Source organism: Astatotilapia calliptera, chromosome 20, assembly GCF_964374335.1.
Source record: "Astatotilapia calliptera chromosome 20, fAstCal68.1, whole genome shotgun sequence".
NCBI classification, from domain to species: Eukaryota; Metazoa; Chordata; class Actinopteri; order Cichliformes; family Cichlidae; genus Astatotilapia; species Astatotilapia calliptera.
Window position 1 is genome coordinate 26,732,906 of NC_137441.1, and position 288,358 is coordinate 27,021,263.

Sequence of the window (288,358 nt, forward strand, 5' to 3'; positions counted from 1 at the left end):
ACTTAACAGCAACTGGGGAGACAGACCATAGGAACCTGAAACATGGTACAGAAAGGCACAGTAGACACAACATGGAACATAGGGAAGCCGCATTACAAAACCTAAGAAATAAACCTATGATAACCATAACTGAAACCTAGGGAAATAGCAAACACAGTACAACAAAGGACTCAAAACATAAACCATAATATAAAAACACAAGAACTCAAAAAGCTGGGTCAGAAAGTCCCAGAACCGTGACATATTTGTGCCTGGACAGGTAAATAGAATGGCACATGAATGTGATGGAGGCAAATCGGGAAGCCCTTGTTCTGTGACAAAAATGCATTTAAAATGTTAAAATCCTCCATCACAGTCATTAACTTGCATGAATGCCACGTCAAAAGTGACTTAGAAAGAAAATACATCCAAGAGTTTTGGTTGATTTCTGTTTATTTTATGTTGTTGGCTGTGCAAATTAAGACTTTAGGTTTGGTTAGGGGTTACATTCAGTTTCACTTCAATTTAATTTTACTTACTAAATCAGTAGAACATTTATCAAGCTGGGATAACCACATTTACTCAGGGCTTTCTTGACGTGATGTTCTTCTGTTTCCCTGGCTGCTCTGTCTGTGGGGATGGTGTTTGCTCTGTGTTGTAGCGTCCTGATGACACCCAGTGGATACTCCAGTGGATGATGAGAGTCAAAACTTAATACTGATCCTATGCGTGGGTTAACAGTACAGCTGTAAGCTGTTTTATTAAAGATAAAAGCTGTAGCTTTTAAATATCTTAATGTGTTGCTCCACCAAGTTAATATGATCCTTGAATTGTGGTAAGTCCTGAGATCTGATTTTCACCCAGGTGTCATCCACATACCTGAACCAATGACTTGGTGGTGTAGGATAGCACTGACCTTTGTATGTGAAATATGTGGAATGAAGACACAGTTCTAAGAGTAAAACACGCTTGGTAGGTGCTGAGAGAGGTCCTGTTATCCCTCGTGAGCTACCTCCACTTCAGTGACTCAAACGCAGGTGAAGAGAAATGTTACATCATACGAGACCATTGTTTCACCTGCCTCCATAATGATGTTCTGGATGTGGTGTTTAGAGCTGCCTACCAATGGACTGAGGATCAAAAGCCAGAAACTTTGAGATGTTATAGGTGACCGAGTTGATCATACAAACAATTGGTCTTAAAGGTACACATTGTTTATATATCTTCGGTGAACCATACTTGATGTAGCTTCCCCTGGGTATATCCTGTGTTATGAGGGCTGGTCAATAACATTGTCTTGTTCTAACTGCTACAGACAATCTATCACCCTCTTCCTGTAACCACAGTGACAGAATTTTCTCATGATAGTCTTTCTGGTTTAGCAAAACCGTGCACCTGCCCTAGCTTCCCGGAAAGATGATAACGCTGTTGTTTTTACTAAGCAATGTGAGTGCCTTCCTCTCCTCCATGCAGATGTTGGATGCTCAGCTGTTCATTGAAAGCTGGTTCTGTGCCTTCTGGAGGACTTTTTTTTAAACAGTATGTTTATTGAGTTTTATATTACAGAACAAGCAAAGAATAATAGTACAGTTAACATAAGATTTATATTAAACATCATAGTCCCCAAAATAAACAAATATAGATTTAAAATAATAATAATAATAAAATAAAATAAAACAAAACCAATGCACAGCATGGGTAAAACAAACAAAGCAAGAAGAGAAACAACAAAAAACAAACAAACAAAAAAACTCAGCACCAAGTATCATTTTCTAAATTAATTCACTTCATAATGTCTCAGAAACTCAGCTAAAGGTAACCCTATTTCTTCAAAATCTACGCCCTTTCCTCTGACAATATAAGTAAGTCGTTCCAATACAATATATGAAGCCATCTCCTTTACCCACATTTTTACCCCTCCTTTACCCCTTTACCCTGCACCTATTTCACATTTTACTAGCAAAACCAAAGCATGCCTCGCCTACTCCATGCCTTTACTTCCTTAGAAAATACTAATGCATCACGCAAACCTCTCAAATAGAGGTTTTAGTTATAGTTAATCGGAGCATAGTGAAACAAAATAAGTACATTCACAAATAGTATCTACCCCACCTCCCCACCCCCGCCCGAAAAACAACAACAACAAAAACAAAAACATTGTGTTATTAACTGAATGAACTGAGGGCTGCGTCAGGTCCGATAGACTGTACCAAACAGTAGAGGGCGTCAACCTACGGATCTTGCTTCCCGTTAGCCCGTAAAGCTGCAATAACCAAGCCTTGACATTGCAAAGATGGAGGCTGTTATAGTTTAGACCAGGATATACAGAAAGCACAAACTGCGAGTTTCAGAGCTCTGTTATGACATCATTTCCAGCTGGTCAAGGTAAATGGAAAAAAGTACCTGAGCTATCCGCTTAGTAAACATTAGCGTCCTTGCAAAGTTGGATAGTTAGCTAGCACAAATGACAGCCAGCTAATCTAGCTAATGTCAACGAATAGGCTAGCGTAGTGAGCATTAGCTGAGCTAGCTAGCAAGCAACATCGGATCTACTGCAGTGTAGTTTGGGATAATCGATAAGTTATCGCAAGCGGTTTTTATTAACGTTAGTCTCTTGACTTGTTCATAGAGACAACCCAGTCGTTAATTTCATATAATGTCATCTACAATATGAGGAAGATGTTTTGGTGTCAATGCTAGCCATCGTTAGCAATCTGCTCGTTTTCAGAACCGTTTCCTGGTTATTCCTCGGCTTGTTATTACCCAGCCGAAGTGTAGGGCACAAATGTTTCGTTCCTGTTGTTAGTTTAAGGCTTCAGTGCAAAACAAAACCCGCATCCAACCCTTGCAATGCTGACCGCAATACTTTTTGTTTTCTCTTAACGGAGAGAACGTAACATTAGCCAAAACATGATATATCTAGGCTGTTTGGATCTTTTTTCCTGTCACGGCACATATCAAGAAGTACTCCTTTTTTTTTTTTTTTTTAAAGAACTAACCCGCAGTTAGTCCACACTCATTTTACTTTCGCTAATACGTGTTTTGTTGTAGCTAACAAAACATTTAATTACAAATTCCAAAATGTGTGAACTACGCATTTTCATTGGTTGGTCAACTTGTTTGACAAACCAGTCAAACAAGTTAAAGCTGAAAAACTGCTGTGGTGGTCGAGACCTAAACAGTGAAAGAGGTGTGACCATTTCTCTGTTTGCAATGTAACAGCAGTTCACAAGTAGCACGACTGTATCCACTCTGGTATTATAGTTTGGACAAGTAACCGATTGGTAGTGTGCCTAACTTTCCGTATTAAGCTGCCCTCTGGATTTGTGTGTCTGCAGGTGGAGGCAGGAGGTGTGAGTAGAGTGCAGTAGACATCAGCAGCATGTACTCCGAGTGGCGCTCGTTGCAGTTGGTGGTGCAGAGTGACCAGGGCCACCTAAGTGTTTTGCACACCTATCCCCCAAGTGTGGGCACAGAGGTGGCAAATGCTGTGGTCAAACCTCTGGGCACAGCTGTAAGCCCAGTTGCCACAGAGAACATCCTCAAAACAGACAAAGAGGTAAGAAAAGGGTCAACTACGAGCATGTCATTTTAATGCTTTGGTAGTCTGCCATCCTACATCTCTATCACCGTGACATTTTAACTCCAGTTACCAGAGCTAAGTAAACACATGAGTACTTTTAGTGGTATCAGTGTGCTGTTTTGTTTTGTTTTTTTGCTGATGATTATTTACGTAGAAAAATAGAAATTAGAACATACTGTGGTCCATATATTTTTGTATATGTGGCTCTTTAGGAGAGTGTGGGGGAAAACTGGTCTAAGATTATCCACTTAAATATGTAGCACCAACTACATTCATAGGTGATGAAAAGTGTAGTACATGATAATAAAGTAATAATGGGGTTTGGGTCACCATATTTAAAATAAAGGTTCTAAATACATTTTTATATCATTATCAGAATCTGGACTCCCTCTTTTTGTTTTCTTCATCTTCCACTATCATTCTGTTGCTGGTGTTGCTGCACAGTGCTCAGTAAGGGTGTCAGGACTATCTGTTTTGTAGCTACTCTTGCATATGCAGGCCTGACTGATAGTGTTACTTAGATGGTTTCTTCTATCTATTGCTTCTATTAAATGGTTGATGTTTTTGAACACATTAAGTGCACATTATGCAAGAAATGAGAAGAAAGTACTCTGCAAATAGTTTTTATATGACAAACCACCAAAGCACACACAATTAATCCTGTAATGTACAGTATTCGTGACACCTTAAGCTTTTGTGTAGGCTCTAGACACAACTTGACACGGGCCAATTTAAACAGTTAGCTATAAATGTAAACCAGACACAGCTCTGATCTCTTTCTTTGCATGATCCCCATAAACACTGGAACGTCTGCTGACACACACCGCTGTGAGCAAGTTAATGGCAGAGCTCACAGTAAAGCAGCTGCTTCAATTAATGATGTGACAGCGTGTGTCAGGAAGTGATGCGAGTGGAGCTGCGTTGGGTTAAAAATACATCGGCATTACTCAGGTGCACCATGCATCTGAAGTGCTGCTGTGGCTTTGAATGCTGCTTCTTGCTGAGGGTAGAGCATGGATAGGAATACTTAGCCATACTGACCTCTGCAGGATTCTTACACAAAACCATTGTGGGAAATTATGCAAAATATCACTGGAAACTGAGAGCACCTAAGCTGTCTTGTAATCTAGGCTCTTTTTAGTTGCCAAGTATGCAGGTTTATGTTGGGCGGGGGCGGGGGCATATTTTGATTGTATTTGTAGGATACAAGGAGCTTTTCTAAACTTAAACACTGTTGCCATTCTTCCTCTTTCATTAGGATTGGGTGATGTAGCTTCTCTGCAAATATAAGATAATTACTTATAATAAAATATCTAACAATGGTTTGGTTCCCAGGTGAAATGGACTATGGAGGTGCTCTGTTATGGTCTGACCCTCCCCTTAGAGGGGGACACTGTCAAGCTGTGTGTGGACGTGTACACAGACTGGATGATGGCCCTGGTGTCGCCTAGGGACTCGATGCCTCAGCCTGTGGTGAAGGAGCCCAACATGTATGTCCAGACTATTCTAAAGCATCTCTACAACGTCTTTGTACCAAGGTATGTCTAAAAACTTTATTTCCCATTAGCTTGAATTTAAGGATGAATGCCTTTTCACTGAAATCTTGGACTGCTTATATTGCTTTCATGTTCCCTCATTTCAAACAAGCTGTTTCTCCCTCCAGGCCTGAGCAGCATAGTCTGAACCACATCAGGCTTTGCCAGCAGGTTCTGACTGCAGTCCAGAAGCTGGCACGAGAGTCCGTTTCCATGGTGAGAGAGACCTGGGAGGTGCTGCTGCTCTTCCTTCTTCGCATCAATGACACCTTGCTCGCACCACCCACAGTTGGAGGTAAACAAACCTTTCTCTCCTAAACTGTTCCTTTGTTATCTACTTGGTTATTATTTGTGATGATTAGTTATAATACCCCCCTGTTTTTCCCTTTTTCAGTGGGGGTAGCTGAGAAGCTGGCAGAGAAACTGATGGCAGTGTTGTTTGAGGTGTGGCTGCTGGCGTGTGCCCGCTGCTTTCCCACGCCGCCATATTGGAAGACAGCAAGGGAGATGCTTGCCAATTGGAGGCATCATCCTCCTGTTGTAGAGCAGTGGAGCAGAGTAGCCTGTGCTTTGACCTCCAGGTTAGATTGGATTCAGTTCAACCTTTTGTGTTTTCAGTGGTAAAAGATTTTGTTAGAATTATGATATCTATATGTAGTTAGGTCCACAGGTTGTTGGACAGTGACAGTTTTTGGAGAGATTGCCTTCTTCAATGTAAAAGGCAGTCTCTCCATCTCAGACTAATAGAGCATGCTTTGCAGCTACTGAAGGCAAAGAAATTCACAAACAAGCAGCAACTGAAAGTGGCTGCATTAAAAGCCCAGTAGAACATCTCAAGGGATGAAATGTGGTTTGGTTTTTCGAGGTCTCTGTTAATGCAGTCTGTGTATTCCTGTCTCATTTCTTCGTTTCAGACTCCTGCGGTTTACTCATGGACCGTCCTTCCCACCTTTTAAAGTTCCCGATGAGGATGCCAATTTGATTCCTTTAGAGATGGACAATGATTGCGTGGCCCAGGCGTGGTACCGCTTTCTACACATGCTCAGGTGCTTATTGCCTCAACTGTATAAAAATGCCTTTGCTTGAAAAAGACATGTTCTTTCCTCTTTCTAAACGACATACATGGTGTTTGTTTGTTTTATTTAAGGGGAAGTTGAAGTTGCCTATCTGCTCTAGTTCAAGTCTATTCAACTGCATCCAAACTTTCATGTCTGGCTTTTTTAAATGTTATTTCATTTGTCATTCCCTCCTTTATTTCCTTTTACTTCCTTCGTCTACCCAACCTTATGTCACATTTATTCAAGAAAGATTTAGCAACACTTTTAAAAATTTGGCTTAATCCATTATTACGTTTGCTTTCCTTTTTGTTTCCAGCAACCCAGTGGACCTGAGCAACCCCGCAGTAGTAAGCACAACTCCAAAGTTTCAGGAACAGTTTCTCAATTCGAGTGGCATACCCCATGAAGTGGTATTGCATCCATGTTTGAAACAACTACCCCAGATCTTCTTCAGGGCCATGAGGGGTGTCAGCTGCTTGGTGGATGCCTTCTTGGGTAAGAGGAATCCTAAGTTAAGACGAAAAGCTCAGTTGAGTGATATTTAAGACATTCAAAATGAGGATATACTTAAGGGATGAATGATAAAGCAACTTCAGCTTGGAGACCATTTTTGCAATCCATTATTTAATGGATTATGTTTAAGAAATATGTTGTTCCTGCTTTTGTGGCAGCTACCTGCTTTAGGAATTTATCCCCATATATTATTGTTGCCAGAAATGATTTCAGAAACTGCTGCAAAAGAAAGCGTTACTTTGACAGACGTGTAAGCAGCTGGTTTTTATTGTGATCTGTTTGGCAAAAAGTTTTAAGTCGCTCTAAATTCAGTTTCATCCTGTAATCGTAATCTGTAGAATCTTGTCTTTAACAAACAGTAAAGCCAAACACTTCTGATGGGTTTTATAGCGTAGATGAAAATTTGTGTTATTTGTGATTTATAGAGAGAAAAAGATTTAAAATGTATTTTTTTGCCAGTGTTGTTCTCTTACTACCTCTGAGTAATCTCAAGATGGAGAATGTCAGTTTAAAGATTTCAATAGAAACATACCCGTGTGTATTTTTCTCTTTACACTGTAGGTGTCTCTGTTGAAAAGAAAGCTGTACGGGAGAGGGTGTTCACTTTTTGTCCAGTGCCGCTCTCTCATGGTACAGACATCAGCTGATACATGATATAATGTTTTGCTCTGGGCATGTTAGTGGATTGGTCCATTCACTGTTGGTGATGATACTCAGACTCACAAGTGATATATGTCAGATATTCAGGCTAAACTGCAAGATCATCAGGGGGACTCCTGCAGGCATGAAAATGGAAAATCAAAATGGAAATCAGTGATTGGTGATTTGTATCTAACCATTGTCTTGCATGTCTGTGAATCAATGCTGTCTATGATCAACTCACATACTGTCTTAAATAATACTGTAAATGGAAAACTGCTTCAAAATGATTATATTTACCCAAAACATGGTCTGTTCCCTGGGGGGGAAAACAATGGTTGCTGATTTATTTTTTTATTTTTTTCGCTGCCAGGCTAATCAGATGACACCGCCCCACCCCCAGATATCTGAGGAAAATTGGACTATTATACCCCGACTCATTTTACTTTTCTGTCACCAGGCATATCACGTCCCAGGGCTGACAGTGCCCCGCCCACTCCAGTCAACAGAATTAGCATGTCGCCGCCGCCCTCAATCACCAACACCACGCCTCCTCATAGCCGCAAGCAGCGCCACACAGTGGTCACCAAAACTACAAGCAAGAGTTCAGCTGTAAGTTCTGTAACTGCTACAGAGATGCAGAACAATAAGTGTAACTGTTAGATGTTTAGAGCTTAGCTTTCTGTTGGTCTGCAGACAGAAAAGAGTTAAATACTTGAACTTGGCATATTATTCTTTCCATGCTGAAGCTGCACTATCTAGAATTTGTAGGCAGTATTTCAGTACACTTGTCCAAATCTTGTGATCTTTTAGTTGAACTAGTCAAGCTGTTTTCAGCCTATTGAGATATCTTCTATTCCCACCGCACCCTGTAGGGCAGTGGTGGTCAGCCAAACAAAACATCGCAGCAGCAACAGCAGCAGCAGCAGCAGCAGACTTCGTCCTCCCCGACTCTTCTTTCCAGCCCCAACCAGAGCAGTTGGGAGTCTCGGCCCCTGCCAGCCCCAGCTCGACCGAAGGTCAACAGCATCCTCAACCTCTTTGGCCAGTGGCTTTTCGACGCTGCTCTCATCCACTGTAAGCTCCACAGCGGCCTCAGCCGAGACCCCAGCATGACGGGTAAGAAGCGACGCAACGTCTCACGCTGTTTAAAATTATGCATGGGCAAGTCGGTGTTCATAAGTATGTGTTCATATGGAGTTATGTGTTTTTTGGTCTTTATTTAATTTATTTATTTAATTTAATTTTTTGAAAAATTTGTACTCTGTTGTTGGGATATCTTTTTGTTTTTTCACCATTTTCTCTGAAACTCTGTTGGGCCTTTCTGTGTGTGGAGGGCTTGGTTACAAGTGGCCTCGTATGAGATTTCCATCTGACTCTAATCCATTTGCATCGACCAACAATTTAGACCTGGCTCAAACTACATATAGGCTTTAACCCTATCCTAAGGAATTCATACGGTCATTTAATTGGTACAATCATTACTGGCAGCGGAGCTAAGAGTTAATGACAGCACATACACTTTTTAGCGTTTGCAATTGGCCCTCTTTGGCTCTTCTCACATTTCTCTTTTTGGTGTAGTGTCCTGCACGTGTCTATCATGTCTGATTAATGTAAGATATTTGTAATGGTCAGAAGTCATGAGCAAAAAAGAAAAACCACACAATTCATGCCTGATATGAATTGATCCCAAAATATTGGATCTGCTTTGATTTTTTTTCTCTCTCCACTATTTCTGTTATCTTGCAGCCTCTTTTATCCAAATTCTCCTTTCTTATAAATCTTGTAAGTAGGAATGGCAGCTTTTTTTCCCCCTCACTTGATTTGCGTTTCTTGACAAAATCTTCTTGCTTTTGAGTTGAGTTCCTCATGGTCATTGTCATCATCACCATCGTTTTCTGTTCCAACTCCTCGCCATATATAAAAGTTCACCAGCATTCTTTCAGCGTTTCTCCAGAGGTTGATGGAATGGGTTTCACCAAACTGACCACTTGTCTCGACATTAACGTTGCCAGTTTGTGACAGTACCACCCCATTTAAGTTGCCATTTTCTTTTTCCTTTGAGTCACGCTAATCCGTACTATTGTGTTTCAGACTCCCCTCGAGTTTAGCATTGTTTCTTGTATTTTCTTTTTGATGTTGTCAGTTCACTTCAGTTTTGAATTATATATTTTTTTTATTGGTTTAGTGCCTCAATGCATGAAGTGAATGTGACAGTCATATGATTGCAGCATTGAGGGATGCTGACACAGGGATTTTGCTTTATGTTCCTGCAGCAGTGAACGCCTGACACGTTTTTAGTACGAGCACACTACAACTTATTCACGCTTTGTGCCGGTGCTAGGCGGAACTTCTATGGCAAACTCTTTGTGTCAGAGTTCCCTTTATTGAATGCTTTTATTAAAGGATGTGAGTGTGTGTTTGCAGTTAATAAAGCCCTTCCTTTCTCTTGTTGTGATAGTGAGTTAATATCTGCTTTTTGTTGCTTTTATGTTTTTGAATTTTTACTGTTAACTTTTCGTTCTAGTGTGCATATAGTATATTTTTGTCTGCTTTTGCCTGTTTTGTCATACATGCATGAAAACTGAGGACTGCAATGGAATTCAGGGTTCTTTCATTCTTTTTTTTCACACTTTGTACAGCGATAGCCACTCAAGTGTCCTTGGAGCTGAGGAGGAAGGGTTCCCAAATGTCCACTGACTCCATGGTGAATAACCCAATGTTTGATGCCAATGAGTTCCCAGAGAGCTATGAAGCAGGACGGGCTGAGGCCTGTGGGACTCTGTGTCGCATCTTCTGTAGCAAAAAAACTGGAGAGGAGATTCTACCAGTTTACCTGTCGAGGTATATACTTTTTTTTTTTGCCAAATTAAACTGGTTTTGTTGCCATCTTCTTAACAGTAGGAAAGAAAATGATATGGTTTTCTTATTTCCTTTTCTGCAGGTTCTACATGGTCCTGATTCAGGGTCTGCAGATTTCTGATTTCATCTGTAGACCAGTTTTGGCTTCTATCATTCTCAACTCTTCCTCTCTCTTCTGTACTGACCTAAAGGGCATCAATGTGGTGGTGCCCTACTTCATAGCTGCGCTGGAGACCATTGTGCCAGACAGGTTAGACTGGTAGTTTACTTTCATTTGAGACCATTATTTGTTTTTACTCAGTCATGTAAATGTGTTATGTTAGAAATCAATTATATTACTTAAAGCATGTCTCCATTATTTTTGTTAGGGAACTGTCCAAATTTAAGATGTATGTAAATCCTACTGATCTGAGGAGAGCCTCCATCAACATCCTGCTTGCTATGCTCCCACTGCCACATCACTTTGGCAACATCAAATCAGAGGTAATGACTTTGGCGATGTTTATCTTTAAGCTGATAGTAACAGTCTTGCTTAATGCTGTGTATTGTACACACATTGGTGGCTCTTTCTTCAAATATTAAACTCTTTAAAACCTGTTGATGATTACGTAATCATAAAACAAGCCCTGAAACCTTTTCTTGTTGCAGAGTTTAAAGTTAGTCAAGGTTGCTAACCACACTGACTCTGTGTTCTTTAGGTTCTGTTGGAGGGAAAATTCAACGAGGAAGATGGCTGGCCTCATGACCAGCCTGTGTCTTTCCTTTCACTGAGGCTGCGTCTTGTCAATGTCCTCATAGGAGCTCTGCAGACAGAGACTGACCCCACCAACACACAGCTCATACTGGGTATTTGCTGATAGCTTCATATATTTGATTTCAGTTATTTTAACTCTGTATATTGTTTGTACTTTATGATTGTGTAAAATTGTTGTTTTTTTTTTGTTTAATTATTATTTTTATCCCTTTTTTCAGGTGCAATGCTAAATATTGTTCAAGACTCAGCTTTATTAGAGTCCATAGGCACCCAGACTGAAACAGTAAGCTTGTTTTCTGCTAATTAGTTAATATTTACGGTGCTACAAGCTGGACTGGGCATTAAGATTTCTGTGTTTTTCGGTGGCAGGGGAGCATAGATGGCAGCCACTCAACCCTGAGGAGTCAGGGTCACAGCCGTACCAACAGTGGCATCAGCTTCAACAGTGGAGGCAGCACGGAGGCCACCAGCCCAGACTCTGAACGCCCTGCACAGGCGCTTCTCCGTGACTATGGTAGGACATGCCGCTCCTGAACATACACTAATATTTTTGTGCTTAATGAATTAACACAATAATACTTTATTTGGTCAGATAGCAGGTTTGCTGAAAGATTATTTCTAATGATCCCTGGCTGATTTCTCATTAGCTTCCAACTCCTCTTGACTCGTTTGTGGGTTTTTTTTATAGCTAACGTGGTTAAAGTGGTATGCAGAGTTAAGAAGCGTTGGGTAAAATATCTTTGTAGGTGATGTAAAGTGTTTGCTGTGATGTTGTTTAAGAAGAATTTGGGATTGGGGTGGGTGGAGTTTCTGCTTTGATTTGCATTTTTTTTTCTCTTAATGATTGGTTGCAACAATGTTGCCTAATCAAATGGATTTCAAATTTAGTATTTACTGTGCAGGGCTGAGTGATGTTTTGTTTTCATTTGATCATTTTCTTTTTTGCACAAATTTATGTCTGTTTTCAGTGAACAGTGCTTCACATAGGCAGTCGTTTTCCAGCAGGAAACTGGGGGAAGGGATTGCTTGGTTCCTGTGAGACACATCTGTAGGACTATAGCATTGTGTTGTGAGGCTTAGTACAGGAAAAGCAATGCTTTAGAGTGGGTCATCTGTTGTTATAAATGCTGCAGCCATTTCAGTGTTATTTGGGTTTTCTAGTCAGTTTCTGTTCTGGTCCGTTCATTTAATTTCTTAACATTATCTCTTAAAAAAAACACTTGACAGTGCAGAGTTCTTTGTAACAGAGGTTGTAGTAAAAAACGGAAATAAAGAAGATTGTTGTTGTGTCACATACCTCACACAAGGTTGCGTTGCTTCCACTTGTACAATTTCTTTTCTGGGACAAAGGTGTCCAGATAGTGGACTTTACATTGTTGTTGAAAATCAGTCTTAGGACTCTTTGTTTTCAAAGTTTTTAGCCCCTGTAAAAAGTAGCTCAAACTAGGAAAGTCTTTTGTCAGATGAACTGGAATTTTCCTTCCACTTACATATATTTAATGTAATTGGGTGATAAATGTTAAGTAATCCTTAAAAATTTCAGTGTTCCTCTGTTTTTAAAAAAAATCTCGAAATTATTTGTTAAAATAAAATTTGAAAATGCTATTTTGATGTAAAAATGCTAACATCACTCAGTTCTGTTCCTCAGCAGCTTGTTTACTGCTGTCTCTTTTTTACTCTGCCTGTATTTTGCTCAGGATTGTGTGCTTTGCTGTATTCTTTCACCTCTAATGCATGTTGTATGTTAATATAAAGCAATATCTGCTAACACCTGAGCATTCAGAAATGTCTTTCTGTGTGACTTTCTAGCTTTGGTGCTTTAATCCTGCATTGCTCTATTCTTTGCAGTGTTTGGTATTTTGGGGTGTTATATGATCTAGCTCTTCCAGATACTGCGGCAGGCCTGCTGGTGCGCAGCATCCACCTGGTCACTCAGAGGCTCAACTCCCAGTGGAGACATGACATGAGCATTTCACTCGCTGCCCTGGAACTGCTGGCTGGACTGGCCAAGGTAACTTGAACACCATAGAAGCTCAGTGTAAGAATGTGCAGTCATTACTAGCTGGACTAGCTAAGATAACTGTCGTGTTCCAGTACACCAATGTTACTCAGGCCTCAGCAGCTTTAGTTACTGTAGTCTTAAAAAAAAAAAAAAAAAAAAAACCTTTAAAAAATCAATTTAAAAAAAAGAGTTTTTGAAAGAGCTCTATTCCAGGAACACCCTTAATAAAATGTCTGGGCCGATTATGGGGTCAAGCGAAACCAGCTGCGTGTAGGGCGTGCTAACTTATACCGATAGTTATTACGCCCCATTCCCAAATGACACAGTGCAGCTTCACAGAAGACTTGTGATACATTTGGGTGTTTTTTGCCACCTTCAGTCAGATAATTTCCTAGCTCAGAATAAGGGAGTTGCCCTCACATTGTACCACAGATTGCTGTAAAGAGAGTTTCTCTAACTTGTAATGACTGTGAAGTTTGTGTTTGCAATCACACTGCCAAAATGCATGAGCAATTAATATGTCAATATTCTACTTAATACAGAATTCCGAGTATAGAAAAGACGATATTCTTGTCTTTTGGCACAACCCACTTTCATTGTTGCACTTTTTTTGTTGCACTGTTGTGTCTGCACTGCCTTGTGCTTGTATCATTCTGTTCTGTCTGGTGTTGCACTGTTTTTGCTTTGTTTTGTCTTTTTGTTTTTTGCAACTTTTGCCATTTTTGCACACTTGCACTTTATTTAGTCATGTGTTGATCACCTGTTATATGTAGCACCAGGGTCTTGGAGGAACGTTGTCTCACTTCACTGTGTAATGTACCACTGCACATGGTTGAAATTACAATAAAGCGACTTGACTTTACTGTTCCTTTACATACTTTTCTACTCATAATCAAATATGTTGTCATTTTGGAAAAAAAGGGCAACATTTTTAAACCAAATTTTTTCACAGTTGCATAAAACAAACCACTTTTAAAATGTATCTAATATAGAAGATTTTTTTCCTGTGTCTTTGTGTATGTCTTAATCAGGTGAAGGTGGGGGTCGACTCTGCAGACCGTAAACGTGCTGTCAGCTCGATATGTGGTTACATTGTGTTCCAGTGTAGCCGTCCAGCTCCTCTTCAATCCAGAGACCTCCACTCCATGATTGTAGCTGCCTTCCAGTTTCTGTGTGTGTGGCTCACAGAACACCCTGACATGTTGGATGAGAAAGTAAGTCTAAAGACCTTTTTCCCTCTCTCTTTCATGTATGTCGGTAGGTAAGAGAAAATCTATATATTGTTTTGTATTTTCTTTTGCTCCAGGACTGTTTGGTTGAGGTTTTGGAAATTGTGGAGTTGGGAATCTCAGGCAGTAAGTCCCGTCAGGAGCAAGAAGTTCGACATAAAGGGGAGAAGGAGCACAACCCGGCTTCCATGAGAGTGAAGGATGCTGCTGAGGCAACTTTGTCCTGGTGAGACTAAAGCCCCCTTTTTTCATTAGTACCTACTCCGGTCAGCTTACTATGCTTTTCAGGGTTTTCCATTTGGTCATAGTACCTGGTGCCAGGTACTTTATTTAGCACCTACTCCGCCGGGCTTCCAAGCAATCGTATCCAAAAATGTGACATCAACAGACTGCATGCCACCAGTCAGTGGCATCACTTGAGTGGCATCATGATGAGTCATGAGAGCGTCTCATTCAGGAAAATCCAAACCAAGCAACGAGGGGAACGGCTACAAAAACACAACGCTGTGGTCCCCAAGTCTGACAAAAAAAAGCCACAGACCGAGCACCAGGTATATCGTTGCCTCAACGCCCAGCTTTGTTGTAGCATTCATGTCACGCACTAATTACGCCACGGGACGCTCGGCTGCATTGCTATAACCACAACCAGGCACATTAGGTGGTAGTGGATTGTAATAGAATGGGAGTCCGGTCAAGATCAGACTAGGTACTAATGGAAAAAGGCAAACATTTTTCATTGTAAAATGGTTACGTTACCATTTCATCACCTGTATAAGTCTTGTGATGTGACCAGCAGTCTGCAGCAAACACCAGATTTCCTACTGTGGGATCTCCTTATCTTTAAACTTAAACACTTGTATTGCACCTTGGCTTTTTGATAAGCTAGTAAAAGTATGTCTACTGTAAATTGTCTTTTGTTTGCTAGATAGGCTAGACAGATTGATATCACCTCCAGTGGCAGTCAATCACACAATAAATTTGTATATAACTTAAATTTAGCTACCTGTGACAAAGCACAGCCAAAAAGTCAGCCACAGCCACAGACCGAGAATCTCAGCTGCACACAAAAACAGCTGCGCAATGACTAAACTCTTCCTGTTTATAAAGGTCTATCAGAACTGGGTCCAAAAATGGAGTTTACTGAATAGTTTATAACAAAGTGTAAATAAAATCGCACTATTTTGCCCCAGATATTCATCCAGCAAACCTCTCGGCTGTGAGGGGAAACTCCCCACTCAGCATAGCCGTGGGTTGCGACTTGGCCAGTCAGCCAGAGAAATTCACCCCCATAGTGATGCTGATGACTTTTCCATCATTAGACTTGGTGATAACACTGAAGTGGATTGTGACTGATTCTTATAAACCAAGTAGGGTTTTTCTTCAAAATCTTTTATGACTGTGCTAAAGTGTTGTTGCTTCTGTTGTTTATTTTTCTGCTTCCTCAGCATCGTAGCTGGCCCACTTTTTTTGCTGAACCTTCATACACATGACTTTTGGATAGTGAAATATGTTGCATTCATTGACCCAGTTTGCTTGTATTTATGTTCTTTCTTATATTTGTGTTTCCCTGGTGCTCCCTAGTATCATGCAGGTGTTGGGGGCCTTCCCGTCTCCCAGTGGGCCTGCGTCTACTTGCAGCTTGCTGAATGAAGATACTTTGATTCGCTATGCCAGACTCAGTGCCACAGGAGCCAGTAACTTCCGTTACTTTGTCCTGGAAAACTCTGTCATCCTTGCAATGCTGGAGCAACCTCTTGGCAATGAGCAAAGTCAGTAGCTTATTGTCTCGCTTTTGATATTTTTAGTTAATAAATTTGAATGCTGGGAGAAAACAAAGTGTCTGGTATGCTTTTAATATGGGTCTGTTTTTGTCCTCACAGACCCCAGTCCTTCTGTGACAGTTTTGATCCGGGGAACGGCTGGTCGACATGCCTGGACCATGCAGCTCTTCCATCAACCGAGAGGGGCCAGGGCTAATCAGAGGGTGAGATCGCACTCTAGATTAATACTAATTAAAGTTAACACATTTTAAGCTAACTTTGCTAAAACATATTTTAAAGTTGCACCATTTTGTCAAACTTGTAGCACCACATCTGATAACACATCTCTGTTATATATCTGTTTTCTTCTCCCCTCCCGCAGCAGGTGTTTGTTCCTGAAGGCCGTCCAACACCCAACAATGATGTGGGGATTAAGTACAATGTGAAACAGAGGCCCTTCCCTGAGGAGGTGGATAAGATCCCGCTTGTCAAAGCTGATGTCAGTATCCCTGACCTGGATGACATTGTTAGTAAGGAGGTGAGAGATCAGCTTCCCGTCGAACCCTATAATTAAGCTTCTATCCACATTATGTCTGATAACACAAAAATTAAGTTATTCTCTTACAGGTATCGGGTAAACCATGATTTGTTATATCTTAAAGAGTATTGTTTGTTATTGCACAAACTTAGGTGTCTTGTATGGGCTGGGAGGAAGATTCGAGAGCTTCAGATTCACTGAACAGAATTTGCCCTCGTGTGAGTTGTTGGAAACAGGAGGGCTCATTGGGTGTTGTGTTAAATAGGTCAAATCATCTGGTTTAGTGGTGATCATTTTGTGTGGTTTCTCAATCCTTTGCAGTTTCTCTGTGAAACTACTGGTGCTTCTCTAACACTGTCTCAACAAACTTTTATAAGGGCTGGAGAATGCAAACCAGTACAACAGCCCTTTTAATAAACTAAAGGGCTGTGTACTGGATTGCATTTGATGGTATGGGTGATCCATTATTAAATGTTTCCCATGGTTATAAAGTACAGATGACACTGTCATAACGTTTCCTCTTACCTTTGGGGGTCAGTATCTGTTTGGACTGTGAGGGTTCTGCTTCAATTCACGTTGAGCTCATGCAGTCGACGACTGTTCACGAGGCCCTGTTTTAAAGATGTCCCGCCCCCATCTTTTCAGCTGGAAGTTCAGCACGACAAGCTTCGTAATCTGATGACCAAGCAGATAGAGTATGAGAACGCCTTGGAGCGACACAGTGAGGAAATCTGGAAGTCCACTCCTTTTCCTGACCCACAGACAGACTGCAAACCCCCTCCACCCTCACAGGAGTTCCAGACAGCACGTCTCTTCCTCTCCCACTTTGGCTTCTTGTCTCTGGAGGCACTTAAGGTCAGTTACTTTTTAATGTCAGATTACAAACTCTTTGATTGATCGGTATTAAATATACATGCTAATTGGTAGGTTTCCATTGTCTTTCTATTTAAAGCCTTTTTCAGATAAACGATGGGTTGGTTCTTTTTGTTCTTTCTACTATTCCGTAAAAGTTGTGATGGAGATCTTAATATTTCTCATCTTGTAACATTTATGTATCACTTTAAATACGGCACAAGTTTGAGTGTATGTTATCGCATTAATGGATAGTATAGATCTTGAGTTGCTGAGCTAATATGAAGACATGTTTGCAAGAATGTGCTAAACTGCTGTACATGAAAGAAAGATGAACTTCTAAAAGCTCTTTAATTTGAAAAAAGGTCATATTAAAAATGTTGCCTATCTGATCCTGACAAAAAATACTTAAATCTGTGAAATAAAATGTATTTGTTAGAATAATGTTTACATAACCCTTCATAGGAACCCAACAACAGTCGTCTACCTCCTCACCTGATTGCCCTGGAGTCATCCTTGCCAGGATTTTTTGATGACATCAGCTACCTGGACCTGCTTCCCTGCCGACCTTTTGACACGGTCTTTATTTTCTATGTGAAACCTGGACAGAAAAGCAGTCATGAGGTAAGGGAATACAGATTGATTGATTATTGTTTACCTTTACAATGTACTGATGTTAACTTAGTTACTTCTTCCAGTTACTTATTTATTTACACACATAAAGAGGAACAGGAAGAAGAAACTCTTTCATTATCTTGTTCTTGTTGTTGGTGATCAGATCCTAAGGAATGTAGAGTCTTCGGCCAGCGTCCAGCCCCACTTCTTGGAGTTCCTGTTATCCTTGGGTTGGCCTGTGGACGTGGGACGCCACCCAGGCTGGACAGGACACTTGGACACCAGCTGGTCTGTGAATTACTGCTCTGATAGCAATGATGTACAAGCAGGTAAGACACTAAGATGGTCATCGAAATTGTTATTTATCTGTTTATATGTTATTAGTAACTCAATGAATCTTTGTTTGTTTTTCCAGAGGAAGCGGGTACACCGGAGGACACTGGTGGTTCGGTGTTCAACGGAGAGAAGAAAGTTTTGTACTATGCTGATGCTCTGACAGAAATCGCCTTTGTGGTTCCTTCTCTAACAGAACACTCAGGTCAGTATTCACGATCTTCAATATGAATTCAAAGATACTGAAAGCCTCTGTGCTGAATTGGAGTTGCAATTTGCTCTCATTTGGCAGAGGAGTCTTCAGTGCACAGTGACTCCACGGTGGAGGCAGACACCAACTCAGAACTCATGCCCGGTGTGCTCAAACAACCCAATCTCACACTGGAACTGTTCCCCAACCATTCTGAAAGCATGGAGTCCGCTAAAAAGGTAGATTTCAGCTTCTGTGAGTATATGTGGCCTCTAATGTTTGATGTAATGCTTGATCAAAATGAATTTACCTGTTTTATCTAGCTGAGTCCTTTAGTGAAGGCAAAGAGGTCATCGACTGGAAAATCCTTCCCCCAACTGGGGCCTGAAACAAAGGCGTTTGTGGTCTGGGTGGAGCGCTTTGATGATATTGGTAGGTATAAAGTCTCTATTCGGCCCACCACCCCTCCTCTCATACTGTAATTTAAGACTAGCCCCCTTCATAGATTATAGTCAGCCAGCAGGTTTATCCTCACAAAATATTTTAGTATAAAATACTTAATCTCTGCACTGTTAGATGTTGTCTGTAAGAAGGTGTTTGCCAAATTATCAATGTGCATGAAAGTCTTCATTTCTCTGTTTTTTGTTTGTTTTTTTAGAGAACTTCCCTTTGACCGACCTTTTAGCGGAAACCAGCACGGGCTTGGAAGCTAGCATGAGCAACAGCACTTCCTGCAGGTATTCACAAGTTTATGCTTAATGCACTTGCCTGCCAGTATAAAAAAAACATGTGGTTTCTGAATTGGTTTTGGTCAGGTGCAAAAAGGAAGAACGAAAAAAAAAAAAACAATGCTGCAAAACCCAATGTGCAAAACAGGAAGTGCTATGCAGCGGGCTGAAAAGAGGAACTGTGGCAGAGCAGTGACAGCAGTTGTCAAGTGACTTGAAAGAAAAATGAATTAAAAGCATTTTTGTAAACATTGCTCCTTTGTTCACCATCAGCAGAATTACACAGTTATTTAAATAGACAGAGTACATGCATTTGAAATGTAGCTATCTTCTTATCCTATCTTTGCCTCCCTTTTCACTTTATTCGTAATGTTGCAGGTCGGGGTTACTAGAAAAAGACGTTCCTTTGATCTTCATCCACCCTCTGAAGACGGGACTCTTCAGGATCCGCTTGCATGGTGCTGTGGGTAAATTTGGCATGGTGATTCCTCTGGTGGATGGCATGGTGGTCAGCCGCAGAGCTCTTGGTAATTGCTCATTTATCTTCCACTTACTTAACTTGTCCATCCTTACCTTACCACACTTCAGCTTTTTTCATGCATCACAAGGAATCATTTTCTCACCATTTTCTCACTATTAATGCGCACGCATGAGTATTGCACAATGGATGTTTTTACTTGGAAATGCACAGGAAATAAACTCCCATTTAGAAAGTGTGTGGTGTTTCCCTCTGAAGTTCTGGTTTCTAATGTAAAAGTATTGCTCATCTGTGTCGTCAAGTTGCATCACCAGGCTTTGAAAGAACCCATTTAAGGCATTTATTTAACTTTCCTGTGTTGATGAACAAGTTTAACTTTGGGGGGAAATAAAAAAAAAAGTCTTACTCTGTTGAATGTGCTGCAACTCTTGGCCAGCAGATGGCACAGTTAAGTGTTTTGGTTTTATCTGTGGCTCTACACTTTCACACATAATACTCTAAATCCACGTAACTCACATTGGCTGTGTCGCGCGTGAGTACTGATGAGCTTCTGTTTGTGTGTCTGCCTCTCAGGGTTCCTCGTGCGCCAAACGGTCATCAACGTATGCCGACGGAAGCGTCTGGAGAGCGACTTGTACAACCCTCCTCACGTGAGGCGGAAGCAGAAAATAACCGAAATTGTGCAGCGTTACCGCAACAAACAACTGGAGCCCGAGTTTTACACCTCGCTCTTCCATGAGGTGGGGGAGGGAAAGCCTCACCTCTAACCCTCCCCCCCTCTCCCCCATCTCCTGTCCTAACACTGGCACACAAGCGCACACAACAATACACACATGCACGCACACACCCCCGTTATTCTGTACTCATAAACCACCTACAACTGTGCTTGTACACACACAGACACACACATGCACACACAGAATCTTTATATTTATACTGTATAATTTTGTTATTTATATGAATACATATATCAGCACTGTTTGCCTTTGACTCTTAGATCAAAGTGTCAAAAACCATGCCAAGGTGGGGAAAAAACAAACAACATTTCTGTGTTGCGGCTACTCACTGAAGATCTGAACGGCTGAAGTTCAACAGTGAACTTTGCTCCTCGTTTTTAGGTTCACGCTTTGTGGCAAAACAATTTCTGCTTGTCTTTAACCGCAATACAGTAGTTACACTGTTGGCCTTTCTGAACTTGTAAAAAGTTTGTCCGTCGAACCTTGTAATATGAATGAACTTCAAGAGGTTTGGTAATACAGAGTTGTGTCCAAAATCCAGATCTGCTCATCTGTTTTTGTTTCTAACAGATTTATGGTTGGATTATTATTATTATCATTTTTTTTGCCAAGGAGATAAACATCTTGTATCCACCTTAAAATGTCGTAAACACATATATATGTATATATAGCTTCAATGCAGGTAACTTAAAAGTTGACCCGTCATTGGATCTGACGACAGACTTCCTCGACGTTCACACATACACACACATGCAGACACACACCCTGCTTTAGTCTTCCTAGTGTGAATGCACACTTGGCCTCCGCAGCAGCTGACTAAGCACATGAGACGTTTATAGTTTTGTATCGTTTTCTTCTGGCTTTTACTGTATGTAGACGTCATTTTTGACACTTGTGCTCTGTGCCAGGCCATCCCATTGCGCAGCTGCCACTACATTTTGTGTGTGCATGTATGAGTAAGAGTGTGTGTGTGTGTGTACACAGCAACATTTGCTTGTCCAGCCAGTCACTTGACACTACAAGGAGTCCGAGACCCCTAAAAGCCCAACACGTTGCATTTAAGGTTGAATCCTGTCACTTTAAGATATACAATTTTGAAAATGCCACGACATACGTCGATCGCGACATTAGATTTTAGTTTACTCTTAATGCTTGGAAACACAAGAGTTTACTAATAGTGAGAGGGGCTACAGAGCTCCTGGAGTTTGCGCTTGATGTTTTCAGGCCTAATTTGAAATCACCACATTTTTAAGGTTGCAAGTATCTCATTACGAAGCAGAACCAGAGCACAGTTTTTAAGTGTCTCGCTCCTCCAAACAAAATCTATGTGATAGATTCAGAGGCCAAAATACTTGTAGCTAACAGGATTATGTGACTTTATTTTGGCTGATCAAAGCTGTATTTTCTTTCTTTTTCTCCTTTTCTTTTCTTTGGAAATGTAAACCCAGGAAGAGATAATATTTAACATGTCAGTTATCTTCAGTTTGGATTGCAGAAATGTGCACTTTTGCCTTCACAAATGTTATGATAATTCTTTTTTTTTTTTTTTTAAATACAATTTCACTCTTATTTTTCTCACTGTACTTTTGGTTTTAATTCAAGCCCTCTCACTGTCTGCCTGTAACAATGTGAATTTATTTATCACAGAGATGGAGCAGGGCAAACACCTTTAGTTTCTTTTGTTATATTGGAAAGTCTTAATGCACTGAGCACATTTTTATGTTCATTTTATGTTTATTTTCTATTCTCTTTGGTTACCTTACATGTCCTCTTTTGTACTTTTGTGCATTTTTGGAAGAAAAATCCTGCTGAAGGAAGAGTTTTATCATGTGAAATATGAATGAAGAGGACGCGTTGTGGAGTTTTTAAACCTGTCGTGTCTAATTGTGACTCTCTTTTTATGACAGTGCTGTATGCACATGCCTTTTTCGGAAGGAAAGTACATACAATGAAAGACAAACTACATACAATGAGTCACACGTTGTATCCTGTAAGTCCTCTGAGGTTTGAGCATATTTAAGGATTTGCCATGTACAGAAGCAGAGGATAATATGTAAATATGTGATAGATCAAGGCATTTACAAGTTGTTGCATTCCTCATCTGAGATGGCAGAAAAAGATATGTATGTATGCGTTTTTTTGTGTGTGGGAGGAACGCAATGGGTATTGAATGTAACATGCATCAATTAAAACTATTATTGACATTTTAATATCCTTCCATTCATAATATTTGACTTTTTCTTCACAGATTGAAATCTTTTTCCTCTTAATATTTTTTTATATTCTGTTCAGTGAGTTTCTTTCTGAAAGCAGATGTGTTTAGAACCTGTCAGATGAATTAGAATATTAACTGTGAATATTTGCACCACCTGCAGAGTGAACCTGCCCTCTGGTGTGGACTGGGTCTGACTGCAAAGATACTTGAGGGACATTATCTGTAACCCAAGGCTGAGATAGTGACAGCCAATAAGCCTGTATGCCCTGAAGCTATTTTAAAATATTTATGTTCTGCAACTGAAATAAATAAATAAATAAATGATTTGGTTAACAATATTGATAAATCCAGATTATGAAAAACAGCTTAGCCTAGGCTTCTGGGCACAGGTTTGAACCTTTAATTGCCAGCAAGGTGAATGGAGGATTACCATTTGAATTTGTATTGCATCAAAATACACAGCTTTTGTGACCACGTGTTTTTTTTTTTTAAAGGCAAACGTTAGGAATTGCTGGGGAAATCAATCATGATATTAAAAAGTTTATTTTCTTGTATCAGAGCTTGTAGACCGTTCCTGAAGTCCTCCTGCCCATCCCGGACTTGAAAGTTGTATTTTGGCCTGCAACCACTTGAGGGCGCGTTTCTCTTATTAACGCTCACCGAGACCCCGCGTGGGGATAGCTCCTGTGACAGGCAGGGGGCCTGAATGAGCATTGTTATGGTAAATATTTGACATCAATGAAAGTCAAGACCTTTAATTAAGGTTTTAGGATTACTCTCATATTTCGCATGGTTTCTCACAAGTTGTATGTGTTTAGCTCACTAGTATCGTATTTGACTAAGAAGGAGAAACGCCAGCAAAATTAGGAATACCTGTATGACTTGTACCTGTTAACCGTCTTCTACAAAGGCAGCTTAAAGTTCAGTATTTGTTGTTTTAGGCGAGCTGCGTTTAGGTTATTTATATTTTGTTGCCTTTGGGGCCCCTTTAGTACCATGGGAAATGGGATACTCGGGGAGTTTACTTAATAGTATCAGACTGTAGCGTGTACACATTTAAAGCTACTGAGTCTGTAGCTCTCGGTGTCCAGAGCAGTACTGGGCTCTCTCTATGTGTCTGGCAGGCAGCGGGTCCCTCCCCCTCCTCCCCTCTCTCCGCTTTGCTGCCTCGCTCGCTCTCAGCTGCTGCTGCTGCTGTGACTGCGCTCACTCCGTCTGGCTCTCTGCTTGTTGTTTGGTACTTTTGGTGAACTTTTCTTCCAGTGTTTCGCAACAGTGCTCTGCGAGGTTTTCGGAAAAACTTCCTAATGCAAAAATGGACTGAAGCAACGACCCGACAAAGTGCGGATACATAGGGGGAGAAAAAAAGGAGAGTATTTCTGTAGAGAGCGACCTTTCTGAGGGTTGAGTTACCGTCATGGAAGAGGACGACGGGCATCAGGAGAACTGTATCCCCGCAGCCAAGGACTCGGACCGACAGCAGCGGCTGAGGCTGTGTGTTTTAAATGAAATACTGAACACCGAGAGGGATTATGTTCGGACGTTGCTTTTCCTCCAGTCGGTAAGTTTGACATCCTCTCGCAAGTGTGTCTCCCGTACACTGGCAGAACATGATGCCAAACTCCAGTTACAAATCTGTATATTAGCGGAGGTTTTTTTATTTGTTTCCGAATGCACGCTCATCTCGTGTGTTCTAGATGTTTTTCCAATCCCCGGACTACTCTTTTTAAATCGGCATACACAGAAAAAGATTAAGAAGCAGCCTTTGCAAGGAAAAAACAAAAGCAAAAAAGCAATTCACCCCAAAGATCTAATCTGATCTAACCTGTCAGATTAAACCACAATAAATTTGCATTCAGTTTGGCGTGATTCTGTGTCCACACGGGCTGCTTGAACCTTTACTTCAGCGCTGTCTGTGAACGCTTCTTCTGTAGGAACGGGCTTGGGACGCGCAGTTGCCGTTTGCTGCTGTTTGCGGGGCTTTTAATTGCGACGCAGACTGACAGCTTTGTAAAAGATCTGCGTGCATCTGAGGCTACTGTTATCAATGAAAACTTTTGAGATGTTAAACCGTGTTTCTTGGGACGTCTGCGGGGACTCATACATATTTAGTGTTTTGAGGAGGGTGGTGGTGTTATTCTCACCTTTCCATTGTGTGTTAAAGCTCAAGCTTGAAACAAACAAAGGAAAGGAGAGCCCAGTTCGCACATGCATTTTTTTTTAAATACAAATAAATAGGTATTCAGGAATATCACACCCTGTCGCGCCTCCTTTTTACAGACAGCGATAAGAAACCGTTTGCTTATTCGCTCTTTGTATATCAGCTACCTCATGAATGAACGTCCTGGTAATTTTGCATGCTCCATTCAGCCGCCGAGCACAGCGCGAGTATAGATGGCACCCACCTGCAGGGGGACTATTCAATTTGTTACTTCCCCTTGTCATTTTCCGTTGGCCTTTCCTCCCCTCATCCCCGCCTTGTCATCTCTGGTAATTGTACAGTGCAGGTGGCTCCTGCCTCCAGCTGAGACTCATAACCACAGCGTGGTTAACTCCACCTCGCTGCATTTAATGTGATGACTATAATGTGACCTTACTTATTTTTCTTTTATATACAATGGCTTATTTGTCTGCTTCAGGGAAATTCCCACTGTCGTTGCCCCTTGCACATAAAGGTCAGGACAACTACGTCTATCTTTCTTTTGCACCCTGCCGACTCGATGGCAGACTTTGATTCTCATCATTTTCACTTTGCCTTTAAAAACAGTTTATGGTGATATTGCGTTTCCTGGTGGGGTTTTTTTTTCTCAACATTTCAACATATGACGCATTTTTGCTAAACAATGTCACGGTTCCCTCTTTCCTCTCTGCTGTCACGTGTTGAACTTCCTCAAAGTTCCTGAGGTGACCGGTGCAGAAGGCTCACCGCACCGCCGTGTCATGCCATTCGTGGTGCATGGCATTTTCAGAGTTATACCTACGTAATATAACTTCACTGTTCCGTATCCAGCTCAACAGTGGACTCAATTGAGGCTTATCTTCTGTTGCAAGGTGGCAAAGGGACATTCTTTGACCTCCCTCCACTCTCACCACGCACAATGGTAATGATGAAGTCTCAAAGGTTTATCAGGGACGTCTGAACATCAAAACTGTCAGTGCTTCGTGCTCTTCGCCATACCCCGACCTATCATCACGTGAACTGGGAGTCTTTTGATTTAAGCCACATGGTGTTTAGCCTGAGGCAAGTGATATGGTCTGGCTTGTGTGATGTAATGTTATTGCCAGGGTCTTTTCATAGAATAGTCTCTATGCCCATTTCATGAGCCAATGAGATTTTGTTTTAAAAGTAAATACTACCATTTGGCAACTACTCAATACAATCCAGCATCTTTAAAAAAAATTTTTTTTTAAATGCCAATCATATCCAGCGATGTTCTGTGCTGCAGAAACTGACAGGTTGGTTATTTGTATCATCTTGTTAACAAGTGTTTCTTTGGATTGGAATGCATGTCTGTGAATGCCTTTGTTAACAGTCATCTTCACGTGTGCACTAAAGAGGCCTGATGGCAAAACACACTGCTCCCCATTAACCTACATGTGACACTGTCCACTGAATTTTCACCTGGGGGGGTGGATGGGTGATGAGGTGCTTACACTGCTAAAGGCAAACATGAGGATCCAGAACAAAACGAGAAAAGAAGCCTTGCTCTCCACCACCTCCTCCATGGCCAATCCTTTGCGAATCCCCCCCTCCACCACCCAGTGTTTTCTGTCCAGGGTCCAGCTCGGCAGAAAACCCTCAGTGAGAACCCTTGCTGGGAGCCAAGGCTATGTCACCATGCAGCTCACTGTGGTGTTGATAAGGAAAAGTCTGGCTGTGGGAGCTCAGAACATATGTTTCAGTAAAGGTGTGGGCAGATAGTTTGGGGATGCGTACGCCCCATAGTGTAAAAAAAAAAAAAAAAAAGGCTGAGATGGGCAGCCTATTTAAATAAAATGGTAATAAGTAGGGTTTTTGTTCAGCTTCTCAGCTTTTTCTCACCCTTCCTCATTGCTTAGATAACTCCCACATTTCCCAGAATGCAGCTCATTTCACAGTGCATTGAATACTAATGCATTTTGCTGTGTAATGAAAAGTGAATTTTGCCTGTGACTAGAACACAGCACAGTTTACGCTTGAACAGCTTTCAAGTCCAGGCATGCTATTGTCACACCACGTGTATTGAATGCAATTGCCACTTTATTTAGTTTTGATTGTGTGAAACTCGCACTAAGATGCGAATAATCTTAACCCCGTGAAGTCTATCTACCCCCCACCCCTTAACCATATTCCCCTAGAAATAGATTAGTTCCCCTCTGAATGTAGCGTTTGGATTACTTCTCATCATCAGTTATGACTTACTTAATTTTTCAGTGTACTGATTCTTTTTATGCATGTCAGCTTCTCTCTTATCTGTAACCGCTCGCGCTATGATATTGTTTTCTGGTCTTGTTGAGGGTTTGATAGTACAGTAGCTGTTGACCATCTTCATCATCTGCATTGCCTTATCATTGATTTATTTTCCACCTCCCTTTATGCACTTTAAAAACCCAGTGGAAAAAAAGCCCTTAGCAGAGCAGCTTCTCAGCTGCAATGATTGCAATGACACACACACACAAAAAGAGATGGTTATCCGGCTTTGGCACCTCAGCCATTCTGCATGTCACTCATCCCTTGGCAATTACCAGCGCCAACAAGCTCATCCAATGTGCTGTAGGGAAGCGTGTGGGGATAGTGGTGAGGACAAGAGGTGAGAAGGGGGTTGGGGGTGTGTGAAAAGAGGGATTAGAGGATTCATTTTTCCTCCCTCACTGTTATCGCAGCAAATCTCTAAATCTATTAACTCTTTGAGCAGATCGGAAGCTGTCACATTTAACAAGCTGCTTCCTTTTTACGAAGATTGCTGTGCTCTTCAAGCTTTTGTCGCGATGCGTTCCCTTGTTTGTTTGTGTGAAACAATCACATCCTAGCTCGATAGATTTATGGGAATTTTCTTCAGGGTATGGTTTAATCTGCGCAGCTGGATTTTCCCAGCCGTGATGCACCAAAATACTAGGCTATCTGTGATAGGAATGTGGTCGGTGGCGTCATACCTGCTAGATGTGAGGGATTTTCCTTGAATGCCATGAATATGATTGGTTGTCATTTAGGACTGTTTTTCTTTTTTGACCAGGCTGACCCATGTCTCGGTGAATCCTGGAAATGAGTGGCCGATAGTTTTTTTTTTTCTTGGCTTGTGACCTTCCTTCGTAATTCTGAAAAGTGAGTGATGGAAAAGAGTCGAGTGACCGCAGAGGTCCTGTCAGTGCTGCGGGATAATAGGAAACATCTGGAAGGACTGTGACCTTTACTTTGGGCCACACACAAGTGAGAGTACTCATCCGATGCTAACCTGCGCTGCCATGAAGAAGTGAAATTGTGTTTTGATGCTAGACACCTCTTTGGCTGTAGCTGAGCAAACAGGATGACACGGGTATACACATCTTAGTGCTCACAAAGGTAAACATGCAGATAGACAGCTCCAAGCTTCCCCCCTGCAAGCACAAGCCTGTGTCTACCTTTTTCCTACTTTCCTATATAATGTCCATTCATATTCCTATTCCCCACCTTTTTTTGTCCGGTCCATCTTTCTCTCTCTCGTTCGCTGTTCCTCCTTAGTTGTAAAGACCAGCATCGGATTTCTCTGGGCTTGGGCGTATAAATAGCTTAAGATTCTAGCTCTCGTCGTAGCCACAACGCTGGTGGTTTCAGTTCACTGCAGCCTTTAGCTGAAGTCACACACACTCCACATATATGAGTGAGGGCATTGGGGGGCAGCCTGTGGAGACTGAACAGCAGGTAGAACAGTTACTGTGGCAGACTGCTGGGACTTTTTGAGGGTTTTTAGTATTGTTGGGCTTTAAAAGTTAAAAGCCCTGCTGGACAAACTTGGGAGTGTAGACAGTCTTCTTAGAGTCTTCTCATACAGCATGTAACTTGTAGGTTAATCAAACCTGTAAATAGTCCTTGCCTCTGAATGCAGCTGAATAATCGGTACATGCTTTGCCTTTTGTGCTAACTGTACTTCAGTTCATTACATAAGCTGCAAATTTTCATATAAATAAGGTTTCAAGCTACTGCTGCTGTGCACCCATCAATCACAGTCTGGACAATTGGTACCTTGCAGCGCGGGTACTGTGCCAGACGAAATTATTGCAATGTCGGGGTGGTAAATGTCAGTTTCCAACTTAATCTCTGTGCTTTTTTTAGTCATGTGTTTTGATAAGCTATTTCTTTGAAGCATAAGACTGCAGCAGGAATTTAAAGTATTCAAGTTAACAAGTCTAAACCACTGTAACACCCAGAGGCATGATGCAAAAGCAAAGAAAAGCTTCCTTCTCTTTCCGAGAGATGCTTGCAGATTATCAGAAGAAATCCCTTTTTACTGTGTCCAAGAATTTTCTCTCTTAGTAGTAGCATTTTAAGAAGTGGAGCTATTCAGGAGTGTGTCCTTTCAAATCTGATTTCATCAGTTTGCATATCAATGTGTCCGATATCAGATCATGTAATGTCTGGTGAGAACTTGGACATTCACTGCTTTGTACCGGCTGGAAATGGTAAAACCGCGTATCTGGGGCACTGTGCTTTTTAACAGGCTGATATAAGATACAGCAGATGACATGGGCTGAATAGTAAAAGCAAGGCAATGTGACACCTCCAATGTTCTTCGAGATCACATCGTAGTCTGGACGAAGTTGGCGCATGTACTCTCTTAGGGGAGACACCGGGTGCAGCGACTGTGCAGCGTGGTGAAAAGGTAGCAGGATGGACGGATGTCTGCAGAATGACTTCGCGCAAGCTCTCCCTTGAGGGTTTGGTTTACAGAGCGAGGCAGCAGGATTACAATGTTTGTTTGCTTTTTTAAATACTACCAGATGTGGGTCTTCTTTCAGGAGGGGGTTAAAGGTCATTTGCCTAATAGAAAAATGCTGGACTAGTACATCTTCACACAAAACTTATTAAGGGTACTGACTGTGGCAAAGATATTTGGTAAATCATGGACAAGCTTACCAAGCCAGTTAGTTTTAATTATACAGACTAATATAACAAACTGCCATTTTGCCTCACAGGGCTTTAGAGTCACAGTACACAAATCTCTGCCTTTTTCATTTTTTATTACTTTCTGATCAACTAGAAATGTTGTGATCTGGCAAACTGAATATTGCTCTGTCCACCTGGTGAATCCCCATCTAAGGGTTATTCCTGTTTAACTTTGAATTGTTTTTAACTCTCCATTAACAATAAGGTTCTTTTTGATTGGCCAAATAGAGTTTACACAGTTATTTCAACCTCACGCCATTTCACCTACCTGGGGAAAGTTTCCATAAGCTACTGAAAACAGCAGCATTATCTTCTTGGTTGTGCAGTCACTACTTAATTTTAAGTCTGTTTCATACTTGTTAGAGACAGATATGCATACAAGAGAGGCTTATAGGCAGCTTGTAATGCATATGGTGTCATTGTTATGTAGCTGCTATGTTGTACAACCAGGACTTATTTCATAATGATCATTTTAAACCAGAAGCTTAGACACTGCACTCCTGCTTTCATATAAAGCGGCAGACAGTACAGATTGAGCATGTCAGCTGTATGTGATGGTCTGGTGTTGGAGTGAACACCCAGAACATCACAAGATTTTCTTTTCCAGCTAAATGCCACAGCTAAAAACAAAGAACATTTTCGCTGTTATCTTAAAATTGTTTTTGACACGACTCACTTAATTAATGAGCTTCGAGATAAACAATTTACCAACCAGCCAACTGGTGAGGCTCTTTGGCGTTTTCTGTTTTCAACCCCCCCGCTAGTCAAAGAAGCTCTGACAATGTTGTGGTAACTGTTCATGACAGCTGCTGACAAAATCTTGGGCATTGTAGCTGAAGGGCTTTTATTTTGGCATTTGCGAGTTGTGGTGACATTTTTGCCAACTCACGTGGCTTTATAAAAGGCTTGAGTCATACATGCGGGTACCGTAAAGTTTTTGTTCTCATGTGCTGACAGGAAACCTTTTAAGAAAAATGTTTTGATATGGCACATTAACACGTTAAGTTTTCAATTTTCTATCCATCCTGCAGGGACTCTTCAGCTTCCAAGAGCTTTTGCAGGATAGATAGTGGTTTTTATTTATTTTCTTCTTTTTTTTTTAATTCACCAGACCTATTGTCTCTTTATCACAAAATTAAATGTGGCTCACTATTTAACTTGCTCTGCGGCTGAATATGGTGAATCAAAATCGACCTGCAAATATCACTTCTAGAAGTGGAAACTTACCTCGGCGTTTGCTGCATTTGTGGCTGCCAAAACGAGAAGTGAGATAGGATGTAGGTTTGTGCTTTCAGAGACTGAGAAGTACTTTTTTTTTCAGACAGGCAGGGCTTTGACTAGCTGCTGTCTGCCCGTTTAATGGCGTCCTCTATCAGGCTGGTAAATGCTGTTTAAGTCAGAACCAGCGAACAGTCTCTGTGATCTTCCCCCTTGCTTTGCCAAAGACCCATTATGGTGTAATGTAAGCCACTAATTTGTGTCTTTGCCACCATTCAATTTCCTCCCTCTCTGTCCCTATAACCTTGTTTATGTCTGCTCAGCTGCATGTTAGGTGTGGCAATCGTACTTTGGTTTAGCTTGGATGTGTACATGAAGGCAAGCTGCAATGTTCTCTTGGATACACACGTATGAATATCATGGAGTTTAGCTTGAGTGATCACCTGTGCTACATCAGTTGGTTAGCCGGCAGCGTCACAGGTCACTGATGGCTCACTCAGCTTCATACTTGCCACACTCTGGTCCAGTCTGTGATACCCGTGTCTGTCGACCCCCCACCCCCCAAAAAAACCAAAAAACCAACCAAGTGTACAAATGTCCAGATGGCCTCTCCAATCTGGTCCATGATGTTATCTACTGATCAACACATGTCACCCCTCTACAGGAAAGCAACTTAGAAAAAAATTGTTGTGGATGTTCCCTTTAAAGACAGAATGTAATTTGAGCCATGTAGGCTACAGGTAGAGACATTTGTAATAGGTTTTGAGACGGCTGTAACATTCAGTGAAACAAATACACAGATGTTTCCATTTCCAGCATGTCGTCCAAGTATATAAGAATATACTGTAGTGAGAGTGGTAGAATTGATATTAAGCCTGAAAAATGTGTCCGATGCTGCCTAACGCATAAAGAACTGCACACATTGCAGTTTTTTTAGTCCACATTGCAGCAGATACATAAAACGAATACAAAAGGAGTCAAACATTTGCTGGTTTCATTTATGAATGATTATTAGGACCACAGGTCTCCTCTTGGAAGTTTTTTCTTTTGTAGTTGGGAGCAGCTTGTAAAACAAAACGTGCAAAGCAACTTTGTGCAATACTGGACAGAAATGTCAGCAAGCTCAGAAATGTAAATTGTAAAATTCTAGCAACTGTGGAACCTTTTTGAAAGTATAGTTTTGAAAGCCTAACATGCTTACTGAGACAGTCTCAACAATTTGTCATCTGAGGTGTCCAAAATACGTAGTCCGCATATTCATCGTGTGTCATCCATTCATTTGTACAGCAGGGTTGTGATGAATACCCAGTCTTAGACAGGAAGTATTCGGCCCAGCGCTTTCTGCCTGTCCTCTGTCGCGGAGGCACTGTGTCATCCCCCTGTCGTGTTTAGTTTCCGCCCATGTGAACAGCTCAAAGAGCCCTGAAGTTTAAAGTCCTTCAAAGCGGAAGTGAGCGAGATGGGGAGGGGGGGAAAAAAACTGGACGAGGCTCAAAGAAGACTTTGTATTTTGGTGATTGGCGCTGCCAAAAAGGCTTTCTCTTGGAAGACAGCAAGGCACTGGTTGGTGGGTGAAGGGGAGCTGAGGGAGTTTTTGGAGGGTTGGGGAAAGATGTGAATTACGGCCTGAGAGAAAAAGAATTCTCCTAAGGTTTGCTGGGGTCCCTCATTATGGCAACGCCACGGGCCATTCTCTGGCTCTGCTGCACCCAGGCCACAAAGAGGGGATTTCTTCATTTATTTATTCAATTTCATGCCATGTCGACCCCTAAATGGCCCCATTCCCTCTCCAAAATGCCCCGTCTCCCTTTGTGACTAGCCACTCCAATCCTCTTTCCAAAAAAGAGAGATCCTTAATGGGTGCATTGTTTTAAGCTTGTTGTTGTTTTCTCTTGGATGAGAAGGGGTAGAAAGCTTGAGGCTGGTGACCTGAGAACTCGCTTAGAAAATGCCTGAATCTGTGGATCTGTGGTTCTGTTTGAGGTTTGCTTCAGTAGGTGTGGGAACCACAGCGAATTGAAAAGAGGCTCCGAGGGCCTGCTAGAAAAACCTTGACAAGTGTTCAAGCTTGTTCTTGATATACGGGGTCTCTTGTGAGATATCTGAATTGAGTGAGATGGCCTAGCATTGTTGCTGAATGCTGATGTAGCCGTGGGTAGGCAGAAAAAATGCCCTAGTTCTGTTCCCATTAACACTATTGGCCCTTTCATCATGGAGAGAAATAATGATTATCTTCTCAAAGAAGATAATCAAGTTTGATATTTACAGTAAAGCAACAATGTGCTTAGGACAGCACAGTCTGATTGGATTTCTAATAGCAAGTCTAACACACTCCAAACTCTGCTTGTTGAAAGGATTTAATCCAGACAAATGGCTAAGGAAACATTTGACATGTACATTATGTAACCATTATACCACATTGTTATTGATTTCCTATACATTCATATTTGCACTTGCTGTTATGAGAAATGGGATGCATACATGGTGATGGCAGCAAAACAAATGCTAATATCCCTCGTCACTTCTCACACATATTGCTGTTTAGTATGAAACCTGTTAAAGCATTGATGTCATTGTCTAACAGGTCCAAGCTAAGTATGTGTGCTCACTAGGTTTTGTTTAACTACAGAAAACGACCTAAAGTATTTATCCAGCCTTGACGAGAATTCGTTTGACTGACAGCGCTTTACTTTTCTTTTCTTTTCTGTATAAACTTTCACCTCAGCTTCTAATATGGCAGCTGAGATCTACGCGCACAAGTTTGCCATTCTACGGTCCTTGGTTATTACAGATAACAATTGGCCGCTGCTAAGTGTCGAGCTTGAAAACAACCTCAGCCGCACACTGTGAGTGACCCTTAACATCCTGTGCTCGTGGCTGCTAACTTCGACTCCGTATGCGTGGTCGCCTCACATGTTGCAACATGACCTAGTTTGACACTTGTTACATTACTTCTTGATATTTTCATTTTGGCTTCATACATTCATTGGTGAAAGGAAATGTGAAATGTCAAAGGGTAAATAAAATATTGTAGCTTTTTTTTTATATCAGTGGCGTGTTTTATTAGTTCTTTTTAATATGTAGGATTCTTTGCCAACAAGAAGGCTTTCACCTAAAAACAGATAAATAGGAGATGAGTCATGTTTCATAGTTTGCTTTAGCAGCAGGTAGAAAGCTGCGTTGAGAAGCAGACAAAGCAGACGTGAAGGCAGCAGGCATCTTACTAACTGTCCACTGGAGCGAAAACATAGCCTCCACCAACATATGGTCCATCTGCATCTTCACACCTTACTGTCTGGCCCTTCTTCGCTCTGATAAACCTCAGCATCTAGCAACACCCACCACCCAATCAAACCCACAATGACACTTTGGCTGTCAGTCACAAATGAATGCTGCCTTATGCCTTGCATGACAAGAGACATAAGCGTTTGGTATGATTGCACTATTTTGGGTTTAAGGCGATGACAAGCTGTAAACCTGAAGCTTCTGCAGTGTGTGTCCGTTAAAAATGAAAATGACCTAAAGCTTATAGTTTTCCATTTCAGTCCATTCATTTTTATCCACACCAATAAATAACATTAACTTCCATTCGCCTTTGCAGCATAGCTAAAAAAAATCTGCAATTCCTTAGTCTTGAGAGCACGGTGTGATTTATTTCTTTGTTACAGCTTGGTTGCACGCTAGCACAAAGTTGTCAGACTTTACTTAGAACAGCTGAGTTAGTGGCCTTCAAACATGTCGTATACTTCCTTTTCACAAAAGCCACACTTCCTGTCCAGAAATGGCATCTGCTGCTTTTGTGTCGAGAGGAGCTGCTTCATTCTGCCGACGTGTTTGTTTTCCTTTCTCGCCTGACTTGAGCCGCCTATGTTCTCGAGAAGAAAACGAAATTCTTGTCGTCGAATTTGAGCGTCAAAAAAAGACAAAGAAAAGCACTGGCCTTTGTTCTGTGCCATTGCTCTGTTTTCACTTCCTGTTTGCATGTCACACAGTCGCGCAGAGGCATGCGTGTGCACTTCTTCTGTTGCAGTTTGGGATTTTTTAACTTGTCTTCAGTTTTTCTTGCACACACTTTTTTTTCCCAATAAACAGAAAAACAGAAAGAAACGAGTGACTCAGTTTGGTGGGATCCCCCAAACTTACTTCAACCTGCTCACACGCTGCTTGAAAAAGTGGCACATTTGACAGCATTCATGCAATTTGTGGGAGAAAGTGATGCATGTATATCCATGAACTGTACATAAACTGTCTGGCACCATCATATTTTTTTGAGTGATATTGGAGTGATATAGACAGACACTATGAAGTTGCACTTTCCAGTGCCATCACAGCCATCCACACTAAAGTACCCACTACTGCTGTGTCTAGAAGTGTATTTAAATTTGCACTGACTTGCACACTAATTTTCATATTTTCAGTGGACATGAGGGCAATTTTCTGAGTGACAAGAGGTTTCACGCACAGCATTTGACTGAAAATCTTGCTTATATCATGTACACCAGATAAGTGAATTCAGAGGTGTGGGTGTGGGGTTGGGAAAATGCTAACAAAAAGCTGGTTTGCAATGTTTTAAGCTAGCAGACATATTTCTAGGGGAAAAAAGACTCTTGTCATTGTTATATTTAAAGCTTGCTTTTAAGGTCTTTTTCTACATGTGAAAAATAAAGGTTTAACAGGCCTCTGTGCAGTGCTTTAAAAAACTAAATGTAACCCATGATTTGATAGCTTGTAGATGTGCCTTTAGCAGCAATAACTTGCAATAACAAGCAATCTGCCCTACTTTTCTATACAAGATTGCTTCACTTGATTGAGGTTTGATGGCATTAATTTATACACAGCTCTCATAGGGTCCTGCCACACAATTTCAGTTGTATATAGTCAACTGCAATGTCCTTATGTCCTGTGGCTGCAAAATCCTCACCCCTCCACCACCGTGCTTGACGCTTGATATGCTTTGTTTGGATTTCATTGCTGTGCATTATGACTTAACATCTCCACTTTGCCCTCATTTGTCCGAAAGACATTGTTCCAGAAGTTTTGTGGTTTGTTTGTTTATTTGTAAACCTAAGCCATGCTGCTATGTTCTTTTTACAGAAAAGTGACTTTCTCCAAGCATGCCATACTTGTTTATCTGTTTTCTAATTGTACTGTCATTAACTTTCACATTGATTGTGCTAACTGAGGCCTTTAGAGTCTCTTGTTTTATTTTTTTTCTGGTTTCTCTGAGCAGTGCACAGTCTGACCTTGAGGTGAATTTGTTGGGATGTCCATTCCTACCACATTGTGGTATTGTGTTAGCACATACCTGAAAGAAGTGCATTTGTTTAGCAGCACCTGGCAGCTACATACTCTCTTACTTCCTATGAAAGAAGCAAGGATGTACTTGGGTTTTTCACAAAGTTGCGAACAGCGATGTGAAAACTTTATCACACGACTGTATTTGGTTTCTCTCATTGTGCAGCTAATTAAAAAAGCTTTCGTTTGACTCTCACTATTTAAATTCCAAAGCAATAAACATAACTGTCATGCTTGAACTACAGCGGCTCTTTTCGACCCCTGTAAAGAGTCACAGCTAAGAAATTTTAATAATAGCTGACATTTTCCTGTGTATTGCTCTCATCATTGTGAGTTTCAACCCCAGTGAGTTTCTCTAAGTACTTTCAGAAGCAGTGTGGGCTTTTGAGGCCCAATAGGGAGAAAAAACCCCAAAAAGAGTTTTTAATAATGATTGAGCAATAGTAAAGAAAACTTGAGCAATATAATAAGAGACTCTGCAAAGTTTGCATAACAGCAGTGTGGATTTTTAAATGTCTAACTGCCAAGAATTTCATATATATGTAAAAAAAAATAATCAAAAAAACAAAGATGTGTTCACAGTGTGATGATACACTTTGAGAATGACTTTCAACTACTTCCTGTATGGAGGATGTTGGAGTTTCCAGTATATATCATAATGAAATGTCAGTGGGTACAATGCTGCATCAGTGTGCTTGGCAGCTACTTTGTGGTTTGCCAAGGAGCTTCTGGTTGTGTTACTTGTCTCCTGTGGGATTGCATCACGAGCAGCTTTCCCTTACTGCCGTTCACCCCTGTGGCATCATGTGCAATATCCTCGCTGTGCTCTGTGCTGCAGCTGAGCCCTCCTCCAAGCCAGTCTGACTCAGTGTTATGAGTCCAGAAGTATCACAAAACTGAGTCTGTGTCCCATATGACCAACTATTATTAACACACTGATTGATATCGTTGCTATTTTTAGGTATTGAAGCGTAAGAAGGTGCGCCATCTAATCTACACAGGAAAACCAGTGCGGGGGAGGCTACACTGCACTCCCTCTTTTCATCCCCCTACTGTTTTTAATTTGTTGGCGAGCTTTTGAAACACCGTCATGTCCTTTTCCATCTCTATCAAATTCATAGTGAACTGACTCAGATTTCTGACATCTAAACACAGACTTGTCAGCCCGAGCCAGTGCAGGCAGGGTTATTGTTGTTGTTCATCAGTCAAGAAAATATTATTCATCAATGTCTGATCCTCCACTAAACAGGATTACACAGACACACACATGCCTCGCCTTGCTGATGATGATGTGCTGATGTCAGAGGAGAGACAGATAAGGTCACCTGAGATGGAGATGGCGATATGAAAGTAAACAAGGACCATCAGACGCATCTTGCCGTCTCTGAGTTTGGTAATTAAGCAATAATGAGCACAACAACTGCACACAGTGGTGTAGAGTAGAATTACAGTGTTCGTAAACAACTGGCTTAACTGCGTTCTGTGGAAAGAGCGGGTCTCGTCAATATACGTATCGTATTTCCAGTTTGTGTGCATGTGCGTAATGCTCTGAGATATTGTCCTCTCTATGCAAATCGTGCATGATTTGTAATATGCTGAGAGCCTTCTAAAAGTGCAGTCACATCTGCTTATTTTACGGTAGCGCAATAGAAGGAGAAATATTGGATCTTTCACAGTGACAAAGCCAATAACATTCATAACTTGTCATACATCAAGTTATTTCGATTGCAGAGGAAGTTGAAACAAATGATGTCAGAGTATCTCTAACTTCTGCTTGAGCGTGACTGGCAGGAAGTTACAGTCTCTGGTGGTCATTAGTGGAAAGGCCCAATAAATAGTCAAATATGAAAATAAGCCCAGACTGTGGTTTGTCCAATTATGATACTTGGCTGTTTGTGCACAATGAACTGCTGTCCATCAGATGTCAACACATTTCCAATTACACCCATAGTACCTTTCTCTGGGGCAATTTCCTGTTTCTGATTTCAATCACGCGCTGAAAAAAATTACTGTACAAACTGCGTAAAAGTCTCAGTTTGAGTAAACTTGGACATGCTTGGGGTGCATGCTCAGTTTATGCTCTGCACTGTCCTGTATTCTGGCTTCCTTGTAGCCTGCCTTAGTCATGATGGTGGACGGAGAGAGACAATTTTCTCTCCAAATAAACCTGTCTTCTTTTGTGATGGAACAATGAAGACAGCCAATACAACTCTGGGGGAGACTGTCCTTGTTGGGGTTAGACTTTGACTGAAAGGAATTCTTTGTTCCTTCTTCCTACCATCCTCCCTGCTGATTCCTGTCTCACCACATCTGTGTGGCACATTTGTTAAAGGAGTGATTCCTGCCTGGATGGTAGCTGTCACAGAGGAATACATGAATAACAGATACTTTACACCTCACCGTCTCCTCCACCATTGTCCCCTTGCTCGTTGTTGTTTGTTCTGTTTTCACCCTTTGCCTCCTTGGCTCTTTTCTTCACCCGCCACACCCTCACTCAGCGCTAACCCTGTCTGAAAGCGACTGAGGAAAAGCTCTGTTTCCTGCCTGTCTCGTATCCTCTGCTGGGGAGCAATCACTCACTTGAGTGACTCCTACAGTGTGGACACGGTACAAGCTGCCATATGGGAGATTTAATTAGTGTATGCCTCAAGCACAATCAGCTCCCTCCCAAAAAAACAAAACAAAAAAACAGTCGAGAACATGACAACTACCGCTTCCCTTTAATACTGGTCTTAATTAGCGAGGTCACAGCTCACTGCTGAGGAGCCGTGCTTTCTATTTTTGGTACGACTTACGTAAAAGCTAGTAAAGAGAGGCAGAAACAGAAAAAAAAGGCAGAGGAAATTATAAAATTGCTGCCTGACTGCTTGGTTGGCTGGGTTCTGTCTTTAGAGCAAACGTCTGATTAGGAGTGTCAGTCTTTAATTATGGGAAGTGACTTTCTGTAACTGGTGCTATGTGGAACTGCAGGGAGCGTGAAAAGGTTTTCTATAAATGACACACTTCACCTAAATTACAAAAACTGATCCTGTTACTTAACATATGTAGTTATTTAGGCAGTTTGTGTTACAAAGGTGTCATTAGGTTTCATAGGGACTATTTTCTTTAGTGGAGCATGTTCAACCTGACAACTCTAGCGTCGGATTGCACCTAATGCTGAATGTTTAATGCATTTTGAGTACTGAGCATCAAAAGCAGCCCATATTCAGTGCTGGTGGTCAGGTTATTAGAGATTTTATAGGGAAAGTCTTTTGTGTCTTTAGTCGATATTTTGCTGTAGCTAAAATCTTTTTTTCCCTTGATTATGCATTTAGATCGTAGACATATTTTGCTAAGGGGGTGATATTAAAGCAAAGTGTTATACAATTCTATACCAGATAAGCTAAAATGCATTTAGCAACCAATCCTCAGTTTAATCCCTGCAAAAGCCAGAGATGCTGTGTTTTCCTCCTCTCTATCTGTGTTTGCTGTCTATCTTTAACCATAACTTTGGATGGAAGAAAGTATTGCTTTGCAACCTGCAATGAAACATTTATTGCATTGGCATTTGGCACTGTTAGTGATAATGTCCTATAACCTTTTTTACTAGAATCATGCATTATTTATTGATCCATTGTGCTCGTCTTGGGGCGACACTGGATCTCACAACTTGAACCATAAAGCAAACACGTAGAAGCGGCACCTTTTAACATGACATTGTTGGCATGCATAAGGATCATGGTGTCATACTTTTGTACCAAAAGTATCGGGCGAAGGCTTTTCTTTTTTAGAGCAGTAGTCTCACTTAACCCAGGACTTCTTTGTAACGCCCTTGATTCACATGGAAAGCTATCAATTTCTAAATCTGAGGCAATGAAATGCAGGCAGACACAACAGCAGGAGCCGGGTTGATGAAGTAGGCTTCGGGATAGTTTTATTCGTCGGTGCGGGGATGCATATCTCCTTTCTGATATCCCAGTATTGGCGTCTGAAGGGCAGTCAGACTGAGGCAGGTTAAGCCTGTCGGACACAGGGCAATAGACAGAGAAATGGGGAAGAGAGAATAAAAGAAACTGTTTGCAGATTCACTTCCCTTCTATTCACCATTTTTTTTTCTTTTTTCCCCCAAGTCAGGATCTGATTGGCAGGCACTAACACACACAAAAACTGAGCTGTACACGCAAGCAAAGCTCAACTTGACACGAGCCTTATTATGAGCCATGTTGGTGTAGTGCTGTGCGTAGACACTGCAACAGTGAAACAGTTCATTTTGGAGGATGTCTTACAGTTGAATGCTCAGGCGCTTTAGGATCCATACAGCGAGGCTTTAAGTGTAAAAGGAAAACACATCTTGTCTTATTAGACCCAAGGGACAATGAAACAGCCCCAAAATGTCTGTTTGGTACCTGAAAAGACATTTTCACGAAGCATGTAAGAGTAAATGTGGTTTTCTGTTCAAAGGCTCGTGTGGTTATGTTAATGCAATGAATCTTTCTGCACTGTATCTGTTTCCTCAAAGCTAAGATCACCTATATCCTAAATTTAAAACAGTCCCAAGAGGGAAGCTGGACTTCCACTTCCAGACCACTTTTTGCATGCACAAGTGATGGTGCATGATTACCAAAACCTAAAGAGACTAACGATTTCCAGATATTCTCTTCCATTTTTATACATATTCATAGATGTACATTCGGGGTATCAAACATAAGGCCAGGAGGGCAGACTCTGTCTGACGAAGACTGTAAGCTGTTGAACTGGACAGCTTTGGAAAATGTAAAGGAGTGTTTAATTTAAGTTTTGCAACTTTTCCTGTTGATAAAGAACTTTTCTTAGTTTTTCTTAGTAAAGAACGTTTTTTAATAGCTACCCTGGTCTGACCCATTTAAGATCAACGATGTAAAATTATTTTGACATGTCTGATGAACATGCTTTAGCCGTCTGCCTTATTGACAGTAAAGTGTGGCGCATTGTTTTTAAACCCGTTTTGTGTTCGTTTCCTCTTCAGGCATTTCTGCACAGAATCAGACAAACTCCAGACGACCAACAGTGTCTCTCACCTGAACATGTCAAGGTATGGCCAGCTTTTTATTGCAAATATCAAAATGTCAGAAATCGTCCATGTGAAAATGCTAATTGGTCACTAATGTCTTTACTTTTCCCTCATCTCTGTGCTCCTCTGTGGTCTCCTCTTTGCTCTTTTCCTTCCCTTCTTCTCTATGTCCCCTCCCTTTACATCATCCTCTCATTTTATAGATTCTGTTTTCAAATATCGAGGACATCCTTAAGCTGCACCAGGGGGTGTTGTCTGCAGTGGAATACAGCCTGTTGCCTGAACCTCAGCCTCACCATGCACTGGGACATGTGTTCCTCCAGTTTGTAAGTGCAGGACACACAAAAAGATTCTCGTAAAACTGCACACTGTTACAGGCACAAGCTCGTAGGCATGCATATAGGAGAAGTTGGATGCCTGAATGCCTCTTCCATGCAGATACACACACATAAGCTCTTTTCATGGACTGTCCGTAACCACAGATGCAGGGAAAGCGTGCAAAGCCTTGTGTGGAAATACCCTTTAATGCTCTCTTTCTCACATGAAACACCCCTCCCATCTCCTGGACTCCCTATTCACCAATACACATTCTCTACCCCCACCCAACCCGTTGCGTTTTCCACCTTCACAGAACTGACCTGCATCCTGTCAGGCAAAAACAGTCTGTCTTCCTTCAGTTTCTCTACATCAGTCTTTGCTAACATCTCCTACTTTTTACCAATCCATCCCTCCATATTCTTCTCAACTCTGCAACCCCAGTACACAATCCTGCACCCCACCCACCCCGCTCCACTCAGTTTGAACTCATTTGGCCTGAGGAAACAAACAAAGAAGAGTCTGTGTCCGGGGAGGAAGAGATGGTGTGTCACTCAGAGAGGGGACAATGCTTCTGCTGGTAGCACTCAATCTCAGGCTTCTTCTCTGGGTCTCTGTTTGTGTCTCTCTGATAAACTATCTTGACTTTACTTTCACTGAGGCACTAAATACATCACCTAGGTATTCTATCAGGGCTCTCTGCTCCACCAGCTTACACGACAGTATCGCCAGAAGCAGAGTGACATTTTTTCCATCCAGCTGCAAAAATCCAGCTGCAGCCAGTATTTGGTGACTTTCCAAGGAGTAAACCCAACAATTAATAAATCCTGCCTTCACAGCAGATTTTGTGGCTGATAACTGTATTTAGACTCCAGTCTCTGTCCATACAACACACCAACTGTTTTTGGTGAAATCATCTCACAATCAGATCAGTTCAAAGTTCAACACAAAGTGCTCTATTGGGGTGATTGGGGGTACTCTGAGGTCTTTGAGATCGGATTATTTGATATTCTATAAGAGGGAGGAGAACAATTTTAAATTTGATTCTGGATTTAACAGGGAGCCAATGAAGAGACGCCAATATGGGAGAAATATGCTCTCTGTCAGTACTCTCACTCCAGCATTTTGGATCAACTGAAGGCTTTTCACTGAGTTTAACCACAACCTGATAATAATTAATTATAATCAGTTGCAATTGATCTGCCACCTGCGTGCAGTGTGGATGACATTTAATAACTTCTGCAGGAAGCTGCTGAAGTGGCTTATCAGAATATGTTCTCACACATGTGTGAGCTGTGACAGTCATTTGGTTTGTCAGACGGAGCGTGAGTGTGGGAAATTGATTAAAGGAGCTTATTGTTCTTTTTTAATTTCTCCATGGGCAGACTGATGTATATGCAGAGACTTTTTTAGCTCCCTCGGACTGAAGCACAGGAAAGGACAACTTTGCCGGGACATCATGATGTTTTGTGGTAACACTTTTCTGGACATTTTCAACACAGGGAGGACTGTAACCATATTTCATATTTGATAGCAAAGGGAATTTTTGCCCATCTGGAAGTTGTGCTAATTGTCTGTAAAGATTTGGACAGATGGGAGCTGCAGCTATACTAGTTGGTGAAGGGGAGTGGATAATTCGTGTTCAATGAAGAGATTAGACAGTTAATCTATAAATACTGGGGGGGAAAACTCACATTTTGAAACGGCTACCTGTTCTGCTCATTTATAGTGTAAGATTATAACATTATACATTATACAAATACAATGAAACAGGTATGAATAGCTAGAAAATGCACTTATTGAAAACCAGAGTGTTCGCTTCAAAGACGTATAACTCCATGCATTTTCTTGATTGCTAATGAAATCCACAAAGACTAAAGCCAAATGATTACAAAACAAAGATTTGCCCCAAAGCAAAATATGTTTTGAGCATTTCTAAGGTATTAGCAAGTGCCTCATTCATCATTTATACAGCATTACTCCTCCTAAGTATGCTGCTTATAAATACAGATGTTATTATGATTATTACTGTCAGTGAACTAGTAGCTGTACATAGTTATACCATATATAGCAGTGATATCTGTACATGGTGCAACAATAGCAGATATCTGGATTTATAAATGACATACTGAGGAGTACTGAATTACTAATGCTTTGCGTTTTCTTGCTGTTGTTCCCGTTCATCTTTATTTAAACTCTCTGCATGTATTCGTGCGTGATAGTATTTGCCACTCTCTTTGTGTGTGCGTTTCTCTTGAAGCATTGAGCCACCCACACTCCACCTTTTCCTGCTGCATATCCATTACACCTCCCTCACCAAGCCACGACCTTTGTCTCCTTCAGCACTCACACCTCTCAGCCAATCGGCTGGCCCCGTCTGACACCCTCCAGCCGTGGCCCTTGACCTCGATCAGAGGTCAACACCATGACTGGGATTTTATTAACCCCCCCGCATTGTTCCACAAGGAGGTCTGCCACTCACAGCTAGGGATGAAAAACTGGAAGATTCATTGCTTTTCAAAGTCAGATGTTGCCAAGATGGTTTGGAAGGCTTTAAAAGAAAGAAAAAGAATACTCTTTGATGTCGAATTAAATAAAAAATAAATCTCTTTAACCGAAACACTGATGTCATAAAATTGTGAATGAAATAAAACATTGTGCAGTTCTGACCAACTGTTATTTATGTTACTAACTAGAGGCTAACATGAATGTCTCCTTCCTCTTTTGACCAGACACACACACACACACACACACACACACACACACACACACACACACACACACACTTGTTAATCCCTTGTTTAAAGATCACGGTATTCTGAGAATTATTTAAACTGTGCAGAGGTGAAAAAGTGACTCATGTCAGAGGAGAAATCAGAGACGTCAATATTTGCTCTATTTCAGGGAATGTATATGCGAGTGCTGTGCAAGAAGCAACAGTCGTGTCATTATGCATGCTCTGACCTCGCTGAACTACACCCATTCTGCTTTGACTCAATGTGATTCCTCAGTGTGTGTGATGCTACTCTCTCATTTAGTCTCCAGAATAACATTCCAGGGATGAAGGATTCGAATAAAGACTTATGTTTATCAAAGGAACACCCAAAATCTTTGCGCTATTGTGGGCACAAGTGATGTTTTTCAGTCTTTTGGAGTAGAAATTAAAGCGTCACATTTTGGCGCCGGTTTAGGCTTATAAGCTACTTTACAGGTACCTGAATCGACTATGTTGTTGTCATCTGAGGAAAGGAAATACCTGAGAGTTTGCCTCAGTTAGAAGCATAGTTGGAGTTGCACAGAGGCATGCAGAAGGGTTGAGCAGAAGGGTTTCATTGCACATAGCAATGAGAGCAAAAATAGTTATATATTGCAAACTTATATAGTGGCTTCCCTAACACCACCTTCAGATTGCTAATTATTCTGTTCTATATTCTTTACCTGGCAGCAGACCAGCAGAATTCATATTGTGCTCATGTTACAGGTATTGAAGGAAAGCCTTTGGATGTTTTAAGTTGGTGGTTAGGGTCATGCTGCTACTTTTCCTATGCTTAAACTCTTAAATTTTATGCTGTTCACGTTTCAATCGGACAATTTATGAAGCCTAACACGACGTATGTATATTTTTGGAGAACAAAACATTGTTGAACATTTTGAACAATGCTGAGTTAGTTTTAGGATGTACTCACACAGCGTGTTTAATCCCCCAAATCCAGTTTGTTTGACCGTTGTGGGCTTGAAAAAGCGAGCTAAGGAACAGTTCAGTTGATCTTGTTGGACTTAATGCCCAAGCACAGAACATGAAAGGCCGCTTCAGCACAGCCCAACTGAAAATCAGTGTATCAGATAACTGATAAATCTACAAGGCAAGCAAGATTTGCCAAATAGTACGCCGCAAAGCAAACAGAATCACGAACTCCCATTGTGCTGCGCAAAGCGATTCGATTTTGATTCAACAAAAATCATCACATTGTGAAGAAATTCATGTGAGAGTGAGGATGGGAGGGACGATGCTCATATGCTCAGATTTGACAGAGTGTAGTTGTTGTGGGGGGGCAGGCTCTGCAAGCAAATGGGCACAGTCTTATAGTTTTATGATGATGTGAGTTCAGACTTTGATACTGTTTTAATGCCACAGCTGCTTCCTGTTTAAAAGGCAGGGGGTTGTCTGATTGGGGTTTTCTCTCTATTATTGATTACTTCTCTGTATTAAAGCACCTTGAGGAGACTTTTATAATGATCTTGCTCTGTATAAATAACATTGAATTGAATTTGCATAGAGGTTGGAGTTAGGATGTACATCCCAAGCAGCTCAGAAGCTATAACCGTACGTTATCCACAAGATGTGACTCTACGATGCTCTGATCACTGCTTTATAGCAATCTAGAACACATCGCCTTATCTGAGTAACTAAAGGAAAAAAAAAAACATTGAGAAGGCCAAAACAGGAGTAAATTCAGTCACTGCTCTTTGGTGTGTGAGTGTTTATCATTACTGTTGTGCTGTTTCAGTGTTAATTCAGTTAATTAACTCGAGGCATTGCTTTCCCCGTGGGCTTTTTGTACAACCCAGTTGATTTTAATTCTATCCTGTCATGATTAGAACTCTTGGCATGTGTAGTAGAGTTAGTAGCAATAGTAATAGCCCTTGTTACTGTGCCACTGTTGAATACAGTATGTGTGAACAAGCACACCAAAAGGATTTCTTGAGCTGCGTGCTGTATTAAGTCAGTTTGACAGAATCTGGGGTTTCACACCATATGCCAACCCAGCTGCTGCTCCCAGTAGTACAGTTCTCCCCTGCAAAAAGTGGCTTTGGGTGTGTTTGTGGTCCTCCCTGTGTGGTTAAAAGATCCCCACCGTTTACACTGTGCAGCCTACTTGTGGTAAACATCTACAAAAGAGTTTCAGCTCCCTGGTCAAAGGGAATAAGATGGAGTAGAGAGGGGTTCTATAAAAAGAGCTGTTAGCTTTGTTTGGCTGGTGCTGTCTGTCACCGCCAGTGGTTTTGTTAGTTTTTTTGTTTTTTTTGGTGGGGTGGGGGGTGTAAAAACAGGCACATGCACACTGAGTGGCGAGCTGTGTATGTGTGTGGGAGCAAAACCACGTGCATGGGTGTATTGCACATCCGCATCTACAGGAAGTTGGTTTTGCAGGCCTTTGTTATCTGAAAGGTGCCATCAGTGACTGAGTATTGTTTATTCTTTTGCTGCATTGTAGCCTGGCCAGATGTGAATGCGAACACCTTCAGGCAACTGCACGTCAGTTAAGGCTGAAAGTGGCGTCCACACACCTGCAGTTTTGGATTTCACTTACAAGACTGTTTCAAGTGACGGTTTCACTCACTAGACCTCAACATCAGGCCCCACCGTGCACAAAGTTTCACATCCCAATTACTACAACACTCCCAAGAATACATGAGATGTTTATAAGCTACAGGGTGTAAGTTTGACTTCAGCTGTGATGCAGTGTGTATGCTGCTGTCTACAGTGTGTTGCATAAATAATGCAGTTCACAGGACACTGTGTATCCACCAGCCCAAGTGTTGAATTACGTATTGTAAAGAAAAGAACATGGCAACCCGACAGAAGCTTCTGCATTATGGTGTGTGTTTGCATTGCTACACAGTGATGCTATAATCTTAAAAAAAAAAAAAGAGGAACTGTTATATCTTGTATGTAGTTTATTTATTAATTTCCCCTATGACGCATGCTACTTTTGAAAAGAGAAGTGTGACAAAGGATGTCGATGAATGCTTTTGCTTCACGAGTGAAATAGTTCTGAAAGTATTTCTGCAGTAGTCGTTTGGTCCCTTTGCAATCCATGTCATCTACGCTTAATTACAAACCACCTACATTTAATTGAAGTCATCTCAGAAGACAATATTTCCAGTTTGCGTTTGTTGATGTGTCTCTTTTTACCAGTCTGTCTACTCTCAAATAATATGTGTGTAATTCATGATAAGAGATTTTGTACTTGTTTAAATACAGGACACTATGGTCCATAAAGAGAATTTTATTTACATTCTTTTCTTGTGGTTTACTACGTTACATTATGTTATAATGACTTACAAATTCTGTTGAATCGGCGGGGCTTGTACCGTGTATGTTGCACCCAACTGGAAAGACTTATTCCACTCCCCTTTAAACTTGAAATCGAATATATTTGTAAATAAAAAATAGGTTGATTTTTAAATGCAGAGTCATTCTCCTGTAATAATAATAATTAAACATTTTTCATATGCATTGTTTACTCTTCACGTTTCATCAGGGTAACGACACAAAGCATAACGAACAGAATAATGACGGCCCTTATGGCTGCAGAGACACACGCCATTAGCTCCAATATTTACATTACAACAGAAAAAAGCGGTTCTAAAGCGTGTTGTTCTCCGTATGTGTGCACGCGCTATTAAACTAATTGGTTTTATCACAACAAAACCTCATGCTGCTTTCTGAGAGTTCTCAGCATGACTCGATGATGTACTGACAGCTGAGCTGCGTGCCCTCGGCATTGTTGTCTGCCTAAATACTAGCCCTGTTTGAAAGCCTGGAGGAAAGAGCAGTGAGGGGCAAATGCTCTACTAAATTTCCTTGTTGTGTAGCTTCAGTTATTGATGTGTGTTGACACATTACTACTAAAGCATCAACTGAAGGCCCAGTTTCTGCTGTCAAGTGTCTTTGTCTTGGTAGATTGATCATGTGTGCAGTAGTTAGTCAGATTGGCTACAAAGTCCCTGGCATACAACCCTGAACCTGTTATTTTATTTTATTTTTTTGCAGAGGGACAGTTTCTCAGTATACGGCGAGTACTGCAGTAACCATGAAAAGGCGTTGAGGCTTCTCATGGAGCTGAACAAGATCCCCGACATAAGGACCTTCCTACTGGTAAGACACCAGTGCTCCTCTCCTCTGACTTGTCCTGTCCTTGCACGCTCCTCGAGTCATCAAATCTGCCTTGCTTCTAAAATTTAATTGCCTTCCTTCCCTTTCTCGTTATGACTCTAACTTCTTTCCTCATAATTATTAATAATGAAAAAATAAAATCTTCCAAAAAAAAGTTTCCAGTATTGTATGCCTCATGAGTTTCATGCATCCTTTTTTGGTCCCATAATACATCCTATTTTCTTGCTGGTATATTTCCCTGCCTTCTTCCGTTGCCCTACATTTCTTTCCTCCCAAGAGCCTCATCTTGCTTATTTCTTCATCATCCGCCCCTTTTTTTTCTCCTTCATTCATATCACCTGCACTTCCATGTTAACACTTGAATAAAGGGCAGAAACCGAAATGAGGTCAAATGTTTCCTCCTGTGCGGACAGGATGCGACCAGCATCAAGGTCACTTTAATGCATTGTTGGTCTCGTAGTGTTTCCACTGCCAGCTGTTTCCGTGTTTTGACACTCAAACCTTTGGGCCCTGGACAATCAACTTTAGAATGGGGAAAAGGGGGGAAGGCCTTTGAGCTGGGGTCCAGCCACTGAAATCATGTGCAGATCCTGGGCCAGCCAGCTGTGGAGAGTTGGCAGCCTTTCTGGGATTGGCCAAGAGATCTGAAGCCCCACGTTTGTCACTGCCTGATGGTTTGCTTCCATGGTTTTATTCTGAGCCACAGGAGTGGGAAAAAGTAGGATCACTGTTGCTGTGCTGCACTGCACCCCCCACCCCCACGCCACTGCCCCCCACATCCTCCTCCTGGCCGTGTCATGCTACAATTGATTAGTTGGGTCTAGCGCCACAATAACGAATCCAAAATAAAATCACTGCACAACATCTGCTTTTGTATTAAAGTGGTTGTCAGACCTGCTTTGTCATCTCAAATTGTCGGATGAGCTCACATGTTTGGTGTAGCAACAAGCAGCAAAACAGAAACGACACGGAGTCACTGAGATTTGAACGTGCGTGAGGTACCGGCGTAGAAAATATGGGAAGCTTTTAAAATTATATTTAGAAGAGACTCAAGTTTTGCATCTACATTTGTCAGTTTGTTATTTTGTTAACTGCTACAAATCATTTTCATGGTAATTTAAAGGCAGTATAATATGTATTGCCATTAGCTTTTTCCCCCAGCTATGTTTAATCCCATTGGATTTTTTTTTCTGGATTACACAGTTTCCATCCAAATTTAATCACACAACTGAGAGAGCTTCTGAAATTGTACCCAGAAACTGCAAGTGCTAATTGCATTGGAAGACTACAGAGAAAAGTGAAGTGAAAGCAAGAAGGAGGTCAGAATGAAGAGAAGAGGGAATTCTGGCTTTTAAGCTGGCAGATTACAAATAAGCAAAAGATAAGAGGGAATGAAAGCATGAGAAAGTCTGTATAGGAGCGGCGGTGTGGGCGAGAAGTGGCGAGGGGCAAGTGTTTAACACATTAGGAATTTGTGGAATTCCAAAGTTGCACATTTTCCCATCAAAAATGCTACTGGAAAAAGCCTAACCCTCCGCACCGACTCCTCCTGCTAGAAGGGTATTACGAGGAGATTATTTAGCTCTAAACTGATCTCTTACATTTCTACCCACTGATAAACACTAGTGGTTTATCGGCATGGCTGCTTTTGATCACTCTTCCCATCCTGACAGGATGCACTCTAGCAAAAAAATATCAAGCATAGAGAAACCATGACTGTAACTGTAACTGCTTTTTTTTCCCTTTTACTCTTAAAGAAAACACCTATATTCAGCTGCTTAGGGGGTCTTTTTTTCAAAGCCCAAATATTCTGTGGAATGAGGTGACGTTACGGAGGTTTCAAAGTGATCCTTGGTGAAAAGAGGGGATGTTTTTGAGGGTGTTTCCACTAGTGAAGCAGAAGAAATGTAGCAACATTTCAACCTTGCTTTCCTCTGAGTGAAGCAAAACCAGACGGATGTTTAACTTTGCACAAAACCACCTCCCAAAAAAACAAAACATAAGTTTAAAATAGAAAAAATGAAGAGAAGCATGTTTTGTTTTTGCTTTACACCAAGATTTTTCAACCTGATGTTTAGACACATAATCATTTATACAACAATGTGCATTAACATGTATTGTTTTTTTGGTGGGGGAGGTTATTAATAATCTTTATTTTCCTTTCTTCTTAAGCACTGTATGTTGCTTGGAGGGAAGAAAAGCACAGATATTCCCCTGGAGGGCTACCTCCTCACTCCCATTCAGAGGATTTGCAAGTACCCCCTGCTGCTGAAGGTACTGTGCACCTGCTACAATAAGAAACTTGACCCTGACATCAAATAATAATAATCAGAAACAGGTCTGTGATGAGACCAGCGTCTCTTATTTTTAAAACCTCCATCTTCCTCGTCTTAGGAGCTGCTAAAGAGGACTCCCAAGAAGCATGCAGATTATCCGGCGGTGGAGGAGGCTCTGCAGGCCATGAAGGCCGTCTGCTCCAACATCAATGAGACTAAAAGGCAGATGGAGAAACTGGAGGCCCTGGAACAGCTGCAGTCCCACATCGAAGGATGGGAGGTAAGGAGAAAGACATGTTCATCGACATGTTTGAGAAAGACCTCAACCTCTGCTATCCTCATCTATCTTAACAGTTAAACTCCGCTGTAGCCAAATCACTGCTTTAAGCACAGGGGCCACAGACAGGGCTTGAGAGCCGTGTGAAGGGTCCAGTGAATTTTTCACGCCTCCCTCACCCACCACAACAGAGGCCTTGTCTTAGCGGGCACCACTGGGACAATCCACCCACACAGGGTGCCGAGGGGGATGCCAGAGGGCTTGCTGCCCAATCAGAAGAGACCTAAGCAGCAGGGCTTCAGTCTCACATGTACTGGGATGGTGATGTGGTAGGACCTTTTGGAGGAGAGAAAAGACAAAACTGAGGGATGGAACCAGAGAAGGGGCCCCACTGGGACATCCCACTATCTGCTTGCCAAAACCTGCCATTCCCTCTGAAAGAAGTTGCAGTTTGACTCTGATATGATAGCTGTGCCTCTGGAAAAATAGAAAGAAAAACAACAAATGGTTTTTCAGCTTATCAGTTATGTTTTTCACTGTTAAGCTTTAACCACTCTAATGTCCCACGTCCTTTATAGACCTCAGGAAGTGGTGCTGATGTAGTTAGCCAATCAGGATGGCAGAAGATGCTGAGAAATTATTCAGTGAGTTTCGTGAACTCTCAAATGTACAGAAGTAGTTTGCATTAAGGTTTAAAATATTTTAAACGATACAACTTTCAGTTTTGTGCCGTTGGTTAAATGAGTCAGTCTGCTATTGAAACATGCAAGAAACATTTTCACTATTTTTTTACATCATCGATGTAGGATAATGGATAATTTAAATGATTTCTAGTTTAATTCCTAAATATAATAATTGTCCCCTGTGTTAGATTGTTCTGATTTAAATTTTTTCTTTTCCTCTAAACACAAAAAGGAGTCATGGAAAGGCACTTTACTCTGACCTTGCCCCCTGTAGAGCCTTCAACCTAACAGCATTAGTCTCGCTCTTCTTTCCTCTCTCCAGCCACTCTCAAAGGCTAATCACCTCCAGCCTGGTTGTAGCAACGCATTACTGCTTGGATTCACTACGCACGTGCACGCATGTGTACCCTTTGCATACTGAGTCATGCATCATGTGGCCGTAAACACAGGTCCAGCCTTTCTCTGCACCTATTCCCAGCAAACCCCAGACTGGTGCAGTTTAACTTGAGCGTGAAACATGATCTCCTCCCCCAAGCCCAGTCACAAGAAAAGCTCAAAAAAATCATTTTTCTCTCTATGAACTTTGGAGATATACACATCTATTACAGATATGTAATCATGAGAATCGATTATGAATGCTTAAGAGTTGGTGTGGCCCACTGTGGGGGTTTCCACAAGTCTCTGGTAGACTGGAGTTAGAAACTTCAAAGATGACACTAAAGCCCAGATCTGTTGGCTGACGTGACAGAGGGTGATGGGTATCCTGCAGGCTAAAGGGAGTAAGGTGTCCACACATGGGTGTGTTTAGTTCCAGATGATTTGGAGTGGAACGATCTGTTGAACAATGAGTAATGAGTTGTCTTTTAGAGTTATTATTATATTACTTGGTAGCCTTGTTTTGACAGCTTTAGCGAGCTGTGTGTGACCTCAGGCCTTCTCTATAGAACGTTATCCAGGCTAAGTTCGATCAATTAACGTTTCACATTTGGTCATTCGTGTCTTGTGCAGGAAGTGTAATCTAAAATCTTGTGTTTAACACACAGATTGTCGGTTCAGTGCATAACGTTTGTGTCACTGTTTTAAGAGAAACAGTCGTTTCAGTCTTAATGCGCTGTGGTCCATTTGATAGCTGACGAGAAACGGCTTTTTATGTAAGAGCTGATCACACCCTGTGAAAGTGGTTGGCGGTAGAGTAACACATTACATCTTATTGTTTAAGTGCATTGTAATGGGCTGGGCTTCTAAAAACAGTTTTTAAACCTCGCTCGGCATGATTGCCGTACACAGATTTGTGCCAGATTCCCTGCACAAATTCCCTTCTATCCATATATTATCTACCTATATCTATATAGGTGTGTTTTTATATGTAGGGATGTATTTTTAGCTGTTTGTGTGCAAACATTTGCATCCTGAAAGGAGAATAAATGATTAAAATATGTTTTGTTTCCCCCCCCCATCACAAGTTCAGTGACTAACCAGCGTGAGGCTAATTGTCCCAGCTTGGATCAGCACACAGTTCATATTTTTATATTTTTGAACTGGAGAAATGTAAAAATGAAGATGAGCGGAGGGGGGTGGAGCAGCTGTGTTCAGTCTTCCCTATCATTGAGGAAGGAATGAAAACAAACTGGTCAGAGTGTGAAAGTTGAATTTTATATTGTTTCAATGAGGTTGTGAACTCTTTAAGTTTTGATGCAGGCAGAGGTGTTTTCTTTGCAGCTGTCAGTTCTGCTGTACTGGGAGTACTAAAAGTTTCCATGCTCTCCTCTAATAAAATAAACAGCCACTGAAGCACATGACCAATCTTCCCTTTTAATCTTGTGTTTCTTCTTCTTCTTCTTCTTCTTCTTCTTCTTCTTCTTCTTCTTCTTCTTCTTCTTCTTCTTCTTCAGGGAACCAACTTGACAGATATCTGCACAGAGCTCCTGCTTCATGGAAATCTTCTGAAAATTTCAGCAGGCAACATCCAAGAACGTGTCTTCTTCCTGTTCGATAACCTTTTGGTTTACTGCAAAAGGAAGTCCAGGTAAGGGAGGCCTTCAAAACCGTGGGCCAAGAGCAGTGAGAACAAGAAATCATTCAGACCTTTTTTATTTTTATTAGCAGACCAGCGTAAGGAAGCCAGACGTGGAAAATTAGAGCAAATGCCCACATTCTTGCTAATGTAGACGCATCTTTAGCATGCAAGCAAAACAAAAACACCTACGTGTGTCTGCTGGCTCCAATACCTGCAACTTTATGAATATGAATGTCCTCCAGACACACGGCACTGGCATCAGCAGATGTTTTCCCTGATGACTGTAACCACGGTGTTTGTCCCTTTTCCCAGGGTTTCTGGAAAGAAGTCCACCAAGAGGACCAAGTCTATCAACGGGCCTCTCTATGTGTTCAGGGGCCGAATTAACACAGAGGTGATGGAGGTGGAAAATGTGGAGGATGGAACAGGTTTGTGTTTGCCCAGCAGCGTCACCTTGCGAGACCGTCTATATGCTGTCAATCATTTAAGTCTTCCAGAGTATTTATTGAACCATTTCTCACGAGGTTCTTGTTATTTATGAGGCAACTCAGTCTCTCTATCTGTTCCCTTTTTCTTTTCTTTTGTTGTAAATAATCAAGCCAGTGTAGAAAATTTCAACGGTAGAGGTGCTATTTGCATACACTGCTCGCTTTTGATTTCAGGTCTTTGTTCATAAAGCCGTGCCTTTTAAAAACTTCAGGTCTTTGTTCATAAAGCCGTGCCTTTTAAAAACTGTCGATTGGAAATGAATCAGGTACTTTGTTGACAGTTAGGGTGGAGTATCATATGTGTGTGCCTAGTTTCAAACAGGATGTAGCTCACAAACTCGTATACCACCTTTTTGATGTCAACAACGCAGGAATAGGTTTAGGTGTCGATAAAAATCTCAAGTGCAAAAACACAATCCTGAGCTAGGTGATAAAATTATTGTGCTCTCATTCAGGGTGAGATATCATACCATCGCGCGACTCATCTGCAGTCTTGGAGTGATACGGTCACCCCTGTGCTTTGCTCTTGTGGTTTAGTTGCGAGGCACCATGCTGGGTTGGTACTCGCTGTCCCCTGATGAAGAAACGCTCGGTCCTTCCGCTCACGTTTCCTCTTTTTTTTTTCCGTCTCTCTCTTCTATGCTGGCAATTTATTTTGCAAGCTCACATGACCTTTTTCTGCATGTTAGCTGTCACATTTAGATAGCTGAGAGGGAAACCACAAAGAAAAACAGGCCTTATTCGTAGAACTTAGGGCTACCTCATTGGAAATGCATACATGTGTGAAGTCTCAGAACACAGATTATCTGATTATCTAATGCTGACAGCTTTGATGGAGTGGAATTAACCAGCATCAAGTGACCTGAAACCTTTCGCCACACAGTTATATAAAGGTGACTTAAATTTGATTCATTTAGGTAATTTGTTGTAAAATTAGGGCAAAGGTCTTCACATTTGCAAAAATTAACAGATAAAAGAACCGCTTCACTTGCAATCTGTAGCTGTCCCAATAGGTCTACTGCATATACCGGTACTTAAATCATTTTTCCTAGAATCCCTCTTTTCCGTCTGAGTGGCTGAAAAGGGTCTTGGCACAGTATGGGAGTGTGTTTCAACACCCGAACTCCCATGGAACAGCAGGCTCTGCTCCCTGTGATCTGTAGTATCTGATCTATTTTTATGACCTTTGAGCACGAAGCTAATGCACTCCATTACCAGCGGCCATTCATTATTCAGTAGCTGTTCACCTGCAGCTAAATGGATGATAAAATTAGAAAGGGGTACGAGGAGCGATTTTTGTCGAGTCGGTGAAAAAACGGTCCTTTCACTACTCTTAGTGTGCATTCTGTGTCATCTTAATTGGCTTGTAAATCATCCCATGAGGTTGTAAATCCTCTGTAAAGATAGCTTTAATGCTAACTTTACACATGTGACTTGATTGCAGTAACTACTTTCTTTACTTACCTTTGAGGTTCCTGTTACAGGTAAACATTTGAATTGTTTTTGAGCCTTAAAGAAAACTGCGAGGTCACCTTAGCCTAACAGTCTTCCATCTTTTTGCTTCCCAGCGGACTATCACAGCAACAACTACACAGTGACCAATGGCTGGAAGATCCACAACACAGCAAAAAACAAGTGGTTTGTCTGCATGGCCAAAAACGCCGAGGACAAGCAGAAGTGGCTGGATGCCATCTTGAGGGAACGGGAGCAAAGAGAGAGTAAGTGGCATTTTTCTAAAAGGACATTTCTACTGTGTAGTTTGTGGGGCAGATGGCGACAAACCAGAATCCTTTTATTTTGTAATCGTGCTTTTGCAAGAAAGTCTGCGTATGAGAGCGACTCTGTTTTCCCTTTGTTGGCGTGTTTCACTGTGTTTGTATGTATTGCCTTCTGCTCTCAGTCACAAGCTGAAAGTCTTGCTTTTCTTGATCTGCAAGATTCCGTTTTTCTTTTACTCGTTATCTTTCATGCCGCATTCTTTACTTTCATTCCAAGAATAGATGTAAATCGGAAATACACAGGTGGAGTTAATGTTACTTAATACATTCCAGTATGCAGGATCAAAGATTCAGCTTGTCCAGTACCATGACTGTTTTTAGTGGAATGCAGTTATCACTTTTGTTAGACACGTGTTTTTTCTGAATGCTCTAGGAATCGTTTGTCAGTTCAATAGCATGCCCGATACTTTGAAGTCTCTGTGTGGGAGCTTGTTTTGGCTTTTGCTTTTCCTGATTTTTAGCTGTAACCATCCTGTTTGGCAGCTTCTGCTGCTGGCTGGTAAGCTGCCCTACATGTCGGCGTCACTCTATATACCCAAACTATCAAAGCACCTCAGCTGGCACCCACTAATGACTGTGGATGTGCTTCTGACCTGGATACGATGTTCACATCCCGCAGCCATGTCCCACCTTGAATGAGCTGCCTGCCTTTGTTTGTAAAACAGAGGCTTAGGTGACATGACATTTGGGAGGTTACCTGGTTGACCCTTGTGGTAGAAGCTGCGAGAGGAAGAAAGAGAAATTAGTGACAGTGGCACATTTGGCAAATCAGAGCATTTACTGTCAACAAAAACATCTTCATTGACAAAGAGGATAAAAAAGGCATCCTGGTCAAATGCTTAAAATAGAAAAGCTTTCACTTTTCAAAGAAAGTGAAACAGTTCTGTGAAACAAGTGTGTTTTAATGAATCTGCATCTATTTTTACTGTGGTAAAACTTTTGATATGCATTTTTGGCAACCCTTGAAGTGTCACGAGGAAGTGATCGTGGCACATATTTGCATTAATGTGCAGAGAGTCAAATGCACTTAGTGTTCATTCATTAATAGAAAATAGAAACCCCAGCACCACTTCCACTCATTTTGTAATTAGCAATGAAAAGCGATCATCTTGTTTCCTTTCAACTTCTGACTCTTTTGCCTCCAAATGTGTCCCCACCTGTTCAGCTCCAGCCATCTGTCTCTGTTATGTTCGCCGAATTAGACGGTGTAAAAGGCTTTGACTGGTTTTGCTGGGACACAAAACGGGCCACCTGATAATGTTGATGGCTAAACCCCAAAAGCAGTCGGACAATGATTTGGCTGAATCCAAATGAATGAAGATTTAGCTGTGTCTGCTGTTTAACGGAGGACAATTACTCAATTTAACCTTAGTCGTTTTTTAAACTTACATCTGCGATTTCGGACCCCATTGAAGGATTTGGAGCAGAGTTTGACGTTATCGGCATCCGATTCTGTGATGAAAGGGTTTCAGAAAAGGAACGAGTATGAAGGAGTGTGCTGCAGCCTGTGGTGTTGAGTTTCAACCCGGCGGAAATCGACCTGAGGCGAACAGATGCCAGATCAGTCACAGTTCCCAATTTTCCCTACTCTCTCCCCTTCTGTTACCCTCACTGCTGTACACTCTGCTTTCACTGTGCTTACCTTTCTTCCAAGCTCTTTACCCGTCTAGACAGCAGCATGTTTTACTGTAATAAATCCTGGCAGCGATCCTTTTCACATCTCTCCCTGCATGCATTATTAGTTTTCTTGACATGGCTTACTTGTTGTAGCTTTTTTTTCTCCTTTTTTGCTCCAGTCCTTTACCGTGTTAGACATATGACTCCCTTTAAAGCCCCCCAACCCCCCAAAAGGACTTTCATTGTTCAACAACTGCCAGCTGGAAGCGGTGTTCTCGTATCAGTGTTTTTGTGGAAGTTTAAGAGAAAACGGACGTCGGATACCGTGATAGGGTTTTATCTCGTGCCAGTGAGCATGGGAAGATGAGGAGTAGTACAAGACAAGCTCTGACAGCTGGAGCAGAATCTGGGGGGGGGGGCATCTCCGCTGGACAGGTCCCGTCTGTTGTTCAATGACACTCATTGTTTAAGTCTACTCCAGCTGCTGCCAAATGTAATATAACCCCACCTCCATCACAGCCAGTGGAGATCTCCGAAGAATCAAAGGAGAAAATTGGATTCTAGAATAAGCTGTGCAACTTTTTGCATTGTTCGCCCCACCTCCCCTCTTTTCAGTGGGTCACAATCCTACACCATCACTCAAGTTCCTGCCTTTTTAAATGGTTTGACTTGAATAATGCATTTTAAAGGGTATAAGTTTTCAGCATCATTGCATAGTTTATCCCGAACACCACAGATATCTATAAAGTATTAATAATGCTGAAAATATATAATATAAAGTATACTTGGGCACAAGGCATAAAAAAATGGAAAAACAAAAGTGAGGTCAGAGGTCGAATGTGACACGATATTTTGAATCCCCACATACCAGTATCATTTCCTAAATGTTGCCAGTATAAACAAAGTTAGTGATATTTTAAGCACAGTTTTAAAGAAAGGACATTTTATGAAAGTGTGACCTCATTAGACCTTGAAAACAAGTACAAAGTAACACGAAAAAAAGAATCACTCCCTATATGACTATACGTTGTCAATGCAAATCATTGCAGTCAGAAAATGCATAGTTTTATATCTACATAGCATTACTAGCACATTAGCAGATCAAACTATTGACCTTGAAGAAGAAGTGAGGTCTCAAATGTGACACATATTTTAAACATCTATATGGTACTTTCCATATGTTGATAATACACACGACACATGTGAGAATCATAGTTTTTAAGTTATAAGACTTTTAAAAGGCAATTTTCGACCAATAAATCATTAAGTTGACCTTGAAGACCTTGATGGGTGTAAGCTAAATTTGAACGGATTGTAAACATGACCCCGCTCTACACCCTTACAAAGTTTGATCTGAATTCATTTTGATGAATGACACACAACGCAAACATAACCCTCTTGGCTGAGGTAATAAAATTAATTATTTGAGAGAATTAGCAGAAAAAATTAATTGCTAATACACTTGGTAATATTTTAGTACAAAAGCTGCTGTAAAACGTTTTAAAATAGCAAAAGATATAGTAAAAAGGTAAAATGTTGATCATTACATTTTACCCAGTGAACTGTAGTGGTGCCCCATGTGTGTCGCTTTTGAAATATAGCACTTTGCAGTTTGGGAGCCTGATGTGCCTCTCCGTAGAGTCCAGCAGATTAGGGAGTCACAGTTGGAGCAGAGTCGAGTTGCTTGAGTCCAAAAGTCTCACTTTGCTGTCCAGAAGTTCATCAAGGCCCTGAACAACTTTAAGCAGCACAAACGGTATACTCACTGAAGACTGGAGTGGCAGGCCTAACAATGCTTTATTCCGCTTTATAATAAAGGAATAATGTTTAACAAACGGACACAGGAACGAGATCAAGATCACGCTGACCTCTTGAACTTGACTTACTCTAAAACAGCTCGTCTAGGGGAGATTAGCATCTGGGTTTGTGGCAGACCCAAGCCGGCATGGCTTCATTCCATCTGTACAACAACAGACTGCAAACACGCAGTCCAGGCTAGCAGCACCGTGACGTGTTTTTGCCTCTTTGCTTTTATGTAGATAGCTGTGCAGTGCAAGTCTGTCCTGTAGTGGTTCGGCTATATTTTTCTTGGCTGAAATCTTGTTTGTTCATTGATTTCTGCTCCCAAATTTTTTCATAGTCTTACTCTGTCGAAGGTCCTTGTATTAAATACAGTGAATCCTCGCAGCTCTAACTTGCTTCATGTTTGTTTTTTGTTGTTTTTAGGTCTCAAACTGGGAATGGAGCGGGATGCCTATGTGATGATTGCAGAAAAGGGCGAGAAGCTCTACCACATGATGATGACCAAGAGTCGACACCTGATTAAGGACAGGAGAAAGAAGCTCAGCATTGTGCCCAAGTGCTTCATGGGAAAGTGAGTTTCTTGGCTTCCTGAGTATGGGGGTCTCTGTAGGTTTCAAGAATGTGACTGCAGTGCCACGCTGTTCACATGAGGGTCTTTACAAATTGTTCTTACGTAAGATCAGCAGGCTTTCAAAGGCGCTGGTATCCAGTCTCCCCAAGTCCTGGCAAAATGCCTAAACTGCTTTATCCATGCATCCCCTTGACTGTAATGAGCCCCCCTCACAGTCTGCTCTCATGGGTTATAGAAAGGGCCACGTTGCTGCCTACCCCCCCCACCCACCACCCCACCTCACGCCATATCATTGAGCACACACTGACACAGAGACTTTCATTAGCAAAGGGCCTTTAGCTGCTTCAACAGGCCATTCCACTTTATGTCCCCTTGATGTCTCCGTGCAGTGAGAAGAAAATAAGAGACTTGCTTCTACTTCCCTCGTTTCCTCTGCATGCACATCAGTTTTTGTGAGATCCTGAGCAGCAATTAAAATTCTTTCTGGCACCATCTCGGGGAAACAAAACATAAAAACTAGGCAACGCTTACAATGGAGACTGATGGCCGCTCTTGTAAAGAGAAATCAGGGAGCAAGCATTAATGTCTGCAACACTGCCAAAGCGGCCTCTCAGTATATCAGAGATTATAAAATGCGTACCTCACGCAAAAGTGTTTTTAAAAATGTATTTTTTATGCATGAGTAAATGTAGTGGGCGATAACAGAGGAATCACACCAGTGATGGTGCCCAGAAGTGAATTCATAAGACTTTAAAAATATGCAGTGGTGTTTATTAGAGTCAAGTTAACTCTTCCATGTTTTCAAATCAGTTTCTGTTTCTGCTAGGAATTATAGTTTGCCATACTATGTGTCCGTATCTGTGCAAGTTTGTGTGTGTGTGTGTAAGCTTTCATAGTCAGAGCATATTCCCTTTTTATCATCTTCTCTGGAAGGCAATGATTCATCACCAAATACTTTCAGTTCAGGTCACTATCAGAACAGTAGCTTTCGATCGTTTTCCAATTTGAGTGTTTCTGCTTTTGCCCGCCCCCATAAATGCATTTTTAAATTTCTTACTCTCTCATCTCTTTACACTCACTGTCATATCATTCTACCATCTCCCCCTTTCCTCACTTTATCACTCGTTCATTTCCTGCCAGTAAGTGCAACCACGCGATCTGATATCGTCGTGTTGGTGTTGTTCCCAGATCATCATACTAAATGTTGTTCCAGGATCAGCATTGCAAGTGACCAATCAGAATGTTGTGATGTCATACTTTTGCGACTTCGGGAAAAACTGCCGTAAAACAAAAAACTGTACTTAAGCTGTGAGAAACCGCTTCTGTCCGCCGATCAGCGGACCCTGACCCTAACCGTAACCCTTTAATAAACGATAAGCAGAACTGATATTGTCCTTGCAACATTGGAATTTCATAAATGCACAATGGCTTGGCGCGCAAAAGAATAACATCAGAACAATGTGATTGGTCACTTGCAATGTTGATCCTGGGACAACATTTTCATGATGATCTGGGAACCACACCAACACGACGATATCAGATCATCTTTGCATTTATTTTTCTGATGAAATTAGCAACGGTCATAGATTTAGTGCTTATTGCATTAAACGGAGATGCTGACTCCGGTTTGATAGGACTCTGTTGTGTTGATAGCCTAATTCCATCAAGTCACTGTTGTGGAAAATTGCCGGTGTTAACACTTTTTTTTTTTTCCCTTACTAGCTTAATTTTGGTTGTGCCCATCTTTCCATTATAAGACCTCTGGCTAGGAAGAGCACCTCAAGTGTTCAGCTCCATTCCAATCTGCTTCTGCTCCACTATATTTGTGCAAGGGCATGGTTAAAGGGGGGTTGGGATGGCACCACTGGCTATATGTAAAGTTTTAGCCATTGTGCTGTTTTGAAACCAGCAAAACAATTTACTAAATTATGCGGAAGACATGTCTTATATACTGCCTTATTGACTCTGATGAAACCGTAATTTTCAGTCCTAATGGGCGACACATGGACACATTGCCTCACAGCAAGAAGGTCCTGGGTTTGAATCCACCATCTGGCTAGAGCTGTTTATATGGGTTCTGTCCGGGTACTGTGGATTCTTCACAGTCCAAAGACATGCAGTTAGTGGGGTTAGGTTAATTGGCAATTCTAATTGCCCATAGGTGTGAATGGTCGTCTGTCTCTTTTTGTTAGCCCTGCGACACACTGCTGAACTGTCCAGGTGTACCCTACTTCTCCCCCTATCGTAGCTGGTATTGGCCCCGCTCCTCTGTCACTCTGAAAATGATGATGAAATGATGAAAATGAAGTGCAAGGTAATGAATGGATGGGCATAATGATCAGATCTGAAATTAGCAGTTGAGATCATGGCTTAACAAGGTTGTCCAATGTATATTTGTAACAATAACTATATGATTTTGAAACAATATTTATTGATAGAAGATTTGCTAATAGTAGCTCCATAACAATACATTTTTAAGGTGTAAAACACTACATCTGTAATGGACATTTATGTGGTAAAATATATTTTCAGGCTCTGGTGCAGTATACTTTATATTATACACTCTGTACTAATGCAATGCACAAAAACACAGAAAATCCAGCTGTCTTTTTATGTCTTTCTATTTATGTCTTGTAGAATTTACAGGCTTTTATGGTTCTTTGCCTCTGCTTCTGTTGGGTGTAAAACTAACCTGCGTGTCATTTTCACAATGCATGTTAACTCTAGGCAAGATTTAATTAAGCATGTGGCGTCATAAAAGCCACAAAATTTTAAACTCAAGTAAAAGGTCAAAGGTTCTGACCCACAGTGTCATGCAAATGGAATAGATTATGAATGATGTTTTCAGGAAAAAAGTCTCAAACAAAACAAAACACAAAAGTTTGGAAAATTACATTTTTTAAAATCTTGATGAGGTGTTGTTAGTGTGCATTTAGAAGTAAAATCTGTTGGTTTCTTAAATTTTACTGTATTACTCTGTATATCTTTGTGTTCATTCCCATAACAGCTCTGTGTCCCAAAATTAACCTGACTCTTACATAACACCCACATACCCATACCATTCACTTGAGTCCCCTGTCATTGTCACTTAACAGCCAAAGAACATAAATGGAGACAATGAACACACACTCACAAATATTACAATCATGAAATCATGTTTTATTCTCAGTTTGAGGGAGAAAAGGAAACTCGGGACTTGCTCATGCACATATACAGCTCTACATGTTAGAGCACTCACTTGGCATGCTCTTTTCTCTTCAAAGATTTCTATATAATCATGCATACAATGTGAGCATATGGTTATGTGTTGACTTCATACATACACATGCACACATTATGCGCTTGACATTTACACATTCTTCTCATACACTAGGCTAATAAATCCATTGCATGACTGCCTGGAAGCAAATCCACACATAAGGACAGATTTCACACATACAGCTTTCAGAATTATTACCATGCTGGCGTGCTCAATCCCAGAATTAATGAACATGCACGGACACAAACATGCACCAGCTCTCTCCAGTTCACGGTTCGTCATTATCTGGGCAAGCGATTTCACTCAGCAGCATGAAAGGCAAAGAAGGGGAGAATGTAATTTTCTCCTTCAAACATTTGTTCTGCGCACACTGGGTGTGAAGACAAGTGAGCAGAGCTTAGAAGTGCTTACATTTGAATGGTTAATGCTTGCATTCAAGCAGCTGTGAGGGATATCTGGAGGAAAAGATAAACTATTCATTTTTGTGGAATTTGTTTTCCTAAAACAAACTGCAATACATTTTATCCTTAAAAAGCCTTACCATAGTATGAACATACTAGATTGCATAAGAGTGCCATATGACAGTGAAGCTGTTCTGTAGCTAGGATATATTTCGCTAGCTGTATGGTGTGAGCATACTAGAAAAAAAGATGGCTCTGGTATAAGACACATGGCCTAACAACAATACTTATATCAGTGGAATAGAGTGCAGAAAAACAAACATTATAAACTGCTTTTCTTGCAGTTAAATAGGGTTTAAAAAATTATTTAAAGGTAGAACGCTGTATTAGCTCTGCTAACTAGCAATGATTAGCATGTACATTAGCCACATTTAGCTGTTAGAGCCACAATCTGCAATATAAGGCAGTGCTTGCTTACATACAGACACAATATTAGTTTGAAAAATCACTTCCTCAGACACGACCTAACCTCTTTGTAGGATTTAACATGACTAATGATGTCAGTAACTAAACTTCAGGTTGTTGCATTAACTCAGTATTGATCTGTGTAGTCATTCGCGCTCCGTACATTCACATTCAAAATAAATTTTATCAAACCAAAAATGCCACTTTTCACTCCAGACCGAACTGTAATGAAATCTGCCTTTTAAGTTAAATATATAAAAGTTTTGGCACCATTATGACCAAATCAGCCAATGCTTTTCAGAGTTTCTTAACTGACATGGTTGTTTAAGTACTTTAGCTATGAACAGCAGTCATAGATATCTCTCCATTTTTGTCTTGTGTCCTCAGTGAATTCGTGTCATGGCTCATAGAGAGCGGAGAGATCAGTAAACCTGAAGAAGGAGTCAACCTGGGACAAGCCTTACTTGAAAATGGCATCATCCATCATGGTGAGACAAATTAATGTAGTTATTTCTCCAACTCTTTACTCCTCTGTCATCTTCTAATCCTCTATAACGTTTGCATTTTAGAGCTCTGTAGCTCTCCTCGTCATTTTTCCCCCTGTTTGGTCCTTCTCTGTCTTCAGGCCTGTTTCTAATGGCTCCTTTTCTCTGATTCTCACTCTCTTTCTGTAATTGGTTGACTCATTCATATAACTCACAAATCCTCTGTGTTTTATGGTTGTCCCACAACGATCTGAAATTATTGTCTGGTATTGTCTCTTGCCCGAGGGACACTCATAGGTTTACTTACATGAATTATACATTTAGAAATGAAACAAAATACTCACACTCACTTGGACAGACACTATTATAGAGAGTGTGTATGAACACAACTGCTGCTGTTGCTGACAGGGCTCTTGTATGTAAGTGCAGGCCACTGTAAGTATTTCTACATGCCACACTCTCAGGAGAAATCTGCTGAGACCTAGTGTTCATATTCTTTAATACCTGTGAAAAATCCCAAGAAATCCTCCCTCACATTTACCATATAACCATAGAGAGACACAATGATGACATGCTGGGCTCTATGGAACAGCTGTGAGGCTTTGTGGGTAAATTGAAGAGGTTTGAGCCCTGCAGGCAAAATGTAGGTGTCACAGTTATCCAGTGAAAAGAAATCAGAGAGAGGCAATGTAACAGATTGGGAGACCACAGGAGTAAAAGTAAATCCATGTATTTTACAGTTCTTATCCAATTAGATGTACATGGTTGGTTTGAGGCACTTCCATCCTCCAGTTTACACCTGAATTTGAGCAATTTTGAGATCTTCTTTTTCCCTCCACAATAATTCAGCCATCATTTTATGTACTTTGAATCCCACAACACTTTACAATGACTGATTTGGTGGTGCATTCCTTTGGTTTTATGAGGGTATTTTAAGTCTAGACTGAGAAAACCAGCAGCTTGTTTGATTCAATGCCAGCTTGTTGTGGTGGAACCAAACTGCCTCTCATTGGCAGATTTCACGGTTAGCTTTGTGACTATCGTCTGTTTCTGTGTGTCAGTCATTTTTCCATTTTCCGTATTGGATTAATTCTAAATAAGTCATTCTGGAACTTTTTTTATTAGTGCAAGCTGGAACGTTTTTTTGGGACTGGTATTTGTCTGCTGTTAACGTCATTTATATCACTCCACCCAATGCCCCCAGGAAATATAGTTCTTGCCTCTTACCTTTTTTCTGTAATTATAGCAATACTATCAACAGATGCATCAAAAAGTGGCACATCAATATTAAAATCTTAAAGGTCTCTATTCCAATGTCAAAAAGCAGTGTTGCAGTAAATTTGTTGCCGCAGTGCATCACTAGCTCATCATAACTGGTAAACCTCTTCAGCCTATTATGTGTGAATACAGCAATATTAACACTGGCATTGTATTAGATATGTCATCCAGTTACAGTTGAAAATCAGTAGCATATATGTCCATAACCTTAAGTCCATTTTTGAAGAGTAGATATTCGCAAAGGGAATATGTAAAGCAGAGAGTTTTCTTTGGCTTTGATGTTCCACATTTCACAAAAAACACCTATGTTACAAACTCGAAATCATCTGATATTCAGCCTGGAGCAGAGCTGAGGTGACGGTTCCTTCTTTTGCTCTTGTTTTAGTGTCAGACAAACACCAGTTCAAGAATGAGCAGGTGATGTACCGTTTTCGTTATGACGATGGAACCTACAAGGCCCGCAGTGAGATGGAGGACATCATGTCGAAGGTAACGAGAGTTCTGCTTCTGGATCTTTTCATTGGTGCGACAGAACAAAGAGCATCAGGATAACGACAGTTGTAACGAATGAGCTGTAAATGTTTGCAATGGCTTTATATTAACTTTGAGGTAAAATAAGAATTCATTGACTTGTTTAAAGGGTCTGCCTCTGCAGATTTCTTCACTTTCATACCCAACAGCACAGCAAAAGTCAGCTAACATTTCTTTCCTCACATGCTTTTGCATGTTTTCATGGGTTCTCCTTCTCTATTTCAGCTTCCTCCCACAGTCCAAAAACATGCAAGGGTTAGGTTAATTGGTCGTCCTGAATTGGCAGTAGGTCTGAATGTGAGCAAGAATGGTTGTATGTCTCTTCAGGGCGTTCCATGCTTCTTGTGACCCTGAGCTGGATAAGCAAAAGAAGACGGATGGACGGATTGATAAAAACTCTAAATGATTCTTGCACTGTCATGCTAAAGCTTAAAAAATACAATTCAGACCCACTATCTTCTTCCAGAAATTGAGAAAAAAATCAGCTTTTATTTTCTTCCTGCCGCTTTCATCTACTATCATTACAGCTCGATCCTCTCATCACATGTGGATCCTGCCGTATGGTGCAGTTGGCTGTTGTTCCATTAAAAAATATATTGTTCCTCCAAAACTGTCCACCTTTGACAAACTTTATACAATATAATTTGGACATTTTACAGTTTTAGATACGCTCCAGATACAATCTCACATCTCTCATAGACGAGTGAGGCAGAAGCTCAACTTGACAAAAACGATGAACCTTTTTTTGGTCTCCATTTGTTCTCAGACCTGACTGTTGTCAGGGTTTGATATAAAAAAACAAACATTTTTTTGTCCTTAATTCATAGCCTTAGGGTAGCTCTTTTCAGTTGTTCTGAAGCCATGTTCATACCTGTTTACCCAAGGCATGTATGATCTATGAGTCAGCAGCTCCATTTTTCTATCGCTACAGGGCGTCAGGCTTTACTGCCGGCTTCACAGCCTCCACACACCTATCATCAAGTAAGTACCTGCCCTTCTCCCTCTTTTCTTTCTCCTTCTTCATTCTTTATTCTCCGCTCTTAACATCCCTGCTCTCCAGGTGCAAACATGCATATTCATGAAGGGTTCACATTCGCCCCGAGTCACCCTTTCTGTGATGACTGAACAAATGGTATCCCTGCCAGGAATGACAACCCTCAAACCCTTTTCCCTTCCAAACTGGAGTCCAAGCCAGCCGTGAGCTGCTGTAGGTTTATGCTTTCAGGATTCAGTTTTTCATGGCTGGAGGCTTATATAAGCATGCTCTTAGAGGATTAAGGAGAGCCACTTACTGTGAGCATTTGTCTCTTTATCTTTACAGTATTGAGCGTTGAACTCTCTATTTCATACACAAATGCTCACACAGTCACTTTACCGCTGAGTGCACCTACTTAGAAAACTAATTACTACAGTGTGTAGTATATACATACACATAAACACACACTTTGTTAGCCTCACTATATGTTAATGTACATATGTAGCTAAACTAGGGTCGTTTAAATTATGGTTTACCTACTAATTACATACTAATCCTAAAATAATCCCATAAGGTGGCATAGAGTTATCTCACTTTACAAAAATCTAAATTTAAACAGAAACAGGAACCATGGGAAACTCACAATGTTCCTGTGTGATAAGCCCTCAAGGACACACACTGTACACACATTCTCTCTCTGCTCCTGTCCCTCCTTTCATACTATTCCCTGCTCATCTCTCTATCTTTCCCTCCATCACTCACCCGCTGATTGAAGTGGCCGGAGTTGCCATTGGTGCAAACAAAGAGCCTTTGGTCTGGGGACAAATCCTATTAACATACAAAGGCAATCCTTCTGCCTGCCAGGCACTTATTATGTAAGATGGCCTTGCTTTTTATTTATTTATTTATTTATTTATTTATTTATTTATTTATTTATTTATTTATTTATTTGTTTTTAATTGTAAGCAGACACCATTAATTAAAATGTCTGAGTGATGGATGTGTTGCATTTATGAATAATAAATAATCATAAAACCGTGCCACTGTTTTATTAAACTTTGTCTGGTGACAGAGCCTCCAATGATTTCCTAATGATAGAATGCCTTGGAAAAAAGTAACTACATGATAAAATGCACATTAAACTAATAGAATTAACATCGATGATGTCATGGGTATATTATGTTGTTAAAACAGAAAGTCGCTGATCATAAAACGATACTGGGAAGTTATCCACTTTCACGGTTGTTTCACTGCGTTGTCAGCAGTGTCATTTGTGCCCACATCATCATTTAATATATACGGCGCTTGTTTATTCTGAATATAGTATACTGAGTATGGCTGTTAGTGGCATATGTATCACAGTCTATTTCTGTGATACAACTCGCACAACCGAGAAATTGCACGTCGAAAAACACATCCTCTGTAGCATTTCCTGTTTTACGTTTTACTTGTCGAGCAGGCTGGTGGATTGTGGCTGAGCGAGCTGTGGTTGTTCTCAAATCGTAAGCTTACAGAGTGAGAAGTTAAAGGGACAGCAAGTGCACGGTGCTTATCTCACGGTCTGTACTGTGAAACCAGGGACTGATCAGCTTGACGTCAAAAAAAGGAAGAACAAAAGATGAATTCCCAAGTTAATGACCGAATCTCATGCAGATGACTTCAGCATAACTGACCACTAGCTGAGTTCAGCATAAGCTAAGCGATGCATCTGAATAGTAACACCAAACACCAATGAGATAGCATGCACAGCTAGGTGTTAAAGCAGCTAACCACAAAGAGGTTTTGCTACACTTGTAACTCTGTTTCTTTTTGTTTTTTTATTAAAGTTTGCACTGAACAATAAAGCTGATCTAATTCAATCTTTTGTTGCTCCTTATAGGGACAGAGACCACCATCTGAAAACCTTTAAATCAGTAGTGCCTGCTAGCAAACTGGTGGACTGGCTACTCTCACAGGTAAAATAAGAAAATATTACACCGATGCACACTCACGTGAATCCACAGAAGCCACCAAGGGTGCATTCAGTAATGATGTCTCTCATTACTGTAAATGAATGAATTGCTGCAGTGCATTGTGGTTGTTGTGTAAAACAACCACAATGCATTGAAATTGAACAGTGAAATGAAACTAGTGGCTCAAAAATGTATTAATTTTAGGGTTGCATTTGGGTAAAAGGTGGATTTTCACTTTTTAGACTTTTGTGACTGTCACATAAACATGTACTGTCAATGCTACCATCCTGAGTTTCCTCCAAAATGTAAATGTGCACCCTTGTCTCAGTCCAGACCTTCAGGATGATGTAGCATGTGTTTTCTAGCTAAAAGCACTTTTTAATGAAACATTAGAATTCAGAAATTTAGAGTTATCATTATAATTTTGAAAAAGTTGCCTTTTATTATAGGTACGGTTTGAATGCAGTTTTAACATTTTCTACTGTCTTTACTGAAACTGAGGGACAAGTAACCCAGTAGTGTCCTAATCTCTCCCTCTCACTTGTTCTTAGACACATAGATATTAACCTGTGCTGATTAAATTGTACAGTTTTTAATGTCACAAATTGAAGCAGCATGCTGCATATGAGCAGGTGTAAACAGGCATTGTGAATGACCCTGTGTGCGTCATTGACTTGGTTTCCCAGGGAGACTGCTCGAACCGAGAGGATGCCGTGACGCTGGGAGTGGGGCTCTGTAACAGCGGCTTCATGCACCATGGTCAGTTAAACTCACTCTCAAGCACTTTTGACAGATTCTAATCATTCATATTGTTTCGATTCCCCACAGCTTTGGCTTAAATTTGAATAGTGTTGTGTTTGTGGCACTTTCTCTTCAGTTCTTATTCTCTCCCCGGTCTTTCTGTGCTTTTCGATTACATCATCTTTCCCCTTCTCTCAACCCCACAAAAATGTTGTATTGGCCACTCTCTCTTGCATGCCATCATAGGCTTAAAAAAGGGGGCATCCTAAACTTGTATACCCAGTCTAAATTTTTAAAACCTCACTCACCACATTGTAGTTGGAGCTGCTTTGGTCCCAGCCCAGCATGTTGAACATAAACAGTTTTAGGAGTGTAGCCTAACCAGAGTTGTTTGGCTTTGCTACATGGCTGTCTGGGTCACTCCACTGAACCGTGAACGCTGTTTAATGCATAAAATTGAATCTGTCGTCAGCGGACACATGTATTTTGGGTAAAGTGGGAAGCACTTAAAAGAAGTAGTGTGGAAAGGCTGAAGAAGTGACAAGTTAACAGCACTTCCTGGTTTCCTGAAGGATATAGAGAAGTATGCAAGATTATAATACTTGGACGCACTCTAATCGGGGAGACCTGCAGATTAATTTAAATGTTAAAGTTTTGAATCCTTATCAAAGTCTCTTTAAGACAATTTAACAACATCTCTGGAGTCTCATGTGCAGTATATCTACATTATAATGTGCATAAATATATACAGGATTATTTTTTTCAGTCCTGCATCTGCCATCTGTAAAAAGTGACTATAGAGTGACTTTTGTTTTTTTGCTTGCTTAGCTTGCACCAGCTTTCACTACCATCTGTTTGAAGTTGTCACCTGTTCTCCTTTTACTCTGCCCTTCTTCGGGGTGAGGAACTCTCTCTTCTCAGCCTGTCTGCCCACCGCGCTTCACAAGTCACTCTCTTTAGTTCTTAGTCAGCACATCTGCTGCTCTTGATCCCGGTTCCTTTTGAACTCCTCTTCTTTTTGTCTCTCTCCATTTTTTAAACTATCCTCACCTTCTTCATTCGTGTCTCTGTTTGACGGTTACAAGGTTGTAAAACACTTCATCCGTGGGATGATAATGGGTAGCAAAGTTAATATAATTAAGCTCACCGTCATGGACACCTGCAAGTATTGTAACTTACAGAGGCCGATAATAATTTACATGACCACACGTTTCCCTCCCACCACAACTCAATCTGCAGCAAGTACAGATCCATAAATCAATACTGAAGCCATAAAAATTATTGTTTGATCATTTATCTTTATCGCCTCTAGAGCAAATTGTCTTGTGGAAATCCATTTTGCACTTTATATCAACACTTTGCATTTAAAGGTGCGGCTGTACCCAGATAAAGCAAAAGAATACTGTGCTGAAAGTGCTTTATCATGTATCATGGCATGTTTTCTCAAATTCCTGCATCAGTGCATTGTAGATTCACAAAAATCAGTTTTTAAAAACTCTGTTCCAAAGATCCTTAAAAAATTGATGTTGATTGTTAGATAATGTTGTCAGTTCAGGGTGTTTAAATGATGATTTAGCAGTGTGTGAGTAACTGTGCATGCATTATGTGTGACAGTTTCCGTAGCGGCACTCCCCCACCAGCTGAATAGGAGTAAAAGTCTTATATGGCCACAGCCTATGTGAGTCAGAGGAAATAACTCACATTTGTGCTTCATTTTAGTTGGTGCAAGGCCAGTGTGAGTAGGTGTGACCTCTGTGTGTGTGTGTGTGTGTAATGAGTTTGTGAACACTTTTGTTGCTCATCAAATCTCTGAGCAGCTGGGTACCTTTGGCCCTCGGTGTTGCCCGTACAAGCCTCATTTTACAGTGGCCTCAGAGAGTCATGCATCTGCACAGACACGGCAGATTAGGTAACATCCTCGGATGCATTTTTTGTGTCAGGGAAATGTTTGTGCCTCATGTCACAAATTCCAAATCCTCCTAAGACGCAAACCAGATGGACTTTTTCTTTGGTCTGTTTCTCTGGAAACAGACGTGACAGAACGCATCGTGACTTTTTAGTGCAAACTTCAAAAAGCTGCGGCAAGGCAATGCAGTTAAAAGACATACTGTACGGTACAATAGTGTGTGTCCTGTAATTGTAGCCGTGCTTACTGATGTGCACTTGGGCTTCAGCTTAATGACTTAACTGCTGTTAGTACTGCATAATTATTGAGACAGAATAAGTTAGCCTCTCCCTTTAATTCTGTTGCCTCAGGCCTGTAACAAAATAAAAATAAAGGGAGATCTTTCAAAACACTGAAAAAGAAAAGTTTGGGTATTTTCTTCACAATTACTATGATTGGACAAAGCGACCATAATATGGTTCTCACCTGTTTGCAGTGCCCCATGTGTTGAAGTGAACCTCAGTACATCGGTGGGATTTACAGACACACACACACACACACGCACGCACGCACGCACACACACACACACACACACACACACACACACACAATTTCTTGTGTCCTCCTGAGAGTCTTCCCAACCTTGGTTTGGAAGACTTGTGTTGGCTGCAGTCCAGATGTGGTCTTGCTCCAGATGCTCTCACTAAAATCATCAGCTAATGAGCTAATTAACTGTTAGCTTGTTTGTGTAGAAGACTCCCAAAGATGAAAGCTTCTATAAACACATCTATCTTTCTAGATTTTTTTTTTTTGGAAGTTGGGTCAAAGCTTTATTTAAAAAAAGCCTTTTTTTAATCTTTCTGCTCTTTTACTTTTCACTGATCTTGCAAGACCGATACTGTGACATTCTGCTATTTCTCTTTGTTATCTCCTGTGGCTGCATTCTGCACACATTTACCACATTCTTGTGTTTTTAAAAAAACATTTACTTCAGTTTTGGAGAAGAGCGAGTTTAAAGACGAGTCCCAGTTCTTCCGTTTCTACGCGGACGAGGAAACCGAGGGGACCGGCACCAAGAGCAAGCAGCTCCAGCGAAATGACTTCAAACTCATTGAAAACATCTTAGTCAAATCCCTTGTGGTGAGCAACACTCATATACACACTTTCACATTCTCCCACATCTATACATGGATACGCAGATATTGCCAGAATCTGGGAAAAAAACCACTTCTAGCATCATCATTTTCCCACGAGAAAAATGTGCTAATAATTAAAAGGTTTGCGAACATCATTCCGATGCTATAAACATGGCACAAAGATGTTTTGATTACCTTGCACAGCATTAACCACCCCAAAGACAAAACAAAAGCATGATGGGAAACAATGAGCCACTGTACTGTAGACTGATGCAAAAATAACAAAAACAAGGTTTTTCAAGTTATCCTGTTACGCTGTCGGGCATAAACATGCATTTTGACTGTAGAACCCTGCATACATATATACCTGTGTGCCTTCTTCTGATCTCCACATCTAACTTTTATTAACACCACTATACACAGCCCGAGTAGCTTTGATGACAGCAAGCACATTTGAAATCGCTCTGATCACTATGCATCTGAGTGTTATATAATTGTAATGTAATCAGCTGTATCGGCCGGGATGAATCTCTGTTGCGCTGCTGCTGATACAAAAGATAACTGTGAGAACGGCAGCCGATGAATATTCTTGAAATACATTTGAAAATGTGAGCTGATGATTGATGACTGTAGTGCAGTTAAAAGCAGGACAAGACCTTTTCCTTCTTTAGTGCTTGATCTGCTTTAAAGACCTTTTAAGATGCGTCAGTCAACATTGTGTAGCCATTTCTTTTTTTAGCAGCAGAAAAAGGTAAGATTCAAATAAACAGTAACTTAGTTTTAACTCTTATAAGGTGTAATTTGCAGCAAACATGTCCATAATCACTCCAGAACTGAGCGTCCAGTTTGACACTATTAAATATTCTTTGTAGAAAGAGGAGGGGCTGCTTAGGGGAATATGGTATGTGCACTAACTGCCCAGATATTGGGTCACTTAGGTTTTCACTTCCAATCACATCTGTGGCGTGACTCCTGTTAATATCATTATCCTACAATAAAAGCATATAATATTTTTTACACATACAGTAAAAGTCAGTCTGCACAACACTGGGTCAAGTGTTCGGGGGTTTCCACAAACTCACACAGAAAGTCAACTGTTTATTTGAGTCCATTATCTTCAGGGAAACCTAGAAGCATCATCAGCATCCCTTTTCATATCATAGTGAGAAGTAGGCACGCCATCTGGCTTTCCACAAGAAGTGGAAAAGGCCCTTTTCCTTGATTAGCGGAACTAATCCCCCCCAATGCCTATTATTGAAGTGAAGTGCAGGAACTCTTTATTTTCCACGGTCATCTCCTCTGATATAACAGCAGAGATCCCCATCTTATCAGGACTGTGCAGCAGGAAGATGGCCCCAGCAGCTTAACTAATGGATGCCGCTAATGTGTTTGGCGACGACAGCGTTTAACTTTAAGCCTCAACCCCAAGTGGGAATACAATATGGAGAACAGAGAGCAACATCAGGCAAAGGCACCTGAGACGGAATGAAAGTCACAAATGGCTAATGAAACTGTGATTATGTGTGAATAGTTTGCATGTGAGACCACCCAGAAAAAGTGCCGTAAATCACCTTTTTTTTTCTTTAAAGCTTCAGTGATTTCTCAGACAAACCAGGTCACTGCCATGAAGACAAGTTGCCGTTTTATAGCCAGAGCCTACAGTTGCACAGAATTACAGCAGCAGAACCAAGGGAGACAGAAAGATGATGAATATGTGTGCATCTAAAATTATTTTCCTGTTTGCTTACTTGTGATACTAAATCAGTTCAAGACATTTTAAGCCTGACAGTCAGCGGTGAAAATGTGGAAGTAATTAGTCGATTTTCTCTGTGCTAGATTCACCCCGAGGAGGAAGGCTACGGCTTTGAGATTGAGGAGAAGAACAAGGCCATCGTTGTGAAATCTGTCACCAGGGGCTCACATGCTGAGGTAAACACACACACACACACACACACACACACTTCTTCCAGCCTCGGGGTGTCAGTTCCACTAGGTAATGGCTGTCTACTCTCTGGACGGCTGCTGTCACTCTGTCTCTCTCCCTTTTTTGAGAACTCTGCTCTGATTGGCTGCAGAGCCATTTGCAGATATATTTTTATGTTTAGGAGGGAGCAGCTTCCATATTGGTATTTGTCCCGTCCGTGCCATTGTGTCAGCCTTCACTGATGATGGGGAGGGGAATTACAGTGACAGCTCAATGGCTATAATACAAGATGGACGAGCCAATGTTTTCCTGTCTTATTGATCATTCATCCTCTTTTTATGTCCTCTTACTCGCCTTAGACAGGTGACATACTTTACTTCTGGCCTGTCCGTCTCACAGCCCAGCCTGTATACTGTTAATCGTTGCAATGTTGTCATGAACACACATGATGGTGCCCTGGTTGTTTTTCCTCCACAGCCTGACTATAACTGTCATGCTCCCCACTATTTCCACATTTGTATCCTCATTTCTCCCGTGCCCCTGTGCTGCTCTGCAGCTCTCGATAATCTTCATTTTTATGCACTGCCCAACTACCACACTAAACCTTTGCTTCTCTGTTCCTTATTACTCCTTTTTTCCTTAATTTCGAACCCCCTCTCACTCTATTATTCATTCCCCCGTGCCCTCCACCCCCCACAGTGGGGCGAGGATTGCTAGTTGTGACACAGCCCGTGTGCCAGCGCAGTGAATGAAGCTCAGCTGATTCCCATGGGGCTCTGAAAAGGGCTGAGAGGCACACACTCACACACTGAGCTCTTTCACTATATGATACTATTATAGAAAGTCACGTGCAGACTGGCACCCATGCTGTGTAATCACACACACATATACATGCACCCCTCTGCATTCAAATAGCTCTGGCTCCTCCCAGTCGTTCCTACATCCACGCTGGGCCTTCAAACAGAGTCGAGGCCTGGCTTAACCAAGGCCATCCCACCGGATCTTTGCCCAGGACACTGGACTCACACAGTGAGTGCACAGAGGCTGTATTCTTCTCACAACGTGACTGAAGATGACTGCATTTAAATGCATGCTGCAGGCTGATTTGCTGTGTGTCTGTCATTTGTAAAGAGATATCAGAAGCTGAAATCCGACTGAAAAGCTTGAAAATGTTTGTTTCTTTGGGAGCAGGTATACTGGTTTGTGCAGCTGCAACGCGCCTTGACTGAAGAGATTGTATATTAGCTAAAGGAATCTGGCAAGATCCGACAAAGCATCAGAGGTCGCAGGCAGAGCAACTGGCAACATTAGGAAAAAAATTATAAAGTGACGCCCTTCAGTCTGGAAGTGCGTGCAAATCTAACACAAAGCAGGCATGACACTCAGGTCTAGCAATCATGCATTTTTATCATATCCAGTGGCCAATCTTTATACGCACTCACTGCATACAACTTCAGTCAAATGCTGGAAAATACACGACAAGACAGAACAGGCTGTGGGAATTTGGAGCAGCAAACAATGCTTTTCGTCTTATCGCTTATTTGTTTGTTTTCTTCTTTGCTCCTTGGAGGCACATTATCATATACCAGCACTTGATTGTGAGTAATTCACGTTAGACAGGGGAATTGTACACAGTCTCTGTCTCACTCCGGTACTTGCTCGTAATTTTAAATTGAATTGCAGTCCCCCGACCTGAAACTCTTACTGTGCGGATGTTGCCTTTGGGAGGGGGTTCAGGCTGAAGCAAGCTGCCACCTATAAATAACCACATTCTGTCTCCTGTCTGTCCGTCTGTCCGTGCAGATGGCTGGCCTGCAGGTGGGCAGGAAGATCTACACCATCAACGAGGACCTGCTTTTCCTCAGGCCTTTCTCGGAGGTTGAAACCATGATTAGCCAGTCCTTCTGCATACGACGCTCCCTGCGGCTGCTGGTTGGCACCAAGGCCAAGGAGTGAGGGCTCATGCATATGTGCTGAAATACACAATGTCCACTCATATAGACCGCACTGGTCTGATTGGTATTTTCTTTTTCTTTTTTTCCAGGATCGTAAAAATCCCTGACAACCCAGACAGTCTCTCCTTCAGACTGAGTGGCTCTGTTCCTCCTCATGTCCACGCTGTAAGGAAAGGTAACTGACTTCTGTAGCCACAACAATCAGCAGAAATATGCATTTTTTTCAGAGATAGCAGAAGAATTTCATTATTACTCCTTCTCTCATGAACACTCAGAGAATAACACGTAGGACGAAAGCACGGTACCAGAGTTTAATAAGTAGGCTACAAAATGTAATTTATAACAGCGTTGCTGTATCGTTAATATCTGGTTTCTGTCACATGGCGAAATGGCAGAAATAGTGTGCAGTTTTGTATTTAAAGGTAAAATAAGACCATGGCTTTGTACGTGTAATGGAAAAATAATCAGTTGAGCACTTTACAGCTCCCGGGGAAGTGTAGTTAAATTATTATTTCTTGAATGTAGTTATAAGTGACCCATATTTTGCTTATGAGCCAACAGTGGAGATCCGTGAACAGATTTGTAAGATGTTGACCTTGTTATTTCTGCACCAGTGCCAGTAAATGCATTAAAAGTGTTTACGGTGTCAGAAAGACAAATAATTCCGAGGGAATTCAAAGGAAAGATGAGGTAACCCTAGCCTCTAACCACCTGTTACATTCTGCTCTTAGTGAGCCTCTATTAGGTTTTTATGGCCACCTGTCAGCCAGACAGCCCACGGTCAGGGTTCAAACCCTTAATAGAGCAAACTACTTTTCAAACACACACAATGTTCTGTGATCACAGCTAAAACTGTAATGGGTAACTGAAAAGACAGCTACTTCTGTTTCCCCTTTTCGTTTCTCCTACTTTTCTTTAAGACCTCCTTACTATATAGCCTGTTTGTCGGTCTCTAAATAGAAAAATCAGCAGTGTGTTTAGAAGTTAAATGAGGGATGAATCCCAATTTGTAACCTAGCAGCAGTAAGGCGAGGATACACACATGCACCCTAATAAAAAAAGACCAGCCAAGAAATTTGGTCCCTTGGTTTTATTGTCTTTCCTCCACTTTCTCTCCCTCTTAAACCCACCTCCTTCTTCCCTACATGTTCCTTTTCTCACTTTCCTAACATCCTCAATTACTTAGGACTCAGTATGACGTATGTTTCATTTGAATTCAGTGGCTAGTATTTTTTACCCCATTGTTTTTAAATGACTTTCTCTGGGAGATTTTCATTCATGGGTCAAGTAGTCTCCTTAATGTGGTTACTGCTGGCACCCTGGGTGGAAATGATGCCATCACTGGTATTTTTAGATTGGGCAGGAAGGTTAATCGAGGTGTTGATTGGACTTCCAGGCTGTAAAGCCATTAGTAGCTTGAGACAGCATGTTATAGCACTCCACAGAGTGATTTCTCATTTTCCTGTATTGTAGAAACAATAGAGGAAATGTTTTGTTGAGAACTATGGGAATTGAATCCAAAAGTTAATTTTTTTTAATGAGTTCACTATGTTATGCTTAATTCAGTCATCCTGAAGAAGATGTTTCCCAGTTTATGTGTGGTGTTGTAAATGGTTTTTGCCTTTGTGCGAACTCATGATCCTGTGTGGAAATATTACAGGCTGGGAGGCAGCAGCGTCTGGTCTTCAGCCGGGCCAGGTCGTCCTGAAAGTCAATGGCAACAGTGTCAATCACAGCGACTACCAAGAGGTCCTGGAGCATTTCACAGCCCAGCGCACTCACCAGGAACCTCTCCAAGCGGTGAGCTAACATAGGCCAACAAAAAACAAACTATTCTGTAACATTAGAGCAGGTTTTCTAGCGTTAAGTCTCTTCTATTTAGCCCATATTATAATTGAAAGTTAAATCCCAACAAACCACATCATCCTGCTCAGTACGGTGCATGGTGTTCTGTGAGGTTTTACAGTCCTTGTGTGTTGTTATGGCTCTAACTGTAAGGGAAATCCCTGAGCGCTTTATTTAGCAGACAGTAAACCAAGTAATGCCACAAGACAGCATGAATAGTGTCAGTGGTAGTTTTGGAAGTTAATATGTCAGATCATTTACTAATGGGGGAAAGCTCAATAAAAACCACATTTGACAAGCTAACAGCCCAAAGAATAGAGGTCAGCCAGACATTCCTGAGATGGTTCAGAAAAACAGCATTTGCATTAGTTGACTGTTTGCTCATTTCATCTGCATTTTTGGCTGGAATGGTAGGTTTCTTAGTGAGATCCAAAGTGAATTACAAGCTGTCACTATGTCGCTACAGGTTATATAACTCAAAATACACTCCTGCCTGGAGTGAAACAGTATCCACAGTGTTCATTCAGCCCCACTGCCAAAACTGCATGAGTTAAATTCTTTATTAAAGTAACATTAGTGAATTGTTTTGGGGTTGTTGTTTTTTTTTTCAAACTGAGCCATGACTAAATAACAAGTGTTTATACTGAATACTAGATGGCCAATGTCAAAACGACAAACTCCTCTTTGGTTGTTTTGACATTCCTGCAGAAGCTACTCATGTCTCCAGGCAGTATTTCAAAAGGCTGCAGACAGAGCAGAGCAAGGTGTCCTCCATACGATGTTTTGTCTTATTTTATTTAGCTGATCATTTAACCAGTTTGTTGTCGGTGGTTGAGTGCATTGCATTGTTCATTTAGGTGGAATCAGTCTTTATTGCATTGTCAGGGTAAAAGCTTCTCTATCCATACTTTAGCTTCTTCCCTCTAAAATACGTGTCTAAAGCCCTCTCATATTTACACAGCTTGATGTTGATGTTTCTGTTTTTCATCATGTTCTCATCCACATTAAAATTCCAACAAATAGTCTACCAAACACTGCAGCCATGCTGACGGCTGGTAAAACTAATATCGGATGGGTCTGTCTAGATGAACTGGTGAGAGAGAGGGGGCCCAGACAGCAGGCGCCCCGGCGACTGATTTTTTTTGAGCTTTAATCTTCTTCCCACAGTGTCACTGGGTGTATCGAGCATTCGAGGATGTGGAAGAGCTACAAAGAGAGAGGGGTGCAGATGAGGAGGAGGACAGCCCTTTCAAGCCTTACCCAGTGGAGAATGGCTCTGACCACGAAGAGGACAAAAGCACCAATGGAACAGGTGAAACGTGTTGCTGTGAAATTGTTTGCAGTCTTTTGTTTTGCTTGGATTTAAAGTTTTATCAGTGTCGCAGTATGTCTTTGATTTCTGTATGAAGCTTTCAATCCCCAATTCCTTTGCGGTTTTTCCGCTCATGTCAGCTAGTTTCATTTCAGTCAGCAAAATGTATCTGAGCGAAATTAGTGCTGCTTTGGCAGCTTTTTGCCTTGTGTGTGAATCCAGATTGATTGCAGGCTTCATGCTAAAAACATGTGACCCTGCCAAAAACATTACATCAAAACATTATGTTCCGTCTACAATGCTTTTTTGTTTTTTGTTTTTTTCATTTGACTTCTGACTTGGGTCATATTCACCGTGCCGCTAAAAGTGGCTTCAGCAGTAGGTAATTTGCTCTGGATATAGAAAATTCGCAGTTTGAAAATGACACTTCCGCACGCTACAGTCATAGGACGCCATTAAGTAATATTCAGTGTACACTTAGTGGCCAATTTTCCCCACAGTGCTGGCAGGGTAAGCACACTTGACAGATGTGCAGCACACTGTGTACCTTTACATGTGTCATTACTAAAATGACTTAAAATGATATTGTGTTTTTTCCTCAGAGATTTTTATACGCACTACATTTTTGTTTTTTCATGATTTTGAAGTGATTTGAGTTTTTTTTAAACATGCACATATCATTTGATTTTTTCGGTTTTTGTATTTTAGTTGGTTATTTACTTTGAATGTATGTCAAGTATTTAATTGAAATCTGTGATCCACAGACTGCAAGCTGGGCAGACTCTCCCTGTGTGATCTGCCTCTGGTCAGTCTGACAGTTGATAACGTCCACTTGGAGCATGGCGTGGTGTATGAATATGTGAGCACTGCTGGCATCAAGAGCCACGTCCTGGAGAAGACAGTGGAACCCAAAGGCTGCTTCAGCCTCACTGCGAAAGTGAGTTTTGTCAAGATGAGAAGTTTGTTCAGCTAAAGCCTACATATGAATTTATCGTTAGACTGGTGGATAGTCATGCTAAATATTGCTTAAGTTTCAAACAGTAAAGTCAGCTTAATATTTTGTTTTTGCTTCTGGTTTCACTTACTGGAACTGGAAAGCAGACAGTTTAGCTGGGGTAAAACTCAGCTGCCTTATTTCGCTGCTACGGTTAGAAATGCTAATTTGCCAGTGATTGAAATGGACTAAATCGGGTTCCTAAACTGTTATTGTCAAGGTGATCCATCGTCAGCAATTGTTCTTGTCTCTACAGATCCTGGAGGCGTTTTCTGGCGATGACAGCCGCTTCGTTCATAACTGCAGCCAGCTCATCTACCAGAACGACCGAGTCGTTACCATGCCTCAGTACGAGTTCAGACAAATCTGCGACACCAAGCTGGAGAATATCAGGAGGCGTATCAGCAGCTATCAGCAGGTATTGAGACATTCTTGTGTTTTCCCTTGAGCATAGATGTGAACACAGGAATGTTCCGGTATTCAGTCATATCAGTTTACTAAACACATTTTATTTTGTGACATGTGACTAAACGGTTCAGTGGAACATCCTTTTCTATAGCAATAAATTCACATTTTTGCTCCCCCCAAAAAAGACATGGCAATTTTTTTTTTTTACACTACTCCTATTGCATTAAATGCGTTTTGAGCAGCTTGGTGAAAGTGTGTTAAGAGTCTCACAAAATGCTTTTTCAAGACAGTTGTGTTTGTCGTGTAGACCACATGCCACTACCTGGTAAACACATTTTGATATTTGTCTTATTTTTTCCTGACATATTACACAGACTGTAAAAGAAATCATATAAAATCCAAACCCATTGAATTATTAAAAATAGCATCGCATCTAAGAAACATCGAGGAGCTTCATTCTGATAAGAAAGCTAATATCTACAATAATTAAATGCAAACTTTAATTAACTCAGTCGCTCACATACCAGAACCCTTATCAGAAGCTTTACGATATCATGAAGATGCAACAGTTGTAGTCATATCATTTTTTAATTCACTAAACTCATTACCTTCTTCTTCATGGCTTCTCCCATTTTGTTTCTCTTTTTCACACAGTTTGCTCTGGAACTGAGGAACAAGGTGTGGCCCTCTGTCAGGCAGGCTGGGGTTCGCCCTCACCCACTGGGCTGCATGGACTTTGTTCCCACCAACTGCCACATCAACTTGATGCAGGTCTCCTACCCCAAAAGCACTACCTCTGCCGGCAGGACTTTCAGCATCCGTTTTGGTCGTAAAAACTCCATCTTTGGCCTGGACCCCGACCAAGGTAGGAGCTGCGCACAGTCCTCTAACCAAGAAGATTAGAACAATCTCAACAGTGTCACATTTTCACTGCGTAAAGTAAGAGTTGCAGGGATTTATCCCTCTCATGGTAATATAGCTTACCACTAGCTCAGTGATCATTTTGATGCTTTGATGCATTTGATGCTGTGACTGGACCAACCCCAGCCTCCCAGTGTAACCAAAAAGGCCCAACAAGGATTCTCATGGTAAAATTAGATGAGTAGGTTGCTATTAAGACTCCATTAGCCCTCGGCCATTATATTCAAGTTACTGACATGAGAAGTGAGTGAATGATATAGGAAAAGATCTCAGTGCAGAGCAGGAATGTGTTCACTCTGTGGTGCGTTAGAGGTCACAGAGCAGAGGAAAAAAGTGAGAGATTTAGTTGAAATGGAAAGTAGAAGATGTTCAAGGAGAGAATAAAGTTTGGAAATACTTTTAAAATTTGGTTTTCAATAGGAATTTTAGAGGTTAACATGTGAACTTCTACTCTCAGCAAAGATGAAAAGGCAGTACAGCTGTCTAGACAGCAGACAGTCAGCATTATTCCAAGATGCTCGGCCCCATCTTTCCTCTGAACACCAGCTGCCGGTCAGACATCTGCCAAGCACTTGTACTGATGAGATGTTGCTGTGGCTCTTTTTTGAAAGCTGTCGTTAGAGTTTGAACTGTCTTAGATCACCACGAGTATTAAATCTGTTTTCAGTTTTTGGATATGTCAGGTTATTACAGCTTAGCTTGGCATTCAACCCGGATAAACAGACTTCCTTTTACTGTGTATATTAGCTGAACGATGGTCTTTTTAAGACTTTGTTTTTCGTCAACACCAAATTAAGAACAGATAAGAGTATTGCTTCATAGCTTTTGAACATCTGGCACAGATGTAATTGTCAGAGCGTGAAGTCCTTTTCATTCAATCACCCGTAACATCTCTCCTCTCCTTTAGCACAACTGAACCCCATGTCCCACACTCAACATTGCATGACCAGCATGGGAGCTCCGTCCTGGAGCTGCTCTGGTTTGGATGGGGATGAAGCGGATGGCAGCGGGGAAGTGAATGTCGATGGAGGGGAGGGCTTGAATGATAGTCGCCACGGAGAAGGCGGTTTGAGTTTCCTGCTCAAACAGGAAGACACCGAGACACAGGACGCCTACATTTACTTGTACAGTCGTTTGGACGTTGCTGTGAGGGAAATGAAGCAGTATGTTGCTCAAATAGATGTGTAAGTATTACAGCTCGTATTCATCACGTTTAATTTAACAGCACTGAACCTTATTTTCACATAAATGTTTTCTTATCTTTTGAAGGTTATGCCTATTCTGCAGATGTTTTCTTCAATCACGTGTGCCACATATTAGAAAAAAGAAAACTTTTACTCACATCCATTCAGAAATTAGTCCCAGCATTACCGACCTTCTGCTGTTATCAGATATTTCCATTCCACTACTGTTTTTGAGTCGGCTATTTTCGTAACCTTCTCGCTGACATTCAGAGATCTCTGTGTGAAACGCTGTTATCCCCACAGCAGCCTGTCTTTGTCTGTCCTCCCTCTGCCTTGTTTAAAGCTGAGGATTTACAAAAGGAACATTCTTCAGGCCCAAAATATTTATGGGCCAGGCCCAGTACAGGAACAGGGAGTGAGGCCAGGATAACATCAAGAGAAAGAGACACATATTGTGTGTCTGTGCTGAGGAAGGGGTGTGACAATTTGAATGAATACATGTGTATGTTTTAGTTATGGGGGAGCCCATGCATTGTGTATTGTATTAGAAATGTAAGCATAACAGTGTCTTGACATGAAGACTTTAATTTGAATATAAATGATCAAGTTCTATAAAAGCTTTGAATATGCTAAAAACATAACACAAAATTATGGCATATATGTTATATAAATTATGATATATGCTCTGTATCATATGCTAAAGATATGTAGATAATGTCTCCAAGGTAAAGGGCAATATCTATATTTTGTTGTTTTCAGATATATTTGTTTATATTTTTTTCTCTAGGCTGTTGTCATCCATCACCGAGCCTACACAGCTCCAAGGAGAGGGCGGAGAGCCTCCAATCGATGAGGAAAATCAGCCGCCCGCCCTGGTCCCCTGTGAGGATGGATGTGACCAGGACAAAGTGGAGCAGGGCGGCACTAAACGAGTCTGCTTCAAAGTGAACGAGGAGGACCAGGAGGACTCCGGCCACGACACAATGAGCTACAGGGACTCCTACAGGTAAGTGCTTACTGAATATGCAGCTACAGGTTACAGTGTAACCTGGCATGGAAGCCTTAAACACACATTATTCAAAAAGCACCTGAAAAGGTAATAACAAGGCGCTGATAAGACACATTAGCTAAAGCTTCAAATAAACAGGCTTAGGTTGAAGACCCCCGGAAAACCATGAAGAAGAAGGCCTTGCTGGCTTGTTAGCCTATGGAAACAGGATATGCTGGATATGCTTAGGGAGCAAACTGCACTGTCTATCAAAGATGCTGGGGAAAATGGGATTTACTTCCATATTGGAAAACACAACTGGACTATATTCTAAAAACTTTTATCTTGCTCTTGATTTCAAACTGGCATATTAGAGCATACTTTCACCTTTTCTGTATATTTCTATTGCAAGTCGGCATGATATCATTTAAAGTGGTATTTACCTCATGGTTTTCCGGGGGCCTTCAAGGTATTTACCTCTCAAATTATATTTTCTACAATTTGAGACCTAAGTAGCTTATATATAACTCCAATATATAACTTGAAACACTTTGACCTTAATTATTTAAAGTAATATTTTCATTTCATTGTTTATTCATTCATCTGTTATAGCAGCATCACAGGTTAAAAACAACTCCTTAAAAACAAAAACAGCGCTCTGAGACTCCCACTTTACTCCACAAACCTATAATGCTTCTCATTTCCCCCCTTTGGAGGCTATAATTCATTCCAGATGTTGCCATTTTAACTGAGATGCAGGGCTAAAAATGACTTCAAAATACTCTGGTTGAATCTGGTTATGTCATTTGCTTGTTGCAAGTTCATTCAGATGATTTTTTTTTTTTGAGGAGTGTGTGTGTTCACTGAACAGAGAGCCACTGAGCCCCACCCTCCACCACCCACTAAGATATAGTTATTGGTTGTCAGTGCGGTGGGCTGGTGTATAATAAAGCGAAATGTTTGGGGCGCGGCCTCCTCACCCGCTCTGTCATTAAAGCCTGGCCACGTCGTGTGAAATGCAGCTACCTCATCGTAATAAAATGTATAGCAAAATGTCGGCTCTTCTGTGTGTGGTATAAACGCACGCTCATGCACTCACACTTGCACACAGAACTGTTTACTCAGGGTTTTTTGAGGCCAAGTAGGAAAAAAGTACTCTGGTCAAGGTAGCTGTACAAAGCTGCCTAGTGAATGTGGATGAATCATCCCACTTGTAAAATTTTGCATGTGATGAAAAGTGCTTATGTGTTTCACGTGTGGGTGGTGCTTTTTTTTAACGTTTTTGTCCAGCTGAGAGAATCAGGCAGTAAAGCCTGAGGTGGTGACAGACCACAGTAGAACTCAACAGCTGGAGGTCAGTGGCCAAGCGCAGCCTGTGACAGATGCAATGTTAGAGGAAGGACAGGGGAGAATGACTTTTACGCACACACGCACACACACACACGGTCAACAAAAAAAATGCAAAGGGGACTGGGGTGAAAAAATACACAAAGAAAATAGTGTTTGTTCCAAACTCTGCTATATTGTGTCTCCCATAAATCACTGCTTCTCTAGTGTGTGTGTGTGCATGTGTGTGGTGTTGTTCGTGCTGCTACATGTTGCTTACATGTGATGATGGTGGTGTAGAGAGCTGTAGGTGAGCATTTAGACTGAGATGTGGTAATCCACAGTGAGCGCTGTGTGGATGAGAGCGTCATCCATCAGTAGTGGATGTCTGATCGCAGGATAAAGTGTAATGATCTGCACTAGACCTTCTCATTAATGGGGAGAAGTGAACCCAGACACACACTAGCAAAATACTCATCTAAACCACTGAATCCCTTCCCTGTCTGAGTCCAGATTTTATTTTTTCTATCTAAAATGTCTCCAATCTACTTTTTCCAGGAAGCTCAGAGATTGTATCACCATTTTTTTCTTGTCCTTGCTTGCCTAATATGTAAATAAGCCTAAAAATCACCTATAATATGTATCTTTTCTAGGAAAATGTGCTAAAAATATATTAAGTGTCTATTTGATTATGGAAGAATATAATCATTCAAGCTGTTTTAGTGAATATGCTGACATTATTAGCATATTTTAAACCTTTTTTTTAAAAAATTGCATTGAATAGCACATAAATAGCGTATAACAAATGGCTACAGTTTAAGTAGGAATGTCAGAAGTTGCTAATGAGTTGTTCACTATCACCCCGCCTGTATTAACAATTAAAAAGATATCATCTTGTATATAATTTAATGTAAGTGAGACCATGAGAGCTGTGTGCAGAGGTGTGTTTGCTCTCCATTACTGCGGACAGGTTAATTATCACAGTCGTACTCACACTGTTGGCAGGAGATGTGTGAAGCTAAATTGGATGTCATCTTCTCTATCCATGTGTGTGTGTTTGCGTGTATGTGTGTTTGTGTGTGTGAGACAAAGGCAGAAGCCAAGTTTGTGTGCATGCCTCTGAATTCAGTGAGGAAATGCAGCTCCCTATAACGAATCAGATAGAAAAAGGGAATAATACAGTATAAAGAGAGGAACATATATCATTTTACTGTAAGTATGTGATATTGTTTTTGCACACATTTATGAGAAGCCAGTGGAGCATTCAAGCCAAGTTATCATTGTAGCACCTCTACGGTAGCCACCCCCACCATCCCAACAGCACAAATTTACATACATTGGACACCACAGAATAACCCAGCAGGTGATATCCAGGCTCCACTCCCCCCACTTTGTCACCCTGCCAGCCCAGATAATAGTAAAGCAACACAAAGCCTGTGATGGTGTTTTGTAGGTTGTAGTCGCTCGTAGGCCATTTGTCATGGTAATTCAGCTTGTGAATCATTCTGAGCTTCTCTGAGGGGGATTGCAAGCGTGCTCACTTAAAGCCATGTATAATTTGAGCCACATAAATCTTCCACTTGCTCCCGGTAATCATGGTGAATCACATCGATGTATGACTATAAATACCAGCCCCGCTAAGGCTGAAATTGTCTCCGCACACCAGCAAAGGAAGAAAGGAATACAGTCCCAACTAAACGTGAAAACTAGGAAAAGAAGTTGTTCATAAAAGCGTCTTTGTAAAGTGGAGAGCTCCATTTTATGCACACGCGATTTATATCCGATTTATTTGGGAATCTGATATAGCTACAGTTTTACTGAATGCAGCTCTGTGTAAGGCAGCAGCAGTTGTTGTTGTTGTGAGAAGCGTTTAATTGCCTTTGGTTTCATATACTGTAAATCAGAAAAGGCATTTACAATCACAAGGATTATTTGGCAGCATAATTACTAGATGCAGCTTTCCAAATTCTCTCTGTGGTTTAAGAACGGAATGAGCCCTTTTTTCCCTAATGCTTTTTAACTGGGTGCTACTTGTGTGTGTGTGTGTGTGTGTGTGTGTGTGTGTGTGTGTGTGTGTGTGTGTGTGTGTGTGTGTGTGTGTGTGTGTGTGTGTGTGTGTGTGTGTGTGTGTGTGTGTGTGTGTGCTCATTGTTACAGTGAATGCAACAGCAACAGAGACTCCGTCCTTTCCTACACCAGTGTGCGAAGTAACAGCTCTTACCTGGGGAGTGATGAGATGGGATCAGGTAATAAACGGCTTTAAGTTGATCTGTGCATGTGTAAATAAGCAAGGTGTATTTAATGTTTTGACTCTCCTCCACATTGGATTTTACACCACACACTGATCAGATCAGATCCGATGTTGGAATGAAAAGCCAGCTCAAAGGAAAAAAGAAGGATCTCTGTTCCAAAGTTAATTGGATGTAAATAATATAAGCTAGGCTTATGCAAACATACACTTCTGGATGCTTAAAAACAAGAAATAAAGGATATTTCTGTAAGAATAAATCTGTGTGAGCCGTCTCATGATTTACTCTGTGCTACCTTGTTTTTTCCCAAGACACAGAAATCCTCTAGATATAGCTTGGAGGTGACTGTGGCTGGATATTATAGAAGCTGCATTTCATTTAAAGCCACAATAATGTGCAGCGAGCCAAGTATGTGTCCACTGCTATTTATTGCTTTGTTTTTTATCAGCGTTAAGTCATGAACAGCTCACGCTGAGATGTTGCGTTGTAATAATTTATTAGCCTTCATTCGGTCTAATATGATGCTCAGGTCAGATTTTGCAGTGACAGATGGAGAGAAGTGTGTTTTAATAAGCCCAGATGGTCGAATAAAAATTAATACTTGTTGTAGAAAGTGTGATTATTGCCTCTCATCAGCTATTTGCTTTTACTCTCAACTAGGGGACGAGCTGCCGTGCGACATGAGGATTCCCTCTGACAAACAGGATAAGCTGCACGGCTGCCTCGAGCACCTTTTCAACCAGGTTAGTTCGACCGTTGAGTTCGGAGTAAGTAAGTAATTCCTGATTAACTTGGAATTTTTTGCTGTATTTCCCCAAAGTGCTTTGCCTAAGCCCAGGCCTAACTCTAACCCTAGTTTTTAAACAGACTTTAAACTCAGCCACTAGATGTAGAAGTTAAAGATGAAGAAACAGGGAACACACATGTCAGCATTAACCATTTGGAACAGATCACTGTGATGGTAATCAGTCGGCATCTGGGCTGAGTTACCTCATGCGGCTTGCTGTCCTCTGTTCGGGATTCTGGCTTTCTCTCTCATCTCATGACTTCCTTTCTTTCTCTGTTCTCCACTCTGTCTCCTTGAACACGCACAAGCTTTCACTGATGCACGGACTAAGTTGAAGACATGCGTCCGTCGTTTCATCTCTTCTTGATGTCCTTTGATTCCCTGCTGGTGGAGTTGGGGGGTGATAGGGGCACAGCTACTTTGGCTGCAGTAGTTCTTTGCACATGTAAACAGCAGCTCAGGGGGCCTGCTAACACAAGCCTTGTTGTTGTTAATTCTGGAAAACCTTTGCCAGAAGTTACTGCAAAGTTCTGTGTGTGAGCTTGTGTGTTTGCGCTTGAGCGGCGCAGAAATAAAAGCGGTAGTTAGAAAAGAATGAAAGGTGCGTGGAGTCTGAGGCAGTGAACTAGAAGAAAAACTGGCTTCATTAACTGAGTGTGTGCATGCTTTTATTCCTGCACGCAGGTTGACTCAATCAACAGTCTGCTCAAAGGACCCGTCATGACCAAGGCCTGCGAGGAGACCAAGCACTTTTATTCTGACCACAGCCAGCCAGGTACAGATTTGTTTGTGTGTGTAAGCACTGTCGAAAGGTGTCACTACGGTTCTGTCAGAGAGCTGGCGCACAGGCTTACAAGTTCTCTGGTTTAACATGAACAGAGTTTCGCCAAACCGAAGACTGGACTGTTCGCTGTCGTTACGTTATCCATAAGAACATCCAGGAAGACCCTTGGAACCTGCCCACCTCTATCAAAACCCTGGTGGAGAGCCTACAGAGATTTGTGGATGGTTAGTAGAAAACGCATACGTGCATGCATGCCACGTGTTCATATACAGTTACAATCTCTCACTCCATCTTGTTTTTTCTTCTTTCTTTATAGATGGAAAGAATCAGATCCTCCTGGCTCTGCTCAAGTGCACAGGTAGAGCAGCGTGTCACTGGTAGAAGAGAAAATCAGTTTATATTCAGATCAGCTCAGCAGCAGATAATCAGACTAGGTTCAATCCAGTTCTAATTTTCCATAAAATTAACAGAAGAGGTGGACCGTGCAGTCGCCCAGCAGAACTCAGGTCTTAAGCAGCCAGAAAGGTCTCAAAACAGGAGCATTTAAAATTATTCTAACAGCTCTTTGCATATGAGGTCATCCATCATATGAACTTACAGCCAATTTCACATCAGGAATTCTGCAAATCTTTAAAACCTCATTTTAAGGATCCCATACATACACATGTATATTTATGTAGGTTTATTTAGAAAGTAATGAACACATTTCCAGTGCAATCAAATCATACAAATCATTAAATCAAAGTTTTAGCATCATTTTTGTCAAAAAGGTCATAATCAGATGTGTGACTATGTGCTGGAATGAAGATTGGTTTCAGAGCACAACATACTCCAGTCTGAACTTTCTCCAGTGACATATGGCATTAGTTAATGGCAGATATCCTCTCATGGTATTCAAGCCAATAGAATCAACTGTAAGCATTAGAGCAAGTTCAGGATATGTAATAAGAGAGGTTACAGTAAGACTGGATACCTTACCCTCTCCTCCACAGTGAACTTCCTTTTTCTGCTGCAGATGTTGTTTTATGTTGTTCTCTTTGGTTTCATTGCTTTTTTTCACCCACTTCAACTCCTCATAAGTCCCTAGTCGCGTGCCCCCTGAACTCTCTATGTCACTGGCGTTATCATTCCTTTCTTTCTCCCCTACCAATACCAGACACATCTCTGCAGCTGCGAAGGGACGTGATCTTCTGCCAGGCGGCGACGGCTGCTCTGTGCACGCTAGCCGAACAGGTGCTGACTGCACTGCGTTCTCGCTTCAACAATGCCGGCGAGTACCAAGAAGACGGCAAGGAAACCAGCCGCAAGTGGCTAGAGCAGATATCCGCCATTGGTATTTTGCTGCACTTCCAGTCCACGCTGGCTCCACACCTGGTGAGGACAAGTTTTGTATTTTTGTTTGGTTCTTAGAAAGTTGGCTACATAGCGTTGTAGTTTGCAAATTTGCCTACTAAACCCAAAGATGCTCAATTCGAGCCTGGGAAGAGGCACGAATCCCTTGGGGGACTGCCTCAGTGAGGGCATCTGATGTAAAAACCTGCCAAATCAAATATGCAGCGCTTCCTGCTGTGGTGAGTGCTCATGAATGAGGAAGCAGCCGAAAGTAGCTTTATTTACATATTAGGGGAAAAAACAACAAGGTTCATAGTTTGGCGTAAATTTTAAATAATAACTTTCCTGTTGCAGCTTTTTCTTATTGTGTGTGTGTCTTTCTGAATCAAATACTCTGAAGTCTGTATGACTTTGTAGCCGCACAGCTGTCACCACAACTACCCAAACTCTTACTCTGGTGCAACTTCTGAGCTTTCTTTCTCTCCTCGGGCAGAAAGAGGAGCGGACCATGCTGGAGGACACCAAGGCGGCCCTGTCGGATTTGGACAAAGTCACTGTGTTCTTCAGGCAACTGGAGGATGAGTGTCTAGTAGCAAGTAAGAGACTCCCATCAACAAAGACTGACTTGCCTCATTCAAAGTGCACTGGCGTTAATGAGCAGCTGTATGGTTTCACCAATTCTGAATGAACTTCTATTGTGTGGATGCGTGGTCGCTGCTTAGGGTGAAATTGCCATTATGCCACTGCAGATTTCATTTTCTTTTCCATGAAGAGCCGCTGAAAAGGAACTCAGACAGATCTGTGGTGACTCCATAAATCACCTTAAACAAGGGCAGAGCATTTCAGATATCAAGGTCGCCTCTTTTAATCTTTATTGCTGCTGAGAGACACTTGACATATGTCACATAAGCACCCCTATAATATAAAAACAATATTGAAGTACTTAAGAACACAAATTGCAGTATGCGGTATATTGGAGTAATATTTCTTTGAACCATTATAATAGTAAGCTTTCTCCTGCCAATTCACCAAAGGGTCCAAGCATTTATTATAGTGCAGTGCTGTAGTTTCAGCTGAGGATGCAACCAGGTTGTTCAGAGTGGGCTTTGTGGACATCTTTACATAACTGGGTGCATTTGTGGCTTTAATAAGCTTGGTATCTACATTCACTAAAGGTGCTCTGGGTTACCGGAAACCCTTAAAGTCAAAGATACAAAGGATGACTGCATCGTGAATCGCCCCTCTTTTCAACAGCCTCAATGTGGCCAGCAGAGATTGCTGCTCAAAGGAAAAGCGCAACGTGCACTTCCCATTTTAAAAGGCAAATCTGTGGATGAAGCAGGAATTTGCTATTCTGTGTTCATGCTTGGCTGGAGAAAATATTTTGTGCACATTTGCATGTATTTTACACAAAAACATCACTCAGTGCATGCACTAACGTATTGCTATCGGTCATTAGTATTGTATTCCTTATGTATGGCAGGTATGTGGGGATAGATATACTTTACAGGTCCAGTCTGGTACAGTTTGCTATTAAAAAATGTTAATGTTAACCAAGCTTCTTTGCTGACATCAGCTCAGACTGCTGCAGTGCAGGTAGATGGTTTTTGGCGTCACAGTCCATTGGACACTATTGATTTGCTAACAGCATTTTCAGAGGGATGAGAGGTATATGTAAGGTACAGACGTTTAAGCACCACAGAGTCTGAAGGACCTTGAAAGGATCACAGCCAATTCCACAAGGTTATTGCTTGGTAGGTTCTCTAGAAAAAAGGATTGACCCCAGAGGTCACGCAGCAAAGGTCATTTTTTTCCCATTTTCTGACAAGTGCTCATGTATCACTGCTAGAAAAGGTTAGGAGAATTGAGCACAAGTCAGCTTCAGATTTATAAATGATTACTTATCTCATATTTTTTTTATAGATTCATCACAATTTCTTTCAAACTTACAATTTCTAAAAATGTGCCAGATATTGATGCAATTTAAAGGGTTATTACAGAAATCAGGTGCCTCTGTTTATTTGTCCTGCACATGGATCTGGCAGTCTGTCTGTGTTTATAAATTAGAATGCAGTTATTTGCAAACCTCCACTCATCTGTGTGAAAGTGATTGCAGCCAGTGTGAGTCAGACTGCAACTGGTCGGAGACCCGTTGCCTCCCACCTCGCTGTGCAGCTGCCTTGTGATCAAAAGTTTTCGCCCAGAGGTTGACAGTGTTAGCAGCTAGCTGCCATGAGAACTTGGAATCAGTCACCAAATGAAAAAACCCTGAAAATAAATCAAATAATTGAATAAATTCAATCTTCAGTGAGGTTACTGTCCTAAGTTTTTCTTTTAGCTTTTGATTTAACACCCAGCTATTAATGAACTCTGAATATGTGTTTGCTAGACATATGCAGCATTACATTTTAGTACACAATATCTAAATGTATTAAAATGTAATGCAACACGCTTTGCATGTTTTCATTTTCAAGAAGGGCACGTCTACACCTTCTTTGTTTCTTGTTTTTTTTTTAACTTCTCCCTCATCTCTGTATGTGTGTTGCAGACACACCAGTGTGTTACCAGGTGGAGGGCACCAGGCATGCCCTGAGGGTCACCCTTTACCTGGACAGCTGTCACTTCAATGAGCTCCCCAGTCGGCTGCAGAATGGAGGCAGCCTCAAACTCCACACTGTCCTGTTCACCAGAGGTAAGAAAGGCAAAGAACATAATTCCACGGTGTAGTTCAGCTAGTAAAACATGACGTAGCGCTGGCAAGTAGAGCCGAGTATCTACTCAAAACCTTTTACTGTGGAACAAGCAACAAATCATACAATGCATCAGGCACAAATTCACTTATATACATTACACATATAGCCTTGGATCATTAAAACACTCAATGCACCATGCAGCCTTTCAGCCTCTTACACATGTGCGTTTCCTTAGAACTTTATTTGATTTTATTAAGTTAGACTGAAGCCTTGTATTGACCATTTAAAACACTCACTTTAGCGCTCCCTGAGTCTTTGTCAGCCTAGTATGAAAGTAAAGCATTATACCAGTCTGCCAGTTAGCTGCTAATTTTCCATGCACGAGTCCTCATCGGATCATTAATCTCATGAGAGACCCCATATTGTTTACCGTGTATTTCCGAATACAACAGTGCTCCAAAACATTTAGTAGTGCAGATTTGCAGATGAACATCGCCACCTACTGGAAAAGAGTCTTGACTGCAGCCTATGGGGAAGCACAGTGATATATATATATAATGAGGATATATTTTTGTCACATATATGCACACTCACACACGCAAACGTTACATTAAGTTAAAGTCATAGGCCAGGGGTCAGCAACCTTTAACACCCAAAGAGCCATTTGGACCCGGTTTCCACGCAAAAGAAAACACTCAGAGCCGCAAATACTTTTTGACATCTAAAATGAAGACGACACTGTATATATTGTTTTTTACCTTTATGCTTTGTGTGAACAACTGAGGTGTGTTGCTTATGAAATCCATGAAGTGCTACAGAGAAAATTACATTTTATTTATGTAATTAACACATTTTGAACTCTTAAAGAAATATAACAAAAGGAAAGACAAAAAAACAAAAACTGTTGTGAGCCGCCATCCTCATATCGCCTTTGGGCTTTTGGAGCCTTGACCTGATTTTTTTTTAAAAAATGGAAAAAAAGCACTATGCTGCTAAAAAATGAAAAAATGGATATTTGCAAAATTCTGCCTAAATATGTATTTTACCTGGTTAATGTGTGTGGCGGGGTGTGGTCTGCAGCGCTGCTGCAGGGGAGACGGACGCATGTGAGCGGCACCTGCAATCACGCCTCGCCGCCTTAACGTCTGTGCTATCTATGCTGTTGTGTTGGTGTGTGTCAAGTTGTGAACTGAAAAGCTACAGCCGGCTGTATGCGTACAGCAACCGTGTGTGAAAAGTGGTCGATAAAGAGAAGCTGTAAAGCATGTTCATGGAAACATCGTCGGGTCTGCAGACGATGCTCTAACACCAAAAAATAAATAAATAAAAACCATTTATCCAGTTATTAAATACAGTCCTTATCTTTAAAATTGTTAGTTAACCCAATTACATTTGAGCCTGAAAATGAGAGACTGAATAAAAGGGCTGCAATTCCTAAACCAAATCCCTTGAATTATAGTTGGAAGTCTACACTTGAGTCATGTGTGGACTGTTTGGTTTGAGTTCTACTGTGGTGGTGCACAGAGGCAGTGTTATAAAACGTGTGTCATTCTCTAAATATTCATAGATCTAACTATGTGGCTTCTATTTTTCCAGCTTTGGAGCGTCCAGAGGGAGCGTCCCAGCAGGACTGCGTTGCCATGGAGGACTTCCAGCAGCGCACTAATGCTGTTTCACTGGAGAAAGTCAAGGCCTACTACCGCAGGCTCAGGTACCTGTTTTACTCTTCACTACCGCTCTTCACTGGCTTTCCTGGCACTGAAGATGTGTTTCACCTCAAGGGGAGAGTTCACCCTTTGGTGTTGCATAACAAGCAGAAACTGCACTTTGTATATTACATATGTGAAAGTCAAGCTTTCAAGGTCAGAACTTAATCATGTATCCAGAGGAGTCCTTGAGCAGTTCCCACATGAACGAACAGGATTTAGCTACATATACAGCAAAATGACTGTGGTACTGTTTCTCAAGTAGTAACGTGTTGAACAATATAAATGTTAACTCTTGAAGTTTTAATGGTTTATGATTGAAGATGTGCTATATCTATTATATACCAGTGTTTTTACATCGTGTGTGGTCACTGATATGTGCACCCTAATTCCCAGAAAGTGATTCAACAATGCGGCATTAATAAATTATGAAATACTCAGTTTAGCAGTTACAAAATCTGTAGATACTAGATGAGTCAGCTCTCCAACGAAAGTGAGTCACAGGATGCAAATCAGTAATTTTTCCAACCCGATGAAGAGTTTAAAAAACTGAGAACGTAATCCTTCTCTCCTCACAGAGCTTTCTATTTGGAGAAGTCAAATCTCCCTACAGACTCCAACACCACAGCAATGAAGATAGACCAGGTAAATATATACTGTTTTTAACCTTGATGAGTTTATAGTAGTCTGTATGGTCTTTTCATATGTAGCATCTGTCTAGTTATTGTAACATAAGTCAATTTTTTATATATATATATTGTTGTGACTGAATATAAATGCAAGCACAGATACTGGGCCTTGAAGTTAGAGACCTTCAACCAAGCATTTCCAAAGTAAGATGAACTGGTGTGTCATTCCCTCCACCGGAAACTCCTCCATAGCTTGTCAAGACCCTCCCCGTTAACTCCAACTAACCCCAGCAATTATAGATGGTGTCTATTTGAACTTCTAGTGTCCCACACTGACTGTAGTTGAAATAGATTGCAGTAATTAAAACTGAATAGATCATAGTTTTAATATAGAAAGAGAAAGACTGCAGATTTAGACTTTCTTGTGTTGTATTTGATGGTTGTTTTCTCCCCATTTCTGTTCTCCATCTTACAAGTCAGTTACTCTACTAGTCCCATGTTTTAAAATATTTCACATGAATATAATTATATTATTTTGGAGTGTTCTGTTCACTTCAATACATTTTTTTGTCTTGGTAATGAGAGACTTTTTAATTTGCTTGGTTTGAAAGCGATTTAAAAAGTCAACAGTAGTCTAAGCGGCTTGTTAAGGTGACGTCTTTTGTGATGTGTTATTGAATCATCTTGTTAGCAGTGCATTTAACGGCTAACCTTCCCTGACCTTTACTTCCTCCCGCCTCCCCGTAGCTGCTGAGACCCCTCAACACGTTGGACGACCTTTGTCGGCTAATGCAGTCGTACATCAACATGCGCCCGAATGCCCAAGGCCACCAGTCAGGTGTCAGCGTGCTGTGTGTGTCCTCTGAGCTGTGTAACCGCCTGGGAGCCTGCCACATCACCATGTGTGGCACAGGGATGCAGAGGTCAGTGTGGCACCACACCACAGAATTATTATGCTGCTTTTGTTGTGTCACTGGACTGTCAGACTGCATAAAAATAACACAGTGCAGAGTCAATGACATGCCCCATTGGAACCTCACAAACTCATCCTAACCTCGCCATTCAAATTCATTTTACTTCATTTTTGGGTTTATTGCAGAGGAACACACACTATTAATCACTGGCCTTCATGTTCTTTGCAGATGTACTCTGACTGTGACACTGGAGCAGGCAATGATCCTAGCCAGGAACCATGGCCTCATACCGCGCTGCATCATGCAGACCATGGACATAATGCGTAAACAGGTAAACCTTTAAGAAGATCTCAGTCCTGTTAAAATCAAGACTATAAAATATGAGTCAACTATTTTATTATATAAAACAAGAAACACTTGGAGAGCACAATCCTTCGACAGGGCAGCGCACTCTCTGGGCACTATTTACTTTTAAGGAAACAGTGTTGCATTTTTTGTATCTTGTTTTTATTGTTCTCTTTATACTTTAAGAAGTTTGTTGGACAGTAGCGTGACAGGTGTTTGTTTGGATTACAAAAGCACAATGTAGGAGTACGTAAGGCATAATAGGTACTGATTTGTAAATATCTGGACATGAATAACCTGAGCTTCTTAGATAATATTTTACTACAGTATATTTTTAACCAACTAGGCAGCTAATTTTTTCTCTTGACAACACTTTCTCTAAAGATATAACATACTTTGGGGCCAACCTGAAAGAAAGGCAGAGTAGTGAAATGTAAAGGTGAGCTCAGAGGTCAAATGTGGCATGATATTTGGATGTCATACTTACAATGTGATGCTGAGAATCAAAGTTTGACCTTGTTTGAGCTTGAGGAAGAGGTCAGAGGTCCAAACTAACGTGATATTTGGAATCCCCATATACACTATATTGCCAAAAGTATTAACTCACCCATCCAAATCATTGAATTTGGGTGTTCCAATCGCTTCCATGGCCACAGGTGTATAAAATCATGCAGGTAGACATGCAGACTACTTCTACAAAAGTAGAGCTATGAAGTTGTAGGCCTTGTAACATCACAGAGCGGGGTCAGCGGATGCTGAGGAAAATATTGTGAACACGTCACCAACTTTCTGCAAATTTTCTGCAGACCTCCAAACTTTCAATTCAATTCAATTCAATTTTATTTATATAGCGCCAAATCACAACAAAAGTCGCCTCAAGGCGCTTCATGTGGCCTTAAGATTAGCACAAGAATAGTGCATAGAGAGCTTCATGTTATGGGTTTCCATGGCCAAGCAGCTGCATCCAAGCCTTACATCACATAGCGTAATGCAAAGCATCAGATCCAGTCAGATCCATGTAAAGTACGCTGCTACTAGACTTTAAAGCAGTGGAGATGTGATGAATCACGCTTCTCTATCTGGCGATCTGATGGACAAGCCTAAGTTTGGCGGTTGCCAGGAGGATCGTACATGACTGCATTGTGCCAAGTGTAGTTTGGTGGAGGAGGGATAATGGTGTGAGGTTGTTTTTCAGGAGTTGGGCTAAGCGCCAGTTCCAGTTAGTTAGTTTAAGGTGAAAAAAGTTCTGACATGGTAACAAAAGACTGGCAAAGACATTTAATGCTAAAAAGCACAACTACAACAGCGTAACATAAACGAGTACAACTGAGTATCTAAGAAAAGCAGAGTGGTTGAGAATTAACGATAGGGAGAGGTTCTTTGCATCAATTTTGCTAAAGAGAACAGGGACCACTCAGCGGTGTTAGTGCACAAATGGCCTGCCGCCATGATGATAAGTGGACGTGTCATGTGTAAAGGCGCTATTAAAGCTGAAACAAACATGCACATCATAGAAAAATCTCTGCTGACATTCAGGCAAGGTCTTATATTGAACAACATTCTGCACACATTGCAGATGCATGGCACCGCATTAATTGCATTTACTGGCATTTAAAAATTGTTTTCAATATTTTTCCAGTGAAAGGAACTTTTAATGGTCATCAATCTAATTATACAAACAACCAAACAAGAAATATGTATAGATTATTTTGTTAGTTTGAAATGCAATCTTTTAGGACTTATTTAAATAGACAGCAAAGTTCAATTTAATTGAGTTGATGCGTGAACACACTGGATCAGAAATCCTATGTAGCTCCCTTTGCTGGACATTTAAGAGCATGTTGTAGTATATTATAGAACAGTAATGAGCAGTTCTAAACCCAACTTTTCATTATTTGTCAGCAATTAGCACTTCTGTTTTTCATATTTTACTGTTATTAATTTTTCATATTGCATTTCGTTTGTTTCTTTCCATGCCTCTGTCATAAAATACGAGCACACGGAGAGCTTTCTGTGTTTAATCTTTTAATGGCAGTCAAGCTGTCTGTTATGTTGAGCTTTTAGCTTATATATTTTCTCTCTTATAAGGGGGCAAGAGTTGAGCTGTCTGCTAAAAATCTCAAGGTAATGGACCAGATGCCTCCATCAGCTCCAAGGTACTGAATGAAACCATTTCTAGGCACCTTAAGCCATGCCTTTCAGATAATTGCACTGTTTATATGTAATCTGGGTGGATTCCCCTCATTTGAAGTTTTGCTTCTTTTTTTTTAAAACAGGCTCTTCAAGCTATGTTTGCCACCCTCAGATGGAGACCTCTAAGGATACTGTCACTTCAGCAAAGTCATCACAGAGAGGGTGAATGAGGAACTGATGATGACAGGAGCATAGAGACACTGGCAGTGGAAAACCTTTGCCTCTCCCCATTGCCCCGCTTACACAGGGATCATTCCGGCGTGGATACCACTAGAGTCTTCAGAGCACCTACAGTGAGACTGATGCAACCTGAGTCTCAGGACTAGTTATGTATTATTTTACTGGAGCTAACCATATAGAAGCATTATTCTGTTGGCTCTCTTTCCAAACCATGTCGACTTAACAACCGGTTCAAAATATTCACAACAATACGAAAAATGACGAGGCCCCATAAAGACAATGTCCACAGTGGTTATTCTCACAGTTGAGCTTGTATTATTAACTGGATTAACCAAACTACCTGTAGCTGACTGTCATCCTAAATGCAGACATTTCATTTTGCCTTGGACTGCAAAATCCAGAGAGTTGCGTGTTTCTCTGTTCAGGCTGGCGTTCCCCAGGGCTCAATGTGTGGACCCCGAGTGAAGTAGAATACTTGAATGCCCTGTAATTCATATAAGATGCAGAAAGTTAAAGATTAGACAGAGAAATGGAAGTAGGGATTGAGGGGCAGATGAAGATGGCATGGGGGTGGGGTGGGATTGCTGCATGTGGTTACTGTGCAATTACTGTAGGTTTAGTGTGAGTACTGTATTACTGCACTATATGAAGAATAGTTATTTATTGTGTCCAAGAAGGAGCGTTTTATCGCCTACTTATACTATATCGGGTATTAAAAGAATCTAAAAGCATTCCAGCCTACGTATTGAACAGTATTTAAAGGACCAATGGCATGCCGTCTTTTGGATGTAACTGCTCTGGTGTATTTCATTTTATTTATGTGTTACATTAATCTTCAGGGAGTGCAAGGGATGGATGTACTGAAGCTAGCTAATCAGAATCAGGACAAAGGAAGAAACTATACAAGGTTGTTTCTCAACAAGCAGCCAAGTTATCAGGATACTGTTAAATTATTAATATATTAATTCAAGTCTTCTAGTTGAAGGATAACCTTCACTTAACTAAGACACCTTTTGATTTTTTGTTTTTTTCAATTGGCTTTTATGTTGTCTCGAAACGATTGTGTTAACTTTAGGTATTAAAAGAAGCACAAAAATTGGTCCATTCAGTGTTAGAAAAAAAGTACTGTATGCAGTTTGCTGGTGATGTGAACAAAGGGACTGTTTGATGACTGAAAAAACCCAGTAACATTAGTTTACTGACCATTTTATTATTATTATTTTGTACATACAAGCTGTAGCAGTGTCAGAGGGAGGGGGAGTGAGGTCGTGTAAATTAAACTGGATGATATTTTATGGAAATAATATAGTATATAAAACCTTTTTGTATGTTTAACTGTGCATTTAAAGAGAACCTGATTCTCTTTTTTAACTGTAACCTCACTGACAACTTGTTTCTGACTGTTAAAAAAGGTTTGACATGGATTTCAAGGACCTCACTTGACATTACAGCAGGTCATGTGATCTTTTTATTTTTTTATTTGGTTCATGTTGGAATAGTCCCTACACATCCCTTGGCAGTAGCATTACCAACACAAATTGACATCCATCAGTTGGCATATAAAACCCATGGCTATTTGCATTGTTTTAGTTTTCTTTCTCAAACGTTGCTCTTAACCTGAGCACTGTAAATATGATAAAACTCCCAGTGCAGCGTTAGTTATCATAACCTGGTCTTAACTGTGCTACCGGTTCAAATTAGCTAATGATTGCAGCATATCGGTGTAGCAGGACATACATGTCACTGATTACACATGTACTTACATTATTCTAATGTTTCAAATTGTATATACTTTACCTGCAATTTTTTGTTGCTTGCAAATAACTGTAAAAAGGATTTTTGTTGTTGTTGTTGAAACTTTCTAAAAATTATCATTGTAAATGGAATCTTAACAAGCTAGTGAATAAAATGTTCTCAGTACGACAAACTTTTCAGCGCAGCAGTATTGTTGGCTGATCCAGTGGCGGCTGGGATGTCCTTCGGGATATTTTATTTTCATTTTGATGTTTGTTTGTTTCTTTAACCCTTTCTTCTTTACAGTGGACCCTATGTATGTGCTCCGTGTAAGTTTGCATGAGTCAAAAAGATGATTACATCTTTATGCTTTCACACCATGACAGCAGGCTGTGACTAAGTAATACCGGGAGTGACCATTGTGATGGTTTCTTTTTTCATCTTACTCATTCTCATATTTGTGCTTGATGTCATAGTGCATATAATCTGGTGTCATTTGAATTAAAACAAAAGATCCAGTAATCTGCTAATCATTTAACTCTTATAGTTAACTGAAAACAACAGCGACAAAATAAGAAATGCTTGAGCTGGAAAAAGTTCTGACATGGTAACAAAAGACTGGCAAGGCCGTTTAATGCTAAAAAGCACAACTACAACAGCCCAGTAACATAAACGAGTACAACTGAGTATCTCAGAAAAGCAGAGTGGTTGAGAATTAACTATAGGGAGAGGTTCTTTGCATCAGTTCCGTTAAAGAGCACAGGGACCACTCAGCGGTGTTAGCGCACAGTTTGAAAGCCTGCAGGTCATAGAAAAAACTGCTGACATTCAGGCAAGGTCTTATATTGAGCAACATTCTGCACACATTGCAGCTGCATGACACCGCATTAATTACATTTACTGACATTTAAAAATTGTTGTTTTCAATATTGTGCACCTTTTTAAATTGTATATAGGCTTTGCATTATTTTGAAACTGTTGCCGTTCTGCTACTCTCATCACTGTGTGCGCGTCATTCACGTTCAGGTGGATGCAAACTGGTCTATATTGTTTCACGCTGGAGTGTGCGCAAAGCAGGCTGGGATGCTCCATTTCTTTGTCTGCTGTCTTGGCTGTTGTTGATACCGTCTCAGGCTGCATGTGTATTCCTGTCGAGGGAACACAAACCTCGAGGCATAGCTTGACATAGTTGTCGGTGTCCATTATCCCGAGTGAAAAGGCTTCACGCATGAATATTACATGAGAGTGCATAATCCAGTTAAACCCTTTCCTGCAGTTCCTCCCGTGTTGGAGTTAAGTGGTGAAGATGGCAGGTTATCTTACGCCGGATTCTTAAAACTAACACGATTCTTTCGGACATATAGTAATGGACTTCCCCACCCTCCCAAGTTAGTTTAAACCCTAGGATTGTTTAAAGAGAGCACTGGAAGAAAGCTGGCGCTTGAACTTGGCCTTAATTCATTATTGTAATTCGATTAAGAGCATTTCTGGCAATAAGATGATTGAAGAACGCTTTTAAATCCCTGGTCACCAACGAAATAAATTTCGCATTTCGCTCCTTGCTGTGTGTCAGATGGCCGGAAGGGGCTAAGGTAAAAGCATACACGGTGCAGTCTCGCATGCTTATTGCAATTGGTTTTTCTAGAGGGACCGACATCAACTGCATTCACCACCAGCACACACCCCTCAGCACCGGTGATGCATCCCCGCGGCAAGGGCACTGACAACTCCTCCTCAGAGTCTCGACTTTAGAATGGTGCAGAAATCTCTCAACGGCGGGGTTTACCCAACTCAAGCCGGAGAGAAGAAGCACAAAGTCGGGTTTGTGGGTTTGGACCCGGGAGCTCCGGAATCCAGCAGGGATGGGGCACTGCTCATTGCGGGCTCGGAAAGCACCAAGCGGAGCAGCATCCTCTGCAGACCGAGGTCCAGCATCTCCGCAGGAAGACCCAGACCGTCGAAGAAAAACGCCAGCTATCGGAAACTACAGAATTTTCTCTACAATGCGCTGGAAAGACCGCGGGGATGGGCGTTCATCTACCACGCTTATGTGTAAGTGCAGTTTTGGGCTTCTGCCACAGTTGCCGTGCCTTGGATTAGGAAAGATGCTGTGGAGTTTTGCAGATCGGGTGTCTCGTTCTGCATTACTGATAATGATCGTGCGACGCAATAAAGGGTTAAATGCGGTCCTGCTGCCGAACTGCTAGAGCCTTAATCACACGACAGGAGTCACTTCACCTCCATAACTCCTTCTCCAACTCTTTATTGTTGGCTTTTGCAACTCATGCTTACGTCAGAGTGTCATTTTGGAAGACTTTAACATGTCCACGATGCTTGCAGTTAGTGTTTAACATGTGCCCACGTCCACAAACGGTTGGTCTTCATTGACTGGAGTTACCATACGTTGCGGCAGCTTTCAGCACCGTGCTCCGTGGACAGCTCCTAGTAGACGCTGCAGTCTGACTCCGCACAGTGATGTGGACTCTGCTAACACGCATGTGTGTGCGAGCGTTGAGGGAGAACTCAGACAGTCTGTTGAGTTCTTGCAGCTGGAACATGGTGCTTTGCTGTTGTTTCCCTTGTCTGTTAGGTTAAGTGAGGTTTGGGTCGAACATAAAGAGTTAATGTCAGACCCCCAGAGATGCCATCATCGATATGAGGCCTCACGATCTGTAATCTCTAGTGAGCATGAAATCACAAAGGATAACATGATTTTTTCATGCGGAAGTGGTGCTGCAGCAGTTTCTGTCTGCCAACCTGGAAGATGAAAGATTGAAAAAACAGTCAGAATCTATTCAGTAGACTCGCAGGATACCCAGTCTCTGATCTTACATTTCTCATTTATTCATCGCCTCCCTGCCTCATAATCGCATGAAGTCCATGTCGTGATGCAGACTTCCTGTTTAATACAGCAGACATTAGTCAAATGCTTTTCTGCGTGGACCCACTCCAGTGTGTTATGTATAACATACTAATGAGATGAAATGGTTACAGTATGTTCCCTTCACAAACACATTCTTCAAATGAAAAGGTGTGTCACCTGTGTTTGGAAGACCCCTCTTCCAGCTTCGTCTGACTCCTTCCAGTTCAGTGATGCTGCATGCTTAGTAGTTAGGAGATGAAGTAGCCACAGCATTGAGGAATTCACTGTGCACAGCATATCGAATCCCCAGACACAGCTGGATGCCCAGAAGTAAGGCTGTGCTCTAATGTGAAACCACACGCACTCACACAGAGCCCTCTGGGTACTTCTGAAATATTAACCGAATACTACAGCAGCCGAGTCTCCATTTGTTATGCCTTTTTTTTTTAAAAGATGCTCTTCATTGCTGCTCTTAGGAAGCAGTGCGAGCTCTGTGGCTGAATCTAGTGCACGCAGACATGATGTGTTTTAGTAGCCAAGCTACGCCAGACAGCCTCGTTAGAAAAGGGTCAGTAAACATGTGTGTTGTCTAAAATCAGAATCCTCCAGAAAGTTGTAGAGTAGGACACGTGACCGCGATCAACAGACACAAATAAGCACCAGCCAAAGAAGCCACACAGAGTCACCACATGTCTGCCTTCTATTCCATTTGTCTGTTCTATGCATTATTCATAGTCATCACACTTCATTTAATCTCCCTGCTCTATCTTTCCACCTTGCTGATTTATAAAACAATCATGTGATGACAGTAAGCTCTTTCCACCGCCGGTTCGGTCTGTTCCTTATCCCTTCTGCAGTGGAAAATGCATTTGGCATGAAGTAACAGTTGCCTTGAATGAAGCAGTACTACAAGGTATGCTAGCAGCTTTCTTTCTTTTCGATGGGGTTTCTCTGGAAATGTTAGTCAGGTGTTGTGTTCAGTGGCCTCAGTTGTAATGCGCGTGAATAATCAATATGTGGAACATGAGTACTATATAGCCAGAATACTCTTGGGCTTGCTGCTTTAGGTCCTCTCTCTCTCTCTTTCTCGCTTTATGTTTCTGGCTGTCTGAGACCAAGGCCAGCCTTTCTCCATCACTTTTGGTCAAACATTAGATAAGGGAAAGAGACACAGTGATCTACAGTCATGGATCCCTGTGGGATTAAATCTCTGCTGTTGTACAAAATTCATCTTGTCTCAGTTCTTTCTTGGCACAAATTCTGCTACAAAAGGTGTTTTCGTTAGGCTTAATGCTATTGAGACAGTAACGTAAAGCCAGTTCTCTGCAGCCTGTAACAATTTCCACAAAGCCAAGGCATATTCCCAATCAGATGCAGTGCTGAGCTTTCTGTTATCTTCAGCCATTTGGCTTCTGCAGGAGCCTGATTATAGTGTGTCCTCTTGCAGATAGAACCAGCTGTGTGAGATACTTGAATACCCTCTGCAGCTATAAGATGACTAAATGTCTCAGTTGTGCACCAGAGTAGAATGTGACAAAAAAAAAAAGACTACAAAAACTGACTGAATAAAGGCAACAAAATGACTAAAAGACAATCAGTACAAAAAACAAAAAAATAATTCTGTTTTGGTTATTGTGAGAGACAACCTAAGGACACGGCGTGGTATTCCATTATTTTGCTGATCTGGCAATAAGGCAAGGACAGCAGTAGACAGATGCTGGCTGCCAGGCTGCTGAGATGTGATTGAGTGGTCTCTTTTAACAGATGTGGGGTCTGTGATAAAGTAAAAGACCGAGTCCTAGTTGGTTTGAGTGTGCCCTATATACTATTCTAAACAACACTTAAAATACAGGCTTACTCAATTAAACACATTTAGAAGATTTTTCAGTGCAGCCTCACTTGATCATGACTGCTTTGCAAGGGTGCAGGTTTTTTATTGGAAAGCGATGGCAAATATTGTTGGTATATCCACACATGCAGGTTAAATGATCTTAGATGTAACTGGGACTCCCAAAAGCTCTCAGTCCTGGTGCTACTGGATCTAAGCGCAGCCTTTGATACAGTAGACCACGCTATTCTTTTAAACAGACTGAAACACACGGTGGGCCTTTCTGGTGCTGTACACAACTGGTTCACTTCCTATCTCTCAGACAGAACTTTTATGGTGAGTATGGATACATGCTCCTCTAAGATCCATAAAATGACTTGTGGTGTGCCTCAAGGGTCAGTTTTAGGCCCTGTACTTTTTAATTTGTGTATGCTCCCTCTTGGCGGTGTCATCAGGAGGCGTGGAGTGAACTTCCACAGTTACGCTGATGACACTCAGCTGTATATCTCCGTGTCTCCTGATGACACCAGACCAATGGATGCTCTTTTTAACTGTATTCTAGATATAAGATCCTGGATGGCAGAGAACTTGGTCCTGAGGCTCAGAGAGAGAAACTCTTGTCTAAATTAGAGGCATTTTCACCATGCCCTTCACTACAAGTGAAAAAACTGGGTGTTATTTTTGACTCTGAGCTTGGTTTTATCCCACATATTAAACATGTAACCAAAATTGGATTTTATCATCTAAAAAATATAGCCAGAGTCCGCCCTATTCTCTCTCGGGCCAACACGGAGATGTTGATGCATGCTTTTATTACCAGTCGCATTAATTACTGTAATGCCCTGCTCTCTGGTCTCCCCAAAAATAATATTTCACCTTTACAACTTTTACAAAACTCTGCAGCTTGTGTGCTGATGAAGACCAGAGGGCGGGCCCACATTACACCGGTTTTAGAATCGCTGCATTGGCTCCCCGTGTGTTTCAGGATCGATTTTAAAGTTCTTTTATTGGTTTTTAAATGTCTTAATGGTCTTGGGCCTTCTTATCTCTCACATTTGGTTTCACCATATGAACCCTCGCGGACCCTGAGGTCCTCTGGTACTGGCCTATTGATTGTCCCTAAAGTCAGGACACATACTCACGGAGAGGCAGCTTTTCAGTGGTATGGTCCTCATCTGTGGAACAGCCTGCCGGAGGAGCTCAGGGCCGCAGAGAACGTACATGTTTTTAAGAACAGGCTCAAGACCCACCTTTTTAATTTAGCTTTCACCTAACGTTTATTTATTTTATGCTTATTTATTCTATCCTGTTATTCTCCATCCATTCGCGTCCGCTTATCCTTTTCAGGGTCGCGGGGGGCGCTGGAGCCTATCCCAGCTGTCATAGGGCGAGAGGCGGGGTACACCCTGGACAGGTCGCCAGTCTGTCGCAGGGCCAACACACAGAGACAGACAACTATTTGCACTCACATTCACTTGCACATTCACACCTATGGGCAATTTGGATTAACCAATTAACCTATCCCCACTAAGTGCATGTCTTTGGACAGTGGGAGGAAGCCGGAGTACCCGGAGAGAACCCACTGTATATAATAACCCCCTGTTATTCTATTTATATTATTAATTTAGGTTTTACCTAATATTTATTGATTTTATTCTTATTCATTTTTTTATCTTCTTACTCTATTTACATTTATACTGTATCCCATTCTTATTTATTTTATCTTTTTATCCTGTATATATCCTTGTTGGGTCATATCTCCAGTGTTTCCTCGGAGGGGGCTCTCTGCACCGGGGCTGTGATCGACCGTGGCTGCTGGGGCTCTGTGGGTCTTCTCAGCCTGGCTGGGGGGCTTCTTTGCCTCCCTCCTGCTGTGTGCCCAGCCTGGAGGCTGCGGTCTGTGACCGGCTTTCTTTAAAAAACGTTACTGAAAAAACGTTAGTGTGTCCTCCAGTTTAAAAGGAGGCAGAACATCTTGTTTGTTATCAGCATGCAAAAGCTGTCATCTGTGTTGAACAGAGCTGTAGACTTGCACTGATGGCCCTGTTTGGACAGCAGCATTTAGGTAAGAATTTCCATTTCCCATAAAATCTGTTGCTTATTTAAGCAAGACAATGATAACCTATATTCTTTGCCCATTATCACTGGAGGCAGCCTTTCTTCCCCAATCAGGGGAGAGCATTCCACCATTTTCTCACAGGGAACCACATCCTCAGACTTCCTCAGCCTGGCCCATTCACAAAAGGTTTACAGGTTGTTGCAAAAAGAGCTCATGCAAAACAGCAGTATGTATGCCCCGGCCCTATCAGTTTTATATCTGTTGTTGGCACTATTATTTAAAACATAGTCCAGTTAAATATCGCAAAGCAGGCTGAGATGTTCCATTTCTTTGTCCTATTTCTTGCTGAATTACCAGATAACATATGGTTTCTAACACTGAGAGAATTCAGATAAATACTCCTCCGACACTGAGCGTAGTTTTGAGTCAGCATGGGAGCTGCTCTCTTGTTACGTTTCAGCATATGTCATCATTCTGCTGGTGTCGCCTTTGGCCACGGTGGCTGCCGTTCAACAAAAACTACAAGAACTTGATCTGTTACGATGACACATTACACCATAAAGCAACTTTTCTTAAAAGACACATCAACTGAGTATTGTAGCAAAGTGTTTTTCTATAAACTAAAATCCTGTTAAGTGCCTATAGCTAATATCTCTGTAGTATAATGGATGACAACGGTACTTATATATGAAAAGAGTTACTTATAGTGAAGAACTGAGATGGAACTTCATTCAGCTCAGTTCAGTTTCCCTCCTTTTTCTCATCTTGGTTATATTATCAGACTTTGGAAAATCTAACACATGAATGAACAGATCAGATGAGAAGCTTAAGTCAGAAAAATGTTTTCTATATATAGTCTATAAGAAGGGGTATGCACTGGTGTGATGTGCTAAGCAGAGGGTTTTGTGTTTGATGAGGTGGGTTCAGACTCACCATGAAGGGAAAACTCAGCACTGAGCTATTTCAAGCAGGTAGAGGCCCATGTTTGCCTCTTGAGAGAACAGAAGGGGAGAACTGAAGGAGTCTTTACTTAGAAAAAAAAAATCTGCTATCCTCTGTCCCCGTCTTTTTTCTTTTAGGTTTTGCCTACTGCAACTTTAACATGAATGCCCCAGGAAAATTGCACAATTTGATCGACTTGAAAAATTCAGGTTGCTTAGATCTTTGTTATGTAATTATCTTTAACTTGCTAGTTGCATTGCATATCGATCAATCAATCGATCAGCTGATATAGTTGACAAGCCACTCTAAAGCTTTTTGGAAACATTAGAATGAGGGCTTGGCATTCTGATTATTTGTCAAAATACTTTTTGCACATACAATAGATTTCTCTCTCTTTTTTTTTTCTCCAAATTTTCAACGAGTTATGGATACTGTGAATGCTAAATGCACAGAAAGGCTACCTCTGCGGCTCATAATTAAGACAATGACAGCAGACAGCTACACTTGCAGGGTCATTTGTGTTTGTTTTTGCACGTTGAGTGCCCCAGAAAGCCATCGTCACCCTCAAACATCCCCTGACGGTGTTCACAGAGCGCTCACTGCAGTGCTGGCACTTGTTCTTCAGATGCACTACTTGCTTAGTGAAAAATCCTTACCTCCTTATTTGCTCGCCACGAGTTCGTCGCAGTCTAAATTTAGCGTGATGAGTATGTCTGGGTAGGCAATGTTGTGCTGAGCGAGACAAATCAATGTTTCTTTATCTTCAGCTCAGGAGGAAATGCAGGCTTCTCTGCTTCCAACAGCAGCCCCCTCAACTCGATTGATCAACAGTCACGTTCCCACTGATGTCGTCTGGATCTCGCTGGCAACAAGTGGATGTGTGTGTTTTGTGGCTGTTTGTCAAATGCAAGAGGGAATGTGATTTTCACTGTTTGTGGCTTTTTAGTGGAGGCTGAGGTGCCAGAGATAAAATGATGTAAAAAGAAGAACTGCATGTCTATGAGCTGTGATGCATTCAGTATCAGAGAGTCATCTGTAGTTGAAACATTGACCTTTGACCTTTGTTTATGGCGTAGACTATATATCATCTATATCTACTGGCAGTTTTTATAAAATATAAATTTAGTAAGTTTAATTATAAATCCATAAATGTTTAGCTATGGTAAAATAGGCATCGTGTCTCTGGTTCTTTGTGTCTTTACGTGAATTTTAATTACGACTTCACAGAGTATAAAGTGTAAAAACTTACAACAGAAAATAGTAAAAAATGATCATTGTTGAACTCATAATGAATATAGCAGTGTTTATGTGCCATAGTTACCTAATTTGCATTACCAAATAATGCCTTAAATTTTTTTCCAATGAGGATCTGATGGGACATTCATTTAAAGCATATCAAGACACATAAATAAAAAACAAAAACTCAAAAGTGATGCTCAGGATGTCATAAACACAAGTGGTTTGAAAAGGTGTGGGGTTGTTTTTCAGGATTTGGGTTTGGCCACTTAATTCCAGTGAAAGGAACTCTTAATGTTTCAGCATACCTACATATTTTGGAAAATGTGATACTCAAATCAAATCAAATCAAATCACTTTTATTGTCACATCACATGTGCAGGGACACTGGCACAGCACATGCGAGTGAAATTCTTGTGTGCGAGCCCCACAAGCAACAGAGATGTGCAAACACAACAACACAAACGAGCAAAATACAAGAATGGCCAACCTGAAACTAATAAATATATGTACAATATATAATAGTGTATGCATTTCTGGATGTGTATACTAAATATTTTCCTACGTGTGTGTGTGTGTGTGTGTGTGTGTGTGTGTGTGTATACACATTTTTACAAATTAAATAGTAAAAAAAAATAAATAAATAATAATAATAATAATAATTATAAAATATATAAAATATACAGAGTTGAATATGTGCAAAACAAGTGGCATTTATATACAGTGTGGAGTGCATAATGTTGAAGTTCCAGTAGTGAAGCTGAGGTGTCTATGACGTGTTCAGCAGTCTGATGGCCTGATGGAAAAAGCTGTCTCTCAGTCTGCTGGTACGGGACCGGATGCTGCAGAACCTCCTTCCTGATGGAAGCAGTCTGAACAGTTTATGGCTGGGGTGACTGGAGTCCTTGATGATCCTCCCCACTTTCCTCAGGCAGCGCTTCCTGTAGATGTCTTGGAGGGAGGGAAGCTCACCTCCAATTATCCGTTCAGAGCACCGCACTACTCGCTGGAGAGCTTTGCAGTTGTAGGCGGTGCTGTTGCCATACCAGGTGGTGATGCATCCAGTGAGGATGCTCTCAATGGCACAGTGATAGAAGGTCCTGAGGATGCGGGGGCTCATGCCGAATCTTTTCAGTCTCCTGAGAAAGAAGAGGCGCTGCTGCGCCTTCTTCACTGTTTTGTTTGTGTGTACTGACCACGTAAGATCCTCAGCCAGGTGTACGCCAAGGAACCTTCTCATCCAGCTTCAGTGTCTGACCTCACAAATGTACTTCTGGAAGAATGTTCCAGAACATTTGAAGCTATAGCTGCAAAGGATGGGCTGACATCATATTTACACCCTATAGATTAGGAATGGGATGCCACTTAAGTTCATATGTGTGTAAAGGCAGACGAGCAAATACTTTTGGCAATATAGTGTTTGTGCTTTCTTACAGAGTTGGGAAGCTAAGACTTTGCATAGCATAGCATAGCTTAGCATAAAGACTGTCTTGATGCTATGCTAAGTCATGAAAACCTTTTATATGGTCATTGGTAAAGACAAGAAAACAGCTAATCCAGTCTTGGCCCAACTCGACGAAGCATGTTTAGATAACAAATCTCAGTTTGTTAACCCTTCCAGAGGGAAACGTTGGGTTTTCTGTTCCAGAGTTAACTTCGACTCTGAGTCTGATGAGCTGACTGACAGCCTGATTCATTTACTCATTCACAAAGTTGCTGTCTGTAGGGGAGCAAATTAATTTGCAGATGTTTTTACAAGCACTGTTAAATGTTTGCTATCTGCTGCAATTATATCCCAGATTTATAATCAGTGCAGAATAAAATCTATATAGTCTATTTCTAACTCTGTGGACAGTCATACAGCTGTCAGACTGTTGTTTTCTTTGCACTGCAAACATTTACTGCAAATTAGCAAGCAAGTGATTTATTTATACAGCACTTTCAGAACAACTCCCAGCTGAACACAACGTGCTGTACACTTGACATGCCAGAAATGGCATGTGACACAATTATTATAAGAATCACTGTTTAAATAAAAAATATCTGTTTAGTATTATACAGTCATATTTGAAATCTCCTCACAAGACCTTACTTAGTCTGTATATCTGAATTTGCCTCCCATTTGGACCATGATCTGTGTGTATGTCCTATATAATGAAGAGATAGAAATGACTGTCTAGAAGCTGTGCTTATGGTAAAATTATAGATAATCGAGTATCTGTAGGGACTAATTGTTTGATTGCTTTAGGAAGCAAGTCCTGTTACCTTCTTTTATCAGCAAGAGTCCTCATCAGAAAGTACTAATGAGCTGGGCAAGGTCAAGTCAGCAAATCTGCATAACCTGATCCCCAATTACAAATGCAGCTAGCTATCTATGTAGCCTTTTCCTCCGTAACATTTAGTTTCAGTGACTATACTTAGAGGAACTAATGTGATCCAAATGTAAACTGTAAGTTTTGAGCAGCATATCAATCATTGTTAAAACATGGAGCTCGTTAATGTGTTATTTCTTACTGCTGTCATAAGTGTAATATCATAGCTTTTTTGTTGTAAGCTTGCAAGCTGACTTTGGTAATAACATTTTTAAAGGAATATATCATTATCATGGCTAGGTTAGTTTATATAAAGACAAGAATCAGACTGAAAAAATGCATAATAAATGATGTTCCATCTAAAATGCAGTTTAACTGGACTCAGTGTGCTGAAATCATTTCTTGGCAGTATGCGTTGATGTTCTGCTTGGCAATATCATAGATGTAAGTACATAAGACTCCAGGAAGAGTTAATTTATGGGATCAAGTGGATTAATGAGTTTTGAATAATGAGTAAGTGTTGCCTTTGTGTGCTATAATCCATAAGCAGTGTTGGTTTTCACCTGGTGAAATTATAAATCAAAATGACAAGTTATGGAAATGCCATCACCTCCCCAGTGATCACAAATGGCTATGAAAAGCAAGAAGGATTGAGTTATTCTTTTCTGCATTTCTCACACATGTAGATGTCATACAACACGCAATAGTACAACAACACTCTTTTTTTGAGAAAGACTTATAAAAAGGTGTTTTGTTAGCCCTGGGCGTTTTTTGAATAACTCTGAAGCTTTTTTTTAAAGGGCAGGCATATTCAAAAAGTAGTTACCGGGTGATCAGGAGAGGCATCTCTTACTACTGTCACATCTGAAACACTGCCGACTTATAGGCAAGGCAAGGCAAGGCAAGTTTATTTATAGCACAATTCAACAACAAGGTGATTCAAAGTGCTTTACAGAGACATTAAAAAACAAAAACAATAAAAAGCATGATTTCAAATTGATTAAAAAAACAGTAGATAAAATCAGTAGTTAAAATATAACTTTTGAAATTTAAAAGTGTGGATTTGGTGCTTTATTCAAATGCAGATGAGAACAGGTGAGTCTTCAACCTGGATTTAAATAAACTGAGTGTTTCAGCTGATCTGAGGCTTTCTGGGAGTTTGTTCCAGATATAAGGAGCATAAAAGCTGAATGCAGCTTCTCCGTGTCTGGTTCTGACTCTGGGAACTGATAAAAAACCGGATCCAGATGACCCGAGGGATCTTGAAGGTTCATACTGGGTCAGGAGGACACTGATGTATTTTGGTCCTAAACCATTCAGAGCTTTATAGGCCAGCATCAGAACTTTAAAGTCTGTCCTCTGACGGACAGGCAGCCAGTGTAAAGACCTCAGAGCTGGACTGATGTGGTCCACTTTTTTGGTCTTAGTGAGGACTCGAGCAGCAGAGTTCTGAATGAGCTGTAGTTGTCTGACTGATTTTTTAGGTAGACCTGTAAAGATGCTGTTACAGTAATCAAGCCTACTAAAGATGAATGCATGGACTAGTTTTTCCAGGTCCTGTTGAGACATCAGATCTTTTATCCTTGATATATTCTTGAGGTGATAGTAAGCTGATTTTGTTATTGTCTTAATGTGTTTTTCTAAGTTTAGGTCTGCATCCATCACTACACCCAAATTTCTCGCCTGGTTTGTGGTTTTTAGGTGTATAGATTGAAGTTTGCTGGTGACCTGTAATCGTTTTTCTTTGGCACCAAAGACTATTACCTCAGTTTTGTTTTTGTTTAGCTGGAGAAAATTGTGGCACAACCAGTCATTAATTTCCTCGATGCATTTACCAAGAGCCTGTACAGGGCCTCGGTCTCCTGGTGACATTGTGATATATATTTGTGTGTCATCTGCATAGCTGTGATAGTTTATTTTGTTGTTGTTTATAATCTGTGCCAGTGGGAGCATGTAAATGTTAAACAGAAGGGGTCCCAAGATGGAACCTTGGGGAACTCCACATGTGATACTTGTCTGCTTAGATGTGAAGTTACCTATTGATACAAAGTATTTCCTGTTTTCTAAGTATGTTTTGAACCAGTTTAGTACAGTTCCTGAAAGACCTGCCCAGTTCTCTAGTCATTTGAGTAATATGTTGTGGTCAACTGTATCAAATGCTGCACTGAGATCCAGCAAAACTAAGACTGACATTTTTCCACTGTCTGTATTCAGACATATGTCATTAAACACTTTGGTCAGAGCGGTTTCAGTGCTGTGGTTCTGTCTAAAACCTGACTGGAAGGCATCGTAGCAATTATTCTGTTTTAAGAAGTAATTGAGCTGTTGAGAAACTGCTTTTTCAATGATCTTACTTAAAAATGGGAGATTTGAGACCGGCCTGTAGTTGTTCATTTGTGTCTTGTCAAGATTGTCCTTTTTCAGTATAGGTTTTATTACAGCAGTTTTTAGTGGTTCTGGAAACACACCTGACATGAAAGAAAAGTTGACGATCTGTAACAGGTCTGACTCTAAAGTCTTTGAGACCTTTTTGAAAAAACTTGTTGGCAGGACATCTAAACAGCAAGAGGAGGAGTTCAGTTGGCCTAAGATGTCCTCCAGGTCTTTGCTGTTAATAGGGTGAAACTGTTTGATGGTGTTTAAACAGTTTTTCAGTGGACACAGTACATATCCTGAATATGCTGTTGATGCTTGTCTAATCTTTTGGATTTTGTCTGTGAAGAATTTGGCGAAGTCATTGCAGGCCATGGTCGAATGAAGTTCAGCTGCCACTGACACAGGAGGGTTTGTTAGCCTGTCAACTGTAGAAAATAAGACCCGAGCATTATGACTGAATATCAGAGAAGTAGGACCTCCTTGCACTCCTCAGTTGTAAATTATAATTGTGAAGTTTCTCTTTATAGATGTCATAATGAACCTGGAGGTTTGTTTTTCTCCATCTGCGCTCAGCTTTCCTACACTCTCTTTTTTCTTTTTTCTCCAGGGAGACTTTTTCCTTCCAGAGATAACCTTCACCTTAATGGGAGCAATAGTGTCCATTACATTTAACATTTTAGCATTGAAGCTATTGACGAGCTCATTGACTGAACCTCTGGACAGGCCAGGTGTTAATGGGAAGACCTGGTTAAAGATCTCACTACTGTATTCAGTTATACACCGTTTTGTGATCACTGCTGTTGATATATTTGTGTGGGCTGAAATTTTACTTTCAAAGAAAATACAGTAATGATCAGACAGGCCCACATCAGACACAGTAACCTTCAAAATGCTCAGGCTCTTGGAGATCAGTAGGTCAAGAGTGTGTCCTCTATTATGTGTGGCCTCTGTGACATGCTGAGTCAGCCCAAAGTTGAGTGAGTGTTACTCAGGTCTTTAGTCCCTTTGTCCTGAGGGTTGTCCACATGGATGTTAAAATCCCCAACAATAATTACACAGTCGAAATCAACACAGATCACAGACAGCAGTTCACTGAGATCATTAAAAAAGTCTGTGCAGTATTTGGGAGGCCTGTAAACATTAAGAAACACAACTTTGGATGGGGCCTTCAGCTGTAAAGCCACATATTCAAAAGACTGAAAACTTCCAGGAGATAGTTGCTTACATTGAAATGATTCATTAAATAAGACAGCAACCCCTCCTCCTCTCCTGCTCACCCTGGCCTCACTGATAAAACTGTAGTTAGGAGGGGTCGTCTCGATGAGAACAGCTCCAACCAAGTTTCAGTTAAAAACATAAAATCAAGGCTGTGCTCAGTGATTAAATCATTAATTAAAAATGTTTTCCCAGCTAAAGATCTAACGTTTAATAAAGCCAACTTAAGTGTTTTAGAAGTATTTTTTGCCCCCTTGTGTTTGGGAGCAGTCTGTGGCACACAAGGTATGTTTACTATATTTAAAGATCTTTTAGAGTGCCGCTCTCTGTGTTTTGACCAGGCCACATGTCTCAGTGGAAAAGTCACCACTGCCTTAATCCTCGCAGCCCGGACCCTCCACACATCACACATCAGACTGTGGAGACAGAGCATGAAGGTGGTAAGGAGGAACTAAGGGGGGCAAGGCTGGGCAATGTAACTTCGATTGCTCTGTTGAAGGTGACACTGTATAGACACAGTAAAAGACAGATGTAGCTCCTGTGGTGTCAGCTATTGGTTTCTGAAGTGCTGTCCTGAAATCCAATTGGTTGCCGGAAAATGGATAAGACAAGGAGGGGTAGGTCTGACTGTGAAACCACACACTCATTGGCTAACAATTTGCGATGGACATTTGCAGAGAACAACTGCATGATGTAAAAAGATTTGCCTTTGCGCTGTCAAGTGGACTGATTTGATCCAATCGACGCTTCAGTTTACTACGAGGTTTACATACAGGTTTCACTTGGCATTTGGAACCATTTGGAATATTAGTGTTTTGATGATGAATTATTCATAGTAATATTAAATGGCAACCTTCCTCTCACAGTCACATCTTCTGTCAGACATAAACAGGGTTCTAACATCTACACCTACACAATGACCATCTGTCTCAGTGTGCATAAGTGAAGATAGGTAACAGTTTGATTAGCAGTGCAAACTTACAAAAATATGGGAATAAACTGCAGTTATACCTGATTCCAAAAATACCTACTGTGACCCTATTGAACTACTTTCAAATTTGAGTTGAGTAAACAGTGCATGGATGACTTCATCACTACCACAGATGAGACTGTTTTTATTATATAATGGCTCATTTGAATAATACATAAATATTTTCACTTTTATCCCAGCCTCCTTCTCCAGCCAACACTTTTCCAGTTTCTGCTGTGCACCGCTTCAAAAATGAGTTAAATACAAATACAATCTTGCATCATGATTTTTATTAGCTGATGTTCAGTAAAATGTATATAATCATACATTCATGCCAAATAATTATAGAACAAAAACATAAAAAAAAACCACACGAGTTGAATTTTTCATTGGGCCACTGAACTGAGCAGCAATTTATTTATCTTTGTGTTAACCAAAGCACAAAAATCTTAAAGTGCTGCATTCAATAACATAATAAGAACCACACAGCCCTTCAAAGAACTCCCTAGCTCAGTAACACTTGCCTTGTACTTCTTGTGCCCAAGCAAGTAATCAGAAGCCAGGCATGTGTGCTCTGCCCCAAAATAGACCTCCTTTGCTTTGAGATTTGCTTTATCTTTCTTGTATAATAAAAAAATTGTTCTTTCAGTGAACTCATTCTTGCCTGGAAGCTGTAGGTAATCAGTGTACAGTATATTTAGTATATTTAGGTGCACTGTACAGTTTTTCAGTGATGTAGTCCTTGTGGATGGAGTTCTCAAAGGGGGGGAGGGGGGGGGGGGCAGTTGCTGCTAAGAGATGCTTCTTTGTATTCAAGCAGAATAAATGAACCTTAATGATCCAATGAGCTGTACTTGATCTTTACTTTACAGGTCTTCTTGAAGAGGCCAACTTTACATGATCACAGAGACAGAACACACACACACACACACACACACACACACACACACACACACACACACACACACACACACACACACACACACACACACACACACACACACACACACACACATATATTACTGATTTAATGTTAGGGACACGTGTCTATTCACTAGTGATATTTGAGAAGAAACTGATACATTTTTAAAAGATATGTATATTTTTTGTATTAGCCCTGTGACAGGCTGGCGACCTATCAAGACTCCATCTTTCGCACCACCCTGAATTTGATAAGGGGGAGAAAATGGATGGATGGATGGTAATCTGTGTATTCCACATATGCCATAAAGACGATGATAGTTAGATTGAAATATCCTGTTGGCCTGTAGCTGAAATCCAATAGTCAGATTTGATGACTATTTAGTTCTTATGACAATAATACATTAATAATTTGCTTTTCTGAAATCTGATACTGGTTGTTGTGTTCAAATAATTAATTGAACCAATAATTTGATAAATTGTGTGTTAAATACCTAATCATCACATCAGATTTAGATATTTGGTCGGCAATGCTGATACAAATTTTCAGCCAAGACCTGAGCGAGAGCAGGAGATTAAGAGTGCAGCAGATTGATGAGCAGTTAGGTACAGAGGGTGCACACAATCATCAGGGACAACACAACAAACAGCAAAGGCAGACTGACAATATATACCCTCACAGGATAACAAGGGGAGATATAACAGGAGGGATGCACAACTGGAACTGGAATACTGAGACAGGGGAAACTGAATCAACAGAAGAATATCTGTTACTAAAATAAAACAGGAAACACAACTGAATGATGAAACAAGGACTAACACAGGGGAACACAGGAAAATTGCACCCAGGGCACTGGAAAGGTAATATGATAAATAAGAAAGAAGTAGACAAACCATTTACCACAGAAATAAGGAACAAAACCAAAGGGAAAAATGAACTAACACAAACATATTCAAACTTATATGTTATTAGTTCTCAGAACATTTGATATTAATTCTACCGTGAAACAGCTTTAAAAGGGTGGAATTATCAAGAGAAAAATCCAACAATTTCTAGGCTTGTTTTCAGATACTAGCAACACCACTGCTTAAAACACAAGAAAACTAATGTGAGTAATGTGATCTAACAGGATGAACTTTACTGGCAGACTACAGATATAATGTAGTGTGTAGCAAAAGCTTTCACAGCCCGTTCACTATTACTAAGTAAGACTTGACTGCTGAAGTCATCATTGATATATGATATGACAACAATGACCTCAGTCTGACTTACCAAAGTAAAAATGTACAGAATTGTGGGTTTAGAGGTGAAAGTGCTTGTTGTTAAATATTTTAGGCCTTTGAGGAAGAGTAACAAAGATATCATAAAGAACCAATCAGAAAAAAGCTTATTTATGGGCTTCACTGTAGCCACACGATTGATCTTTGCTGCTTCATTCTGATTGGCTGACGGCCAAATATCACTGCCAGGAATGGACGTGAACTGCAGCAGGAAATTCAGATAAATTGCATTTAGGAAAAAAAATCAAGGGTGAGCCTTGATGAGGAGTGGTGAGAACTGAATGAAGCACAGAAGGAAAGACTTTATGCTCACACGGATTCAACATGTTTTATTAGTGATGTCAGCGTTAAGCTTTCTTGCTTCTGAATGGAGGACGGTATCCACCTTACCTGCATTGTTACTCACGCTGACCTATTTTAAATTTTAGAATTATTTGAGAAGATTTTTACGGATATGTGCAAACCTCAGTTTACTCATGTGGATACAAGCGTACCAAATTGATTCCGGGCCTTGTTAGTGTTAAGTGCTACGCAGAGATACACACAGTCCGTTCTGTGTTTCTGAGCTGGACTTTTGCCCTTCTTCATTTTTAAAGCTGCACAAACACATTTGTTTGTATTAATAATGGATGAAGTGACGGGACGAAGTGTGTAACGGAAAGGTGACACTTGCAGAGATAAACCTGACAAGAATTGTCACTTTACAGTTCAAATCCACTCTATTCCACTTTTGGCCTTTTAGAGCATGCTCTTCCTGTGGTCTTCTTTTCCAGCTGTGGGGGGCAGTTGAATGATTTCTGACCAATACCAAACAGCACACGGAGAAAGAAACTAGAAGCAGCTGGTGAATGCAGTGGAGCTTTTAGCAGAGAGTGAGACAACTGAAGTAAATAGATTAGAAACACATTATCCAGCAGCCACCCTCTGATGTCTTTACTTTTTCAAGCCAACTGATACAATAATAAATATATTACTTAGTAATATACAGTTTCAAACTCTGGCCCCGTCTCTGTGTATTCTGTGTAAATGCAACATTTTCTGAACCTTTTTATCCCAATCAGCTCACATGATAACAATTATAATAATAACATCTCATACTATCCATTGGTAAATGAAATTATTTTTGCATCTATATATTGGAATGATAATGGGCTCAGCAAATACCTACTGCCATTCTACAGTATCTCTAAGTATGATTGATGTTGCCTATGGCTCTAACTTTTATAATCCTGCACTGTCCTGGGTATCAGGTTTCATGAGGCACTTTCCATTTGCTCTGCTCTGGATTTCTTCCAGCAGATCATTTCTTTTTTTTCTTCTTTTTAATTCTTCTGTTTGTTTGTTTTTTTTAATTACTAGTGAAACTGACATAAACTTGACATCGTAGTCATTTATCCTGATTAAACAGATTTAGGTGGTCTATTATAGTTCCCAATCACCTTATTCTCCAACATAAGTGAGGTCAGGACCTGCCGAGGCTCTCATCTGAGTATCTCTTGTGCAGCAAAATTCATATGCAAGACCATCATTTAACTATTTTATCCAAATGAATCCCCTTTAATAATATCTAATCAGGATTTTATCTGTTGTGCAATGACTAGCCTTAAGTATTTTCCCCAAGTTTAGGATAAAAGCATCAACAGTTTTTCTGCAATTTATATCAACATAAATTCTCATAAAAAAAAAAAAAAAGCAATCCCGCTAATGACTCTGACAGAAAGCAGATAGAGTGGCTCAGCTGAGATTAGATGTAGAGATTAGACTCTGTCTAATAAGGGCGGGGTACTAAGGCTGGTTGGATGGCTTGTCAGCTGATATAATTCACTGTTCAGAGGTTTGTACACTTTCCTACAAACGTGTTCAAAATGTACAAAATTAGCTTTAACTGACTACCATGGTGATACCGATTACTCTGAACTGGACCTGTCACGGTCTGCGGAGGCAGACCGTGCGGAAATGTGTGTGGTGGACCCAGGAGCGAACACAAGCGAGGATGCAGGAGTGGAGTTAAACAAAAGCGAGCCTTTTATTCTGGCTGATGAAAGGAACAAAACAGAGTGAGGGCAGCATAAGAGTAATAGTTCAAACAGAAACCTAAACTGGACATAAACTAAGGAAAAGCTATGGCTGGAGATACGGAACACAGGGGGTGGTAACACAGACGACGCGACACAGACTACATGAAACACAGAGACTAAATACACAAGAGGGATGATCAGGGGAAGTGGCCACACATGGGAACACAGCTGACACAGATAAACATAACAAGACATGGCAGGAGTAAACAACACTGACGGGAGACTGTCAAAGTAAAACAGGAAGTACACAGGTGCAAACAGGAGGAGAGAGAGAGCACGGGCATAGTGGGCTGGGGAAACATGGAATGAAACAAGGAGGGGAGATGAGGGCTCACAGATACATAGAGGGGCACACAGGGGATAAAAGTCACAAGGGGAAGTCAAATAAGGAACACCACAACAGGACAACTTAGGAAACACGGCCTAAATAAGGAACGAAATACAAAAATACAAGAAACTAAGAATACTGGGCCCACATGGCCCAGGACCATGACAGGACCAAAAAAAAATATCTACACATGGATCTATCAGGTGTAACAGTGACTTACCCTAAATAAGAGAGTAGAAGCAATAACTTTACTTTGTCTCATCCGTTCCAGCTTCCTCTTGGTGTTTTCGTGTCTTATACTCTCAGTCTTTGCCACCATTAAAGAGTTCACACAAAGCTCAGAGAGTGCCTTGTACATCTTGGTAAGTATCACTTTATTTAATATTTTAACAGTATTCTGCATATAAATTAATGTCACAAGGTTAACTCCCCCATTCTGTTTTTTTCCACAGGAAATTGTGACCATTGTGGTGTTTGGAGTGGAGTACATTGTAAGGATATGGGCTGCTGGCTGCTGCTGTCGATACAGAGGATGGAGAGGGAGGCTAAAATTTGCCAGAAAGCCTTTCTGTGTCATAGGTGTGAAAACACGTTTGTCTTGTGTTTTACTGGCTGTCATTTCTGTCACCTTGAAGAACATAACATGGACACATTACTTGTTACTTGTTTTGCTATTACTTCTGTTCTTAAATGCTGAAACTTTTGATACAATGATACAAAAATATTTTTCCAACTGCAAATTGTTTGTTTGAACAGTGTACAGATTAAATGAACAATGATCTTCAGTGTCCATAGTAAAGTGTTGTTAATTTAGTCTGATTTGACCAAGGTCATGGTTTTCTATTCATATGTTGTACTTCTCTTCCCAGACATCATGGTGCTGATTGCCTCAGTATCTGTCCTGGCAGCTGGATCTCAGGGCAATGTGTTTGCCACCTCGGCTATCAGGAGTCTGAGATTCCTGCAGATCCTACGGATGCTGCGCATGGACCGCCGTGGAGGAACCTGGAAGCTGCTCGGATCTGTAGTTTATGCACACAGCAAGGTGATCTTGATGTACTCCAGTTTTGTCTGTAGTTTCCTCAATGTTTTGATTGTTAAGATTGTGTGGCCGCCATTATCACTTGTCTTTTAACCACAAAGCATGCAGACCAGGTGAAAGTAATATTTTTAGTATAGAGTAACTGTAACCCACATAAATGAGCTGAGAAAGAACAAAGAGAAAAAGTCCAGCGCATATAATAAATGGGAATTTGAAAAGTTATCATGGCTTACAAATATGTTATTTTAGAAACATTTTGTTGTCTTATCCATATGTCTTTGCACATATGCAAGAAAAATGCAGCCATTTTACCCTATTTCAATATTCCCTGCTCAAAAATATATTAAAGGAACAGGGAGCAGGGCCTCACTGACCTCTTGGACAGTCTGGTGGTGCCAAATGGACTGAAACATAATGTCCCAGAGGTGTTCTGTTGGATTTAGGTCAGGCGAGCGTGAGGGCCAGTCAGTGGTATCAATTCCTTCTTTCTCCAGGAAGTGCCTGCATACTCTCGCCACATGAGGCTGGGCATTGTCTGAACCCAAGTATTTAATCCTGATACCTAATGGCAGTCAGGGTGCTGTTGCCTAGCCTCTGCGCACGTCCATGGATATGGTCTCCAAAGACCATAAGTAACCCACCACCAAACAGGGCACGCTGAGGAGGAACCCAGAAATGACAATTGGTCCAGTGATTTCATCTTGATGCCTGTTTTACATAGCATGTTACAGGCAGCATAAAATTCTCCACGGCTTCTCCACACCCTTTCACGTCATGTCTCCTTGAATCTCCTCGATGATCTTGAGACTTTGCTGGCTAATCTTCTGGCAATGGCGTGCATTGATGTGCAATCCTGGAGGAGATGGACTCTATGTTACTTCAGTGACACTCTATTATCAAAGGTGTCTCCTCCGAGAAAGTCTATCATGACAAGGAAGCATATTTCTCTCTGTTTAATTTAAATGAGCTTGGAAAATCTAATTATTTGCTTTTACTAATAAGCTGCAGAAACATCATTACAGGGTTTGTGGGTGTTTGTGTATGATTACATGAGAAGGAGAGATGGCAGGCTGCAGCTTTTGTGGAGACGAGGGAAATAAAGAGGTTTATGAAATGCTTGGTTCGCCGCACAGGGCAAGAGATTCACATATGATGTCCAATATTGTTACAGAATAGCCATTTGTACCCATTGACAGAGGTTACATTGCCACTTTTGCAAAGCATTCAAGATGACACTTAATTACTTTAATTTCCCAGTGGTCACTGTATTGGTTTTCTCTGTAGGAGCTCATCACAGCGTGGTACATAGGCTTCCTGTGCCTCATCCTGGCCTCATTCCTGGTCTACTCCGTGGAAAAGGAGTCAAATAATGAGTTTGACACGTATGCTGATGCTCTTTGGTGGGGGCTGGTAAGACTAACAAGGACAACATGGATCTGCAGTATTTGCTTTCTGTTTTACAACATGCATTTTTGACAAATATTCCGCTTAGAAATGTTCATTTTACTTTATTTCCAGTTTTACAAAAAAAAGGTATTAAAAAAGCTATTTAATGTTTGTTTGTTTTTTATTTTTTTTTGTACCAGATAACTCTTACCACCATTGGTTATGGTGATAAGGTTCCCAAAACCTGGAATGGACGCTTACTAGCAGCCACGTTCAGCTTGATCGGCGTTGCCTTCTTTGCCCTTCCTGCTGTAAGTATGTAGGCTTGTCTTTAGGGCGTTGAAGCCGCTGACAAGAGTTCACACAAAGTGCACATCATAAATGATCCTCATTTATATGCCTTTACTCTCTCTCCATTATGATGTTCTCTGTAAGTGCATATCTGCCTGATCTCACTGCTCTGCCCTAAGAGAATATACTCTGTGTTCTCTGGCAGGCTCTTCCATAGGTTATGGTTTCATTTAGTTTGATATCATAACTACAGTAGTGCATTCATGCTATGGATTCAACATTATGGATTCGAAATGTATCTAATCAAGTGAGTAACCTGAAATGACAACAGGATAGCACATTTAGCACCCAACACCTAGCATTTTAGTGTCTATCAGCTAAATGTTTTCGTTTTAAAGCCCAGAAAACATCCTGTTTTATCCCACAATGACTCTCATTAACCTTTTTATTCAAATCATGTAGCTCATCTCATCACTCAAGCAGGTCCATTGCCCAATAACTGACATAAAAAAGCAGCAACCAGGTGGTGAATGTAGTTGAGCTAGAGAGCCAGTTTTTTTACAGGTACAGCGACAGTGAAAATAAGATTTGTATTCATCAGATCACTAAAACACCATAGAAGCAGTGTGAGGAAATAACTGCGAATGTTTGTCTTTTTGGGACAAGCATCCAGTCTTTTATAGTCCAAAGAAAGCTTAGTGCAACCGATGCTTCTAAAAGGAGCTGAAAAAACTTGGCTCATTATTCACGTTTTCTTTAGAAAGCCTGAGTTTGATGATGTAGTTTCAGTGGCTAAAGTACGTGTCAGTGTTTGTTGTTCCACCTGAGATTTAAAGATATCACACTCAGCAGTAAGCTCTGAGTAAGCAGCTCCCATTCGTTCTGTCAATCATACAGGAAACTGTACTTGATCAGCAATCACTTTTCCTGTCACTACTTTTGGCACAGCATTTAACATCAGCATTTCCTCTCAGGTTTCTATAACCCCAGATGTTTTGTTGGATTGCTTCGGAGAACCGTTAAGGGACAAGGAGGAGACAACTTGCTGTTGTTGCAATTCCTCCTCCTGGCCCACTGAGGTCAGTAAAGGTCACTGATTATTTTATGAGTTTCTGCTTTTGTACAGGGCATCTTGGGTTCTGGCTTTGCCCTCAAAGTCCAAGAGCAGCACAGACAGAAGCATTTTGAGAAGAGACGTAACCCCGCTGCAGGCCTCCTACAGGTATATTGTGTGATAAGATCACTAGATTCAATTTTAAACACTGTTTAATTCTCAAAACAAAAAAACTGAGAAGCCTTTTTAAAAATTTCCTCACCCAGGCTGCTTGGAGGTTTTATGCCACCAACCTTTCCCGTACAGATCTGGTGTCCACGTGGGATTTTTACGAGCAGACTGTAGCTATTCCGATGTACAGGTAACCGATCAAATAAAGTGGTTGAATCATGCTACACATTATTCAGCATTTTCAGGAAATACAACTGTTTACCCATATCACATTCTGCCTTCTTTCTGAACCTTGAAAGCCAAGTTGAAAACTGAGCTCACAGAATAACCTCATCTTATTGTATTCTAAACATCTTTCTTGGATCAGAAGAATCACACACCGGTGTGGCTTTACACTTTCTGCTTTAATAAGGCTTTTCTTTTTAATGGAGAAGCAGATGAGAGTCTTAGCAGTGGCACTCTGAAATGCTATTCAAAAGACAAATACTGCCCTTGGCCAATTTGAAAAATTAAGCAGACATTTTGGTGTCCAGCTGTATGAATTAGCAAATAAGCTGCCTTGCTCGACTCTCACAACACAGATTTCTTTTGCTTTTAATCTAGAAGTAGAAAATCATTAGTTGTCTATTTTGAAATGAGTTCACTTACATTCCAGTTGTAATTTAAGCAGAAAAGGTTATGACCAACTGAACATAACTTAAGGCAATTAGCTTAAAAAGCCCAAAGGCGAGCTTTCACCTTTTGCAACTGAGCTGATGAGGCTGTCTTGATAGAACGACTTCTTTGAAGTTCTTCTTTGTCTTTTCCCAGACTTATCCCACCTCTGAATCAGCTGGACCTGCTGAGGAATCTGAAGGGCAAATCATTCAGGTATAACAATGACATTAGGAGTGACAAAGTTGTTGGTGTGATAGCATGATCTCATTATGATGACACCAACGGTGACTCAGTGATCTTGAAATAGAAGGGACCAGGGCATCAGAGGCTGAAATAACTATGTGCACTGCCCAAAATATACACTGAATGCCTTGATTGTCACAAAGGAATAAGATCTCTGAACCCTGTGAGTCTGGTCTGCTTGCCGCACACTTTGCGCTACACTTCCTGTGTTGCTGGGCCTTCCTTTTGTGTTACCAGCTTTTGTGTGCACTTAGCTCATTGTTGCACTCAGTTCATTTACTGTAGATTAACAAAAAAGAGGCTAACCAAACATTTATTTTAAAACACCTTGTTGATGCAAACATCAACCTGTGACCATAATGAATGAATTTTATGGAACATTTTTTAAAACTATTGTTTTCTTCTATTAGTTTATTTGTAATGGGCAAGCACGGAAGAACACTGACAGTTTCACTGCCTCTTAAGCCAGAGCAAATTTTCAACCCCACTTGATTGGAAAACCTGTGCGACACTTAGAAAATTCATTAATATACATTTACCAGACAATTTAGTAGTTATAATCTTGGCTGCTCAATTAATCGAATTTTAATCACGATTACGATCTGGGCTTTCAACGATCATTAAAAATGACTGAGCCGATTATTAGCACCTCCCTCGTGCTTTACTCTCGCGCTGCTCCGTGTGGCAAATCGAGCGCACCTCTCTGCATTTCGAACGCGTCACAACAATTAAGAGGACCCGAGGGAAGCTAAGCAGAAGTTATTTGGAGAGGAGAGTGACTGCCGTTGGTTGAAAAGAGAGGTAAAAAAAACTTCAGTGGTGTGGAAACATTATGGGTTCGCGGAGTCAGACGTGGATCAAGTAGACACAGTGTGTAAACTTTGCTACGGTGTCATAGCTGCACCACAGAGCAACACTGCAAAGTTCACTAAACATAGATGTTTACATTTTTCATTTATTTCTTATATTGCAAACATTTGCACTGTTATCAGTATTTGCACACTATTTAATATTATTTTTTAAAGTCATTATTCAATACATTGTTATTGTTAACCCTTTAAATCCCTGTAGAACCAGAACCGCTTAAGCTAGCGCAATAATTTGTTTTGCATATGAAACCGGAGGAGTTGTACTTACATCTGATGCCATCAGCTTGTCCTCGGTCACGGTTTCCTTCCACATATAACTTTGCAAATATTGCATAAAAAGCGCTTGCAGGAACAAAAACATAATATTCCAGAAACACGCTTTGCCGATCCGATCAGCTGTTCGTAACACTTCCCACATTGAACAAGACCTCAATGCGAACTATCGCATGTCTGCAATTTCCTGTCCGAAACCGGAAGTGACGTCATTTTGCAGAAAATGTAGTTTTTTACTTGCAGGCCTTAAAAGCCTATACTGGTGTTTTTATAAGTCAAGTTTGACTCTATACTTTTCTGAATAGTTGCTGGGATGCTTGGAACTCGAATTGCACTGCTTAAAATAGTTTATTTTGATGCACATGCTGTTTTCTTTGCAAATTTGCATCATAGGATTGTTTTTTTTGTTTTTCCTGCAGTATATAAAAATTGCTGTATCTCCAAAATAAAACTATGAAGACACTCAAAATAAATTTCCTGGGGTGGGAAACAGTTTTTTGCAACTTTTTTGTATTTAAAGTTTTGAGGGATAAGCCTCTTAAATTTCCCCAAGTAGAAATATATGTAAAAAAAACAAAAACGATTTTTAATGTTTTTGTAGTTTATTGCACTTTTTTGCAATTAATGTAGTTACTATGGACTTAATGCATACATATTATTAAAATATGGGCTATAACAGTTGTATTGATGTATAGCAACTTGAAATGCTCCCAAAAATGGCACTACAACATGTAAAAAAATAAGCTCTGGCGGACTTGGTTCTATGGTAGGTCTTAAAGGGTTAAATAAATATCGTCAAATAATCGAGATGTCAATTTCAGTGAAAATAATCGTGATTATCATTTTTGCCATAATCGAGCAGCCCTACTTGGTAGAAGTTAGTTAAACCCCATTTTGCTTTCAGAACTGCCTGAATTCTTTATAACAAATGTTATAACAATGGTAAATGGCCTGTATAGCGCTTTTCTAGTCCCTAAGGACCCCAAAGCGCTTCACACTACATTCAGTCATTCACCCATTCACACACAGGCGATGGCAAGCTACATTGTAGCCACAGCTGCCCTGGGGCGCACTGACAGAGGCGAGGCTGCCAGCCACCGGCCCTCTGGCCACCACCAGTAGGCAAACATGGGGTTAGTATCTTGCCCAAGGATATTTAGCATGCAGCCAGGATGCAGCCTGGGATCGAACCACCGACCTTCTGATTAGTGGCTGACCTGCTCTGCCACCTGAGCTACAGCCACCCCATGCTGCAAATCTCCTGATCCAGGACAAGCCAAATGTTCTCCACTGGATTGAGATCTGGTAACTGTTGAGGCCATTTGACTACAGTGAACATGTTATTATGTTTAAAGAACCAGTTTGAGATGATTTGAGCTTTGTGATGTTGCTCATTATCCTGCTGGAAGCAGAAGATGTAAGCCTGTGCAAATTGTAACCTCAGTTTCCTGTTGACAGGTGTGGTCTTCTGCTGCTGTAGCCCATCTACCTCAAAGCTCAACGTGCTGTGCGTTCAAAGATGCTCTTCTGCATACCTTGGCTGTAACGAGTGGTTGTTTAGGTTACTATAATTATAATATATTCAGACCGTTCTCTGTAAACCCTCGAGACGGTTGTGTGGGGAGAATCCCAGCAGATCCTGTTCCTATAATGCTCTAACTAACCTGTCTGACACAACAGCCATGCCATGTTCAAAGTCACCTAAATCACCTTTCTTCTTCATTCTGATGCTCAGTTTGAATGTCAGCAGGACGTTTTGGCCACAATGCAGTGAATTGCTGCAGTGTGATTAGATATTTGCGATAACAAGCAGTTGAACAGGTATGCCTAACAAATGTACGGTGGCCGCGAGAGGCCAAACCGACTGCAACCTAAGAAAACACCAGCAATAAGAAAAATGCTGCAAAAGCACACAAAACAGAAATAAGAAAAACAACAACAAAAATAGCAAAAAACAGATTTCAAAAAGCACAATGGAATTGTTTCTGGGGAGAAAATAACCCGACGGACCAGTTGCAGGAACCCAAAACATGGTAGGTGTGTTTTATCATGATTCATATAATACTGATGACGAACTTTTAGGCTAATAGTTAGGCTAACACACTTACCTCTCATCTTTTCTTTCCTCACAAAACCGATAGATCCTCCACTTCTTTTAACTGTCTCCCAGCGCAATTCTTAGCATATTTTGTTCCTGCAACTGGTCTGTCGGGTTATTGTCTCCCCAGAAACACTTCCCTTGTGCTTTCGGAAATCTGCTTTTTCCTATTACCGTTTTGTTTTTTTCTATTTCCGTTGTGTTTTGTGCACTTTTGCAGCGTTTTTCTTATTGCTGGGGTTTTCCTAAGTTGCAGTCTATTTGGCCTCTCAGGGCCACCGTACCAATTGCCTATGAATGCAAAATCTTAGCAATAAAGGTCCAGGTTTGATCCTGGAGGAATACCTGTTCGAGTCGTGTTATGAGGCTCACTGTAGTTTTACATATTAAGAGAAAATATGTCAACTTTTTGGTTGGTTTGAAAATGAAGATTCTTTGAACCCCAAGGTGCTGAAGTGTGAATAGGAGATAGGAAGCACTTAAGAATAGAAAAAAGTGCTTGTATGTGAACGAAGCGATTTGAGTGCTCAGGCAGGGTAGAAAAGTGCTATGTAAGAACCAGTCCATTTACCTTTTGTATTTACTTAATAGCCTAAGGTTTCTTTTGTCAGTGGAGACAAAAACCATTGCAGAAGAGTGAGTAAATGCTGGACACTCATCACAAAATTTAATCTTCATAAAAATATGAAAGATCATTCAGTGTAAGCAGGCAACTGTTGCTGTTGTTTAGAACTTGTTTCCACTGCCCCCGTGTGGTAACATATATATTGGGGTTTTTTTTTTCAGGTTTTTACAGATAATTTTTCATCCATGTCCATAACTTGTATCTTACATTGTGTAACATTTATGCCTTTTCTGCTCACAGGAAGGAGTCACAAACAGAAACCTCTCCCAGGTCTGTGATCTGGTTTTATCTCTCGCCTCTTTCCTTTGCCTTCTCTTCAATTCTGCTCTTAGCTGCTGCTGAGACACTCTTCTTGGGGGAGTGTGCTTACTGTACATCAGTGTGCGAGAGTGGGGGTTTGTGTGTCTGACATGGGTGTGGCTGCGTGTTAAGTGCCTCCTTCAAGAACGGTCACGCTGCATTTGCTCACATGGTGCTCAAAGATCAGCTCACTTTGGCCTCATTCCCAACTGGCAGCTTTATTAAATATTAACCGATATGCTGTTCTTTGATAGTCTACCTTTCAGCATCACCTTGGGAAAAAGTGATTTTGAACACTTTTGCTTGATTTTTCTATCACTCTGTTTTTTAACACAGAAAACAAGTGTAACTATTGACAAGGTGGTAACACTTTATCGTGGCTGAATGACAAACCTCCTTATAATCCAATTGCATATTTTAGACTCACGTGTCAAATCAGACAATCATTTAAATGGCAAAATGAATAAAACCAAAAATTTTTATTCTTTAAATGAGGAATAAATTACAGTCACAGTAAAGCGTTACTGGCATCTTGGCACACGCTGCTGTTTTTGTGATTCTACCCACTTCTATTTTATCTTTTTTGTGTCTCCTCCTACTGCCCACCACTCCAGTAATGAAAATGCACACAAAGACAGACTTTGCGGGTGCTGTCCGAGAGCTATTAGGTATAGTTGCTGCACAGATACTAACAACTGCACTGCAAGTCTGTGTGTCTCCTTCTATTCCTACCAATGTTCTTTTCTTCTGCAAGTGCAAGTAAAGGTAGAGGAGTCACAGAATAAGGACATGTAGCACTACGGAAAGTACACAATCCGACTTGTTACTATTTGTAGCGTAGTGAAGCTCTGTTTCTGATGTCTACATGAGGAGATTCACACGTAAAAGCAACAAAGAGCTATTTCTAACTTTTACCCTTTCCCCAGGAAAGGTGCAGATTTACATCCTTCTTTTATGGTTTCTGTTTAGTAACGTCTTGCAGTTGATTTGCTGGCTGTCTTTTTTGCCCACTCAGCCCCGTTCAGCAGGCAAGGTGCATATTGCTGATTACCTAATGGTTACCATGTGCCATACGACGATGATTTTATTTTTTTGTTGCATGATTTGTGTTCACTTTTTTTGCATAGAGCCAGACCACAGCTCTTCCTTTTGAGACGCAGTGTCACTTTGCTTCCCATGCATGCCTGCTTGTAGCTTCCTGCTGCTTGCCTGAACCACCGAATGCTCTACTATGTTCGTTTGTGGACATGGCTCCTTCTGCTGTAGGACATTGCCCATTTTGCATTTCTGCTGAGGTAAGATTTATTATCACATTGCAGATGAATTCTACAAATTCACAAGCTAGGGCTTAAACACAGTAGAATACAGACATTTAGCTACAGGTAGTCTTTCATTAAAATGATGCTGATAAATGCAGAGTTAAACAGGCTTAATTTACTGTATTGTTACTTCCTTTTTTAGTCGGAAGCCGAGTCTGAAGGACAAAGTGTTTCCCAGTCCTTCTAAGGCTCCTGTGTCCAAGGGGAAAGCCCAGTCTCCAGGTGGAGCAGATGATGGTGCTGAAGCAAGCCCCAGCAAGGTCACCAAGAGCTGGAGCTTCACCGACAAGAACCGAGGGGCGAAAAATGCCTTCAAAGCTCGGGGCAGCACCTCGCGCCAAAACTCAGAGGGTGAGGAAACTGATCATCATCTGACCAGAATGAGTGTAGTAGTGTTGTGTAGTATAACTGAATACACAGCCATACAGTGTAGAGACTTGGAGAATTCTATTATTGTAGGTGGGAAACCTCAGAAACTGTATTCAAACCATCATGAAAACTGTAGAAAATGGCAGACACTTATTAAAAGAGATGTGGGTGTTGTGAATATGAAACTACATTCAGGACATGGAGGCCCTAGCTTTTGTATGGAGCCTGAAAGCAGAGGTGAGCGGGTTGCTGCTTCCTCCGGTGTCTCATCTCTGTGCTCCGGCTTCACATTTAGCTTGCATACACAAACGTGATATCTAACGTTCCAGAAGAATTCAAGTTGAGTGCACTTCCCAAAATTTCCAGGAATTCATTTGAGCCAGTATGACCTTGGCTATTTGTTCAGAGACCAAACTTTAGGAGTCAAAATTATTTATATTAAAGAAAACTGAAAACAAAACCAACTAAATCTTATGTAACTATAACACTACTAGTAACACTAGCTCAATATACAATCATTGCCAGAAGTATACATACATTCATCATGGGCATAAATGGTAAGTGTGTGTTTTTAATGTTTTTTCTCAACTGTTCTGTTTCTGAGGTCCAGAATTGTACAGGATACATCAATAATAACTTTTTCTTAAAAGAATTGGCTGCATAAGATCCACACGGGGTCAAAAGTATACATACACCTCAACTAATATTTGGCTAAATGTTTTGGGAAGTTGCACCTTGACCAGATGCTTTTGGTTGCCATCAACAAGCTTCTGGCAGAATTGGTAGAGTTTATTTAAACATGTTGGTTTCCAAGCAGGGACCTAGCTTTTGAGCATAGCACACAAATTTTCAGTAGAGTTGATCGTTGGGGATTTGTCCATTCCTGAAGTTTAACAGTCCATTTCTAAACACTTGCAGATTCCAGGACAATCGGTTTAAACATACAAGTTATTCAGATGTGTCGCCAGTTTTCTAAGGTCCAGAGGAAGACCCAGACTGTCACCCTCAGATAAGACAAGAGAAAATTAGTTAGCATGTTCCTGAACAGCCCAGGAACCACAAAGGCTCAAACCAGACATTAACTGGAAACTGCTGTAAGGTACACAGTGAAGCAAGTTTACATCACTGTGGACTGAGGGGGTACCAGCCAAGAAGAAGCTCCTGTTTCAAAATCAAGCCCATCAAGCTCAACTGAAATATGCAGCTGCCCACATGGACAAGCTAAATGCCTTCTGGAGGAAGGTTTTATTGTCAGACAAGACAAAGGTTGAGCTATTTGGCCCCAGTGACAAGAGATGTTTGGAGGAGTTAAAGGTGAGGTGTTCAAACCTAACAACCCTGTATGAGCTGTCAAGCATGGTGGCGGTAGCATCATGCTCTGTAGCTGTTTTGATGCCAGCAGTACTGGTACTTTAAAGGATGAATAAAATGAATAAATGAGGACTGCCTATATATTTTTCAGCTGTATTAACATTACATTAAGATATTAAGCTTTTTGAATATACTTCCAAAAGCCCCAAACTCAGACTTATTGAAAATTTGGGAATTCTACTTAAAAGCCATAAGGTCCATACCAGGAAACAAACAAGTTTAAATATCCAGACACAATTATGTCATAAGCTAGGTGATAGCTACCAGGTATACCGTTATATGCAGTGTTGCCAACTTAGCGACTTTGTCGCTATATTTAGCGAGTTTTCAGACCCCTTAGTGACCTTTTTTCTAAAAAAGGTCGCTTAAAAAAGACGTGAAAGCGTGTATCGCTTTTACTCTCAACAAGCAGCGGGTGCTGTAACGCAGTCAGTTCTTCTTTTACTCTTTTACTCTTATGCTGTTTTGTGGATCACAAGGTTTAAAACTACTTATAAACACACACACACACAAAGTAACTCCACCAGAGTGCCTATTTCGGGTCACTTTTGCCGGTCCAAGCCCGGGTAAAGGAGCAGGGTTGGAATTGTGACATTAAAAAAACCAATAATTGCTAAAAGAAATTTAATTTGTAGTTCTAAATAAACTCTAAATGCATTTAAGGCATTTTTTACTCACTTTATGTCTCTTCCACGATGTTATTTCTCTCTCCAACAACATAGGTTACAATTAGATTAGCATGACCAATTATGCAAATTAGGCAATGACGTCATTTAGCGACTTCTAGCGACTTTTAGGACAGCCAATAGCGATTTTCCTTACTGAGGAGTTGGCAACACTGGTTATATGCTGTACAATCACTTGACCTTAGAAAAAGAACAGTTTATCGAAATCAATAAAAGCAAAAACTTACCATAACATTCATGCCCAGGACGAGTAAACTTTTAGCCACAGAATACTTTGGCAAAACTTGTTTATGATCAACAGTTTATCTGACAAACATTCAGTTGCTGCCAGTGAACATGTAGCAGAGCAGTGCCAGGTCAGCAGCTCACCAGCTGTGTGAGTTTAGAAGTTACTGTCAAAACCTCTTTGAGTTGCAATCAATGTGGAGACTGTAGCTGAGTTATCATGCAGACATGTATGTTCCCTTCATGTATACAAAAATTTGTCACTTCTATGACAAATCAAATTTTTAAGAACACATTCAGGAGACCGTCACTTTGGATGTCGTGGTGTGGTGTCATCATTTAGTGCTAGACAGTCCCACTGCATCCATGTGTCATCTGTGTCACTATCATTAGAATATTTCTCTTCTCTCTCCATTTCTTTGCTTTCTGTTAAGCAATGTGAACCAATTCTCATTAGCTGTCTTTCTTCTTTCACTTCATGGCATGTTTAAGTGCTGATTGAAATGCAGGACGAAGACTTTGGACTGAAGAGTTCTCCAGGTTAGACAAGTCATCATGACATGTCTTCAGTAAAGACTGTAACATAGTCTATAATGTCTAGCTGTATAGTTTACCATACATGTTATATAAAGCTTTGAAGCATATGTAGTTGGTAAGCTTAAATCTAAGAGAAGAGAGACCAGCCCATTCAAACATGATCCAGAAACCATTCAATAGACTCCACAGTTTTCCATGTTTGGAATTGATTTGTCTGCCATTTTCATCCTGCTAGAATCCATAACAAATCTTTTCCCATGTCTCTCCTCTCTCTCTTTTTGCAGCAATTGAAGGTTTAATAAGTAAGGCATTGGGATATTTTGTTGGTTGACTTCTATAGGGAAAATTATCCAAAGACAAGTCAGCTTCACCCAGTCTGAGAAACCTGCATGCTGATATCTGCTGAGATATGTTCACTTGACATGAACCCTTTGTTATGCTGTTTTTCTCACTGTGATGACTGAGGGCATGAGTCTAGCAGAGTCTCCCATGGAACTAATTATTCCATATTTACTTGTTATGATTGTTAGAGCACCTCATGTAATACATTTGTATTTATGGTAGCAGTAGGCTAAGCTAAACGGGTTCAAGTCAAGTGGTGCCAAGATTATCCAAAACTGACCCAGAGACATGCTCCCAAACCCTGCTTTAGCTTGCATGAGGAGACCTCACTTTCCCTACCAGATTCTCAGAAAATTTCTGATTTCCACTAATTAGGCCTTGACAACTCCATGCAATATGCTTTAAATTCTGTAGACCAGCCTTCCAGTGCTAATCTGTAATTGGTGGTGGGAAGAGAGTACCTGTCTTTGAAGGTTACAGTAAAGCTTTATCACCTCAGCACTATCCTTCAATTCTGCACCGAATCTTTTTACCTGTCGTCCCACGAAGCTTGCTCACACACTCCCAAACTGGCTAACTGGCTTGAGACCAACTGTAACACGGACACTTGCACCTTTGGCGCTGAAAGCGACGGCTCTGCTCTGCTTCTGCTGGTGACGTTTGTCATGCGGAAGCAGATGTAATTTTTTTTAAAAGAGTGTCCTTGCATTTGCTTTCTAGAGGCGAGCCTTCCGGGAGAGGAAGTTGGTGACGATAAGAGCTGCCACTGTGAATTCTTCACTCAAGAGTTACCACCAGGCTTGAAAGTTGCAATCAGAGCAATCTGGTAAGGACTCTCTGAATAAGAGGTTTTTATGGTTCTGTGATTGGTTATTTCATGTAGTGTAAAAATAACATCTGTGGTCATCTGTGTAGCTATTTCAGTGTTTAAAGAAGTAATAATAATAATAAATAATGTACAATGATGGACTATTAGCTAGAATGTAGTTAAGTTAAAAGATTCCGACAAGTTTTAAAAAGAGACTTTTTCATTTGATTTGATTTTATATGATGGATTATGCAGAAAAAATAGAATTGGGCTGAAAGGTCTATTGCTTTATTATGTATTCAGGTTGTGTATTTAAAAAGAAAAGTAACTAAGTAATAAAGTAACGAATTACTTTTGAAAATAAGTCATCAGTAAAGTAATGGGATTACTTTCTTGGAGAGGTAATCAGTAATTAGTAACTAATTACGATTTTCAAGGAACTTGACCAACACTGGTTGCCATGCCAGGGTGTCGGCTGCTGCTGACGTCCAGAGATGTGCATGATGTTTGACGCTGGTGCCTCGATGCATCAGCCTCAGTGATATTAGATGCTCAGAAATAACTGGTCTCATTAGTAGGATGTGGAGGTAGTGGTGATTCAGAAGACAGCAAAAACTATTGGTTTAGGATTAGTCATCATAAACTGCTTGGTTATGTTTAAAAGAAGTGGTTTAAAATAGAGCTCTTCACAACTTTATGCTACATATTGCAAAAATGACATTTTGTGAAAAACCAAAAGGCCCCTTTTCACAAGTTGGGAATGAAAGACCTGTCTCACCTCATGCATTACAGCTGCCATAGGACACATTTGTGGACATTTGAGAGACAACATATATATTTAATGTAAAATGGATGATAACCATCAGCTACCAAAAATGTATGCCCAAAATGTTGGTTTTAAGTTGGTTACATGTAAATTTTCCATATAATTCTGTTACATACGTACAGTGTAAAATGTTATCTGATCAATGTGATCAAATGACTTTATTTGGTGTGCATTCAGTTTGTACCAATCATATTTTCCTAAAGCATTAATCATTTAAATAAATAAACCGTTGATTTGTTATATTTCATTTGCATTTTACTCCGCATTGCACTTTTTGTTTGTTTTGAGCAGGAGAATTCTTGGGAGTTATTCTGAAATGTCTGCTGTGATCTGGTCATTTGTTTTCCTGTCACGTGACACATTTAACAACGATGTCTCGCCCCCTCTCCCCCCCCAGCATCATGAGCTTCCTGGTGTCAAAGAGGAGGTTCAAAGAGAGCTTGCGACCCTACGATGTCATGGACGTGATTGAGCAATACTCCGCTGGTCACCTGGACATGCTGTCGCGCATTAAGAACCTGCAGACCAGGCAAGAAGTCCTTTACTCTTGAATTAGTCATTTCTTTAAGAAATATGTGTCAGTAGTTAGTTTAGTTAGCTTAATATAACAGTGGAGCTTTCATCTACTAACAAAGTGCTTTTAGTGGTCACTGGATACACACATGTTGTGACACACAAGCCATTGATTTGCCTGTTTCATTTATCCAGATACATGTGTTGTATTCAGATCTGTTACATATATCGGTAGCTTGATGTCCTATTAGCGGTCACTCCTTCAGCTCTGAACGTGCCACAGATTGATTTTGGATGTAACACTGATGTCTAATTCACATTGTTTTCTATGTCAGTTTTCCCTCCTACAAGCGAGCTCCTCACACCTTGATCCCCTGAAGGTCTAACATGTACAAGAAATATATTCCATCAGTGAATCACACACACTTTCCATCCATGAAACAAGCCAGACTCACCGTATGTCTCGTGTGTGGAATATATTGCAGACGTGTTCTCCATACCTGATGTGATTCCCACGTTGCTTCATTCTGCATTGCACTCATATCGTCTCTGTGTGCCTTGCCAGGATAGATATGATTGTGGGGCCGCCTCCCCCAACAACACCTCGCCATAAGAAGTCCACTGAAGTTCCTAGGTTAGGTTAATAGACTGCACCTTTAGAATGACCATTTTATCAGCATTATCCTCCTTATGCCATAGTAGCAGTTACATGCTACCTTACTGGTTCGATTGATGGAACCCCTTTTGAGTTCAAGCCATTGACATGTCTCATTGAGCTAGCGGGATTGTGATACATGAAAGCAGGGGTGCAGGTGCAATAGTTAATAAGTGAAATGGCTTAACAGACTGCTTTATGTAGAACATTTTAAGGATGTTGTTCTGTTAGCGCTGGTGACAAATGATATCAGCTGCTGTCAAGGAAAGGCTAAAAAAAGACATTTTGCCGTTTGCTCACTGAATCTTAACGAGCCGTTTCACATGGCCTCGCTCAAGAGGGGTTTGAAGTGCTAAATGCTTGCTCTCTTAGCAGAAAGACAGAGGGAGAGCTCCCCCAGTAGGATGCAATGGAAATGAAGCATGAAGCACCACTGAAGCATGCCAAGTGATGCATTTTGGCCGCAGACAAAATGTCCCTTCAGTTTAGACTCTGTTTTGTTAAACGAAAAAAAAGAAAAGGAAAAAAAGATCGTCTTACTCACATTATGCATGCGTCCACACAATCCACCTGAACTCAGTAGTGTCTCAGGAAACGTTCACCTTCTGTAAGGCCATCATTTATTCATTCAAACATATTTATTTGCAGCTTGACAACAATCATCACTAAAATAATTTCATTACTTTTCAATGCAAGACTAATCTACATTTTGGCATCCCAAACTTCTTGAGTTAAAAATATTGGGGTCAGACCCTGTGGCAAAACAGAGCATATCTACTATACATATAACTATACACTTGTATAATCATATTATAATCTAATATATGACACTATTTTCTCTAAATGTTAGAGTTGACCAGATAGTTGGTAAAGGTCCCAAAGGTGGAGGAGATGCTGTGGAGGACCAGAGTATGATGGGACGTCTGGTCAAAGTGGAAAAGCAGGTAGGAATGTTTCACCCAGGTCTGTGAAGGTCAGTCTGGAAAGTTTTTCTTTTCCCGCCAACATCAACTTATGTTGATTCCTCTGATGGAACACCGTTTTCTGTCTTTCTGCAGGTGGTCTGCATGGACAGGAAACTCGACTTCCTGGTTAATGTGTATGTGCAGCGTATGGGTATCCCCCGTTCCGAAACAGAGGCCTTTTTCAACTCCAGGGAGCCGTATCCAGCCCCGCCTTACCACAGCCCCGAGGAGAGCAAAGAAGAGAAGGAGGAAAAGGAGGAGGTACAGGAGGTGAAGACATGCTCAGCAGCTGATGTCCCATGCTCTGACGGGTCCTTGGAAAAGAAAGACCCTTTACTTGGTCGATCCGTGGCGAGATCAGTTGGTACTCCCTCTGGGAGCAACAGCCGCCCCTCTACCTCCTGGCAGCACCAGCTGCAAAACCCCATCAGCCAGCCTGCCTGGAACAGCAGCGTGGCCAACACCCCTTCGCCAGTAGGTGGCAGCGGCGACCATTCGCCCACCCTGTTCCGCCTCCCACCTCCACCTGCTCCAGCTCATGACAGATCCTCTTCGGGTCAGGGTGGCAGCGGCAGAGAGAGCGGCTCCCACAGCAAGAGGCGCAACAGGAGGCACAGGTGCCATCGAGAGGTCACCGCAGTAGATAGTGACACATCCCTCTCCATCCCGTCGGTTGACCACGAGGAGCTGGAGCGCTCGTTCAGCGGCTTCAGCATCTCCCAAGCCAAGGAGGACTTCTTTGGGCCCTCGTTCTTTACAGGCTTAGGAGGGGGAGCCGGAGCAGGGCCCGAAGCCGGAGGTGGACCTTCACTCTGTGCCAGGGTCAGACCATTGCTAGCAGAGGGGGAGTCGGACACAGACTCTGACCTCTGTGCTCCCTCGCCTCTGTCTTTCACCGGAGAGGTCTCAGGTGGAGAGAGGGGGTGGGCTGGGCTGAAGTAGAAAGGACTGCTCTGCTGGCAGACCTGCTGATTGTGACAGAGGCTGATGCCCCGATTGCCAACATGACCGTATCATTAGACCTCGTGGCCACAGGCTCACTGTAGATGATGGCTGATACAGACTATATTGGGCGGTTATGTGCAGTTGTCTTTTTGCGATAACAGTAAAAACGAGTTCTCACAAAAACAACGGGATCATCCTTTATCAACATTTAAGTTTGTAATGTAACACTTCACTGGCAATGCTTGATTACGGTTACTTTTGTATCCACTCAGAATTTGATTAAATAGCTGTTTAGAAACCTTTCTTTAACTTAGACAAGAAGCCTTTTCGTTATGGTACTTAGTGAGACGACACTTACACAGTGTGGATTTGTATGAAACAATAAAGAGAATTGCCATTTTGGTTCCTCTTATGAGACGTATGAGTAGCATTTCAGCACGTCTTCTGTTAAACACTGACCACTTTAACATTCAAAAGCTTGCTGGAGTTTGTAACGCGAGACTGTTGAAATCTTATCACGTGGTTAACGTAGTGTCTTGATAACTTCCATACCTTAGGATGTCTTGAGGTGTTATGTTGCCAAAACCTTAGCTATGATGATCAGTTAGATTCTTGCTGATTTAAAAAAAAAGAAAAAATGCTTCATTATTAATTCAGCCTGGCATTTATGTAATACTATGGAAGAACTCCCCTTAAAGTAATACTGAATACTTCTGTAAGGATACACTAAGGAACCACCTGCATGGCATGATAAATGTTTGATTTAAGGACTGTGTTAAGTAGGCTGCAAAAACCAAACGGTGACAAACAGTCAAACTGTGTTTTTCTTCTATACAGTAAGAGAGAGTGGTGAATTTAATTTAAAAAAAGTGCATGCATGACTGGTTTCAAGCTATGTTTTAATTTTTCTAAGGAGCTTTGCTTGAATTCCAATCATGTAAATGCAGCCTGAGCTTGCTAATTTCAACAGCTCTTCTTTTCTGGGTAAATATGTTCATCAAATTCTATACACATTAAATACAAGAGCAGATGTTTAATGCTGCACAGGTATGGGAACAGGAAGGGCATTTGCTTGTACATTTTGTATTGTTATCACAAGGCATGCAGTGTTGAAGCTGGATTGAGTGCACGTGAAACTTTCTCACTTGTTACTGACATGATGGTATTTAGCCTGCAGTGCATTGAACGTTCATTTAGATTCTCTGATGCTACGTCAGTTTCAGACTAAATGAGGAAATGCAATAAAAAGCAAGCAACGCGATCAAGAACTCATCCTTTAAAATTGTTGCCTTATTTCCACACCAAAATTTTAGAGGTCCACAAATCAACAATTTCATTTTTAACATTTTATAACAGTAGTGTATGTAAATTGTTATGGGAGGTTCTTTGGCCTGAGAGCAGATGTTTCAGGTTGCACATTTAGCCATTAATAATGCTAACCTTTGAAGCATGAACAGTTCTTGTTAAAATTAACCAATGCCAACATTTTAACATTTACATTATAACCAAGGAAGTGTAATTCAATAGAGACTGTTAATACGCGGTCCATATTTTTCAGCAAAATCAGGAAGCAACTTGCTGGCATGATTTTTACAACCCATTGAAAAGACATGTAGGGTTTTACATGATACCGTAGATCAGCACCATTGTGTAACTGCACCTTTGTCTTGTTCAAAAATAAAACTTTGTGCATCACTAAAAATCGGTCTTTTGATGCCTTTTTTAAAATGAAGAGAAATGGTGTCTTTAGCTATGGAAATGGTGTAATGGAATACATCTGTCACTAGATGGCAACCAAGAACTGAAGACAGAAAGACAAGTCCCCTTAACTGGAACTAAGGATGCCAACCACTGTCTCCTTAACTAAAGCCAGTCTTAAAACACATCTTTTTAAGATAGTCTGTTCTATTAGTTTGTTGGTTCAATTTGTTATTTAAAGACTTTCAAGGTGTTTTCCTATTTCCAGACTTTGATTTTGACACTTAATTGCATGTAAAGTGTCTTGAAGGTCTTCGAAGGTGCCTATAAACAAAATGGTTTATTGTAATCATTTGTTGTAGTGACAGATCAAACACGTGCTGCAAAAGCCAGGAAAAATGGACACGTCCAAATACTTTTGAATATATAGCATGGCTAACACATACTTACACACTTATTGTCCTACTTATCTGTCTACATCAGCAAAAAGTACATTTATTACCTGATCAGATTATTGAGCAACCTAACTAGTATTGGTTAACAGCCATCATTTATTGTTAGTGAAATAGCAAAGGCAGGTCACAGGATCAGCCAATTTGTTAAGTGTTGTGAGGCCAGGATTTTAGTTGAAAGGGTGATACAAATAGAAATGGAGTAGCCCATTAATAAAAGTCAAGTGATGGTGACACAGCACCTAAGGCTTGTTTACTCTTGGTAGCACCTGGAGAATTGCAATCAGTTTAAGCACCTACAATGTAGACCAAAGGACAACCAACCAGCAGACACAAGGACTTACAACTGATTCTATAAGGCAAATAACTTAAAAAACAATGAAAGTCTGTGTTTTGCTGTGGAAAACACTAATTAAAAACACGACACCACAGCTAATCTTAATCTGAATCCTCAGGACTGCTTGGCTTAATCTGCACAGGACATTCATTCAAAGATGAGAGGATTGGAATTTAAACAGTCTGTACAGACGTAGGAGACTCACCCTTTGATGATGGATGGTGGAAAAGCTGCCAATCAATAAACCCAATAGTGACTCGAATATTACAAAAGTGCTCTCAAAAGAGAAACCGAGAACAGATGGACTGCATGCGTGCTGACATGTTTCACCACTGTGTTGCACAGACAGAAAAGGATTCAAAATGTAGCTCTTCCAGTAGCCTCATCAACACCTAAACCACTCTGTCGCATTTACAGTGTCAGATTTTCTGAAAATAACGCTTGTGCTCACTGAACAGATTGCACTTTGCATGTGTAAGTAAATTAATTTGTGTTTTTTGTTATTTCATGAGCTCTTTTTTTTTTAACCATATTTTGTCAGAAGTGACTCTGTGTCCTTGACTCTACCCGTGTTTGTGTCCAGGTCTGGCCTGGTAATGTCCATGTAAACATTTATTTATGTATTCCCTATAGTGTTAAATAGCATCAGCAAGAAGTCATCAATGTCCAACAAGGGCAGAGACAGGTGACCTTCCTTTCTTTCTCTCTCTCTGTGTACATACAGACACACAGGTCAGTGGAGGTAGGAAATACTGGCTGTGTAAATATAAGATTGGGCAACATATATCACAATTTGCATTGATTACATGCAGGCTGCATTTCAACAAGACAAGGCAAGAGGCAATCTTTACTGCTTCATGATTGCAGTGGATTTTCATTATACTCAGCAGGCATAAGAGTGTGGCTCTAATATTAAGCTGTAAATAGGTGAAACCAATAAATGCATACACCACAACATACATAATCATAGGACAGACGTGTATGAATGGACAGATGCTTTTCATCAATCATCAGAAAATTACAGAATTGATTTTAATTCCCTGAAAGCCAGTCGTCCATTTATCAGACCGGAGGTGGGATATGACACATTCATTGATATATAGCCTGACTTTACTAATTAGCTGGCTATAAATTGGCATAACTATTTTTAACTTTACTTGCATGTGAACACCTTGCTTACATGTATTCCACAGGCTATTTGTGAGTTGTGACCAAACATATTTTTCCCGTAAGACAATAGAATAAAAACTGCAGCTCCAAAGCCAAAGCCAGCTATTTTATTTATTTATTTTTTACTGTGGTTAAGCTTAAGACAAAGGTATGGTGGATTTCATTGGAGGTGATCTCTCTTGGAGGCTCCACTTGGCCACACTCTAAAGAGTATTTGAATCTGACTCACTGACCTTACCGTCTTTTCTTTAGCATCCTCTGCTCTGCTTCTGTGAAGGTTTCATGAAGCAGATATAATCAATAAAATCAAACTACTGAGAAATGCTATTTCAGTCAGGCCCACTTTAGATAGTCTTGTTTAAAACTGGAAAAGCCTAATTATATGTGACAGTATGCTTCTGTTTTTCCTTCCACGTGCAAGCGTGGAAAGCCTAAGGCGTTGAAAGCTCTTCTTTCCATGTACATAAATGGAAAACCCAAGGCGGGAAGAGCATGTGGAATACTCTCCACTACGGTAAGAAACAGAGCAGGATTTAAGGATAACAAATATCACACTGATAAGTCAGACACAAAATTAAATTGAGGAGCTGGGGTGGAGGTGGATAGCAAAGCGTCTTTTAGACAAAGCAGCAACAAAATTCAGGCAAGAGCAGCTTAAGCAGTTTAATCTGAGCCAGCATATTCTGTGATTGACAGAGCTTGACTTTTCGTCTTGCATGAATTATTGTTGTGCTCATTTTCCTATTTCATTTTGTTCTGTGCTACCTACAAAAGCCAAAAATCACCTTCCTCATTATGATACAGTGCGACTTGATTGTGTCATATCAGGATATGTTTCACACCAAATGATAAAAATTTCCATGAAGAAACTAAATAATATGCGTATGTGTCATGAAAGAGCAGTAATTAATGGTCCCCGTCCACAGACGCTGTAAAAACACTATACACAGTGAATATGAAAGGCGTTTCTATCAGTGGCATCGATTAATGCACAGTCAGGGAAACAATGTCTTGATGGTCATGATGAGAAACGTAATGACACATGGTTGACTCTTTTAAGGGAAAAATAAAGAGTTTATTGACTCTATCTTGTTTACCTTTTATGTCAATAATATTTAAGTTAAATTTTTTTTAATGTTAATGGGGTATGATTTTTTTTAACTTCTGAAGTCAAACATGGTAGAAAATGTCTGACAACTGCTGAGTTAGTAAAATAAACAAAATCATTTATTTCGAGCACTGAGGATATTCATGTTAACACTGCTTCAGCTAGATCAATCTTCCATTACATTCCATTATACAAAGAAATGTATAATATCAGGTAAAAACTGCCGTAGCTTGTGGGCGTTATTGAATACATAGTCCTTGAATTGCTTACAGTGTACAATGTAGTAATTGCCTAGGCTGCTTCATTTTTCAATAGAGAAGAGATTTGAGTTTACATGGGGGAAGGTCAGAAATTTTCCATCTTTCTGTGGTGAAATATGATCGATTATGAAGTTTAACAACTGTAACCCAGTAACAGAAGCAACTCAGAGCTCGTTTCTTTCAGTGCAGATTCAAAGTAGACTGAATGCCTTATTGAAACGATGCAGATTCAAAAACAAATGAGAAGCTTTACATTCATTTCAAATGTAAACGAATTTAATACAAACCATTTCTAGAGTTCATATAGACTGTATACAAAAGAAGGACATGAGACAATAGTGCTTTACTAAATCAGATTCTATTGAGTTCATTATTAATTCAATAAACAATTCCTTTCAAGAATAATCATTGAGAGGATCCCCAGCCTTTTTTGCCCCACAGACCGGTTTAATATCAGACAATATTTTCACGGACTGGCCTTTAAGGTGTCACAGATAAATACAACAAAATAAAATGATATGACCAAGACAAAAACTGTGGTACTTTGTAAATATAATAATAAACACGAATTCACTGTGTAATTGTATAGCTTTATTAGCAGCGCCCTCCTGAAATGCGCCAACAACATTGAGAGTAACGTCCTCCTCTCTGCCACTTAATGATCTCTGGTCACTGTGGTAACGCGTAAATATTTTTTTCAAAATAAGGCACACAACTACAACACGGGAAAAGACCCAGGGAAACCAAGTTAACGATAAAAACCCTGAAAACCATAAATTTCACACCCGAGCCTCAACTCTCATGGACCGGTAGTGGTCTTTGGCCCGGGTGTTGGGGGCCGCTGCTGTAAGAGATGAATGTAGCTTCTGGGTCCAAAAAATAAAACCATAATGGGAGTATCTCAAACCTGCATTCTTTTTTATTGCCAGCAGGAGTTGGGACAAAGTCTTTGAAAAATGTCTTTCAGACAGCCCCTGTAAAACCTTCCAGCTGAGTTTACAGTCTTTTAATTTCATATTAATACATATATTTGTGTTCTTTATTGTGTTTTTAAGTAATTCTTCATGTGTATTACATGTTCCATTGACTTCCTGTGCATGACCTGTTTTGGAACAGTCTCCTGTGTTTGTCATCTCCCCTGTAAAACTTAGAAACAGGACCACAGAAACAAATGGATGACCATCTTTAATATGCAATATAAATAACATTTTATATTATTAAATATGCATCATGAATGCACAACACAAATGTTTGCTTACATTTAATTTCATTATGAGTATGTTTTTTCAAAAGTTATGACCCTTAAAAAATTAAATTTAGGTTTTAAATGACTTGGAGATAATTTCATTCGGGTCTATTTACTTTTTAAAAATTTGTTTGTGCTCTTAAGGTAAAACTGAATAGATCTGTCATCATGGGTAATGTGAAGACTGAAACTGTAAAACGAAGCTGACAGATTTTCATATCATACTTTAAGTCGAATAATATCAGATGCCAATCATTATTACTCAACTATTTATATAACTTCACACAAATTAATGAATCTTCAGGGACATTAGGGAGAGCGATGCAGTGCATCATCTGCATCACATCCTTCTCTGCCCTTCCTGCTCTGTTTGACTATATTTAGGATTTCAAGAGGTTCTGCAAATGCACATATGCGCATTTGCAAATGTATTTAAGTTTACACCCCGACTTATACAAATACTACCATATAAGGATTGTACTCATTTGTCTTAACAAAGCTACGGCATTAAACAAGATAAATAAGACAACCCAAAATCATTAAAAATAAAAAGAAAAGAGTTGCTGAGTCCATCATCAATGTCGCCCAATAAATCCTTATTTATGAACAGCACATAATTTCACTCAAAGCTAACAAAAATAATTAAACTCCAAGTAAACAACGAAGCAATGATAATAAAGAACAATAAAATTTTTCTATTTATAAGAGGAGCTTAAATAAACAATATTCATGTAAAACAAACACGGAAAAGAGTTTTCAGTGAGCACACACTGAGCTAAAATGACTACCACGAGCTGTGTAGACATGGACTTGGGTGAAAGCTGACCTTGCAGGCAATGATTTCAATGTGGCAACCACATCACAAGACCAGAAACTGGACAATTTCTAAAAGAAATACTTAATACAATGATTTCCTTAGTTGGAAACCATAGAGACCAAGCAGACTGTATATCTGCTTGACACAACGCATTAAATATTTACGTATTTACAGAAGCTAGACACAATGCATAATCATGTATGCTATTTCTATGAACCACAGTAGTTTGCACTCTTGCATTTGGAAGTTAAAGCATGAATTAGGCCAGAGTGACATGGATAATCCATACAGATTCAGAATAATTGTGTGGATCGAATTCAACTTTTTATTCTAACTGCACCAGTGCTTTCACAGTGGCTACATGAAATGCACTTTGAGTACCCGGATGGTCACAAAGCCTAGCCTTTGATGGCCACCATTTTGGCTAAGCAGCAAAAAGGGAGGAACCGTCAGCCAATTCTTTAGTCGGCAGGAGGAGGATCTGTCATCAGGATATGTTGAGCCAGTGGTAGCAATCTAATAGATGCAGATTTTATTGCTATTGGGCTATTGGACTTTATCTTTCAAGCAGACCATCAGATGCTTCAGTCTGGCAATGACTTCAGGGTTATTAATCATGTGAAGGGATTGTCAAATTCTCAGAAGCTGGTTGCAATGCACTCATCCTAATGGCTTTGCACACCTTCAGTAGCATTAAAATTTTATTCACCTGGAATAAAAGAGAAGAAGAGAAGGGTAAGAGCGGTACAAATAACAGAGAAAGAGGGAAAACAAACAAATGAAAAATTAAGCAGCGTAAAAATGGCAGTGTGATTGTGAGGTGGAGGATAATGCAGGGTTTTGTCTCGGATAGGAAATGATTTGATAATTTATTGATGCCTTGATTATTTCCTTGGCGATACGCCAGCTCTAATTAACAGCTTGGCAGAAGTTAAAGTGTGTGCGTGGTGACCTGGCCTGATTTAGTGATTAATGCTGGGGGGAGGCTTGATTGGCGTATGTTGAGTTAATGTAATTTCACAGAGGTTCAAATGAGCTTCAAAGCTCTCTAAGCATGGGCCATTTAGTAGCATTTGTGGATAGAGACAGTGTTTGAATAAAGCCAGTGAAGTCTGAAGGCTCTAAAGGCTTTTGGGTGGGAGGGAGTGGAGGTCCTTCTTTTTATTCCCTTGATATTCACATGTGAGGAGAAGGACAAGCTGAAGGTCAGAGAACCAGTCAGCTGTTTTAAATAAGAAATGAGATAAACGTGAATGAAGAAGGCCGAGAATGGGAGGAGCATATGAACTGAAGCTCACATAAAAGATGTGAAAACATTAAAATAGGCAAATTGAAGGGCTTGGAGCAATTCCAGTGTGAAGTGTGAAGTGCACAGCTGTCAAAGACTGCACAGGGAGGTGAAACAAGTATGTACAGATTTCTGATGCAACCATGAATAGCATACAAAGTCATGCAAAGACATAATAACTCAAGTCAATGATTTTACTGAAATGAAATCATCTGGATACAAATGGGTACTGTCTATTGTAACAGCTGCTTGAATCTGTTGCAGAGATGAAAACATAACATGAATTACTACCAGGAACGAAAGTTTTCAGAAAGTTTTGGAGGCTGAGTTGAAATATAACAACATGATGTTGGCAAGATCTGACTTTACAAATAGTTAAACTGGTTTGAATTCAAAATTATGAGCAAAGCACAGAAAAATAAATTGTTAGCAATTAAAAACGAATTAAAAACGAATATTGCCTGCTGTTCAATATGAACTGGCACTGAGAGCACTGGAGCAAAACCTGCACTCAAAGCTTAAACAGTAGGTATATAAATGTGCATGCGGAACAAGGCTAAAAAAGTAATACACACAGCACTGATTTGAACTGAGTCGACAGAAGGTAACTGTACAGTCTCATTGCACGAGGCTTGAGCCGTAATCATCTGAAGGTTAAAGAGTTATTAGTGAACCTTAGCTACATTATGAGAGGTGGCCATGTAGAGCACGGAGATCATAGTGTATATTCTTTTTATTGTGTGTGTTTTTATTAATCTCTCTCCTTTCTTCCTCACCCCAACTGGTCGCAGCAGATGGCCGCCCTCCCTAAGCCTGGGTCTGCTGGGGCTTTCTTCCTGTTAAAAGGGAGTTTTTCCTTCCCACTGTTGCTAAAGCGCTTGTTCATAGGGGGTCATATGATTGTTGGGGTTTTCTCTGTTCTCTTTGTATCATTGTAGGGTCTTCACGTTACTATATAAAACGCCTTGAGGCAAGTGTTATTTTGATTTTGCGCTATATAAATAAAAGTGAACTGAATTAAGTGGAATTGAATATTAATATTGCATAGAGACATAAATATTATATGTACTGAAAATAAAGTAATTTTTTTCAGTTAATTAGTTAATTGGCAGGTTTTTAAAGGGTATGTGAGATTGGGAGAAACAAAATACAATCTAAAATAAAAGAAACAAAGCCTAAGATGATGGCAGTGATATGCACCATTCAGCTTTTATTTAAATATATGGAGCACCTAGCATTAATATGTCCATAAATTATCCTCAATGCTTCTGGTAATGCTACGGCTTTAGTTACATTATTAAAAAAAGCATTTCTTTCCTTAGTTTCGTTCATTAGCCCCATGCTGAATGGTTACGTCACAAGGTACAGGTGTTTCACAGTTTACTCTGACAACATCCATATTCGACTTTGGAGATGTTTCTCCAGAGCCATAAGCATGACATTTAAAGGTAATACATTGCTATCTAACTTTGTTCACAGCATGCAACTTCTGCAGGAGGCATTATTAGGGCAATATTTTAAAGAAGTTGGTTTTAATAATTAACTTCATCTCACACGTAAGTCTTTATCACTAGAAGCTTCTCAGGTGTAATCTCTTTTTTCAGTAAATTATTGTTAAAGGTATCATCCTGTTTCCCATTCCATATTTGATGATGGTGAATTCATTTGTAGTCTATCGTTGCCTTTGGAAACATGTACCTTTAAGCCGTATTGTATCTCAAAACGTGTAAGCTGCTTCTTTGGCCATAAAAGGTCACACAGGAATACACACATATACACAATGCTTGCCTGAAGGATCTGAAAAAGGATGGTCAGCATAGAGTCCTTCAACTTTTAAAGATCTGGTCTGATAAACGTGCGGTTTTTCCCAGCTTTCGGCTCGCCATCCCAAAAGAAGACGAGACGGAGGGTTTGCACTGAATTGCAATCCCCATAATCCTGTATCTTTTTTTAAGATGTTGTGAATGACATGAAATGAGAAATGCTGGATATGGGAATACCAAACTCAGCACATTTCATAGCCTCTTTGCTTTTTCTTGACACTTTCAGATTCAAAATGACTTAAGGCACTCTTACAGAGAAAACAAGCAAGATGTGGTCTGACCACTGATGCATTAGAGTTACTTGGAAGAGCTCTGCTGTATGCTGTATAATATAAAAATCTTGAGGTTTAACATAGTGCGAGATTCATAATTATCTGTCTTCCTGGAAAGGCACTAATGCATTCAAGGTACTCTTCAGAAATTGCTGCACTGCTGAGATATATTCCCACCTTTTACTAGCCTACTGGATATTCCAATATGCACTGCTCAGCCAATTCAAACATCGTATATAAAGCAGTAATTTAGCAGGAATTTAACTGACCCTGGTTATTAGAAATGAGGTACTGACCGCCTATGAGCCAAATGGTGCATGCACCACCTGTCCTTGGTTTAACTACACAGCTTAAGAAAAAAAATCAAACAATTAATGCTAAACTTTATAAACCTAACTACATTTTTACAGGAAAATGTTGGCAGTGCTGCCATGTACATCTCGCATCACAGTGGGTGGTGGGGGACAACACGATAGGCAACCCCAGGATGTCTCGTCAAGCTCAGCAGCACAATTATCGCTCATCCATCTTTAATATCTCGACGTCTTCTCCATTTCCGCCAACAGAGACAAACTCACCTTGTAATTATTATCACAGCTGGCATCCAAATTGGATGAATCATATTTTTGCTCTTTCAAAAAGAAAAGACAGATGTGGACAAAAAAAAAAAAACACGGACAGAGACAGCTGAGGCGTTCGCAGGTGTGAAAATAAACACATTTTGTGAAGTTGTCACCATTTAATTCTCTAATCTTATTTTCAATGGCAGCTTCATCTGTCTGTGATAGCTGAATGTGGAAGTTACTACGAGCATGCTATGTTCCTTGACCGCATTCAGCCCTCGCTCATCTCATCTGGTTTCAAAACTCAAAGATGCTCAGCTCCAGGTTTCAGCAAGGGACCGTCGCTACATCCAACTTTTACAGTATATACAGTCTGTGCATGTTTTTTTTTCATTAGGTTGTCATGGAGACTGCAGGGTACTTTCTGTCACGGATACTCCTGGAGATGTATCAGGGCTGAAGACACTATAGCGATATCATGTATAGACCCCATAGACTGACTCTTCAGCACAGCCTGATTATAATTTTTCCCTTTCCTTCTCTGATGCAAATTGTTGCAATACTGTTGATAGTAAAGACAACATGGAACAAATGTGAAGAGAGACTGGATTTATCCTTTCCTTTTCAGCAGTGGTATGGTAGTCACCTAATATTTTAGGGTTATAACAAATGTATTTTCACTCTAGACTTTGTCCTTGATGCGACTGGGTTTTTCCCCCATCACAGCTTGATTGTTTAATGCACATAATGAATGCATGGCACAGTCTGTGTGACACACACTTTAGTTCTTGCGTCATAGTGGGGCTAAGTAACAATCAACAAGTGAGCCACTACGCTAAGCTATAAATTTAATTGTGAAATGGAAGCTTCTTGGTTGGGAACACCTTGATGAAGACTCATAAATCTGACTCGAGGTACATTTATGAGGAAGCACTTATCGCTAGGAGCAACAAAGACACCCAGAGTCTCGCATTCATTTTTGGTTTTGGTTTAGATCTTCTTGTACATAAATATTATTACTCACAATATCCCCAAAATAACGATTTGAAATATCATTTGAAATTCTGCTTCCATCTCCTTTTGGTAGAAAGACAGGATAAAACAGCTGGCCCCTCTATTTGGACATCATTAAAAAAAAAACTTCCATTAAATTAAAAGTCCCACTGGATAAGAGCCTGAAGGCATGATTGCCCAGGACTCATCAAATGAATTAGGAGGCATATGTCAAGACCAAGGGCTTTGGCTACACAGCACTCTGATCAAATGAAAAGTAACTTTACATGATTAAAAACAGACTGATTGGCCAAAACCTAATTGTCAATTGCGTTAAAAATAAGTCGAAAATTGTTGCAAGCATGTGTCATGTGGTCATTCGTTACTACTTGATGTTTCTGTGTCTAAGGGGAGCAAAACCTAGCACTTATCTACTGAGAACATGCTGAGGTATTGATGAGAGCCCACTCCCACCGGACCTCAGATGGTAACCTTAACATCAGGGGAACAGCATTAGTCACTCAGGCTGCACTTAAGCATTCCCCATTTAATTAAAGCTATCAGCATGGGGTGCTCTTTAAACTGGGCAATCTGTAGGCATTACTGAAAGACACAACAATGGGCACATGAATATTGAAATTAACAAGGCGGCGCAGCATAGAAGTTAAAATAGGTGGTGCTATTTTAACTTGTAGGGGCTACTATTTTTTTGTAGTTGTAGTTTTTTGCTGTTTGCAAAGATATTGTGTGATATATGTTGCCTTTCAGATGTTTAACAATGTTTCATTCAAAGTGAAGATAATCCCTGATTATACACTTTGCACAGAGCTTCAAGAGTATCTTTGAAGTATAGCAAATAGCCAGTGTCTTTGTAATAACTTTATTTTGATTTCATTTTTGGAGCTAAGTAAGATGAACTGTGTGACTGATGTTTTTATTTTATCCATCCATTTGCTTCCACTTATACTTTTCAGGGTCGCTGGAGCTTATCCCTGCTGTCATGGGGCAAGAGGCAGGGTACCCCATGGACAGGTAGGAAGCCAGAATACCTGGGGAGAACCCACGCAAACACAGGGAGAACATGCACAGAAAGACCCCGGCCTGATGGTGGAATTGAACCTAGGACCTTCTTGCTGTGCGGCAACAGTGCTAACCACCATGCCAGCATGGCTTTAATTTCAATTTTAATTTGTTCTCAATGGTTGATTTTTATAGGCAAAAAGATTATAACACAATATTAAAGGGGAAAAAATGTACTGAGAACCATCCAGCAGCATCCTCTGAACTTACCCCTGCTTGGTACCACACGAGGGATTTACCACACCGAGGTCCAATGTGAGGTATGACTTTATTTTCTTTTTTGCTTTGTTCATCTTCCTTGGTCAGTGGTTTCTCAGAACGGGCCGGCTCAGTGTCATTCCAGAGGGATTCATTCTTATAAATAAAAGATCAGTATGAAAAAAAATACTTACACAACTGGACAGTGTCTGCTACATATAAGGTAAAAGAATGTGGAAGGTAACAGCAGAGTCCCAACATTGGAAAGCTTAGTCTCATCATCCACGGGCTGTTTATCCTTGCATGGTTGGGGGGGGAAAGCATCACTTGCAGAGGACAAGAACTCTGTAACTGATAGTATATCTGTAATATTCACTCACAAAACAGACGTCAAATGTGAGACGTTGTGTGTAAGTAATACATAGATGCAGATTATATTCTGTTTATTTTATGATCAAGCCAAAAAGAGCACACTTTTCAAAAAACATTGAGGAACATTTTTGATAAAACATCAGATGTCAATGGAAAAAAAAAAATGCTGAAATGGTCTAAGTAATGTAGTAGAAATTAATAAAACCACGTAGTTTAATAGAAATTATATTTATCAACCTACAGAGGGTTTAATTAAAGGACACCTGAAAATCAAAGTAAAATATAATTTTGAAGAAATTTCCTAATGAGATGGTAGATGGTGTCCTGGGGGGTCTCCTTCCAGACCTGGACCAGGGCCTCAGTGAGCTCCTGGACAGTCTGAGGGGTGAAAAACTAGTGAAAAAAAGTCATAAAAGATCAGGAAGAAAAAAAAATGTTAGTGCCCTCCACCTATAAAAGCATTCCTGTTTGGGATTTGCTGGTGGACAGTCCCTGAAAGCTCCTGTATGAATGACTAGGCAGTGCACTTCTGAAGACCAGTCTGATACCTTCTTTTTTTTTTTTTCTTTTTTTTTTTTTGCCTGTCCCGTTTGGCTCTTTTGCCATCAGAATTGTTGTCTAAAGGCAAAGAAAGATGCCCAACGGATTTACTTTACCAAATTGACCATCCCAGCCTTGCCGTAATGGTCCATTTGATTCACCTTTTATTGTTTATTTTATTTTCACTTACTGAATACGGGACAGACTTGACTGGGGGAAAGAAGGGGAGAAAGAAAGAGTCTGATACCTTCTAATATCTGGAATTTTTTTGCAACTTTCCAGATTCAACAAACATGCTAATTTGTGGGGAAATGGGAAACAAGGCTGTTTATTTTCTTCTTTTTTGAAAACAAAATTGACCATATGTTGAAACTGTCCTTTCCCCTTGCAACAGTTAATTATGACACTTTTAGTGTCTTTGAAGAGAGACCTGGAAATTTGTGCTTACATTCCCCATAATTCCTACTATCACCGCCACAGATAGAAAAACAGCTCAGGACTATTGTATTCTGGTCAGCACAGGCTGCTAGTGGAGCATTTTATTGACTGTCTGTTCCTTTTCTTTCAAATATTGAACACTGCTGTTATAGTTTGGGATAAATATAGTTTCAAGTACAGTTGGGGAATACTGTGGGGCAGGACATCAAGGTTTCATTTCTGTGCAGTGCTGCAATGAAAACATTTTCAAAATGGTGGCGATGACTTAGCTTTGCCCTTCCAGCAGGCGCAGGTGTATATAAATAGTGTGCTCCTCCAGTTTACATTGTTTATGTGTAGAAACAATAACAGACATTTGCTAAAACTTCTTTTTTTTTTTCTTCTTGTTTTGGACACGTCTAACTTTGACCTCGGCTTACTTTCCAGTGCACACTAATGGCACAGAATACACAGTTGCTAATGTGTCCAGCAGTTGTGGGCGTCTATACGTTGTTAAAAATCAGGTCACATATACACACACATACGCACACACACACACTAACATGTGCACACACTCCCCTGATCCTCCTTATAGTGAGGAGATGACAGCAGGTGGATTTGGGGAGACATATTGAGATGGATAGTGACCCAAACAGGGACAACAAGTGAAAGAAACAGCAAGAGAGGGAAGAAAGAAAAGATAAGATAAGATAGAACTTTATTAATCCCTCGGGTGGGTTCCTCTGGGAAATTCGACTTCCAAAAAGCACAGCAACGACCGAAGTTACAGTTACAGAATTGTTATATATATATATATATATATATATATATATATATATATATATATATATATATATATACACACACACACACACACACACACACATATATAAATACAGAAACAAATATAAATAAAATATACAAAGGGGATAAATAGAATAAATAGGAATAAAAAATAAAAATACAAGTGAATTGCACATTTCAAGTATTGAGTCTATTGCACTGTTGACTATTTACAAAAAGTATTGCACAAGGTATTGTACAGTGAGGTGAAGAGGCACTACAGCTTAGTTGTTCCCCCCTCCTTTGTCCTCCTGTTTCCCCTCCCTCTCCCCTCCAGAGAGGAGTTAAACAGTCTGATGGCGTGTGGGACAAAGGAGTTTTTAAGTCTGTTAGTTCTTGTCTTGGGGAGAAGCAACCTGTCACTGAACAGACTCTTCTGATTGTTTATGGCCGTGTGCAGAGGATGCCCAGCATTGTTCATAATGTCCATCAGTTTCTTTAATGTCCTTAAAAGGACAAAAAAAAAAAAAGTTAGTACAACAGTGGGAGGCATAAGGTAGAGAGAGAATGGGAAAGGCAACATGGCTTCACAGTCCTGCTAAGCCAAGCAAACACAATATGTGCAGAGTGTTAGTGTGGCTTTGGCTTTTGGTGTGGAAGCTGTCTCTATGAAAGAGAGACGGAAATATTAGACTCAGAGAGTAGCAGTCAGTCATCTATGCTGAGAACGTTAATGGTCAGCTCAGGTCTTTAGGCCCTTAATACAAACAAAATAAAGAACGTAAAAATGTTCAGTAAGTTTAGCTTTTTAAGAGCAGAAAAATGCTTCAGATAATGAGGAGACTGTAAATACATGGCTGGCTGAACTTGTAGTGGTGTATTCAACTATTGAATAAATTGGATTTGCAGAAAACAAGCCCTGAAGCTGTTGACACCCCCAAAAAGCTGAGCAGCACAAATGACATCCCTGTCAATCTCTGAGGAGTTCTGTGCCTGCAGACTCGTTCTCTCCATTATTAAGACAAGATGAGAGTTACTTTATTGTTTCTGCACCTGCTGTAAACTACATGTATTAGATGCCTGGTATTAAAGACATTTTTTCAATGTTTCAGAAGATCAGGAGATGAGATTTTAGTGGGCCTGCCAAATATGAGCAGTTAATAAACGAAGTGTTAAAGACAAAGGCACGCAAACCTGATGAGCCAAGTTTTCACACTGTATACAAAGCCTCATTCTGTGTGACTTCCTATATCGAAGAGATAAAGAATCCTTCCAGAATTTATTCTACTTGTAGGTTTATATGCAATTATTATTAAAAGAGTGGACCTCTTGATTCTAAATGCAAACGCAGGATTATGAGCAGATGTGCAGACTTACTATCTGAAACTTTGGCTGTTTGATGTGAGAATCCGCCATTGTGACAATATGACAGAAAATAATATTTTTGGACATTCGTGCAGAAAATGTACGCAAACTCAAATGTTCAAACTTTATAAAAATCTAAATATTAAATGAAATTCTTTATACTTGGATAAATACGTCTTTGCTTTTTATTTGTTTTAAGGTTTGTCTGGTGTGTTTTCAGTTACTTCATCTTATTCTTTTTCACCCTTTTCAGTGACAATTTATTGCCAGTGAACTAGACCACTGGCTCCACCACCAGCTGCCTATGATGAGGTGGCTCTCAGTACTCACACAGTTGTAGTGGATGGCAATGAATTGATGGGCTTTATTGGTTTTCTGGAAACCTACAAAGAAAAGGCATCATCAGTTTTATTATTTACCCTTGCTTCTCTTCTGCACTTATACTTACCACAGGCAGAAAGGCTTTTTGGCCGAGGTGAAAACAGAGCTCATTGATACATAATAACAGTAAATGATTTCTTGATACTTGCTAAACAGCACGCAGCCATTGCTTATGGAATAAACTGCATCGTGTCAAAAGGGAAGAATTGTGTTGCCTGTTCAGTCATGTTCAAAGATGTATAGAAAAATATAAATACCTATTCTCCCACCCACCCATCCGCCTACCTACCAACCTACAGTAGGAAGGAAAGAAGGAAAGAAGGAAGGAAGGAAGGAAGGAAGGAAGGAAGGAAGGAAGGAAGGAAGGACATCACTGAAGTGCGACTGCATGAATGTGCCTGCTCTTATAGTTACAAATCTATTGTTTAGTATCTCAGTGTGTTTTACAAGCACACACAGCAAACTCAGTACTGATGTAAATGTTTATAGTTTATGTAGTAATGAAACTGGAATACAATCAGGGGTTCAAGTGCAACGCTGTTACTGCATCTTAAATGAATGAGCACTGCTAAGTGAGCTAAATTTTTGGTCTTGAAGCATTTACTTCTAGTGACAGCATGGAGACACTTGGTCAGTAATAGGAAAATAATGAAAATAATGACATCTCCATTGCTCACCCACATAATTTTTACTTCTCACACAGAAGCAGAATCATAAGCACAAAAAACTGTTCAAAAATCCTGAAAACCACAGGCTAAAAAGAGGAAGATACTCCACTACATAAAGGAGTAATGAACCAATGAAATATTGGAACAAAGCTAACACAAAACAAAAGAAAAAAACAGGCAGGAAGTAAAGATGTAACTAAAGATAAACAAATCAGAAAAGTGGTTTTCAAAATAAAAGAGTAATCAAATAACCAAGAATGTCACTTCTGCATAGGCAGATGGCAAGGAGAGAGGACCCAAAAGCAGACACGAGCTGAGGTGGATGTTAAGAAAAAGCGAGCCTTTTATTTGGCTGGATAAAGGTACAAACAAAAAGCAAAGAACAACAAGAATGGAACTAAGAAACCTGTACGGGAAAACCTAAACACAAAACACTGCATGAAACCTTGAAACACGGAGGGAGAAACTCAGACGAACCAGCAACAGACGAAGGAAGACAGAGGACTAAATACACATGAGGGTAACAAGGGAATGAGGAACAGGAGGGAACACAGCTGTCAGGTTTATATTATTGGATTGTCATTTATGCTTAGAAATATTTACTCATATATGCTTAGAGTTTTATAATCAATTGCATATTGATAGAGGTTTGCCTTCCAGAGTGTTCTGGCATACACACTCACATCCTGGGGTCACGAGAAGAGGTCGCACCTTCTTTTACTGTTTTATGGTATAGCAAACACAAGTATATCTGTTTTAGTCTAAGTGCCTTTTGTTTAGATGAACGGCTGGACTTCCAGACCACCAGGATTAGGGAAGTCATTTATGGGGTCACATCTTGACCACATACACACACACACACACACACACACACACACACACACACACACACACACACACACACACACACACACGGACGGTACTCTTTGTCTACATGTAAACATGTATACCTATGTAAGACTCACATGTTAATGAACCTATGCATATTCATGTAACCTCAATAAAAGAGCAGTGATGAACAGCTGTACAGCTGTTGCCATGCCTAACAGCATTCCCTTAGATACAAGGTCCAGTCACTTTTATTTATAAGGAACATTTAACAACAGCAAGTTGACCTCAAGTGCTTTGACATAAAAGGCAAATGGCAGTGCAATAAGCACCCCAGCATAAAATGCTCCCTCTCTTGTAATGTCATTGATGTCATTGATTGATGTGACCATTTGCAAAAAAAAAAAAAATCATGCATGTGTTACCGAGAAACAGAGGGGCATAAGAAAGGAGTAGATAGAGGCCAACAGTCATCCAGGCACAGTGTGTCACATTCAGTCGTGATGGATGAGGCTGCTTGTTGCTATATGTTAGAGACAACCGGGGACGCTCTGGATCCTGGTGTCACTGCGTGGGATTCTCACTGCGGCCAAGACAAATGAGTCTTAATATGCATTGGAGATTTCCCCTAATTCACTTGACATTTTGGAGATGTCTCACTAATTCCACCCTGTCCACATTTATATGCAACAATCCTGCACTACCAATTCACGCTCAGCCAAAAGATTTGGCATAAATAGGAATACTGTGATTTTCAAGAGAAAAAAGCAAGGACACATGATATGAGGATAATTTTCTAAAGGCAAGCAATCTTGGCAGGCATCAATGGACCAAAGATTCTCAGTAACTACAACTTTTTTGACTAAAGCAAGTTTTTATTCAATATAATGCTTGACAGTTTCAGTTGTTGTGGCGTTCAGACCCTGTTGTACTCTGAATTTAGGTCGAGTATTAAGGCTATATAGCCTCAAATTGATGAGAAAACTCTTTTATATGCCTCCAATTCCAAAACAGCATAAACAAAAACACTATGTAATATTTGGAAATCCCATAAATCCTTATTTTATTAACAATGGTACATAGAAAACTATTGAACACTGAAATAAAAATAATAATTTTAGGGAAAAAATAGGTTATTTTGAATTTGAGGCCAGCAACTTTGTCATTGTTTGTCTGAAAAACCATGACAAAGGGGTCTGTGTATCCACTATATAACATCCCCTTTTCTTTTAAGAACAGTAAATATCTGAGAACTGAGGACACCAATTTCTGGACTTCTGGGAGAGGAATGTTTTCCCATTTTTATCTGATACAGGATTCTAGCTGCTCTGTAGTCCTGGTTCTTTGTCACATTTTTCGCTTCATGACACGCCAAATGTTACCAAGTGGTGAAAAGTCTGGACTACAGGCAGGAAGTTCACCACCCATGATATTGCATGGCTATTACAAAGCCACACAATATCAATACAGTTCAGAGAAGAAAGATTAAACAGGTTTCAGAGAAAAGTGAATTTGTGCCACTGAACTGTTTCCCCGCGGAGCATCCTCAGCTGTTTCTTAACTGACGTTGCTGACACACCAGGGACTTCACACCATACGCCCTCACATACAACACTAACTTCTAAACACATCCTCTAGAAATATCCCATTCTACAGCCATACTATTGATATAATGCACGAAGCAGATACTTATCATAACTTACTTGCTGCACAGACATCATTGCAAGTTGATTTACAGCCACATTAGTAGGTAATGTTAGTTTTTATTACATTATGAGGCAATAAAGAAACATCAGAGAACATACCAAAAATAAACATGAATGCTTCACCCATGCAGTCTTCTCTCCTCTGCTGTTGCTTTTGTAATCATTTCAGTTTTAGTCTTCTTTGAATTAAAGTGGAGCTGGAGGCGAGAGTGTCTATTAGCGCTTGTCATTGTGAGGTTTTTGAATAAGACTTGCTCCAATGAATGACAGCCGTTCTTCCAACTAATGCTTTTTTGCCTTTATAGAAGAAACATACAATCTCTAAACAAAGGCTGCACCTACATGCATCAGTTATTTTCACCAGCAGAGTGTTTGAAAAGAATAGGCCTACATAAATTGCGCTGCACCATTGTTGCTGTTATAGATGGGCTTTATGTGAGCACTCAGAACCTCTCTGATACTGGTGGACCTCATGTAGGTGTCAGTGAAGATCTGCACACACACACACACACACACACACACACACACACACACACACACACACACACACACACACACAGCGACATCACTATCTATACATCCAGATCTATGCAATTCAGGAAAACAGGACTACTGACATAATAGTATTTTTCTCAGAATCTGAAAAAAAGGAGAGTTTAGCTTTAAGTCATATTTACTAGGTGTTCCTTTACCAAGCCGGACGAATGGGCACCTTTGGGAACAATAACAGTGGCACTTTTGCAGCTGCCTCCTATTTCCCATTTGTAATTATTCTGTGCCTCAAGTGATCGCATACTGTGATGCAAACATGTGTCATAAAAAGTAATATTGCATTTGTGACAGATTACCCAGCCTCCAGGGCCATGCTAATACCTGAAATGAAGAGAGAGTGGGAAGAAGGAGGAGCATGAGGAGATGAGTGTCGTAATTAAACTCCATATGAAAAGTTTTGCAGCGCATGTTGCTGAATTAGTTTGTCTTCAAACATAGGCTAGGTTTGTGTTTTAGCTCCGTCCCTTCGTGTGCACATCAGCAGAAATCAATAGCCCAAACTGAACATGGTCGTGAACATAAAATCCTGAGTCAGCAGTGGCAGCAGAGTATTGTAGGGGTTAAATCTTTTGTGTAGAGTAATTAAACTGTAATTGAATTTTGCCTCACCCAGTGTGCATTAGCTGGTTTTACTGTATTAGACTAAACCTCTAGTGGCTATTGAGTTAATCAAGTCGAATATGGATATTATGTAATCTCAACAAAACCACTTAAAGTGTTGCCCCAAGAACAACAAAACAGCAACACGTCTATAATTATGGTTAAATGAAATGACCTGGAAGCATGGCAGGTGCTTCAGTGCCTCTTTTTTTAATCTCCTCTAGCATATGACACAGAGCTAAACATAATGAAACAAGAGGCTGTGGTTACATGACATAAATATTTAATCCATTCATTTTCCTTAATAGCAATCTTATTGGTTTGGCAGGTATTTGTTTAGCTCTGGGAATCTGGATATCCTCTGTCTGTTGAGGGCTGCAATCGCAGTTATTGTGGTGCAATTAAATGTACAGTTACTACATTTTTGTGATTATTTAATAGAAAAAAGGAAGCTGCACTAACAAATATACATAGATTAGTGCATAAATACATCTTCTAACAAACCAATGCATTCTCATAAACCTAGAATTAATCTGGTTTGTGAAAACCACCATCTTTAATACAGTGATGGACATTGCTGTTCCACCTAGTCATGTAGTCATGCTTTATGTATGTTGCTATAGATAAGCAACAAATATATTATGTTTCGTATTTTTAATTTAAAGATCTCACTGACAATGAGGTGGCTAAACAACAACAGCAGCTGGTTAACATTATGCCAGTTAATGTTAGGCCTGAGTTTCCGAAAAGGCACTTTCCCTTTGATAATCAGCAGCTAACAGTGACAGAAAAGTATGTATATGTAGTGTCATTATAATAGAGTGATCTGCAGTACAGTCAGTCTCTTATAATAAAGTAACCTGAAACCTGGTGTAGCCTACAATTTTTGGTTGCAGCAAGAATTAAAGCAACACCATCTGGCCAGTCAACAAAATCTCCACTACATAATCACACTACATAATTAAATATCCTGCCATCAAAAATATTTTTTTGCCATGGTTATATCATCTTAAGTCCTTATGATTCATAATTGATGATTTTTTGAAGCAAAAGGGTTCAATTAAAAGACACGGGTCAGGATTCTTGTGAACTATTAAACATTTGTTCGATAGTCCATTGTTGTGTTTCATTTGCTGTGAAGGAAAACATGCGGCATTCCTGCTCTTTAGATTTCCACCTGGCCTTGTTCAGCACAATAACTGCTGTTTTGTCTCTTCACGATGTTTACATTGCTTATCTTTATGCCCCAGCTTTCATTGCTACTGACTGTAAGTCAGCCTTACTGCACGTGTATTTTGGTCTGTGACTGTTGGTAAAAGCTTTGGAAATCAAATTTATAGCAGTGGCTTAAAACTAATTGCATTTGCACATCGGTATGATGATGCAAAGCTATGCTTATTCTGGTAGTTCAGTTATGCCCATTATTACATTACTGTTGTTTTTGTTTGTTGGTTGTTTTTTTCTGTTTTTACAGAACAAATTCATTGAGTCATTACTTATTTAACTTTTATACCAGAACACAGATGATCCATTGTGTAACTTTCAGTGCCAGTTAGTGATCTCCAGGAGGCCAGCCCTGGAACCAAATTAAAGAAAAACTGCTGGAGAAGTACAGTGTCAGGGCAAAAGAAAATCTTGGAAATAAAAATGTACTTTAAACATGTCGTTCTGGTACAACAGCCCCACTGTTATACACCCGGCTAACGTACCTCAGACTATCAGACAGGCCTGTAAGATAATAGCCTCAGTTCAAACACCGCTGTGTGAGCTGTACATCAGGTCAGTTACCAGGAAGACCAATGTGTCCTGGTTGTTGTACATTTTCTTTAGAGCCAGGTCTGCTGCTTTGTTACAGACAATAAAGTTGTTCAGTTCTATTGTAAAAAAAACAAACAAAAAAAACAAAAAAGAAACAACCCCAAAACAAACAAAAATCATCAAGTGGCAAAAACTGCATCTTCTTGCACTTAAGGCTGCCTCTAAAAGCAAGTCAGCTTCCATTAACTCTCATGAGATTGACATAAATGGTAAAAGATATTTACATCATGGAAAAAAATCGAAACAGATGGGGAATCGTGACATAACAACAAAATCCTGCCAAATGTACTAGGCAAACATAATTAAGTTTAACAATTTCAAAACCCATGCAGTGTGATGCTTTTCTATATTTTAAATGCCAGACAAATGTCTTTGTGAAAGTCTGAATAAGACAAAGGGCACAAATGTAAAGTGTGTTGTAAATGTTAAAAGGCAGCATTAAAAAAGAAATACACTATCTCAAGGTTATTAGTTTCTAGATTTTATTCCGTCTTTCCACGACTGTTGGCAAATGATGGAGATCCTTAGCTTTTATGACTGTGCTGTATCATCAGATAAGAACTACATTTCCTTTTATGGCCCTACAATATGAATCTCTTCTCCTTCGAGCAGTAGTATTTTGAAAAATGTGTAGTCCCAAAATTGACAATGAAAAAGACCATTACATGGAAAGGTGTACTTAGTGTATCATTACTCTTATTGGCAACCATGAATGTCATTATAATGTTCTAATAAGTCAACAGTAAAATGATGATAACTGATCTATTCACAATCAGAGGAATGAAACCAATGACAACTATTGTTTCTGGACATAGCATCATTTGATTTAATGGTGGTTGTGCCTATTGATTTACACTGTAATCAAAATAATATTGATCTCAGACAGCATGGGCAACAAAGAGCGTGATGCCACTGAATCTTCATAAGATAACATCATAGTTAAAAAGCAGCCCCTGCTCTCATTTGAGAGGAAGCATCCATGAGGCCTTTATCACGTAGCTGCACGCTCTGTGCCTGACTCCGTGATATTTTGTGAGGACTGCATGTATCTAGCTAACAGATGTCGTTCACCCCACGGCATTGCAGGTGCCCCATCTTTTTTGGTACGTGTTCATTGGGTATCTCAGTTCACCCCTGGGCTAGTGCAGTTAGGTTCACAGTTGGCATCCAACTGTATCAATATTTGCCTTTGCCAGCAGCATTCAGGATGGCTTGTACATCCATCTACTGCTTCCAATTTGAATCTATGGTAAAAGAAAACTGAACACAAGACAATGCAGCGGGAAAAGCAGCAATACTTTGAGATTTTTAAAGATTTAAAGCTTTCTGTTTATATCCCATAGAGGCACATGTGAAACTCTTTCATTTTAAACAGATATTACAGGGGAAAAGTGCTGTAGGGGGTTTTGTGCAGCCTTTGAAGAGGCAGCAGCCATGACTGACAGGTGATCTTGGCAACCCTAGTAGGCTAGGTGTTTATGCATGCATGGCTTGAATCCCTATGTCTGTGTGGGTTTGTGTGTCTGAAGCTGGATGCATGTCTGTATAACAAAGAACGCTGTGTGAATCACTGAGGCAAAACATGCGCTGTTGGGTGAAAGCTGACCTGGCGATCTCAGATCCAGGGATTGTTTCAGGGAGCTCTCCTCATAGAGACTGACTTCAGCGGGAACACACTTTGTGATCTGATCAAAACTGCAGATACTTCACTCGGTTTGGAAGTCCATTCAAAGTACTTCTAATCTTTAAAGTTTAATGCTCTAATGAACTGTCTGATTAGCATAAACTCTCTATCGTGCCTCACACTGATCTTTTATAAATACATCCTATCTAACATATAGCTGTGGTCAGAGTGACTCTTCAGTCTGATAACTGTTCGTGTACTCATGGCGTCGGAGTTGTAAGTGTTACGTTATTCTGTGCTCAAGTAAAAGGTGCTTTCCTTTTTCTTCTCTCAAGGTCAGAATTGAGTGGTTGCATTTGATGAAGGACTTAGCTTTTAGATTTAATCCTTTTGTTCAGTTTAAACAAAGTCTGCTGTATTTGCCAGGTTAGTTCAGTTCACTTTGGTGGAACTGAAAGCAATCAGTCAAATTGTGGTGAGGTCCAGTCAACTGCATCAAGACTAAGATGAAGCAGTGAAGTAATGCCAGCATTACTACATATGTACAGTACTATGAAAAGGTACCTACCCCTTCCTGATTTCTTATCTTTTTGCATATATGTCACTTAAACATTTCAAATCATCAAACAAATTTAAATATTAGACAAAGATAACCTAAAAAGCTATCCAAACCTACCTGGCTCTATGTGTGAAAAAGAACCCAGAACAACATCTGAAGAACTGCAGGCGTCACTTGCCACAGTTAAAACAAGAGTTTAAGATTCAACAATAAGACAGAGACTGCACAGACGTGGCATCCAGAGAGAAAACTAGTCAAAGTCTGGACTTAAATCTGATTGGGATGCTTGGGTATGACTTTAAACAGGCGACCCATGCTGGGAAAACCTGCAATATAGCAGAATTACAACAATTCTGCAAAGAAGAGTGAGCCAAAATCTTCCACAGTGATGTGAAAAACTCATTGCTAATTAACACAGACGCTTGATTGCAGTTGCCAATGGTGGCACAAACAGTTATTAGTTTGGGGGGAAGTTACTTTCTCACATAGGGTCAGGTAGGTTTGGATCTTTTTTTAATAAGTAGGAACCTTTTTTCCCTTAGTAAATAAAATCATCAGTTCAAAACTTATTATAAATATTTGGAAACATAAAAGTGTTTTTGCATTCAAACAGATTGAGCCATATAAATATAAAGTATTGTACTCATTTAATAAAAGAATGCTCTTCATGTGGAGTTTTTGTACAACAACCATGATCTGTGAGTTGGTGTGCACATTTAATGGCAACAGGCTCACTGAACATGGGAAAAGTGAGACATATTGTTGACACCGTGTTTTATATTCTTAAGAAAATTTCAGGATGTTCATCATCTATTTTGTAAATGCATGGCTCATTAAATATGGAAATGCAAATTTTTTTTTAAATGTAGTTCTTTACAATTCAAGAAATGAGCAGTTTAGAGGGGTCTGTGTTTCATGTGGTTTATTATGGCTTTGTTTTAATGGTTCAGCCAACTTGAAATCAAATTAAGCCGTATGTGGCCCATGAACTAAAATGAGTCTGATACTCCTGGGGTAGAAGGAGATTTCCCAGACTGATGATTGATCAAAAGCTAAAAACAATTTGAAAACTGCAGGGTGCTACAATTGCAGTACTATTTGGTGAACTAAGATAAATCACTTAACAACTTTTGTGCCATCATGCAGAAATGTGCCCAGCACCCATTAAAATGTTTTGGCTCACTTGCATCTGGAGATTAGCATTGAGATCTTTTCTTTAACTGCATATTTTCCCCATCAGGTCAAATTTTTGAAAATCAAATAATACCTCATGTGTGCTGGTGATCCCTCAGCACCAACATAGGGATACCACTTATAAAAACGATGTTTCCTCAGTGAAGATTTTGGTAAAAGCAATGCAATTTGTTTATTGAACGAAATAATAATGTGTGCACAATTAGAATCAGCCACTATTGTCAACAGTGAATAAACTGCATGTTTGATGGCAGACGGTGCTTATTTACCACATATCAGTCAAGTTAGCAAACTTCAATTTAACACCATGAGTGATGCACTGTTTAGCTTGAATCAGCATCAGTAAAGCAACAGATCACATTTCAAGTCATGACATTTAAGCACCAAACTGTGATTTGAGCTTTAAATTATGCAAATTTCATTATGTTCTCTTCACCAAAGTGGCTGAATTATTTATTTTTCTTGGTAGCTCCGGAAAGCTTGGAACAGGATCCAAACAACCATGCTGGAAGGGTCTGTGAACCTCGGTGAGGTACAGTCAGCCTGTTAGTATGTGGCTATACAGTATCATACAGTCCATGCTTCTAATTCACCATGGTTGCATGCTAAATTAGCTCATTTGCATCTAACACAAAATGCAGCTGAGTCTCCAGAGTGTTATTAGTTTTGCATATAGCTGCTTGTAAATCATAGGATTGGACAAATTAAAATGTTGATCTGGTAATTGTGCTAGATGAAAAATCAAGGCGTCACAAAAGCAATCACTCTTCATTATGAGAGGGAAAAGTATCGACTGCTCCAAATTGCATGGCACCCCATTTAATGGTTATCAAAACACATCACTTTAAAGCACAAATGTCAACCTCGTGGTACTGTCGCCAGAGGAAAAGTCCAATGGACAAAGTTTAATATACAGGCTGGCAGACTGACACCGCAACACCCAGATTCCCAACCCTGACATGCGTTGCACATATACAAACCAGCTAGGTTTTATCAAATGCCACATGGTTCAACTTTGGAAGTGACTATTGTTAAGGATAAACATTTGAAATACCTACTGTGCACTGCAGTTAAGATTGCAGCCACTCATCTTCCTGCTTTAAAGGGACGCCACCAGGTCAGCACGTGTGTTTAGTTTGTGACCATCTGGAGCAGAGGTCAAAGTGTTTGTTTGGGGATCAGCAGAGGTGCTGCAATATCAGAACAAGATGAATTATTAAGGAGGTTGCAGGAAGAGGTGACCATACCATATTCTCCTTTACCATTCGCAAAGCAAAAAGCACAGATGGTTCTTTTCATCTGATGAGATGGCCGCGGAGGGAGACTATATGTGTCTGCATGTGGGTGTGAGATAAACTAATATGCGACAGCCACCAGGCAATTGGCCTGTTTGTGCACCGTGCCCTTTTACTGTAAGTGAAATTTCCTCTTCCAGTGCTCCCTGCTGCTACATTGTCCCACTTACAAATTCCTGCCTGACTCCTGTCAGCAATCCAAATAAATAATCAGCTATCAAATCTCTCATGGCAAGAATGTGGATCTGTGCTCGTGGTGGCAAACTGGCGAGAGGAATCTCTTCATCTGTCACGTCACAGTTAGTCATCGCTGGATCAAGAGAACTTCGTCTTTGATTAGAAAAAATCAATGCGTGCTCTGCAGAGGCTCTTCTCTGTGGGCTCACAGAGAAGCATATCTGACAAAGACAACTAAAACAGCAAAATATATCTTTGTTTGCACATCTTTTCTTTCACTCTGTCATATAACACTCAGGAAGAACTGTCAGAAAGTCAAAAGTCAGCTTCTCCTTCACCCATCCTCATGTAATGATGACGCTTACATTTTTTTAAGGCTCTCCAGTTCTCATTCTCAGGTGACATTTTGACATTGCTGGAGAAAAATGAAAAAGATATTCAGCAACAGGAAATACACCTCAAGCAAATGTGACTGTCTCAATAGATGGCTAGCCTTGGCATTGAGCTCTGCTGACGTATAAAAGCTGAAAGCAGACTGGGGGGGAAGTAAGATGCTATAGAGAAAAAGAAGTCTTCATCTGTGTGTGAGACGTCACATGAAAAATTGACAGTGTGTGAGGGTCAGGGGTGTTTAAAAGAAAAAGGAGTGGGGGAGAAAGGGTGGGCGGGGGGAGTGCTCGTGGGAAACAGTGCAGAGGGGAGGTTGAAGAGTATCCAGAGGTCCTGTGACTCACTGGCACTTTTTAACACAGTGGACTTTGACAGGTAGCTGCACATACACTGTAACACAGCTCACATACAAATAACTGGTCAAGAAAACCACACAGCGCTGCTGCTGTATGTACCAGTAATCAAAAAGTCGACATCCACTACCCCATCCTCCTACCAATCCCACCCCACACTCCTTCTCACACTCTCCCTCACACACACACACACACAGAGAAAGAGACTGACAAAAAGTTCTGTTTTCAATGAAAAAAGTGAAGAAGAGAAAACTGGAACAGGGAGAAAAAGAAATATGTAAGTAGGAGGGAAAGATAGAATACAAAGAGAGAAATGAGGTGTGTGAGAGAGAGAGGGGGGAGAGAAAGAGAGAGAGGGAGAGATGAGGTGAGGTGAGGAGGCGGAGAGATGAGAGGCGAGGGAGGGAGTAATGTTGACAGGGAGGGTGGAGAAGAGAAGGATAAGCCAGCCACACTTGGATGAAGGATTCCAGTGGAAGGAGGAGGAGGGACTTTGAAGTGTTGGATGAGAAAAACTACACTATGTGTCTGTGGGTCCTTCATACTGCTATGACTGGACAAAAGAGATTGTGAAAAGATGGAGAGATGGAATCAGGAGGACCGCCGGACCCTGGGTTGACTCAGACTGACGTGACCTCTGCGTCTGGGTGTTTAACCTGATCTGAACCCCTTGACGACCTGCTGTCACAGGGCAGACTTTCCAGGTTTGATCACTTCTGCTATGACTGAAATCCAGCAGAAGTTGGAGGGAGTTCACTGATAGAGTTGGGTACTGCTGGATCACTATGGATTTCTACAAATGTTTGAGCTTACTTTTCTTCACTCTTCCTCCACAAGGTAAATAATTCCACCGTGCTGTCATTAAAGCTGCATCATCTGTCATTTTATTTTTCAACATAGGGGAAACCGATGCGAAGGATGTTTATGCATTTTTCATTTTTGCTGAAGGCAGAAGTATATATTGAAAGAGGAGGGTTTTTTAGCTACTAATCATCTCAAATTAGATTTTTTTTCCACTCCTCTTTTTTCTGTTTAAAATATCACGCTGGTCAAGTTTATCAGCATCAACAAAGTTGGCTTACAAAGAAATTTACTGCATGACTCAAAAGAACTGCCTGTATTTGTGCCATTTCAATAGATTTGCCCTAAATAGCAGGGCAATTCAGAGAAACGACTGAAAGGCATCAGATGGCCTTGCTTTTCTATTTAATATAAGCCTCTCTCCTTACCCCAGTCATCTATATTCAGTCCACCCCAGTCTCATTACTTATTAGACAGGCAATGATTTTTGCTGAGGGCTAATTTGGCACAATGAACAATACAACCATAAAAACACACGACCTTTGGGACAAAAAAACTTGTTTTCTGTAGTTTGCTGCTGAAGGGTAGAAACTGCCTGTGTTGCTACGCGAGCTTTGTAGCCTGGTAACAAGCTTCATCTGCCTGGTTGTGTAGTATTCACTTGAGTGAAAACTAATTTGCTTCTGATGCAATACTGTCCTATGAGACAGCATTGATCAGATGAGGACAGATTTGGACCCAGTAGCTCTGACACGTCCAAATAACTCATCAGGCTTTGCTGTAGCTTCAGAAAACTGTAAAATACAGCAATATAAGAAAAACGTCACGATAATGAGTGACAGACACTGGCATCATCACAGTCTGCATGAGTCTTATTCATAGTGTAATGGAGAACACACCATGTAGAAGTAAACTCATCTAACAGTTGCCTACTTTTCCCTGCAAAGATTATTGCTCTAATCTGCATTTTTTACCAAAGTCACAACACCCTGTGAGCTCTCCCATATAAACCCATTAGTCCCAAGGCTGATTTAGAATGTACTTGAGCCTCCGGTTTAGTTTAATATTGGTCGCATTCAACAGATAATGCTAGAATTTGATGCGATAAAACAAACACCACCTTTGACGGCCTCTCTCGTCTGAACGTGTAACAGCATTTCAAGGTTGTTGGGTGTCTGGAAATGTCAAACAGATCCAGGTGAAAACAGGAAGACAAGACATGAAAGAAAAAAGAAACTATATCCATTTAATAAGATATCGATCCCAAGCTTTTAAAAATAGTGGATGCCAGTTTTCAGTCAACTGAAAGACAGCCCATCAACTTTGATTGAGTGGGTAGAAGGACCCAAGAGGAAGGCCAGCAGCATGGCAACAACACCTGTATCGCTATTTTAAGGATACAAGTAAGGGGCGTTTGGAATAATATAGCCTTAGAAAAGTGGAAGTTACTAATGGAAGCCTATAGAAAGGTCCTCTCACGTCCTTTCTATAGGGGCCTGAGCCAAGCAAGTGTGTTTGGCGAATATATTAATGTTGTCCAGAAACCACAAGAATCTAGTTTGGAAGGGTCCTCTTTAGGATTATTTTTTTCATGTGATATTTGACAAAACAAATTAAATCCAAAGAGAAAGAAAGACATTGAACTGTGCGGTACTGCTAGAGATGATAAAATATCAGTGAGGCCAGTTAAATCAATCACTGCCTCTGAAAGATTGCAAACACAATGAATTACCTGCACAGATGCAACAAGGTTTATAATGGAAAAGTGCCCAAGTGAATGTGAAAGGAAAGAACCAAAATACAAAGGACGTCGTCCTGTCGAAGGCACAGGATCATCCCTTTCTCTTTAATTGTCCCCAGACCTCGCCGGGTCCTTCTCAGTGCCGAGGGATCTGATTGAGTTGCTTCATCAGGACGGCTGTTGAAAGGAAGAAAGGGAGAGGGAGAGAGTGGAGGGTGGGTGGAGGAGGGTGGTGAGGGAAACGTCTGGACAGATCGCTCCATCAGCACGTTTGTTCCTTCCTCTTATTCCTTTTATGCAACCCCCCCAAACCCTCCATCCTGATTTGTCCCGTCTCTCAGATCCCGTCTCATGTAACCATAGGCCAGCTGTATAATAGAGGTCACCCTACTTTTAGATTACACTCTGTATTCTTTGGTATCGTAGCATCAGCTCAATCCATTACAGATTAATGTATTGTGAATGGAAGCAAATATTTTCAACATTAATAGTATTCGTATAAAGTTCTGCCCTGTATTTCATGAACAAAAATAGAAACAATTCAAAATGGTTATGAGAATATGCACGAGAGCCCTGCACAAAATCAACTGGTACAAATCACCATGGAGTTAAAAAAAAAAAAAAAAAAAAACGTAGGAAAGAATATCCTATGCATTGCAGTTGCAGTTCTAAGTAAAGATCAATTGGTCTCGTTTAAATTACATAAACAGGACGGCACACGATTAATCTCAGCTTCTTGTTTTGTTGAATTTTTTTCTCATTTCTGGCCTCAGTGTGTTTCCAACTTGGACCCCGTGCCCACGCTGAAGAGAGGCTGCTCCAGAATCTGTTTGCAAATTACAATAAGCTCTCCCGACCTGTGAGGAACACTACAGATACAGTACTAGTCCACTTTGGACTATCTATCGCTCAGCTAATTGATGTGGTAAGTAATAGCTGACATCTTTGTTAAGTTTCCATCAACATCTACGACTGGACATTAAAGTCTAGCTACCACTGTGCCCTTCAAAAATAACACGATCTGTGTGTTTCTTCTTTGAGGAGAAAAGAAACGACTGCGAGACATTTCGATGTTATGGCTCCATAATGGGACTCTGATCATTAAATAGCTTTTTTTAACTACCTGTAATTAAGTTACCATTTATGTAAATATCTAAATACATATATCACTAAAGTTGTAACGATTTAACAAAAAAGCTATCCTTGTAATTACAAACATCCTGGCTTGTTGAATGGGCATGAGACATGTGTTTCATTATTATGAGTGTTATGTTGGGAGGAGATTCTGTCTTATGTGCTGTATATTGGTAATTACTAGCTGAAAGATACACCACGCAAGAGAGATAAATCAGCGGAAATGAAAGCACACCAACAGAAGACAATGCATTATTTTCCCAAATTAAATTCACTTGTCAAGTATGCTAACACAGACAGTAAATATTCAAATCTGTCTCCTGAGCAGCAATCCAGACACAGCTGCTCTAGACAAAAATAACGTCGTTATCCCCTCTCGTCATGTTGGTATCTTTGCATTCCAGACCTCCTGTGGTTTTAAGTGCAAGATTTTAGTATGCATTTTACACAAATGTCACTGAGATTCTGTTGACTAAGGTAAAAATGATTATATAAACACCCGACTGCCATGCAGAGCCATTTAAAAGTTACCCAGTGCAAGACTGTGCTGCAGGGGATGACTTTTCAGGTTTATGACAAACAATTAGTTGACAGTACTTTCTCCACCTGCCTGCCGGTGAGAGTCAACTTTAGCTGAAGTTGTCTTCTCCTGCACAGTGCATTCACTGCCTGCTGTGTCTTAGAAGTTCCCAGGGAAGAGCTGGAGAAAGCAGCTTGCCTGCAAAAAAGTGAAAGTGTTTTTTGTTCTGGTTGATTTGTTCTAGAAATGATTCATGAATGTGTGTGTGTGTGTGTGTGTGTGTGTGTGTGGGGCCTACTACTACTACTACTACTGTACTTGTGGGGACTAACACTCACTTATGGGGACAAAATCCCATCCCCATGAGTTTGGGGCAGGACCATAAAAAAGAGAGAAAGAAAAAACTCAATTCTATCTCAGTGGTAATAAAGTGCTGATGGACGTTGAATTCATTGTAATCAGAGTAATCCTCTTTTCTGTTTTCCATAAAAGGATGAGAAGAACCAGATGATGACTACAAATGTCTGGGTTAAGCAAGTAAGAAAAGATGATAGAGAAAAGGCATGTGAAATACAGTCCAGTATAACGCTGCGATGCATAAATATGATTAATGTTTTGCAACAGGAATGGAACGATTACAAACTCCGCTGGAACCCAGAGGATTATGAAAATGTCACCTCCATACGTATCCCCTCAGAGATTATCTGGAGACCCGACATTGTCCTCTACAACAAGTGAGGAAGGAAACACCTTTTTGTGCTATATGAAATTTAGATTCTTTTCAGGCCCACAGTGTGCTTCCTGTGCATTTTAAATGTCAACATTTCAATGTAAAAATGATCATATGGCAAGTAATGCTCAGATTCTGGTGGTTTAATTCCAACAGATGGCATGACTTGAGGGAAAACACGAAGAATCTGCTGTTGTGCCAAACATCTTGTCCTGTGCCAATGTCATAAAGTAATTTAGTTGAAATATATGTGAACAAGGTCACTCCTAATGGATGTGGTTACAAACAAAGCTCAGTATGACAGAAAGTAATATATTTGGCTGGGAATAAGAAGGTGAAATGTAACTGGATGTATTTCAACGATAAAATGCATCTAGTATGAGCACCTCAAGTAAACCTGGATTAATATTTTTTCCAAAAGTCGGCTAATAGGAAAGAAAATTTCATGAAAGAATTTGCTAAATATCCAACTTTTAAGTTATTGAACAAAGATTGTTGTTTTCATGGTGAAATGACTGAACCTTTGTCACTTCTCTCTTTTAATTAGTGAGGCAAAACATGGCGATCTCACTTGTGAAGTGCATTTGTGACACAATATCTCAAAGACTTTTGTAAACAGCATTGATTTAAACAGCAAAATGTTACATTGTGAATAGCCTGCATGTCCATTCAGAGAAAATAAACATCAAAAGGGTTTTCTGATTACATAGGTTCAAGCTATTTCCTCTGTAGACTTGAGCTGAATGGTTTGGAATGAGCTCTGCACCTTGAGATGTAGAACTGAGATTGCTGGTTCACACGATGAGGGTGGATGTAATAACTGGTATCAGGTGTGTAAAAGCAGGACTGTTGTGTACACAAAGGAGATTTCAGATCTGAGACAAAACTGTATCTTCAAGTTCTGTTTTCCTCTGGCTCATGAAGACCTTATTCACGTCTCGAAAATTATATCATGTTAGCACTGAATTGTTCCATAAACGTCTCTAAACAGAAAATCATAAGCTGTGTGGAAAGTGGTAGCTGCATGCGGACCCAAATGCAATGTGCAGCATAAAGCAAGCATTAAGTGGAGGATTGATGAAAGGGAAACAGTCCAAAATAAGAACGGGAAAATGGAATAATGAGGAATAATTACTCCAGGATAGGAAACACTAACAAATACTACAAGACTCAGAGAAACATTAGAGAACACACAGAAATATGGAGCCACTCAACAAAGGACAAGGGAAGACTGAGACAATAAATACAAAAGCTAATGAGGCTTGTGGAAAAAGATGGGGAACACAGCTGGAACAAATCAGGGATAATGAGACACAGGAACTGCAAAAAAAGAAAAGAAAATGACAAGGAACACCAAAATAAAACAGGAAGTAACTCAATGGAGACAGACTCAAACACAAGTAGAGCATGAAGAGATAACAAAAAGGCAACAACAGACTGTGAATGAACTGAATAATGAACAAACTGGACACCAACAGAATGTTAAAGACATGACATCTTGCCCATTTAGAGATGTACACACATAAACATAAGTGTCATTGACATAGATGAAGACATTTTCACTTTTTATTTGATGACTCAGAATACTTAATCTTTTAAATACATTTTAAATTAGTCTCGACCCCTGAATTTCACAGGGTTAGAAACTGTAAAAACGGATAACACCACTTCTTTAACTTTCTCCTGTATCTATTGAGCAAAAAATCTTATTTGTTACTTGAGTTTTCCAATGAAAAAGACTTAGTTACCTCCATGGCAACTGAACATCTACTCTACCTGTGAGCTGCGACTGACCTTGAACATTTTAAAGTAGTGCTTGAAGAAATCACCCAGAATTAAACTTATAAAATTCCTTTATTAAAGAGGGGCTAAAATGTGATGTGAGTCTGATATATGTGTTTCCACCTTTCTCCCCTGGTCTTCATCTGCAGTGCCGACGGTGACTTTGCAGTTACTCACTTCACAAAGGCGCATCTGTTCTACGATGGCCAGATAAAGTGGATGCCACCAGCCATTTATAAGTCTTCATGCAGCATAGATGTCACGTTTTTCCCTTTTGACCAGCAAAGCTGCAAGATGAAGTTCGGCTCTTGGACCTATGACCGTGCCAAGATCGATCTGATCAGCATGGCCGGTGATGTGGACCAGATGGACTACTGGGAGAGCGGGGAGTGGGTGATTGTCAATGCAGTGGGCAAGTACAATACAAAAAAGTATGAGTGCTGCACAGAGATCTATGCAGACATCACTTACTACTTCATCATTCGGAGGCTTCCATTGTTCTACACTATAAACCTTATTATCCCCTGTCTGCTTATCTCCTGCTTGACTGTGCTGGTGTTCTATTTGCCTTCCCAGTGTGGCGAGAAGATTACCTTGTGCATTTCAGTGCTACTGTCCTTAACAGTGTTCCTCCTGCTGATAACAGAGATAATACCATCTACATCTCTGGTCATACCACTGATTGGTGAATACCTGCTGTTCACTATGGTCTTTGTCACGCTCTCCATCATAATTACCGTCTTTGTGTTGAATGTACACCACCGATCCCCACAAACACATGGCATGCCTCACTGGGTCCGCAGAGTATTCCTGGACTTGGTACCTCAGGTCCTCTTCATGAAGCGTCCGCCAGGCACCGCAAAGCAGCACTGCAAGAAGCTTATTGAGATGATGCACCGTCCAACAACGATATCTGCCACAGGCAACTCTCAGGCCTTCTGGACAGGCCTAGAGACTGGGCTAATACAAATGGCCCAGGCTGAAAATATAATCCCAAGGACACAGTCTGACAGCCCAAGCATCCTCGTCTGCTCACCATCTCCACCCTCTTCCCCTCTTGGGAAGCACAATGAAGAAGATCACCCACTGAAGGCCGACATTTTCAGCCGATCCACATCTGGTCAGTATTCAGTTCTCTCAGAGAAGCAACCCCTACGCAGACACAACTCAGCGGCCTCGTCTTCTTCCCAATTGTCATTGCCCCCAACTTTGCCACTGGGTCCACTTCGCAACCTGTCGAGGGAAGAACCAAGTAGACTGGCCCCAAATGGTCGCTCCCACAGCGTAGAGCAAATGTGTGACCAACAGAAGTCGCTTCCTCAGAAAGCCAGACATCTGTGTCGCTCCAGCAGTGTCCAGTACTGCTGTCTGCATGATGATGGGGTCTCTGGAATAATGGGGCAGTTGAAAAAAACTCCTCCTACAGATCAGCTAGCAGAAACCCTAACAGCAGAGTCCACAAAAGATGCAAGTACCCAACAGGATGCTGTGATTCCAACTATTTCTCCAGCTATGAAACGGGCTATAGAGGGAGTGCAGTACATCGCTGATCATCTCAGGGCAGAAGATGCAGACTTTTCAGTGAGTAGACAGAAACGATCAAGCCTTGGTAATAATGTTTCTAAATGTTCTGTTTTAAACACAAGTGAAATCCTTTCAGAAATTAAATAAGGGCTTTTAGCACAATTTTTGATTTATCTATTGCCAAATCCCAACAGCAGTCACCTCAAGGTGCTTTATATTTTAGTGTTAAGACCCTACAATAATTTGAAAAAGAAACCCCAAAACAATCAAATGACCCCCTATGAGCAAGCGCTTGGCAACAGTGGGAAGGAGAAACTCCCTTTTAACAGGAAGAAGCCTCCGGCAGAACCGGGCTCAGGGAGCTATCTGCCACGGCTAGTTGGGAATGAGAGGAGACAGACAGGACAAAAACCACACTGTGTAATTTTGAGCTACCATTTAGAGACTGAAGTAAATGGGAGAATAAAATCCAATACCTGATCTGTCACGATTTGTTCAGTTTCAAAATTAGTCAGATCCCAGCAGGAGAAACATGGTACCTCAGCGGGCACATTTCTAAAAGGTCAGTTTGTTTGTAAAAAAAACCCATAACTACCTCGCATCTTTTGCCTGCAGGCATTTAAGGTGTCAGAGGAACGTTAAATAAAAACAGTAGATTCTGACTGGATCCTACAGGGGTGAAATGTACTTCCATGCAAAAAGCCTACATGTATGTTCCCTGTGCTCACTCCCACCAAGCAGTGCTCCTCCCCTTCTTTCTTTTCTCGTGCAAAAGAGGATGAAAGTAATCCTGAACAAACAAGGAACCCTGTTATTTTGCATGTCAGAGATCCAGCTAAGCTGAACTCAGGCACTGAGTGACAACAACTAAATCGTGTTACAGTTCTCAGATAAATGCGTGCTGCTTTGCAGAATAACTGGAAAAATAGTGTGTTTTAAGCAGTGTGGGCTGTCCTTTGTGTGTTGCATAAAAATAAAAAATGGTTATGTTGTTATCTGCTTTTTATCATCTATGTATGCAGAGCTCCACTGCATGCAGCATTGTTCACATACTGTACTTTTTCCTGTCTATGCTGTGTACTAGGAGGAGGCTTTAAAAATGTTATTGACTAGAAAAAGAACAGGGCCAAATCACCCCTGCCAACACGAATATATTTTTAAACTACTGATTCTGCTCACTGTAAATCATACAAAGTATAATAAGACTTTCAATATCATATTTGTTTCTTTTCAAAACATTTGTTGTTGGCATTTACATACATGTTTATATACTGCTCCCATGGCTTTTGCATATGTTGAGGATGCGCATACCCAAAAACTCAGAAGGGATGCAAGAAAGGAAGAGCACATAAACACATAATGACAATCAAGTATCAGACCCATAAATGACAAGTCAATTTACCATTGCTAATTATTAAAAAGCAAGATAAAAGTGACATGACTGAGTCAGTAATAACAGTAATCGGGATTTTCTGATGATAAAAGAACACTGTCTTATTTAGAAGCTCTTATGGGCAACTCAGTGTGAACAGTCGCACATACAAATGCTTATGCAACCTAATTAAAATTGACCATTAGACAAGTGAATTTTCTTTATTGCTTTCAAACATAACCCTGAAACTGTGCTTGGAACAAGTATTATGTGTCAAATAATTAAAAAAAATTCAGCACATAGTGATAAAATGCTAATTATAAAGTTTCTGAGAGGGGAAAAATACGTTTCTGGAGGATATATGTGAGCAAATGTAATAAAAACCTATTGTATTCACTGACATCAGTCACCGTCGACGCCACAATACACTTTCGAGCTCTAACCAGAATAGGCCTGTCTTTAAAACAATGGGACCTCCGCAATTTGACCTTGAATTTTTCATAAGAGACACAAGCAAGGATTGACTGACATTTAAGAGATAGCAGACTCATAATGAAAAAATCAGCCATTCGTGAGAAATCAATCAAGGGTGAAAACTGACAGGTAGAAAAGGAAGGTGGTGTGGAGTGAAATTTGAAATGTCCCCCTGTGCTGTTTCCCCTCTCTGCTAGGTCAAGGAGGACTGGAAGTATGTGGCCATGGTCATTGACAGGATATTCCTCTGGATGTTTGTGCTGGTGTGTATACTGGGATCTGTGGGACTCTTTCTTCCTCCTTGGCTGGCTGGAATGATCTAGAATCTCTGCATCAAGGGAAAGAGAACACGGACAGACAGAAGGACGTGTTCCCCCATTCTCTTAACAAAAAAAAGGTCTTTTTATTTTCTGTTTTTCAAAAGGACTACTTGTCACATTTCTCGCTCTTAGGCCGGGTCATCGGAAGGTTACTCGCTAAAAGACAAGATGAAATATCAATCATCGATTTCAGTGGGCATATAAATTCTTTATGAGGGCAAAAGGCCAACAGCAAAAATATCCTTCCATGTCACTCCGTTCTGACATTGAGCTGTATGGCTCAATCAGATACTCTTGTAAAAAACGGTGAAAAATTGACTCTAACCCATGAAGAACTATGGATGATGCCACAGACAGACAAAGACTGTAGGCACCGGGAGCTGTTCATAAGACTGTGTAAAGTTGAATATATAGCTAACTTTTAACATTCCTTCAGTAATGTCAGTGTTGCAGTATGTGGACTGTGTGTGAGTGCTTTCGCCAAATACAAAAAAATACATATGTTCATAAAACGATTGTTTCTTTGAAACCTAATTGCCAGAATTCTTGGCTGGGTGCATTCAGGTGTCCTGCTTTGTGCAAGAGTCACTCCACAGGTAAGCAAACATGCAGCTTTGCAACTTTCTAACTCTAGCACATCTATTCAGCCATTCTCTTTGCTTTTACTGCAGATCGTTGTCATTCTTTCCATCTCTTTTGCTTCTTTTGGTTTATCAAGTAGAGCAGAAACCGATATGGATGATGACAATAAATGTGGCGATGCTGGTAATATTATTATTCTACCTTGGCGTTGAAGATTTTGAGATGAATTTGTTACTCATTAGTTCCAACATTTAATTCCAGCGTCCTCTCCGCTTTCATTATGACCTGACTTCTGTCGCTTCCCATAATGGATCTTTTCAGTATCTACAACAGCTATATAAAAAAAGATAATTAAAATTTATTAATGAGTACACCACTATTCTGTGAAAAACTATTTCATGCACAGAGCAAAGGTTAATTGTACTGCAGTGTTTTAAAATAAGTTGGCAGAGGAGGGTTTCACACTTAACTACATTTAGTTTTATTCATTCGCTGCTTCCACAGGAGGACCTGCTTTTTGGATGTTTTTTTTAAAATACGTTACAGAAATTAATCTCACGTGTCCCTCTGTCCTCAAAGAATAGCTAAAGCAGATACTATATTTAGGAGCACTTATAAAATTTGCAAGAAGTAAAGCAATCATTAAATAATTATGGGCCTTAACAGAACTGTACAGCTGACCGGACAGATTTTTTTTGCATTAAATAATTATTTCATTGTTTATTTTAGTTCAAAAGCACATCACTGTACATTTTGCACACACAGTTCTAGTTTAGATGCTTCACTTCAGTTTCAGTTCAAGTCCATGTAGTTCTTTAACACCCTCACACTCTTTGTTGGGTGTATTTTTTGATTTCTTTGCCTTTGTGCCAAATTCACCCTCACCTTTGTCATGCGTGTGGGTTGTGAGATGTTTTTGAAAGCCTTGTTTGATTTCTTTATGTCACATAAAGAGCTATAGGCACATGTCTACTTATATTAATTTCATGTAAAATAAAATAAAGCTAAATGGAAAGCATCTAGATTAGGTATGTGAATCTATGAAAAGGCTTTTTTAATATTTCTATTTTAGAAATTTGAACTGTTGGCCTAAATAACTTAAAGAAGTGGAAATGAAACAAAAACAAAACAAAACTGATGAAACATGAGGAACAGAACAAACGTGTATCACTGAATTGTGTGTGAAAAGAAAAAGTATTCAATTACTCCACTTTAATCCTGTGTTCGTACATCAGCACTCTGCAGCTCCACGTGAATAAAACTCCACATCCGATTAGCTTTAAAAGCATGTAATGTTACACCTGAATACCCAAAGTAATGACCTCAATTTTGACCTCAACAAACAAACTATTGCATTTCCACTTGCTCAGCAGACGACTAACCACTGATCATTATGTAAATTCACAGACAAGAGAAAACAGCAATTTAGCACAATATGGAAACACTGCACTTTGAACAAGGTGAAATAGCTGCCGTGCTCCCTGTTTATTCGTACGTTTCAGCACAAACTCTGGAGAAAAAAAGGTGGCGATAGCCTGAAATACAAATGAGTGCTCTGGCTTTGTTGCAACATCAAAAATGTAGCATATGACAAACATGAGTTTAAATCTTTTGTCTGCATTCAAAGATTTATATATGAACGGATATTAATTTCCATTTATCCCACCAGTTTTCCAAGGATACACAATACCACAGCATATTGTTATTATAATTCTAAAATGAAATGAGCGTGGTCTTTATGAAACCACAAACTAATTTTCATTAAATGATAAGCCATGCCTTTTCAGCACAGATCTCATGCATAATTTCAGCATTAAATACTTGTAGAAAAGCAAATGGCAAAACTCCATAAAGGTCCTTTGTGTTGGCTTCCTCAAGGAAGCAATGCCAAATGCCATGTAAGTACACAGTGTTATTAATTACAGCTAAATGTCATGCTATTGAATTTACCTTTATGAAAAATTGACCTTCAGTGCTAATTTCAATTAAGTGATTGTCTTCTGAGATACATATGCCCCTGCTCGGATAATTAATGTAGACATTTTGATTTCAAAATGTTGGTTATTTCCTGCAAAGAAGATGAACTTAATGATAGCTGCTTCCTTACTAATACTAACCTATATATAATGGGTATGGCATGGTGTGGGGACTGTCCTTAAAAAGTCTGTGAAAATTGGATAAGCAAAGGAAAAGAGAAGAACTGTGAGGCCTAAAAGCTATCGATGAAAGTCCTAGGTAAAATCCAGCAAAGACTAGACACAGGAACCGAGAGATGCATCTGGACGGTTGACTGTACGCTGAAGCCTCAGCAGAAATGGTCTCAGCGGAAGAGTGGCTGTCAAGAAGCCATTTTTAAGCAAGGGAAACAGGGAGAAAAGGCTGAGCTATGCCACATTGCACAAGAACTGAACTGAAAATCAATGACAGCGCAAGGGAATCTAGTGGGGTAAATCCAAAATAGAATTTTTCTGCTTCAAATTGCTGTCAATATGCAGGATGTTAGGAGAGACGCACAACAGTGAGTATCTACAGACATTTGCATTGTATGGTGGACGCTCTGTCATGGTCAGGGGCTGCATTTCAGCCAGTGGAGTTGGATTTTGTCAAAATTGAATTGGAATTTAGAATGAAGAAAACATGCAAAAATCATGGAAATCATCTGATTGGTTTCATTTTTCAGCATTACAATCATCCCAAACACACTAGTAGTGTATTAAAAGCATGCCTGGACTGAAAAAAATACAGTGGAATAATATCAGCAACAGATTTGGCCTCCCCAGAGATCACACCTTGACATTACTAAAGTAGTGTGGGATCATCTACACAGAGACATCCAAAGAAAAGCCTTGAATGTCCTTCAAGATACCTGGAGGGCATTCAAGGCTCTTTTCCAGAAGACCGCGAAAAGACATTACAAAAAGTTTACCTAAGAATTCAGACTGTGTCGGACAGTAAAGGTGGTCATACCAAATATTGTCCTTCAAGCTTATTAAAATTGTACAAACTCTGTTTTTGCCTTGTATATTGTATTTCCATTTGTGTTTGCATGTTTGAGTATTTTGCTGTGTCCCATTTTTTCTAGCAAATATATGTAAAAATTAATAATGTCAGTCAGCTTTGCTTTTACCAGGAAATATATTTTCTGATCTGAAACCAAAATTGAACTCTCTGAGCAGAACTCCAGAAGTTTTATGTCTGGTAAACAGCAGGCTCCTTCAATCACCTCATTCAGCCCCACAGTGAAATACTATCCCTGTAGTGAACACAAAGGTGCTTCTCAGTGACAGGGACAAAGAGACGGGTCAGGACTGAAGGTGGTGTGAATGCATTAAAATCCAGAACAGTCCTAGAAGAACAGAGTCTCCAGAGTCCAGCAACCTGAAACTGGGATGAAAGTTCACCTTTCAACATGACACTGAAATGAAGTCCAAGTGTGGTTTCAGCACAATGCTGCCACTTGAGTGGCCCAACCAAAGACCAGACTTAACGTCAGTATGCCACCTGCAGATGGCAGCTCAAGGATGGTTCCCATCCAGACTGACAGAGTTTAAAGGGATGTTTCAGGAGAATGGGACAGAGTCCCCACATCCCATCCAAAGCTAAAATTGATTTAGCAAGAAGACTCAGTTCTGAGACAATATTCAAAATACCTTCGAGTGAGTCATTGATGTGTTATTAAGTGTAAACTGATGGAAAAACATGTCAATTTCATGCATCATGCAAAATTGTAAAAAGAAAACTTGTTAACTGTTAATTGGTAATAAGTGTGCATACAAGGTAGATAGCAAGGCCTTCAATGTATAGAACAGAGTGCTGCATATGTGAAGAGTCATGTTTTCATGATTACAGTGTATTTGTGTCAGATGAGAATATTTTGTATTTAAACAGTATGCATTAAGTGCTTTGGGAGTCACTCGTGCTTCTCTGGGAGCATTAAAAGCATCCTAGAGAGATTTTCACAAAGTCACTTTCATCTCAAGTAAAACTCACGATTCAAAAACTAGTATATTGAGCCAAAATCTTCACAAGGGAATAGCATCTGCATCCAAGATTCAATGCCAACTGGCCAAAGAACAGCCTGCGCCTGTTAGGGAAGCAGTCAGAACATCACTGGCAAACTCAGCCATTAAAGCATTTCTATAATGACTGTAAACCCGAGCAGGAAGAGCTCTACCTTTAAAGTAACCTGAATGAATACAATGCAGGTTTCATGGTCATGTTTAGACGTAAAACTTACAAAGATAAAGTCAGACAGATTACCATAAACACTGCGGTCAGACTTTGGCTTTTATATCAAAGCAGTTTTGACTGTTTACTTAATACTGGAAGTCCTATTTCATTTCCTCCGTGTTAATGAAATAAATCAGCCTCAAGCTGGAGGTTCAGCTGGAGGTGAGATTACAGGTTGGAGGCCAGCTCTGGGGCTTTAAGATCAGCCAGAGCAGGTGCAGGGGTCTCTAGCCCTTGGCAGGATTTTACTTGCACCTTTTCAAAGCCTATTAGCTCAGGAACACCACTAAGTGTAAAAACTGGAATACTGAGACAGTTAGCATGACTTTAATAATCTATTCTGTGAGTTCAGACACGAAATAGTTTGCTAGATAACTGAATCAGTTCACAGTTTTCAGCAATATTCATCACAAAGAAAGTGAGACATTTGTATTCATGCGTGAGGTTCACTGTAAGAGACTGAACCAGATATCTGATAATAACCTTATGCTTTTATAACGTTAGGCTGGTTTTTTTTATCTGTAAGATGTGTGCCAATAAACCTGTCTGTGCTAGAATGACATCCACCTGCACCATATGTCTTTATTTCCTACCCTGTATATGACTGTACATAAGAAAATATTTACAATATTTGTGACAGTGATTGTGAATAGGGCATAAAAACACACACTTTTCTCAGGAGTATTAAACAAAAACATTAGAAAGCTCAGCTGATCTACATGTTCAGAGTAACACTCTTTTAAAAAGTTAAAAGCAAGTAAAAATTAACAGAGTAATGTGTTACCTATATAATATGAACACAAGTAACATACAGTAATAGAAGTAATTTCACCTCACATAATTGTGAGGCACCGAGAAGCGCAGTTAAAAACTGCCCCAGCAAATTCTTATGGCACGAGTGTCTGTGGGAGTGTGTGGTGCACTCATACACCCAACCATGCAGACAGCACGACCACAGTAGGACACGCAGTGAATCTGCCTCTAGCTGGGCACTGACTGGACCCTCATAAATGGGGTAAAGCGTGAAGCACAGACCCTCAAGGGATCCTATTAAATCAACACACATAGTGCATTTAGCCCATGATCAGCGAATTCAGCGTCACCCCTGCAGTATTCAGCAGTCAAAGTGCTGTCACTCAGCAGACCGAGGTGCAAGCGGGGGCTTCCCTCAGGGTACGGAGAGAAGAAGGTTTAGGAGTTCTGCCTCTGTGGCTTTCCCGCCTTCTCCAGTAGACCCCCGTGCACAGGCTTACACTGTATCTCACTGCAGCTGTTACTGCTTTAGCATGATTGTACAATCTGTCTTCCTTCAGGGACGATATGATTGCTCACCAGTTCCTCTAGTTGTCTGTCATGGTCTCCGACTCACACTAAACCTCACTGGACTCATTTGAGATGTTAAATGCAGGTGTTTATAAATTGAAGTAATAGCGTTATTATGCCTCGCCACATCAGTTTTGAAGTCGCTTATAAAAGGACGAAGGCCTGATCTACGGTTGCCCAGCACCACGACTGCAACCTTTTACTTCACGTAGCCACCACCCAACCCCACAGACAATGTGTGTCAGACTTTATGAGCAGGCAGGCTGCTCTCCAAATTCATTATTTAACAGAAAGGTTACGGTTGCAACTTCAAAGATGGTGTGTACGAGCCGTAAGAGGCGTGGGTGTAACTTCAAAACTCTGCAAAGGTCTTCCAACTCCTGAGGATGTAATTTTAAAAGTATGAAAGTTCAAGTATACGGCACCAACCACTGGAGCGGTGCTCGGCCAGAGCGATCGAAACCTCTGCCAAAGAAGCCTAACAATGGGAGCACATTACAAATTCTGTTACACAGTCCATTCAGTTTAAAGTGGAGCTCAGGTGTGCGCGGTTAAGAACAAAGGAAGGCACACAATAGGTTCTCCAAACAAGCTATATATTTTTCTTTTTTCAGTTCGGGTGAAGAAAAATACAGCTAGGAAAACAAAAGTTCATTAAAAATGAAAAATATTTTTGAACATTATTGAGACCTGTGCAGCTGGAAATCAAAAAAACATCAATGCTGAGCGGATAATGCGCCAGCGCTTAAAAATAAATGAAGAGCAGCGGATTCACTCTGCATCAAGAGACGGCAGTGAGAAACGACTGGAAAAAAACAAGTCTTCAAATACAGTGTAGCAAAAAAAAAAAAAAACCTGACATAAGGGCGGGAGCAAAAGTTCATTTCAGGCTCGCGGTGCTTTCCTTTATCCTCCATGTCTTTGAGAGACAGCTGAGCTCAGAACTCAGTCATCTTCTTGTGTGTGTCGGCCTTCTTGTGCTCTCTCTGGATGGACAGCTCCTGGGCTTTCTGCTGGACCAACAGCCGGCGGGCCGCTGACAGTTTCTCCTCCAACTGCTTCACTATGGATGGGTCCCTTTGCACACATAAAAATAAATAAATAAAAACCCAGACAGATTAGGAATTGAGACGAGATGATGAGTCAAACTGAATTTAGCTGCGTTGGCCACAGAACCATGTGTCTAACCTCGCAACTTCACACCTTATTTACATTTTCGCGCAACTCCCACAGTCCTTCTTTGTAAACTCACATTAATTACCACTTTAACTGTCAGGAACATTATAGCAACTCAAGTTCCACATGCTTCATATCTCACAATAGACTGTTGTATTGTGTAAGCAGAGCGATATATGCAATGGTTTCTAATGTGACAGCAGCTGCTGAGGCTCTGTGGGGAAACAATTGGCTAAGGTTGCAGTACAGCTAATGAAGACTGTGCACTGACCCCAGTACTGACCTGCCTTCCTGTCTGCTGAGTGACTCGCTCAGCTTCTGGATCTCCCTCTCGGTCTGGGACACCCTCTCGGCAGCCTGGAACAGCCTCACGTTCAGACTCCTCTTGGTGCTTTTTCCTCCCCGGTAAGCCTCCACCCCGGTTGCCGCTGATGGCGCAACAGCACCCCCCTCGGGAGGATGAGCGGTCTTGCCTCCAAGCTTGTGGTTGAGAAAGTCAAAAACGGTCTGGCCCCCTCTGGTAGCGACCCGAGGCTTTCTGCGCCGCTTTGGGCGGCCGGTTTGTGCGCCGTCCTTTGCAGCCTTGCTCTGGGTGCGTCTCTGGGTGAACTCAGAACACTGATCCAGAGACTTTCCTTTGGGTAGTACCACCGCCATTACTGGCTCCACTCTGCCCTCCTGGAGCTTTCCCAAGCCTGAAAACATAAAAGACAGTGAGTGAAGAAGAACACAGTGTAATGTGCTTCTTACATCTGCATACATAGACTTTTATTAGGATTCACTGTGCAGTGAAAATGCATTTGTATTCATTCTAAATATGTTAACTAAGACACCAGTTCGCCAGTATCTAACTTAATGTTAGTTTAGTAGTTTGACTGTAATTCTCAATCTCAGACCTACACACAAAAAATGATAGAGTGTGACAGTGAAAACCAGAAGATAGATAGATAGATAGATAGATAGATAGATAGATAGATAGATAGATAGATAGATAGATAGATAGATAGATAGATAGATAGATAGATAGATAGATAGATAGATAGATAGATAGATAGATAGATAGATGTGCTACACACACACACACTACCATTATAAATATTATAATTAAATTATTTATAATTTTATATAGGTTATTTCTCCTCCTTTCAACAACTGAATATTAGACTGGAAGAACCAAAAGATACTGGGAACATTTTTTGTTTTTTGTCTTTCATTCCTTTAATAATAATTAATCAATGTTATTTAATTAGTTATCTCTATTTTTGGTACTTGCTCTCCCTCTTTTGTATGACAAAAGTAGGAAGAAAATCATGGAAGAGGCTGTTTGTAATATCTAAGCTTTTTCCTAATAAACAACCCACCCCTCCCACACAAACCAAAAAACAAAGTAGGTCTGATTGGAAATCTTCAACTCAAACTTGAAGACCGATCTATGTCTTTTAAATGTGCTATACAAAAACATCTGACTTGACTTGATTTTATTTTGGATAGACATTTGTTTGGGTTGAATATACCACAAACCACTTTAAGTTAATATGAAAACTTGTTTCGTTTACGTGGCAAACATACAATCATGTACAGAGCAAAGTGAAAATAAAACTGGACAAAGCACAAATTTAAGCATAGACATTTGTGTGTCTATTGTTAGATGACACACTTTTGAGCTGTGATGCATTGTATATGATTTTAAAGTGCACCTTACTGCCCTCTCGCGTCTTGTTAAAGAAAATAACTGCTTCACCCAAACACCACTGTCTTACACTAACCACACACCATCACAACCTCTCCTAATCTTGGTGCTACTTTTTCTTGTTTCTAAAAGTGTCTTAAATGTATGTTTTGTCCTATTTTTAAAACTCAAGAATTAAAAATAAAACAAAATGACTGCAAAGAGTTAGGTTAGCTGATTTTTAAACAGCATGCCAGGGGTGGACATTGTGACTTCTGAGCCTCAGCGCTGTGTTGTGCACTGTTTGCACTCACCTTTTCCATATTCGTAGCCCATTTTGAGCATGAGCTTGGATCCAATGCCTCTGGTATGCGCCTCCCAGCCACCAAAATTAGCACTGCTTGATGTTTCAGTGGGTTCCACAGCAAAGTCTATAACTGTTGCACAACAAGTAAAAGACACAGTCAGTTCTTTTTTCAAGTCAAGAAAACCCTTCTTCATATTAATAACTGGCCCAATGTGTAGCTATGACAGATACATTTTTACTAACATCGTTCTCTATGATGTCCTGACATGAAACTTTTTTTAACATAAGCTACTTTCAGCTGTTTGTTTGTCAGGAGTTTTACTGACAAAACCCCAAAGGTGAATCGAGCAGGTGATCGTTCACTTGCCAAGAGAAATCACGACACCATGCAGCCTCTTCATTTTCTTTTTTTTCTTTTTTTAAGTGAGTGCCTCTGAACCCCATTGCCTTTTTTATTGGCAGGCAGACTTAAAGATTATATTTTCTGATGTTGTGGCTGATTTGTTTTTTCTTACAAAATGTAAACACACCTTTTGCATATCCCATAGCATCATCTCCATCACCGATGTCATCCGAGTCGGACTCTGATGACAGCGGGTCATCTTCCCTTAAAGGTGGGATAACGCCGTCGGCCTCGACCACGGCATCTTTCAGCAGCAGCGAGTCGAACTTCACAGTGTAGAAACCGCTGTCAATTTCTAAAGTGAGAGGAAGGCTTTGAGTTATTTCTTTATACCTCTTCATACTTTTTTTGTGTTTACATTACGACCACTCTGTGAACAGAATACCTTTTATTTTGCCTGGGTGCCAGATACCGTCCTCATGACGAGCCAAGCAAGATGAACCTTCTTCCAGATTACTTAGATCAGAGTCTAGGAACTCTCTGAGCTCCGACACATAGACCACCTCACCGTGAGAAAACCTTTGATAGTGAAAAAACACCAAATATAACTCTCTGTGTGTACAGATCTGAGATCCAAGTAGATGATACAATAATCTTGTAAGGGACTGAACTGACAGAAGCCCCGAATTTAAATCACGCTGTCAGTAATTTATGGTCACCTCAGTGAAAGTGATAATTTACCTGCAGTTATCCTGAAAGCGACATTTATCCTCCAAGTAGAACGGGCAGGGTTTCATAGACTTCTGGGTGGGGTAGATGTAGAGCACTCGCACTTGTGCCTCATCTCCATCTGGCGGTTCTGCCCCCACTACCATGGCATTGTGATACTCCAATGTTCCCCATGTTGTCCGATAGGGCGCTCTTACTTTGGTACCACTTAGTGCATCTTCTTCTTCCTTGTCCTCTTCTTCTTCCTCTTCATAATCCACCTCCCCCCCTCCCCCGTCCTTAGTTCTCTCTTTGGAATCTGAGCTATTACCCGAAGACTCCCCAAGTTCAGAGTAGAAAGCAGCAAACTCAGCATCAAGTCCACCGTTTGCATCAGTAGCTGCTTCTGATGCATTCACTTGCAGTCCGCTACTTTCCTCGAGGCTTGCAAGCAGCTGACTTTTTCTGACAGACACCAGGCTGGCCTCAGTGAGCTCTATCAGCTGACGGAGATCTTCTTTCAGTTTGAGCAGGTCTGAGTGCTGGGTGGGGTCCAGGCCGGCAGACAGGGCTGTCTCCACCTGCTGCAACTGGGCACTATAGGCAGCGATGGCTGCCTCAAGGGATTCTTCATCCATGCTGACCCTAGGTACGAGCCAGGGCAGGAACCGGCAGCTTATCCCCTTGCGGAAAAAAAACAAGATGCAAAAGATAAAAGGGGAATCTAGATATAAGAAGAAAGATCATTTCGAAAGTCACACTTTATGGGCCACTTATTTATAGCAAGAGAAGAAATTTCCAGATATTTGAGTGACAACAGGACAAAGAGGAAGCATAGCTTCGTGAATGTTGGTAAATCTGAGGTAGACAACAGAACCACATCTAAAAGATGTGATTTCATTGTAATAAGAGCATCGACTGTGTGTTTTGGTGTGTTACGAGGTACCATAACATTTGTCAAGGATTTAACGTAGCAAAATAATCATGTCTGTAACATCATCACAGACTGTTTTAGCTGTTAGCCGTCTTTAAGCTAACTTTTACAACACTTGTATTACCTTTGTAATTAGGGTAGCTGTCTCATATCCACCACGGCGACGGAAAATGACAGCCCCAACAAAATCTTCTTTATTCAAAATATGTTTAGTTCAAATAACTAAATACAGATACTAGGATTGTGCAGCACCGGCAAACATGCCTATATGTATGAGTCTGACGTCCGATCAGTAGTCAAGCTCGCTTAAATGAATGGACTTCCTTTGGGAATACTCTACTTTCAAAATAAAGCTAACATCGTTAAGCGTCAAACCGTTTCGAGAGCTAAAAATTGTCAGAACAAGCTTAAAAATGGGGATTTCTCTGTAGCAAACGTCTTTCTCATAAAAAATTCTATAAATTCCCCGATGTTTTTATTACACATTTTATAGGGTTTCTATCATAGGAAGAAAATTCTGTTTTATTTTGAAGGCAAAGACCCAAAGTCGGAAGCCTTAGTTTACGTTAAACATGTGCGTCGTTGGCGCAGACTCGTGATGCTGGTTATCGGCACAGCTTCATCTGTTTGTAAAAATCTAATTTTTCATTGTAAAGGCAAGCATTTCCAGTCGCTTTCACGGAAGGGGGGCTCCACTTAAACCTAACAATGTGAAGGTAGGCCGTGTTGATACTGACGCTGGTACCGCAGTGGTGCTTTAGAAGCTGGATGCTGTCAGCATGCTGTAGTTCAGCTACATGGTAGACTCGTCTTCTTAGACATGCTCTTGTTAAGTTTGTATTCCGTATCCTAAGATCTACATGAAGCAAACAAGTCTTCCAAAAGTGTTATAGTTGTACTAACGGATACAAGGGACCAACGCTAGTGTTTGGCAACACAAAACATCATAACTATCAGTGAAGCTGGTGCATGCAAATTCGGATGGATTCTTTTATTGACAGTAAGATGTAAAGCATTGTAATGCCATTTATATACAAAGGCTGTACCTGTGATCATACTGTAGAAGTAGGTTTTTATGTAATTAACCTGTAAATATAGGCCTTCAAAGTTACCAGCTGACCAAATCATATTCAATCACAAAGACAAAGTAGCAAAAATAAATCAATAAACTTATATCTTCTTGAGCAGCACAGACAGCTTCCCGGCTGCTTACAGCACTTACTCTCGTGTTCTGCATTTCTAGCCATTCTCCGTCACCTAAGCGCCCCTGCAGTGATGCCTCCAGCCATGTCTCAAATAAGCGATCCAAAGATTGCTTTTGCCTACTTGCGCCCAGCCTGTGTCCTGCTCACCCGAGAGCCCACAGTGGTTAATGTGGAAACACTCAAAGGCCAGTTAAAAGAAGTCAACGATGCCACGTTGCAGCAGCTTCAGGAGTACGTCCTCTTCCCTCTTCGATTTGTCCTTAAAGTCCCCGGGGCTAAGAAGGAGCAGCTGGTGCAGTCTGTGACCGAGGCAGTAAGCTATGTTTTGGAGAACACTTGCATCCACAGCTGGGAAACCCTCCACAACCTCTTTTCCGAGCTTTGCCTGTGCCTGTCCTCTTCAGCTGATCCCGGGAAGCCTGCAGATACGTCAGAGGAGCTAAAATCAGCTGTTCTGAGGTGCCTGGATGCCCTGCTTCATGCTGCTTATGGTGATATAGTGTTCAAACTCTTTGAACCGATTATGCTGCCTGGGCTGGGTGCTGCCGTTTCACTGCTGCTGGCTTTGGGAGAGAAGGAGAAATCTCGAGATATACAGACAGCAGCCTTGACGTGCCTCCAGGCTTTGACTCTGCAGTGTGACTGCACCCAGGAACACGTAGTCCCATCATCAGAGGAGCGATGCTTTGTAGGCAGCGCCATGGCATCATTTTTACCTGGAATCACCATGGCTACGGCCAGGATCATTACAGGAGATTTGAGGCAAGGCCATGCAGTCACAGTCCGGGCCATCAAGGTACCACATGTTTGTTAATCAGATTTACAACAACAGCACAATAATGGCTTAACACTTTATTAGACGATAGTCATCATATGTAATCGATGATCTCATGCAATTTCATAGTTCGCAAGTGAACATTTACCTTGTTAACTGACTTGAACATTTAATAAACCGTATATTAAAAAATTTATTATGTGATTGTTTGATTTGTTGAATAATTCAGTTGACCTAAACCTTTCATTTACAGAGCATAAAGAGGGCTTGTATAGTTTTTCCAGAACTAAAGGAAAATTTGACAATAGCATAATACAAATGCACTGCAGTGATCTGATTATGTGATCACCTGTTGTCAGGTTTGGTCCAGGACTGTGGAGCTTGTCATGGAGGATGTCCAGCTCCAGTCCACTGAGTCCTATAAGACTCCCTCTGCAGACCTGGGGAGGATCGGACAGCTCATAGTCCTTCGGACACCGGAGTGGGTGAAGAACACGGCAGGGAAGCTGTCTGTCCTGCTCAAGAAGATAATCTCATGCACTTCAGCGCACCAGCACTGGAGGGTTAGAGTGGCAATGGTGGAGTTGGCCGATCACCTGCTGGCCAAATGCAGTCACTCACTGACTGATTGTGTAGGATCACTACTAGAAGCACTGGTGGGGGCAATCAATGATGTGGAACCTAGAGTCAGAGAGAGGTTTGATTTGATTGATATTTTTATAAAGAAAAGGAAGAAATGAATCGTAATTAATGGATACAAGATGTTTACTGATACTGCTATTTTCTCCTCTAGGTGTGAAGTTGCTCTCAGAGAGGTATCCCAGAGAAATCAGAGGTGCAGCGGCAGCAGTGGCACTCAGACCTTCACTGACATCTTATCTGAGAATCTCCATTCTTTGGCCACCTCCCTACCCAGACTGATGAGGACCTCTGATGACCAGAAGAAGCTCTTTGTTCTCAACGTGTTTTTGGGCTACTTAAAAATCTTAGGACCGCTTGTCTCTGTGGTGCTGAACTCGGCTGCACATCTGGAGAGGATTTCCAAAGCCTTAATGCAGGTAATGTAACAATAAGGTTACACTGCTTTTGATGTTATTATGCAACAACAGCCATGGATTTAAATAAAAAGTACACTTTTATCATATATATATATATATATATATATATAGATTTAGAGATCTGTACAGCAATTTGTGTGTCTTGTTGAGCATGCACCAACACACACACAAAAACAATGAACACACATAAGCTTTTTTGCAAATGTTTCTATAAAAACCAGAGTAGTGTTCATTTGTGGATATATATGCTCACTTTTGATGATGATGTGATAAGGTGTTATCTCATCTATACATAAAAGTACTTCAAACCCCACATGCACATGTAATGTGATCTGTGTGTGTCGGACAGCTCAGACATGTGTGTCTGACGATCTGTAAATGAGCATAGTAGACATAAAAAAGTAAAGTGAGAGAAATCGAGTTGCCACAAATATCTCTATATCTAAATAATCCACGCAATTTATATAGTCGAAAAAGAGTAGAAAGAAGTTTACACTTATTTGATCCCATCTCCCTTAATACTCTTTAATATTTAAACATTTCATTCGTCAAATTCTAACAAATGTGCTGTTGTAGCTACTCACAGTGAGTTTTTCTTTTACATTTTTTCCCATCTACCAAAGAGCAATGATATCAGGGAGGTGTCTGCACAGCCCAGAGGACACTAAAAGGCAATTCCCATCTCAGCCAGTCTGTTCACCATGCTGCCATCTGGCAAGCAATACAGAAATATAAAACATTAACAGTTTCCTTCTTTCCTCATTTTCTCTACTTCTTCAGGCTGTCAGTTTACTGAATGATCCTCAACACTTTACCACGAAGAACAGCTATTTTTTTTCCTATTTTTAAGTGATAAAAAGTTTTGTTATACAACCATTTATTTAATAACAATAATAATAAGGATTATTCTTGACTCTTTAATACAATTTCAATTTCAATTCAATATAAGAACGAAGACATGTGCAAATATAGTGTAATTTAGATGTGTTCAGTAACTATGTGAATGAGTGTGCAAATAAGGTCTACTTTGTAGTGGATTTGTGGAAGTTTTTGTTGTTTTTGAGTCTTTTGGTGAGTATTGTAAGGTGTTTGTGTATGTCAGTTCTTTGGTTGTATTGAGTTGAGGACTCTGACTGCTTGGGGAAAAAGCTCTTGCAGTGTCTGGTGGTTACGGTTTTGATGCAGCGAAACTGTCTGCCAGATGGAATCAGGGAGAATAGAGTATATGAGGGGTGGAACGTGTCCTTCACCATGCTGTTTGCACGTCGGATGATGTGTGTGTTGTAGAGTTGGTAGATGGGTGGGAGAGGGCCTCCAATGATCGTCTCTGCTGTCCTCACTATCCGCTGCAGAGACGTCTTTTCAGCAAAAGTTCAGTTCCCATACCAGATAGCGATGTAGCAGCAGACGACACTTTCAGTGGTTCCCTGGTAGAATGATGTGAGGATGGGAGGAGGGAGACTGGCCTTCTTCAGTTTGGTGTTCAGGTTCCAAGAGAGGTCATCATATGTGCACTCCCAGGAACCTGAACACTGTTGACCATCTCAACAGCAGATCCGTTGATTTTCAGTGGGGTGTGGGTCGTTGAGCTCTTCCTGAAGTTAACAACCATCTCTTTAGTCTTCTTAACATTCAGAGACAGGTTGTTACTCTGACACCAGTCCACCAGGTGTTGTACCTCCTTTCTGTATTCAGACTCATCGTTGTTGGTGACCTGGTTATTAATGCAAAAAATAATATTTTTAAATGTAGTCTCTTCAGGACTGCAGCCCAAAATATAGTATTTGACTTGTCAATGTTCATGTACAAAACCAAAATGATATATGTCTTATTTTGTGTAGAAATACAGGGCACCTTGGCATTAGTATTTTGTAGTCTGTAGTGCGGCTGCTTTAAGGTCCAATCTTGAATGTTTTTAGATTTCCTAACCCCGTTAAATTTCCTAAAGCTTCTGCGTGCTTTACAGGTGCTGGAACTCGATGTGATGGATGTTCGCATTGTGGAGGAGAGGAGTTACGCTGCTGCCGTGGAGACGAGCACCGGCTCCCATGATTCCTACACCACTCACACACAGAGGAAGCATTTTCTCTACTTCACAGATGAGAAAATCTTCTCTGTGCTCATGGAGATCTGTCGCACATTAGGTATAATTGCTCTTTGACTTGGACTCAGTTAGCCACTCCTGTTTTTTATCATCATTGTGCCTTTTCCATTGTAATTTCAAATGAATTTAAAGCAGTTATCTTCTAAAAACAACGACAGCTGGTATAAATACTCGTGGGTTGTAGCTGGCTCATTTCTTTAGCTCTCACAGATAACGTTTTTTTGTCTTTAGGTTATTATGGCAACATCTACCTGCTGACCGATCATCTGCTGGACTTGTACTGCCAGTCTTCAGTGTACAGAAAGCAGGCTGCCATGGTGTTAAATGAGACAGTTAGAGGTGCAGCAGGTATCGCTGTGGCAGACCAGAGTCAGGGTTTGGAGACCAAAGTTCGTGAAAGCCCTGCCACCCAGGAAGATATTAAAGCAGCAGCTGTTTCTATCATTGAGGAATACACCAGCCTGAACAACTGGCATTTGATTACAGTCAGCAAGGAGATGGATAGAGACCAACAGGATCAGCAGGTGAGGATATTTCAGTCCTGGGGCATCATTCATCAAGCATTTCCACACATAATATATCATTTGTTAACTTCATCTTGCCTCTAAGTGGAGTTCCTGACAAGTAGTATACTGACTCATCTCCTGTAGAGATGATTACAAAGAAATGTGCAAAATGCACATCCAGTCTAAACAGCAGAGCTGTTTGTACATAGATGCTACAAAATAAATCTAAGCAGTAAAACCTGGTTTAGACTAATTTAACTGAAGACTGAAAACATAAACAACACTCCTCATATCTTTTTAGAAATAATGCAAACATAGGCAAGGAATAGAGGGCACATTTTTGGGTGTTGCAAGGGCTTTATTGTACAGAGTGAGGAGCGATCAGCGGATATTCGGATCAGCGGATATATACTTGGCCAGTTCTGGTTGCAGCAGCCTGTTACCATGTTTTGCTGTTCTACATGCACAAAAACACTTTACAACTCCAAAGACACAAAGAAGTGAAATGATGTCGTTGTGATGGTCTGGCTTCACACGTCTGGGAGTGTCAAGGACTCTTCATTTACTTCTGCACAAACTTGTTTAAAATCACGTGGGCTCTGGGCTTTACCAGCTCACGTATCCACGCCTCTTTTCACACTGATTTCTCAGCAGACTGAGCAGAAGTCAAAGCTGCTGCGAGATTTGAAGTAGCTACTCTGAAGTATCAAGGCTGGATTTTTGGAGCACGAGAAAATATCTGCAAAACTCCACCGAACAGAGGCCATAAACCTCTGGCAGCTTTCTGTTAGTTAGTAGATAAACTTGCAGTTTCACTCTGTCAGCTAAAAAGTACAAACATCCTGCCGGCATTGCCAAATAAAAGAATCGAAGAACACAGATACACGTTTGTCAGGAGGAATTTTTGACTCCTATAGAGGCGCTTTCTGTTTCTGCACTCAAGTCAAACTGGGTCATAAATGGAGTGCAGTATGAACCTAGTTTTCTTACTAAAACACATGGTAAGATGTTGAATGCTTTTTCATCCTTATAAAAAAAATTTTACACAAAGAAACAGAATGACTCTGTTTGAGACGAACAAGCTGCCTGCATAGACGGGCTCAGTAAAAGATGTCGATAGTTCGATTGGAGAGATCATACATGCCACTTCCTCTATAGCTGAAAATTCACAGGACATTTATAAACAACAGTGATTCCCAAAGTGTGGGCTGGGGCCCCCTTGTGGGCTACAGAGGTACTGCAGCTGGGCTGTAATACTTCTATTAGAGCTCAAAGCTATATACTTACAGTATTAGCTTATATTTATTTATTATCTATTAATTGATGTATTTATATAAAATTTGATTTAAAACTGGTACTAGGAAATTATTAGCTTATGATTTTACTCATTACTCTGACCTAAATAGAAAAAGAGAACACATTAGACTGGTTTTGTTCTCTTTACTCTGGCTTCCATTACGTTTTAGAATTGATTTCATTTCACTGACTTTTAACGCTGTGAGTCGTGACGCTCCTGCCTACATGTCTGATATTTTTGAACCCCACGCTCCCTCTTGCAGCCTGAGATCATCTAATCAAAGGCTGTTGGTGGTCCCACAAACACGTTTTAAGCCTGGAGGAGAGTGCTGCATTCAGTCATTGTAATGATAATAATTATCATTATTATTATTAAGTTTACTGCTCTTTTATTCAAGATTGTCTCTTAGTGTCAGGTGGGCCACACATTGATTTTAACACTTTACATATGAGTGCGTAGGATGAGCATTTTATAACAGCCTGTGTGGTTTTTGTTTTTGCAGGAAGGCTAAAAGCTGTTTAATGTCTGATCTAACTGTGTCAGACATTTGCGTTCTCACGCGCATGGATAATATCTAGAAAACCTCAGGTCTGCAGTACATGTGTAAAAGTGGTTAGAAAGCAGTGCATTAACATGTGTTTTTGTCTCCTTGCGTAGCTGCTCAGTCCATCCAGACTCCTCTCCATATCCAACAGTGATGCCGGCAACTCAAATACAAGCTCTCTCCAAGTGATTCCTTCATCATCAACATCTGCATCCACGATCCACCAGCTCAACAGCAACATCTGGCAGCTGTGCATCCAACTCGAGGGCATCGCCTGCTGTGCTCAGGCGCTGGGCCGCGATTTCCGTCCCTTGTTGATGACCTCGCTGTATCCTGTGCTGGAGAAAGCTGGTGAGGAGACGCTGCTGGTCAGCCAGGCGGGACTGAGCTCCATGTGGGACATCAGTAAGGCCTGTGGATACGCTTCCCTCAAGGAACTGATCAATGAGAACTCTGACTACCTGCTTAATGACATTTCACTCAACCTTCAGAGAATCAGCCAGCATCCACAGGTAGTTATGTTTTTAACCCAAAATGGACACAGAAATGACTGCTGGAGGGTTTACCTGATTTCCTCCTTTGTCTGCTTTGTGCTGCCCTGAGCTTGTACTGTATTTCATTATAATCCTGTCTTGTTGCCCAGGCTCCACGGGTGTTGACAGTTATGTTGACTCACTCTGACTGCAGCCTGCTGCCGCTGGTCGGGGACATCGTTCAGGATGTGCTGACGGCTCTGGATCTCAGCTACGAGCGCACAGCTGCTCTTTTCTGCTCCGTGCTGCACGCGCTCATGAAGGCACTGGGTAAGATTTCAACAGTGATGTCAGCTTGAGTCTCACATATGCTGGGAGTCAAAGAGGACAAGGAAGAAAATGCAGTGTCTTTAAAACTTTCTGTCAAGGAGTACACTTCAGGATAAATAACTTTGCTCGTTATCAAATTATCAGTATCTTTGGAAACATTTAATACATCGTGATGGTTTAAATGCTCAGTCGTTTTCTGCTACATATTCATAATGATATTTATACAGCGGCACTATAGGTGTTTGCAGTTTTACAAGCCCTCACAATAAAAATGTGTAAATTAAATGTCACTAATGGCTCTTTCCAAAAAACATCAGTGTCTGTGTCACACTGATTTGATCAGCTGACTTATTTTATTGTAACCAAACCTATGCTCATATTGTTGTCTTGTTTTTCCTTTAGCGAGGTGGTTTCCTTCCACTTGTAGCAGGACCAGTAAGTCTACCAGCTACAGGCAACGCTCCAGTGACCAGGAAGACCTCAGCATTCGCCAATTCCTGCTGAATTACCGCAAACAGAAAGAACTGGCAGAGGGCATTGGAATAGAGGATGATGACACTGAAGACCAAGGTAATAGGTCTGTCTAAGGGCCAGTGGAATATAAGCTATAGGTTGTAGTGGTGATTATTTTAGATTCAGAGTGTAGAGGAGATGGATCATTGTAATTAAGAGTCATAGAAATCTGAACCTCACTGCTAAACTGGCGGTCTAACTGTACATGTGCTCCATTGCAGAAGTCCCTCCCACTGAGTGTGAGGATGTTGAAGATACTGGTAGTCCTGATGTGAAAGCAGAGCTTCCCTCCCACCTCAGCATCACTAAGGATGTTATGGAGCGCTGCATTCATCTGCTGTCTGATCCCAGCCTCAGGCTCCGACTCAAGGTACTGTATCAGTAGTTTTACGTAGAGTCAACTGTTGGACTAATAACAAAAATAATCATTCTTGTGAAGGTAGGACCGCCAGCGTTGGTACAATTCATCCTGTTAGAACTGTGTGGATGACTGTTCAGTGGTGTAATGCTCATCAAGGAAAAACATTCAGTCTGGTCCAGGAGTGAAACAGAAATAAGTCTGCGCTGAAGTCGTGCCTGCTCAGGAGTTTGGGCTCTCAATGAAGACCTCAGTAATTAGTTTCAGCTCACATATAATCAGGATCAAAACAGAGATAATTGTTAGGTGTGTTGTGTTTCTTTGTCTTTAGGTACTGGACGTGCTGGAGTTGTGCGTTCAGGTGCTGAGTGAGAGGGAAAATGAACTGCTGCCTATGGCTCATCGCTGCTGGCCAGCACTCCTGCAGAGACTCACAACTGATGACCCATTAGCAGTCCTCAGAGCCTTCAGGGTAAGTAAAACAAACCTCTCTTTTCATTATGTGAGTCAAAATTATTCAAGTCGTCTTTAGTTTTAAACTCTTAGTAGTGAAAGAATGAAAGATGGTGCCCAACAACAGGCTTATTTCATTCAGAAATAGTTCTATTATTTACTTTTTTGGGTTGTAATGTGAAGACTCTTTAAATTAACATTTCTTCTATCGGCACAGAAAAATCAGTGTGGATGCCTTCTTAGAGGCTGCTTGTCGGTGTAAATTGGGCTACTCGTCAGCTCCTGTCATCAGCTGGACTATTTTTGAATTTGTTATTCATGTTTTCATTGATGAACTGACAAATTCAAACACATTAAGTCTGTAAACAGTCATTTATTCACTCAGAGCTGCTGCTGGGAAATTGTTTCATCAGCTTTGGGATATATACGAGTTTTGTAAATGCTATAATTCATCCAGGAGTATACAACGGGAAGGTTTTATTGAATTTTGACAGCTTGCTGCTTTTGTACATTACATTTTTGTACATTTCATTCCAGGTGCTGTGCGTGCTGGGTGAAACATGTGGGGACTTTCTGAGGAGGAGGGTTTCTAAAGAGGTTCTGCCCAAGCTGAGCGCCTCTCTGGCACGGCAGGCTCCGATCAGCGCCAAGGCTGGGCCTGTCTACACACACACCCTGGCCTACAAACTGCAGCTGGCTGTATTGCAGGGGCTGGGCTCACTGTGCCAGAGACTGGATCTGGGTAAGAGAATAGAGACACAGTGCTCACAAACAGCACAGTTTCACCAAGACACAACATAGTGCATCATCCTGTAGAACTGTACCTGGGCTCTGGCAATGATCAAAGCAGCCACAACATGGACAAATCAGAGCAAGACAACTATTCTTAGTATGACGCCTCACTTTATGGAGATTGGTGCAACATGAAGCCCATTTATGTAAAAATACATTGAAGACAGATGACCTCTTATCTTATCTTTATCTAACCTCTTTTCAGCTGTAATATTTAACTGAACACAACAAGAGCAAAGAGCTACCAGGATTTTTTTGGCCTACTGTTAAATGCCCCCTGTTCAATACTTTACTTTTTCTCTGTGCTGTTTTGATCCCATATTTATTTTGGGTAAATACATGTTATCTATCTTATTGAAGCCTATTTGATCACAGGGCTGTAACTTTCTTGTAGGAATCAACTTTATGATTTATAAATGAATGAGTTATAGTCAGCTTTCTTCCTGTGAGTGAGACAACAGCAATACAAGTTTGTGTCTGTACTTTAGTACAGAGATGAAGATGTCTCTATACTGAGGTTAACAAATTAGGTTGTTAGCCTGATTTGACATTAAAGCTGTGTGTGGGGAGATGCGTCGTCAGAAAAAGCCAAAGAATTTATTGAAGCTCCTTCACCACCAGGTGGCAGTCTCGTATAACAATGAAAATCAACCATTGGTATCACAGCATAAATCAGGGCATCTCTGCTTTATTATACAAACCTTAAACAGTTTGACATCCTAAACGCATGACAGTGATGTTGTTCCTAAAAATGCCTCTTCACTGTGGCAGCTCTGTCATTCAACATATGTTAACCATGACTTTGATGATACAGACCACAGCCAGCTGTGCCAGCAGGATGCTGCTCAAGTCCAAACTGCACACACAGCTACGACTGCAAGCAGCTCTTCTTATACCCAACTGAGAAACGTGATTGTTCAATCAGCGAATCATGAGGTGACAGCGAAGGAGGCCGTTTAATTGATAAGATCAGAGAAGTTGTTGTTTTTGTTTACTTTGTGCTCAACATACTTCCATTAGCATGTTGAAAATATTCAAGGCCTGCAGGCTTCTGCCATTGCATTCCCAATTATGCAATTATGAGCTGCTTGTGTGATTTTTGGTCACCTGCGCAGTGTGGAGGTGAACTGAGTGACAGAGTGAACATCACAAATGTCACACCCTCCCACTGAGGTTCATCGCTGACAGAGGAAAAGAGTCACAAAGGTGACAGAGCTGTCTGCAGCCTTTCCAGAGCCAGCGTTACATCTAACAGTGACAAGGACTGCAGTGTAAAGACAATTGTAAGATATCAGGTTGTTTGTGAAACTGTTCCTTTAAAATAGCTTACAGCACTTTTTGTACTGCAAACTCTCATACAGTGTAGTGTGCAGATAAACAGGCACGATACACGTTGTGTGTTTGAGATGCTCTTTGTGATTATTCTTTGAAGTCGGTTTCAGTATGGTCTTCAGGTCACAGGGGGTGGGACAAAGATGGTTTTAAAAAGGAGATTAACCAGCAGTGGTGAGGGAGACGTGGTATGTAGTGGGAGGGGGCAATTTCAAGAATAAATGCTCACCTGGACAGGCAGAATTATTGTTGGTAAGCTTTAACGTTCTGACCTCTCAAAACTGCTGTGAAATCCTCCCCGAACCACCTCAGCAGTTTTACTGAGCTCATTAGTTATCAGAGGTAAAGTCCAGGCTTGGCCTACTTTTTATACTCCACAACAGTACCCATGTATGTAGTGAAGCCTGGAGCTGCACATGTAACGTGCCCCACTTACCTCACATCCTACTGCACCACTGCCTGCTGTTTCAGCCCATCCACCACCCCAGCATCCACCTGTGTGCTCCTGGAGGTTCATGAGTAACATATTTGCAGGGAGTGATCCACCCGAAGACCAGGCACCGAGCTCAAACTGTATTCTGCTGCTGTGATTAATCAATGAAATTAACTTGGCTTTGATCCATTTCATTCTTTTTTATTTTCTTTTACAAGTCGATTTCTGTTGAAATTTCTGGATAAAATATAAAAGTATTACAATTGTTATATGAATAAAATATAGTAAAAATGTCCTGTGTTTGGTTTTCTCAGCTGAAGCAGACCTAGATGTGGTTTGTGAAGCCTGTCTACCCTACCTGAGCTCCAGACAACCCATCAGACTGCAAGAAGCCTGTTTAAAGTAAGTCTTTATTAAGGACCGCTGTAGTCTTGGGACCTGAGAATGGAATACCTCAGGAATAATCAGGTTCCTGCATGTTCTGGGTAAAGACACCAGTATTTGTGACTTTAAAGTATATTACCTGTAATATAAGACTTTTAACCCTTTGCTGCAAACTTTAGTAAATCAGTTTGTGGGCCTGATTTAAATATCACCCTCACTCATTTTGTCCCTTGAGAAAGAAGTTCCAGAAATACGCAGATGTAGTTCTGCAGTTGTGGCTAAAACCAATAGGAGCGGCTAAGCTAACTTCAGGTTGGCACACAACAGTGCTAACTTACAATAGCTAGCAATCCCAACTTGGCAAAAGTGTTCCTAGCCAGGTAAAGAGGATAAAAAGTGAGAATGACTGTGATGAGTTTATATGTGGCATATCATCACAGGTCAGTTGCTGTACAGGCGTGAATAGAAGTGTCTTCAGGACACGTAGGGCCGTGATCTCCCAATACTGTGTGTACGAATCTGAAAGGGAACTCGTTTCACCTTTACACTGGCATCTGATGCAAAAAGTGTGCACTGTGAGACCTACAGTAATGTAAAGGACAGATGGAAGTTGTGAATAAAAAAAAGCAAATAAATAAATAAATAGCTCAGAATGCAGTATGCAAGCAACCTTTAATAACTCACATCATTCTGAATTATTGATCTAAGTGTTTGGGTAGCAACATAGCAGCCACAAGTAAAAACACACGCTTTAATATACTTAAGTGTTTTCCTGCTTGGAGGTGATTTAAAAAACAAAGCTGAAGAGAAAAGCAGTGTTGAGTTAATGAGCTTATAGTTAAACTGTTGGTTTGCATGTTAAAGCCAGCAAAACTCGTTCAGTCTGTCACTTTGGATTATAGGAAGGTGTTTTCCATACAATAGATATTACGTACAAAGTGAACACACAGCTCAGAGCTAATCCTGTTCCCATGTTTTTTCCCTTTCCTGCACAGTGTGTTCCGACACTTAATCCAGGTGGATCCGGACACCTTCTGGTTTACTCTAAATGAGCTGCACTGCCCGTCCTCTTACATCCCACACCACCCCGACCTCCTGCCGGTGCAGCTGAACGGCACGGGCAGGCCGAGAGACGAGTTCTCGGACAACGTGTTCAAACTGCTCAAGGAGGAGTTTGGCTCCGTTACTGAGACAGTTAACCAGCCAGTCAGCTAATGAGCTGCTGCTTGATGAAATTGACTCTTCTCACAAATGGACAACTTATTGAACCACGACTTCAACAGGTCAATTAACTGAAAGAAATCTGTCAGCTGTGCCAAATAGTTGATCACCTAGCTCTGTGGAATTAAGAGCTACTCTGTAATTTACAAAATGTTACTTAGTCATCACCTTCATTATCTAACCTCCTAGCTTCTGCTAGCCCACAATTAGTACTTGCTGTACATTAACATTAGATGAAAATGGAGCTCTACTGAGTTATGTTTGATTAAAAAGAGAAAACAAAAACGAAAGTATCTGACATTTGTCTCTTTCCTTATTTTCCTGAGGAGGGAATCTCAGCAGATGAATTCACACACATTTTTACATCATATGATTTGATATACCTTTATTAGTCCCACAAGGGGAAATTTCATAAGGCTGCCGACCTATTGCACGCAATGGCGGCACCATCTTACCCTCCGACCATACATACATTACACAAAACATCACATGGGGAAGACAGGTCAGAGAGGTATAACAATGGAAAATGCACCACATGAGGAAAGATAAGGAGAAAAAAATAACTCCCCCCAGACTGAGCTCCAACAGGGAGATCAGTTTGAGAACAGAAAAAAAACACCTCTGCACATAGCACATGAAAAAACTCTTAATACACCAAAGAGAAACATGACAAGCAACAGGGGTGGGCAAAGGGTGAGAGACAGCCGATTTAGACAGTACATCCGGGCCTGCAGCCTGTGCGCTGGTCTCCTTGATCCACCGTCAGCATCGGAAGGGAATAAGCGTTGAAGGCGTTTGGAAAGGGAGGGGGGATGAGTGTGTGTGTGTCCAGTTCAGCTGAGACAGTCCTTCGCCCTGCTAGGCTAAGTAAACAGTCTTCCAGCCAACCCAGGTGGCCTTGCATGGAATGGGAAGGAACAGTCTAAACACAGACGTTATCAGGGTGTTGTTGTTCGGCTCCAGCCTTGCTACCGCAGCTGGCGCCGAGAGGGTATCCGCATGAGGTGATGGTGCTTTTTACTTTAGTGCGAACAGCTCATATGAATTTCAAAGCAGTTCTACAGTCCAACACTGATCTCTCAATCTCCCGTTGGAGAGCCGCGAGCTTCGCCATACTTGCGTTCTGTGATGTTGTCATTCTTGTGCTCAAGGAGCCGATTCTGAGAACTCACGACAGTGTGCCTCCCCGAGATGTCATCCAATTTGCGCTCAGAGATGTTATTCCGAGCTAGCCCTTCCGAGATGTAATCCAGTCTGCACTCAGAGATCTTATTCTGAGTATTCACAGCAGCCGTTGCCTTTCCAAGATCTTATCCGTGCTGCACTCAATGAGCCCATTTTGAGAAACTCACGCCTCTTCCCATCGTTCCAATCCCGGCGGGCAGCCTTGTGGGGGTTTGAACAGCCGATTCCGCTTTCTTAATTCTTCGATAAGTCAGGGCCAAGCCAGCTCCGATCAGCCAGAACCCTGTTACCATGGTTCCGAATAGGTAGATATCTTCAACACTCAGGCTCACCCAAGCCCAAACTTCTCATTGAGAAAGGGGTGTCAATTGCATTCAGGGACCAGTTGATCCAATTCATAATTCCTTTTTTAGGTTTTAGAGAACAGACTGTGAGAGAGTGTTCCAGGGAAAAGTAATACAAAAAACACGAGACTAGACAAGGACATAAGAGGCTAAGCAGTGAAACTAAGGGAGAGGAGGAGAGGAGAAAAGTGCAACCGCCTTCGTCAAGAGCAGTGTGACCTTCTTGGCCAGGCTTGGGACCAGCAGTAACAGTATACTAGCTTTGGAAGCCCTAAGGATGGGTGTCTCCTCCACCAAGGAGCCACTAAGAAAATACATGAAAATTGTATAAATATGGTATGTTGATTGGGATTTACAGGAGTACAGTACAGGAGCCGGCATTGCCACATAAAAGATTTCATTTTTGCTGCTTGATGCAATGATGATGATGCAGTGTACATAAAGTTAAAAGATTACAGCTAATAAATCAAATTTCATTTCATTCAATTTTATATGTGTGCATGAGCTAACTTGTAAAGCCCTTTGGTCAGCTGTGTCGCCTTTAAACGTGCTATAGAAATGGCACTGGACAATGGAGAAAGGATAAACTGAACCCATTCATAACCATTCATGGCCAGCTTGATCCAAGCGGTCCTCGGTAGCCATGACAACGAAGACGTCCCACAAATCCCGCTGGGCAAAACCAATGATGCACACCCTGCAACTAAATATAATCATCTAAGGGTGTTTACTCACTTTATTTCACTTCCACGATGTTATTTCTCTCTCCTACAGTTTACATAATCTGACGAATTCTGCAAATTAGTCGATGACGTCATTTAGCCACTTTTAATGACTTTTCGGAAAGTCAATACCGATTTTCCTTACTGAGAAGCTGGTAGCAGACACACATTGCCAGGGTTGTGGTTGGCACGGCTGACTGGGTAACACCTTATGACCAGCTAGTGTCACTAGCTGGTGACAATGAGAGCCTTTGGCGATCCCAAAGGCTGCTCCAGAAACGATTAAAGTATATTTAAAATATTTGTTCAGTACTTTTCCAAACCCCAGCAGCTGTCTGTTCTAAGTTTTGAGTCTCTACTAAAATAAAAATAAAAGCATTGTAACCTGTTTGTTTTTATTTAATAAGCAGCGTAGCTGTACACTATTATTATTAAGAGAGATTAAGCTTGTGTTTCTGTCATGCAGTGATTGTGCTTAACTGTATGAAGCTTATTAAACATTGTGAAATATATCACATGTAAAAGCCAATTCTGCCAAAGTGCTTAAAATACGTGTTTAAATTATCTTTTTTTCTTAAAGAAATCTACTTCATCATGTGTAATATTTTATATCATGTGTAAGTTCCATCACAACCTGCTGTGGTTTTATTTTGAAATGTTTTTATTGTTGCATGCTGCACCCAGTGTGAATGTAGAGATTTGTGAATTTCATCAGTAATAAATGTTTTTGGACCCTTTAAGGCTGAAAGCGTTTGTCACACTCATATCACAGACGTCTAACGTCATCTTGTTGGCAACACTAACTAAAGAACAAACAAACAAACAGCCCACCTGTAGCATTTCTACACATTGACCTCCACAGAAAAGTGTCAGTGTTAAAGGACCTACATGACATAAAGCAGATCATTGTAATGTTGTTGCACACTGTTGCAGTAATGAATGTCCTAATGTGTATATTGTCAATAATAATGTGGATACTCAAATTGCAACTCAGTCTGAAGAATCTAAAAACGGTGAGTCGAGATTTTTTACCTATTTTTTTGGAGAAATCATGGGTAACAATAAACAGGCAGTTGCTATGCTTCTACGTTTAATGATGATTACTTAACCTGACCTACATCATTTTACACTCAGTGGTCACATCACATCTCACTGCTGTCAAAGAGTTCATTAAGTTGGCACAGGTCAGCAGTCCTCCTCCACCCCTCTCTGTCCCTTCAGCAGGTCGATGCCAGCACTTCAAGCTCTTTCAGTCAGAAACCTTTGCTGACCAGCCAGTCCTTCAGCTCATATCGAAGTGACCTTTGACCTTCACGGTCATGGTGATCACATTGACCTGTGTAAGCAGCTCTTTCCCCCATCACCTCCTTCAGGTACTGCCTCACGTCCTTCTCTAGAGCCCGAATGTCACCCTCCATTTTCCATATCAGCGTTAATTTCTGGTTGCTATTGGTTACATCAGTGTAAATCAGGATGTCGTGTCGGGAGCTGCAGATCATGTAGGGCAGAGACGAATTCGGGCAGAGACGAATTCGGGCAGATCCCGCAGTAGGCATCCAGCCTGATGGGGTAGGACCAGTGTGTTTAGGCAGAGTGGGGATCCGTGATGGTGGGATGAGCCGCTCAACAGCTGAACTCTTCACTCTTGGTAAGATGTTGAAACTGTTTTGGGTTCTAATCGTAGGAATAGACAGTTTTTAGGTTATATAAAAAACTTTAAATTGGTCTGAATTGATCATAATGGGAACAAATTGTTGAAAAATCCTTCCTGAATATGCATCTGAACAGACCCAACAGAGCACCTCAGTAAAGGACTTTAAATTCTTATCACTACAAAATTTAATAACTGGGCAAAGGACAGACGCAACAATACTGATGATTACAACCTCACAAAGAAAACAGAATGTATGTTGTATCACTCAACACTAGAGGATATATTAGCTGTGTCAGTTGTTAGACTTGAAACAACAGCTTTATTGTCCACATTTTGACTTTAGTCTGTACAGTTTGTTCACTGACCTTCTGTCCCTCACTGACTCAAGTGCCTCCAGATTTGAACAGTGTTGGTCAAGTTACTTGAAAAAAGTAATCAGTAACTAATTACTGATTACTTCCCCCAAAAAGTAATCCCGTTACTTTACTGATTACTTATTTTCAAAAGTAATTAATTACTTAGTTACTTAGTTACTTTTTAAAAGCACGATTTACAACCTGAAGCGGTGATAAAGTGATAGATCTTTCAGCCCAATTCTACTTTTTCTGCATAATCCATCATACAAAATGTAATCAAATGGAAAGGTCTCTTTTTAAAACTTGTTTTATTAGTTTTAATCTTTTAACTTTATGCATCAAGCAAAAATTTAATTATATGCAACATTCTCTGACTTGAATAAATTAGTTTAACATTTAAACCTATTTTCTGCACATTCCAGCACATAAAATAAAATATTTTTTGTGTTTACACTCACTCTTTCAAATAGATGCAAGTAAAACACAGAGTCAAAGCATGACATCTCTCATGATCAGGGCTGGACTGGGACAAAAAAATCAGCCCGGGCATTTTGACTAGAGACCGGCCCACCAGGTATTATAGGAAAAACCATAAAGCCTTTGAATGAAAACAAACGTCGTTGTGACAGTGATGTACACTGTCTTGTTGGTACATATGTATCAATCTAATAAACTTAAACCTACACCATCCTCCCTATTCTGGTATTCTAAACAGTACTTCCTACAAAACTGCTCAAAGAAGTCCTGCCATTAATTAATTCTTCGATCTTAAATATGACCAACCTATCTCTAATGATCGGCTATGTACCACAGGCCTTCAAGCTAGCTGTAGTTAAACCTTTACTCAAAAAGCCATCTCTAGACCCAGCAGTCTTAGCTAATTATAGGCCAATCTCCAACCTTCCTTTCATATCAAAAATCCTTGAAAGAGTAGTTGTCAAACAGCTAACAGATCATCTGCAGAGGAATGGTTTATTTGAAGAGTTTCAGTCAGGTTTCAGAGCTCATCACAGCACAGAAACAGCTTTAGTGAAGGTTACAAATGATCTTCTTATGGCCTCTGACAGTGGACTCATCTCTGTGCTTGTCCTGCTAGACCTTAGCGCAGCATTCGATACTGTTGACCATAATATCCTATTAGAGCGATTAGAACATGCTGTAGGTATTACAGGTACTGCACTGCAGTGGTTTGTATCATATCTATCTAATAGACTCCAATTTGTTCATGTAAATGGAGAGTCCTCTTCACACACTGAGGTTAATTATGGAGTTCCACAGGGTTCAGTGCTAGGACCAATTCTGTTTACATTATACATGCTTCCCTTAGGCAGCATCATTAGAAGTGTCACGGTTTGCGGGGCAAGCCGTGTGGATTTGTAGTAGGACCAAAAGGACGGCAGTTCTGGTGCAGGTGGGTGTTTATTTATGATAGTGGGTCAATACAAACAGCAAGGGTGGCAAAACATGAAACTAGAAACCTAAACTGGGTAAACTAATAAGACAAACCAGAAACGAAGATGCAGGGAGGTCCGGGGAAATACATACGGGGAGACGCAGGGAGACCGAGGGGAAACAACACAGACGAACCAGCGATTACTAAGACAGAAAATACAACTTAAATACACTCAGAACACAGGGAGATTACACACAGGTGGGAGACACAGCTGGGAGTGATTAACATGACGAGACCAGGGAGGCAAACTGAAAACACTCACATAAGACGCAGACCTTCACAATAAAACAGGAACACACGGGGGGGGGAACAGGGTAAACACCAATTAGAGAACAGAACCAAAATCGCGAAGAGAAAACACAAAACGCTGGGTCAAAAGGACCCAGGATCATGACAAGAAGACATAGCATACATTTTCACTGCTATGCAGATGACACCCAGCTCTATCTGTCCATGAAGCCAGATAACACACACCAATTAGTTAAACTGCAGGAATGTCTTAAAGACATAAAGACCTGGATGGCCGCTAACTTTCTGCTTCTTAATTCAGATAAAACTGAGGTTATTGTACTCGGCCCTGAAAAGCCTAGAAATATGGTATCTAACCAGATTCTTACTCTGGATGGCATTACCTTGGCCTCCAGTAACACTGTGAGGAACCTTGGAGTCATTTTTGACCAGGACATGTCCTTCAATGCACATATTAAACAAATATGTAAGACTGCGTTCTTCCATTTGCGCAACATCTCTAAAATTAGAAATATCCTGTCTCAGAGTGACGCTGAAAAACTAGTTCATGCATTTATTACTTTCAGGCTGGACGACTGTAATTCATTATTATCAGGATGTTCAAAAAGCCTTCAGCTAATCCAAAATGCTGCAGCAAGAGTCCTGACAGGGACTAGAAAGAGAGAGCATATTTCTCCTGTTTTGGCTTCCCTTCATTGGCTTCCTGTTAAATCCAGAATTGAATTCAAAATCCTGCTCCTCACATACAAGGTCTTAAATAATCAGGCCCCATCTTATCTTAATGACCTTGTAGTACCATATCACCCTATTAGAGCACTTCGCTCTCGCTCTGCAGGCCTACTTGTTGTTCCTAGAGTATTTAAAAGTAGAATGGGAGGGAGAGCCTTCAGTTTTCAGGCCCCTCTTCTGTGGAACCAGCTTCCAGTTTGGATTCAGGAGACAGACACTATCTCTACTTTCAAGATTAGGCTTAAAACTTTCCTTTTTGCTAAAGCATATAGTTAGGGCTGGACCAGGTGACCCTGAATCCTCCCTTAGTTATGCTGCAATAGACATAGGCTGCCGGGGGATTCCCATGATGCATTGAGTTTTTCCTTTCCAGTCACCTTTCTCACTCACTATGTATTAACAGACCTCTCTGCATTGAATCATATCTGTTATTAACCTCTGTCTCTCTTCCACAGCATGTCTTTTATCCTGTCTTCCTTCTCTCACCCCAACCGGTCGCAGCAAATGGCCGCCCCTCCCTGAGCCTGGTTCTGCCGGAGGTTTCTTCCTGTTAAAAGGGAGTTTTTCCTTCCCACTGTTGCCAAAGTGCTTGCTCATAGGGGGTCATATGATTGTTGGGTTTTTCTCTGTATCTATGAAGCGCCTTGAGGCGACTTATGTTGTGATTTGGCGCTATATAAATAAAATTGAATTGAATTGAATTACTTAGCCGAAACCCAAAGACTGCTTGGTTGAGTTAACTTCCTGAACTATCTACACCAAAAGAACAAATCCTTTAAAAATATGATCCTGGTTCCAAAAATATGGGGTAAAGATAAGAAGGGAGGAGGGAAAGAAGAGGAACTAGGAAAAAGATGAAAGAGTATAAAAAGTAGACCAAGCCTGGACTTAACCTCTGCTAACTCCTAATGAGCTCAGTAAAACTGCTGAGGTGGTTCAGGGAGGATTTCACAGCAGGCTGTTTGCACATCCCTGGATTTCAGACATCCACTCTTCCACTATTTATGGGCCTGACTATGTGCAGCGCTTCAGCTGCTGAACTGCGCGGTTTGATTGCAATTCTCTGTGAGGTTGTGTGACGAGAAAGAGCCCGTTCTTCTTAAATATTCCACGTGGCCAGTTTTTAATCGTAAATTAGGATCATGTGCTGTGGCTTTAACAGCTTCACGTGTGGAATTTTAAAGACACTCTGAGACAATATCTGTAGATCATGTTGTTGTGTTACAAGTCAATATAGAATCAGAGCAATGTTTTAACTTCTTTTGCTGAAATAATCTACCAGTGTTAAAAAGTGACATGCCAGTTGCTCTGATGTCCGCTGATCAAACAGTGTATAAAAAGTATAAAAAGTAGACGTGTGTTTTGACAGGTTAGAACGTTAAAGCTTACCAACACTAATTGTGCCAGTCCAGTAAATAATAGAACTATTTCTGAATGAAATAAGCCTGTTGTTGGGCAGCATCTTTCATTCTTTCACTATTAAGAGTTTAAAACTAAAGACGACTTGAATAATTTTGACTCACATAATGAAAAGAGAGGTTTGTTTTACTTACCCTGAAGGCTCTGAGGACTGCTAATGGGTCATCAGTTGTGAGTCTCTGCAGGAGTGCTGGCCAGCAGCGACGAGCCATAGGCAGCAGTTCATTTTCCCTCTCACTCAGCACCTGAACGCACAACTCCAGCACGTCTAGTACCTAAAGACAAAGACGCACAACACACCTAACAATTATCTCTGTTTTGATCCTGATTATATGTGAGCTGAAACTAATTACTGAGGTCTTCATTGAGAGCCCAAACTCCTGAGCAGGCACGACTTCAGCACAGACTTATTTCTGTTTCACTCCTGGACCAGACTGAATGTTTTTCCTTGATGAGCATTACACCACTGAACAGTCATCCGCACAGTTCTGACAGGATGAATTGTACCAACGCTGGCGGTCCTACCTTCACAAGAATGATTATTTTTGTTATTAGTCCAACAGTTGACTCTACGTAAAACTACTGATACAGTACCTTGAGTCGGAGCCTGAGGTTGGGATCAGACAGCAGATGAATGCAGCGCTCCATAACATCCTTAGTGATGCTGAGGTGGGAGGGAAGCTCTGCTTTCACATCAGGACTACCAGTATCTTCAACATCCTCACACTCAGTGGGAGGGACTTCTGCAATGGAGCACATGTACAGTTAGACTGCCAGTTTAGCAGTGAGGTTCAGATTTCTATGACTCTTAATTACAATGATCCATCTCCTCTACACTCTGAATCTAAAATAATCACCACTACAACCTATAGCTTATATTCCACTGGCCCTTAGACAGACCTATTACCTTGGTCTTCAGTGTTATAATCATCCTCTATTCCAATGCCCTCTGCCAGTTCTTTCTGTTTGCGGTAATTCAGCAGGAATTGGCGAATGCTGAGGTCTTCCTGGTCACTGGAGCTCTACCTGGAGCTGACAGACATACTGGTCCTGCAACAATTGGAAGGAAACCACCTCGCTAAAGGAAAAAAAAGACAACAATATCAAAATAGGTTTGATTACAATAAAATAAGTCAGTTAATCAAAATCAGTGTGACAGAGATGCTGATGTTTTTGAAAAGAGCCCATTAGTGACATTTAATTCCATATTTTTACCGTGACGGCTTGTAAAACTGCAAAAACTGCAAACACCTATAGTGCCGCTGTCTAAATATTATTATGAATATGAATTCTATAACAGAAAACGACTGAACATTTAAACCATCACGATGTATTAAATGTTTCCAAAGATACTGATAATTTGATAACAAGAAAAGTTAGTTCTCCTCAAAATGCGCCTGACTAAAAGTGGGATCAACCAGTACATATAATATTCATCCTGCTACATTTAGAAAGTGGCAACAACAGTAAACATGAGTAACTCCACCATGTGTCTATCCGGTCTTTAAGTGATGACGTGATCAATCCTACTTCTGGGCCCAAACTACTCTGCGTTTAATAAGGCTGTTGTGTTTTTAACATGTTTTAATGCTTTGTAACTTGTTCTATTTAATCTCAACAAGCCCCTTACAAAAAGTAAGCGATCACTGTCGGCCTCTCTCAGTTTTTATTACAACTATTCATTTTAAAGCTCAGTTTTTAAAACCTTACCATGTAACTACAGCCCAGGCAATGCAGCAGCACATTAATGACTAACCTGTATGTGGATGGATTATCTCAGTTGTTCTCTTGACTGAAGTTTGGTCCGTTTACAGCATCCTGCCATGCCACTGCATTTGTCCCTAACCATCGGGAACCCTCACCTTAATTCTTATCCAGTGGAAAAAAGTTCCCCTTCATCACTGTGTTAATGTTATGCTAACATAGCTGTTTCGCTAGTCACATAGCACATCACTATATACCAGCTAGCCAAACTTCAGTAACCCTACAAACATCACTGCTGCTTACTTTCCTGTCTTCATGTATGTCAGAAGTGATAGCAGAGCTGTGCCTTTTAATTTGTTTTAGAAATCCCTCAGTCAGAACCTGGTATATTATATTTAGACGGAAACTAGTGAGCTAACTCTCTGCTAACTTCTAACTTCAGACAGATTTTTAACTCTCAGTGATCATTTGACTTTGGGACCTGCAGTGTAGTTTGGGTCCAGACACGCTAATGACCAGACTTAAAGACCAAATTTCGGGTCACACTTTTGCTGGTCCCAAGCCCCAATAAAGAAGCTAGCTTGAAGCTTGACATAAAAAACAATAATTGCTAAGAAAAGTGTAATTTGTAGTTCTAAATATATTCTAAATGCATTTAGATCGTTTTTACTCACTTTATGTCTCTTCCACGATGTTACGTCTCTCTCCTATGTTGGTTACAATTACATAAGCACTTAGCAGGACAGTGGAAAAACCCAGGGCCACAGTGATACTGAGAATTCCACGGTGTTCACTGTCTTCAGCAACCTTACGAGGGCCGGTTGAACGGCTACAGTCTTATCATACACGTGCAGTGTTCCTACAAGCCATAAGGTTACCTTGAGTGAGGAAGATGATGATTGAATGTCCGTCTGAGTCCATAGGTTGAGGTGCAAGCACATTTCTCCCATTCTCCACAGAGGGCAGTGGCGCATAGGTGTGACGTCACTAACACTTAAGTTGCCTTAGAGTGATAGCAGAAAATTGTGAGCGTTACACTTGTATGCGGCTTGACGTAGGCACACATTAGCAGGGATGTGGTTGGAACGGCTGACTAGATAAGGCCTGGTGTCCAGCTAATGAAAAAGAGCCGAAAATTGGGGTGCGGCTGCGCAGGTGTGCACTTTAAATATAGCACTTTTGCCCTGTCATTCCGGGCCGTCCAAGTGGCTCATGGGAACGTGACAGGCCCTATGGCAGAGATTGAGGACAGAGGGCAGTGGTTCGAATCCCATGCGGACCATATGTTGGGGACACAAAAAAAAAAAAAAAAAAAAAAAAAAAAAATCCCTGGCTCTGAAATTCACTTGCTACGCTTGCTAGAAGCCTACAGGCGAGCCTACAGAATGGGCTCTCTCTGCCTTTTTTTTTTTTTTTTTTACCCCTGTCTCAAAATCTCTTCCATCAATCAATATTGGTTGTTATGGTTGCTATGGACGCCAAACACACCATGCATTGTCGCTTTCTCAATCTCTTCTTCATGTCCGAACAAACGCTCAATTTTGCCTTCATTAACACAAATTATACATCAAAATGTAGGTATTTTTCTTGCCTTTAACAAAATGGCACTGTCATTATTGTAGGAGTTGCCGTTTTCTCGCAAATGGCCTCGAAGCAACACAGTTAAAAAATGTCCACATTCAAAGTCTATGGAGACTTGAGTGAAAATGACAGCTGAAATTCTGTAACAGAGGCGTTTTCAACTCCTCATATCTCCTAGATGTATTTTTCTTTAGAGACCTGAAAACCGCCTTGATTTTTTTTTTCCTTTTTTATTAAAGCCTGCTGATTGTTACAGTGAAAGAATGATGTCGACAGTCCGTGTACTTTTGGAGTTACAGAACATTTTGTAAGACGAAGAAACGGCAGTTTTCACCTCTCAGTTGTGGTAAACGCTTGAAATATATTATAGGGCAGGCCGCGGCGTAGAGAACGCGCTTTGGGAGCGAGAGACCCAGGTTGAAATCTAGCCAGTGGCAGTATCTAATATCGTTCCCTAATTCACTTTATAATTACAAATTCTCAACACTTGAACATTCCCACGTGTGTTCTGATCAAAACAGTGCAAGAATGAGCTCTTTAGCTTTTGATTTACAACTTATCCACATTTCTTTGCGGACACTCCTGCATGTCACAAATACATTGCACAAAGCGCATCTGTGGCTGTGTACCATTCGTGGTGCGTTGGCTCCCTCTACTGGTACGCGCCTCATTCAAATGTCGCCACACATTTAAAATTGCAGGGTGTCTTTACACTGTCATAGCTCCTAGATAGATTTCTTCAGAGCTGAAAATCGCTGTGATTATTCACCATAGCCTGCTTTGTCTTACAGTGAAAGAACGATGTCAACGTATAGCATCGTTGGTTACTTTAATTATGTTTGTTTTTTTAAATCAAATCCTACAAAACAGGACCATTGTGACACAAAACCTCTCACACACTAACACAAACTCTTTATACAGATACAGAGCTTTACATGTATAAATAAGGCAGACAAAAATGCATAAAACACAAGCTATCCACAGACTGTCGGTGGACGCCATGTCACTTTATTTTGTTTTTATCTTGTTTCTTTTTGGTGTAGCCTCATTAAACAAAATGTTTATAAAAATGACCACTTTTATTATGAATTATTAGGAAATTAATAATTCATTATTAATTATTTATTATGAACACACCTGCCACCCTCAAGTAGAGGTGGCAGAGAGGAGGCACTTGGAGTTTCGGTCGAGAAAGTGTCCGTGTGACTGAGTCCTGTCCCAGCTCTGCTTCAAGGTCTGTCGGTCCAGCTTGTTGAGGGTCTGAGAGCAAAGACGGATATCCTGGACCAGCTCTGACAAACTGTCCAGGTCTTGACTCTCCCAGGGGCCAGAGACCTGACAACCTGCAGGTTAAGCAACAAAGAATCATTTTATTTCATATCCATAATTTCCATTTTCCCCCCTATAAATATTTGACATCCAAATGTAGCCTGTTAGCTAGCGTTCAGCAATGTTTTCTGCTCCATAAAATGGAAAATTAATTCACAGCTAATCTTTTTTTTTTTAAATCTTTAAACCACACTTCTATATTGTAATGTCTGTGTGTGTAATCATCATGTAACACCTCTGTGCATACATACTAAATGTTCAAACTTAGAAATGCGTCAAAAGGAAACGCACTGATAGCAAGAAAGAAACTGTTGCCAAGTACAACTTTGCACAGGTGATAAAAACATCAAAGAAATCCAAATTGTGAATTAGTGTGAAACGGTGAATCTAAGAATAGCTTTAGAAAAAAAAAGGAACTCCATGGAGTATCTCCAAGTTCAGACATACCTTCGAGGTTTAGAAGTGTCAGTGGTCGACGGGCCTCTCTGACAGACGCCAGGATGTTGTGAAGTCCCACTGATGTAACAGACGGATTTCCTGACAGATTCAGACTCACCAGTGTGGGACACGACGAGAGGCACCTGTGAAATAATAAGAAAAAGTCCAACAGGCCAGTAAAGAGTGACAATTTAAACAAAGGCAAAGCCCCACTAACATGAGTAATAACTGAGCCGTAGAAATGACGCCCTCACACACACACACACACACACCTCGCCAAGGTAGCTACACTGCTGTCTGTCAGCCCATTTGCAGCCAGGCTGAGGTGGGTCAGAGAGCACTCGTCCTGCAAAAACACAAAAGTCTTAACCTGATTGCACAATTATATCTTTCGACAATAAATGACATTGCATGATTTTTGCGTGCACACCTGTGACAGGACTTTGGCGAGGTGTTCCAGTGCCGGGTAATCAGCAGGCCCTCTGCAGACAGCTGACAGGTCCACGTGTGGGAGGCAGTGGAGGGGCAGAGTCTTTAACACCAGCTCAAAGTCGGTGGAGCCCAGGGGATTGAGGGACAGGCACACTGCTTTCAAATGGCCTGTGCCTGAACGTTCAGAAGATGTAAAGTTAGTTGCAGTTTTGCTTATGGGTGGGAGTTCAGTGAAGCTTAAGGCTTCAGTCAGCTGCTTGTTAGAGAGTCACCTGTGAGCGCGCTGGCTAGCAGCAGTCGATGCTGCTGAAGGAAATGAGCAGTGAGACCTGCAGAGACCGCTTGGCTAGCACAGGGCAGCAGGACAGCAGACAGGACAGAGACTCAGACACGCCGTCCCCCAGTGGGTTCATACTGAGGTCCAGCTCCTCCAGGCACTTTGAGTGGAAACGAGCAGAAAAAGCAAATGATCACGAGAGCCAATTCTCTCTGACAGATATCATTGATATGAATCAGGTTAGCTTGTTATTAAGATCTAAGGTAGTTATTAAGACCAGAGGTACTTAAATACAGGTTAGATGGTAAACCTGGAGCTGCCACTATTGGCTAGCTGAGGCCCTTACCGGGAATGCAGGTGCACTCTGTCCCTTTAAAGCATTTACAGCCTTCTCCAGGCCGTCCCCTGTAATGCAGTTGGCAGAAATGTCCAGCAGCTGCAGACGAGGCATGGTGAGCGTTGTGGCAATCAGCTCAGGGAGAAGGTCGTCAGACATACGGTTTCCAGAAATTCGCAGCTCCGTGAGGCTGGCCTGAAGTTTTAGGGCACGGAGGAGCGGGCTGAGGGAAGAGGCGGCCAAACCGAGACATTTGGAGTCCTGACACGGAGGAACCCCGGTCCCGAACCTCACATAGCCGGGAGACACGCTTGTTCTCATCTACAGGTAGAAAGAGATGGTACTTCATAACAGAATACAAGAATGCACATGTGTCCGTTTTATAATGCATTTCCTCTGTGTTGCTCACCCACTGCCAGACTTTGACAGGCCTTCTTGTATCGCTCAGGGAGAGGAGGGAGATCCCCACGAGCAAACGTCAGCCAGAACCCACAACACAAACCCATCAGTTATCCTGCACTGGTGCGGGAAAGTGAAGCCAAGGATTCAATCCCAAAAACTGTGATTCCTTCAGTGTCTTCTGGAAGCTGGCTCCAAAAGCAAGTCAGCATCCAGTCTGGTAATAGAAATGGTTCTAATCTTTACAGTTTCTCAGATTGTAGTTTCTCAGGCAGCTTGTTAACATAATCAGCCCTTCACCTTCTTACCAGAATCATACAGTCTAAAACCTGCACGCCTCATCTGGGTAAGAAAGATGAAGTCATTGTGGAAGGACCTAGAACCTCCATTCCTTCTATCAGTGATTTAATGAAAAGACCTCTGTGTCTATGAGAAAGTCTATTTTATGAATTTGGGCCATACTTTGCCTAAGAAAAGGAGTATGCTCACTGGCTGACATGCAAGCTGTTTCACAGTCATAGCCGTCCTCTTGTCACTGTGGGTTGTTTTGTTTTTTTTAAATCCAAGATAGCAACGGTGACAACATTTGTCTTAAACACTCGTGATCAGACTTCATCAACCAATCATGGTAGTCTTCAGCATCTTTTAAATTGTCTGTGGTCCAAGTATGGTCACTTCTGGCTCTCCTCAGTGTCACCTCACCTCTTCATTTGTGTGCAGGACGGCCAGTAGCTGGTCCTGCGGGGAGAGCAGAGCGCCTTCTTTCTGCAGAGAGAGACGAGGCAGGAGGCCACATTTCTGGTAGTAACGCTGAGCTGCCTGCTCACACAGCCACGACACAGAGCAGGAGTTGGCCTCACTGGGATGCAGAGCAATGACCGGCGATTAAACAGAAATTAAAAACAAAACAACAACAACAACAACAAAACACTATACCAATCAGATTGGGATTTATTTTTATGTACTGCTCAAACTTAAAACTTTTCACCGACCTTTGTGGAACTGGGATCAGGAAGACGTCTTCCTGAACCCGGACCCTCATTCTGATTGGTGGAGGAAGTGACGTGGGCATAGGAGCAACCAAAGTTTGAGTTGGAGGCTAGATTAAACAAAATAAAACATTCAAGCACTGTTAAAACATCTGTATTTAATGTCGTCAACTCTTTGTAGAAAGACAAAGCAGAGTCTGTGGAGGGATCAGAAAGTCTAAACATCAGGAAAGTAAAAGTTTGTCAGGTGATGCTACAAAACACCAAGGTATAACTATATATAAGATCCGAAATGGGCGATGTCATCTTTTACTCCTGGACAAAGCCCACGGCATCCAGGCTGCAGAAATATGTAAAAACAGCTCGCCCGTTTTGATCAGCTCGCGCTCATTTACTTCCACATTCATCACTGTTCAAAATGAATCAGAAATGAAGACACATCATCTTCAAGTTATATCCCCTAGTGACACTGAATTATAGTTATTCTCTCACTGAGTGTGCATTTCCTGAATAATTCATGTGTAGTCTCACTCTGACTATCACCTTTTCACACTTGGAGTGACTTATTCACAATCACTGTGTTGTGTGTATTTCCTTAGTTAGTGTTACTCCATCCGTAACTAACAAACAGCAAAAGAGCATTCCACTTCTGACCTAAGCATGGATAAGGAGAGGTGGGGGCGGTGTGTCTGATCTCCAATCGTCATCATCTGCATCCCCAAGCTGTTCTTTCTCTGAGAGAGGCCTCTACTGGACAGGGAGGAAACTGCAGATCCTGAAAGAAAAAGGGCACAACAAGCTAGAAAAGTGGGAAAAGCACGAAAAAGAAAAACCAAACAAACCCAGTCTAATCTGCAGGCCGTGTCCGAGTTCAAATACTTGTTTTGAATTCCAGCTGCAGAAGATAAGGCAGTTTCCTCTACTCTTGGCCCAGATGAGTGTGGTAAAAAGCAAACTTACAAATCAGATGTCCTTGCAGAGCCTTAACTCCATCCTGTACATCCGATATGGACTGAAGCTGTCTGGTGAGGCTTGCTATGAACACCAGCTGCCTGATAATGTTGATGACCCACTCTTTCTGTGAGCCAGCACAGCCTGTGTGTGTGGAGGGATGTCGGGAAAAAAACAAAACAAAAAAACAATTAGCCTGAATTAGGACTAGTTGTCATCATTTTTTTTCACATAGCCACGGTTTTTTCTATGGTCTGTTTTTGGGCCATTAATGTAGTTTGGTAACAGCATTATGCTTAAAAATGTTCATCTTTTACTGTTACCTGTTGTGGATCACAAAGTTTAAAACTACTTAAAAACACACACAAACACAACAAAGTAACTCCACCATGTGTCTATCCGGTCTTTAAGTGATGACGTGATCAATCCTACTTCTGGGCCCAAACTACTCTGCGTTTAATAAGGCTGTTGTGTTTTTAACATGTTTTAATGCTTTGTAACTTGTTCTATTTAATCTCAACAAGCCCCTTACAAAAAGTAAGTGATCACTGTCGGCCTCTCTCAGTTTTTATTACAACTATTCATTTTAAAGCTCAGTTTTTAAAACCTTACCATGTAACTACAGCCCAGGCAATGCAGCAGCACATTAATGACTAACCTGTATGTGGATGGATTATCTCAGTTGTTCTCTTGACTGAAGTTTGGTCCGTTTACAGCATCCTGCCATGCCACTGCATTTGTCCCTAACCATCGGGAACCCTCACCTTAATTCTTATCCAGTGGAAAAAAGTTCCCCTTCATCACTGTGTTAATGTTATGCTAACATAGCTGTTTCGCTAGTCACATAGCACATCACTATATACCAGCTAGCCAAACTTCAGTAACCCTACAAACATCACTGCTGCTTACTTTCCTGTCTTCATGTATGTCAGAAGTGATAGCAGAGCTGTGCCTTTTAATTTGTTTTAGAAATCCCTCAGTCAGAACCTGGTATATTATATTTAGACGGAAACTAGTGAGCTAACTCTCTGCTAACTTCTAACTTCAGACAGATTTTTAACTCTCAGTGATCATTTGACTTTGGGACCTGCAGTGTAGTTTGGGTCCAGACACGCTAATGACCAGACTTAAAGACCAAATTTCGGGTCACTTTTGCTGGTCCCAAGCCCCAATAAAGAAGCTAGCTTGAAGCTTGACATAAAAAACAATAATTGCTAAGAAAAGTGTAATTTGTAGTTCTAAATATATTCTAAATGCATTTAGATCGTTTTTACTCACTTTATGTCTCTTCCACGATGTTACGTCTCTCTCCTATGTTGGTTACAATTACATAAGCACTTAGCAGGACAGTGGAAAAACCCAGGGCCACAGTGATACTGAGAATTCCACGGTGTTCACTGTCTTCAGCAACCTTACGAGGGCCGGTTGAACGGCTACAGTCTTATCATACACGTGCAGTGTTCCTACAAGCCATAAGGTTACCTTGAGTGAGGAAGATGATGATTGAATGTCCGTCTGAGTCCATAGGTTGAGGTGCAAGCACATTTCTCCCATTCTCCACAGAGGGCAGTGGCGCATAGGTGTGACGTCACTAACACTTAAGTTGCCTTAGAGTGATAGCAGAAAATTGTGAGCGTTACACTTGTATGCGGCTTGACGTAGGCACACATTGGCAGGGATGTGGTTGGAACGGCTGACTAGATAAGGCCTGGTGTCCAGCTAATGAAAAAGAGCCGAAAATTGGGGTGCGGCTGCGCAGGCGTGCACTTTAAATATAGCACTTTTGCCCTGTCATTCCGGGCCGTCCGAGTGGCTCATGGGAACGTGACAGGCCCTATGGCAGAGATTGAGGACAGAGGGCAGTGGTTCGAATCCCATGCGGACCATATGTTGGGGACACAAAAAAAAAAAAAAAAAAAAAAAAAAAATCCCTGGCTCTGAAATTCACTTGCTACGCTTGCTAGAAGCCTACAGGCGAGCCTACAGAATGGGCTCTCTCTGCCTTTTTTTTTTTTTTTTTTACCCCTGTCTCAAAATCTCTTCCATCAATCAATATTGGTTGTTATGGTTGCTATGGACGCCAAACACACCATGCATTGTCGCTTTCTCAATCTCTTCTTCATGTCCGAACAAACGCTCAATTTTGCCTTCATTAACACAAATTATACATCAAAATGTAGGTATTTTTCTTGCCTTTAACAAAATGGCACTGTCATTATTGTAGGAGTTGCCGTTTTCTCGCAAATGGCCTCGAAACAACACAGTTAAAAAATGTCCACATTCAAAGTCTATGGAGACTTGAGTGAAAATGACAGCTGAAATTCTGTAACAGAGGCGTTTTCAACTCCTCATATCTCCTAGATGTATTTTTCTTTAGAGACCTGAAAACCGCCTTGATTTTTTTTTCCTTTTTTATTAAAGCCTGCTGATTGTTACAGTGAAAGAATGATGTCGACAGTCCGTGTACTTTTGGAGTTACAGAACATTTTGTAAGACGAAGAAACGGCAGTTTTCACCTCTCAGTTGTGGTAAACGCTTGAAATATATTATAGGGCAGGCCGCGGCGTAGAGAACGCGCTTTGGGAGCGAGAGACCCAGGTTGAAATCTAGCCAGTGGCAGTATCTAATATCGTTCCCTAATTCACTTTATAATTACAAATTCTCAACACTTGAACATTCCCACGTGTGTTCTGATCAAAACAGTGCAAGAATGAGCTCTTTAGCTTTTGATTTACAACTTATCCACATTTCTTTGCGGACACTCCTGCATGTCACAAATACATTGCACAAAGCGCATCTGTGGCTGTGTACCATTCGTGGTGCGTTGGCTCCCTCTACTGGTACGCGCCTCATTCAAATGTCGCCACACATTTAAAATTGCAGGGTGTCTTTACACTGTCATAGCTCCTAGATAGATTTCTTCAGAGCTGAAAATCGCTGTGATTATTCACCATAGCCTGCTTTGTCTTACAGTGAAAGAACGATGTCAACGTATAGCATCGTTGGTTACTTTAATTATGTTTGTTTTTTTAAATCAAATCCTACAAAACAGGACCATTGTGACACAAAACCTCTCACACACTAACACAAACTCTTTATACAGATACAGAGCTTTACATGTATAAATAAGGCAGACAAAAATGCATAAAACACAAGCTATCCACAGACTGTCGGTGGACGCCATGTCACTTTATTTTGTTTTTATCTTGTTTCTTTTTGGTGTAGCCTCATTAAACAAAATGTTTATAAAAATGACCACTTTTATTATGAATTATTAGGAAATTAATAATTCATTATTAATTATTTATTATGAACACACCTGCCACCCTCAAGTAGAGGTGGCAGAGAGGAGGCACTTGGAGTTTCGGTCGAGAAAGTGTCCGTGTGACTGAGTCCTGTCCCAGCTCTGCTTCAAGGTCTGTCGGTCCAGCTTGTTGAGGGTCTGAGAGCAAAGACGGATATCCTGGACCAGCTCTGACAAACTGTCCAGGTCTTGACTCTCCCAGGGGCCAGAGACCTGACAACATGCAGGTTAAGCAACAAAGAATCATTTTATTTCATATCCATAATTTCCATTTTCCCCCCTATAAATATTTGACATCCAAATGTAGCCTGTTAGCTAGCGTTCAGCAATGTTTTCTGCTCCATAAAATGGAAAATTAATTCACAGCTAATCTTTTTTTTTAAATCTTTAAACCACACTTCTATATTGTAATGTCTGTGTGTGTAATCATCATGTAACACCTCTGTGCATACATACTAAATGTTCAAACTTAGAAATGCGTCAAAAGGAAACGCACTGATAGCAAGAAAGAAACTGTTGCCAAGTACAACTTTGCACAGGTGATAAAAACATCAAAGAAATCCAAATTGTGAATTAGTGTGAAACGGTGAATCTAAGAATAGCTTTAGAAAAAATAAGGAACTCCATGGAGTATCTCCAAGTTCAGACATACCTTCGAGGTTTAGAAGTGTCAGTGGTCGACGGGCCTCTCTGACAGACGCCAGGATGTTGTGAAGTCCCACTGATGTAACAGACGGATTTCCTGACAGATTCAGACTCACCAGTGTGGGACACGACGAGAGGCACCTGTGAAATAATAAGAAAAAGTCCAACAGGCCAGTAAAGAGTGACAATTTAAACAAAGGCAAAGCCCCACTAACATGAGTAATAACTGAGCTGTAGAAATGACGCCCTCACACACACACACACACACACACACACACCTCGCCAAGGTAGCTACACTGCTGTCTGTCAGCCCATTTGCAGCCAGGCTGAGGTGGGTCAGAGAGCACTCGTCCTGCAAAAACACAAAAGTCTTAACCTGATTGCACAATTATATCTTTCGACAATAAATGACATTGCATGATTTTTGCGTGCACACCTGTGACAGGACTTTGGCGAGGTGTTCCAGTGCCGGGTAATCAGCAGGCCCTCTGCAGACAGCTGACAGGTCCACGTGTGGGAGGCAGTGGAGGGGCAGAGTCTTTAACACCAGCTCAAAGCCGGTGGAGCCCAGGGGATTGAGGGACAGGCACACTGCTTTCAAATGGCCTGTGCCTGAACGTTCAGAAGATGTAAAGTTAGTTGCAGTTTTGCTTATGGGTGGGAGTTCAGTGAAGCTTAAGGCTTCAGTCAGCTGCTTGTTAGAGAGTCACCTGTGAGCGCGCTGGCTAGCAGCAGTCGATGCTGCTGAAGGAAATGAGCAGTGAGACCTGCAGAGACCGCTTGGCTAGCACAGGGCAGCAGGACAGCAGACAGGACAGAGACTCAGACACGCCGTCCCCCAGTGGGTTCATACTGAGGTCCAGCTCCTCCAGGCACTTTGAGTGGAAACGAGCAGAAAAAGCAAATGATCACGAGAGCCAATTCTCTCTGACAGATATCATTGATATGAATCAGGTTAGCTTGTTATTAAGATCTAAGGTAGTTATTAAGACCAGAGGTACTTAAATACAGGTTAGATGGTAAACCTGGAGCTGCCACTATTGGCTAGCTGAGGCCCTTACCGGGAATGCAGGTGCACTCTGTCCCTTTAAAGCATTTACAGCCTTCTCCAGGCCGTCCCCTGTAATGCAGTTGGCAGAAATGTCCAGCAGCTGCAGACGAGGCATGGTGAGCGTTGTGGCAATCAGCTCAGGGAGAAGGTCGTCAGACATACGGTTTCCAGAAATTCGCAGCTCCGTGAGGCTGGCCTGAAGTTTTAGGGCACGGAGGAGCGGGCTGAGGGAAGAGGCGGCCAAACCGAGACATTTGGAGTCCTGACACGGAGGAACCCCGGTCCCGAACCTCACATAGCCGGGAGACACGCTTGTTCTCATCTACAGGTAGAAAGAGATGGTACTTCATAACAGAATACAAGAATGCACATGTGTCCGTTTTATAATGCATTTCCTCTGTGTTGCTCACCCACTGCTAGACTTTGACAGGCCTTCTTGTATCGCTCAGGGAGAGGAGGGAGATCCCCACGAGCAAACGTCAGCCAGAACCCACAACACAAACCCATCAGTTATCCTGCACTGGTGCGGGAAAGTGAAGCCAAGGATTCAATCCCAAAAACTGTGATTCCTTCAGTGTCTTCTGGAAGCTGGCTCCAAAAGCAAGTCAGCATCCAGTCTGGTAATAGAAATGGTTCTAATCTTTACAGTTTCTCAGATTGTAGTTTCTCAGGCAGCTTGTTAACATAATCAGCCCTTCACCTTCTTACCAGAATCATACAGTCTAAAACCTGCACGCCTCATCTGGGTAAGAAAGATGAAGTCATTGTGGAAGGACCTAGAACCTCCATTCCTTCTATCAGTGATTTAATGAAAAGACCTCTGTGTCTATGAGAAAGTCTATTTTATGAATTTGGGCCATACTTTGCCTAAGAAAAGGAGTATGCTCACTGGCTGACATGCAAGCTGTTTCACAGTCATAGCCGTCCTCTTGTCACTGTGGGTTGTTTTGTTTTTTTTAAATCCAAGATAGCAACGGTGACAACATTTGTCTTAAACACTCGTGATCAGACTTCATCAACCAATCATGGTAGTCTTCAGCATCTTTTAAATTGTCTGTGGTCCAAGTATGGTCACTTCTGGCTCTCCTCAGTGTCACCTCACCTCTTCATTTGTGTGCAGGACGGCCAGTAGCTGGTCCTGCGGGGAGAGCAGAGCGCCTTCTTTCTGCAGAGAGAGACGAGGCAGGAGGCCACATTTCTGGTAGTAACGCTGAGCTGCCTGCTCACACAGCCACGACACAGAGCAGGAGTTGGCCTCACTGGGATGCAGAGCAATGACCGGCGATTAAACAGAAATTAAAAACAAAACAACAACAACAACAAAAAAACACTATACCAATCAGATTGGGATTTATTTTTATGTACTGCTCAAACTTAAAACTTTTCACCGACCTTTGTGGAACTGGGATCAGGAAGACGTCTTCCTGAACCCGGACCCTCATTCTGATTGGTGGAGGAAGTGACGTGGGCATAGGAGCAACCAAAGTTTGAGTTGGAGGCTAGATTAAACAAAATAAAACATTCAAGCACTGTTAAAACATCTGTATTTAATGTCGTCAACTCTTTGTAGAAAGACAAAGCAGAGTCTGTGGAGGGATCAGAAAGTCTAAACATCAGGAAAGTAAAAGTTTGTCAGGTGATGCTACAAAACACCAAGGTATAACTATATATAAGATCCGAAATGGGCGATGTCATCTTTTACTCCTGGACAAAGCCCACGGCATCCAGGCTGCAGAAATATGTAAAAACAGCTCGCCCGTTTTGATCAGCTCGCGCTCATTTACTTCCACATTCATCACTGTTCAAAATGAATCAGAAATGAAGACACATCATCTTCAAGTTATATCCCCTAGTGACACTGAATTATAGTTATTCTCTCACTGAGTGTGCATTTCCTGAATAATTCATGTGTAGTCTCACTCTGACTATCACCTTTTCACACTTGGAGTGACTTATTCACAATCACTGTGTTGTGTGTATTTCCTTAGTTAGTGTTACTCCATCCGTAACTAACAAACAGCAAAAGAGCATTCCACTTCTGACCTAAGCATGGATAAGGAGAGGTGGGGGCGGTGTGTCTGATCTCCAATCGTCATCATCTGCATCCCCAAGCTGTTCTTTCTCTGAGAGAGGCCTCTACTGGACAGGGAGGAAACTGCAGATCCTGAAAGAAAAAGGGCACAACAAGCTAGAAAAGTGGGAAAAGCACGAAAAAGAAAAACCAAACAAACCCAGTCTAATCTGCAGGCCGTATCCGAGTTCAAATACTTGTTTTGAATTCCAGCTGCAGAAGATAAGGCAGTTTCCTCTACTCTTGGCCCAGATGAGTGTGGTAAAAAGCAAACTTACAAATCAGATGTCCTTGCAGAGCCTTAACTCCATCCTGTACATCCGATATGGACTGAAGCTGTCTGGTGAGGCTTGCTATGAACACCAGCTGCCTGATAATGTTGATGACCCACTCTTTCTGTGAGCCAGCACAGCCTGTGTGTGTGGAGGGATGTCGGGAAAAAAACAAAACAAAAAAACAATTAGCCTGAATTAGGACTAGTTGTCATCATTTTTTTTCACATAGCCACGGTTTTTTCTATGGTCTGTTTTTGGGCCATTAATGTAGTTTGGTAACAGCATTATGCTTAAAAATGTTCATCTTTTACTGTTACCTGTTGTGGATCACAAAGTTTAAAACTACTTAAAAACACACACAAACACAACAAAGTAACTCCACCATGTGTCTATCCGGTCTTTAAGTGATGACGTGATCAATCCTACTTCTGGGCCCAAACTACTCTGCGTTTAATAAGGCTGTTGTGTTTTTAACATGTTTTAATGCTTTGTAACTTGTTCTATTTAATCTCAACAAGCCCCTTACAAAAAGTAAGTGATCACTGTCGGCCTCTCTCAGTTTTTATTACAACTATTCATTTTAAAGCTCAGTTTTTAAAACCTTACCATGTAACTACAGCCCAGGCAATGCAGCAGCACATTAATGACTAACCTGTATGTGGATGGATTATCTCAGTTGTTCTCTTGACTGAAGTTTGGTCCGTTTACAGCATCCTGCCATGCCACTGCATTTTTCCCTAACCATCGGGAAGCTACGGTGGCCCTGAGAGGCCAAACGGACTGCAACTTCAGAAAACACTTGCAAAACATTAACAGTGCAGTGAATCCTGCTTGTTCCGTAATATTCAGGACTGCAAACCGAGCAGCATCACTGACTTTCAGCCTGTTGTGTTTGTGGATATATGACTGACTTTAATTATCCACAAAATCATCAGATTCTCTGTAAGATTAAGGTCGACTATCTGGCGTATAAAGTAAAGGCTTTAAAACAAAGTAAATGCTGAAAGTACAAACATCGCTAATGTCACATAACTTTGCCGGCATGTGGCCAACAGTAATGTTCTAATGTTCCTCATTATTAAACATTAGCACATAAATAAGTGACATATTATTCAGAACTTACTTTTGAAAGTTTACTCTTTGGCCACTCCACTTCTTTGAAGTGTCTCCCAGTCCCAGTGCACTTGTTAGCATGTTTTGGTTCGTGCAACTGGTGCGTCCGGTTATTGTCTCCCCAGAAACATTTCTGTTGTATTTTTTTCCTATTTCCGTTGTGTTGTGTGTGCTTTTGCAGCGTTTTTCTTTTTGCAGCATTTTTCTTTTTGCAAGTGTTTTTCTTTTTGCAGCATTTTTCTTTTTGCAAGTGTTTTTCTTTTTGCAGCATTTTTTCTTTTGCAAGTGTTTTCTGAAGTTGCAGTCCGTTTGGCCTCTCAGGGCCACCGTACCTTTGTTTGGCCTGCTAGAATGGTGCCCGGAGGCCACGCCCCCTCCCGTGACATCACGTTCCAAAGCCCTATAGACAATAACACCAAATTTAAAAGAAAGAAGAAGAAAAAAGAATGTTACTGTTACATTTTGTTATGACATCATTATGATGTCATAGTAGTGAATCTATAAGTAGGGGTAAGAATCCCAAACTTTCAGTCAGTTTATTTGCAACACTCAAGATTGCAGCATTCAAAGGTAAACCTGAGAAACATTTTAAAACAGTTGAACCTTTAACACAGTCACTTCATCAACACTCTAACATGTCTCAGAGTAAACACGGCAAAAGTCAACAAGCTTACGCTGGCTTTACTACAATGGACCACCAAAATCCAGAGCCAAATTCTGAAGAAACACATTTCCAGCTTCCACTCAAGAGGAAGCGAGGCCCGCATTATGCTGCACAGAATTGCAGAAGTCCCGACAGCTGCTCTCCACCAAGGAAAAAGAGACGAATCTGTGAAGAAAAAACTGTGTTGAAAAGACGATACAGTCAGATTTCAAAAGGCAGCAAAAACAACTCTGAGAGCTACTCTCCAGAGAGAAAGAGGATGAGAATAGACACTGAGAAAAAAGAAACAGCAGTGACTCCGAGCATCCAAAAAGGTTCTTCTTCAAGGACTATCCAACTCCAAGTTCAGAAAAAGAACAATATGAACTTGAGTGATACCAAAACCTCTCAAAACACACCAAAAGACAACAAGAGTCCAGAACAAGCAGCAGTGACACAGAGCATCCAGAAAAGTTATGCGCCAAGGACTTTCCAACAACTAGTTGAGAAAATGGACGTTACGACCTCGAGTGATACCATAACCTCTGAAAACACTCCAAAATACAACAAGAGGCCAGAACAAGCAGCAGTGACACAGAGCATCCAGAAAAGTTCTTCGTCAAGGACTATCCAACACGTAGTTGAGAAAATGGACGTTACGACCTCGAGTGATACCATAACCTCTGAAAACACTCCAAAATACAACAAGAGGCCAGAACAAGCAGCAGTGACACAGAGCATCCAGAAAAGTTCTTTGTCAAGGAATATCCGACACGTAGTTGAGAAAATTAACGTTACGACCTCGAGTGATACCATAACCTCTGAAAACACTCCAAAATACAACAAGAGGCCAGAACAAGCAGCAGTGACACAGAGCATCCAGAAAAGTTATGCGCCAAGGACTTTCCAACAACTAGTTGAGAAAATGGACGTTACGACCTCGAGTGATACCATAACCTCTGAAAACACTCCAAAATACAACAAGAGGCCAGAACAAGCAGCAGTGACACAGAGCATCCAGAAAAGTTATGCGCCAAGGACTTTCCAACAACTAGTTGAGAAAATGGACGTTACGACCTCGAGTGATACCATAACCTCTGAAAACACTCCAAAATACAACAAGAGGCCAGAACAAGCAGCAGTGACACAGAGCATCCAGAAAAGTTCTTCGTCAAGGACTTTCCAACAACTAGTTGAGAAAATGGACAATATGACCTTGAGTGATACCAAAACCTCTGAAAACACACTGAAAGACAACAAGAGGCCAGAACAAGCAGCAGTGACACAGAGCATCCGAAAAAGTTTTCCGCCAAAGAATATCCAACACCTAGTTAAAACAATGAACGATATGACCTTGGGTGATACCAAAACATCTGAAAACACACTGAAAGACAACAAGAGGCCAGAACAATCAGTAGTGACACAGAGCATCCAAAAAAGTCCCTGGTCCAGGACTATCCGACTCCCAGGTCAGAAAACAAACGATACGGCCTTGAGCGATACCAACACCTGTGAAAACACACCGAAAAAGAAAGAGAGCCCAGAAGACCAGAGAGAAACAAACGTGTGGATCATTGGGTCCAGTTACATTAGACGAGCCAAGGGTGAAGCAAAAGAGATTTTCGGAGAAAATTTCGGACTTAATACCAAAGTCCAGTGGTTTGGCAAACGAGGAATGCGCTGGGGGGGAGTCCTTCCTTGTTTTTATAAGGAGCTATCCACACAGAGCCCACCTGACATACTGGTAATCCATGCTGGGGGCAATGATTTGGGACTCTTTTCTGCTTATGAACTTTCTTCTGTCATTGAGAAGGAATTGATGCAATTGCACACAGAGTTCCCCTCAATGACAATTGCATATTCATCCATCAATGAGCGTCAAGTGTGGATATATGGAAATCCAGGCGAAATCAATAAGGACAGGAAGACTGTGAATGCCAGCATTAGAAAGGCTGTCGACCGCTTCGATGGAGTGATTATTGAGCATCCGCACATCAGGTTTTTTGACAACTCCATTTTTTTACACAACGGAGTTCGTTTCTCCAAGAAAGGAAATGAACTGTTTCTGACAAGCATCCGCACGGCCATCCAGAAAAGTCTTCAGTCACGTCACTGAAAACTGACTTGAGACATTTCTTTCACAGTCCAGAAAACCATACGTTGTTCATTTTAGGCAATGTGAGCAACATATAGCTAACGTGTGCTCTCTTTTTTCTTTTCCTCTGCCTCTCACCCCCCAACCAGTCATGACAGATGGCTGCCCCTTTCTTAGCCTGGTTCTGTCAAAGGTTTCTCCCTTTTTATAAGGGAGTTTTTCCTTTCCACCGTTGCCCAGCGCTTGCTATTAAAGGAGATCATTCGATTGTTGGGGTTGATAGTTTAGAATCTAAACTAAACTAATAAACATAAAACATCAGGTGAGGGGTTCACATAGCATGGAGCACTACAAAAATTACAAATAAAAACATGTAATTGGTGGCAAATCAAAAATAAAATAAAAAAAATTGAAAAATATCTCTTACTGCTCTGTTTATTTCCTTAAATGAACACTTGTACTTTTTGTCATAGAAGAATAAGAATATTAATATAAATATGAACACCAAGGCGTTCCCAGGCCAGCCGAGAGATATAATCTCTCCAGCCTGTCTTGGGTCTGCCCCGGGGCCAAATGCCTGGTGGCACCCTTGCCTCCATGGGCACCTTAACTCATCACTTTTGGCGCAGAGAATGTATTTTATGAACTAATATTAGTAGGCTGAAGCCTTTTATTTGAGCTGTGATTGTTTTTGTTATTAAGATACATATTAATATGTTTTTTTAAGGATCAAGATGTGGGTTTGTTTTTCCAGCTTTGTTAACAGTTGTTTTTTCAGAGATCAGATGTCCTCACAGGACAACATATACAAAAATATGATTTTACAGAATATGATGCATTGGTGTGGATTAAACAGTGTAATAGTTTTGATATTTACCTTAAAGAGCAGTAACCTTAATCAATATTGCACAGATAGAGAAAATCAGCAAAGTTATTGGCTTTAGTTTTGATATTTTGCCAGTAAAACAGTTTTATGTCTCCTGAGGTCTTTTCATTGTTTTATTGTTTCTTTTGCTAAAGAAAAATATCCCTGCCATTCCTCATTGTTAGCTAATCATGAATCCATCACTGGATCACACCCAATTGCTAGCACAATAATCATGTTTAAGGTTGTGAGCTGGTGTCTGATTTGTGTTTTCGTTAAATTAAGGCATCATCTGCACAAATGAACCACTTCATCAGAAAACAGAAAACTAAGTGTCTGTCATGGTCCTGAGTCTGTGTTGCCTTATGCTTTTGTTCATTCCGAGTATGTATTCTGCTGTGATTTTGCCATTTGTTAGGTTTCTGTTCTTTACCTGCCTGCTCCCACTTCTGTGTTCCCTCTGTCTGTCCTCGGTGTTATTGTGTCTACTTATGAGTCCGCCTGTCAAGTTCAGTGCCCTGTCTGGTTCTCTGTCCTGTTTTATTCTGAAAGTTCATGTTTCATGTCAGTGTGTTCAGTTTTACCACTCCCCTGTCTCGTTAGCCTAATTTCTCCCAGCTGTGTCTCCCTCCTGTGGCCCATTCCCTGATTACTCCCCGTGTATTTAAGCCCTGTGTTTTCCTGTGCTCTCTGTTGCGTCGTCTGTTTAACTCCATGTCCGTCTGCATAATTCTGTGTAACCTGGTGTTCAGTCTGCGTCTCTCCGCCATCTTTCTTTGTGCATTTTGTTCCTCCTCCCGTGCGTGTTTGGTAGTGATGGGCAGATGAAGCTTCATGAAGCACTGAAGCTTTTCATCCAATTGGTTCACTCCAGTGCAAAGCTTCTTGAAGCTTCATTTGCTCTATTAGGACACCTACTGGACGTAAAAATATTAGTTGGCATGAATTTGAAGAGTGTGGCCTTTTGCACACAGCCTGTAAATGTCAACAACAAAAGGAGTGTGTAAAACATCTATATTGTATTGATGGCAGCATACTGTGTATATTTATACTGGCAGTATGGAAAATGATCATTTGGAAATGCTTAAAATGGAAATGATCATTTACTGTGAGGTGAGGTGTGGTTGGGGGTGTGGACAGTGGTTGTGCTTTTGTAACGTTGAGGTATGGACAGCTACACACTGAGGCTTTGAGCCTCAGTCCTGCCCACGTTTTATTCTGTAAAAACTAAATTTTCACTGCTTTTATGACCTTTTAGTGGGGAGAACATAGCTAGGATTTAATGATTTCACAAATCTTTTGAATCCTTTGTCCTCCACAATGCTAAATGGCTGGGAGTCCTCAATCACCATGCTAACCAGGTCTTCATCTATTGGAGATTGTTCTCCTGAGGAAAGACAATAAAGACAAAGCACAAATATAAATATCACACACGGAACGTATTACAGTTGTATAATATTGTTATATCATTTAGTAACATTACTGCATCCTATATTATCATTGCATTTGATGGCTCACCTGGTCTTGCTCCACAATTGGTGTTCCCCTTATTCTCATGCAAAGCTCTGTAGTGCCTAAGCATGGATGAGGTGTTGTTGTTATATCCCAGCTCCCTGGCACATAGCAAACACTTCACCTTGTACAAAAGTAAAGCCGCTTAACATAAATTGTATTGCACCATCATTATTATGAAAATACTTCTGTAGAAATTTACATACCTTGTTGGGAGGAATAAAATCAAAATGTTCCCACACAGGGGAGGACATCCTCCTCTTCTTAGCTGGCTCCATTCTCTCCTGACTTTCTCTCCTCACTCTCATAAACCTCCAAACTGTCTCCAAACTCTCACTAACCGCAACTCTCCATCAAACACCTACATTTTGAATGAAGTCTGAGGGGTTTATATCGCTGTCATATCTCGCGACAAAGTTCGAACCACTTCATGAACCAGTCACGTGGTACAGCCGGGCAGCGAGGCTTCGGACGTCATCATTTTCAGCTCTTCCCATAAATGAAGCAAGCCTCGATACGCGCATCGCGGAAACGCCCCCTCAATTACTCGACACAAGCTTCGAAGCCTCGATACAGAACGTAACATCACTAGTGTTTGGTTTAAGTTGAGTTCTTTAGGTTTCCCCAGTTTAGGTTTGTTTGCTCCCCGCTCTGCTCCTCCTGTTTTTGTCACCTTATCACCTCTGTAAATAAACATTCACTCGCACCCCAGCCAGTGCCTGCATTTTGGATCCTTTTCTCAATTCACCACACGACTGCTGCGCAGCCGTGAAAGTGTCTGATGCTAAAATACCACATATGTTCCCTCCTATTGTAACGGAGCGGAAAGGCTGATTTTATTCCCACAGTGTCGTTTTTTAAAGGAAGGAAACCTTCCTCCAAACGGACAGAGCAGTGGAGCCGCCAAGGGAAAGCACACGATTAAAAAACTGTAGAATTAAAATATAATTTATTATATTTAAATAATTAAAAATGTAAGATAAATTAAAACAACCTTGGCCAAGGGATAACACAATAAAAATCAATAAAACACAACATTAAAAGTCCAGTGGGATCCACCACAGCATAAAAGTCCCAGGGAGTTAAGAAATCCAGCGGAGTCCTCTCTTTCCTTTCCGCATTCGCGTCTTGATATGCTAGAGAAAGGGAGGAGCGGCAGTCACTATTCTTCCGGCAGTTTTTATTCAATAAAAGGGGATAAGTCGAAGACTTACCCCGGGTGGGCAGAGCTCTCAACTCCGCCCGCCGCTTCTTTAAAACTGCAAGGCCACACAGCCGTCCCGTGCCTTCCGCTGGTGCTGTCTCCGCTCTCCCCGCTGGTACTGTCACTCTCTGCACTGGTGCCCTGTGCGCTGGTCCTCCGTGCGCTGGTGCTGTCCGTCCTCAGCGCGCTGGTGCCTCTGCGCGCTGGTCCTCCATTAGCCAACTCTAGCCACCTTATATGTCACTCTGTAAATTATCTTAAAGCCTCACGTCAGGCCTCTCAGGCCCCATCTCTTAAGCCTCCGTGTCACTCCAGGCTCTCGTCGGTTCCCGTGACACTCATGGGTGCCTTCATGCTTCAGTCCTCTCTTGCCTCTCGGTCGAACCCCTTCCTTTGGTCTGCCAGGCCCTCTTATTGGCCTCTCTGGGATCTCTCGCAGGTGTGATCAGTTTATCAGGTAGGGGCGGAGTCTTTCCAGGACAAGTCATCAAATAAATACCATTAAAACATGCAGTAAAACTCATAAAAATAAACCAATGTACAATATTAAAATATTAAAAAGGTAAAACGCAGCAAAACATGCATAGTAGAAAAACTTAGATGACTTGTCCCTTTCCACCCCGTGACACTATAACAAAAATTAAAAACTAAGGATTGTTTACAGTATGATATTTTTTATCAGATATGTTCCCATTAGTTTGTGTAGGAATTATTAAACTGCATAGTGACAACCAAAAAACTGGTTCACTCACACCTTAGACCGATGTTGGACAACATGCCTTCCTCTAATGTTAAGTCAGTCTTTGCATTTTTTCCAGGTAACTCCCACAGGCATGACATGATGATTAAAGCTTGGATGTGTAATCTGTCGTGTGTATTATGTGCTCTCCAGCAAGATAAATTCATGTTTTTTATATAGTTTAACAAAACTGTTTGCAACATAGGGTACAGAGGCCTGTTGATTCAAACAGGTTTGTTTAGATGCACCTTTTTTGAGTGCATGTTTTGTATGATAAGTTTTAATCTAAATAAACACTTTAATTAGTAGCTTTAAATAACAGTCATCATACCCTGCAGAATTAGAGACGGAGCAGCCGGGCTATGTAAAAAGCATCCAAAATGCCGAAAAAGATAAAAAGATTGCATACCTGGAAAGTAAGGTCGCTGACCTGGAACAATACTCCAGGATAAACGACGTCATCATCACTGGGCTCCATATTAAACCCCGGTCATACGCTCAGGCGGTGACCGCTGACAGCAACGAGGAACCTGGAGAGCTTGACATTAGCTCCACGGAACAACAGGTGGCTGCTTTCCTGCGGTCCAAAGGGATTGCCCTGGACTGTAACTCTGTCGAAGCATGCCACCCTCTTCCCAGGAGGAACGGCAACATACCGGCTATTATATTAAGGTTTGTAAATCGAAAGCACAAGATTACGCTGCTGAAACAAGGAAGAAAATTAAAAGGATCTAATGTCTTTATCAATGAACATCTAACCAAACACAACGCTGAAATAGCCAAAAAAGCGCGACACCTTAAGAAGCTGGGAAAAATCCAAGGCACTTGGACGACGAACTGCAAAATATTCATTAAACTAAACGGATCACCAGAGGAAGCCAAAGTTCTGACCATTAAAAATATGGCGGATCTCGAAAAATATCAGTGAGCAACACGATCTGGACGGCAAACAAGGTAACAGACAACCACACACTCACTTATGACACACACTGGAAGGAAGAACTCAGATACATCTGGAAGAATCAGCTGCATCAGTCAGACAGTTGCAGAATATGATCAATTGGAACTGAAAACATTTAACTATATGGATCACAATACACACGACTTGGAATATGAAATAGATCCAGACAACAACTTTTTCTCATCTAACAATAACAATTGCTGCTACTATACAAATAAAGACTACAATCAGAGGATTAAAACTGAGAATAAATTATCAATTATCCACTTTAACTGTAGAAGTCTCTATGCTAATTTTAGTCATATCAAAGAATATCTTAACCAGTTTTCACATCCATTTAGTGTCATTGCCTTATCAGAAACTTGGATCAATATGGAAAAAGGAACAGACTTTGAACTGGAGGGTTATGAATTCACATTTATAACTAGGCGAAACAAAGGAGGAGGAGGAGTGGCCTTGTATGTGGACAAATCCTTGAAATTTAATGTGGTGGAAAAGATGACGATGGTGATTGATAATGTACTAGAATGTATTACAGTTGAAATTTGTAAAGAAAAAAGTAAAAATGTAATCATTAGCTGTATATACAGAGCTCCAGGTAGTAGTATTGAGACATTTAAAGACTGGATAGAAGAAACATTTATTGAAATAGCTCGCAAAAAAGTTTTCATTTGTGGAGACTTCAATATTGATTTGCTAAACCCAAATAAACATAAAACCACTGAGGAATTTATAAACACAATGCACTGTATGAATCTATTCCCTAAAATTACTAGACCTACCAGGATTACATCACATTGTGCAACTCTCATAGACAACATTTTTGCAAATGACATTGAAAATAAGACTGTAAGTGGACTCCTGATTAACGACATAAGTGACCATCTTCCAATTTTTACAATCTATGATAGGAATTACAAGATCAATAAAATGGACAGTAAAAAAGAGTACAGACGAGTAAGAACAGAAGAAAGAATGAATGCATTTAAAAAAGATTTATTGAAGGAAAACTGGGGTGAAGTATATCAGGAACAGGACGTTAATAGTGCTTATAATAAATTCCTTAGAATATTTACATTACTGTACAATACCAACTGTCCAATAAAGCAATATAGTAGGAAACAGAAATATATGGACTGTCCATGGATAACAAAAGGTCTGCAAAATGCATGTATAAAGAAAAATGCTCTATACAGAGAGTTCTTAAGAACGAGAACTAAAGATGCTGAAATCAGATACAAAAGATATAAAAATAGGTTAACTAATATACTTAGATTTAGTAAAAAGGAATACTATAAGAAGCAATTAGATATAAATAGAAATAATAATAAAAGATTATGGGAAATCCTGAACAGTGTTATAAAATGTGGGACTGGACAAAAGAACTATCCCAAGTATTTCATTTGTAATGACCATGAAGAATACAATATGGATGTTGTGGCAAATAGTCTCAATGAATTCTTTGTAACTGCTGGACCAAATTTAGCAAGAACAATCACTCATCCTGGGAAAGCACAGGAAAAACCCGTTACACTGATTGACAGAAATCCATATTCTATGTTTCTCACAGCCGTTGATTGACGAGAGGCACCTGTGAAATAATAAGAAAAAGTCCAACAGGCCAGTAAAGAGTGACAATTTAAACAAAGGCAAAGCCCCACTAACATGAGTAATAACTGAGCCGTAGAAATGACGCCCTCACACACACACACACACCTCGCCAAGGTAGCTACACTGCTGTCTGTCAGCCCATTTGCAGCCAGGCTGAGGTGGGTCAGAGAGCACTCGTCCTGCAAAAACACAAAAGTCTTAACCTGATTGCACAATTATATCTTTCGACAATAAATGACATTGCATGATTTTTGCGTGCACACCTGTGACAGGACTTTGGCGAGGTGTTCCAGTGCCGGGTAATCAGCAGGCCCTCTGCAGACAGCTGACAGGTCCACGTGTGGGAGGCAGTGGAGGGGCAGAGTCTTTAACACCAGCTCAAAGCCGGTGGAGCCCAGGGGATTGAGGGACAGGCACACTGCTTTCAAATGGCCTGTGCCTGAACGTTCAGAAGATGTAAAGTTAGTTGCAGTTTTGCTTATGGGTGGGAGTTCAGTGAAGCTTAAGGCTTCAGTCAGCTGCTTGTTAGAGAGTCACCTGTGAGCGCGCTGGCTAGCAGCAGTCGATGCTGCTGAAGGAAATGAGCAGTGAGACCTGCAGAGACCGCTTGGCTAGCACAGGGCAGCAGGACAGCAGACAGGACAGAGACTCAGACACGCCGTCCCCCAGTGGGTTCATACTGAGGTCCAGCTCCTCCAGGCACTTTGAGTGGAAACGAGCAGAAAAAGCAAATGATCACGAGAGCCAATTCTCTCTGACAGATATCATTGATATGAATCAGGTTAGCTTGTTATTAAGATCTAAGGTAGTTATTAAGACCAGAGGTACTTAAATACAGGTTAGATGGTAAACCTGGAGCTGCCACTATTGGCTAGCTGAGGCCCTTACCGGGAATGCAGGTGCACTCTGTCCCTTTAAAGCATTTACAGCCTTCTCCAGGCCGTCCCCTGTAATGCAGTTGGCAGAAATGTCCAGCAGCTGCAGACGAGGCATGGTGAGCGTTGTGGCAATCAGCTCAGGGAGAAGGTCGTCAGACATACGGTTTCCAGAAATTCGCAGCTCCGTGAGGCTGGCCTGAAGTTTTAGGGCACGGAGGAGCGGGCTGAGGGAAGAGGCGGCCAAACCGAGACATTTGGAGTCCTGACACGGAGGAACCCCGGTCCCGAACCTCACATAGCCGGGAGACACGCTTGTTCTCATCTACAGGTAGAAAGAGATGGTACTTCATAACAGAATACAAGAATGCACATGTGTCCGTTTTATAATGCATTTCCTCTGTGTTGCTCACCCACTGCTAGACTTTGACAGGCCTTCTTGTATCGCTCAGGGAGAGGAGGGAGATCCCCACGAGCAAACGTCAGCCAGAACCCACAACACAAACCCATCAGTTATCCTGCACTGGTGCGGGAAAGTGAAGCCAAGGATTCAATCCCAAAAACTGTGATTCCTTCAGTGTCTTCTGGAAGCTGGCTCCAAAAGCAAGTCAGCATCCAGTCTGGTAATAGAAATGGTTCTAATCTTTACAGTTTCTCAGATTGTAGTTTCTCAGGCAGCTTGTTAACATAATCAGCCCTTCACCTTCTTACCAGAATCATACAGTCTAAAACCTGCACGCCTCATCTGGGTAAGAAAGATGAAGTCATTGTGGAAGGACCTAGAACCTCCATTCCTTCTATCAGTGATTTAATGAAAAGACCTCTGTGTCTATGAGAAAGTCTATTTTATGAATTTGGGCCATACTTTGCCTAAGAAAAGGAGTATGCTCACTGGCTGACATGCAAGCTGTTTCACAGTCATAGCCGTCCTCTTGTCACTGTGGGTTGTTTTGTTTTTTTTAAATCCAAGATAGCAACGGTGACAACATTTGTCTTAAACACTCGTGATCAGACTTCATCAACCAATCATGGTAGTCTTCAGCATCTTTTAAATTGTCTGTGGTCCAAGTATGGTCACTTCTGGCTCTCCTCAGTGTCACCTCACCTCTTCATTTGTGTGCAGGACGGCCAGTAGCTGGTCCTGCGGGGAGAGCAGAGCGCCTTCTTTCTGCAGAGAGAGACGAGGCAGGAGGCCACATTTCTGGTAGTAACGCTGAGCTGCCTGCTCACACAGCCACGACACAGAGCAGGAGTTGGCCTCACTGGGATGCAGAGCAATGACCGGCGATTAAACAGAAATTAAAAACAAAACAACAACAACAACAAAAAAACACTATACCAATCAGATTGGGATTTATTTTTATGTACTGCTCAAACTTAAAACTTTTCACCGACCTTTGTGGAACTGGGATCAGGAAGACGTCTTCCTGAACCCGGACCCTCATTCTGATTGGTGGAGGAAGTGACGTGGGCATAGGAGCAACCAAAGTTTGAGTTGGAGGCTAGAGTAAACAAAATAAAACATTCAAGCACTGTTAAAACATCTGTATTTAATGTCGTCAACTCTTTGTAGAAAGACAAAGCAGAGTCTGTGGAGGGATCAGAAAGTCTAAACATCAGGAAAGTAAAAGTTTGTCAGGTGATGCTACAAAACACCAAGGTATAACTATATATAAGATCCGAAATGGGCGATGTCATCTTTTACTCGTGGACAAAGCCCACGGCATCCAGGCTGCAGAAATATGTAAAAACAGCTCGCCCGTTTTGATCAGCTCGCGCTCATTTACTTCCACATTCATCACTGTTCAAAATGAATCAGAAATGAAGACACATCATCTTCAAGTTATATCCCCTAGTGACACTGAATTATAGTTATTCTCTCACTGAGTGTGCATTTCCTGAATAATTCATGTGTAGTCTCACTCTGACTGTCACCTTTTCACACTTGGAGTGACTTATTCACAATCACTGTGTTGTGTGTATTTCCTTAGTTAGTGTTACTCCATCCGTAACTAACAAACAGCAAAAGAGCATTCCACTTCTGACCTAAGCATGGATAAGGAGAGGTGGGGGCGGTGTGTCTGATCTCCAATCGTCATCATCTGCATCCCCAAGCTGTTCTTTCTCTGAGAGAGGCCTCTACTGGACAGGGAGGAAACTGCAGATCCTGAAAGAAAAAGGGCACAACAAGCTAGAAAAGTGGGAAAAGCACGAAAAAGAAAAACCAAACAAACCCAGTCTAATCTGCAGGCCGTATCCGAGTTCAAATACTTGTTTTGAATTCCAGCTGCAGAAGATAAGGCAGTTTCCTCTACTCTTGGCCCAGATGAGTGTGGTAAAAAGCAAACTTACAAATCAGATGTCCTTGCAGAGCCTTAACTCCATCCTGTACATCCGATATGGACTGAAGCTGTCTGGTGAGGCTTGCTATGAACACCAGCTGCCTGATAATGTTGATGACCCACTCTTTCTGTGAGCCAGCACAGCCTGTGTGTGTGGAGGGATGTCGGGAAAAAAACAAAACAAAAAAACAAAAAAACAATTAGCCTGAATTAGGACTAGTTGTCATCATTTTTTTTCACATAGCCACGGTTTTTTCTATGGTCTGTTTTTGGGCCATTAATGTAGTTTGGTAACAGCATTATGCTTAAAAATGTTCATCTTTTACTGTTACCTGTTGTGGATCACAAAGTTTAAAACTACTTAAAAACACACACAAACACAACAAAGTAACTCCACCATGTGTCTATCCGGTCTTTAAGTGATGACGTGATCAATCCTACTTCTGGGCCCAAACTACTCTGCGTTTAATAAGGCTGTTGTGTTTTTAACATGTTTTAATGCTTTGTAACTTGTTCTATTTAATCTCAACAAGCCCCTTACAAAAAGTAAGTGATCACTGTCGGCCTCTCTCAGTTTTTATTACAACTATTCATTTTAAAGCTCAGTTTTTAAAACCTTACCATGTAACTACAGCCCAGGCAATGCAGCAGCACATTAATGACTAACCTGTATGTGGATGGATTATCTCAGTTGTTCTCTTGACTGAAGTTTGGTCCGTTTACAGCATCCTGCCATGCCACTGCATTTGTCCCTAACCATCGGGAACCCTCACCTTAATTCTTATCCAGTGGAAAAAAGTTCCCCTTCATCACTGTGTTAATGTTATGCTAACATAGCTGTTTCGCTAGTCACATAGCACATCACTATATACCAGCTAGCCAAACTTCAGTAACCCTACAAACATCACTGCTGCTTACTTTCCTGTCTTCATGTATGTCAGAAGTGATAGCAGAGCTGTGCCTTTTAATTTGTTTTAGAAATCCCTCAGTCAGAACCTGGTATATTATATTTAGACGGAAACTAGTGAGCTAACTCTCTGCTAACTTCTAACTTCAGACAGATTTTTAACTCTCAGTGATCATTTGACTTTGGGACCTGCAGTGTAGTTTGGGTCCAGACACGCTAATGACCAGACTTAAAGACCAAATTTCGGGTCACTTTTGCTGGTCCCAAGCCCCAATAAAGAAGCTAGCTTGAAGCTTGACATAAAAAACAATAATTGCTAAGAAAAGTGTAATTTGTAGTTCTAAATATATTCTAAATGCATTTAGATCGTTTTTACTCACTTTATGTCTCTTCCACGATGTTACGTCTCTCTCCTATGTTGGTTACAATTACATAAGCACTTAGCAGGACAGTGGAAAAACCCAGGACCACAGTGATACTGAGAATTCCACGGTGTTCACTGTCTTCAGCAACCTTACGAGGGCCGGTTGAACGGCTACAGTCTTATCATACACGTGCAGTGTTCCTACAAGCCATAAGGTTACCTTGAGTGAGGAAGATGATGATTGAATGTCCGTCTGAGTCCATAGGTTGAGGTGCAAGCACATTTCTCCCATTCTCCACAGAGGGCAGTGGCGCATAGGTGTGACGTCACTAACACTTAAGTTGCCTTAGAGTGATAGCAGAAAATTGTGAGCGTTACACTTGTATGCGGCTTGACGTAGGCACACATTGGCAGGGATGTGGTTGGAACGGCTGACTAGATAAGGCCTGGTGTCCAGCTAATGAAAAAGAGCCGAAAATTGGGGTGCGGCTGCGCAGGTGCGCACTTTAAATATAGCACTTTTGCCCTGTCATTCCGGGCGCCGAGTGGCTCATGGGAACGTGACAGGCCCTATGGCAGAGATTGAGGACAGAGGGCAGTGGTTCGAATCCCATGCGGACCATATGTTGGGGACACAAAAAAAAAAAAAAAAAAAAAAAAATCCCTGGCTCTGAAATTCACTTGCTACGCTTGCTAGAAGCCTACAGGCGAGCCTACAGAATGGGCTCTCTCTGCCTTTTTTTTTTTTTTTACCCCTGTCTCAAAATCTCTTCCATCAATCAATATTGGTTGTTATGGTTGCTATGGACGCCAAACACACCATGCATTGTCGCTTTCTCAATCTCTTCTTCATGTCCGAACAAACGCTCAATTTTGCCTTCATTAACACAAATTATACATCAAAATGTAGGTATTTTTCTTGCCTTTCACAAAATGGCACTGTCATTATTGTAGGAGTTGCCGTTTTCTCGCAAATGGCCTCGAAACAACACAGTTAAAAAATGTCCACATTCAAAGTCTATGGAGACTTGAATGAAAATGACAGCTGAAATTCTGTAACAGAGGCGTTTTCAACTCCTCATATCTCCTAGATGTATTTTTCTTTAGAGACCTGAAAACCGCCTTGATTTTTTTTTCCTTTTTTATTAAAGCCTGCTGATTGTTACAGTGAAAGAATGATGTCGACAGTCCGTGTACTTTTGGAGTTACAGAACATTTTGTAAGACGAAGAAACGGCAGTTTTCACCTCTCAGTTGTGGTAAACGCTTGAAATATATTATAGGGCAGGCCGCGGCGTAGAGAACGCGCTTTGGGAGCGAGAGACCCAGGTTGAAATCTAGCCAGTGGCAGTATCTAATATCGTTCCCTAATTCACTTTATAATTACAAATTCTCAACACTTGAACATTCCCACGTGTGTTCTGATCAAAACAGTGCAAGAATGAGCTCTTTAGCTTTTGATTTACAACTTATTCACATTTCTTTGCGGACACTCCTGCATGTCACAAATACATTGCACAAAGCGCATCTGTGGCTGTGTACCATTCGTGGTGCGTTGGCTCCCTCTACTGGTACGCGCCTCATTCAAATGTCGCCACACATTTAAAATTGCAGGGTGTCTTTACACTGTCATAGCTCCTAGATAGATTTCTTCAGAGCTGAAAATCGCTGTGATTATTCACCATAGCCTGCTTTGTCTTACAGTGAAAGAACGATGTCAACGTATAGCATCGTTGGTTACTTTAATTATGTTTGTTTTTTTAAATCAAATCCTACAAAACAGGACCATTGTGACACAAAACCTCTCACACACTAACACAAACTCTTTATACAGATACAGAGCTTTACATGTATAAATAAGGCAGACAAAAATGCATAAAACACAAGCTATCCACAGACTGTCGGTGGACGCCATGTCACTTTATTTTGTTTTTATCTTGTTTCTTTTTGGTGTAGCCTCATTAAACAAAATGTTTATAAAAATGACCACTTTTATTATGAATTATTAGGAAATTAATAATTCATTATTAATTATTTATTATGAACACACCTGCCACCCTCAAGTAGAGGTGGCAGAGAGGAGGCACTTGGAGTTTCGGTCGAGAAAGTGTCCGTGTGACTGAGTCCTGTCCCAGCTCTGCTTCAAGGTCTGTCGGTCCAGCTTGTTGAGGGTCTGAGAGCAAAGACGGATATCCTGGACCAGCTCTGACAAACTGTCCAGGTCTTGACTCTCCCAGGGGCCAGAGACCTGACAACCTGCAGGTTAAGCAACAAAGAATCATTTTATTTCATATCCATAATTTCCATTTTCCCCCCTATAAATATTTGACATCCAAATGTAGCCTGTTAGCTAGCATTCAGCAATGTTTTCTGCTCCATAAAATGGAAAATTAATTCACAGCTAATCTTTTTTTTAAATCTTTAAACCACACTTCTATATTGTAATGTCTGTGTGTGTAATCATCATGTAACACCTCTGTGCATACATACTAAATGTTCAAACTTAGAAATGCGTCAAAAGGAAACGCACTGATAGCAAGAAAGAAACTGTTGCCAAGTACAACTTTGCACAGGTGATAAAAACATCAAAGAAATCCAAATTGTGAATTAGTGTGAAACGGTGAATCTAAGAATAGCTTTAGAAAAATAAAGGAACTCCATGGAGTATCTCCAAGTTCAGACATACCTTCGAGGTTTAGAAGTGTCAGTGGTCGACGGGCCTCTCTGACAGACGCCAGGATGTTGTGAAGTCCCACTGATGTAACAGACGGATTTCCTGACAGATTCAGACTCACCAGTGTGGGACACGACGAGAGGCACCTGTGAAATAATAAGAAAAAGTCCAACAGGCCAGTAAAGAGTGACAATTTAAACAAAGGCAAAGCCCCACTAACATGAGTAATAACTGAGCCGTAGAAATGACGCCCTCACACACACACACACACACACACACCTCGCCAAGGTAGCTACACTGCTGTCTGTCAGCCCATTTGCAGCCAGGCTGAGGTGGGTCAGAGAGCACTCGTCCTGCAAAAACACAAAAGTCTTAACCTGATTGCACAATTATATCTTTCGACAATAAATGACATTGCATGATTTTTGCGTGCACACCTGTGACAGGACTTTGGCGAGGTGTTCCAGTGCCGGGTAATCAGCAGGCCCTCTGCAGACAGCTGACAGGTCCACGTGTGGGAGGCAGTGGAGGGGCAGAGTCTTTAACACCAGCTCAAAGCCGGTGGAGCCCAGGGGATTGAGGGACAGGCACACTGCTTTCAAATGGCCTGTGCCTGAACGTTCAGAAGATGTAAAGTTAGTTGCAGTTTTGCTTATGGGTGGGAGTTCAGTGAAGCTTAAGGCTTCAGTCAGCTGCTTGTTAGAGAGTCACCTGTGAGCGCGCTGGCTAGCAGCAGTCGATGCTGCTGAAGGAAATGAGCAGTGAGACCTGCAGAGACCGCTTGGCTAGCACAGGGCAGCAGGACAGCAGACAGGACAGAGACTCAGACACGCCGTCCCCCAGTGGGTTCATACTGAGGTCCAGCTCCTCCAGGCACTTTGAGTGGAAACGAGCAGAAAAAGCAAATGATCACGAGAGCCAATTCTCTCTGACAGATATCATTGATATGAATCAGGTTAGCTTGTTATTAAGATCTAAGGTAGTTATTAAGACCAGAGGTACTTAAATACAGGTTAGATGGTAAACCTGGAGCTGCCACTATTGGCTAGCTGAGGCCCTTACCGGGAATGCAGGTGCACTCTGTCCCTTTAAAGCATTTACAGCCTTCTCCAGGCCGTCCCCTGTAATGCAGTTGGCAGAAATGTCCAGCAGCTGCAGACGAGGCATGGTGAGCGTTGTGGCAATCAGCTCAGGGAGAAGGTCGTCAGACATACGGTTTCCAGAAATTCGCAGCTCCGTGAGGCTGGCCTGAAGTTTTAGGGCACGGAGGAGCGGGCTGAGGGAAGAGGCGGCCAAACCGAGACATTTGGAGTCCTGACACGGAGGAACCCCGGTCCCGAACCTCACATAGCCGGGAGACACGCTTGTTCTCATCTACAGGTAGAAAGAGATGGTACTTCATAACAGAATACAAGAATGCACATGTGTCCGTTTTATAATGCATTTCCTCTGTGTTGCTCACCCACTGCTAGACTTTGACAGGCCTTCTTGTATCGCTCAGGGAGAGGAGGGAGATCCCCACGAGCAAACGTCAGCCAGAACCCACAACACAAACCCATCAGTTATCCTGCACTGGTGCGGGAAAGTGAAGCCAAGGATTCAATCCCAAAAACTGTGATTCCTTCAGCGTCTTCTGGAAGCTGGCTCCAAAAGCAAGTCAGCATCCAGTCTGGTAATAGAAATGGTTCTAATCTTTACAGTTTCTCAGATTGTAGTTTCTCAGGCAGCTTGTTAACATAATCAGCCCTTCACCTTCTTACCAGAATCATACAGTCTAAAACCTGCACGCCTCATCTGGGTAAGAAAGATGAAGTCATTGTGGAAGGACCTAGAACCTCCATTCCTTCTATCAGTGATTTAATGAAAAGACCTCTGTGTCTATGAGAAAGTCTATTTTATGAATTTGGGCCATACTTTGCCTAAGAAAAGGAGTATGCTCACTGGCTGACATGCAAGCTGTTTCACAGTCATAGCCGTCCTCTTGTCACTGTGGGTTGTTTTGTTTTTTTTAAATCCAAGATAGCAACGGTGACAACATTTGTCTTAAACACTCGTGATCAGACTTCATCAACCAATCATGGTAGTCTTCAGCATCTTTTAAATTGTCTGTGGTCCAAGTATGGTCACTTCTGGCTCTCCTCAGTGTCACCTCACCTCTTCATTTGTGTGCAGGACGGCCAGTAGCTGGTCCTGCGGGGAGAGCAGAGCGCCTTCTTTCTGCAGAGAGAGACGAGGCAGGAGGCCACATTTCTGGTAGTAACGCTGAGCTGCCTGCTCACACAGCCACGACACAGAGCAGGAGTTGGCCTCACTGGGATGCAGAGCAATGACCGGCGATTAAACAGAAATTAAAAACAACAACAACAACAACAACAAAAAAACACTATACCAATCAGATTGGGATTTATTTTTATGTACTGCTCAAACTTAAAACTTTTCACCGACCTTTGTGGAACTGGGATCAGGAAGACGTCTTCCTGAACCCGGACCCTCATTCTGATTGGTGGAGGAAGTGACGTGGGCATAGGAGCAACCAAAGTTTGAGTTGGAGGCTAGAGTAAACAAAATAAAACATTCAAGCACTGTTAAAACATCTGTATTTAATGTCGTCAACTCTTTGTAGAAAGACAAAACAGAGTCTGTGGAGGGATCAGAAAGTCTAAACATCAGGAAAGTAAAAGTTTGTCAGGTGATGCTACAAAACACCAAGGTATAACTATATATAAGATCCGAAATGGGCGATGTCATCTTTTACTCCTGGACAAAGCCCACGGCATCCAGGCTGCAGAAATATGTAAAAACAGCTCGCCCGTTTTGATCAGCTCGCGCTCATTTACTTCCACATTCATCACTGTTCAAAATGAATCAGAAATGAAGACACATCATCTTCAAGTTATATCCCCTAGTGACACTGAATTATAGTTATTCTCTCACTGAGTGTGCATTTCCTGAATAATTCATGTGTAGTCTCACTCTGACTATCACCTTTTCACACTTGGAGTGACTTATTCACAATCACTGTGTTGTGTGTATTTCCTTAGTTAGTGTTACTCCATCCGTAACTAACAAACAGCAAAAGAGCATTCCACTTCTGACCTAAGCATGGATAAGGAGAGGTGGGGGCGGTGTGTCTGATCTCCAATCGTCATCATCTGCATCCCCAAGCTGTTCTTTCTCTGAGAGAGGCCTCTACTGGACAGGGAGGAAACTGCAGATCCTGAAAGAAAAAGGGCACAACAAGCTAGAAAAGTGGGAAAAGCACGAAAAAGAAAAACCAAACAAACCCAGTCTAATCTGCAGGCCGTATCCGAGTTCAAATACTTGTTTTAAATTCCAGCTGCAGAAGATAAGGCAGTTTCCTCTACTCTTGGCCCAGATGAGTGTGGTAAAAAGCAAACTTACAAATCAGATGTCCTTGCAGAGCCTTAACTCCATCCTGTACATCCGATATGGACTGAAGCTGTCTGGTGAGGCTTGCTATGAACACCAGCTGCCTGATAATGTTGATGACCCACTCTTTCTGTGAGCCAGCACAGCCTGTGTGTGTGGAGGGATGTCGGGAAAAAAACAAAACAAAAAAACAATTAGCCTGAATTAGGACTAGTTGTCATCATTTTTTTTCACATAGCCACGGTTTTTTCTATGGTCTGTTTTTGGGCCATTAATGTAGTTTGGTAACAGCATTATGCTTAAAAATGTTCATCTTTTACTGTTACCTGTTGTGGATCACAAAGTTTAAAACTACTTAAAAACACACACAAACACAACAAAGTAACTCCACCATGTGTCTATCCGGTCTTTAAGTGATGACGTGATCAATCCTACTTCTGGGCCCAAACTACTCTGCGTTTAATAAGGCTGTTGTGTTTTTAACATGTTTTAATGCTTTGTAACTTGTTCTATTTAATCTCAACAAGCCCCTTACAAAAAGTAAGTGATCACTGTCGGCCTCTCTCAGTTTTTATTACAACTATTCATTTTAAAGCTCAGTTTTTAAAACCTTACCATGTAACTACAGCCCAGGCAATGCAGCAGCACATTAATGACTAACCTGTATGTGGATGGATTATCTCAGTTGTTCTCTTGACTGAAGTTTGGTCCGTTTACAGCATCCTGCCATGCCACTGCATTTGTCCCTAACCATCGGGAACCCTCACCTTAATTCTTATCCAGTGGAAAAAAGTTCCCCTTCATCACTGTGTTAATGTTATGCTAACATAGCTGTTTCGCTAGTCACATAGCACATCACTATATACCAGCTAGCCAAACTTCAGTAACCCTACAAACATCACTGCTGCTTACTTTCCTGTCTTCATGTATGTCAGAAGTGATAGCAGAGCTGTGCCTTTTAATTTGTTTTAGAAATCCCTCAGTCAGAACCTGGTATATTATATTTAGACGGAAACTAGTGAGCTAACTCTCTGCTAACTTCTAACTTCAGACAGATTTTTAACTCTCAGTGATCATTTGACTTTGGGACCTGCAGTGTAGTTTGGGTCCAGACACGCTAATGACCAGACTTAAAGACCAAATTTCGGGTCACTTTTGCTGGTCCCAAGCCCCAATAAAGAAGCTAGCTTGAAGCTTGACATAAAAAACAATAATTGCTAAGAAAAGTGTAATTTGTAGTTCTAAATATATTCTAAATGCATTTAGATCGTTTTTACTCACTTTATGTCTCTTCCACGATGTTACGTCTCTCTCCTATGTTGGTTACAATTACATAAGCACTTAGCAGGACAGTGGAAAAACCCAGGACCACAGTGATACTGAGAATTCCACGGTGTTCACTGTCTTCAGCAACCTTACGAGGGCCGGTTGAACGGCTACAGTCTTATCATACACGTGCAGTGTTCCTACAAGCCATAAGGTTACCTTGAGTGAGGAAGATGATGATTGAATGTCCGTCTGAGTCTATAGGTTGAGGTGCAAGCACATTTCTCCCATTCTCCACAGAGGGCAGTGGCGCATAGGTGTGACGTCACTAACACTTAAGTTGCCTTAGAGTGATAGCAGAAAATTGTGAGCGTTACACTTGTATGCGGCTTGACGTAGGCACACATTGGCAGGGATGTGGTTGGAACGGCTGACTAGATAAGGCCTGGTGTCCAGCTAATGAAAAAGAGCCGAAAATTGGGGTGCGGCTGCGCAGGTGTGCACTTTAAATATAGCACTTTTGCCCTGTCATTCCGGGCTGTCCGAGTGGCTCATGGGAACGTGACAGGCCCTATGGCAGAGATTGAGGACAGAGGGCAGTGGTTCGAATCCCATGCGGACCATATGTTGGGGACACAAAAAAAAAAAAAAAAAAAAAAAAATCCCTGGCTCTGAAATTCACTTGCTACGCTTGCTAGAAGCCTACAGGCGAGCCTACAGAATGGGCTCTCTCTGCCTTTTTTTTTTACCCCTGTCTCAAAATCTCTTCCATCAATCAATATTGGTTGTTATGGTTGCTATGGACGCCAAACACACCATGCATTGTCGCTTTCTCAATCTCTTCTTCATGTCCGAACAAACGCTCAATTTTGCCTTCATTAACACAAATTATACATCAAAATGTAGGTATTTTTCTTGCCTTTCACAAAATGGCACTGTCATTATTGTAGGAGTTGCCGTTTTCTCGCAAATGGCCTTGAAGCAACACAGTTAAAAAATGTCCACATTCAAAGTCTATGGAGACTTGAATGAAAATGACAGCTGAAATTCTGTAACAGAGGCGTTTTCAACTCCTCATATCTCCTAGATGTATTTTTCTTTAGAGACCTGAAAACCGCCTTGATTTTTTTTTCCTTTTTTATTAAAGCCTGCTGATTGTTACAGTGAAAGAATGATGTCGACAGTCCGTGTACTTTTGGAGTTACAGAACATTTTGTAAGACGAAGAAACGGCAGTTTTCACCTCTCAGTTGTGGTAAACGCTTGAAATATATTATAGGGCAGGCCGCGGCGTAGAGAACGCGCTTTGGGAGCGAGAGACCCAGGTTGAAATCTAGCCAGTGGCAGTATCTAATATCGTTCCCTAATTCACTTTATAATTACAAATTCTCAACACTTGAACATTCCCACGTGTGTTCTGATCAAAACAGTGCAAGAATGAGCTCTTTAGCTTTTGATTTACAACTTATCCACATTTCTTTGCGGACACTCCTGCATGTCACAAATACATTGCACAAAGCGCATCTGTGGCTGTGTACCATTCGTGGTGCGTTGGCTCCCTCTACTGGTACGCGCCTCATTCAAATGTCGCCACACATTTAAAATTGCAGGGTGTCTTTACACTGTCATAGCTCCTAGATAGATTTCTTCAGAGCTGAAAATCGCTGTGATTATTCACCATAGCCTGCTTTGTCTTACAGTGAAAGAACGATGTCAACGTATAGCATCGTTGGTTACTTTAATTATGTTTGTTTTTTTAAATCAAATCCTACAAAACAGGACCATTGTGACACAAAACCTCTCACACACTAACACAAACTCTTTATACAGATACAGAGCTTTACATGTATAAATAAGGCAGACAAAAATGCATAAAACACAAGCTATCCACAGACTGTCGGTGGACGCCATGTCACTTTATTTTGTTTTTATCTTGTTTCTTTTTGGTGTAGCCTCATTAAACAAAATGTTTATAAAAATGACCACTTTTATTATGAATTATTAGGAAATTAATAATTCATTATTAATTATTTATTATGAACACACCTGCCACCCTCAAGTAGAGGTGGCAGAGAGGAGGCACTTGGAGTTTCGGTCGAGAAAGTGTCCGTGTGACTGAGTCCTGTCCCAGCTCTGCTTCAAGGTCTGTCGGTCCAGCTTGTTGAGGGTCTGAGAGCAAAGACGGATATCCTGGACCAGCTCTGACAAACTGTCCAGGTCTTGACTCTCCCAGGGGCCAGAGACCTGACAACATGCAGGTTAAGCAACAAAGAATCATTTTATTTCATATCCATAATTTCCATTTTCCCCCCTATAAATATTTGACATCCAAATGTAGCCTGTTAGCTAGCATTCAGCAATGTTTTCTGCTCCATAAAATGGAAAATTAATTCACAGCTAATCTTTTTTTTTAAATCTTTAAACCACACTTCTATATTGTAATGTCTGTGTGTGTAATCATCATGTAACACCTCTGTGCATACATACTAAATGTTCAAACTTAGAAATGCGTCAAAAGGAAACGCACTGATAGCAAGAAAGAAACTGTTGCCAAGTACAACTTTGCACAGGTGATAAAAACATCAAAGAAATCCAAATTGTGAAACGGTGAATCTAAGAATAGCTTTAGAAAAAATAAGGAACTCCATGGAGTATCTCCAAGTTCAGACATACCTTCGAGGTTTAGAAGTGTCAGTGGTCGACGGGCCTCTCTGACAGACGCCAGGATGTTGTGAAGTCCCACTGATGTAACAGACGGATTTCCTGACAGATTCAGACTCACCAGTGTGGGACACGACGAGAGGCACCTGTGAAATAATAAGAAAAAGTCCAACAGGCCAGTAAAGAGTGACAATTTAAACAAAGGCAAAGCCCCACTAACATGAGTAATAACTGAGCTGTAGAAATGACGCCCTCACACACACACACACACACACACCTCGCCAAGGTAGCTACACTGCTGTCTGTCAGCCCATTTGCAGCCAGGCTGAGGTGGGTCAGAGAGCACTCGTCCTGCAAAAACACAAAAGTCTTAACCTGATTGCACAATTATATCTTTCGACAATAAATGACATTGCATGATTTTTGCGTGCACACCTGTGACAGGACTTTGGCGAGGTGTTCCAGTGCCGGGTAATCAGCAGGCCCTCTGCAGACAGCTGACAGGTCCACGTGTGGGAGGCAGTGGAGGGGCAGAGTCTTTAACACCAGCTCAAAGCCGGTGGAGCCCAGGGGATTGAGGGACAGGCACACTGCTTTCAAATGGCCTGTGCCTGAACGTTCAGAAGATGTAAAGTTAGTTGCAGTTTTGCTTATGGGTGGGAGTTCAGTGAAGCTTAAGGCTTCAGTCAGCTGCTTGTTAGAGAGTCACCTGTGAGCGCGCTGGCTAGCAGCAGTCGATGCTGCTGAAGGAAATGAGCAGTGAGACCTGCAGAGACCGCCTGGCTAGCACAGGGCAGCAGGACAGCAGACAGGACAGAGACTCAGACACGCCGTCCCCCAGTGGGTTCATACTGAGGTCCAGCTCCTCCAGGCACTTTGAGTGGAAACGAGCAGAAAAAGCAAATGATCACGAGAGCCAATTCTCTCTGACAGATATCATTGATATGAATCAGGTTAGCTTGTTATTAAGATCTAAGGTAGTTATTAAGACCAGAGGTACTTAAATACAGGTTAGATGGTAAACCTGGAGCTGCCACTATTGGCTAGCTGAGGCCCTTACCGGGAATGCAGGTGCACTCTGTCCCTTTAAAGCATTTACAGCCTTCTCCAGGCCGTCCCCTGTAATGCAGTTGGCAGAAATGTCCAGCAGCTGCAGACGAGGCATGGTGAGCGTTGTGGCAATCAGCTCAGGGAGAAGGTCGTCAGACATACGGTTTCCAGAAATTCGCAGCTCCGTGAGGCTGGCCTGAAGTTTTAGGGCACGGAGGAGCGGGCTGAGGGAAGAGGCGGCCAAACCGAGACATTTGGAGTCCTGACACGGAGGAACCCCGGTCCCGAACCTCACATAGCCGGGAGACACGCTTGTTCTCATCTACAGGTAGAAAGAGATGGTACTTCATAACAGAATACAAGAATGCACATGTGTCCGTTTTATAATGCATTTCCTCTGTGTTGCTCACCCACTGCTAGACTTTGACAGGCCTTCTTGTATCGCTCAGGGAGAGGAGGGAGATCCCCACGAGCAAACGTCAGCCAGAACCCACAACACAAACCCATCAGTTATCCTGCACTGGTGCGGGAAAGTGAAGCCAAGGATTCAATCCCAAAAACTGTGATTCCTTCAGTGTCTTCTGGAAGCTGGCTCCAAAAGCAAGTCAGCATCCAGTCTGGTAATAGAAATGGTTCTAATCTTTACAGTTTCTCAGATTGTAGTTTCTCAGGCAGCTTGTTAACATAATCAGCCCTTCACCTTCTTACCAGAATCATACAGTCTAAAACCTGCACGCCTCATCTGGGTAAGAAAGATGAAGTCATTGTGGAAGGACCTAGAACCTCCATTCCTTCTATCAGTGATTTAATGAAAAGACCTCTGTGTCTATGAGAAAGTCTATTTTATGAATTTGGGCCATACTTTGCCTAAGAAAAGGAGTATGCTCACTGGCTGACATGCAAGCTGTTTCACAGTCATAGCCGTCCTCTTGTCACTGTGGGTTGTTTTGTTTTTTTTAAATCCAAGATAGCAACGGTGACAACATTTGTCTTAAACACTCGTGATCAGACTTCATCAACCAATCATGGTAGTCTTCAGCATCTTTTAAATTGTCTGTGGTCCAAGTATGGTCACTTCTGGCTCTCCTCAGTGTCACCTCACCTCTTCATTTGTGTGCAGGACGGCCAGTAGCTGGTCCTGCGGGGAGAGCAGAGCGCCTTCTTTCTGCAGAGAGAGACGAGGCAGGAGGCCACATTTCTGGTAGTAACGCTGAGCTGCCTGCTCACACAGCCACGACACAGAGCAGGAGTTGGCCTCACTGGGATGCAGAGCAATGACCGGCGATTAAACAGAAATTAAAAACAAAACAACAACAACAACAACAACAAAAAAACACTATACCAATCAGATTGGGATTTATTTTTATGTACTGCTCAAACTTAAAACTTTTCACCGACCTTTGTGGAACTGGGATCAGGAAGACGTCTTCCTGAACCCGGACCCTCATTCTGATTGGTGGAGGAAGTGACGTGGGCATAGGAGCAACCAAAGTTTGAGTTGGAGGCTAGATTAAACAAAATAAAACATTCAAGCACTGTTAAAACATCTGTATTTAATGTCGTCAACTCTTTGTAGAAAGACAAAGCAGAGTCTGTGGAGGGATCAGAAAGTCTAAACATCAGGAAAGTAAAAGTTTGTCAGGTGATGCTACAAAACACCAAGGTATAACTATATATAAGATCCGAAATGGGCGATGTCATCTTTTACTCGTGGACAAAGCCCATGGCATCCAGGCTGCAGAAATATGTAAAAACAGCTCGCCCGTTTTGATCAGCTCGCGCTCATTTACTTCCACATTCATCACTGTTCAAAATGAATCAGAAATGAAGACACATCATCTTCAAGTTATATCCCCTAGTGACACTGAATTATAGTTATTCTCTCACTGAGTGTGCATTTCCTGAATAATTCATGTGTAGTCTCACTCTGACTATCACCTTTTCACACTTGGAGTGACTTATTCACAATCACTGTGTTGTGTGTATTTCCTTAGTTAGTGTTACTCCATCCGTAACTAACAAACAGCAAAAGAGCATTCCACTTCTGACCTAAGCATGGATAAGGAGAGGTGGGGGCGGTGTGTCTGATCTCCAATCGTCATCATCTGCATCCCCAAGCTGTTCTTTCTCTGAGAGAGGCCTCTACTGGACAGGGAGGAAACTGCAGATCCTGAAAGAAAAAGGGCACAACAAGCTAGAAAAGTGGGAAAAGCACAAAAAAGAAAAACCAAACAAACCCAGTCTAATCTGCAGGCCGTGTCCGAGTTCAAATACTTGTTTTGAATTCCAGCTGCAGAAGATAAGGCAGTTTCCTCTACTCTTGGCCCAGATGAGTGTGGTAAAAAGCAAACTTACAAATCAGATGTCCTTGCAGAGCCTTAACTCCATCCTGTACATCCGATATGGACTGAAGCTGTCTGGTGAGGCTTGCTATGAACACCAGCTGCCTGATAATGTTGATGACCCACTCTTTCTGTGAGCCAGCACAGCCTGTGTGTGTGGAGGGATGTCGGGAAAAAAACAAAACAAAAAAACAAAAAAACAATTAGCCTGAATTAGGACTAGTTGTCATCATTTTTTTTCACATAGCCACGGTTTTTTCTATGGTCTGTTTTTGGGCCATTAATGTAGTTTGGTAACAGCATTATGCTTAAAAATGTTCATCTTTTACTGTTACCTGTTGTGGATCACAAAGTTTAAAACTACTTAAAAACACACACAAACACAACAAAGTAACTCCACCATGTGTCTATCCGGTCTTTAAGTGATGACGTGATCAATCCTACTTCTGGGCCCAAACTACTCTGCGTTTAATAAGGCTGTTGTGTTTTTAACATGTTTTAATGCTTTGTAACTTGTTCTATTTAATCTCAACAAGCCCCTTACAAAAAGTAAGTGATCACTGTCGGCCTCTCTCAGTTTTTATTACAACTATTCATTTTAAAGCTCAGTTTTTAAAACCTTACCATGTAACTACAGCCCAGGCAATGCAGCAGCACATTAATGACTAACCTGTATGTGGATGGATTATCTCAGTTGTTCTCTTGACTGAAGTTTGGTCCGTTTACAGCATCCTGCCATGCCACTGCATTTGTCCCTAACCATCGGGAACCCTCACCTTAATTCTTATCCAGTGGAAAAAAGTTCCCCTTCATCACTGTGTTAATGTTATGCTAACATAGCTGTTTCGCTAGTCACATAGCACATCACTATATACCAGCTAGCCAAACTTCAGTAACCCTACAAACATCACTGCTGCTTACTTTCCTGTCTTCATGTATGTCAGAAGTGATAGCAGAGCTGTGCCTTTTAATTTGTTTTAGAAATCCCTCAGTCAGAACCTGGTATATTATATTTAGACGGAAACTAGTGAGCTAACTCTCTGCTAACTTCTAACTTCAGACAGATTTTTAACTCTCAGTGATCATTTGACTTTGGGACCTGCAGTGTAGTTTGGGTCCAGACACGCTAATGACCAGACTTAAAGACCAAATTTCGGGTCACTTTTGCTGGTCCCAAGCCCCAATAAAGAAGCTAGCTTGAAGCTTGACATAAAAAACAATAATTGCTAAGAAAAGTGTAATTTGTAGTTCTAAATATATTCTAAATGCATTTAGATCGTTTTTACTCACTTTATGTCTCTTCCACGATGTTACGTCTCTCTCCTATGTTGGTTACAATTACATAAGCACTTAGCAGGACAGTGGAAAAACCCAGGACCACAGTGATACTGAGAATTCCACGGTGTTCACTGTCTTCAGCAACCTTACGAGGGCCGGTTGAACGGCTACAGTCTTATCATACACGTGCAGTGTTCCTACAAGCCATAAGGTTACCTTGAGTGAGGAAGATGATGATTGAATGTCCGTCTGAGTCCATAGGTTGAGGTGCAAGCACATTTCTCCCATTCTCCACAGAGGGCAGTGGCGCATAGGTGTGACGTCACTAACACTTAAGTTGCCTTAGAGTGATAGCAGAAAATTGTGAGCGTTACACTTGTATGCGGCTTGACGTAGGCACACATTGGCAGGGATGTGGTTGGAACGGCTGACTAGATAAGGCCTGGTGTCCAGCTAATGAAAAAGAGCCGAAAATTGGGGTGCGGCTGCGCAGGTGCGCACTTTAAATATAGCACTTTTGCCCTGTCATTCCGGGCGCCGAGTGGCTCATGGGAACGTGACAGGCCCTATGGCAGAGATTGAGGACAGAGGGCAGTGGTTCGAATCCCATGCGGACCATATGTTGGGGACACAAAAAAAAAAAAAAAAAAAAAAAATCCCTGGCTCTGAAATTCACTTGCTACGCTTGCTAGAAGCCTACAGGCGAGCCTACAGAATGGGCTCTCTCTGCCTTTTTTTTTTTTTTTACCCCTGTCTCAAAATCTCTTCCATCAATCAATATTGGTTGTTATGGTTGCTATGGACGCCAAACACACCATGCATTGTCGCTTTCTCAATCTCTTCTTCATGTCCGAACAAACGCTCAATTTTGCCTTCATTAACACAAATTATACATCAAAATGTAGGTATTTTTCTTGCCTTTCACAAAATGGCACTGTCATTATTGTAGGAGTTGCCGTTTTCTCGCAAATGGCCTCGAAACAACACAGTTAAAAAATGTCCACATTCAAAGTCTATGGAGACTTGAATGAAAATGACAGCTGAAATTCTGTAACAGAGGCGTTTTCAACTCCTCATATCTCCTAGATGTATTTTTCTTTAGAGACCTGAAAACCGCCTTGATTTTTTTTTCCTTTTTTATTAAAGCCTGCTGATTGTTACAGTGAAAGAATGATGTCGACAGTCCGTGTACTTTTGGAGTTACAGAACATTTTGTAAGACGAAGAAACGGCAGTTTTCACCTCTCAGTTGTGGTAAACGCTTGAAATATATTATAGGGCAGGCCGCGGCGTAGAGAACGCGCTTTGGGAGCGAGAGACCCAGGTTGAAATCTAGCCAGTGGCAGTATCTAATATCGTTCCCTAATTCACTTTATAATTACAAATTCTCAACACTTGAACATTCCCACGTGTGTTCTGATCAAAACAGTGCAAGAATGAGCTCTTTAGCTTTTGATTTACAACTTATTCACATTTCTTTGCGGACACTCCTGCATGTCACAAATACATTGCACAAAGCGCATCTGTGGCTGTGTACCATTCGTGGTGCGTTGGCTCCCTCTACTGGTACGCGCCTCATTCAAATGTCGCCACACATTTAAAATTGCAGGGTGTCTTTACACTGTCATAGCTCCTAGATAGATTTCTTCAGAGCTGAAAATCGCTGTGATTATTCACCATAGCCTGCTTTGTCTTACAGTGAAAGAACGATGTCAACGTATAGCATCGTTGGTTACTTTAATTATGTTTGTTTTTTTAAATCAAATCCTACAAAACAGGACCATTGTGACACAAAACCTCTCACACACTAACACAAACTCTTTATACAGATACAGAGCTTTACATGTATAAATAAGGCAGACAAAAATGCATAAAACACAAGCTATCCACAGACTGTCGGTGGACGCCATGTCACTTTATTTTGTTTTTATCTTGTTTCTTTTTGGTGTAGCCTCATTAAACAAAATGTTTATAAAAATGACCACTTTTATTATGAATTATTAGGAAATTAATAATTCATTATTAATTATTTATTATGAACACACCTGCCACCCTCAAGTAGAGGTGGCAGAGAGGAGGCACTTGGAGTTTCGGTCGAGAAAGTGTCCGTGTGACTGAGTCCTGTCCCAGCTCTGCTTCAAGGTCTGTCGGTCCAGCTTGTTGAGGGTCTGAGAGCAAAGACGGATATCCTGGACCAGCTCTGACAAACTGTCCAGGTCTTGACTCTCCCAGGGGCCAGAGACCTGACAACCTGCAGGTTAAGCAACAAAGAATCATTTTATTTCATATCCATAATTTCCATTTTCCCCCCTATAAATATTTGACATCCAAATGTAGCCTGTTAGCTAGCATTCAGCAATGTTTTCTGCTCCATAAAATGGAAAATTAATTCACAGCTAATCTTTTTTTTAAATCTTTAAACCACACTTCTATATTGTAATGTCTGTGTGTGTAATCATCATGTAACACCTCTGTGCATACATACTAAATGTTCAAACTTAGAAATGCGTCAAAAGGAAACGCACTGATAGCAAGAAAGAAACTGTTGCCAAGTACAACTTTGCACAGGTGATAAAAACATCAAAGAAATCCAAATTGTGAATTAGTGTGAAACGGTGAATCTAAGAATAGCTTTAGAAAAATAAAGGAACTCCATGGAGTATCTCCAAGTTCAGACATACCTTCGAGGTTTAGAAGTGTCAGTGGTCGACGGGCCTCTCTGACAGACGCCAGGATGTTGTGAAGTCCCACTGATGTAACAGACGGATTTCCTGACAGATTCAGACTCACCAGTGTGGGACACGACGAGAGGCACCTGTGAAATAATAAGAAAAAGTCCAACAGGCCAGTAAAGAGTGACAATTTAAACAAAGGCAAAGCCCCACTAACATGAGTAATAACTGAGCCGTAGAAATGACGCCCTCACACACACACACACACACACACACCTCGCCAAGGTAGCTACACTGCTGTCTGTCAGCCCATTTGCAGCCAGGCTGAGGTGGGTCAGAGAGCACTCGTCCTGCAAAAACACAAAAGTCTTAACCTGATTGCACAATTATATCTTTCGACAATAAATGACATTGCATGATTTTTGCGTGCACACCTGTGACAGGACTTTGGCGAGGTGTTCCAGTGCCGGGTAATCAGCAGGCCCTCTGCAGACAGCTGACAGGTCCACGTGTGGGAGGCAGTGGAGGGGCAGAGTCTTTAACACCAGCTCAAAGCCGGTGGAGCCCAGGGGATTGAGGGACAGGCACACTGCTTTCAAATGGCCTGTGCCTGAACGTTCAGAAGATGTAAAGTTAGTTGCAGTTTTGCTTATGGGTGGGAGTTCAGTGAAGCTTAAGGCTTCAGTCAGCTGCTTGTTAGAGAGTCACCTGTGAGCGCGCTGGCTAGCAGCAGTCGATGCTGCTGAAGGAAATGAGCAGTGAGACCTGCAGAGACCGCTTGGCTAGCACAGGGCAGCAGGACAGCAGACAGGACAGAGACTCAGACACGCCGTCCCCCAGTGGGTTCATACTGAGGTCCAGCTCCTCCAGGCACTTTGAGTGGAAACGAGCAGAAAAAGCAAATGATCACGAGAGCCAATTCTCTCTGACAGATATCATTGATATGAATCAGGTTAGCTTGTTATTAAGATCTAAGGTAGTTATTAAGACCAGAGGTACTTAAATACAGGTTAGATGGTAAACCTGGAGCTGCCACTATTGGCTAGCTGAGGCCCTTACCGGGAATGCAGGTGCACTCTGTCCCTTTAAAGCATTTACAGCCTTCTCCAGGCCGTCCCCTGTAATGCAGTTGGCAGAAATGTCCAGCAGCTGCAGACGAGGCATGGTGAGCGTTGTGGCAATCAGCTCAGGGAGAAGGTCGTCAGACATACGGTTTCCAGAAATTCGCAGCTCCGTGAGGCTGGCCTGAAGTTTTAGGGCACGGAGGAGCGGGCTGAGGGAAGAGGCGGCCAAACCGAGACATTTGGAGTCCTGACACGGAGGAACCCCGGTCCCGAACCTCACATAGCCGGGAGACACGCTTGTTCTCATCTACAGGTAGAAAGAGATGGTACTTCATAACAGAATACAAGAATGCACATGTGTCCGTTTTATAATGCATTTCCTCTGTGTTGCTCACCCACTGCTAGACTTTGACAGGCCTTCTTGTATCGCTCAGGGAGAGGAGGGAGATCCCCACGAGCAAACGTCAGCCAGAACCCACAACACAAACCCATCAGTTATCCTGCACTGGTGCGGGAAAGTGAAGCCAAGGATTCAATCCCAAAAACTGTGATTCCTTCAGCGTCTTCTGGAAGCTGGCTCCAAAAGCAAGTCAGCATCCAGTCTGGTAATAGAAATGGTTCTAATCTTTACAGTTTCTCAGATTGTAGTTTCTCAGGCAGCTTGTTAACATAATCAGCCCTTCACCTTCTTACCAGAATCATACAGTCTAAAACCTGCACGCCTCATCTGGGTAAGAAAGATGAAGTCATTGTGGAAGGACAATTTATTTATTTATTTAATGTCGTCAACTCTTTGTAGAAAGACAAAACAGAGTCTGTGGAGGGATCAGAAAGTCTAAACATCAGGAAAGTAAAAGTTTGTCAGGTGATGCTACAAAACACCAAGGTATAACTATATATAAGATCCGAAATGGGCGATGTCATCTTTTACTCGTGGACAAAGCCCATGGCATCCAGGCTGCAGAAATATGTAAAAACAGCTCGCCCGTTTTGATCAGCTCGCGCTCATTTACTTCCACATTCATCACTGTTCAAAATGAATCAGAAATGAAGACACATCATCTTCAAGTTATATCCCCTAGTGACACTGAATTATAGTTATTCTCTCACTGAGTGTGCATTTCCTGAATAATTCATGTGTAGTCTCACTCTGACTATCACCTTTTCACACTTGGAGTGACTTATTCACAATCACTGTGTTGTGTGTATTTCCTTAGTTAGTGTTACTCCATCCGTAACTAACAAACAGCAAAAGAGCATTCCACTTCTGACCTAAGCATGGATAAGGAGAGGTGGGGGCGGTGTGTCTGATCTCCAATCGTCATCATCTGCATCCCCAAGCTGTTCTTTCTCTGAGAGAGGCCTCTACTGGACAGGGAGGAAACTGCAGATCCTGAAAGAAAAAGGGCACAACAAGCTAGAAAAGTGGGAAAAGCACGAAAAAGAAAAACCAAACAAACCCAGTCTAATCTGCAGGCCGTGTCCGAGTTCAAATACTTGTTTTGAATTCCAGCTGCAGAAGATAAGGCAGTTTCCTCTACTCTTGGCCCAGATGAGTGTGGTAAAAAGCAAACTTACAAATCAGATGTCCTTGCAGAGCCTTAACTCCATCCTGTACATCCGATATGGACTGAAGCTGTCTGGTGAGGCTTGCTATGAACACCAGCTGCCTGATAATGTTGATGACCCACTCTTTCTGTGAGCCAGCACAGCCTGTGTGTGTGGAGGGATGTCGGGAAAAAAACAAAACAAAAAAACAAAAAAACAATTAGCCTGAATTAGGACTAGTTGTCATCATTTTTTTTCACATAGCCACGGTTTTTTCTATGGTCTGTTTTTGGGCCATTAATGTAGTTTGGTAACAGCATTATGCTTAAAAATGTTCATCTTTTACTGTTACCTGTTGTGGATCACAAAGTTTAAAACTACTTAAAAACACACACAAACACAACAAAGTAACTCCACCATGTGTCTATCCGGTCTTTAAGTGATGACGTGATCAATCCTACTTCTGGGCCCAAACTACTCTGCGTTTAATAAGGCTGTTGTGTTTTTAACATGTTTTAATGCTTTGTAACTTGTTCTATTTAATCTCAACAAGCCCCTTACAAAAAGTAAGTGATCACTGTCGGCCTCTCTCAGTGTTTATTACAACTATTCATTTTAAAGCTCAGTTTTTAAAACCTTACCATGTAACTACAGCCCAGGCAATGCAGCAGCACATTAATGACTAACCTGTATGTGGATGGATTATCTCAGTTGTTCTCTTGACTGAAGTTTGGTCCGTTTACAGCATCCTGCCATGCCACTGCATTTTTCCCTAACCATCGGGAAGCTACGGTGGCCCTGAGAGGCCAAACGGACTGCAACTTCAGAAAACACTTGCAAAACATTAACAGTGCAGTGAATCCTGCTTGTTCCGTAATATTCAGGACTGCAAACCGAGCAGCATCACTGACTTTCAGCCTGTTGTGTTTGTGGATATATGACTGACTTTAATTATCCACAAAATCATCAGATTCTCTGTAAGATTAAGGTCGACTATCTGGCGTATAAAGTAAAGGCTTTAAAACAAAGTAAATGCTGAAAGTACAAACATCGCTAATGTCACATAACTTTGCCGGCATGTGGCCAACAGTAATGTTCTAATGTTCCTCATTATTAAACATTAGCACATAAATAAGTGACATATTATTCAGAACTTACTTTTGAAAGTTTACTCTTTGGCCACTCCACTTCTTTGAAGTGTCTCCCAGTCCCAGTGCACTTGTTAGCATGTTTTGGTTCGTGCAACTGGTCCGTCCGGTTATTGTCTCCCCAGAAACATTTCTGTTGTATTTTTTTTCCTATTTCCGTTGTGTTGTGTGTGCTTTTGCAGCGTTTTTCTTTTTGCAGCATTTTTCTTTTTGCAAGTGTTTTTCTTTTTGCAGCATTTTTCTTTTTGCAAGTGTTTTTCTTTTTGCAGCATTTTTCTTTTTGCAAGTGTTTTCTGAAGTTGCAGTCCGTTTGGCCTCTCAGGGCCACCGTACCTTTGTTTGGCCTGCTAGAATGGTGCCCGGAGGCCACGCCCCCTCCCGTGACATCACGTTCCAAAGCCCTATAGACAATAACACCAAATTTAAAAGAAAGAAGAAGAAAAAAAGAATGTTACTGTTACATTTTGTTATGACATCATTATGATGTCATAGTAGTGAATCTATAAGTAGGGGTAAGAATCCCAAACTTTCAGTCAGTTTATTTGCAACACTCAAGATTGCAGCATTCAAAGGTAAACCTGAGAAACATTTTAAAACAGTTGAACCTTTAACACAGTCGCTTCATCAACACTCTAACATGTCTCAGAGTAAACACGGCAAAAGTCAACAAGCTTACGCTGGCTTTACTACAATGGACCACCAAAATCCAGAGCCAAATTCTGAAGAAACACATTTCCAGCTTCCACTCAAGAGGAAGCGAGGCCCGGATTATGCTGCACAGAATTGCAGAAGTCCCGACAGCTGCTCTCCACCAAGGAAAAAGAGACGAATCTGTGAAGAAAAAACTGTGTTGAAAAGACGATACAGTCAGATTTCAAAAGGCAGCAAAAACAACTCTGAGAGCTACTCTCCAGAGAGAAAGAGGATGAGAATAGACACTGAGAAAAAAGAAACAGCAGTGACTCCGAGCATCCAAAAAGGTTCTTCTTCAAGGACTATCCAACTCCAAGTTCAGAAAAAGAACAATATGAACTTGAGTGATACCAAAACCTCTCAAAACACACCAAAAGACAACAAGAGTCCAGAACAAGCAGCAGTGACACAGAGCATCCAGAAAAGTTATGCGCCAAGGACTTTCCAACAACTAGTTGAGAAAATGGACGTTACGACCTCGAGTGATACCATAACCTCTGAAAACACTCCAAAATACAACAAGAGGCCAGAACAAGCAGCAGTGACACAGAGCATCCAGAAAAGTTCTTTGTCAAGGAATATCCGACACGTAGTTGAGAAAATTAACGTTACGACCTCGAGTGATACCATAACCTCTGAAAACACTCCAAAATACAACAAGAGGCCAGAACAAGCAGCAGTGACACAGAGCATCCAGAAAAGTTATGCGCCAAGGACTTTCCAACAACTAGTTGAGAAAATGGACGTTACGACCTCGAGTGATACCATAACCTCTGAAAACACTCCAAAATACAACAAGAGGCCAGAACAAGCAGCAGTGACACAGAGCATCCAGAAAAGTTATGCGCCAAGGACTTTCCAACAACTAGTTGAGAAAATGGACGTTACGACCTCGAGTGATACCATAACCTCTGAAAACACTCCAAAATACAACAAGAGGCCAGAACAAGCAGCAGTGACACAGAGCATCCAGAAAAGTTCTTCGTCAAGGACTATCCAACACGTAGTTGAGAAAATGGACAATATGACCTTGAGTGATACCAAAACCTCTGAAAACACACTGAAAGACAACAAGAGGCCAGAACAAGCAGCAGTGACACAGAGCATCCAGAAAAGTTCTTCGTCAAGGACTATCCAACAACTAGTTGAGAAAATGGACAATATGACCTTGAGTGATACCAAAACCTCTGAAAACACACTGAAAGACAACAAGAGGCCAGAACAAGCAGCAGTGACACAGAGCATCCGAAAAAGTTTTCCGCCAAAGAATATCCAACACCTAGTTAAAACAATGAACGATATGACCTTGAGTGATACCAAAACATCTGAAAACACACTGAAAGACAACAAGAGGCCAGAACAATCAGTAGTGACACAGAGCATCCAAAAAAGTCCCTGGTCCAGGACTATCCGACTCCCAGGTCAGAAAACAAACGATACGGCCTTGAGCGATACCAACACCTGTGAAAACACACCGAAAAAGAAAGAGAGCCCAGAAGACCAGAGAGAAACAAACGTGTGGATCATTGGGTCCAGTTACATTAGACGAGCCAAGGGTGAAGCAAAAGAGATTTTCGGAGAAAATTTCGGACTTAATACCAAAGTCCAGTGGTTTGGCAAACGAGGAATGCGCTGGGGGGGAGTCCTTCCTTGTTTTTATAAGGAGCTATCCACACAGAGCCCACCTGACATACTGGTAATCCATGCTGGGGGCAATGATTTGGGACTCTTTTCTGCTTATGAACTTTCTTCTGTCATTGAGAAGGAATTGATGCAATTGCACACAGAGTTCCCCTCAATGACAATTGCATATTCATCCATCAATGAGCGTCAAGTGTGGATATATGGAAATCCAGGCGAAATCAATAAGGACAGGAAGACTGTGAATGCCAGCATTAGAAAGGCTGTCGACCGCTTCGATGGAGTGATTATTGAGCATCCGCACATCAGGTTTTTTGACAACTCCATTTTTTTACACAACGGAGTTCGTTTCTCCAAGAAAGGAAATGAACTGTTTCTGACAAGCATCCGCACGGCCATCCAGAAAAGTCTTCAGTCACGTCACTGAAAACTGACTTGAGACATTTCTTTCACAGTCCAGAAAACCATACGTTGTTCATTTTAGGCAATGTGAGCAACATATAGCTAACGTGTGCTCTCTTTTTTCTTTTCCTCTGCCTCTCACCCCCCAACCAGTCATGACAGATGGCTGCCCCTTTCTTAGCCTGGTTCTGTCAAAGGTTTCTCCCTTTTTATAAGGGAGTTTTTCCTTTCCACCGTTGCCCAGCGCTTGCTATTAAAGGAGATCATTCGATTGTTGGGGTTGATAGTTTAGAATCTAAACTAAACTAATAAACATAAAACATCAGGTGAGGGGTTCACATAGCATGGAGCACTACAAAAATTACAAATAAAAACATGTAATTGGTGGCAAATCAAAAATAAAATAAAAAAAATTGAAAAATATCTCTTACTGCTCTGTTTATTTCCTTAAATGAACACTTGTACTTTTTGTCATAGAAGAATAAGAATATTAATATAAATATGAACACCAAGGCGTTCCCAGGCCAGCCGAGAGATATAATCTCTCCAGCCTGTCTTGGGTCTGCCCCGGGGCCAAATGCCTGGTGGCACCCTTGCCTCCATGGGCACCTTAACTCATCACTTTTGGCGCAGAGAATGTATTTTATGAACTAATATTAGTAGGCTGAAGCCTTTTATTTGAGCTGTGATTGTTTTTGTTATTAAGATACATATTAATATGTTTTTTTAAGGATCAAGATGTGGGTTTGTTTTTCCAGCTTTGTTAACAGTTGTTTTTTCAGAGATCAGATGTCCTCACAGGACAACATATACAAAAATATGATTTTACAGAATATGATGCATTGGTGTGGATTAAACAGTGTAATAGTTTTGATATTTACCTTAAAGAGCAGTAACCTTAATCAATATTGCACAGATAGAGAAAATCAGCAAAGTTATTGGCTTTAGTTTTGATATTTTGCCAGTAAAACAGTTTTATGTCTCCTGAGGTCTTTTCATTGTTTTATTGTTTCTTTTGCTAAAGAAAAATATCCCTGCCATTCCTCATTGTTAGCTAATCATGAATCCATCACTGGATCACACCCAATTGCTAGCACAATAATCATGTTTAAGGTTGTGAGCTGGTGTCTGATTTGTGTTTTCGTTAAATTAAGGCATCATCTGCACAAATGAACCACTTCATCAGAAAACAGAAAACTAAGTGTCTGTCATGGTCCTGAGTCTGTGTTGCCTTATGCTTTTGTTCATTCCGAGTATGTATTCTGCTGTGATTTTGCCATTTGTTAGGTTTCTGTTCTTTACCTGCCTGCTCCCACTTCTGTGTTCCCTCTGTCTGTCCTCGGTGTTATTGTGTCTACTTATGAGTCCGCCTGTCAAGTTCAGTGCCCTGTCTGGTTCTCTGTCCTGTTTTATTCTGAAAGTTCATGTTTCATGTCAGTGTGTTCAGTTTTACCACTCCCCTGTCTCGTTAGCCTAATTTCTCCCAGCTGTGTCTCCCTCCTGTGGCCCATTCCCTGATTACTCCCCGTGTATTTAAGCCCTGTGTTTTCCTGCGCTCTCTGTTGCGTCGTCTGTTTAACTCCATGTCCGTCTGCATAATTCTGTGTAACCTGGTGTTCAGTCTGCGTCTCTCCGCCATCTTTCTTTGTGCATTTTGTTCCTCCTCCCGTGCGTGTTTGGTAGTGATGGGCAGATGAAGCTTCATGAAGCACTGAAGCTTTTCATCCAATTGGTTCACTCCAGTGCAAAGCTTCTTGAAGCTTCATTTGCTCTATTAGGACACCTACTAGACGTAAAAATATTAGTTGGCATGAATTTGAAGAGTGTGGCCTTTTGCACACAGCCTGTAAATGTCAACAACAAAAGGAGTGTGTAAAACATCTATATTGTATTGATGGCAGCATACTGTGTATATTTATACTGGCAGTATGGAAAATGATCATTTGGAAATGCTTAAAATGGAAATGATCATTTACTGTGAGGTGAGGTGTGGTTGGGGGTGTGGACAGTGGTTGTGCTTTTGTAACGTTGAGGTATGGACAGCTACACACTGAGGCTTTGAGCCTCAGTCCTGCCCACGTTTTATTCTGTAAAAACTAAATTTTCACTGCTTTTATGACCTTTTAGTGGGGAGAACATAGCTAGGATTTAATGATTTCACAAATCTTTTGAATCCTTTGTCCTCCACAATGCTAAATGGCTGGGAGTCCTCAATCACCATGCTAACCAGGTCTTCATCTATTGGAGATTGTTCTCCTGAGGAAAGACAATAAAGACAAAGCACAAATATAAATATCACACACGGAACGTATTACAGTTGTATAATATTGTTATATCATTTAGTAACATTACTGCATCCTATATTATCATTGCATTTGATGGCTCACCTGGTCTTGCTCCACAATTGGTGTTCCCCTTATTCTCATGCAAAGCTCTGTAGTGCCTAAGCATGGATGAGGTGTTGTTGTTATATCCCAGCTCCCTGGCACATAGCAAACACTTCACCTTGTACAAAAGTAAAGCCGCTTAACATAAATTGTATTGCACCATCATTATTATGAAAATACATCTTCTGTAGAAATTTACATACCTTGTTGAGAGGAATAAAATCAAAATGTTCCCACACAGGGGAGGACATCCTCCTCTTCTTAGCTGGCTCCATTCTCTCCTGACTTTCTCTCCTCACTCTCATAAACCTCCAAACTGTCTCCAAACTCTCACTAACCGCAACTCTCCATCAAACACCTACATTTTGAATGAAGTCTGAGGGGTTTATATCGCTGTCATATCTCGCGACAAAGTTCGAACCACTTCATGAACCAGTCACGTGGTACAGCCGGGCAGCGAGGCTTCGGACGTCATCATTTTCAGCTCTTCCCATAAATGAAGCAAGCCTCGATACGCGCATCGCGGAAACGCCCCCTCAATTACTCGACACAAGCTTCGAAGCCTCGATACAGAACGTCACATCACTAGTGTTTGGTTTAAGTTGAGTTCTTTAAGTTTCCCCAGTTTAGGTTTGTTTGCTCCCCGCTCTGCTCCTCCTGTTTTTGTCACCTTATCACCTCTGTAAATAAACATTCACTCGCACCCCAGCCAGTGCCTGCATTTTGGATCCTTTTCTCAATTCACCACACGACTGCTGCGCAGCCGTGAAAGTGTCTGATGCTAAAATACCACATATGTTCCCTCCTATAACAAAAATTAAAAACTAAGGATTGTTTACAGTATGATATTTTTTATCAGATATGTTCCCATTAGTTTGTGTAGGAATTATTAAACTGCATAGTGACAACCAAAAAACTGGTTCACTCACACCTTAGACCGATGTTGGACAACATGCCTTCCTCTAATGTTAAGTCAGTCTTTGCATTTTTTCCAGGTAACTCCCACAGGCATGACATGATGATTAAAGCTTGGATGTGTAATCTGTCGTGTGTATTATGTGCTCTCCAGCAAGATAAATTCATGTTTTTTATATAGTTTAACAAAACTGTTTGCAACATAGGGTACAGAGGCCTGTTGATTCAAACAGGTTTGTTTAGATGCACCTTTTTTGAGTGCATGTTTTGTATGATAAGTTTTAATCTAAATAAACACTTTAATTAGTAGCTTTAAATAACAGTCATCATACCCTGCAGAATTAGAGACGGAGCAGCCGGGCTATGTAAAAAGCATCCAAAATGCCGAAAAAGATAAAAAGATTGCATACCTGGAAAGTAAGGTCGCTGACCTGGAACAATACTCCAGGATAAACGACGTCATCATCACTGGGCTCCATATTAAACCCCGGTCATACGCTCAGGCGGTGACCGCTGACAGCAACGAGGAACCTGGAGAGCTTGACATTAGCTCCACGGAACAACAGGTGGCTGCTTTCCTGCGGTCCAAAGGGATTGCCCTGGACTGTAACTCTGTCGAAGCATGCCACCCTCTTCCCAGGAGGAACGGCAACATACCGGCTATTATATTAAGGTTTGTAAATCGAAAGCACAAGATTACGCTGCTGAAACAAGGAAGAAAATTAAAAGGATCTAATGTCTTTATCAATGAACATCTAACCAAACACAACGCTGAAATAGCCAAAAAAGCGCGACACCTTAAGAAGCTGGGAAAAATCCAAGGCACTTGGACGACGAACTGCAAAATATTCATTAAACTAAACGGATCACCAGAGGAAGCCAAAGTTCTGACCATTAAAAATATGGCGGATCTCGAAAAATATCAGTGAGCAACACGATCTGGACGGCAAACAAGGTAACAGACAACCACACACTCACTTATGACACACACTGGAAGGAAGAACTCAGATACATCTGGAAGAATCAGCTGCATCAGTCAGACAGTTGCAGAATATGATCAATTGGAACTGAAAACATTTAACTATATGGATCACAATACACACGACTTGGAATATGAAATAGATCCAGACAACAACTTTTTCTCATCTAACAATAACAATTGCTGCTACTATACAAATAAAGACTACAATCAGAGGATTAAAACTGAGAATAAATTATCAATTATCCACTTTAACTGTAGAAGTCTCTATGCTAATTTTAGTCATATCAAAGAATATCTTAACCAGTTTTCACATCCATTTAGTGTCATTGCCTTATCAGAAACTTGGATCAATATGGAAAAAGGAACAGACTTTGAACTGGAGGGTTATGAATTCACATTTATAACTAGGCGAAACAAAGGAGGAGGAGGAGTGGCCTTGTATGTGGACAAATCCTTGAAATTTAATGTGGTGGAAAAGATGACGATGGTGATTGATAATGTACTAGAATGTATTACAGTTGAAATTTGTAAAGAAAAAAGTAAAAATGTAATCATTAGCTGTATATACAGAGCTCCAGGTAGTAGTATTGAGACATTTAAAGACTGGATAGAAGAAACATTTATTGAAATAGCTCGCAAAAAAGTTTTCATTTGTGGAGACTTCAATATTGATTTGCTAAACCCAAATAAACATAAAACCACTGAGGAATTTATAAACACAATGCACTGTATGAATCTATTCCCTAAAATTACTAGACCTACCAGGATTACATCACATTGTGCAACTCTCATAGACAACATTTTTGCAAATGACATTGAAAATAAGACTGTAAGTAGACTCCTGATTAACGACATAAGTGACCATCTTCCAATTTTTACAATCTATGATAGGAATTACAAGATCAATAAAATGGACAGTAAAAAAGAGTACAGACGAGTAAGAACAGAAGAAAGAATGAATGCATTTAAAAAAGATTTATTGAAGGAAAACTGGGGTGAAGTATATCAGGAACAGGACGTTAATAGTGCTTATAATAAATTCCTTAGAATATTTACATTACTGTACAATACCAACTGTCCAATAAAGCAATATAGTAGGAAACAGAAATATATGGACTGTCCATGGATAACAAAAGGTCTGCAAAATGCATGTATAAAGAAAAATGCTCTATACAGAGAGTTCTTAAGAACGAGAACTAAAGATGCTGAAATCAGATACAAAAGATATAAAAATAGGTTAACTAATATACTTAGATTTAGTAAAAAGGAATACTATAAGAAGCAATTAGATATAAATAGAAATAATAATAAAAGATTATGGGAAATCCTGAACAGTGTTATAAAATGTGGGACTGGACAAAAGAACTATCCCAAGTATTTCATTTGTAATGACCATGAAGAATACAATATGGATGTTGTGGCAAATAGTCTCAATGAATTCTTTGTAACTGCTGGACCAAATTTAGCAAGAACAATCACTCATCCTGGGAAAGCACAGGAAAAACCCGTTACACTGATTGACAGAAATCCATATTCTATGTTTCTCACAGCCGTTGATTGACGAGAGGCACCTGTGAAATAATAAGAAAAAGTCCAACAGGCCAGTAAAGAGTGACAATTTAAACAAAGGCAAAGCCCCACTAACATGAGTAATAACTGAGCCGTAGAAATGACGCCCTCACACACACACACACACACACACACACACACCTCGCCAAGGTAGCTACACTGCTGTCTGTCAGCCCATTTGCAGCCAGGCTGAGGTGGGTCAGAGAGCACTCGTCCTGCAAAAACACAAAAGTCTTAACCTGATTGCACAATTATATCTTTCGACAATAAATGACATTGCATGATTTTTGCGTGCACACCTGTGACAGGACTTTGGCGAGGTGTTCCAGTGCCGGGTAATCAGCAGGCCCTCTGCAGACAGCTGACAGGTCCACGTGTGTGAGGCAGTGGAGGGGCAGAGTCTTTAACACCAGCTCAAAGCCGGTGGAGCCCAGGGGATTGAGGGACAGGCACACTGCTTTCAAATGGCCTGTGCCTGAACGTTCAGAAGATGTAAAGTTAGTTGCAGTTTTGCTTATGGGTGGGAGTTCAGTGAAGCTTAAGGCTTCAGTCAGCTGCTTGTTAGAGAGTCACCTGTGAGCGCGCTGGCTAGCAGCAGTCGATGCTGCTGAAGGAAATGAGCAGTGAGACCTGCAGAGACCGCTTGGCTAGCACAGGGCAGCAGGACAGCAGACAGGACAGAGACTCAGACACGCCGTCCCCCAGTGGGTTCATACTGAGGTCCAGCTCCTCCAGGCACTTTGAGTGGAAACGAGCAGAAAAAGCAAATGATCACGAGAGCCAATTCTCTCTGACAGATATCATTGATATGAATCAGGTTAGCTTGTTATTAAGATCTAAGGTAGTTATTAAGACCAGAGGTACTTAAATACAGGTTAGATGGTAAACCTGGAGCTGCCACTATTGGCTAGCTGAGGCCCTTACCGGGAATGCAGGTGCACTCTGTCCCTTTAAAGCATTTACAGCCTTCTCCAGGCCGTCCCCTGTAATGCAGTTGGCAGAAATGTCCAGCAGCTGCAGACGAGGCATGGTGAGCGTTGTGGCAATCAGCTCAGGGAGAAGGTCGTCAGACATACGGTTTCCAGAAATTCGCAGCTCCGTGAGGCTGGCCTGAAGTTTTAGGGCACGGAGGAGCGGGCTGAGGGAAGAGGCGGCCAAACCGAGACATTTGGAGTCCTGACACGGAGGAACCCCGGTCCCGAACCTCACATAGCCGGGAGACACGCTTGTTCTCATCTACAGGTAGAAAGAGATGGTACTTCATAACAGAATACAAGAATGCACATGTGTCCGTTTTATAATGCATTTCCTCTGTGTTGCTCACCCACTGCTAGACTTTGACAGGCCTTCTTGTATCGCTCAGGGAGAGGAGGGAGATCCCCACGAGCAAACGTCAGCCAGAACCCACAACACAAACCCATCAGTTATCCTGCACTGGTGCGGGAAAGTGAAGCCAAGGATTCAATCCCAAAAACTGTGATTCCTTCAGTGTCTTCTGGAAGCTGGCTCCAAAAGCAAGTCAGCATCCAGTCTGGTAATAGAAATGGTTCTAATCTTTACAGTTTCTCAGATTGTAGTTTCTCAGGCAGCTTGTTAACATAATCAGCCCTTCACCTTCTTACCAGAATCATACAGTCTAAAACCTGCACGCCTCATCTGGGTAAGAAAGATGAAGTCATTGTGGAAGGACCTAGAACCTCCATTCCTTCTATCAGTGATTTAATGAAAAGACCTCTGTGTCTATGAGAAAGTCTATTTTATGAATTTGGGCCATACTTTGCCTAAGAAAAGGAGTATGCTCACTGGCTGACATGCAAGCTGTTTCACAGTCATAGCCGTCCTCTTGTCACTGTGGGTTGTTTTGTTTTTTTTAAATCCAAGATAGCAACGGTGACAACATTTGTCTTAAACACTCGTGATCAGACTTCATCAACCAATCATGGTAGTCTTCAGCATCTTTTAAATTGTCTGTGGTCCAAGTATGGTCACTTCTGGCTCTCCTCAGTGTCACCTCACCTCTTCATTTGTGTGCAGGACGGCCAGTAGCTGGTCCTGCGGGGAGAGCAGAGCGCCTTCTTTCTGCAGAGAGAGACGAGGCAGGAGGCCACATTTCTGGTAGTAACGCTGAGCTGCCTGCTCACACAGCCACGACACAGAGCAGGAGTTGGCCTCACTGGGATGCAGAGCAATGACCGGCGATTAAACAGAAATTAAAAACAACAACAACAACAACAACAAAAAAACACTATACCAATCAGATTGGGATTTATTTTTATGTACTGCTCAAACTTAAAACTTTTCACCGACCTTTGTGGAACTGGGATCAGGAAGACGTCTTCCTGAACCCGGACCCTCATTCTGATTGGTGGAGGAAGTGACGTGGGCATAGGAGCAACCAAAGTTTGAGTTGGAGGCTAGAGTAAACAAAATAAAACATTCAAGCACTGTTAAAACATCTGTATTTAATGTCGTCAACTCTTTGTAGAAAGACAAAGCAGAGTCTGTGGAGGGATCAGAAAGTCTAAACATCAGGAAAGTAAAAGTTTGTCAGGTGATGCTACAAAACACCAAGGTATAACTATATATAAGATCCGAAATGGGCGATGTCATCTTTTACTCCTGGACAAAGCCCACGGCATCCAGGCTGCAGAAATATGTAAAAACAGCTCGCCCGTTTTGATCAGCTCGCGCTCATTTACTTCCACATTCATCACTGTTCAAAATGAATCAGAAATGAAGACACATCATCTTCAAGTTATATCCCCTAGTGACACTGAATTATAGTTATTCTCTCACTGAGTGTGCATTTCCTGAATAATTCATGTGTAGTCTCACTCTGACTATCACCTTTTCACACTTGGAGTGACTTATTCACAATCACTGTGTTGTGTGTATTTCCTTAGTTAGTGTTACTCCATCCGTAACTAACAAACAGCAAAAGAGCATTCCACTTCTGACCTAAGCATGGATAAGGAGAGGTGGGGGCGGTGTGTCTGATCTCCAATCGTCATCATCTGCATCCCCAAGCTGTTCTTTCTCTGAGAGAGGCCTCTACTGGACAGGGAGGAAACTGCAGATCCTGAAAGAAAAAGGGCACAACAAGCTAGAAAAGTGGGAAAAGCACAAAAAAGAAAAACCAAACAAACCCAGTCTAATCTGCAGGCCGTGTCCGAGTTCAAATACTTGTTTTGAATTCCAGCTGCAGAAGATAAGGCAGTTTCCTCTACTCTTGGCCCAGATGAGTGTGGTAAAAAGCAAACTTACAAATCAGATGTCCTTGCAGAGCCTTAACTCCATCCTGTACATCCGATATGGACTGAAGCTGTCTGGTGAGGCTTGCTATGAACACCAGCTGCCTGATAATGTTGATGACCCACTCTTTCTGTGAGCCAGCACAGCCTGTGTGTGTGGAGGGATGTCGGGAAAAAAACAAAACAAAAAAACAAAAAAACAATTAGCCTGAATTAGGACTAGTTGTCATCATTTTTTTTCACATAGCCACGGTTTTTTCTATGGTCTGTTTTTGGGCCATTAATGTAGTTTGGTAACAGCATTATGCTTAAAAATGTTCATCTTTTACTGTTACCTGTTGTGGATCACAAAGTTTAAAACTACTTAAAAACACACACAAACACAACAAAGTAACTCCACCATGTGTCTATCCGGTCTTTAAGTGATGACGTGATCAATCCTACTTCTGGGCCCAAACTACTCTGCGTTTAATAAGGCTGTTGTGTTTTTAACATGTTTTAATGCTTTGTAACTTGTTCTATTTAATCTCAACAAGCCCCTTACAAAAAGTAAGTGATCACTGTCGGCCTCTCTCAGTTTTTATTACAACTATTCATTTTAAAGCTCAGTTTTTAAAACCTTACCATGTAACTACAGCCCAGGCAATGCAGCAGCACATTAATGACTAACCTGTATGTGGATGGATTATCTCAGTTGTTCTCTTGACTGAAGTTTGGTCCGTTTACAGCATCCTGCCATGCCACTGCATTTGTCCCTAACCATCGGGAACCCTCACCTTAATTCTTATCCAGTGGAAAAAAGTTCCCCTTCATCACTGTGTTAATGTTATGCTAACATAGCTGTTTCGCTAGTCACATAGCACATCACTATATACCAGCTAGCCAAACTTCAGTAACCCTACAAACATCACTGCTGCTTACTTTCCTGTCTTCATGTATGTCAGAAGTGATAGCAGAGCTGTGCCTTTTAATTTGTTTTAGAAATCCCTCAGTCAGAACCTGGTATATTATATTTAGACGGAAACTAGTGAGCTAACTCTCTGCTAACTTCTAACTTCAGACAGATTTTTAACTCTCAGTGATCATTTGACTTTGGGACCTGCAGTGTAGTTTGGGTCCAGACACGCTAATGACCAGACTTAAAGACCAAATTTCGGGTCACTTTTGCTGGTCCCAAGCCCCAATAAAGAAGCTAGCTTGAAGCTTGACATAAAAAACAATAATTGCTAAGAAAAGTGTAATTTGTAGTTCTAAATATATTCTAAATGCATTTAGATCGTTTTTACTCACTTTATGTCTCTTCCACGATGTTACGTCTCTCTCCTATGTTGGTTACAATTACATAAGCACTTAGCAGGACAGTGGAAAAACCCAGGGCCACAGTGATACTGAGAATTCCACGGTGTTCACTGTCTTCAGCAACCTTACGAGGGCCGGTTGAACGGCTACAGTCTTATCATACACGTGCAGTGTTCCTACAAGCCATAAGGTTACCTTGAGTGAGGAAGATGATGATTGAATGTCCGTCTGAGTCCATAGGTTGAGGTGCAAGCACATTTCTCCCATTCTCCACAGAGGGCAGTGGCGCATAGGTGTGACGTCACTAACACTTAAGTTGCCTTAGAGTGATAGCAGAAAATTGTGAGCGTTACACTTGTATGCGGCTTGACGTAGGCACACATTGGCAGGGATGTGGTTGGAACGGCTGACTAGATAAGGCCTGGTGTCCAGCTAATGAAAAAGAGCCGAAAATTGGGGTGCGGCTGCGCAGGTGTGCACTTTAAATATAGCACTTTTGCCCTGTCATTCCGGGCCGCCGAGTGGCTCATGGGAACGTGACAGGCCCTATGGCAGAGATTGAGGACAGAGGGCAGTGGTTCGAATCCCATGCGGACCATATGTTGGGGAAACAAAAAAAAAAAAAAAAAATAAAAATAAAAAAAATCCCTGGCTCTGAAATTCACTTGCTACGCTTGCTAGAAGCCTACAGGCGAGCCTACAGAATGGGCTCTCTCTGCCTTTTTTTTTTTTTTTTTACCCCTGTCTCAAAATCTCTTCCATCAATCAATATTGGTTGTTATGGTTGCTATGGACGCCAAACACACCATGCATTGTCGCTTTCTCAATCTCTTCTTCATGTCCGAACAAACGCTCAATTTTGCCTTCATTAACACAAATTATACATCAAAATGTAGGTATTTTTCTTGCCTTTAACAAAATGGCACTGTCATTATTGTAGGAGTTGCCGTTTTCTCGCAAATGGCCTCGAAGCAACACAGTTAAAAAATGTCCACATTCAAAGTCTATGGAGACTTGAGTGAAAATGACAGCTGAAATTCTGTAACAGAGGCGTTTTCAACTCCTCATATCTCCTAGATGTATTTTTCTTTAGAGACCTGAAAACCGCCTTGATTTTTTTTCTTCCTTTTTTATTAAAGCCTGCTGATTGTTACAGTGAAAGAATGATGTCGACAGTCCGTGTACTTTTGGAGTTACAGAACATTTTGTAAGACGAAGAAACGGCAGTTTTCACCTCTCAGTTGTGGTAAACGCTTGAAATATATTATAGGGCAGGCCACGGCGTAGAGAACGCGCTTTGGGAGCGAGAGATCCAGGTTGAAATCTAGCCAGTGGCAGTATCTAATATCGTTCCCTAATTCACTTTATAATTACAAATTCTCAACACTTGAACATTCCCACGTGTGTTCTGATCAAAACAGTGCAAGAATGAGCTCTTTAGCTTTTGATTTACAACTTATCCACATTTCTTTGCGGACACTCCTGCATGTCACAAATACATTGCACAAAGCGCATCTGTGGCTGTGTACCATTCGTGGTGCGTTGGCTCCCTCTACTGGTACGCGCCTCATTCAAATGTCGCCACACATTTAAAATTGCAGGGTGTCTTTACACTGTCATAGCTCCTAGATAGATTTCTTCAGAGCTGAAAATCGCTGTGATTATTCACCATAGCCTGCTTTGTCTTACAGTGAAAGAACGATGTCAACGTATAGCATCGTTGGTTACTTTAATTATGTTTGTTTTTTTAAATCAAATCCTACAAAACAGGACCATTGTGACACAAAACCTCTCACACACTAACACAAACTCTTTATACAGATACAGAGCTTTACATGTATAAATAAGGCAGACAAAAATGCATAAAACACAAGCTATCCACAGACTGTCGGTGGACGCCATGTCACTTTATTTTGTTTTTATCTTGTTTCTTTTTGGTGTAGCCTCATTAAACAAAATGTTTATAAAAATGACCACTTTTATTATGAATTATTAGGAAATTAATAATTCATTATTAATTATTTATTATGAACACACCTGCCACCCTCAAGTAGAGGTGGCAGAGAGGAGGCACTTGGAGTTTCGGTCGAGAAAGTGTCCGTGTGACTGAGTCCTGTCCCAGCTCTGCTTCAAGGTCTGTCGGTCCAGCTTGTTGAGGGTCTGAGAGCAAAGACGGATATCCTGGACCAGCTCTGACAAACTGTCCAGGTCTTGACTCTCCCAGGGGCCAGAGACCTGACAACCTGCAGGTTAAGCAACAAAGAATCATTTTATTTCATATCCATAATTTCCATTTTCCCCCCTATAAATATGCTTGTTAGAGAGTCACCTGTGAGCGCGCTGGCTAGCAGCAGTCGATGCTGCTGAAGGAAATGAGCAGTGAGACCTGCAGAGACCGCTTGGCTAGCACAGGGCAGCAGGACAGCAGACAGGACAGAGACTCAGACACGCCGTCCCCCAGTGGGTTCATACTGAGGTCCAGCTCCTCCAGGCACTTTGAGTGGAAACGAGCAGAAAAAGCAAATGATCACGAGAGCCAATTCTCTCTGACAGATATCATTGATATGAATCAGGTTAGCTTGTTATTAAGATCTAAGGTAGTTATTAAGACCAGAGGTACTTAAATACAGGTTAGATGGTAAACCTGGAGCTGCCACTATTGGCTAGCTGAGGCCCTTACCGGGAATGCAGGTGCACTCTGTCCCTTTAAAGCATTTACAGCCTTCTCCAGGCCGTCCCCTGTAATGCAGTTGGCAGAAATGTCCAGCAGCTGCAGACGAGGCATGGTGAGCGTTGTGGCAATCAGCTCAGGGAGAAGGTCGTCAGACATACGGTTTCCAGAAATTCGCAGCTCCGTGAGGCTGGCCTGAAGTTTTAGGGCACGGAGGAGCGGGCTGAGGGAAGAGGCGGCCAAACCGAGACATTTGGAGTCCTGACACGGAGGAACCCCGGTCCCGAACCTCACATAGCCGGGAGACACGCTTGTTCTCATCTACAGGTAGAAAGAGATGGTACTTCATAACAGAATACAAGAATGCACATGTGTCCGTTTTATAATGCATTTCCTCTGTGTTGCTCACCCACTGCTAGACTTTGACAGGCCTTCTTGTATCGCTCAGGGAGAGGAGGGAGATCCCCACGAGCAAACGTCAGCCAGAACCCACAACACAAACCCATCAGTTATCCTGCACTGGTGCGGGAAAGTGAAGCCAAGGATTCAATCCCAAAAACTGTGATTCCTTCAGTGTCTTCTGGAAGCTGGCTCCAAAAGCAAGTCAGCATCCAGTCTGGTAATAGAAATGGTTCTAATCTTTACAGTTTCTCAGATTGTAGTTTCTCAGGCAGCTTGTTAACATAATCAGCCCTTCACCTTCTTACCAGAATCATACAGTCTAAAACCTGCACGCCTCATCTGGGTAAGAAAGATGAAGTCATTGTGGAAGGACCTAGAACCTCCATTCCTTCTATCAGTGATTTAATGAAAAGACCTCTGTGTCTATGAGAAAGTCTATTTTATGAATTTGGGCCATACTTTGCCTAAGAAAAGGAGTATGCTCACTGGCTGACATGCAAGCTGTTTCACAGTCATAGCCGTCCTCTTGTCACTGTGGGTTGTTTTGTTTTTTTTAAATCCAAGATAGCAACGGTGACAACATTTGTCTTAAACACTCGTGATCAGACTTCATCAACCAATCATGGTAGTCTTCAGCATCTTTTAAATTGTCTGTGGTCCAAGTATGGTCACTTCTGGCTCTCCTCAGTGTCACCTCACCTCTTCATTTGTGTGCAGGACGGCCAGTAGCTGGTCCTGCGGGGAGAGCAGAGCGCCTTCTTTCTGCAGAGAGAGACGAGGCAGGAGGCCACATTTCTGGTAGTAACGCTGAGCTGCCTGCTCACACAGCCACGACACAGAGCAGGAGTTGGCCTCACTGGGATGCAGAGCAATGACCGGCGATTAAACAGAAATTAAAAACAACAACAACAACAACAAAAAAAAAACACTATACCAATCAGATTGAGCAGTACATAAAAATAAATCCCAAACTTAAAACTTTTCACCGACCTTTGTGGAACTGGGATCAGGAAGACGTCTTCCTGAACCCGGACCCTCATTCTGATTGGTGGAGGAAGTGACGTGGGCATAGGAGCAACCAAAGTTTGAGTTGGAGGCTAGAGTAAACAAAATAAAACATTCAAGCACTGTTAAAACATCTGTATTTAATGTCGTCAACTCTTTGTAGAAAGACAAAGCAGAGTCTGTGGAGGGATCAGAAAGTCTAAACATCAGGAAAGTAAAAGTTTGTCAGGTGATGCTACAAAACACCAAGGTATAACTATATATAAGATCCGAAATGGGCGATGTCATCTTTTACTCCTGGACAAAGCCCACGGCATCCAGGCTGCAGAAATATGTAAAAACAGCTCGCCCGTTTTGATCAGCTCGCGCTCATTTACTTCCACATTCATCACTGTTCAAAATGAATCAGAAATGAAGACACATCATCTTCAAGTTATATCCCCTAGTGACACTGAATTATAGTTATTCTCTCACTGAGTGTGCATTTCCTGAATAATTCATGTGTAGTCTCACTCTGACTATCACCTTTTCACACTTGGAGTGACTTATTCACAATCACTGTGTTGTGTGTATTTCCTTAGTTAGTGTTACTCCATCCGTAACTAACAAACAGCAAAAGAGCATTCCACTTCTGACCTAAGCATGGATAAGGAGAGGTGGGGGCGGTGTGTCTGATCTCCAATCGTCATCATCTGCATCCCCAAGCTGTTCTTTCTCTGAGAGAGGCCTCTACTGGACAGGGAGGAAACTGCAGATCCTGAAAGAAAAAGGGCACAACAAGCTAGAAAAGTGGGAAAAGCACAAAAAAGAAAAACCAAACAAACCCAGTCTAATCTGCAGGCCGTATCCGAGTTCAAATACTTGTTTTGAATTCCAGCTGCAGAAGATAAGGCAGTTTCCTCTACGCTTGGCCCAGATGAGTGTGGTAAAAAGCAAACTTACAAATCAGATGTCCTTGCAGAGCCTTAACTCCATCCTGTACATCCGATATGGACTGAAGCTGTCTGGTGAGGCTTGCTATGAACACCAGCTGCCTGATAATGTTGATGACCCACTCTTTCTGTGAGCCAGCACAGCCTGTGTGTGTGGAGGGATGTCGGGAAAAAAACAAAACAAAAAAACAATTAGCCTGAATTAGGACTAGTTGTCATCATTTTTTTTCACATAGCCACGGTTTTTTCTATGGTCTGTTTTTGGGCCATTAATGTAGTTTGGTAACAGCATTATGCTTAAAAATGTTCATCTTTTACTGTTACCTGTTGTGGATCACAAAGTTTAAAACTACTTAAAAACACACACAAACACAACAAAGTAACTCCACCATGTGTCTATCCGGTCTTTAAGTGATGACGTGATCAATCCTACTTCTGGGCCCAAACTACTCTGCGTTTAATAAGGCTGTTGTGTTTTTAACATGTTTTAATGCTTTGTAACTTGTTCTATTTAATCTCAACAAGCCCCTTACAAAAAGTAAGTGATCACTGTCGGCCTCTCTCAGTTTTTATTACAACTATTCATTTTAAAGCTCAGTTTTTAAAACCTTACCATGTAACTACAGCCCAGGCAATGCAGCAGCACATTAATGACTAACCTGTATGTGGATGGATTATCTCAGTTGTTCTCTTGACTGAAATTTGGTCCGTTTACAGCATCCTGCCATGCCACTGCATTTTTCCCTAACCATCGGGAAGCTACGGTGGCCCTGAGAGGCCAAACGGACTGCAACTTCAGAAAACACTTGCAAAACATTAACAGTGCAGTGAATCCTGCTTGTTCCGTAATATTCAGGACTGCAAACCGAGCAGCATCACTGACTTTCAGCCTGTTGTGTTTGTGGATATATGACTGACTTTAATTATCCACAAAATCATCAGATTCTCTGTAAGATTAAGGTCGACTATCTGGCGTATAAAGTAAAGGCTTTAAAACAAAGTAAATGCTGAAAGTACAAACATCGCTAATGTCACATAACTTTGCCGGCATGTGGCCAACAGTAATGTTCTAATGTTCCTCATTATTAAACATTAGCACATAAATAAGTGACATATTATTCAGAACTTACTTTTGAAAGTTTACTCTTTGGCCACTCCACTTCTTTGAAGTGTCTCCCAGTCCCAGTGCACTTGTTAGCATGTTTTGGTTCGTGCAACTGGTCCGTCCGGTTATTGTCTCCCCAGAAACATTTCTGTTGTATTTTTTTCCTATTTCCGTTGTGTTGTGTGTGCTTTTGCAGCGTTTTTCTTTTTGCAGCATTTTTCTTTTTGCAAGTGTTTTTCTTTTTGCAGCATTTTTCTTTTTGCAAGTGTTTTTCTTTTTGCAGCATTTTTCTTTTTGCAAGTGTTTTTCTTTTTGCAGCATTTTTCTTTTTGCAAGTGTTTTTCTTTTTGCAAGCATTTTTCTTTTTGCAAGTGTTTTTCTTTTTGCAGCATTTTTCTTTTTGCAAGTGTTTTTCTTTTTGCAGCATTTTTCTTTTTGCAAGTGTTTTTCTTTTTGCAGCATTTTTCTTTTTGCAAGTGTTTTTCTTTTTGCAGCATTTTTCTTTTTGCAAGTGTTTTTCTTTTTGCAGCATTTTTCTTTTTGCAGCGTTTTTCTTTTTGCAGCGTTTTTCTTTTTGCAGCATTTTTCTTTTTGCAAGTGTTTTTCTTTTTGCAGCATTTTTCTTTTTGCAAGTGTTTTTCTTTTTGCAGCATTTTTCTTTTTGCAAGTGTTTTCTGAAGTTGCAGTCTGTTTGGCCTCTCAGGGCCACCGTACCTTTGTTTGGCCTGCTAGAATGGTGCCCGGAGGCCACGCCCCCTCCCGTGACATCACGTTCCAAAGCCCTATAGACAATAACACCAAATTTAAAAGAAAGAAGAAGAAAAAAGAATGTTACTGTTACATTTTGTTATGACATCATTATGATGTCATAGTAGTGAATCTATAAGTAGGGGTAAGAATCCCAAACTTTCAGTCAGTTTATTTGCAACACTCAAGATTGCAGCATTCAAAGGTAAACCTGAGAAACATTTTAAAACAGTTGAACCTTTAACACAGTCACTTCATCAACACTCTAACATGTCTCAGAGTAAACACGGCAAAAGTCAACAAGCTTACGCTGGCTTTACTACAATGGACCACCAAAATCCAGAGCCAAATTCTGAAGAAACACATTTCCAGCTTCCACTCAAGAGGAAGCGAGGCCCGCATTATGCTGCACAGAATTGCAGAAGTCCCGACAGCTGCTCTCCACCAAGGAAAAAGAGACGAATCTGTGAAGAAAAAACTGTGTTGAAAAGACGATACAGTCAGATTTCAAAAGGCAGCAAAAACAACTCTGAGAGCTACTCTCCAGAGAGAAAGAGGATGAGAATAGACACTGAGAAAAAAGAAACAGCAGTGACTCCGAGCATCCAAAAAGGTTCTTCTTCAAGGACTATCCAACTCCAAGTTCAGAAAAAGAACAATATGAACTTGAGTGATACCAAAACCTCTCAAAACACACCAAAAGACAACAAGAGTCCAGAACAAGCAGCAGTGACACAGAGCATCCAGAAAAGTTATGCGCCAAGGACTTTCCAACAACTAGTTGAGAAAATGGACGTTACGACCTCGAGTGATACCATAACCTCTGAAAACACTCCAAAATACAACAAGAGGCCAGAACAAGCAGCAGTGACACAGAGCATCCAGAAAAGTTCTTCGTCAAGGACTATCCAACACGTAGTTGAGAAAATGGACGTTACGACCTCGAGTGATACCATAACCTCTGAAAACACTCCAAAATACAACAAGAGGCCAGAACAAGCAGCAGTGACACAGAGCATCCAGAAAAGTTCTTTGTCAAGGAATATCCGACACGTAGTTGAGAAAATTAACGTTACGACCTCGAGTGATACCATAACCTCTGAAAACACTCCAAAATACAACAAGAGGCCAGAACAAGCAGCAGTGACACAGAGCATCCAGAAAAGTTATGCGCCAAGGACTTTCCAACAACTAGTTGAGAAAATGGACGTTACGACCTCGAGTGATACCATAACCTCTGAAAACACTCCAAAATACAACAAGAGGCCAGAACAAGCAGCAGTGACACAGAGCATCCAGAAAAGTTCTTCGTCAAGGACTATCCAACACGTAGTTGAGAAAATGGACAATATGACCTTGAGTGATACCAAAACCTCTGAAAACACACTGAAAGACAACAAGAGGCCAGAACAAGCAGCAGTGACACAGAGCATCCAGAAAAGTTCTTCGTCAAGGACTATCCAACAACTAGTTGAGAAAATGGACAATATGACCTTGAGTGATACCAAAACCTCTGAAAACACACTGAAAGACAACAAGAGGCCAGAACAAGCAGCAGTGACACAGAGCATCCGAAAAAGTTTTCCGCCAAAGAATATCCAACACCTAGTTAAAACAATGAACGATATGACCTTGGGTGATACCAAAACATCTGAAAACACACTGAAAGACAACAAGAGGCCAGAACAAGCAGTAGTGACACAGAGCATCCAAAAAAGTCCCTGGTCCAGGACTATCCGACTCCCAGGTCAGAAAACAAACGATACGGCCTTGAGCGATACCAACACCTGTGAAAACACACCGAAAAAGAAAGAGAGCCCAGAAGACCAGAGAGAAACAAACGTGTGGATCATTGGGTCCAGTTACATTAGACGAGCCAAGGGTGAAGCAAAAGAGATTTTCGGAGAAAATTTCGGACTTAATACCAAAGTCCAGTGGTTTGGCAAACGAGGAATGCGCTGGGGGGGAGTCCTTCCTTGTTTTTATAAGGAGCTATCCACACAGAGCCCACCTGACATACTGGTAATCCATGCTGGGGGCAATGATTTGGGACTCTTTTCTGCTTATGAACTTTCTTCTGTCATTGAGAAGGAATTGATGCAATTGCACACAGAGTTCCCCTCAATGACAATTGCATATTCATCCATCAATGAGCGTCAAGTGTGGATATATGGAAATCCAGGCGAAATCAATAAGGACAGGAAGACTGTGAATGCCAGCATTAGAAAGGCTGTCGACCGCTTCGATGGAGTGATTATTGAGCATCCGCACATCAGGTTTTTTGACAACTCCATTTTTTTACACAACGGAGTTCGTTTCTCCAAGAAAGGAAATGAACTGTTTCTGACAAGCATCCGCACGGCCATCCAGAAAAGTCTTCAGTCACGTCACTGAAAACTGACTTGAGACATTTCTTTCACAGTCCAAAAAACCATACGTTGTTCATTTTAGGCAATGTGAGCAACATATAGCTAACGTGTGCTCTCTTTTTTCTTTTCCTCTGCCTCTCACCCCCCAACCAGTCATGACAGATGGCTGCCCCTTTCTTAGCCTGGTTCTGTCAAAGGTTTCTCCCTTTTTATAAGGGAGTTTTTCCTTTCCACCGTTGCCCAGCGCTTGCTATTAAAGGAGATCATTCGATTGTTGGGGTTGATAGTTTAGAATCTAAACTAAACTAATAAACATAAAACATCAGGTGAGGGGTTCACATAGCATGGAGCACTACAAAAATTACAAATAAAAACATGTAATTGGTGGCAAATCAAAAATAAAATAAAAAAAATTGAAAAATATCTCTTACTGCTCTGTTTATTTCCTTAAATGAACACTTGTACTTTTTGTCATAGAAGAATAAGAATATTAATATAAATATGAACACCAAGGCGTTCCCAGGCCAGCCGAGAGATATAATCTCTCCAGCCTGTCTTGGGTCTGCCCCGGGGCCAAATGCCTGGTGGCACCCTTGCCTCCATAGGCACCTTAACTCATCACTTTTGGCGCAGAGAATGTATTTTATGAACTAATATTAGTAGGCTGAAGCCTTTTATTTGAGCTGTGATTGTTTTTGTTATTAAGATACATATTAATATGTTTTTTTAAGGATCAAGATGTGGGTTTGTTTTTCCAGCTTTGTTAACAGTTGTTTTTTCAGAGATCAGATGTCCTCACAGGACAACATATACAAAAATATGATTTTACAGAATATGATGCATTGGTGTGGATTAAACAGTGTAATAGTTTTGATATTTACCTTAAAGAGCAGTAACCTTAATCAATATTGCACAGATA

The 288,358-nt window shown here is 41.1% G+C and overlaps 12 protein-coding genes across 29 annotated transcripts; 5 read left to right on the top strand and 7 right to left on the bottom strand.

Annotated features, from left to right (window-relative positions):
* Positions 1-2,214: 2,214 nt before the first annotated feature.
* Positions 2,215-22,595, top strand: ralgapb (Ral GTPase activating protein non-catalytic subunit beta). 10 transcript variants are annotated; one of them, XM_080294734.1, is made up of 32 exons: positions 2,225-2,364; positions 3,318-3,538; positions 4,898-5,100; positions 5,226-5,392; positions 5,492-5,678; positions 6,012-6,143; positions 6,472-6,650; positions 7,230-7,298; positions 7,768-7,919; positions 8,183-8,426; positions 9,950-10,151; positions 10,252-10,419; positions 10,538-10,652; positions 10,868-11,015; positions 11,142-11,206; positions 11,293-11,437; positions 12,804-12,934; positions 13,957-14,139; positions 14,232-14,380; positions 15,736-15,923; positions 16,035-16,138; positions 16,297-16,452; positions 16,605-16,670; positions 17,098-17,307; positions 17,770-17,928; positions 18,083-18,248; positions 18,335-18,457; positions 18,545-18,681; positions 18,766-18,874; positions 19,101-19,179; positions 19,549-19,697; positions 20,222-22,595. In XM_080294734.1, the coding sequence occupies exons 2-32, from the start codon at positions 3,362-3,364 to the stop codon at positions 20,413-20,415; spliced, it is 4,656 nt and encodes a 1,551-aa protein (XP_080150860.1). In that variant the 5' UTR covers positions 2,225-2,364; positions 3,318-3,361; the 3' UTR covers positions 20,416-22,595. The 10 variants fall into 10 exon arrangements, with proteins under 10 accessions (XP_026008954.2, XP_080150866.1, XP_026008958.2 ...); XM_080294735.1 differs by having other exon boundaries at positions 16,300-16,452; XM_080294736.1 differs by having other exon boundaries at positions 12,813-12,934.
* Positions 22,596-23,690: 1,095 nt separating this feature from the next.
* Positions 23,691-101,751, top strand: prex1 (phosphatidylinositol-3,4,5-trisphosphate-dependent Rac exchange factor 1). Of its 2 annotated transcripts, XM_026153163.2 has the most exons (41): positions 23,691-24,161; positions 41,218-41,283; positions 41,466-41,588; positions 48,356-48,460; positions 50,651-50,752; positions 50,873-51,034; positions 53,607-53,740; positions 54,044-54,159; positions 55,788-55,937; positions 59,841-59,988; positions 64,501-64,601; positions 66,262-66,365; positions 67,339-67,388; positions 69,263-69,338; positions 70,022-70,094; positions 72,956-73,101; positions 74,934-75,026; positions 76,825-76,973; positions 77,066-77,151; positions 78,637-78,776; positions 79,989-80,133; positions 80,898-81,070; positions 81,384-81,545; positions 82,190-82,400; positions 83,364-83,640; positions 84,428-84,646; positions 88,112-88,200; positions 88,864-88,946; positions 89,675-89,765; positions 89,870-89,998; positions 90,091-90,132; positions 90,931-91,148; positions 91,600-91,702; positions 93,655-93,798; positions 95,396-95,510; positions 96,084-96,150; positions 96,294-96,338; positions 96,882-97,057; positions 97,277-97,379; positions 99,482-99,549; positions 99,670-101,751. In XM_026153163.2, the coding sequence occupies exons 1-41, from the start codon at positions 24,018-24,020 to the stop codon at positions 99,710-99,712; spliced, it is 4,971 nt and encodes a 1,656-aa protein (XP_026008948.1). In that variant the 5' UTR covers positions 23,691-24,017; the 3' UTR covers positions 99,713-101,751. The 2 variants fall into 2 exon arrangements, with proteins under 2 accessions (XP_026008948.1, XP_026008949.1); XM_026153164.2 differs by lacking the exon at positions 96,294-96,338.
* A 1,328-nt stretch (positions 101,752-103,079) lies between these two features.
* On the top strand, positions 103,080-142,181 carry kcnq2a (potassium voltage-gated channel, KQT-like subfamily, member 2a). Of its 6 annotated transcripts, XM_026153182.2 has the most exons (18): positions 103,080-103,552; positions 122,181-122,271; positions 122,362-122,488; positions 122,779-122,954; positions 124,236-124,361; positions 124,538-124,648; positions 125,755-125,850; positions 125,949-126,043; positions 126,664-126,723; positions 130,859-130,888; positions 131,533-131,586; positions 132,380-132,588; positions 135,381-135,428; positions 135,710-135,727; positions 136,488-136,593; positions 137,799-137,930; positions 139,420-139,513; positions 139,628-142,181. In XM_026153182.2, the coding sequence occupies exons 1-18, from the start codon at positions 103,254-103,256 to the stop codon at positions 140,474-140,476; spliced, it is 2,721 nt and encodes a 906-aa protein (XP_026008967.1). In that variant the 5' UTR covers positions 103,080-103,253; the 3' UTR covers positions 140,477-142,181. The 6 variants fall into 6 exon arrangements, with proteins under 6 accessions (XP_026008967.1, XP_026008969.1, XP_026008970.1 ...); XM_026153184.2 differs by lacking the exon at positions 135,381-135,428; XM_026153185.2 differs by lacking the exon at positions 131,533-131,586 and having other exon boundaries at positions 103,082-103,552.
* Positions 142,182-169,883: 27,702 nt separating this feature from the next.
* LOC113012833 (neuronal acetylcholine receptor subunit alpha-4-like) lies at positions 169,884-185,178 on the top strand. Of its 2 annotated transcripts, XM_026153210.2 has the most exons (6): positions 169,884-170,243; positions 172,722-172,873; positions 174,095-174,139; positions 174,227-174,336; positions 176,264-177,695; positions 179,682-185,178. In XM_026153210.2, exons 1-6 carry the CDS (start codon positions 170,192-170,194, stop codon positions 179,805-179,807), a joined length of 1,917 nt encoding a protein of 638 aa, XP_026008995.2. In that variant the 5' UTR covers positions 169,884-170,191; the 3' UTR covers positions 179,808-185,178. The 2 variants fall into 2 exon arrangements, with proteins under 2 accessions (XP_026008995.2, XP_026008994.2); XM_026153209.2 differs by having other exon boundaries at positions 174,095-174,336.
* Positions 185,179-186,518: 1,340 nt separating this feature from the next.
* zgpat (zinc finger, CCCH-type with G patch domain) lies at positions 186,519-191,387 on the bottom strand. The gene is made up of 7 exons (XM_026153214.2): positions 191,201-191,387; positions 190,176-190,825; positions 189,880-190,013; positions 189,622-189,789; positions 189,099-189,221; positions 187,399-187,810; positions 186,519-187,016 (listed from the first exon to the last, which is right to left on the bottom strand). The coding sequence occupies exons 2-7, from the start codon at positions 190,778-190,780 to the stop codon at positions 186,878-186,880; spliced, it is 1,581 nt and encodes a 526-aa protein (XP_026008999.1). The 5' UTR covers positions 190,781-190,825; positions 191,201-191,387; the 3' UTR covers positions 186,519-186,877.
* A 247-nt stretch (positions 191,388-191,634) lies between these two features.
* On the top strand, positions 191,635-205,144 carry LOC113012825 (TELO2-interacting protein 1 homolog). Its single transcript, XM_026153175.2, has 14 exons — positions 191,635-191,792; positions 192,320-193,077; positions 193,416-193,753; positions 193,850-194,114; positions 196,081-196,258; positions 196,450-196,742; positions 198,679-199,077; positions 199,209-199,368; positions 199,771-199,938; positions 200,103-200,251; positions 200,571-200,711; positions 201,230-201,434; positions 203,564-203,651; positions 204,629-205,144. Exons 2-14 carry the CDS (start codon positions 192,352-192,354, stop codon positions 204,846-204,848), a joined length of 3,330 nt encoding a protein of 1,109 aa, XP_026008960.2. The 5' UTR covers positions 191,635-191,792; positions 192,320-192,351; the 3' UTR covers positions 204,849-205,144.
* A 2,251-nt stretch (positions 205,145-207,395) lies between these two features.
* Positions 207,396-217,006, bottom strand: LOC113012987 (TELO2-interacting protein 1 homolog). Of its 2 annotated transcripts, none has more exons than XR_013904068.1 (5): positions 215,548-217,006; positions 213,873-214,043; positions 213,560-213,708; positions 213,100-213,240; positions 207,396-208,779 (listed from the first exon to the last, which is right to left on the bottom strand). XR_013904068.1 is itself a non-coding variant. In XM_080294743.1 (5 exons), the coding sequence occupies exons 3-5, from the start codon at positions 213,611-213,613 to the stop codon at positions 208,729-208,731; spliced, it is 246 nt and encodes an 81-aa protein (XP_080150869.1). In that variant the 5' UTR covers positions 213,614-213,708; positions 213,873-214,043; positions 215,344-217,006; the 3' UTR covers positions 207,396-208,728. The 2 variants fall into 2 exon arrangements, 1 of the variants encoding a protein (XP_080150869.1); XM_080294743.1 differs by having other exon boundaries at positions 215,344-217,006.
* Positions 217,007-217,062: 56 nt separating this feature from the next.
* On the bottom strand, positions 217,063-220,534 carry LOC113012988 (tonsoku-like protein). The gene is made up of 8 exons (XM_080295503.1): positions 220,455-220,534; positions 220,165-220,321; positions 219,073-219,384; positions 218,779-218,886; positions 218,448-218,702; positions 218,290-218,363; positions 218,027-218,160; positions 217,063-217,593 (listed from the first exon to the last, which is right to left on the bottom strand). Exons 1-8 carry the CDS (start codon positions 220,532-220,534, stop codon positions 217,397-217,399), a joined length of 1,317 nt encoding a protein of 438 aa, XP_080151629.1. The 3' UTR covers positions 217,063-217,396.
* A 2,718-nt stretch (positions 220,535-223,252) lies between these two features.
* Positions 223,253-241,841, bottom strand: LOC145419384 (uncharacterized). The gene is made up of 15 exons (XM_080295504.1): positions 241,762-241,841; positions 241,472-241,628; positions 240,380-240,691; positions 240,049-240,193; positions 239,755-239,930; positions 239,597-239,670; positions 230,194-230,261; positions 227,795-227,901; positions 227,505-227,621; positions 226,413-226,724; positions 226,119-226,226; positions 225,788-226,054; positions 225,630-225,703; positions 225,359-225,492; positions 223,253-224,919 (listed from the first exon to the last, which is right to left on the bottom strand). The coding sequence occupies exons 1-15, from the start codon at positions 241,839-241,841 to the stop codon at positions 224,699-224,701; spliced, it is 2,352 nt and encodes a 783-aa protein (XP_080151630.1). The 3' UTR covers positions 223,253-224,698.
* A 3,234-nt stretch (positions 241,842-245,075) lies between these two features.
* LOC145423244 (tonsoku-like protein) lies at positions 245,076-249,177 on the bottom strand. Its single transcript, XM_080295506.1, has 8 exons — positions 249,098-249,177; positions 248,807-248,963; positions 247,715-248,026; positions 247,421-247,528; positions 247,090-247,356; positions 246,932-247,005; positions 246,665-246,798; positions 245,076-246,234 (listed from the first exon to the last, which is right to left on the bottom strand). The coding sequence occupies exons 1-8, from the start codon at positions 249,175-249,177 to the stop codon at positions 246,038-246,040; spliced, it is 1,329 nt and encodes a 442-aa protein (XP_080151632.1). The 3' UTR covers positions 245,076-246,037.
* Positions 249,178-253,028: 3,851 nt separating this feature from the next.
* LOC145423245 (tonsoku-like protein) lies at positions 253,029-256,496 on the bottom strand. The gene is made up of 8 exons (XM_080295507.1): positions 256,417-256,496; positions 256,121-256,277; positions 255,029-255,340; positions 254,735-254,842; positions 254,404-254,670; positions 254,246-254,319; positions 253,981-254,114; positions 253,029-253,551 (listed from the first exon to the last, which is right to left on the bottom strand). The coding sequence occupies exons 1-8, from the start codon at positions 256,494-256,496 to the stop codon at positions 253,331-253,333; spliced, it is 1,353 nt and encodes a 450-aa protein (XP_080151633.1). The 3' UTR covers positions 253,029-253,330.
* A 3,233-nt stretch (positions 256,497-259,729) lies between these two features.
* On the bottom strand, positions 259,730-265,456 carry LOC145423246 (tonsoku-like protein). The gene is made up of 7 exons (XM_080295508.1): positions 265,403-265,456; positions 262,369-262,680; positions 262,075-262,182; positions 261,744-262,010; positions 261,586-261,659; positions 261,319-261,452; positions 259,730-260,888 (listed from the first exon to the last, which is right to left on the bottom strand). The coding sequence occupies exons 1-7, from the start codon at positions 265,454-265,456 to the stop codon at positions 260,692-260,694; spliced, it is 1,146 nt and encodes a 381-aa protein (XP_080151634.1). The 3' UTR covers positions 259,730-260,691.
* Positions 265,457-288,358: the final 22,902 nt, after the last annotated feature.

Bases quoted from the DNA above. Each gene is read 5' to 3' on its own strand.
- ralgapb (XM_080294734.1), top strand. From the start codon at position 3,362: ATGTACTCCGAGTGGCGCTCGTTGCAGTTGGTGGTGCAGAGTGACCAG. The intron at 11,438-12,803 runs GTAGGACATGCC...TATATGATCTAG, and splicing joins GGCGCTTCTCCGTGACTATG to CTCTTCCAGATACTGCGGCA. The intron at 17,929-18,082 runs GTAAGGGAATAC...GTTGGTGATCAG, and splicing joins GACAGAAAAGCAGTCATGAG to ATCCTAAGGAATGTAGAGTC.
- prex1 (XM_026153163.2), top strand. From the start codon at position 24,018: ATGGAAGAGGACGACGGGCATCAGGAGAACTGTATCCCCGCAGCCAAG. The intron at 90,133-90,930 runs GTAGAGCAGCGT...TACCAATACCAG, and splicing joins GGCTCTGCTCAAGTGCACAG to ACACATCTCTGCAGCTGCGA. The intron at 99,550-99,669 runs GTACTGAATGAA...TTTTTAAAACAG, and splicing joins ATGCCTCCATCAGCTCCAAG to GCTCTTCAAGCTATGTTTGC.
- kcnq2a (XM_026153182.2), top strand. From the start codon at position 103,254: ATGGTGCAGAAATCTCTCAACGGCGGGGTTTACCCAACTCAAGCCGGA. The intron at 122,489-122,778 runs GTGTGAAAACAC...TTCTCTTCCCAG, and splicing joins AAAGCCTTTCTGTGTCATAG to ACATCATGGTGCTGATTGCC. The intron at 124,649-125,754 runs GTAAGTATGTAG...GCTTTTGTACAG, and splicing joins CCTTCTTTGCCCTTCCTGCT to GGCATCTTGGGTTCTGGCTT.
- LOC113012833 (XM_026153209.2), top strand. From the start codon at position 170,192: ATGGATTTCTACAAATGTTTGAGCTTACTTTTCTTCACTCTTCCTCCA. The intron at 172,874-174,094 runs GTAAGTAATAGC...TTTCCATAAAAG, and splicing joins TCGCTCAGCTAATTGATGTG to GATGAGAAGAACCAGATGAT. The intron at 177,696-179,681 runs GTGAGTAGACAG...CCTCTCTGCTAG, and splicing joins CAGAAGATGCAGACTTTTCA to GTCAAGGAGGACTGGAAGTA.
- zgpat (XM_026153214.2), bottom strand. From the start codon at position 190,780: ATGGATGAAGAATCCCTTGAGGCAGCCATCGCTGCCTATAGTGCCCAG. The intron at 189,222-189,621 runs GTGTGTTTACAT...GTTGTGCAACAG, and splicing joins TGCTATGGGATATGCAAAAG to TTATAGACTTTGCTGTGGAA. The intron at 187,811-189,098 runs GTGAGTGCAAAC...TTATGTTTTCAG, and splicing joins GGGCTACGAATATGGAAAAG to GCTTGGGAAAGCTCCAGGAG.
- LOC113012825 (XM_026153175.2), top strand. From the start codon at position 192,352: ATGCCTCCAGCCATGTCTCAAATAAGCGATCCAAAGATTGCTTTTGCC. The intron at 193,078-193,415 runs GTACCACATGTT...ACCTGTTGTCAG, and splicing joins TCACAGTCCGGGCCATCAAG to GTTTGGTCCAGGACTGTGGA. The intron at 199,369-199,770 runs GTAAGATTTCAA...TTTTTCCTTTAG, and splicing joins CGCGCTCATGAAGGCACTGG to CGAGGTGGTTTCCTTCCACT.
- LOC113012987 (XM_080294743.1), bottom strand. From the start codon at position 213,613: ATGGAGCGCTGCATTCATCTGCTGTCTGATCCCAACCTCAGGCTCCGA. The intron at 213,241-213,559 runs GTACTGTATCAG...CTTTGTCTTTAG, and splicing joins ACCTCAGGCTCCGACTCAAG to GTACTAGACGTGCTGGAGTT. The intron at 208,780-213,099 runs GTAAGTAAAACA...TCCTACGATTAG, and splicing joins CAGTCCTCAGAGCCTTCAGG to AACCCAAAACAGTTTCAACA.
- LOC113012988 (XM_080295503.1), bottom strand. From the start codon at position 220,534: ATGCCCACGTCACTTCCTCCACCAATCAGAATGAGGGTCCGGGTTCAG. The intron at 218,703-218,778 runs GTCTCACTGCTC...TCTAACAAGCAG, and splicing joins TAGCCAAGCGGTCTCTGCAG to CTGACTGAAGCCTTAAGCTT. The intron at 217,594-218,026 runs GTATGTCTGAAC...CTTAACCTGCAG, and splicing joins GACACTTCTAAACCTCGAAG to GTTGTCAGGTCTCTGGCCCC.
- LOC145419384 (XM_080295504.1), bottom strand. From the start codon at position 241,841: ATGCCCACGTCACTTCCTCCACCAATCAGAATGAGGGTCCGGGTTCAG. The intron at 240,194-240,379 runs GTAAGGGCCTCA...TTCCACTCAAAG, and splicing joins AGAGTGCACCTGCATTCCCG to TGCCTGGAGGAGCTGGACCT. The intron at 226,725-227,504 runs GTGAGGTGACAC...TTCTACCTGTAG, and splicing joins TCCTGCACACAAATGAAGAG to ATGAGAACAAGCGTGTCTCC.
- LOC145423244 (XM_080295506.1), bottom strand. From the start codon at position 249,177: ATGCCCACGTCACTTCCTCCACCAATCAGAATGAGGGTCCGGGTTCAG. The intron at 246,799-246,931 runs GTGTGTGTGTGT...ATTATTTCACAG, and splicing joins AGTGTAGCTACCTTGGCGAG to GTGCCTCTCGTCGTGTCCCA. The intron at 246,235-246,664 runs GTATGTCTGAAC...CTTAACCTGCAG, and splicing joins GACACTTCTAAACCTCGAAG to GTTGTCAGGTCTCTGGCCCC.
- LOC145423245 (XM_080295507.1), bottom strand. From the start codon at position 256,496: ATGCCCACGTCACTTCCTCCACCAATCAGAATGAGGGTCCGGGTTCAG. The intron at 256,278-256,416 runs GTCGGTGAAAAG...TCTGCATCCCAG, and splicing joins CTGATCCCAGTTCCACAAAG to TGAGGCCAACTCCTGCTCTG. The intron at 254,843-255,028 runs GTAAGGGCCTCA...TTCCACTCAAAG, and splicing joins AGAGTGCACCTGCATTCCCG to TGCCTGGAGGAGCTGGACCT.
- LOC145423246 (XM_080295508.1), bottom strand. From the start codon at position 265,456: ATGTCACGGGAGGGGGCGTGGCCTCCGGGCACCATTCTAGCAGGCCAA. The intron at 262,011-262,074 runs GTCTCACTGCTC...CACAGGTGACTC, and splicing joins TAGCCAAGCGGTCTCTGCAG to TCTAACAAGCAGCTGACTGA. The intron at 261,660-261,743 runs GTGTGCACGCAA...GTGTTTTTGCAG, and splicing joins TCGCCAAAGTCCTGTCACAG to GACGAGTGCTCTCTGACCCA.